Consider the following 210384-nt stretch of genomic DNA (forward strand, 5'->3'; position numbering starts at 1 on the left):
TACAGACCTATGGATTTTCATTAGGAGTATATACATGCCCAGGTAAGGAGTATTTGAGAAGCAATATTGTAAGGTTTTTTGTACATATCCACGTTTAGTGTTTCTCTTTCACAAAGCAGCAACCGGGCGATGCCGGCAGAACCAGTCTGATGCAGTTGTGCAAGCAGGCGTTGTCGTGACCTCACGAGCATGCCATATTAGTAGAATGGCACGTCTTAACCATAACTTTGCAGTCTTTTTCATCATACTTTTAAACTCGTGCGAGACAGCCCAGGACACGCGACCTAGATGTGTATCTACAAGCAGTGCCAGATTATCCTAGTAGCAAAAGTAGCTACATATGCTACGGGCCTCGCACTTTTAAGGGCCCCACGCTAAATTCTTTCAAGCTAGCAATTCCGGTTCAATGATTCTGCACTTGCTTGATTACTATAGTAATATACTGCCTTCAACTTTTATGAACGACTGGGTGTTTAAGGTTAGCGATTTGTCTTATTATCTGGCTATATAGCAATGACAAAATTACTTTACTATGCAAGTTAAACATTATGTGTTTTAATATTTGAGTGGTTTTTTTTAGGGCCCCTTTATAACATATGCTACAGGCTCGCACTAGCTTAATCCGGCACTGTCTGCAAGATAAATTATTGTTTTTCGATCACCTCTTCCTTCCTGAGCAACAAATATGGCTTTCACATATATTTAGTGGGCAACCTCGCATCAATACACACATCAGCGTTATGCAAAAATAACGCAACAATAACGACCGATTAAAAACAGGCCCTTGCCATGGTAAACTTGAGGGCGACACTAAAATTAGAAGCAGTGTTTTTGCCAGGTTAAAAATACTCCCCCTCCTAGTACCGGATTAGTGCAGCTAAGATGCTCGCAGTAATTAATACGGATTGCTTTCAGGCCGTTTTGAAGCGACAGGCCTCATGTGGTCGTTGTCTGTGTGAAACGAAGTAGTGCGCCATTATGGGCCCATGGGCAGTAGATTCACCACCCCTGCTTTAAATGAACATCTGTGCCAATCCCGGCTTGTGTTTTTTTTTTCTGCTGAAGAACCACACAAACTACAAATCCTGCGAGAACCAAGCTTCGTGGAACGAAACCCCAGAAGGTGAGATGCATCTGAGTTCAGGTCACCTGCTCGATCAAACTCCACGTCAATTGCTTCAGGCCCCTCTACATATTTCACGCCGTTCCACATTTATCCCTTTGGAAAATCCTTAATCGCTCCATCTCCTTGGTGTACCTCCTCTAAGACAGCCAGATGGAGATGCGATAATTACATACATTTTGCTTGCAAGTTTGTGTAATAAACAAAGGTATGTTTGCCACGTGAAACAATGTTGCAGGGGCAAACGCTTTGTGCTATGACCATGGCTGATTCCCAGCCAAGGCTACCTCTTCAACAACTGACGCTGTATCACTTGAATGAGGGAGGGTCAAACAATCTCCAGGACCAACACAGTGTGTGGCGGCATTCTTCAAACAGTGGACTGACAAGAGGCTGTACATTGAGACCCCCACTGAGTCTCGAGATGATTTTTGCGTTGGTTTCCACTGAATGAGTTTTTCCTCGGAACTGATATTCAGTACGCATCATGAGTGGATATCCGTGCCACTGTTATCTCATGTATACATACATGTATACATACATGTATACATACATGTATACATACATGTATGTATACATGTATACATACATGTATGTATACATGTATGTATACATGTATACATACATGTATACATACATGTATACATACATGTATACATACATGTATACATACATGTATGTACGTTGGAATTATTTCGCATCGTACGTAGCCAACCATGCTTGACTGCCTCATTTGCCATCCTCTTTCTGACCTCTCCGTTGCCCATTTACATTAGCCAGTTTATGTGCAGGATCTTACGCCGCCGCTTACACGGACGCACGCATGGTCTGGTTTCCCCCGTCGCGTCTGCCTGTTAGCCGGTGGCCGGGCGGCCTGCAGATCTCTCTGGCCAGTCTGGGGGGTCAGGGGGCCCCACGCCCTTCGCCTCGGACCTTCTGCCCCATGGCGTGTGGCTGCCGGGTCCTGACGGGTCTCTGCTCGAAGGAAAGCAGCCGGCGTCGTCCCGCCTGCCGCCAACGTCGCCGGGTGCCGTGCTGGGCACGCTGCTGCTGCTCACGGCACTTGGCTGCGTGTGCGGCTTCCTGTCGAGACGCGCACGGGCACGTGGGGTGCTGTGGGGGCAGCAGCGGCAGGGGGAGCAAGGGCACCAGGCGGTGTTGGGGCCGGCAGGCAGGGATGCGAGGGCGCGGGGAGATTGATGATCATGGTGATATCAGAAGCGCTCATGTGTTTGGTCTCATTGTAAAACAAAATCAAAACGCTCGCCCTCCACAAAATCTCATAAGCACGATTGTCTTGCTGAGCTCTTTGATGTGTTTTCAACATCATGTCCAATGTTTTGCTTCACATGCTGGAACTGAACAATTCAGTTACAATGATCAGGGCATGAAGAAGCTCCAAGCACGTGGAGCAAGGAATGATGTTAATTACGTTTGACATAATCGTGAACAACACGCAACATAGCCTGACAACACAACCAGGGAGTTCCTTCCCCAAGCCGTCCGTGCTGTTGAATCCCTGCGTGTCAAATTCAAGACCTTTCTTCTTCTGCCTCTGACTGACGGCCTCGATAAATGAAATAGTGTCCACTGTTTCTATCCAGTGTCTAGAGATGCGATTGCGTTAAGACGCTTCTATATAGATCCACGTTGTAATGAATAGTGTTCTACAGTGTCTTTCTGTGTTATTTTGAGACATTTGATCTATTCAGTTGTATTATTGCTTTTTCATATCTGCATTAGGCTGCACATCGATCACACTCTGCAATGTAAAGCTCTGAATTTACACAGGTTTCTCAGCAGGTCACTGGGCTGTTTTAAACACATTTATAACTTGTCAAAAAGGGTGGCATGAGTAGTCACTCAACGAGTGAAGACATTGATGACATTTCCACAAACGTGTTGATGGGATTTAGCATCAGGTGTGTAATAACCATGCCACTACAAGCCTTGCCTCTGTGCTGGGACCAACATTTAACAATCATTGCTGATCAACTGTGGCCGGTGATGTCCACTGACACGAAATTATTTCTTATTTACACAAGAAAGCTGCAGTGATCCTCAATACTGTTTCAAGAGAATCATGTTTGGGACCTTTGCGTTTAGGTAAGAGAAACAGGAGGACGTGGAGAACACGTATGGTTGAGGGAAGAACACTCACACTCCACTATTCAAATAGCCTGACGTCACCTTCTTGTTGCAATGTGGCCTGTAGGTGCCTCGATTTAACCTGTAGTGAAGAGTGCCAAATAAAGCATGTGCTCAATTTCAATGTAATGCTTTCGTGACTGCAGGGATTCATTTTCTTGGTTCTTTCGGTAAAGTCACGTAGAAGGGAAATAATAAAATAATCAAAATAAAACAATAAAAATTATGTTGAGGACAGCTGCTTGCGTTGTGGTCGAAACGTCGTGAGAAATTTGTTTTATTTTGTATTAATGTAATATTTTCCTTCTACGTGACTTTACCGAAAGAACCAAGAATATAAAGCATGTGTTGTGCGAGGTTGAGTATGAGTGCTATTTTTATTATTATTGATGCTGTGTTTATTGGTAAAGGTGAGGTTATATGGATCCATAAGAGGTTTTTGGGTTAGGGGGCGCCCATAAATGACGTCACGCACAGACATTTGTGACGATCGGGGGGGGGGGGGGGGTTGAGAAACGACGTCACATCAAAATGTGCAACTTTAAATAAATATAGACAACACGTTCTACTTAATTAGACTTTTTAATAAATGTTTTCTCCTACAACATCAGAGTGCAGCGCCACATTAAATACGCACTACAGTGACAATAGTTTAAAGCGATTAGAAGCATGTTTTTTGGGGGGAGGGGGCAGAGCTTTGTGACGTCATATTTGACGGGGGGGTCTGACTTTTTGTGACGCCGTGTGACGAAGGGGGGGGGGGGGTCAAAAATCGTCAAAAATCGCGTGACGTCATTTATGGACGGCCCATTAGATAGCATTAATATAAATGTGTCGAAAAACCCGCCACCACCAATTAGTAAGGAGGAGTGTGGTGAGGAGTGTGGTGAGGAGTGTGGTGGTGAGGAGTGTGGTGAGGAGTGTGGTGGTGAGGGGTGTGGTGGTGAGTGGTGGTGAGGAGGGGGAGGAGAGTGGTGAGGAGTGTGTGGTGAGGAGTGGGAGGAGTGTGGTGGTGAGGAGTGTGGTGAATGTGGTGGTGAGGAGTGGGAGGAGTGTGGTGGTGAGGAGTGTGGTGAGGAGTGGGAGGAGTGTGGTGGTGAGGAGTGTGGTGAGGAGTGGGAGGAGTGTGGTGGTGAGGAGTGTGGTGGTGAGGAGTGTGGTGGTGAGGAGTGGGAGGAGTGTGGTGAGGAGTGGGAGGAGTGTGGTGGTGAGGAGTGTGGTGGTGAGGAGTGTGGAGGTGAGGAGGAGAAGTGTGGTGGTGAGGAGTGTGGTGGTGAGGAGTGGGAGGAGTGTGGTGAGGAGTGTAGTGAGTGTGATGGTGAGGAGTGGGAGGAGTCTGGTGAGGTGAGTGTGGTGGTGAGGAGTGTGGTGAGTGTGGTGGTGAGGAGGGTGAGGTGAGTGTGATGGTGAGGAGTGTGGTGAGTGTGGTGGTGAGGAGGGTGAGGTGAGTGTGATGGTGAGCAGGAGTGGGAGGAGTCTGGTGAGGTGAGTGTTGGTAGCGTCACGCGCGCGTCACGGACCTCTCACTCCACTTCCGGAAGCATCCCCCGAGCACCGCGGCGCACACGACCCCGACTCGTCGCCCCGCAGAGACCCGCAGGGACCCCGACTCCTCGCCCCGGGACGCAGCCGCGGACCCCCCGAGATCCCGGTGAGACTGGGCCCCCTACAGGGGTCCTCCTGGGCCCCCCCGGGCCCCCCCGCGATGTCGCGCCGCCGTGACGCAGCGAGATTTTGAAGTCGCCCGGGGTCGACTGCGACACGGAGTCGCTTCGTGATGGCGCGGCCACCATCACCATCATCACCACCATCATCACCATCATCACCACCATCATCACCACCATCATCACCACCATCATCACCACCATCATCACCACCACCATCATCATCATCCCCACCATCATCATCACCACCATCACCACCATCATCACCACCACCACAACCATCACCACCACCACCACCATCATCATCATCACCATCATCATCACCACCATCATCATCATTACAATCAACACCACCACCACCACAACAATCACCACCATCATCCACACCACCACCATCATCATCATCATCACCACCACCATCATCATCATCACCACCACCATCACCACCACCATCACCACCACCATCATCCACACCACCACCATCATCATCACCATCATCCACACCACCACCATCATCATCACCACCACCATCATCATCATCTTCACCACCATCATCATCACCACCACCATCACCACCACCACCGTCATCACCAACCGTTTAAACAATCGGTATCACCAATGGCTTGTTGCCATATAACGGCGATTATATCAGACGTTTTCATTATGACTGTTGTTATTAAGCTATGGACGGCACAGGTTACTTAACCACTCTAAACATAGCGGGATTTTAGTCGAACTTAAGCGATATCATCACGGCAGAAGCGAGCACTGAAATTACAATCTCACCATCATCAACACGATCGTCATTGTAAACACTTACACTCGCCATCATCATCATCATCATCAATAAACACGTCACCACCATCATCAAACAATTAATCACGGACTCCTTCTCCTTCAACGTAGGCGCGAAAGAAGTTCAGCATACTGTAGATACTACCACCGTGTATGGTGTGATCATCATAATCGGCATCGCTCAACGTGAGTGATGTGTTCGGTGGCCACGCAATGTTGTTTGTTAGGGCTGGGGGGGGGGGTATGGTGGCTTTTAGTTGGGACTTTGGGTCAGCTGCATGGTTTAGAGCTTCACAGCTCATCAGGTTTCTCCACGATCAATACCGATCCTGATGTTCGGACACCAATTACAACAACTACGTGGCATGCAACCGAGGCGCAGACTTTGGGGATATGTCTGTCGGGGACTGTGTTGGGTCAGGGTCCAGCCTTGTGCTATTGTTGTTGTTGGCGGTCCGATTTTGAGTGGGGATTCTTGGCTTGAGACCGTGAGCTTGTGTAGCAAGTCACGGGTTGTTCGATCCGGCGAGGATCGGTGCCAAATGTTTGGTTTAATCAGTAGGGCCCCGTGGTGGTGGTGGTGCAGGTGAGCTGGCTAGTGCAGGAAGAGGCGGTAAGGCCCAGCCAGGGGCTTCGTGACCTTCAGAGGACGCCTCCTAACACTCACACAGGAATAATATTACCAGATCAGCCCTCATCCTGTCAACAGACACACATCGGGTGTTTTAACGTCGTTGTGCGTGATGTACAACATCTCACGCCACGATGTTTTTCTTTCCCGAGGATGCGTGCTGCCTGCCATCAGCCAGCCCAGCGTGCTGCTACCACTGCCTCTTTAATCATTAACGTGGTTGTGATGGGACGCCGGGGTCGTGTGTGTGTGTCTGTCCGCCTGCCATAGTTGCACTTTCAAATGCCCTTGCTAGTTAATGGTTGCGTGGTTTTACTGGCAACCTGGTCAAGAGACACGAGGAAACGAAAGTGGAGAAGTGCGTGAAAGGGGTAGGAGGGGATAATGAACACAGAATTCCAAACCGCTTAGGCAAGGGACACGTCGCTCTAAGGGATGATGGCCTTTCGTCAAGGATCAATAACAGTGGCAGCCAAAGGATGGATCGTGTCCTAGATAGGGCACGTGCGCCGTTGGAGATGGAGCGATTAAATCAGCCGATGTGCAGGTTTCTAGGTTGTGCATCGCTACATCACAATGACAATGATAACAACAAGAGACGCCGTCTTGCCCTCTCCCCCCAATCTCGTTGCAGTCTGTTTAATACAGCAGCAGCAGCAGCAAGTGATGTGTGTTGATGATAGCAGTAGCAGCAGATTTGTAAATACGATGCGTATCGTCAACCCTCCTCCGCCAGACACAGCCAATTAGTAAAGTCACGTGAATACACATGCCAATGTTAATTACTGCTGCAGCACACGTGTGTGTTGAAGAGAAATCTCGCAGCATTTGAATGGGTACGACGTTTCGCTGAAAGTTACAACCAGCATCATTAGGCAGATCCCAGAATTGAACGTTGTGAGATTTCTCTCCCAACACACCGGTGTACTACTGAAGCAGTGATACATTGGCACGTTTGTTCATGTGACAACAACTTTATCATTTGGCTGTGTCGCGGTGGAGGAGGTTTCATGACACATTGTATTATTAATCATATTGGTCGCGAAAGCCTACATGTAAAATGTAGGAGCCAGATGTATTACGTCATGACCACGGTCTCGCCGCACTGGGTTTGTGGTGTCCTCTTATATATTTTTTTTATAATATCACTACATTAGCTGCTTTAATTGCCTAAGGGTGCCGATGGAGACACGGTCTCATCTGCAACTAGCAGAGCTCGTAGTTTCCGGTTTTAGAAAGAGGAACAAGCCTCAGTTTCGGGCTTACTTGGGTCAATGACTGGCTGTCATCCCACGTAGCTTTGCTTCTCGTAAGTACACGCGCGTAATCGTTTAAAGTTGCCTTGCAGCTCATCAGCACGGCGCTAGCCTGTCGACAACATCTGTGTTGCCAACTAAAGAGAGTTTCGCTGAAAGTGGTTGCCAAAAAGCCTGAACAGCTGTTGATGAAAATAATGTACTGTAGAGTTATTTTTGTCAATCCATTGTGTATGTACGCGGTACCTTGTGCTATTCCTACATCGCAAAGGTTATCAAGATTGCACTGTGGTTATGTTTTTTTAGTTTTACTGAACATTTCCATCTTGAACCTTCTGTAAAACAACACTACTGAATGAAGGCCTCTCCACGTCGTTCCGGTCATGCTGAACCTTCCTGAAAAAGAGGCTTGAGACCGAGCGAAGCTTCCTGTTTCGGTAAACTGTACAGCGTGTCAGGCCGCTGCTGAATGTGGGTTGTTTGACAATACTGCACCTTGCCCGTCGGCAGCGCAGGTTGGTGAAGGTTGTGGAGGTCCAGAACTGGTTAAGGTATCACTTGCCCACCGATGCTAGCCATGGCTGGGAGTCGAACTCAGGTGGTCGGTTTCATTGCACAACAGGCCAAACCTTGAACCGCCCCTCCAGCCCTCTTGCTGGCAGAACAGAATGTTGTATTTAATCTTGATTTGAAGCTTTCGTGACTGCAGGAATCCATACTCGTTGGTTCTTTCGGTAAAGTCACGTAGGTATAAAATAAAATAAATCACGACGTTTCGGGCGCAACACAAGCGTCCATCATCAGGTGGGAAAGCGTGGTCTGCTGCTGAGGCAGACTGTTTTAAAAGTCGTGATTTATTTTATTTTATACCTACGTGACTTTACCGAAAGAACCGAAGAGAACGTTGTATTTGTTTTGTGCACGCGTTGAAACAATGAGCAAGTTTCTAAAATCCACCCAAGCAGTATAAATGGGCACAGCACAATCGATTTGCATGACACTTGTGTTGGGGTAGAGGGCAGTTTACTCCCACACTGTACATTGTGGAAGAGTAGACCAGAAATACCCCTTTTGGGACTGTCTCGAGCTCTGTCTGATGGAGGCCCTTCTGCAGGCATTGACATGAACAAACAATTGCAGGGCTGCACCTTTACCTTTGTGTGCACATGCGGGACGAGGACTGGAGGTACTTGTGATGAGTGGAGCAGATATTGTACAGAAGGCTTGCGTTGCCTGGGCCATTGTGGCCAATCATTATCAATGAACATCAATGAATGGGAAGGCTGCATATTGGCAGTGAGGCAGAAATGTGTTGTTCATGCCGAGTGGGATGACTGTATCGCCACCTTAACCCCTAATTATGTTGGAAAGATTGCCTGTCACATTGTCATGTTAACTTTGAAAAGTACTTGTATGTGGGCAGTTCCACAGATTGAGCAAAACATCTAAATAATCATACAATACATGGCTTGTCATTTTCAAAGTTATCTATATTTTTAGAAAATGTGGCTAATACACTGAATATACCATCACCATCCCAGTGGGGATGAAAAAGTGGTTTCATCTAAGCACATCTAACACTGGTATTCTGTGAGCATTTCTCCTGTACCAAGAAAGGTGAACAAATCATTTTAAACATTTTAAAGTCGTAATTGATTGATGTACTACGCAAAATTAAAATGTCCCTGAATGATTACACCCACATCTTTAAGATCCGCATCCGAAATAGTGGAACTGCCCATATGGAAAATAGTAGGGAAGCCAATTACAATAACTTTCATGTATTGCATGTTGGGAGCTACTTCTGTTCGAGATGGCAGATGGCTCCACTTTATTCCGCTAGCCTGCAGTGTTCATGCAGTGGCGTGTAATGGAGGTGGCTGGATGATGGTGGCTGTGTCCTGTGCAATGCAGGTGGCTGGATGATGATGGTAGTTGTGTCCTGTATAATGGAGGTGGCTGGATGATGATGATGGTAGTTGTCCTGTATAATGGAGGTGGCTGGATGATGACGTTTGTGCTGTGATTTGTTTTGCCACAGAAACGCCACCATGTCGACCAGCGAGAAAGCTCCCCTGATGCCGCCCAATGCACCGAAGGACAGCCAGTCATGGGGAAACCCGGATCAGCCCGGATACATGGCACCCCCATACGTGCAGCCCCCCTACCTGACGCCCCCCGGCCCTTCATCCGGGGGTCCGGGCTACAGCGATACACCCTACCACCCAGCTCCAGGTCTTCTTGCACACCCACAATAATCATCTCATTTCCGACACCGATGATCAATTAAGGATAGCTCATAGTGCGACCGCTTTCACCATTCTCATACCATGGGCACTCGTAGTAACGCCACTGCCGGCTGCGATCATTCATTAGCAGCATTTCAGATATTCACCATGTGGTTACATCCGAAGCCGTCATTGGACTCACTCACCATCCTTGACATGAACTTATAAAGAAAGAAGAATAATATATTACCTATCTATTATGGAGATAATGGTAGGAAAATGATTGCCCGGATAAAATAAGACTGTGAGGAACTGAACAATCGGGGGAAGGTCTCAATTTTCAGCTGTTGTCCATTCCCTGGTTGACACAAATTATTGAAAATCTGTTAAGATGTTGGAGTAAGTCAGGTGGCTCAGAGCGTGAATACATCCTCGCTTGGAATTACAGATTCCAGTAAGCGCAATTGAAATTGGGAGACAAATATATATATATATTTTTAAATAATATCAGAGGTGAAATCTCAACAGGGTGTGTGATTTGTTTCAGGCCCTTCAGCTCCTGCATTTAATGATGAGCATCCGCCAATGTACCACGACAATGAAGACTTCAATATCTCTGACTGGACTGACAAAACAGTGCGGCGAGCTTTCATCAGAAAGGTAAGTCGTCATGTCTGTAGTGGAGAAGCAACGGTGAAAACTCCGTGGCAATTTTGGACATCGTGCCAAGCAACAGACATCACAAACTGAAAACACACCCGAGGGCCGTACATTATAACCACGAAAACCGACAGAGCAGAATAATGAGAATTTGTGTTTGATACAGGGCCCTTTACTCTGGAGCATGTAAGAGCACTTTATACTTGAAGGCAACTTATATCACATATCTCTAATGGTTTGAAAGGGCACACCCAGTGGCAGCTGCCCCTGTATGGCATAAGGTCACTCAACACCTGTCCTTCAAGTGGGTATTAATGTGCCAGTAGGGGGGCAATGATTGCTCTGTATAATCTCCGTTGAGTAATTTGCAGTTTTTTTTTCCCAATGACAAATTTGGACCACGACACAGGCACACAATGGCCTACTCATGTTGAACGACATCCCGGGATCCGTGAAGCAGACGTCGTGCATCCGACAGATAAAACACGCGCAATCATGGCCAGGGCTGCCCGCCGGTCTCAAAGCGGCTGGGCTGTGTCACCGCCCCGACACATTGTGACGTGCTGTGCGTGTGCGTTTGCGTGCAGGTGTACCTGGTCCTGACTGCCCAGCTGCTGGTGACGTTCGCCTTCGTGTGCACCTTCCGCTTTTCGCCCGCCGTCTCGACATACGTTAAACATACTCCCGGCCTCTACTATGCCTCCTACGCGGTCTTCTTCGCCTGTCTCATCGCGCTCAGCTGCTGCGGGGAATTCCGCCGCAAGCATCCCTGGAACATCATCACGCTGGTGCGTGGTCATTCAGGACTTTCAAACTGCACAATGCAGCAGCACGGAAGCGTGGCGTATGTGAAGCTTCTGGCCAAGCTGTGTTTTCTGGAACCTCTTTGTCCCCGAGCGGTCGTCTCCTGGGCTGAGTGGGTGGTCAAGGCCGTTTCATCGCCAATGTCATTAAAAGCAACCTCGGCCAGTGTCGCCCAGCTCACGAATCCCCAGTGGCCTCTCACCATGTTTACCTAACACTGTGTACCTGTGGTGTCGGCAATGCTGTTGAATGAAAATGGTTATGTGTCGCGTGTGCAGTCCATCCTGACGCTGTGCATGTCCTACATGGTGGGGATGATTGCCACCTTCTACGAGGCCGACGCTGTTGTGATGGCGATGGGCATCACAGTGGCGGTCTGCGTGGCCGTCATCTTGTTCTCTATGCAGGTAAACAAACGCACCGTAGTCTACGTTCGTTCACGTCGGCAGCGTGGACGCTCTAGCCCCTGATTGATAAGTGATGTGCAAATCATTATCATCATCAGTCATGATAAATCCACTGCTGGATGAAGGCCTCCCCAAACTTTGCTGTCTCTGTCCTGTGATGTAAGAAGCCACCGACCATGCGTATATGGGCAGATCTCATCACTCCATCCCCGCGGTTGACCTCTTTGGGAGCATTGCCTACCCTTGGCTGCTGCTCCATCGTTATTCTGGACTACCGGCCATCATACCATCAAGCGACATGCACTGGCCAAGCGAAACCAAACGATATCTCTAACGCAAGGTGCGCAGATTGTTGTACGGTGTTTGTGACGGTCATGCCGACGGTTGTGTTTTGTGACCGTCTTTCCTGTAGACGAAGTACGACTTCACATCCTGCAACGGCGTGCTGCTGGTGATGCTGGTCGTGTTGATGTTCTTCTCCATCCTCTGCATCATCTTGCGCAATCATATCCTCAACATCGTCTACGGGGCGTTGGGGGCCCTGCTGTTCACCGTGGTGAGTCTCCAGGATGTCACTCACATAGGCATCCACAGATTCATGTCTTAACGGCCTAGTCTCATGTGCACAGATGGTATGACAACCATAACAATTGCAATTTTTATTTTATGTAACGGCGTGATTCAAACGGCTGCAGAATGTGTCACGCGTACTGTTTCTCTCATTGGAGGCGTGGGAAACCAAAGACCAGTGGGGAGGCAACCAGAACCATCATTACCAACATTTTCCGAAGCTCTGTTTACTTATCTTGGGAATTGAGGCTAACTCCTTGAATGAGTCTTTATACGTATGAGAGGTAACCGGAGTATCAGGAAAAAACCCACTCGTGCGGAGGGGGTAACCCTCAATCCCCGGACAGATGGAATACAGATGGAATTTAAACAACTTGGCTATGCTGCCATACCGCCATACCCTAAAAGCCTCGCAGCCCAAGGGAAGGGAAGGAATTTAACGAATCTGTGCAATCCACCACCAGTGCTGGGTTACAGGCGTGTGGCATAGCCACCGGCGCCCAGCTCGTTGCGCAGCGTCGTGGCACCAAAAAATATGTGCTTGTCACCACTAAATCTGCTTCTCACGTCTGCAGCTTGTCATCTCGATCCCTTGTTCACCTGTTTCATTGCGCAATGTAGCTCTGTGGTTTGGCAAGCGATATCTCTCGGCGGGCCACGGCCCAGCATCCTGCCTCAAGAGCCTTCGTCGGTCTCATCTGACCCACGGGCTGCCATTTGAAAGAACCCTGTAATAAGAGGTTTTCATGAACAATGTTGCATAGACACTTTACAGGCGATGCTGCTGCTAAGCAGGATTTGTCCTCTCCACAGTTCCTCGCAGTGGATACGCAGCTGCTGATGGGGAACCACAAGTACGCGCTGAGCCCTGAGGAGTATATCTTCGCCGCCCTCAACCTCTACACTGACGTCATCAACATTTTCCTCTACATTCTGATGATCATTGGCAACTCTCGCAACTGAGTGCACGACGCGCCAGCTTTGTCCTGTTCGGAAATGTGTCTTCGTGTTAGGGATTCGTGGCGTATTCGGTGACGTTTGGCTCGTTTTTCGACGAGAGGTTTGCACACAGCTTCAGCCCGTCGAGGTGCAACAGCAGGAGGTTGTCGTCGCCCATGGTCAACGCCGCTGTGACCTCCGCGTCAAGACATCCGTGCTCACTTCAGAAATATCGCAGAAACCTCGTAGAAAATGCTCGGATACAGTTTTATAGACTTTTGTGGCAAGGCAGCCTCATGCCGTGTAATGCGCGGAATGAAATAACCCTCGAAATAAATTATTTAAAAGTGGAAACAAAAATTGGCTTGGATGGGCGACAACTAATACGGCTAACCCATGCATCAGCATAGGGCCTTTGGAATGAGTCAGGTTTGGAGACAATTGAGAGGCAGGAGACTTTTAAACCACTTCGCTATCAGTTCACGGACCCTCCCTACTCTCCAGAGCCTCGCACGGGGCAAGGTGGAGACCTGGGAGGGTCCGGGCTCTCTCTCATGCGCCAACATCTTCGACTCTCGCTCCCCAGTGTCCACGTTCCTAGCACATGAAGAGTTGTCACATATCAAGTTGGCTTTTGAGTTTTACAGTACATAAAAAAAATTGTTACTAATAGATTAATAAATCAATGTCTTAATGCAGAGTGTAGAACGACTGAGGCTGTCTGCTTGGTTTAAATGCTGTTGTGTAAACAACTTCTGTAAAAAATGATATATGTTCTTTCCAAAATGTTGTTAAATTTAATCTTTACTTAATGCAAATCCTCTTACCTTTAAGAAGCAAAAATGATACTTATCAAATATAATGTTACCTCCTTTCCACTTGCCTAGGTGTGTCAACAGCAAAAGTGTTTTCACCGTATGTTAAACGAGAGCCGTGCGCATGCATGTTCTGGTCTCACAGTGGAGGTTGGGCTTGGGTGGAGGAGTTCCCGAGTGTGAGTTTGAAGGCCGAGATACACCGAGTGTCATTTGTGTGCAATTAGCCGGGGAAGGGTGCGTGATTGGGCCAGGTTCTTGATTTGAATTTTTTGCAATCGGCTACCATCGCATAGAATGTAGCCAACCAGTGAGCAGGTTGGTCACGCGCGACCGCAGAGTGCACATGAGGTGTCCGTGTATCGGTGTGTGCAAATGCGTGTGTGAGTTAATGCATGTGCATCTGCTTGTGGCAGCATTGCACTTTGTGATCGATACGGGCGCAGTCCAGCACAGCCCGTGTACGCCCCCCCCATCAATTGCCGTGACATTGTACAGCGTATCTAGGTCATGGGATGGGTGGGGGGGGGGCCCATGGCACCGACCTCAATTCACACGGCCTGTGTGCACCAGGCGTACCACTTGGAAATGGGCCACACATGATATTTAACATCACCTTCAAGCATCTTGGCGGTGAAAATCAAGTACCACAGGGGGGGGGGGGGGATATTTTCGACCTTGCAACGCTTCATTTTAGGGAACCCATTAATAGTTTTTTTAAGGGCCTCTTGCAGTGACTGAAGTGTGTGTGTGTTCACGTGCTGTTGTCTGCTAATGCAGGGATTTCCCGAACTTCAGTCCTCGCGACCTCACCATGCGACGTCTTTACCGACGTACTCCCCATTCAAATACAAGTGAACTCGTGTCACGAGCCCGATGATTGTTAAACGTCCCACGCGACGAGCTGAATCCATTAACGCTTCGTGCGTTAATAGAGCCAATTGAAATGAAGATCGAGATGTCTGCGCGTGTGTATGCGCATGTGCCACGTGACAGACGTAGCGTTAATTGGCGCGTCACGTGGGGCGTGTTTAACTATCATCAGGCACGTACAGCGTGGCACGTGTTGTATTTGAATGGGAGCAGTAAATTGGTAGACGTGGTGGGTCGCGAGGACTGGAGTTTGGTAAATCCTGTGGTCTTTAAAAGTCATATTCGGCCCTCAGTTAAAGGTCCCCACCCTCGCTTTAAGGTGATCGTGAGATGCGGCCCAACTGCTGGGTCGTTGGCCTCATGCGTTTGTGTCACCTCTGCGTTCTGGCCTTGTTGTGTTTCTATCGATAGGGTGGCTACATTGCCCCACGTGTTTAAATTGGCATCCTTGCCTGCTGCAATGGCTAACAAACGCGCCCGTGTACCCGTGCCGCCATATCAGCACCGACCGCGCCGTCATATCGAGATGTATCAGAGCTCTGGGCTCCACCACCACGCAGTGCACGTGTGGAAGTCGCGTGACGCTTTAGATGACACAGAAGCAGCACACCCCGCCGGCCGGCAGGCGGGGCTGCAAGGACATTTTATTGGCACCGTTTGGGTAGAATCGCCCTGTCGTCGTGTCGACGCTGCGTCGTGCCTAATCGTACGACACAAGGTCCACGATACTCGTGTTAGTATTTAGAAACATGTTTCCTATTTTTTGTTAAATTATTCTTTCCTGGCAATATGTAAACGTTAATAGTAAAAAAAAAAGTTATGATAGGCTACATTACCCATTAACTGTGTTTCTGTGTTACTTGCATTGGTAAACTATGGTAGCGGTATATTGAATGGAATCGTTCTTTTGTGACCAACAGACGCGTGTTTTACGGAGTAAAATCGCCGGCGATTGGAAGGCTTCCGGCAGACTTGTGTCGAGTGTCGTTTCAGCTCACGGGCGGGTTTCAGTTTGCAACACGGCGGCGATTTCGAGTCGCGGGAAGTGCGACAAAGCGCGCGCACACAAACAGCGGTGCAATCAAAACAAACACGAAATATACACGGGACGCGAAGTGACACGGAGCCGTGCGAAATGGACTTTGCGACTTGAGTTTGGGGCGCACCGCCGCGACACGCGAGGTCGCGCGTGTAACCGCATCGACCCCGACGAAATGTTGATTTAAAGCTTTCGTGACTGCAGGGATTCATATTTTTGGTTCTTTCGGTAAAGTCACGTAGAAGGGAAATAATAAAATAATATTGTTTTATATTTATTTTATTATTTCCCTTCTACGTGACTTTACCGAAAGAACCAAGAATATGACCCAGACGAAGTTAAACATCGCAGTCTAAAGAATCTTCCTCGGTGCGGGGGCTCTGGGCGGCAGATTGTGCCATTTCACGCCGTGCGGACAGCCACGTCACTTGCAGGTCGCTACAGTTTCCCTCGCTGATAAAATGTTATCCTGATAACCGAACAAATTATTTGGTAGTGGTGGTGCGTTTGACAGCCGTGTTCGCACGGACACAATTAACAACAAAACACCGCAAGACATTCGTCATTATACACTTACTTAAAAGGAAACGGTACATTGGAGGTGACGTGTTTTGAGAAATAGTTATGTGAACGACCCATTGCCCGAAACGTCGCCTGCTAGGTATAGTTTTAACAACTAAAGTGATTGTGACCAAAACTGCGTCAAATGAAAGTGGCGTTGTATATTCATTTCGTGTTGGTCTCGACACATCACGGTGAGGTGAGGCTTTCACTCTGGGTCTATTATGATTGATGTGTACTCATTGGTAAAGTGTGACTATTCATGAAGCTCATGGTGTTTACCCTTACAATCTTGTGTAAGTAGCACAATTTTAATTCCTAAAAAACCCTAATTATTTGTATAATAAAAATGATTTATCTTTACAATTAGCGGTGCGTATGGAGAGAGAGAGAGGTGACAGTCACGCAGTGCGTGTGCGCCGTGCCCACGAGCTCGCGCGACGGTGGAACCGAGGGGTAGACAAAGGCGAAGCCCTGCAATGTCTCGCTCAGGACGCCCACTGCTGGGGGGGGGGTGAAGGGCCTCTACTTCCAGGCAGTGTTTCATTGCTGGGCTCGAGGTGGGCTGAGACAGGTGTTGTCACTTTTCGGTGGCACGCGACGTGACGACCTTGGCGATCTCAATTCTGTACGGCCAACATTCTGCATCTGCCCACGTGCTCCATGTAGACAGCGCGTCTCTTGTGTCGAACCACTGCCGAATGAATGGAGGCTTCCTCGCGCGCCGCGGGAGCTGTTTGACCCCGACTTTACCACGTTGGTCAGTGCGGGTTGGTGAAGGTGCGGAACACAGATGTTGGAGCATAGAGGTACGGTACAACGATGTATGTTGCTGCACTGCGGTCAACTAACAGTCCTGGAGCGGCATGCAAACAGGCGATTTAATGCGTGGCGGTCGCTAATCCAACACTGGCCGGGCTCAACACTGCTTAGCTTGCGAGATCTGATAAGATCCGGTGCACTCCGAGCGATGCGGTCGACGAGATTTAGACGCAAGGGCAGAAGAATGTTGTCAGGTGACTGCACGGCGATTAAAACGCAGTTACAGTGCGCGAGCGATGCCTGTGTGTGTGTTCTACGCAAGACTTCGTGGGTGCTGTGTTGCTTTGCCCTGCTGTTCGTCAGGAAGAGCACTCTTGTGAAGGAAGTTTGTAAATATCGATTACAAAAAAGCACAAACTCACCTCGGAGAGGGTGGCAGTATCGGCTGGAAACGTGAGCGCATCCACGCGATTAACCCTCATCGTTATCCTCATCAGCATGACCGTCATCCAGTAGATGGTAACGTCGAATGGAATTACAATTTACTCCCAAAGGCCAAATTTACTTAAATTACTCCTTCATTACACTGAACTATAACGCACAGCTGCTGCTGTCGTCTTAATTGTCCACAATTAGCCTTAAACATCTGCGTCCATCTCGCCGCGAGTCCCGTTAATTAGCAGGGCACCATCGTGTACCCACCTCGAGACCAGTCCGCATCCCCGTCATCGACGTCGCCGAAAGCAATGGCTCATGAGCTAATGATATAATTCCAGCTGCAACCTCGCCGTACGCCTCCCACTATACATATCACTTCCTGGCATGACCTCGCTGTACAAACCGGTAACAAGAGCAATAACAATGCCGCATTGAAACACGGCCTCCACATTCACGTGAAGTTCTCATAACGCGTGGCAGGCGAGGGAGTTCATGCTTTCTTTTGGGCCGTCTTTAGGCAGTGTTAACGTTTGCTCATGAAACTAGAGGGCATTCACATTCAAATCAAAATGTGTATTTCTTTCAAGTCAACGAAGATTTAAGTGGACGAAAAACTATCAATCGTGACGATGGCTATAGGCCAGGGGTGGGGAACCTGTTTTCTGCCAAGGGCCATTTGGATTTTTATAACATCATTCGCGGGCCATACAAAATCATCAACTTAAAAATGTGCCTGTTGTATTTGGTCAAACATTTAATTAACTCACCCCTAATGTGATGGCTGGAACTGCTTCTCTTTGGTGAGGCGTGTGATGTTAGCTGGTATTGATGATGTTGCTACTCGCAACTGCTTTTCCAGGTTTGCTCCGAGATTTATTGAATTTCGAGTCCCGTCTGCGGTTGCCTTGGCAGGGCCACACCAAATGATTTCGCGGGCCTGACACGGCCCGTGGGCCGGACGTTCCCCACCCCTCTAGACTCACCAGCAAAGACCGAGGCGTGACGATGACGAGACCAACACTGCCGAGTCTTGAGTGAAGGCGCAGCCGAGGACACTCATTTAGTAGCGTTATTTGAGACGGGGCAACGAGAAATACCAAACATGGTCATTTGTTATTTTCTATCTTGATTTGAAGCTTTCGTGACTGCAGGAATCCATACTGTTTGGTTCTTTCGGTCAAGTCACGTAGGTAGAAAATAAAATAAATCACGACGTTTCGGGCGCAACACAAGCGTCCATCAGCTTTCCCACCTGATGATGGACGCTTGTGTTGCGCCCGAAACGTCGTGATTTGTTGTATTGTTATATTCTCACACAAACAAAGTTGACTGATTGGCTAACCTGATATTGCCGGGGGGAGGTGGTAGTGGCACGTACCTCTAAAATGTAGTAACTAATCGTGAACTACATGGTGGACTCTTGCGGTAGACGAGACTTAAGAGAATGACACACCGACGTGACAGAATCCACCGTCGTGCTATCGACGAGACGAAGACTTAATCACACAAACTGACTCGATTAATCCTGGTCACTGCAGGGCCTGGGGCTTTGTGATTTGGCTGTGCTAGGGATTCACAAATCGTTTAAAAGGAACGTGCTGGGCAGAGCCTGCTTGGGGGTCGTTCGAGGGACGGGAATGACACGTGTTCTGCTTGTCCACACATCCTCGGCCACAGCGTGTACGCATTCGCAATCGTCAACTCGCTGTTAAGATGTAATTGAAACCCTTACAATTCATCGCTGTGTGTATTTCAGCAATAAATCGTTAATGTAAAAACCACGAATGTGTGTGTGCGTCGTGTGAATGTGTGTCCCGAGAGCCGTGTGCACGCAGGGCTCGTTCTGTCATCAAAAACATTTATGCAAAGTGCGCACACATTCATAATTACCAAAACCCGTCACATTTGTCGTGATGCCAACTCGTGACTCGGAACGATATTTGAACCCGTCCCGTGGTAAAAGGTGCAGCCCTGCAATTCCTTGCTAACGCCCACTGCTGGCGTAAGGGCCACGACGAGAGGGGGCTCTAGAGAGCCCCACTCTTGAGGGTATTTGGCCTACTCTTCCACGCTGGCCAAATGCCTAGGAAGACGTGGAGGAGGCATCCACACTATACCCCCACTACAAGCGACCTACCGCCAAATCCCCCGTGGTGAATCCATTTACACTTCTGGCCGGAGAGCCTGGGGGAATTTATGAAACTCTCAGCGTAGTTTCTATTGCCACGACGAGAGATCGAGCTGGCCGACCTCTGGATCACACGTCCAGCGTGTGAGAACCAATAGCCGATGGCTGCAGCTTCCCCATTCTAAGTGGTATCCTGTGGGCAATAGAGCGATGTGCAATCCCACAATTGAGTGATTTTGCAGGTGGCGGTGGTGGGGATTGGCGGGGGCGGTTATCAAATGCCGCACGTTTATAAATGTCATTGACGTCGCGATGTTTCGTGTTCCTATCCAAGTCCTGGCCACGAGCTTCCAAGTACGCACGCAGGAACCAGGTTGGCGGGTAATGCATTCCACTGCTGCCGTTGCAGATGCGGGGAAAAGACTCCCGATTCTGGCAATGTCATCCGACCACCGAGTTGTATCCGATCAAACAGGAGACTTCCATCTTGATTTGAAGCTGTCGTGACTGCAGGAATCCATACTCTTTGGTTCTTTTGGTAAAGTCACGTAGTTAGAAATAAATTAAAATAAAACAAATCACGACGTTTCGATTGCAACACAAGCAATCATCAGGTGGGAAAACCACTTCAGCAAAAATAAAACATTCTTGCTGTGGTTTTCACACCTGATGATGATTGCTTGTGTTGTAATCGAACCGTCGTGATTTGTTTTATTTTAATTAATTTCTAACTACGTGACTTTACCGAAAGAACCTAAGAGTATGAAGACTTCCATCCTAGCCGTGGGAGGCCTAATTTTGTCCTTCCCCAACACCTCCGCTTCGCATGGTTGGCTAAGTACGGTGGAGAAAGCAGTTCAACCTACCTACATACAAGCGCCATTCCCAGTGGTCCCCGGCTGTGGAGGAGGGGGACGTGAGCTACGTACATGACGTCATAACCTGGAGTTAACCCGCAGTTATGACGCCACGGCAAGAGCCTAAACTTTGAGACACGCTTGCACAAGTCCTTTATTTCAGCACCAAGACCAGAATCAACAGTGGCTACGACACTGCAACTTGTGAATTTATTAAGATCGTCAAGTTATGAGTGAAGTAAACATAGTTGAAGAGTGGCGAAGCATAATCAAACAGCCCCCACGACCTCATCCAGCAGTGGATTGGCAAAAGGGGTTGCGTACAAACGCATGGTGACAGTGTTTAACAAACGGTCAATGAATGGAGAATGGTTCATTAATGGACTTCCAAGTGAACCACTTAAAATAACATGAGCACAAGCCCTCTAAATTGAGTGTAATATCCACAGAATTAGGTACACACCACGAAATAAGTGCACACGGGTAGTGTAGTACGCATAGCTAATTAGGTACACACCACTTCATTAAGTGCATATGGTAAGTGTGGAATGCACAGCTAATTAAGTACGCACCGCTAGTTAGGTGCACATAGCCAGCGCAGTACGCGCCAATATCGATACACAGCACAGCGCGAGTGTGCGGGGCGCTCACATGAGCCACGGGTTGTCCAGCACGGCCACGCCGGCCGCCACGCCGCCGTCCGCATGTTCCAGGCTCTTGGTGCGCAGCAGGTGGCCTCCGCAGTCGTTGAGCACCATCGCACCGCCCTGCCTGCAACACACCGTGGCGAGATGTTGACTACCTCGCCTGGTATACAGGAGGTCGTGGGTTCGATCCCGACTCTGACGCCCGCTGTGCATTTGGGGTTTGCGTGTGTCTCTCTCTCATCATCATGGTGGCTAGAAGATGTTAACTCCCTCGCTTGGTATACAGGAGGTTGTGGGTTCGATCCCGACCCCGATGCCTGCTGTGTATCTGGAGTTTGCGTCTCTCTCTCACTGTCATCGCGTGGATTTTTCTCTGGGTCCTCAGGTTTTTTTCCTCCACATTTAGAACCAACAACAAGCGTTGAGATTATTTGGCTGCTGTAATTATCCACGTAAGCTACTTTGTTGAGCTATCACTTTTGAAAAAGAGCTATATAACTCAGTGGGGGCCTTACCTGGTAAAATAAAAAAAAGTGTAGTTTTAGTTTACACAAGCGGCAGCACCGTGGGCAACGGCGTCACTCGCCGCCCCCGCTCAGCTCGCCAAGGACCATTGCCAGTGATGCACGAGGGTGAATGCATGGCGATGGTCCATAGCGATCATGAGTGGCCTAGACCGACGGAGTTCCGTCTTAGCCATAAAATAATATTTAATGAAGCATTGATCGGTCTCCTGCAGGGTTCTTCAACTGTATTTTCAAATCTGCCTTATGTTCGTGAACATAAGGCAGATTTGAAACACGGTAGGACCAATACTTCTGCCGTGGCTGATCATTCTTTTAATGCGGCCGGCTCACGCGAAATTGATTTCCCTAAGACGATGGTACTTTGCAAGCCGACTGGCTATCAACAAAGAATCGTTCATGAAGCTATCCATATATACAGACACAGACACAATTTCAACCGAGAGGAAGGTTATAGACTCAGCAATCATTAGAAAGATGTCATCAACCACTTTGGGTCATGACTTGACTTGTGTTTTCTTGTCAATCAACCTCCACCATCAGCAGTGTGGTGTGTGGAGCGGGGTGCAGGGATTTCCTGGCGGCCCTTTGCTGCATTGGCATTGCTGCTGCATTGGCATTGCTGCTGCATTGGCATTGCTGCTGCATTGGCATTGCTGCTGCATTGGCATTGCTGCTGCATTGGCATTGCTGCTGCATTGGCATTGCTGCTGCATTGGCATTGCTGCTGCATTGGCATTGCTGCTGCATTGGCATTGTTGCTGCATTGGCATTGTTGCTGCATTGGCATTGTTGCTGGATTGGCATTGCTGCTGCATTGGCATTGCTGCTGCATTGGCATTGCTGCTGCATTGGCATTGTTGCTGGATTGGCATTGCTGCTGCATTGGCATTGCTGCTGCATTGGCATTGTTGCTGCATTGGCATTGTTGCTGGATTGGCATTGCTGCTGCATTGGCATTGCTGCTGCATTGGCATTGCTGCTGCATTGGCATTGTTGCTGGATTGGCATTGCTGCTGCATTGGCATTGCTGCTGCATTGGCATTGCTGCTGCATTGGCATTGCTGCTGCATTGGCATTGCTGCTGGATTGCCATTGCTGCCCTGCCCATACTCCTGGTGCTGCTGATACATTTGGGCTACGCCCATCTCCAAACCTTTATAAACAGTTTGCCTTTAGAGGCTAACGCCTTTTCCTGATGACAACCGCTTGTGTTGCGATCGAAACGTCGTGATATTTTTATTCACTTAATTTTTATTCTAATTTGTTTCCATCTACGTCTTCGGATTTGGACAACTCAATTTTTCACAATAGAAAATTATGCTGGATTTATTGCCGGCGACAGCCGCCTTAAAACTGCGTCGGCCCATCACAGCTCCAACTGCTTGCGGAGGGAGTGACGCGCGCCAGAGCACGATACCGCGCCGCGTGGCCCATACCTGACGTAGATGCCGAACATGCCGAGCTCGCTCACGCAGTCGAGCGGCGCCAGCGGGAAGCCGGAGCGCACCAGCACGTTCCTCACGGCCAGCGGGCGCACCTTGTCCATGAGAATGTACGCCGTGCGCTCCGGGCTGTGCCCGATCCTGCCCAGCAGCTCCGTGATGTCGTCGCCAAAAATGTTATTCCCTGCGAGACCCGGCAAGGAGATTCATAGTTTTGCACGATATGATACGATAATAACAATAATAACTAAGTTTTATATTGCATAATACGTGGCAAATGAATCTCACAACGCTGTACAATAATTATATGCATAATTCCATTCAGGGCCAAATCCTATCTATTTCAATTATCAAAGTAAATAACCTTCACAAAATATAAATGAATACATACATGAAGAAATGGCATGAAAACAAAAGGCATAAACAACAAACAAGTTATCCCAACAGAGGTACAGAAAATGACGCCTGGCACGAATGTTTAGACATTTACCATCGTGATACCACCACGATTATCGCGATATCAGTGTTCCAAAAATGTGTACTTGTATAGTTTTTATTGTGGGTTACTTTACTTCTAAGTAAGAATAAAGATGTATGTTGAACTTCTTTTGCACCGTACGTAGCCAACCGTGCTAATCGGAGATGAACATTCTTCAACTGAAGTTCAATCAACATAAGCCTGTCATAAGCCTTGCAACTTTACCATTGGAAATGCACATGCCATCAGTTACACCAATATATTTAAACAATTCAATGACCTGCGAAAATCATGATGTCGTATAATTGCTATGCGATCATTTACTCTGAAAAACATTTCGCAAAGCACTAATTTAATAGCTATTAATTGACAAAATTTAATTCCTGAGTTTGTTATATCACATATATTTTGTCAGTAACTAAAGTATGAAACAGACGTAAAACAACCGATGATATGAGCAAAAGGGACGATACAATTAACGTGGATTTTATATCGCTCGATAAATCGTGGCATCGCCACGTCGCCGCGAGCCTACTTGCCGTGCGTTACAAGCGGAGGGCGATTCAAGACGGGGGAAGACGGGGGACAATGGGGGAGATGAGGGGAGAAGGGGGGAGACAGGGGACAATGGTGGGGGGAGATGTGGGGGGCACACAGGGGAGAATATGGGGGGGGAGACAGGGGGGAAGACAGGGGGAAGGGGACAGGGGGGAGACAGAGGAAAATGGGGGGAGATAGGGTGGAGACAGGAGGGAGACAGGGGGGAGACAGGGGGGAGACAGGAGGGAGACAGGGGGGAGACAGGAGGGAGACAGGGGGGAGACGGGGGTTAGACGGGGAAGACGGAGGGGAGTCCGGGATGCACGAGAGTGGCACAGTTACTGACCTCCACCTTCACGCTCCGGCTTCAACACAAAGCGGTGAGGATCCGCCATCGCCAAAGCCACCGTTCGGTCGCCCTCCTCGTTCTGGAACAAAACCCGTGCCACCACAGGTGAACAGGGTAATGGTTCTGCTGCGGATCGCCACCCCACTACCTGACAACTTTAATAATTGGCTGTGTCTGGTGGAGGAGTGCGTACGACACAGATTTTAACCATGTGATCTGACCCGAAGATATATTTAGAATCATGCCGGTCACGAAAGCCTACACAACAAAACGTGACTGCGCATTCTGTGCCAAGTGATTTATTTTGGGGACCCCTCAAAAACCGAATAGAAAAATCGCGCTGCGAAAAAGTTAAAATCTTAACGGCGCACAAAGTAACGCCGCTTCTTCGCTCGCCGCGTCTCCACGCTGCACGGAAACGTCGCAAACTCCACACCGATCGAGTCAATCAAATGCGTGCATTTATAAAAAGTTAACTTATCCCTTTGAAGCAACATGTGTTTTAATGTGACATTCTTCTTCTTCTTATTAGTATTGTTACGTTTGTTTACTCGTGAAAGCTTTTTCAGGAGGCTCCTGCCAAGTTTTTTCAGTGGGGGGCGATGCCTGAGTATGGATACCGGGGTAATTTATGAAACTGTTGAGCAGTCAAACATTAAAATGACAAGCTGTAAATAGACTAAATTTAGTCTTCGTGGAAACGAGGTGGTTTTGTTAGGGAAATGGATACACAGCGGCACGCTGTGGCCTGAGTTAGCCCAAAATATCGAGGACAGGACATGCTCTCCGTATTCCCTGTTGCTCAATACATCAGAGTGCTTTTTAGAAGTTGAGGTCTGCACGCTTGTTGGCAAGGCCGTGTGCCCCAGGGTACGTTTCCCTGTATGTCGAGTCATGAGAAACCGCGGCAGTCAAAGGACTTCCATTTCATTTCATGGGTGCCTCCTTCTCAGTCTGTGGGTTGTTTACCCGTAACCATTGTGAATTCGTCAGCACCACGATCATTAGCCAGGGTCAAGCCACTGCTGGGTGAGGGCCTTCGCTTGAGCTTACGGCCACCTCTCACCATCCAGCCAAGTAAAAATTCCCCTCTCTTCACCCGCGACCTCGTCGTGTTGCAACGACGATCATCATCGGCCCGGGCCTTCGTGTGAATTGCGCCCCGGTGCACACAGACTCGAGCACCTCTCCTCCAAGTCGATCCTCCTTTAATCACGCTGACATTTATTATCGCGAGTTATCCATCACTCGTGCGCTACCCGACACACGCTCGCTTTATGACAAACACTCCACCGTTAAGACGCGAGCGGAAAGAGAGCGAGCGGCGCGATTGGCAGGCGTCGCCGCGTGCGCCATCGTACCATGTCGAGGGAGTAGAGACCGGCGAAGGTGCTGCGGATTCGCGCCACCGCCGCGGGGTCCGTCACAAAGCGCTCGACGCAGCCGGGCTGCGCCAGCACCTGCTGCACCTTCTTGGTGCCGGCCAGGTGCGTGGCGATGTCGGGGCACGTGATGGCGCGCGACCGGTCCAGCAGCTCGCGCGCCTCCCAGTCCTGCGGCACCGACGGTCGACAACTCAGGCGGTGGCATCGACGCGCGTCCTCCTCCGCTTGGTTCGAATGAACAACGCTCAGCGATGGGTCACCGACCGACGATGGTTATTCAGCTCGCGACGGCTCGCACGAGCCAGACTGACGTCCGGATCAAATGACCGACACGCAATGCCCCATCGTGAACTTTCGTGATTGCTGGTAAATGAGATATCGGAACGTTTTATGTCAACAATCAGACAAAGAGGAACAGCAACACGTGGATTGCGTCCCTGGCGTTCGTCGTAGTTCTTGGTGCTGGACTCGGTTTGTTTGGTCGTGGGCTGTGCTGCAGGGTCGCTCTCTCTCCTCTTTGCCGCGTTTCCCTGACATGACAAACCTCCCTTTTACCTTCGTGTAGTTGTTGCATTGAGATTGTATATGAATTAAAAAGTGTCCTTGTTGCACCCAATAACCACGCATCTAGCACCCGCATGTGAAGTTTATCATTGGGACACATGTGCATGCATTTGCAAATCATAGGAAAGGCAAGCCTTAGTGAACCCCTGACCTTAGGTCCAGAGTAATTGTTGGGCGCGTAACCAGATCGGTAGTAGACCACCGCGATCTCCGTCCCGTTCCTTACACCGCACACACACGGAACACACACAGGACAGACAGAACACACACAGAACATACATGTGAGGACACACGTCAACTCATACGTGAACTCATACGGAACACACACACACACGTGAACACACATGTGAATTAACAAGAAACACACGTGAACACACGTGAACACCACACGTGAACTCACACGTCAAATCACACGGAATACACGTGAACTCACACGGGACACACACTGACACGCTCGGGACACACACGGAACACACACGGAACATACACAGAACACACACGCAAACTCACACGGAACACACAAGTGAACTCGAGCTGAAGGAGTCGAGCAGGTGTGTGTGGAGAATTTAGCCCTGGTCAGGCCGCATAACGATTCTTTGCGCAATGTTTGCTTACACGTGCAGGGTGCGGTCGGGAAGTAGCGACGCCTGCTTCGTCACGTCCCCGAATGTCTTGCGCAGCACCTTGATGCCTCTGGTTGGCACACCGAAGCCGCAGGGCGATGGGCGACACCAGGCACGGCACCGCACACAACACGGACAGTACAAGCCCACAGTTCATTTGTCAATCGACCGCTGGATGAGGGCATCACCGCATCATGGTGAGCCGTGGGAGTTATCCGACCGCATTTCATGGCACCAAGTTGGAGAACGTGGTGAGCATAGATGAGGAGGGCATACAAGTATAGTATAAAAACCTCTAGAGGGGCTATATAGAGCTCCCTCTAGTGGAAGCCCTGTTGCCAGCAGCACATAATAAGTCACAGAGCTTGCAGTGAGTGTGTAGAGATGCACCGTGCGTGGGTGTGTGAGAAGTGTACATTGATTACCATATAAATCACCCAACCGGCAATGGATACCCATTCATTTATATGCATCCATTAATCCCCCCCCTGCCCCCACTGTTGCTCAAGAAGGGCTCACAAGTGACGTCATCACATCAACCCCTCTATTTAAGGAACGAAACAGGAGGATTTCTCCACAAACCTGGCTGTCGCCTGATGAAGCTAGTTGGAATTACTGGCGAAACATCATACTAAGATTGTGAATGTTGTGGCTTTGCTCTCCAACACACCGGTGTGCTGTACTAGCAACGAATTGGCCACGTTCTGTTTACGTGACAAACCTTACTAATTGGTTGTTTTGGGTGGTGGCGGGTTTAACGACACATTTATATATTGACGCGATCTGACCCAACAAACCTCTATTATGGAGGTGCCTTACCGTTTCCACAGGGCGTACTCGACACAACGCTGGTCAAATATATTCCTGCAGTCGGTCTCCACGAGGAACATCACCGCGGCCCTGCGGGGCAGCACAAGAGCGGCGCGCCACGTGGGTCATGGCGAGGGCGCGTGGCCACAGCGTGAACCTCGCTCGCCGCGTGTCCCGTCCGGAGATAGATTCCACGAGAGCCAAGCCTCCGGCCGTGGCCGCGTCACCCTGCGTGACGCGGGTGTCGCGCGTCGGGGAGGGAGGGGGGCGGTGACGCGGCCATGCGGCAGTGTGTTCGACGCTTGTTGCGGATGTTCGCCGTTCGAATTAGGCAGGCCACTCCGCTTACGACTGTGGGTGCATTAACCGTAATACACCATGCAGGTGCCACGGACTTCACGGTGTACGTTAAAGATCCCACGATGTCATTGAAAACCATTCGGGCCTTTGCATGGCAGTATCGTGGACAAAATGTAAAAAAGACGCTGCAAATTACTCAATTGGGATTACACGAAGCAACATTGCCGGCAGGATACCACGTGAAATGGGAATGCTGCAAGCGTGTAAAGATCAGCGCACACTGGACCTGCGATCCAGGTCACCGGTTCCATCTCTCGATACGCCAGTAGAAACGATGGCGCAAGTTTTTTAAACCACCTCTTGCCTCTGCCCACCCAGGAGTGTGAATGAGTCCAGGTCGCATGTGGTGGGGTAAGGGGTAGGCACTCCCCATCTTTTCTCGCACGTCTGAATCACAGCGTGGAAGAGTAGTCCGATAATCCTCTGGAGGGGGCTCTCACAGCGCTCCCTTTCTTTAAGTTGCGGCCCTTCCGCCAGGAGTGGCCCACGTGGACAATTGCAGGGCTACTCCTTTACCATCACCACTTTAAATTCGGCAGCGCTGGCAAGTGAGCGGGTGAGGGCGCGTCAGGATTTACTTGGGCTCGCCGTACAGCTCCCAGGCCACCGCGATGCCCCTGCCAAGCTCCTCGGCCGGGCTATTGCTGGGGACCTCCACGCCTTCCCCGGGTGTCCCCAGCAGCCTCAGCACATGCCTGCGTAACACAGGGACACCACGGACACCACGGACACACGGCTCGGATTTTTGTGCGGGCGAGTGGCACCCGAAAGAGAAAGGTGCCGCAGCAACCCGTCACAAGGAGTCATGAGGCTATGAGTGAATCATCCGGCATGTACCCGATCTCGGAGCATCTCGGGAAGATATTCAGAATAGGGAAATGCAGCAAACGTCACCGGTGTACTATGGTATGCTCCCACGCGTATGCTCCCACCTTCACCAACCCGTGCTGACCAGCGTGGTGAAGGGTGGGCAAATAACCACTATGAGCCGTAAACCATGCGGAGACCCTCATCCAGCAGTGGAATGACAAAGGTCTGTGCATTGCACATATGTCACCGGAGGAAAAGGTCGCGGAACGCATCAAAGATACTACCCGTCTCTTCGCCAATACGTACGCCATAACAAACCCAACGCGCAATCAGCACACACCAATTCGGCCGCTTTATTTTGGGAAAGGCCCATTGAGCTCCGAAGCTCTTTTTCAATTGTGACCCAGGCAATGTGGCCATCTTCAAGCAAACCGACCACACTGCTCGTCCATTGGCCAATCGCTGCCACGGCAAACGCTGCGCCGGCGTTGGCTCACCTGTGCAGGTCCGGCGTGCTGCACGACAAGCCTCCGAAACTGGCGGCGAACGTGTTTGTCTCGATCTGCTTCAGCGACGTCGCGCCGTCGGCATGCAAGTCGAACATATAGTCCGACCGGTTGAGGCCCAGCACGATCGGCTGTGAACGAAGCGCACAGTGAAGACACTCAGGACTACTGCGTAAGGGTACACTGCCTGGAGTGTCCAACAACGTCGAGGGGTAGCCGCGTGCCAACTCGACGAAGGAGCGCTGTACCATGGGTGGCTTTTCTTTCACCGCCGTTCACCAACTAACCCAAACGCTGCGTCGGGTGTTGTCTTGTCATTAGCAACGATCAATCCACTGCTGGATGAAGGCCTCCCTTCAAGCTGTCGCCTTGTGTCAAGATCGCGTGGTACAACGATCCATCCGGCAACTGCGCAAGAGCTGCTTTCATAGCTCCATCTCTGCGGTGCACCTCCTGTTGAGTGCGTTGCCTCTTCATTGGTCGCCACGTCATCGTTTGTCTAGACCACCACCATCAACCCTTCCAGTGACATGTCCTGCCCAAGCCCACACTTTTATCAACAGCCAAAGTCACGAACTTGTGTATGTTCTCTAATCCCACACGTTCCCCTTTCTATCATTCATTGCAATTCCAAGCATGCATCTCTTTCGAGTTATTAATACATTAACGTGACTTGGTATGACATACAGGCAATCCGCAGTTTACGTGCTTTTGTGGTACACCATTTAGGAATAATGCACGCTTTGTATTCAGACGTCATCCGCAACGCGACGTACACCACACTCGCCTGGCACCGCGACCTAATGGCGTTGCCAGCAGCCAGTTCGGTACGATAAGTAGTGCGCTACAGTGTACAGCGTCTCGCCGCGTCGACACCATCGCTCTTCCCTTCGTCTCCACAATGCAACTCCGCGGTAGTTACAAGTAAGTAATACTGTATTTTTTCATTTTTATTTTAGAGGAAGTATATTAGAGTTTCCATGGTTTTCTTTTTAATTTAAAGTATTATAATGTGTGTACATGTATTGTACCGATATAGGCCGGAATAATATAGGCGATTTTGTCTGAGCGTGTGAGTAAAATCCCCTAACCCCCTCCTTTACGAATATTTATTATGGGAAAATTGCTTTTGACACACGCGATTTTGAAATACGTGCGCTTTTCCAGGAACGCATCTATCGCGTATATCAAGGAGTGCCTGTGTGGACAATCGCAATAAATATGGACAATTACAAGGTGGGAGACACACTCAGACATAGTTTGACATCATAATTGATTGACGTGGAATTTCACTATCATTAACTGAGAAATGCAGGGCTTTAAAATAGTACGTGTAGTGCCATACAACTGCTCACTACGTAGCATCGCGCTGGTTGCTGGCAGAGAAGGGGATCTGCAGTTGCAGCAGCCCTGACTGACAGCAGGTCACGTGATAAGCCAGAAAAAGGGATGTAGGAAAAAGGTGACAGAGGGGGCATATGAGGGAAGCCCGGGAACCAACTAGTAGGTTCTAGAAAGGGGGCGTGGCGGAGCGAGGCCACGCTGGGAGGATAAAAGGGGGCCCCAAGCGGGAGCTCGGGGCTGTCGCCTGGAGTGGGATCCCCTCGTCGTGCTGCTGGAGTCTTCGCCGCCATCTTCACCGTCTCGGCGTCGTCAGTCGGGCAGTCTGCCAGCTGCCCTGGCCGGGAGCTGTAGCTACTCTGTGTGGACTGTGAAGGCTGTTAATAAATAGAGTGCCTCCTACTCTCAGCCTAAATCACCAACACAGCGTAATTGGTAACTATTTAGCGATTCATTGTGCCTGGAAGCAACAGCAACCCGGGATGCTTTACTCTGAATCAGTTGTGGTTCACTTTTGCATGCGCTGCCAGTTGTAAAATGAAATATGTAAAATAAACACCAACTTTTGTGATGTTTTCATCCAGCAATCGCTGGAAAATTCTGAAGACATTCGCCGAGAATTCATCCGAGTCCACCGTGCTGAAATCAAAACACCGCGTGCGCGTGTCAGCAGCAAGCACACATCACAGCAACAAGCACGCATCACACGTGGCATTCTCACACAACTGCACCAAAACCCCCGTCTGAATGGGGAGGGCTGGCCACACATTACTTCAGGCCATTACCATAAGTCCAAATTAGAGAGAATCCGTGTGTCCCATGACAGATCTGGAAACGCCGACTCGACCATCGGCCACATTCAAGATGAGCCAGCACAAGGCCCTCATGGCACGGGTGGCTTTACCACCTGGCTATTTGCAGTGCCAAGCTGGAACCAAACCATATACGGCTCGACTCGCACGATATTTGAATATGGCCTGGGGCCACGCCGTCCGCTTGTATGACATTAGTGCATCATGAGGTTAATAACATCACCCCGCTATCTGCACACATCTCAAATCGTCTATTGCATGTCACGTAAGTCGCATGGCTCGGTTTCTGCAGTAGAAAACCAACCTGGCACCTCCCAAGCCATGCTGGTTTGGCTTGGCATCGATCCCGGCACAGCTCAGTTGTGCCAGTCGAAAAGAGCTAATCGTAAATCATCACTGCGAAGTCTTAACATTCAGTGAAGGCAATGAAGAAATTAATTGCACACAATTTGAAACATTTCCTTTATAGTTAATCTGGACACAAGACTTATAAACTACTGTTATGTTGGCCAAACAAAAACAGCAGTCTCGCTACGAAAACAAATTCTCCATTTGGAAAACAAGTGTTTAAATTACAGCAGCCTTCGCGGGTATATTTTCGGCTATATCGCATTTTCAAGATGCTAACGCGACCATATGTTCGAGGAGAACATATATCGTCAACACCCTTGTTCACTCTAAAAATAATGTGGGAGAAAAAAAAGCCCCCACCAAGGATCAGTGCATTCAGTCCCCAAACTGTGGCCTCAGAAAACCTCAACGGGACATCTCGCAACCGGCAGGCACCCGAGGGCTCGAGTTGCAGCCCACACGGCACACGAATGTAATTCGTATTTAACGACGGCCCACACTTGCGGCGTCCAGGAATATCCACGACGGGTGCCCATTGATTACTTAAAGTGGAAGGTAAAGGTGCAGCCCTGCCAATGGAAGGGCCTCTGCCAGGAGGAAGCTCTGGAGGAAGGCCCCTCTAGAGCATATTTTGGCCTACTCTTCGCACTGGCCAAGACGTCTTGGAAGAGCAAAGGTGGGAGTAGCCACACTTTACTGCACTATCACACATGACCTTCCGATTGACGAAATGTGGTGTACCTATAAATATTTATAACCGCTGGGTCGACAGAGGCGTTGAAGGGAGGTTTACAAAACATAAGTGTCCATGGTTTATAAAACATGTCCATCTGTGCCACGAGATCAAATTTACTCGAAATCTCTGGATTGCAAGTCCAGTTTGTTACCCATTATACCACAGCAGCAGCAGTTATTGTCCAATGCGTGGAAACGCACAGCACATCCAAAGTTAATGCTCACACCAGACACGCGTGGCCAGCGTGACGCAGGCCGTCACGCCTTTGTGCTGAACATTTGACCGCACTGGCAGAGATTTCACTTGTAATCCCCGTCTGACATGGCACATGCCTGGACAGCTATGGGATGCATGCGATTATCTGAATTGTTGAAATTAAATCAGCGTAACATTTTACATTAAGGGATGCCGCCATGGTGTAATGGTTAGTAGGGCGCTGGACTTGCAATCCAGAGGTCATCGTTAAAAATCGCTCTCCCATCTCGGCAGTTGAAATAATGGTGCAGATCAATCTATTAAATTATCCCACCTCTGTCCACCCAGCAGTATAAATGGGAACACCGCAGCGAGTTGATTGGTGGGGTAAAATGTGGGTACCCTCATCTCTTCCAAGACGTCTGGCCAATGTGAAAGAGTAGGCCAATTACTCTGGCGCTCTTTATTGTGCAGGCCCCTTCCACCAGCAGTGGCGTGAGCAGGAAATGACAGGAAGAGGTGGGGGTTGGGCTGGGGGGCATTCTGGGTGTTTTGGGGGGGGTGCTCTGAAAAATATTCCACGAGATATTAAGCCCTGAATGCAAGAACTATTCTCCTTCTCGCGTCTATGTGGCATTATAGACGCGAGAAGGCATTGCAGATAACCAGAGGAGAGCGCTGAACCAACCGGCATGCTTACCTCTTCAACGTCTCCTGAAGAAACGCGTGGTCCTGACTCACGCGGTCTATGAGCAGGTTAAAGTCGCACTGCACCTCCATGGCCTGCTGGAAGAGCGCCGTGGGGACGACCGATGGGAACAGGGTGAAGGGCACGAACAGCACACGCTGAAGGCCAGGGGGGCGCGTGGGCAGAAAGAAACACACACGCCAGCAAGTCATTGTACGGCACACACACAGCGAGTGTTAACCACCCAGCACTCGGCGGGCACGATCACAAACTCTGCATGGCACGGCTCGACTGGTTAGGCAACGCCAAATTTGGGCCTTTGCCGCAATGCACACTTGGCAATGTAATACGTATGCAACAGGAATGGTGCGTCCCTGCAATTGCGTGCTCTTGTAAGGGATGTCAGGGAGTAGGAATGGAGATGGACAGTGGGTTAGGGGGCATGGAGAGGATTCCCGCCCAGAAAGAGTGGGGGGGGGGGGGGCAGTGGAGTGGGGAACAGTGGAAGGGGTGAGCAGCAATCGCGAGGAGATACCGGAGGGGGGCATTGGGGGGCTCGGGGCATTGGGGGGCTCGGGGCATTGGGGGGCTCGGGGCATTGGGGGGCTCGGGGCATTGGGGGGCTCGGGGCATTGGGGGGCTCGGGGCATTGGGGGGCTCGGGGCATTGAGGGGCTCGGGGCATTGGGGGGCTCGGGGCATTGGGGGGCTCGGGGCATTGGGGGGCTCGGGGCATTCTGGCGGGTAACGGATTGGGCAAGTGTGGACTGGGGACCTCCCCCCACCCCCCCAACCTCGTGTGGAAGTGGTCAGGATCATTCTTTGGTTCTTTCGGTAAAGTCACGTATTAAGATAAAAAAATTAATTAAATACTAGCATACCGCAATAAAAGACATTTGCCATTTATTGCGATATGCTAGTATTTAATTTAATTTATTATTTTATCTTAATACGTGACTTTACCGAAAGAACCAAAGAATAATTCCTGCAGTCACGAAAGCTCCAAATTAAGTTTGGTCAGGATCAGTGTTGTAGTCATGTTGCACCAAGCCCCATTCGGACGCATGAGCTTAACCTCCTCTGGAATGCCGTTCCCGCGCTGATAATCACCTCCGACTCGTTGGGGGTTTCGGGCGTTCTCATGGCGATGCCCCTGTGAAAGGCAAAGTCCTTGGCCGCCTCGGCCAGGCAGTTGAGCAGAGCGATGTCCCGCACCACGTCCACAGGCACCGAGCACAGCGCCTCCATCTCTCGAGCCGCACGCTGCTGACACAACGCACGCGAGCGAGCGTCATTCCCAATTACCTCTGCGGAGGTGTTCACGGTTGCACTGTCTGGATTATCCGACGGGTTTGTTTCGGGTTGTAACACCGCCTGTCGATTCTCACGACGTTCAGATGTTTCGCTCCGCGTGCTGGAAGCTTCTTCTTATTCAGTGATGATTGTCAGTTCCTAAAAAAGGCTGGAGCGAGTTGTCAGACATCGTCCAGAACAACACATCCCGAAAACAAACGCTACAACTGTTGGGGCAAGTGCTGCGAGCATAGCACCCACAAACCCTGCCATGAAACACGAAGGGGCTGACGATGTGGCACCTTCGCCTCCCCGCAGATGATTTTGACGCACCGCACCAGGTACACATTTTAAGGCCGAGGTGACCTAGGAGTGGCTCCAAACTGGTTAAGATTATAACGAGCCACCATAGTTAGCCGTGGCCGGGAATTTAACTGCGGGTCGCAGGTTGTTCATGGCAGTGCGCTAACCAGTGGGCCACCACTCCTCCAACACACGGGCATTGAAGATCCTGTAGCGCATTTCACGGAGCTGCGATGACAGCGTGAGGATGAACGAAGTGGTGAGGGACCAGGTACAAGACGAGGCTGCTGATAGGGAGAAGAGGAAGGGTATTAGGATCAATGTTGTAGTCTATGGGCTCGTGATGATGTATATACAGCAGGATGATGCAGTGTAAACTATGCAGTCTATGGGCTCGTGATGATGTATATACAGCAGGATGATGCAGTGTAAACAATGTAGTCTATGGGCTCGTGATGATGTATATACAGCAGGATGATGCAGTGTAAACAATGTAGTCTATGGGCTCGTGATGATGTATATACAGCAGGATGATGCAGTGTAAACTATGTAGTCTATGGGCTCGTGATGATGTATATACAGCAGGATGATGCAGTGTAAACAATGTAGTCTATGGGCTAGTGATGATGTATATACAGCAGGATGATGCAGTGTAAACTATGTAGTCTATGGGCTAGTGATGACTTTACCGGTCCACGGTGCTCCTCTCGTCTCCACGTGACTTTGGAGTTCCACCCTCGAGCCCGATTGGCTGCACCGCCCCACGTGACTCTAATCTCCGCGATCGTGATTGGCTAATTGCCCTCTCAGCCGCTTCCAATTCCCCTTCTCTCGCCTCCTCCCCTCCCTCCTCCCCGCGGAAATTATCGCGCAAACAAATCCCTCACTGTGAGTCGCCTGGCACGAAAACAACAACAACCACAACAACAACCACCACCTTCTGTTGGGCACGAATGTCGCCTGAACAGATTGTCGGGGCAGAGCGCCGTCACTGCTCCCCGGTGCCACGGCTCGCGTTTAACATCGGAGCCCAACGCGCTCTTGAATAAAAACCCAAACGAGCCTTAACTCTTAGGTTTTTTTCAGTAAAGTCACGTAGGTAAAAATAAAAATAAATAATAAAAATAATATTAATAATAATGGAAATGATTTTATTTCTATTAATAATACAAATAATATAAACAATGATAGAAAATATTTTATTTCTAATGTTTTTATTTCTACTTACGTGACTTTACCGAAAAACCCTAAGAGTATGCATCCTTGCAGTCACGAAAGCTTCAAATCTAGAACCAAACGAGCCTTGGCTGAAACAACCCCGCCTCTTCTTTGAATGCCAAATCGATCAAAGTCGGCCACTGACCACCACCACCAAGTCACGTGCACTTTTTGCTATGGGCGCGAACTCCAGCACTTGGAGAATGAATGAGGGCACACCACTTACACATCCAATAAGCGTGATACGTGATTCAACACTCCATTTGTTCTAAATATTTCTTACCCAATGTTCGCACTCTTAAATGAATACTAAATGTTGCATCAACAAATGTGTAAGTTGCGTCCCGCTTTGATGTTGTATTTTAACTTACTGATGTCCCATGAAGACGGGCCATTGCGCAAAACGTCACGGATTAAATAATGTTTACTTTAAAGGCAGTATTGTGAACAAATGTGTTGAATTTTTATTTAAAGCTTTCGTGACTGCAGGGATTACTTTTTGGTTCTTTCGGTAAAGTCACGTAGAAAGAAAATAAATTAAAGAACGTAATCAACCAAGCTATGCGTTAATTGTGTGTTGACCGACTCTCTGTGTTGCATTGCATTACATTTACAAATTTTACTAAGTTTGTTTTATCTCTGCTTGTGTGTCTGTCTGTGTGTCTCCGTGTCTGTGTTTTGACTCTTTCTCAAATTTAGCAATCTTTGGAAGAACGTAATCAACCAGGTAGAGTGTTGACTGTTATGTTAGCCGACTAGCTGTGTTGTATTGCATTATATTTCTACGTTTACAAGGTTTGAAGTTTTCGTGACTGCAAGGATCCATACTCTTTGGTTCTTTCGGTAAAGTTACGTAGGTGAAAAATAAAAGATACAAATAAAAAATAGAAAAAAAAATTCCTTGCTGTGGTTGTCACACCTGATGATGATTGCTTGTGTTGCAATCGAAACGTCGTGATATATTTATTTTATTTATTATTTTATTTCTACGTGACTTTACCGGTGCCACGGAGCAACTCGGCAAGCGCCGCGACTCTCCCCTGGCCCCGACACTGATCACACGCACGCAGCGCACCCACGGAGTGTCCTGGCGGGGGATTGCCTGGCACATCGGGTTTCAATCCGAAGGGCCTCTAGAGGGAAAGTTCCGCGGTTTCCCGGCGCCAGGAGATTGGCCGACCCTCGCAGGACGGGTTATATTGCGGTGCCCCTAAATTGGCTTAACATTGTATAGGCGCAGAAAGAAAAGGTTCACTGGACCAACAGCAATAAGTTATTCACGACATTGGCGGGGGGGGGGGAATATTAAGCAAGAAGAGCATGAGGTCAGGAGAATCGCAGCGCCACTGCCGCCCTCCCCCCATTTCGGCCCTCATACCGAATACACACTCGCAGGGTATGTGTTCGCCAGCCAGACGCCCTTCCAGATACCCAGCAATGAGGGACAATGGATGGCCGGCGCCGCCACCGCGGCACTCGACGGAGGACACGGTAACAGGGGGGTGGTAACCAGAGGTAGGCGCACGGTTGGTCGCGCGTTACAAACGCCATCGCGGCCCTTGGAAATGGGGGGATTAGGCCACGGAAGGGATAGAAAACGAGCGACGGCGCAGGTAAGCGCGCACGATTGGCTGGGCGGCGCGACGTCACCCTGGGCCTTGAAGTTTAGGGAATAAAAAGAGTGGCCCGGGACGATTTTCGCTCTCTTGTCTTCAACCTCTGGGCCGTCAAGACCCACTCCCTGCCGTCCTGCCGCTCGCAACATCAGTGTGATGCCAGCGAGTGCTGCTACGAGGCAGCGGTAGGTAAAGTTTCCTCTCGTCCTTCTACCTCCGACTCTCACAGCGTCCGTGCGACGCCGTGAGTACAGCTTCGAGGTACATGGTAGGACGTTTGAGTGACTGGGTACGCAGGCAGAGTTAGGCTAAGTTCTTCTCGCGAAATATTCCCCCAGGTAGTGGGTATTTGCACCGCGAATAAAAGTTAGCACAGAGCATCGGTGTGGTGTCGGTAATTTGCGTGTGGAGCGACGCGTTGCGAGAGGAGTGAACGCGGAGCCGCAGCGTGTGCGCGCGTGTTAGGACATAATCGCCCGCAGGTGTGGGTGCGGTCGTGCGGCTGTGCGCCGCGTTGGGTGAGTGGTGGTGTACACGGGCGAGTGCGGAGTAACCCCGTGCGGCGGTGAGCCAGCAGTCTCGCCATGTCCCCCAGAGAGGGCACTAGCGCGGGGGGGAGGCCGACAGGAGCCGACCGATGCGGTGGAGGAGGGAGCGGAAGGGGCGAACGTTGCGCCCCACCTGCCCAGCGAGGGCGGTGGGGCGTACGTCGTCCCCCACAACATTTAAAATACGTTGCCAACAGACAGCAGGGCGTACATATCAATGGTTGTACTGTACTATGACCTCAACGTCTACGCTGCCAACTTACACCAACCCGCACCAGCGTGGTGAAGTATGGTCTAACAAACAACCCCCTATGACTCACGCGGCATTCGGAGGCTCTCATCCAGCAGTAGATTCCCTCCATCTGGCCCCTTGACTCTTCCCCCTTAATACAAAGCCACGTGCAAGTTGAGACTTCACAATTAGCTCTGTCAAGGGAACCCTCTCCTGAGTCTCGAGACTTTTGTTTCAGGATGTTGCTGCTGCTGTTTACATGGGGGGGGGGGGGGGGGTGTTTGTCCGATTAAAAATTAACGCGAGTTTGGCTTCAGGTGTGTTGCAACCCAGAGGAACCCCACGCAATGTGAGCTGACGCCCAAAGCACGCCACACAGATAGGTTAAAGAAAACAAATCCATTGCTGTACTCATACCTGTCAACCCCTTATCAGTGCCCTACCTTGTTACACACCAATTCAGACCTTAGTGGTCACCCCGTGCCCATTACAAATCTCAACCTTCATCCTACAAAGTCCCATCACAAGGGAGAAACACAAACATAGAGACACAATACAAATGTGTTTGCCCGCACTGAAACGGCTGTACGCCGTACGGAGCTGAAAACTCGATTTCCCTGTACAAGAATACGGGGTAAACCAAATGGGTTGACAGGTATGTGTACCGTACTTGGAATGCCCCGGTCACCCATCTATTCGGCCCATGCGTACACATGAACTCAACTTCGTTTGAGATTCTACACAAACTAAAGGGTGGCCCGAGGTGTGTGTTCCACAGCTCAATGAGACTTCGCGTTTAAAAACCCCCACGGCGCATCGTTCACTCTCACCTCGCAGCCCACGGCAAGCTGAGACAACGTGTGGAGGAGGAGGGACGTGAATGCAGGACAACGCGGGCGCGGAGCGGGGATGAACGCAGAGTCCGTGGCGGGTTTGTCCAACACAGCAGCAGCAGCAGCCGGGGCCCCCGGGTGTCTGCGGAGTGAGAGGAGAGAGCGAGAGGAGGGTGACGAAGAGTTGTGCGAGCGACTTTGCCCGTGGCAGAGAGAGAGAGAGTTTACACGCGGGGGCGGTCCCCTGCTCAATGTTCACACCCAGAGGAGCCGCCCACCAGCAGCAGCAGCACCCCACCCCGTGGGGTCAAGAGGTCGCCCCACTCAGCCTGCACGTGGAGTCTTCACGCAGCAGCTTGCGGACATTGCAGCGTCATCTTGCTGTCGACCCATACGGCTTCACCCTGTGTTCGTGTACGGCGTACGGACGTTTTCAATACGGGCAAAATTGATGTTTTTGTCTGTGTTTCTCGCTTGTGATGGGACTTTGTAGGATGAAGGTTGAGATTTGTAAGGGCACGGGGTGACCAATCAGGTCTGAGTTGGTGTGTGATCAGCTAGGAGGGACTGATGATGGTTTGCGACAGGAATGCAGAGTCAACATGACTAAGCAGTTCTGTAAGTGAACGTGGGAGCAGTTTAGTATTTAGAAATGTTGGTACGAGTTGAGTCGCTTCAAGTAGTAATTCGTTTTTTTTCCCCGTTCCAGAGACATCCCACCCTCCTGACACCGTGGCGTTGTGGATTGTGAAGGTAGCAGCAGGATGTTACTGAGTGGGGATGACGTTGCCATATTCTCTGTATTCGAAGAATTAACACAGCATCCATAAACTAACAGCAACTCCATACTCACTCAGCACCCATATGGGGCAGTATAGACTCACATCGCACTCATAACTAACACAAAGACAAAGATCTCCCCCGTATAGCCTTAACAGACTGTAGGGGCAAGTGCTGTTTGCGAGCACCTATAAAGGCCGGCACGGCACACGAGGGGGTGGGTGGACAGCACCACGCCCGGCCGCCTTTGTCTCCCTAGTGGCGATGTTTACACCGCACCAGGTACTCATTTGAGGCTGAGTCGACCTAGGGGAGGCCCAGAACCGGTTCAGACAATCGTCACTGGTGTTGGCTGTGAGCGGGAATCGGACTCGTGTCGCTGGGTTTTCAGCGCTAACCGCTACACTACCGCCCCCAGACTAACACAGCAACCCCATAGACTGGCATGGAGACTCACACAGCACTCACGTTTAGCAGCCGTAATGACGCAACACCCATAGCCTCGCGTCATCTGACCGCCAGGGGGCAGCACAGACCCACACGGCACTCAGACTCATACAGAACCCACAGACGAACACGGCTGCCATACTCACACAACCACCCATACACACACGCACCCATGGACTAATACAGGACCCATCGACTCACACGGTACTCATAGGCTGACAAAACAACCACCGCCGTTTGCCACTAAGTGGCGGTAACACCACCACGGTGCTTGTGCCAGGCCAGGTGCACTCCGAGGCCACGTGAAGTGTCGAATGCCCGCTGGCAGGTAACGGAACAGGCCCAGGTGCCATGAGTTGACTGAGTGAGATGACTGGAAGATGCACCACCACCTGTGCTTCCCACTGTCAACTTTCTGCGTTTTAACCGCATGGCGCTCCGCTCGTTGTTGTGAGCGTCGCCCCTCCACCCTCCGTTGTTGCTAGAAGGCGACTGCCTCCAACTGCCCAGTAGCGTCCTTCACGAGCCTCCTCCACAGAGGCCGATCTTGACACCGCTGGTACCGGTCATCGGAATTTCCACTCAGATTCACATCCTCCTGTACCACATCACTCCATCTCTTCTCTAGCCCGTGCCACGCCCGTTTAGCCCCCTCTATCCGGCCAAACAGAAGCTGCTTGGGCATGCGGTGGCTGGGCATGCGAGATACATGACCTCAGCCATGCTCACACACCAGAAGCCATAATCACACACCACTAGTCATAGACTCACACAACATCCATCCACTCACCCATACAAATACCGAGGAGCCATTTAAATTCACAAGACCTATATTCTTAGGTTTTTTCGGTAAAGTCACGTAGGTAAAACATCAAAATTAATGAAAATAAAATAAAATAAAACAAAAAATCACGACGTTTCGGAGGCAACACAAGTCTCCGTCATCAGGTGGGACCGTCACAGCCGAATTAGCTGCATCAAGTGAGGCAATGATTCAAGATGTAATCCCTTATAAGCAAGTTGAAGGGGGGAGGAGAGGGGGGGGGGGGAGCTCATCACCTGATGACGGAGACTTGTGTTGCCTCCGAAACGTCGTGATTTTTTGTTTTATTTTATTTTCATTAATTTTGATGTTTTACCTACGTGACTTTACCGAAAAAACCTAAGAATATGATTCCTTGCAGTCACGAAAGCTTCAAATCTAGAATTCACAAGACTTATAGACACAGTACATACCACCCAGAGACAAAGATACGGTCTACACAGGCGTAGTGTAACAGCGCCACCTGTTGTCCAGCAAAGGCAACTGCGGTGGACGAGCGTACACACGCCAGTAGTAAGCATCTACACGGCTGTGTGTCGGCAGGGCGGATGAACTGGGGCAAGGGTCATGGAAGACCCCATCTGCAAGCCCCTGGAACCCGCTAGTGGGTTCGAGAAGGGAGGCGCGGCCAGGGTGTAGCCACGTGGGGTAGCATAAAAGCAGCTGAGAGTGGGAGCTCGTGGCTACCGGTTCTGGGAAGTGGACTCGTCTCATCGTCTTCGCCGCCTTTGTCGCTGCCGTCTTCGCGAGATGTTGCGTGGTCGGAGAGTTGTTGGCTGTCTCGGTCGACGCCGTCGGTGTTACACGGTCAGGGCCGTGTTCAGGGCTAGGCTAGACAACTAAGGGGAGCGCGAGGGCGAACCTGTGAACCTGAAGGTGTTAATAAAGAAGTGCTCCTGAAAAGCTTGTCTCCCGCTCAGCTGACACTTCACAGGGACACTTAATGTTAAGCCATAATATAACATAAAACCTCTTCCAAGACGTCTGATGAGCGTGGAAGAGTAGGCAAAGTACCTTCCAGAACCCCTCGAGTGAAAGCCCTTAGTGATGTGAGCAAGCAATTGTAGGGCTGCACCTTTACCGTTCAATCGACACACGAGGGCAAATTACCACGCTGTGGCTAAGGCCGCAGTGACGTTTGTACGTTTGGGCACGTCAATCGGTGCATTCAGTATGAACATTGCACTGGAAATGATGACCGGTTCCCGACATTTGAAACTGGCAATCGATTCTGAAAACGGTTACCGGTTTAACAGCAGCTCGTGGAAGCCTGCCAGTGCCTGTGTAGTGAGTTCTTATGGAGACGTTGTCGTAGAGGCAACACGGTTTATTATTAAACTAACAGAGAACTCCCTTAACGTCCCCTATCTAGGGAGGTACAGCCTCCGGGCGATCTGCCAGCTCAGCTCTCAGTCCTCCGGCTATCGTGGCCCTAGGGGAGGCTCTCTGACCCGACCCAGCCAAGGTACGGGTCCCGACCACTGGTCCCAGCTCGACCCGGCCCTTAGAAGGACGTCGGGCTCGAGATCCCAGGGTCCTCGTCCTGCTGGTCCTCAGTCTTCAGTCTTCGTAGCACTTCCCCGAGCTGCACTTGGGGTGCCCCTTTTATACACCTCCAGGGGACCCTCCGCCCCTGGTACCGCCCCCTTTCTGGAACCTTCCAGAAGATCCTGGAAGGGCCCCCTCCCAGCCCCCCCACCTGGGGCAGGGGAACCCAGCCTCCCTTGGTTACCAGCTCCCTCTCTATCCCCTCGTCCTGGCTGGCACACCCTACCGACCTCTGGCTACAACTGCAGGTAAGTGGATACAGGCGAACGGCAGGTAAGTGGATACCGGCGGTGTGTGCAAACGCGATCCGATGCTACACTTGCATTACTTTATTATTTTCATCAGCAGCCGAGATCTATCCGCTGCTGGATGAAGGCATCTCTCTTCAAGGCGGTTCCGCGTTGAGACTTACAATCCACTTCGCACGTGCGCCAACGAGGCTCAATATCATCGCTCCATCTCCGGGCCGGACGTAAAATTTTCTCTCGTGAGGCCGTTACGTCGTTCGTTGGCCACCTCTCCACTTGGAGCAGTCAAACAGTGCTCGGGCAAAGCGTCCCCCAGAAGTGGTGGTGGCTTGACGGGCAATAATTCATTTGCCGTTGTGTTCTAGGAAGTGATTCGTGACGCCCACGTACACACCGCAGTCCTCAAACAACTATCATCTCATAACCTCACGGTCTCTCATCAACGTCATCATCAGCCTTGATGAATCCACTGCTGGAGGATAGCACGGGCCCGTCCTCAACTTGCCGATAAGCTCACACGATCCTGCGACAAGAGCTGATTGCATCACTCCATCTCGATCTGCTGCCGATGTCCTCTCTGGCGCGTTCCATCCTTTGGCTGCCACTCCATCCATTAGTCTTGCCCACCGGCCGGACGGAGCATATCGTACGGTACAACAATGGAATTTGCAATACTGCCCTCTGCTGTCTCGAGAATTAGACATTCAGCAGCCGATAACACCTGGTAGGCATGGCGGGGCGCCACTCGAAGCAGTATCGAGGCTCAGATTCTCGCGGAGCGTCCGGTATTATGATGAGCAGTGCCGGATGATCCGCGTAGCAAAAGTAGCGACACGTGCTACGGGCCCCGCAATTTCAAGGGACTCGCGCTAAATGCTTTCAAGCCATCAATTCCGGTTCAGTGATTCTGCACTTGCTCTATTACTATAGTACTATACCGCCTTCAACTTTTATGAACGACTGGGTGTTTAAGGTTAACGATTTGTCGTATTATCTGGTTGTACAGCAATTTAGAAAATACAATTACTTTGCTATGCAAGTAAAAAATGAGTGTTTAAATATGTGTGTTTATTTATTTATTTACCTAGGGCCCCTTTATAACACATGCTACACAGCCCCGCACTAGCTTAGTCCGGCACTGATGATGAGGCTGGGCGCATTGCGGGTGGTCTGGTCACACAGAGGCGGGTGAGCAGAATGCCCTGGTGCAATAGAGAGAGAGAGAGAAGAGGCATGTTGTACTAACATGGGTAACCCTGAGAATGCCCAGTGACGGCGTGGGACGGCAGGGGAGGGATGGTATATCAGGCTACAGGCAAGCTTCTGGCTCTTTGACTTAAGCAAAATCCGTGCGCGGTGTTTGTTCAGTAATCGGAGCTTGCAATTGGTGACCTGACCGACGCATTATCCGGGAACATTCTCAAGGGCAAGATTATTTACAAAGGCTTGACCCCACGTGAACGTACAACCCCACTCAATTAGCGCGTCCAACATTCTCCGCCTCTGTGTGTCAATGCTTCTGTCTCTCGCAGCGTCTGTGCCTCGCTGTGCGCGTAGAGGCAGACAATGAGTGGTGGCGGAGTTGTTAGCGCACTGCGTAGCGAACACGAGGCGACACCTGAGTTCGATTCCCGCTCACGACCAATAACAGTGGCGAATATTTGAACCGGATCTTAGCCTCCCCTTAGGTCGACTCAGCCTTAAGCGAGTATCTGGTGTGTAAGTATCACCACTGGGAATACAAAGGCGGCCGGGCGTGGTGCTGGCCACCGACCCCCTCGTCTACCGTGCTCGCCCGCAAAGGTGCTCGCTAAGAGCACTTGCCCCAGCAGCCTGTCAAATGCTATACGGGAACCTTTGTCTTTGTTGTCACTTTACGTGTCCCCTTTGCGTGTCTAACTCTCTCTACGTATCTCTCTGACCCTCAGCGAAGACCCCGGACCAGTGATTAGCTGCTCCCACGCGAGTTCAATAAAGAGCCGGGCTCAACGGAGACGTGGACACGAGGGGGGGGGGGGGGTAACTGTTGCAGGGACACTGGATCGCGAGTGGAGACTTTGGCCAGCAGACACCCAACACCTGCGCTCAACCACTCCCCACTAGGGACTTCATTTTCCATGGAATGTTGTTCAGGGGGCTTTGCCTCCTAACCTACCCACCCCCAAAGCTCCCGGACTCCGACCCAGTCACAGAGCGCGGAGTAACACATTCCGGAGCGCAGCCTCGGGTAGCTCCGGATAAAATTAACTCCTCCTCCTGCACCCCCCCACCACCACCAGCAGTACCGCTCGTTCTCCACTCCCTCTCCTCCGCTGGGCGGCGTGGCCAAGGTTGATCGCGGAAGCAGGAAGAGCGCGCGGAGCGTCGCATGAGCAGAAGCAGCAGAATCTGTGGCAGTAACAGCAGCAGCGGCAGCAAGGCCAGCAGTAGTTGCAGCAGCAGCAGCATCAGCAGCAGTAGCAGCAGCAGAGAGGCGGGCGAGAGAGAGGGAGGGTGGGTGGAGAGTCAGGAGCTGTCGACGCACGCGGAACCGCGGGAGGCGCCCGGTGAGTGAGAGCGACGCGGACGTGATGGGGCTGTGATGGGGCTGAGATGTACTGGGGATGTGATGGGTATGTGATGGGGCTGAGATGTGATGGGGCTGTGATGGGGCTGAGATGTACTGAGATGTACTGGGTATGTGATGGGGCTGTGATGTACTGGGGCTGTGATGTACTGAGGATGTGATGGGACTGAGATGTACTGAGGATGTGATGGGACTGAGATGTACTGAGGATGGGGATGTGATGAGGCTGAGATGTGATGGAGATGAGCGGTGATGGAATGTGATGGGGCTGAGATGTGATGGTGATGAGAGGTGATGGGTACGAGATGTGATTGGGCTGAGATGTGACGGGGAATTGGGGATGGACTGTGATGGGGCTGAGATGTGATGGAGATGAATGTTGATGCGAATTGGATGTGATGGGGCTGAGATGTAATGGGGATGTGAGGAGATGGGGATGTGATCGGGCTGATGTGATGGGTGGGTGGGGGTGAGATGGGGCTGAGATGTCATGGGCATGTGATGGGGCTGAGACGTGATGGGCATAAGAGGTGATGGATGGGGACTGGAGCTGATGAGGGTGGGACGTGATGGGGATGGGACTTGATGGGTCTTGATGGGTCTGAAATGTGATGGAGATGAGAGTTGATGGGGATGAGAGGTGATGGGGCTGGGATGTGATGGGGCTCATCTGATGGGGTGTGGGATGGGGCTGAGATGTCATGGGCATAAGAGGTGATGGGGACGAGCTGATGGGGTGGGATGTGATGGAGAAGAGAGGTGATGGGGATGAGGGGTGGTGGGGCTCGGATGTGATGGCGTTGAGATATGATGTGATGGGGGTGTGGATGGGATGTCATAAGGATGGGATATATGAAGGGGGTATGACGTGGTGGAGGTTATGTAAATGGTAGGTGGTGAGCTTTGGTGGTGCCAGGTGAGCTCCAGAAAGATCACCTTTGTGGGCCTCCTCAAACAGCCTCAACAAACACGCCTTGTTTTCTCAGCGACTCAACGCTTCGTATGGGGAGGGGATGCAAGAGGTGGTAATCTTGAGGGGATTGCCTCTGCGTGCCCTCCCTGTGTACGGTGCTTATCTCCAGTTCAGTGTGCCACTTCACGAGCTCCTAATAGCTTCCTCAAATTCGAGAAACACGCCCCCTCTGCTCTCAAGGTTCCGTTTTTCCACTGTACAACCGAGCCGCGCCAGGGGCTGTTCCCAGCCCGCCCGCCGGTACAGCGCGGGAGGCTCCAGGTTTGTTTTTGCTACTGCACAGGCGAGATGTTAACTACCTCGCCTGGTGTACAGGAGGTTGTGGGTTCGATCGTCGCCCTGATACCTGCTGTATATTTGGAGTTTGCGTGTTCTCGTGGGATTTTCTTCGGGTCCTCTGGTTTTTCCCTTCGCATTTAGAAAGGTGCGTTTAGAGTATTTGGCTGCTGTGAATGTCTTCATTATAAGCCGCTTCGTTGAGCTATCATTTGTAACCAGGTCGCTTCTGAAAAATAGCTACGTAGTTCAGTGTGCCTTACCTGGTAAAATAAATGTATTTATTTATTATGTTACACGCATTCAACAAGTTTCAAAACCATACAGATGACGTGTTGATGCCCTCGCATGCAATTCACCTGTCATTCGCCCCGCCCCTGGCCCTGCTTGGTCCTGAGCCACATTCAGATGTCTTGTCGACTCTTGTGACGGCTCGGGCATCGCGTTCTGGTTCCAGCTCAGCTGGGTACTGTGGTGGTGAGATGTTATCTCCCTCGCCTGCTACGCAGGAGGTTGTGAATTCCATCCCAACTGTGACGATGCCTGTTGTATATTTGAAGTATGTGTCTTTTCACTTCCCATAGTCACGTGCATTTTTGTCCGGGTCTTCCGGTTGTTCCCCCTCCACATTTAGAAACATGCATTTTGATTATTTGACTGCAGTATATTCTCACGTGCGACGAGCCACTCCGATGAGCTATTATGTGTGACCAGGTCGCTAAGTGGGCTTTAACTGATAAAATACAATACTAAAAAATGGTTTCAAAAGTAGCTTGGCAAATAACCAGTGGAAAAACCACTCGAGCCATGATGGCCCCATTCTGGTGTGGCTCACATCTGCCAGCGTGGTAATGTCTGCAGTGACAGTAAAAACGTTGTGAACGTGGCAGTGAGATGATGGGCAACTGATACTGCAGTGGTGTGGGCGTGCCCTCACCTGGGCTTACCTGGAAAGCAATTGTCGAGTGGCTGCCGTGTATCAGATGTCCGCCAACGCATACCTGTGCACAGACATCGCGTACGATCCAGAGCTTGTCTATGGGGCGCCGGTGCTCAGGGCGGTTAGAGCAGTGGTGAGGAAGCTACAGCCCACGGCTCCGATACCGCCCAAATCCCAGATCCAGGCCATAGCCCACATACGGCCTGCGATGTCATTTCATGCGGCACACGGTCACGCAGGGCCTACCGTTTTGAAATGACCAGCCGAGGATCTACGGTCGAGTATATTTGATCTGGCAAGAGGATTGTGTTTCTAATTGTATCTCTGTCGGGTGACTTGTGTCACTACAGTGGCCTCTCGTGGTGACAGCAGTGATGGAGGAGCGTGTGCGGTAATCTGAAGCTTGCTCAAGGTGTCTAAAGTCCTCTTTGGCTCTCAATTCGTTAATGATCTCCCACCCCTCATTGTGGCCCACAGTTTTATATGGCAGGTAGAGCTTTGACAACATTTAAAATTAGTGTCACCTTGTAGGAAGTTAACATTGGTCACACTGCCCCTGCCATGAGAATGTGGAATGTCCACCACTGACTCAGGCTGCCAGTGGAGATGAGTGCCACTGCTATATTAGTCATTCGAGTCGACTGAAATCCAACCGTGACCGAAAAGTGGGCCGTGTGTGATTTATCTCGCTAGTTTGGATCATTGTAATAGTTATTGCAATCGCTAACTGCGTAAATGTTAGCCTTTGCTATTTATTACAGAGACACAATCCGTGTCGTGACGACCTGGCCTTGTCGCACCCCGCCGGTGGCTAGAGCGCGTGCGGGATGCACGGCGAGTGCAGGGCGACGGCGCAGCGGAGGAGGGAGGAGGAGGTGCAGCTCAGAGGTCGCAACCGGGTACCCGATACCCGGCTACCCGTACCCGGCCAGGTACGGGTACCCGATACCCGTACCCTACCCGATACGCGGCTACCCGTACCCGGCCAGGTACGGGTACGGGTACCCGTTTGCGACCCTGGTGCGGCCGGGTACGGGTAGGCCGTGAGTCACTGGTGAGTGACCGTTTGTCACTCATTTCGGGTAAGGTACGGGTAGGGAACGGGTACCCGTACCCGGCCGGGTACGGGTACGGGTACCCATTTGCGACCCTGGTGCGGCCGGGTACGGGTAAGGAATCAAAACCCGTTTTGCGACCTCTGGTGCAGCTGCACTGGAAAATTAGAGAAGGGTGAGGCTCGTTTCATTCCTTGCACCCAGGGCCCGTGCCAGCCACTGCTGCCAGGTTTAAAACCTCTACTTTGGTAGTCTCCTGGCCTCTCTAAGGTGCAGCCCAGGTCTGGGTGACCTCATAGTGGCCATACCCCACGATGCCTCCTTTTGACCATTGTACAGTGTCCCTGTGAGGCCGATTTACCATGCGTATTGTTGTATGTACTTTACACGTGTGTTCTGCTCACTGTGTATACCTGTTTGCTGAACGGGTACACCGTAGGTATTGTCGCCATCGATGCGTTTACAATGCGAGCTGTACAGTGGTCAACTGTGACTTGTAAACATTGGTTCAGATGGCAGTTTGTAGCCGAGCAGCCACCACCAACTGCATTCACCTTTATTTGGGATCATCGGTACAACACCGCCGAGCACCATCTTTCCCTGTGCCTAGTGGTTATTCCGGCAATGTCTTTGATTATATTATAGGAGCCGTCTGCTGAGAAGGGAGCCTGTCACGAACTCGGCCTACGTAACCCACATCGTTGTCAAACACATGGAGACGCATGACCTGTGAGCTCGCACCGATCTCATCCCCATGAGCGCCTGCCTCCTCCCCGCTGCGTCCGTTTCCCCCGCGGTCCCTTTGACGCCTCGCCGAGTAGGCGAGCGATCGGACTTGGCGATCAATTAGTGGAACGTGGTGCATGAGAGCCGTCGACCCGCACCAGCGATGCGATTAGAGAATCATTCCGTTGTTGTTGTTGGCAGTGGTCCTTGTGCGCATTCGGACCCGTGTCGCTGCTTGTTTAGTATTCGCCGCCGCCGCTGTGTTGGCACTTTCAAGGTGGATGCACGAAACAATGGCCCGGGGAAGAGCAGCTGTCCGCCGCGGTGCTCACCACCCTCGCAGGAGACGGAGACAGAATTCAGAACGCTGAGCGGCAGTCAGCAGGGACAGATCCCAGTTTTCTTTTTTTTCAGGTTAAATCACCAGCGGGTGATGGCTGTCGCATAGAAGCGATAATGACTGCCGGGTGGGTCGGAGAAGATGGAATTGAAAGTTAAGAGGTACAAACAAATATAAGCGGCGGGGTAGCACACGGTGGTAATGCTCGTGCCTCGTGGCAACAAATGCCTGGGTGAAATTTCTAGCTCGGGCAGCTTTCTCTGAGAAGTTCTCCCGCTATCCTGCATCGGGTTTCTCTTGGCTCTCTGATTTCCTCCCATAACGAGAAGAGCACACACGATGTCACTGGTATTGATCGTACATTGCAATGCTAAACAATTGCTCGCAAATTACTCAGTTGGGGTTACAGATGCCAACATCACCCCTCCTGCGAAAATCTTGGCAGGAGCCTCCTTTAAAAGAGTCTTGAGACTCATTGAGGCTTTTTCTGGGTAAACAAGCGAGAAAACATATTTGGCTTTTGGGACCGACATCACCAAGCAGAGCAAAAAATCTCACTGCAGGTTTTGACATTCTCGGTCTTATCAGCAGTCAGGCTTGCTGCATAGATTCTGCTGGATCACCAGATGTTATCGTCAAGAGCACTCTATTTAAACTATGGGACCGCACTTGACGCAAAAAGCAATACCGCACGCAAACCCATTGTGTGTTTCTGTGAAGCATTATGGATAAAAGAACTCCGTTCAGTGTCTCCCCAGTTAAATACACATGGTACTTTAGTCAGTCAGGAAAATGAATGGGTTTGCATGGGATGGACAAGACCAATTGTCTGTGCTTTGGGGAGACATGGCCTCGATGCGTCTGTGTTTATCTCTATGAGTAGCTCTGTACAGACACAGACTGAATTTTCATTTTATACGCAGGCTTCCACGGCCAGTATTACGATTCGTAATTAATTTATTTCAGGTTAGATTGTTTCGGGGTGCAATAATGTAGATGCTTTAACTATAACCCTCTACCGAGTTGTTACGTGAGCACATATGGCAATTGATTTTTTCGTGAAAAAAACAAGAGATGTTCAAACGCAAGCAAAATCTTTACAATTTGATACTCAATCTTTAGTTGGCATCTTTGGCTGGTTGTGTGTTTTTTATGGGGAGTGGTTCCAGCTGCTCAACAGCTGACAATCCTCCGATTGATGGTTTTTGGAGCGATGGGGCTGATCTAAAAACCATTCCTTAATCTACCCGCACAGATTTCCGTGGTGGTAAAAATGCACCTCTCAGTCAGCCCCAAAACACAACGTGACCATTTTTCAGCTCCTCGCTTCTGAGGCAGTGGTGGGGGGGGCAAGGCTATGCATTGCTAGTGTGCAGGGGCAGGGTTATGCTAGTGGGCAGGGTTGTGCTAAGGGTGGGCAGGGCGTCCCACAGCCAGAAGGATCCTGGGTTTCGACTCCCTAGCCGGGTGCCTTTCCGTGTGGAGTGTGTCCGTTACCCCCCCCCCCATCTTCTGCCTGGCTTTCCTCCGGGTTCTTTGGTTTTTCCCCATAGCTAAAGAAACAACATACAATGTAGCACTGGTATTGGCCAAACACCCCCATGCTAAAAGATTACCTCCAAATTGCTCAATTGTGAGTGCACATCAAGTTCAAGTTCATTTATTAGCTATAGCCCTGTGAGCCATTCGGCTCTTAAATCGGGTGCAACCGCAACAAACAAAAAACAAAACATGAACAAAAAACATCTTAAAGTGAATATGTGACTGAGTGCAAACAGAAAATCCAAAAAAAGACGGCAAAATATTGCAGAAAAAGCACCGTACATCAACACTGTGTGCAAAAATCCCAGTGGGATGCAAGTCAAACAACAACAACAACCACAAGACAACTTAGATTAAGGCCATCAGTCTAACTCTGTACTACAACAAACAAACATGGCGAAACCAAAAAACGTTTCAAAAATCACCAAAATAAAGCCATAAAAGCAATGAAACAGTGGTCATAAGAACTGTGACCGAATTTTCACAATAAACGACGTCAACAACATGTACTACCAAACTCTGCAGCCATAGCTGGCTGCATGAGTCACTCCACAACAGCAGCAGGAGCATCAGTCGGTTGGCCCCCTACTGCGAGGAAATTTGGCAGAACCATCCTGAAAAAGTGAGGCTTTCCTCGGTAAATCAGCAGCACAACAACAATAATAATCGTACAATAACACTCGGCAGTGAGGGATGTGGGTGGAGTGAGGCGTACCGAGCCCCAATCTCATTCGTTGGGTTCGGCAGGAGATCCTGGGTGATTACGGGGTGCAGGAGTGTGCAGGCGGTGCAACTGCACCAGGGCTGTGGCTGGTGTAGTCGTTTCTTGGCCCGTGCCTCACCGCGCCGCGCCGCGCTGCCGCTTGCAGTGCATCGACCGGCCGTCTCTCAGCCGGTGGTAATGGAGTCGGCATTCATAGAAACAAAAAATCCCTATTCACGTTTTACGACGCGTGCTACACTCGGACAATGAGCACACCGCCGCCCTGCGTTCCAGGTCTTGCGCCATCCTTATTTGCAGAGTTCATCGTTGGGATTTTACGCGGTTGGCCATTCTCTTTTTTTTTATAAACATGCGTTGAGGGGGGGAGGGAATTGAAACTAATCTAAAAACATGTTTTTGTTTTACCAGGTAAGGCCCACTGAGCAGCGACCTGGCTGCCACGAATGATGGCTCAACAAAGTGGCTTGTCACGTGGACATTTAGAGCAGCCAAATACTATAAACGCACGTTTCTAAATGTGGAGGGAAAATCCATGCGACCACGCGGAGTGAAAACACACAAACTCGTCGTTCGGGTCGGAATCACGTGAGGGTCGGGATCGAACCCATGGCATCCCATATACCAGGCGATGTAGTTCACATCTCGTCAACCGTGGTGCCCGGGGGGGGGGGGGGGGCTGGGGGGACAGTGGCTAACCTGTGGGAGGAGGGCAAGGAGTTGTACATGTCGACTGCAGGGGGAGGCCTCGTGCAGTGAACAAGGTGCGCGTCCTTGGTTAGCACTGGGCCCCGAGGGACGCGGGGGGGGGGGGGTTTAAATGGAATTTTCACGAATGGGTCCCGTGTGCTTTTGAGGTCTCCATCCTTTCCCTTGAGCGTGTATATCCCCGGATGGTCCACAAAGGCTACGACGGCATTTATTATACGAGTCACAGTCTGGGTCTCACTGAAACGACAAAGCCATTGGGGTATTAGTCGAGGCTTAATCTGTGGCTTTAATTTCGTCATTCTCTTCGTCTGGCCGACTAAAACAGTCAAAGCTTTAGCCCCCACTCTTAGTTATGAAATGTTGGTGTGAAGGGCATAAAATCCCCCCCCCACGCACCACCGATATTAATCTGCTCAGCCAATCGGTGAGCTCCGTAAAAACATTTATAGACACATCGCACCATTGACCATGTTTGGCCCTCCTCGGTGCACCGCAGTCTCGAGAGTAACTTTACTAGATTATCCCAGTCTGCATCTTTATTCGGATCCCGTTACTTTCATCTCGTAGCAGTCAGTCCCACTTTGCTCCTTGCCTGCAGTCGTCATAGGCCTGGTCTTGCTTAATGATTGTCATCGTCCAACGGTCGTCGTTGAGATCAAATATAAACCACTGCGTTGACGACAAATATCCACAATATCAACACTGCTGCCAGGCTGAGCTGGGTTACACGAGAGGCTGCTAGCTGGTACCCCGAGACTCGCTGGCGCGCCCGAGCAGGAACGTTTGCACGCTGCTTGTGGAGGCTCGCATATCTGCGCATCGATTTCACATCATGTGGGACCAGCAAGCACATCGGTGTAGATGATGTCTCGGCACATTGACGCCGGCGGTGGCGGCGGTGGCGGCGGTGGGGACACATCGGTCTTAACCTCACAATCAGCAGCAATGTACCTCGGTAACAGCTCTGATTTTCGCGCGCGATACGCGAGTGAATCGATGATTAGAAACATCGCTTCTCACGTTAGCGGGGAGGGAGACGTGGCGGTGGTGTGTCTGCCGCTCGCTGCAGAGGTTCGAGATTCGAGCGGAGCAGGCCGTCCTGGTTAATACTCCCGTTGTATTAACTTTTAGCCGTATAATACAGGCATCTGCATCACGGTGCATGTAGCAGATCCCATAACTGTTATTTTGAAAGAGTAGGCCATTAGTGCTGGCATCACGGTCCCTAATTTGCCAAAGATGTAAAATGTCCCACAAATGATCATAATGGCTAAAACCACGTGGCAACATCGGCTCACATTTGTCCGTGAAAAATTGAGCCTTCATGATCGCCTTGCATTGTATGTGGCGGGAAATACGAAATAATAATTATTTTCTGCGGTATTTTTCAGAAGCCTTCACATCGCCCACACCGCCTGACCCTGCCTTTGGTCAGGCAGTAAGGCTGTGGGCTAACGAACCGGCTGTGGCTGGGATATTTTTTGTTATAAATAAATTGGATTTTTTTTCCTTCCGCAAGGTGTGTGGGTGTGCCATTTTTTTCTACGCAAGTTGCATTTTATTTTTACGTGGCAAATCCACCAGATCCTTATTTCAACTGCAGGCAGCAAGCATTGTGACTAAACAGCAGCTGCACTGCACAGCTTGGGGCAGTTCAATCTGTGTGTGCGGCTAAAAGCTGATGGACTGTGAGCCGAGTGACCGCTTACAAACAAGCTGCTGTTTTCTTCCTGCGGAGTTGGGTTTCTAGGGAACTGGACTGCACATGGAGGCTTTAGATAAGAGGTGAATTCAGATTTCATGATTACGATAGAGGATGGAAAATAAAGCTACCACGCAGCTTGTTCCGCAAAATGTTTGTTTTTTCCAACGGCGCCTTCCCCATCCACTTGTGTTTAACAGTAGCACTCCGCAGTTTTTGGCGAACCGGGCGAGGAGTTGCGCAATGCTGAGAAGTTGTGTCTCAGCCGTTGTCGCTCAATCGGTGCCACAGCCAAAGCCGGCGGCTCATTGTCTGCGCAGTCGGTGCCGTACAGAAATCCCTGGGAACGACTGAGTCGGCAAAGAGCTCCCGTTCCACGGCGTCTCGCGTAGATTTGCATTCATCTCACGCAAAGCCAAATTAATACGCTGCTTGGAGAAAATGTCTCTCATCCCCCCCCCCACCTTCTGCCCTCCCGACATTTACAATCTGTTACTACCTCGTTTTCTGCTGGAGGTAAAGTCCAAAGGTGCAGTCTTACATTCGCTTGATTGGCAGAAGAGCCTCTACGAGAGTGCACTCTGGATAGCCCCGTCTAGCATTCGGCACACATTTACACACGGGCCAGACATCTTTCAAGAGGCGGCAGTGCCCACACTCTTCCCCACCACACGCGACTTGCCGACAGATTGACTGTGGTCGTCACCATTGATACCGCTAGATGGAGAGAGGCGGGTGGGCTTGGGGGGTGGCGGAAGATTTAAGAAACTTGCTCCACTGTTTCAACCACCATGCCGGGAGGGGGAGTCAAACCGACGGCCTCTGTGGCAGCTTCAGCGAGGTTTAATTCTGCCGTTCCACAGCACCTTGTGCTCTGTTCCACCCGAGTACCGTGCCAGCCTAATCGGAGCTTTCACGGCGGAGGCATTAGTCATTGACGTGTAATTAATTGCCATTGTGCAAAAGCTTTATTCCTAAACGGTATTCCGCTCACGGTGTGTCACGTAGCAATTGGCACCGAGAACATCGACAAAACACGCGCAGTGTCTGCTGCTGCAGCAGCAGCAAGTGCGCTGTACGGTAATTTGCAGTCCTTTATCTCTCCGCTGCTGGATGATGCTCTCCCGAGCATCGTCTTCCACCCCCAAATTGTCAGGTGGGGGGGCGGGTGGAAGGGGCTGAGCTCCCCCCATCCACCCTCCCCCCCCCAATTATAAATTCTTACAGTCAAAAAAAACAAGTGTTGGTACAATATTTAACAGCAGTCAATGGCGTGGCAGCTGTCACTTCTCTGTTTTGTCCCAGCTGATAGAAGGATTCATAATTAATCATTACGTAGCCTAACCCCCCCCAAAATCAATTATGTTTAACATTTGTATAATATTGATTGTGTCCTGCCTTCCCCTCCTCCCAAGTTTTTATATGCCCAATTGTTTAACCACGGCCCCAGCGCAGCTCAGTTCTCTAGGGGAAAAAGGGGTATTCATCCTTCAGGGCAGGGCAGCTGTGGAGCAGTGTCCGTGAGCCGTGCGTGTAAGACGTGTTCTTGAGCCGTGTCCATGAGCAGTGTCCATGAGCAGTGTCCATGAGCAGTGTCCGTGAGCAGTGTCTGTAAGCCGTGTCCGTGAGCAATGTCCGTGAGCCGTGTCCGTGAGCCGTGTCCGCGAGCCATGAGACGTGTCCCGTATCCGTGAGCCGTGTCCGTGAGCCATGAGACGTGTCCCGTGTCTATGAGCAGTGTCCGTGTCCCGTGTCCGTGAGCCGTGTCCGCGAGGCTCCGTCTGTGTGTAAACGCCGCCTCTGCTCGTGCGCGTTGTGTGCGTTAATTGTCGCGAGCATCGCTGTTAAGAATGCACGAGGACGTCTTGTGCAACGTGTCGGTGGCCACCGGTGGTGAGCGCCGGGCAGCACCTCGGAGAAGCGACGTGGTTGTCGTGGGGCGACGGTTCGTGGGGCGTGTGACCCCGACGACGGATTTTGATCGGGCTACAAAGCCCAGATTTTTATTCCGCCATGCTTTAACTTTGTCACTGTGCTTTTAAAATGCGTTCTGTCATTGACGTTTTTAAACACGGCTAGTGAATGCATATTTAGCTTTAGTTTGAGTTCGTGTCACGAGAGACTGGGTATTATCCTTCCCGTAAAACATGCCTCACGCAGTGGGCGAGGCACCCGTGGCTCAGTCTCGCTGCGTGAAAGCGATTCTCTGGTTTCTAAAGAGGTTAATCGGTTAATATGTACAGTATAATAATAATAAACACATGTATCCATAGCCCTGCCTTACAACGGTAGAGTCACGTTTTAGGCAATAGCCCTCCTCCTTCTTCTTCTTCAGAGGAGAGAGCAGATATATTGGCCGACTTGTCATGGAAGATTGCACTTTACACTTTGGTGCCCTTATCAAATGGATAACGTCCAGATAACGTTGACAGATGACCGGCTCTGAAATTGGTATCTGAGCGGACTCCCAGTGCATAGAAACAGAACAACATAAGAAAGCCTCTAAACAGTCTAACACCATACATGTAAACATGTTCACATTGCAAGTCAAATCACGATGTGTATCTCTCCGCGTGTCAATCGGTCACGATGTCCGACGTTTCGCTCCACGTTGCTGGGAGCTTTCTTTCGAAGCCGATTCGAGCGACTCACTTTCTCTCTCTCTCTGGATTCACTTTCTGAAGAAGCTCCCGGGCGCGGAACGTCGGACGCCGTGCCCGAGCGGCACACGTCACGGCCAGCAAACGCACGCGGCGAAGTGCCGGCAGTAAATGAACCGCACGTTGCCGCAAAACGGCATTACGGGAGGTGCCACGGTGATGCAGAGGGCCCATTGTGAGGCTAAATGCGCCGTGTGCCCTGAGTTATTATGGACACTCTGGAGTTGTGATTTTTGAGCTGGTCCTTGCCGGCGGAGGGCCACAGCCGGCGGGCGCTGCGTTCCTGCGGGAGTCGAGTGCCGCTGCTAAGATGATGTCCGAGGGAATGAGCGGCGTGCCGTGGCAACGGGTTGTGACGCACGAGCCCACCGCCGCCTCCCGTCTGCCCGCCCGCCCGCGGCTGATGAATGTTTTGCAGTCCCCACTCTCTCGCTGCTCACCTCGCCCAGACCAATGTGAGTTTGGCAACGATTATTTACTTCGGGCCGTATCCTTAGTCAAGTCGTCGTCTGTGGATTTCACGAAGTCCATTATCTTAAGTGGCATTTGCAGTGTTGTTCGCTGAGCATTGTGTGTTTGTGTTTGTCATTCTCAGTCTAGTTGGCGACAACCTGTGCAGTTTTTCGTGAAATCTTTGTCTGAATTTAATCTCAGTCTTTAAATCAGTTGCTGTTCTGACTGGTAGTTGCTTTTCAAACGGAGCGACTGTGGGATTTGCCCGACAGTGGCAGCAGCAGCATCGTTCGCTCCGGGCGTATGCGACTGAATGGCAGCAGACACTGACAACGCAAATCTCTAATCGTTGCTTTTCACTGGCCATTGGCCATACAAAAGAAGGAGATGGATTGAGTCTGGCCACATAGACCCCCCCCAGCCCGCAACCGTTCAGCTGCCACTCACCCAATATCAATTCAGCCAATCAGAGAGAGCCGCGCTGTCTCCACTGCTGCCGTGAGGGAGCCAGACGCACTCTCCACTGCTGGCCTGAGGGAGAGCCGTGCTCTGTCCATTACATTAGTACTGGAGTTTTTTGTGCGATTAAATCCACTGCTGGATGAAGGCCCACCGCACAATCCTAAGGATTTACTTGACCAGTCTGTTGGGGGCCGCTGCACGCTGTGGTTGTTGGGGGGGTGCTACTTTGTTGAGATATCATTTGTGGCCAGGACGTTTCTGGAAAATAGCTGTATAGCTCAGTGGGCCTTATCTAGTAAAATAAAAAAAGATTCGTTTTTTAGTTTAGTCTTAGGTACTGCCTATGTGCAGCTGCGCTTATGAATTTCGTCTCCGCTTTGGAGACGTGTTTTTACAATCGTGTGAGGTGTGACATCGAGCAGCAAGCGACGATGGTCGTCGTGGTCAGGAACACGCTTGATGACGTTTCGTCCGCTCGTGAGTCAATGTTAACTCAAACCAAACTATTTTGTCGACAATATAATCCATACCAACCGCTCTCTCGCGTGGAATACGAGCGGCCGGGATGGCCTTCGCCGAGGAACATCGGCCGGTGGCCCACGGGGACTTGTGAGTGGGGAGCTCCGTTTCTGGCACATGGTCGGAGGAGGCAGCAGCGGCAGCAGCAGCAGCAAGTCGGCGCTTGTCGCTGGGTGTTTGCCGGCCTCAGAGAGAGAGAGAGACACTGGATCAGTGCCGGATTATCCAAGTAGCAAACGTAGCTACATATGCTACGGGCCCCGCACTTTCAAGGGCCCCGTGCTAAATGCTTTCAAGCTATCAATTCCGGTTCAGCGATTCTGCACTTTCTCTATTATTATAGTACAATACCGCCTTCAACTTTTATGAACGACTGGGTGTTTAAGGTTAGTGATTTTTTCGTATTATCTGGCTGTATAGCAAATGAAAAAATACAATTACTTTACCATGCAAGTGAAAAATGTATGTGTTTTAATATTTAAGTGTTTATTTTATTTTATTTAGGGCCACTTTATGACATATGCTCCAGGCCCCGCACTAGCTTAGCCCGGCACTGTGTGGATGTGGTGTGCCGGGTGCGGAGGAATTTTCCTGGCCGCCGCACCTCGACAGACACCCCCACCCCACTCCAATATGAAGCCCTGGAAGATATGGCACCCATTATTAAATGAGAGATTTCCGCACCAAATATTTTATAAGAAACAAATCTGTTATTTTGAGGGTAATATTTTCCCATTCGTAAGGAAAGTGAGACAGGTTCTGCCTGCCAACATAAACTAACATGAGATGTTTTAGTCCATCAGAATTCAGAAGTATGGGTCTTCTGATGCAGCGCTCTCTACACTTATTCTCCAAACTAGTTAACGCCGCCTTGGGTTTTTGTCAGCAGTTCAATTGCTTTAAATAATTGGCAAGAGCACTCCATTATTGCGTAATTGTCCCGTAACTACTTAGTCTTAATGCGATCCTCTGTGTGTTTTTTTTGCTGAATGTTATCCCATGAGAAACCGTACCAATGAGATGGTAAAAATTTGCCAAAAAAAACGATCGATTGTTTGAGTTGAATTGTAACCGCGACCAAATCACTGCATCATGGTGATGCGGGGGCCACGCGTTTGGTGCGTTGCTTTTGTGCCAAATTATCGTTCATTTCAAATCACGCAAGCGGAACATTACTTTTCAATGCCGGTAATTAATGATTTTTGTTGTTCTTAAAAGCTTCTGTTGGCTCTCACACGGATGTGAGTGTGGCAATTTGGCGGCGGAGAGGACCGTTAATGGCGTGGGGAAAGTGCGCGTGCTCGATTCCACGCAGTCGCACGATCCCACATAGTCACGCGATCCTGAGTCGTCACGTGATCCCACATAGTCACGTGCTCTCGTGTAGTCACACGAACCTCGGGCGCTAACTGGCAGCCCCATAGGTCGCTCTCTCTCTCGCTGTGCAGAGATTTGATTTTGCTTTTTGAGAATAAAACTTGAAAATGCTCGCTGAAATGATTACTGCGGAACAAGCCAATTGATTGAACGTCATCGCATCGCACCAGCAATTTGTCTATTCACCGAGAGATAAACAGACGAGGGTTTTAAAACCGATGTAAAGGTTTTTTTGTCTGTTTAAAAACAAAAAATTACATTCGGTTCCATTAGATAATTATCAAATCATAATGCATTTCCCCAAGTCAATGTGGTTTTATCTTTCCGATTCTCATCGGCAAGGGTGCGGCCTGTTAAACCCAACACCGCTGTTTTGCCTGATGAGAGGATCCTCGATTGACGCAGTGCAGCCCGTTTAGTGCAGTTCAGCAACTTTGTACTAGTGAGCTGCGCTGGTGCATTTTGGGAACGGCCGTCGAGGAGTTGGTACAGCAAAAATGCGGACTCCGCCTATTCCGGCTGCACGGGATACAGTGTTTCTCCCTTGCACGCGTGAGATTTCACCGGGTCTTTCGTCTTCCTCCCACATGTAAGCACTCGTTAATTATGCTGATCACACCTCTATACATATAAAGGACCACAGAGCTTGGGCAATTTTTGGGAGCGCCGATTCGCCGGGCGCCTGCCTTGTCGCCTGTCTGTGGTCCAGTCTCCGAGTCGTTCTCTTTCTTCGAGAGCGAGCGATTACTGCGTTACGGCGGCACGTCGCAAGCTGAAATAATGATTATTATATTATACAATGTGTTTCTCTTTCGTTTCTCAATGTAACTCCAAGCGTGCGTGACAGAAATGTGTGTGTTTACTGAGGGCTGGGCTTTATGGATGGGCGTGGAAGTGAATTATCTACAAAATAGGAGGAGGGGAGGAGGAGGAGGGTTCATCGATTGTCTGCCGCTTTTTCACCGGCCGGATTGAAGCGGCCCTGACGCGGCAGTGATGAATGCTCTTTAGATGATCTTCCCCATGGGGACTTGCGCACACTCAATTGTGCGGCGTTTAATCTGCTAACGGCCCAATCGCAGCGTCTTGTGTGTAAAGCCGCGCTATACGGTGAAGCCCTTGCAGTGGCAGGAGTGACCGAGCACTGTAAAATTAGTCACGCACTACTGTCGCCTCGTCACCATACGCCCCCCCCCCGTCTAGTACCCGATTAGTGCTAGAGCGATGGATGATTATCGTTTTGGTGCCAATCGTGGCCACGGGCCATACGACGTGAGGTAGTGGGCCGCGTGTGGGCCGCGTGTGGGCCGCGTGTGGGCCGCGTGCGTGCCGTAGATTATGGGGCCGCACGGCACTCCCTGTAGGCCCTCGCCGCTGAGCCCACTGCCTGAACCGCTCCGGGCTGCCCCCATCTCAGTCGCCATCGGCCGCGATCTGTCCACTGCCGCTGGACGACGGCCTGCCAAAGCGTTCCTCGTCTCTCGCAGGCCGCCTAGCGCCCGCGCGTGAACTGATCTCGTGGCTCCATCTCCGTGGTGGACGTCCTCTTGGGCGCACTCCCTCTTTTGCCTACCACCCCGGTTGTTCGTCTCGACCGCCGGCTCTCATACCTTCGAGCAACGTATCCTGCCCATGCCCACTTTTTGTTGCCAGTCTATACGATGGCTTAAACGTCTGTATGCTCTCTGATCCACACGTTCCTCTTTCTGTCCGTCGGTGTAATTCCAAGCGTGCGTCTCTCTCCGTGCTACGGAGCTGCCTTATTTAATACGAATGAAACGGCGCCGCTAGCCAGACGCTCGCCGCGTGTGGTGGGTGCGTGCGCACGCGTGCGGTTCTGTAATGTTTTACTGGAAGAGCCGCGATCGTTCCGTTCGTCGATTGTGAGCAGCGGCATCGGGGGGTTTAATTTCAGCCGGAAAACATCGCCACAAACGGCGGCACACCACGTCCAACGTACCCAGTCTTGCTATGGCCGTGCCTCCAAGTTGCACGCCACCTACTTTAGTCTGTGACGGACCTGGATTTCTGCCCCAATGTGTGTGGTGGTTGCTGGGGGGGAGGGGGGATGCAGTGGGGGTGAAATGCCGGGTACCTCTCCGTAAAATCCAGGCTGAGAATGCGGCACAGCAGATAGCAGTGCCACAAGATGCGGTCAGTGCGTTGTACGATGTGGCATTAGTGCTAGCTGTGGGGGTGTGGGGAGTGGCAGCGTAGTGCTTGGTGGTGTGATACCAACATCGCAATTGCATCGCCGGCGGTGAAAAATCGTTCGTTCGTCAAGTTTAATTTGAACCAGGTGACAGCCCGCACTGAGCGACTTGATGAAGTACGGTCAAACAACCCCCTCCTAGCGACTGACCATGACCGTGCCGATGACGACGACGATGACGACGGGGAATGACGGTCTTCTCTGCAGCCACAGCAATCCATGGGACGATTGAGTCGCGAGCGTCGCGCGGTCAGCAGGCAGCCTCGCGCCCGCTCGCCGTGCACGCGGCTCGCCGACAAGGCGCCCAGGCGCGGCCGCCAAAGTCCGTCCAGAGGACGACGGTGACCCAACTTCACGGCCGCTCGGACCGTTCCGGTCCGTGTGCGGCCCGGACCGTCGCGTTCGGGCCGGGGAGGTGCCACTCGTGCCGGCCGTGCCGTTAATCTCATCGTAAGAGCGATTTATTTTCCCGGGCTGCCCGACGGCCGGCACTCGCGCAATTAAAGTCGAGCGTGTTTGGCAAAACTGCGCTCTTTGAGCGTAATGGCTTTTTTTTTTACTTATTCACGACTTTCTTTTTCCCGAGCGCACTCATTACATTCAAAGACTTTGAGATATGGGGATGGCCCTGGGAATGTTTCCTAATTTTGAACTAATTGTGGCCAGTTTTGCACGAATGTTATTATTATTATTTGCGTTCCGAGTCCGTATATGTTCGGGCTAGACGTTCGCTCCCCGGCGCATGCTCTCGGGATGCACCACACGCTGTTCGGCAGAGTACCCAACATTCCCTTCCTGAAGAAGCCTCCAGCTGCGTGGAGCGAAGCGTCAGAAACATCGTGCCAAAACGACTCAAAGCAGCAAAAAAAAGGCTAAAACGCAGGGGGGGTGGGGGGAGAGAGAGCGACACACGGCAGCACAACTGCGGAAACCTTCATGTGGGCGACAGACGCCCGCGTGTCGCGCCCGCGACTGGGAGCCTCCCAGTGTCCCCAGCCACAACAGACTGTCATAACCCACGTCACCCGTTAATTGGACACCCCCCCCCCCCGCTGGGGGGCAGGGGCGGACTTTGCGAGCCGCGTCTGCCGTATCCGCGCATCTGCCGCCGGTCACATCTGCTCAAGTTTGTCTTAACGGTGACAAGAGGACCACAATGCACCTCTGCAGGAAATACTGATGGTTTTTGCAGAATACACACAGAGGCTGTGTGCTTCATGACCCTTTCTGCCAATAATACAGGTGTTGAGATGTTAATACCAGGGACGTGCGGTCAGGAGAGGCAGGGGAGGCAGAGCCAGGGGAGGCAGAGCTTCACCTGTCATACTCCAATGAAAATAGCTGTTACTAAAAAAAAAAAAATTGGAATTTTTCCACTGATCTGTGTTATAAATGTCATTTCTGTACGATTCCAATCATTTTTATTGTGAAAATCGCCAAATTTGCGGAGGTCCGCTGCAAATGCAGGAAGAGATGAGAGGTGAGGCGGCGACAAGCTCAGCCTCCCCTCTGATTGCGCAACCCCTCAGTAACTGGATGGAGCGCGGGCAATAAGCGCGTGCCTGTTACTATCTCAGTATGTCACTAATGTAATGTTTGTAGACCCCTTCATTTCATGTCCTCGCCTTCCATACTCCAGGTAACTTATTTCACGTACTGTATGTGTATAAATATGTTTAGGCTCGCTGGTCTCGTCATGAAACTGCAATGAAAAAGCACCAGGGGAGTCAGCTAACACATCTGCCTCACTGAGGGGGATGTGTCTAACACGCCCCCCTCAGCGAAGACACGCCCCCTCAGTGAGGCCACGCCCCCTACGCGAGGCCACGCCCCCCTCACTGTGTGAATCTGGCTCTGACACGAGCCAGTGCCTCCCCAGCCATTGACCTCACCGCACGTCACTGGTTAATACAGGTTTTAGGATGTTAATACAGGTGGTAGGATGTTAAAACACCTAGTCATACCTCGCGAAAATACTGCCATAGATGTGCGCTTCTTACATGTGTGTTGCGTGGCACGTACAGTTTTCCAGCCTATGCTATTATTACTCTTTGGTCCTTTCGGTAAAGTCACGTAGGTATAATTATTCTATTATAGGCGTGTGGTGTGCGGGTGTGTGCGCGCGTGTACAGGCGAGCTCTGCTTGGCATCATGATGCCTGGTAGTGCCACACTCGCCGCACGACCCCCCCACCCCCGCGGTGTCTAGTGGGCGGAGGAGGAGGGCCGCTGGAACCGGCGAAGCGCGGCCGCCACCATGGTGCTGCACCGCTCGCCGTTCCCCAACGCGTGCTGCCGCGGCCTGCACGCGGCCGCCTGGGCCCTCGTGTTCCCCGCCTACTGGCTCGCCGACCGGCTCATCGCCATCTGCGTCTCCACCGGCAAGGAGCGCGATGAGCGCGCCCAGGACGCCTGCTACCTGCGCCCGCTCTACCTGTGCGTGCTGGTGCCCGCGGTCTTCCTCGCGTTTCTGCTCTCGCTGCCCTTCGCGCTGCTCGGCTTCCTCGTGTGGCTGCCCCTGCAGTCGGCGCGGCGGCCGTACGCGTACTCCTCCTTCCACGGCGGCAAGGATCGGCAGGCCAGCAGGCAGCGGCCGCCTCTGACCGACCTGCTGCGGCAGGGCGGACGCAGCTTCTCGTTCGCGTCGGCCAACGTGTGCCTGCTGCCCGACTCGCTTGCGCGCTTCAGCAACCTGTCGCACACCCAGCGGCGGTCCCGCGAGATGGGCCTTCGCATCCGCAACGGGGTGGGCCGCCCGCCCATCCGCATCCTGGTGGACTCGCCCACCGACACGTCGGAGAGCAACACGAGCCTCCTGGACTCGGAGCAGCACGGCGGCGGCGGCTCCATGTACGGGGCGCTGAGACGCACGACGTCGCTGCAGTCGCACACGTCGGCGCAGCAGGGCGGGCAGAAGCGCGGCGGAGCGCAGCAGGGCAGCCGGGAAGACATCCAGTACATCGACAGGGAGACGCCCGAAGACGACAGGACTGGTGGCGGCGGTGGGGAGAAGGGCAAGGAGGATTCCTGCAGCGTCAAAATCGAGTTTGGGGACGGGGACGCGATGACCAACGGGACGGAGGCGGCGCCGCCGGAGGACGGGCGCAGGGACGCGCAGGCGAACAACGACCGCTCCGCCGCCTGCGCCAACCTCCTGTCGGAGAGGATGGCGAAGGCCTCGCGCAAGCGGGCGAGCAAGACTGGCGATGAGATCTACAGCGAGGTGGCGCCGTTCTTCCCCGCGGACCTCGACTTCCTGTGCCTGCAGGAGGTGTTCGACAAGCGGGCGGCGGCCAACCTGTGCGAGCAGCTGCACCCCTGCTTCCCCTACATCCTGTCGGACGTGGGCGTCTATGCCTTCCACGGCTGCCAGTTCAAGTTTTTCAACAGCGGCCTCTTCCTCGCCAGCCGCTTCCCCATCCTGGACGCCGCCTACCACTGCTACCCCAACGGGCGGAAGGAGGACCTCCTCGCCGCCAAGGGCGTCCTCTTCGCCAAGGTGAGGGAGGAGGGGTGGCGGCGAACATCGGTGGGGGTTTTGCGGGCCGTCATCGGATTCGCCGTCGCTCGCAAATTGTGGCGGGAGAGTTTGCCGCCGCGGTAGTGTCTGCGTGGCTCACCACGCGTTGATCGATGCCCCCTCGCCACTGCTATCCCAGTAAAGTTACCGGCATTTCTGGTGGGCTCGACGTGGACGCGTGCTAAGCGGGAGCCCGTTCCCGTTAGCTCCGCCCACTTTTTCATAGCCACGCCCACTCGAACTCGCTTGGCCCGCCCCACACAGCAAGGGGATTCGCTCATCACTCTTGTTGTTGGCTCTGCCTACTGTGGATAGTCACCGCCCAAATCTGCAAGGTACGCCCACTGCTCTGGTAGCCCCGCCCACTATTTTGTTAGCCCCGCCCACTGCTCAGTTAGCACCGCCCACTACTCAGGTAGCCAGAACATTTCAAACCGGGGATAAAATCCCAATTTTCACAAGAGTTTTGGAGAGGTGGGGTGTGGGGGGGATTGAGGGGTTTGAGATTGGGTCACACTTTTTGAAACCACTGAGACTGTCCTGTCCAAACCGAGACGGTTGGCGGCTTAACTCCCCATCCATTCTCACATCACTGGACATTATATCCCAAAAGGCCAAACAAAAACCCACCTCCATGATGGACTCTCACTGCTGTTTAATTACGATGGTGGGTTTTGGGCCGCGTCATTTTTCCCCCCCAGCCTTGTGATCAATCCTAGTCATGTTGGTTTATTACTTTGCTGCGTTGCCTGTGCAGCGCTGATGGGATTGAGTGCCTCCAGCCGGGCTCCTGGGTCACTGCTCATGAATTTATGAAGCGGTGTGATTAAACAGCGCTCTGCTGGCACACGGGGGAGGCCCCACACTGCCCCGGGGGGGAGGGGTGAACCTGGGGGGGGGGGTAGTCGATTCTGGGCAGAGCCACGCAAGCAATGTTGGGTTGGTTGGGTGGCTCCCCCCCCCCCTCTGATATTCTAGGTTTTGACTGCACCGTACTTAGGTTTGCTCATTTCCAGCTCTGAGATATCCCTGCGGTAGAGTGGCAAAGTGGTGACACTTGTGTCTCGCAGGAAGAAGGGCCGGGGCGGTTTGATTCCCAACTCGAGTGTCTGTCTGCGAGGGGAGTTTGTATGTTCTGCTCTCCCTCTGTTCTGCGTGGATTTTCGCCGGGCTCTCCGGTCTCCTCCTAGAACTATTGAAACCCATACAATGCATTTAGAACTGGTATTGGCCAAAACATCTCTTTCTTTTCTGCAAAGTACTCAATTAGGATCACACGTAGCAACATCAATCACATCGACTGCGAAAACTTGGCCGGACCCTCTGCTCGAAATGTAGCCCAGCAGCAGCAGCAGCAGCTTGGAACAGCTGTACCTGCTTAGTTTCCAAGATCTGAAGAAATGGGCGCCGTGGTGGTGAGATTAGTATAACTGTTGCCCGGTATGCGGGAGGTCGTTGGTTTCGATCCCGACCCCAGATGCCCGTACGTTTAGAATTCGAATGTTCCCCTGGGTCCTCTGGTGTTTGCCATCCATAGTTAGGGAACATGCGTTTGGATCACTTGTGATGACATGAGCCACTTGTGTGAGCTATCATGCGTGGCGAGGTTGCCTCTGAGAAAGGAGATGACAGCTCATTGGGCTCAACACGAGCGTCGAGGCGTTTGGCGGTCGTCTCCTGTTTAAATTCCGAGCCAGCGGTGGAAATTCCACATTCCCATTGCGTGATGGGTGAGGCCTTGTGTAATGTCCCAAACAAATGTACAAAACACATAACCAAGCGCGTGCTTCTTGTGGGGTCACCCTCAGGTGCACGTGGGAAGCACTGCGCAGGACCAGAGGATTGTGGGATACATCGCCTCTACGCATCTGCAAGCCCTGGAAGGTAACCTAGCTGAAATCGCGAGGGTCGTTTGTATTCTATTATAATTGTATAATTGTATTATTACTCCTGCACTTGTTTACCCAGCAATGCCTCACTTGAGTCTGAAGACTCGTTTTCTCGAGTCCTGTCAAGTGTTCGCGGGTGGGCGAGGGTGGGCGTGGGTGGGCACATGTGGGCGCGTGGTGGGCGTGCGTGGGTGGGCGTGAGTGGGCGCGTGTGGGCGTGCGTGGGTGGGCGCGGGCATGGGTGGGCATGCGTGGGTGGGCGCGTGTGGGTGGGCATGGGCGTGGTTGTGCGCGTGTGGGTGGGCGTGGGTGGGCGTGGGCATGCGTGGGTTCATCACGAGCGTGGGCCGCGTGCACAGAGGACGCCGACATCCGCTGCGAGCAGCTGGACCGGCTGCTGGAGTGGAAGGAGGAGTTCGTGGAGACGACGTCGGACCCGGCGCGCCCGCAGGACCTGGTCGTCTTCGACGTCCTGTGCGGGGACTTCAACTTCGACAACTCCTCCGAAGGTTGGTGGTTTGGTGGTGCCGTTGGGGGGGGGGGGGTGGAGGGGGTGGAGGAGCCCGCTGGAGGCAGCCCCATCTCGGTGTAAAGTCTTTGTAATGCGTGTGTGTGTGTGTAATGCGTTTGTGTGTGTGTGATGCGTGTGTGTGTGATGCGTGTGCGTGTAATGCGTGTGTGCGTGTGTGTGTGTGTAATGCGTGTGTGTGTGTAATGCGCGTGTGTGTGTGTAATGCATGTGTGTGTGTGTAATGCGTGTGTGTGTGTGTGTGTCTGTAATGCGTATGCGTGTGTGTGTGTGTCTGTAATGCGTATGCGTGTGTGTGTACTGCGAGTGTGTATGTGTAATGCGTGTGTCTGTAATGCGTATGCGTGTGTGTGTACTGCGAGTGTGTATGTGTAATGCGTGTGTGTGTAATGCGTGTGTGTGTCTGTAATGCGTGTGTGTGTGTAATCCTCGTGTGTATGTGGCTCCAGATGACCGCAAGGAACAGCAGCACCGCCTCTTCTCGCACTACACGGACCCGTGCCGCCTGGCGCCCGGGCGGGACAAGCCGTGGACGGTCGGTGCGTGCCGCGCTCCCCAAAGGGGGAGCTCAACACAACCCGACACAAATCTGGCTGTTGCCTGATGAAGCTGGTTGTAATTACTGGCGAAACGTCGTACTCACAGATTGTAAATGTTGTGGCTTGGCTCTCCAACACACCGGTGTGCTGCACTAGTGACGAATTGGCACGTTCTGTTTACGTGTCAATCCTTACTAGTTGGCTGTGTCGGGTGGTGGCGGGTTTTAACGACACATTTATATATTTACGTGATCTAACCCAAAACACCTCTATTACAACTCAACACCAAACCACCGTAAGGACATGAGGACCCAAAACGTCGGAGAGCCGTACAGCCCAACCGGGAAATCCTACTGGGCGGGGGTCAAACCCAAACGTGCGTGTCTCGCATTGCAAACAAAACACGGTGGCGACCTCTGAAGTCGGATCATTCAACGATATTTTCACCCGTAGGCCGCACAATACAATGGCATGCCACGTGACGTCGTATACGTTACACGCGAAAATGTTTTGATGCCGCTTGGCGTCGTTTACACCTCCGCACGCGACCACCGATCCGCGTCTCTCGTCTGCAGCTCTCTCGTCTCCGTCCCTCATTCATGTCTCTCTCTCATTTCACGAATCTCTCTCTCTCGTTATATCCCGGCGGCTCGTATCTCTCATATCCAAGAGCCCTTCGTGAGCCACGCCTGTCCCGTGGGCTGCCAATTGATGAAGCCCACTGTTTAAGCTCGGTGGCGGTCGGCCCTTGTGGCCTGCCCGCGTCCCACGTGCCATCACAAACGCACGGTCCGTGTCACTGCGCACGCATGGAGCCAGGCGAATCCGCGCGTCTCCCCGCCGGTGCTGCTCGATCGGCTCCGGGGTTCGGGCGCCGCCCAAGACTCGGCGAGATTCCGCTGCTCGTGGGCCGACTTGGACGTCTCGGCGCGAGATCCGCCACCGCGGACGGAGACGCCGGTGCAGGATCGCGAGGCGCGGCGGGTTTATTTGACGATTCAGCATCCTTGCGCCCGGTGGGACAACTTAACGGCCCATCGTAATTTCAGCTTTGTCGAGCGACTCGATGGCTCCGTCGTGATTCCGCTCGGCGAGGGGATTTTGACGACTCGGCGCATCGTTGCAGCTCACGGGATGACTCGGCATAATTGTGCTTTGGGGACCGTCGAGGCGACTCGGCATCAATTTACCCCTTGCCTGCTCCCCCCCGGGGGGGGTTCGCTGCCACGTGCCACTCGCGTGGCGGCGGTCTCCGCGGGCGCTGCCGCGGCACGGGGAAACCGTAACGAGGGTCGTGCGGGGCCGTCGATATGCCCCGCCCACCCGCCCGCCCACCTGGCCACCCACCCCCCAAGTCGTGCGTTACGACCTCCGTGTTTCCACGCTGCAGGGAGTCGTGCGGAATGAGCTCGCGTTGTGTGGCCTCCTCTGTACGTTTTGACGGCGGTGCCGAGCGGCGCCGAGATGACCTACGGTCGCCGGTGCGTGCGTAGTGGCTGCCAAACACCACGTGACGGCCGCCTGCCGCTCTGACTCTGTGTCGGTTTGCGCCGTGCGTGCGTGCGCGGGGGCGGGAGCGGTGGTGCAGCGGTGAGCGCGCAGTGTTATGAACCCGGCGTCATCACGGCCAACATCGATGACGATTATCTGAACTGATTCTGGGCCTCCCCTAAGTCGACTCGGCCTCAAAGCGGTACCTGGTGCGATGTGTGAACATTGCCACTGGGGAGACAAAGGCGGTCGGGCGTGGTGCTGGCCAATCCACTCCCTCGTGTGCCGTTCCGGCCTTCATAGATGCTCGTTTAAAAGCACTTGCCCCAACAGCCTGCTCAAGGCTCTACGGGGGGATCTTTGTCTTTGTTTTGCGTGAGTGCGAATATCAATAATTAAACATAACACTGAAGCTCGTCGCTGTCGTTAACGATAGCAACATTAAGAATGACGTTTGAGTGCCTTTTGTCAACACACTGCTGGATAAATGCCACCCGACGCCATACTTCACCACGCTGGTCATTTGGTGAAAGGCAGGTCCTCAGGGCAGGTTATCACTCGACCCTGAGGATAGTTGGGGCGAAAATGCGGAGCCAGGATTTTCCGCTAGGGGGGGCAACCCTACGAGCAATGAATGATAGAGGAGTTGTTAGTGAGTAAGGAGTTGTTAGTGAGTAAGGAGTTGTTAGTGAGTAAGGAGTTGTTAGTGAGTAAGGAGTTGTTAGTGAGTAAGGAGTTGTTAGTGAGTAAGGAGTTGTTAGTGAGTAAGGAGTTGTTAGTGAGTAAGGACTTGTCCCTTTCTTTTTATTCGATGCGTGTGCGGCGATGGAGCAGCCATCGATCGAGGGTCGAATTCGAACCGCGTTGTGTGATCGGCATCGCGCTCGCTGAAGGTGTTGATGCCTTCAGGGAAGTCGTGTACTGTGTATACGCAACTGCGCACAATTCTGTGAGTCACTTATAACTGCTTTGCCATTACTTATTGACAATTATGGACTCAGACTATTGTCCTATCATCACATAGAGTCCCTGGCACGTCATAATATGCTACACAGTGGCAGTGGGGGTCGCAAAATGCCGATTTATTACTAATAAACCCCAATGATCCGATTGAAATGAGGGATTTTGATCGGATCATTGGGGGGGCACTTGCCTCCCCAACCCCACCACTGGCTCCTCCTGTGGTCGGGGCTGATGCTACAGCGGAGTGCTCTAACCACTGCGCCAAAACTCTCCCCAAGATAACTATATTAAAAAAAAAATACTATTTGGTTTGCGGTACTGCGATGAACGCACGCCAGAGTGTTCATGGAGGGCTTTCGCTTACCAGCGTCATTTTGGTGAACAACCACCGCCCCTGCTGATGAGGCCTAGTTTTATCGTTCAAATAAAAGCCCGCTGGGCTAAATAAGCATTTGCTCGGAATGGCACGCAGGCCAATGGACACGAACGTTGGGTCGTATTACAAAAAGACCCTCGCTCATTATTGGATAAAATAACTCGACAGATTGTTTTATTGTCGCAATACTTACGTAGCTCTTGTTAACTGCCTCCATATCTGTGGGATGGTCATTCCCAATTTCATGAAATGATTATCCATCTCCTTGTTTTCGCCCCCGAACTGACGTCACGTGATCGCGGGATTGCTCGTTACTGCGTGAGTAATGTTTGCTGGTGGAACAAAGCACCGCTTGTGTATTTATACGGTTTGTGCGAGCATTGGCCAAGAAACCTTACGTTTTAAGTTCACCATTCAAACGATAAATGACTTGAGCAATGAACCCATAACGTTCTGCGATTTACCGCGATATAATTCTAGTGCAGTTCCGGGGGGGGAGCTGAGCGAATGTCTCATAAGCGTCTCTGCGGAGTTTAACCGAGGCTCGCAACGGCTCACCATGTGGGGGGGGGGGGGGCGCTAATGGTCTGCTTAGGATTTCCACAGCTGCCCGCCTCCCGGGCTTCTCTCTGGGCCTCCGCGTGAGCAGCTCGCCGGCGGTGGCGGCGTCTCGCCGCGCCGTGGCTTCGGCTTCGGCGTGCGCGATCGTTTGGCAGCTTTTAACGATCGGCGAAGGTGCAGCCCCCGCAGTCGCTCGCTCGCTCCCCGCCAACACTGGCGGAAGGAGCCTCCGCTAGAGAGCTCCAGGGCATCCCTCTGGAGGGTATTTTTGTTCTACTCTTCCATGCTGGATGGACGTTTTGGGAGACGTGGTGGCTTTTACCCACATTTTACCCCACCACACGTGACCTCCTGACCGGCTAATGGTGCTGCACCCATTGATATCGCTGGGTGGACAGTGGCCGGGTGGAATTCGGGAAAAACTTGGCCCAATCGTCGCAGCTGTCGCGCCGTGGAGATGGAATTGAACCGGCGACCTCTGGATCGCAAACCCAGCGTGCTACTAACCATTACACACTGTAGCAGCAGCAGCATCCCGGTCATGTGGCGTGCGAGTCAGATGGACGCGTCACGCACCGGGCGCGCCGTGCCACATCTACGTGGGGGTTGTAATTGGGGCGGCCCCCAGCGGGGATCGCAGGCGGCGGTCGCGGCGCCGCCATTTAAAGGGGGGACAACAAGTGCAGCGCGGGGTCCGGTATCGTCGCCGTGAACCGAACGTTTTTTGTTGTACACAAGAACGGAGGCCCGTGGCAGTAGCCGCCAGGGCTATGCACCCGAATCGTTCGGTCTGTTTAAGCGGGGGAACAGTCAACCCCGGAGGGGGTGGGGGGGAGAATCTATTGCCTCATTTACGTATAAAAAGAATAGTCGAGTCCGTAGAGCAATCGTTTTTTAGATGTAACGTGGGGCGAGGGGAGGGGATGTGAAAACAAAGGGGTGGGGGGATGTTCAACATTGTGGGGGGTGGCTGGGGGGTCCTCGGCTTGTATGGAGGAAGAGGGGAGGGGGAGGGAAGACAAGTAGCGGGGTAAGCCAGAGGTTACGGGGAGAGAGGTGGGTGGGGGGGGGCTTATTAACGAGCGGCGAAGACGCACGCAAATTTTTAGATGAGAACTAAAACCGGCCGCGGGCACCGGCAGCGCGATCCGTGCTGCGGGTGCCGTTCTCTCGACGGGCGGCAACCAGAGGTGAAGAGGCAACGGAGAGTGATGAGGCCGCACTTGTCGCCCGGGAGAGCAAAGCGGTTGGAGGGGGAGAGCACGGGGGGGGGGGGGGGGCGGGGATTGGTGGAGGTGGTTTGCAGTGAGAGATGAGTCAGGGGTCATTCTGACCATAGGGTTGATGGTGACCTTTGTGCGACCTATGACCTCCTGATGTTTGTGTGCCAGTCGAGGGGGTTGTTGCGCCATACTTCCCCTCAGTGCAGCTTAGTAAAGGATGGGAGGGGGGGGAGTGGACCGGGCTGGCTCAGATCGACCTCGCACTCGCCAGTGATGTTGGCCACCGCGGGAATTGAACTGGGGTGGCTGGGTTCTTGGCGCAGGTGCGTCGCCGCTCCGCCCACGTTGCTGGTGAGCGTGGGTGGTGGTGGTGGTGGTTGTTGTTTTACTGATTAGTTTTGTTGCTCATGGCTTTTTATAGTTTATTTTTTATTTTTGCTATAAAATTAATTTGCACTTTTCATTTGAAAAGCACTCATTTGCTCGAACCCCTGCCGCTGCCGACTTTGGGGCGGCGGTTGCGGGCGCCTCTGTTCCTCCTTCCCCGAGGGAAGCGGAGAAACAAGACAAAGAAATCGGCCCCTGATTAGTTTCCGAGCACAAACAAAAATCCCCGTTTTTGTTCGGCGCGCGCACGGCGAATGCAAACAGCGGTAAAACTCCACCGACGGCGTTTTGTAACTTTCGCCGGCGCTGCGAGCCGCCGTTAAGCCCCTGTCCGTTGACGAGATGCCGAGCTGTTGTTTGGTCCTCGCGAGGCTCCGCGCTTCTGCCGGTGCCGCCACGGAAGGGCGAGATTGATTGAGTGCGTATTTAACCCGAAGGCTGCTCTCAGCGTCTGCGTGCAGACGACTGCAGCCGCGATCGAGCGGCGGAGTGCGTTCAGCCGGCCCTGGCGCACGCATGGGCAGCGGTGGGGTAGCGGTTAGCTCCACGCTGCGCTATGAAACCTGGCGATCCGGGTGCAAATCTTGCTCACGGTCTACACTGGAGACGATCATCTGAACCGGTCCTGGTCCTCCCCTAGGCCCACTCGGCCTCACATGAGTACCTGGTGCGGTGTGTAAACATCGCGACTGGGGAGACAAAGACGGCCGGGCGTGGTGTTGGCCACCCACCCCCTCGTGTGCTGTGCTGACCTTCATAGCTGCTCGCTAACAGCACTTGCCCCAACAGTCTGTTAAGGCTACACGGGGGATGTTTGTCTTTGTTTTGTGCGTGCTGGCGCCAGTCTCCCGATGAAGGAGAGAGGACGCTCGGCGGCGCGACCCAGAGCACCGGCGCCCCTGGGGTTCGTGCTGCCGTCACGGCGGTCATTAGAATCGCCTGGTGGTGGCCTGGTGATGGCCTGGTGATGGCCTGGGGGTGGCCTGGTGGTGGCCTGGCGATGGCCTGGCGGTGGCCTGGTGGTGGCCTGGCGATGGCCTGGCGGTGGCCTGGCGGTGGCCTGGTGGTGGCCTGGTGGTGGCCTGGTGGTGGCCTGGCGGTGGCCTGGTGGTGGCCTGGTGGTGGTGGCCTGGCCGTGGCCTGACGGTGGCCTGGCGGTGGCCTGGCGGTGGCCTGGCGATGGCCTGGTGGTGGCCTGGTGGTGGTGGCCTGGCGATGGCCTGGCGGTGGCCTGGCGGTGGCGAACCTCGGAGCCGGCGCCGCGGACGCGGTGGCTCGAACAGTCGCTCTTTGGGAGCACGCGAGACGCGCGGACCCACGCGTGGAAAATGAACAACGTCTAATATTTGGTCTCGGGGAAAATTGCGACGGAGCTAATCCCCTTATCAAATGCAATCTAGCATTATTATTGAGCAGGCAGTCTGTGTGTGTGTGCGCGAGCGCGCGTGTACGTGTGCGCGTGAATGATTTTTGTATTGGGGCAAGGCGCTGCGTTGATTTTCGCATGAAGATTGCGCTCGATGCGGGAGTCGAGGTTGGTGGGTGTGGGCAGGATGCGCGAGCGCAAATCGGTGCCGGACAATGATCAACAGAGGATGAGCTTGGGGTGCAGTGGCGGTGTGTGTGTGATGTGCCTGGTGTGTGTGTGTGTGTGGTGTGTCTGGTGTGTGTGTTGTGTGTCTGGTGTGGTGTGTGTCTGGTGTGGTGTGTGTGTGTGTGTGTTGTCTGTGTGTGGTGTGTCTGGTGTGGTGTGTGTCTGGTGTGGTGTGTGTCTGGTGTGTGTGTGTGTCTGGTGTGTTGGTGTCTGGTGTGTTGGTGTCTGCTGTGTATGTGTGTCTGGTGTGTTGTGTGTGTCTGGTGTGTGTGTCTGGTGTGTGGTGTGCGATTGTGTGTGTCTGGTGTGTGTGCGGTGTGTGTGTGTGTCTGGTGTGGTGTGGTGTGTCTGGTGTGGTGTGCGGTGTGTGGTGTGTGTGTGGTGTGTGTGTCTGGTGTGTGTGCGGTGTGTGCGGTGTGTGTGTGTGTTGTGTGTGTGTGGTGTGTGTGTCTGGTGTGTGGTGTGCGATTGTGTGTGTCTGGTGTGTGTGCGGTGTGTGTGTGTGTCTGGTGTGGTGTGTGTCTGGTGTGTGTGTGTGTCTGGTGTGGTGTGTGGTGTGTGTGTGTGGTGTGTGTGTGTGTCTGGTGTGGTGTGTGTCTGGTGTGTGTGTGTGTCTGGTGTGTGTGCGGTGTGTGTGTGTGTCTGGTGTGGTGTGTGGTGTGTGTCTGTGTGGTGTGTGCCTGGGGAGCTGTAGCGCAGTGGTTAGCGTGCTGCGCTACAACCCCGACGACCCGAGTTTGATTCCCACAGTGACGATTATCTGAACCGGTCCTGGGCCTCCCTTAGGTTGACTCGGCCTCAAATGAATTCCTAGTGAGGTGTGTAAACATCCCCACTCGGGAAACGAAGGCGGTCCGGGCGTGGTGCTGGCCACCCACCCCCTCGTGTGCCGTGCCGGCCTTCATAGGTGCTACTCGCTAACAGCACTTGCCCCTACAGTCTGTTCAGGCTATACGGGGGATCTTTATCTTTGCCTGTGCATGTGTCGTGACGGTGTGTTTATATGTATGTGTGCTGAGGCTCTGTGTGTGTCCCGTGGTGATCTGTGTGTGTGTGTGTGTTTCGTGGTGATGTGTGTGTGTGATGGTGCTGGTGTGTGTGTCATGTCAGTGTGCGGCGGTGGTGGTGGTGCTGCACATGTTGTGGGTGACGTGTGACGTCCGCTCTCCCGTTAGGGAGGCGGGTGAGTTGGCGCGGTAATTGGTCTGCCTCTCCCGAGACCCGGGGCCCAGTAATGGCACCACTCGGCGGTTTTGCAAGATGACCGCGGCGCACAGGCGCACAGGCGCACAGGCGCACAGTGCCTGTGACCCGCGGCGTGGGCCGCCGGCGTCTGTCAGCGTCGCTCGTCTTCATTTCCCTGATCGAGAGCCGACGAAGGAAATTCCCTCCCCCGCGATTGAGGCCGAGGTTGAAGCGGGAGCGACCCGCAACGCGCAGTTAGGGGAAAGGCCACTCTCGCGCGGGAGACACGGACTCATTAAATACGCCGCGTGGTCCGCCGACGGTTCCTCTTGCCGAGCGCGTCACAGGGTCACTCGCTCGCTCGCGGAACGTTCGCGGTTCGAGGCCCGGCGGCCGCCCCTCGTCCACACGGGCGTATCGAGAACCACCGAGTATATCGACAAAAAATATCTGCCGGTTGACGTTAAAACATCCCGTTCACGTCATTGACTGACAATTTTGCCACGTGAAAAAAATGTGCCCCCCCGCAGAGTCAATTCACGGGGTAAAACCACGTAGCGCCCCTTACTGGCAAGACCACACCCTCCGCTCTGTCGTTGCCTTGTGTACTGGCAAGGCAACGACAGAGCACCTTCGTGACAGGCTCGCGGGTTCCGAACGAGCTCGATCGCAACCGCAGTTGTTATTACGGACGCGTGGGCACGGGGAGGTTCCCGCACTAGCTCCGGATCGTGTTGAGTAATCGTGCGATGAGGGGAGGCATTTGTTCCTCTCCCGGCGACGGGAGCCGCCACCGCCCCGCTAGGCAGACGCCCTCCCCGCTGCTGCTGCTGCTGCCGCTGCATTATCGGATTGTAAAGGGGTTCTTTCTCCCAGGGGTATTCAAAACGGGAATGCATTCAGCCAAAGCGCTCCGTTTGAGGCTTCCCCAGGGATGTGCAATTTTGTGATTTGGAGGCCTTTCAGCCCCGCAACGTCTCGGCCGGCTTCGGCCCCATATCCATTGGCACCACCCGCGTCGCTCCTCGCCCGCGTTTGGCCAGGAATCACCAGAGATGAAGCTGCAGTGGCCGCCTCGGGGGGGAGGGGGGGGGGGCGGCGGCGGCAGTGGTGAATAAACACGGCCGTCGACTGTCGAGGCAGGTGAAATCGAAGCGGCGGCCTTTGGATTGCACAAAATTCTCAGCGCTTTCACCAAAAACGCTGCTTTGAAAGGAAAAATATGTAATATAGGCGACAGTCATCTTGCCAAAACAGTATAGAGCACATTTTCCGACTCGTATCTACTCTATCTCCCTGCCCTCTCTATTTATGTGCGACGAAGTATGACCATTGCTTGAAACGTCGCCTGTTGTGCATTTTTCTTTGTTTCACGAACGGTTTGAGTTTTTCCGCTTGCGAATCCCCCAATGCGCCGATTGCCCTTGTAATGGAAGACGGCCGCGTTTTGCCAGATCGGCCTCATTAATGCGTGACGGATGGAATTAACTCCGCGTGGAGGAAACCTTTACCAATTTGCGTGGATGCACGTGGCAAGCCAGGTGATGTACGTGTGGAAAACAGGCCCTGGTGTGTCGTGGCATTATTTTGTTTCCCGTCCTTGGTATAAACAGCTGCATTGGAATAAAGCAAATAAGTAAATAAAGGGCAAATCTTAGAGCAGTGGTGCCACGTGGTTGGTATCAGCCCTGGCGCAAAAAACTCAAAATGAGGGCCCTCTTTACAACTTCCCCCCTTTTATCCTTAGCCTGGTGCCCGTGCCCCTCCAGCCCGTGGGCCCCTGTGCAGTTACACCGCCTGCACACTTGGAGCCTGTGAGAGTGACGTGCGTTTGGTGCGGAGGAGGCGGCCGTGGCCATCCCCCACACATCGACGTCTCCGCGACGCGCTACCGTCGCTCCCTCTCGTGGCTCCCCCTTACGGCCGAGCTTCCGATCTCCGAGAGGGAAGCGCGAGGAGAACAAGGGCCGGGCTCGGAGAGTGAGAGACGTGCCCGAGCTTTGGTGCGTGAGGCTATCATTCTTCCCAAGAGTCTTACGCATCCTCGTGTCTCCGTTTGATTGTGCGTTCGTGCGTCTGCCGCAGGAACGCTGCTGCACTGGCTAAAGCTTCACAAGGAGAAGGTGTCGCACCCCGAGAGCCTGCAGAAGTGAGTGCACGTGTCGGGGCAGAGAGTTTCGTGTGTCCGTACCCTGCAGAGTATCGTCGTGTGCTGTGTGCTGATGACCAAGTCACCAAGGACCCAGGAATGTGCCTGGTCTTGGAAGCTATGCAGGGTTGAGCCTGGATAGCATTTGCTCGGATGGGTGACCACCGTGCATGCCAGGTTGTTAGGCTGCGGTGTGATATGGTGGGCAGTACAATCTCTTATACTTTACTTGCTGTGCCTATGCTGCCCACCTTCACCGACTGGCACCGACCGCCACGACCCACAATGCAGTGCGCACGGTACCCAGATTTATTTGTGCCGTGCCTACCCACAATCCTGTGCGTCCGTGCCCAGGGTGCTGGAGAACGAGGAGAGCCGGCGGGAGTACATCGTTCTGCTGCCGTTCAACTCGAAAGATCCTCCGGAGTCGGTGCCGGCCAACGGGCGCCGCATCGACTACCTGCTCCACTGCCAGGAGCACACCACCCCGCTCAGCACGCTGGTGAGAGCCGGGCCCGTCACTGATTCTTTAATGGGGGGGGGGGGGGGTTGAGAGAGAGAACGATTCTGCTTGGCGAGTTGGAGGAAGGAGGGCGGGGAGACTGTTCAGTGGAGGAAGAAGAAAGCTCAAATAGGACGGGAAGAGGGGGGGAGTTTGAGCTGAGGACCTGCCGCTGGACAGAGGTTTAATGACACACAGAGTTATTCGTGTGCAAAGGAAGGCGTGTGGCTGCCTGCATCTGGCTGACATCTTCAACCTTAGGCATAGGGGCAGCAAGGCTATGGGTGGGTGGGCGCGGGGGCGGAATGGGGGACATCGTGACCGAGGCGCTCGCTGCTTCTGACCGCGCTGCTTCTGGTGCTCCATGCAGGAGGTGGAGGAATTCACCTTCATCACGCAGCTCGCCGGCCTCTCCGACCACATCCCCATCTCGATGAAGATCCGCATCTCCGCCCGCCAGGAGCCCTAGAGCATCCTGCGTCGGATCCTGCGTCGCCGTGCGGCACGCGAGGGCGACTCTCGGCGTGCGGCACAAACCGAGGAGGAATCCCGCGCCGCGGTGCAGCCCTGAGCTTGGCCTAGGCCGAGGCCTGTGGCCTCAGTCTGACCGACCGACCTACGTACGTCTCGCTATCGACGGCTGCACCTCCCCGTCGTCACGGGAAACGCTCTCGCAGATGAACTTTGGCTGGCCTATCCGAGTACGCCGCCGTGATCGATTTCTCGGCAGATCGCGTGTGATGGAAATAGCTAGGAACAAAAAAAGGTCTCACCTCTGTGCCCCACGTGTGCCGCTGGACGGGAGGTGATGGGTGAGGCATCTTCTGCGGTGGGGTTCGCGCTGCTTGGTGGCTCGTGGGGGATTTTGAGGCGGGATCGGGGGCGGCCGCCATATTTAAAGGGGCTTGAGTAAACGATCAAATGAATCGGTCTTTATTTTACGTGCTAATATTGCCCTCGATAAAGTGGGCATCGGTGCATGTTACAGCAGAATGTGGAACGGTACAGGGGGAATGGAACAGCACGAATGTAAAAAAAGACCCGTCACGATAGAAGTGTCTCTCATAACCTCGAGTCGATGAATCGGCTTTAATCTACAGCTAAAAAAATCAATCCCGGTGGCGGTAGCGCTCTCGGCTGTTGTGGCGGGGAAGTGGCCTCGAGTTTATTTGTAAACTGTGGGGGGAGTACTGCGGTTCTCGTATTACACGGTCCCACTGGACGAAAAAAAAACGAATCGCGAAATCGTTCAGATGCTGCTCGAATCCAATTAGCGTCGCGCTCATCGCTGGGAGAGTTTTCGATGTGGCCAGTAAATGAAAATTCTGGGCGCCAAAGGAGGCTGCGGGCGACGTCGCATCGTTTTCTACCCCGAGCGGCATAGGGAGCGCCGTCCCCTCCTCGTGGAGCCGTTTCCTGGATGGTGGCGACGTTGGCTGCCCGCTTTCGCACGCGAGTGTCGCTTTCTTAAGGACTGACACCCGAGTCGATGCGGTTTGATACGGACACGGAAATTTGAACTTTTTGTTGTTTTTGGCTGCAACTAACCGCTGGCAGTCCATCGTCGTGGACGCTCGGCTCAGAAGATCGAACACCTTTGTTTATTTCGTAGTCGTAGCTTAGGATGAGACGGACAAAGCCAATATATTTTGACGGCGATGAGGCGCGCACACGTACGCGCACGCGTGCGGTCGCACATTTCTCAAACCTCAAGGTTGGCGTCGAGAGTGGGAACAGCGGCGCGCGACAGCTGTTCGAGCCGCGAGGACTTCCACCGGGTCAGCTCGTGTTTGGGGTCACTCCGAGGCAACGCGCCATAACCCGTGTCCGGGATTACGGCGGATTAAGCTCTCCCCCCGAGTCTGGTTTTATGTTTTTTTTGGTGAGCCATCCAGTGCCGATGATGGTGCTGGCGGTGGGCGGTTTGGCGGAAAGGGACGAGGGGCCACCGTGGTTACGGCGTCTCTTAAAAGCCGCTCCTTTCTTGCAGAATTTGTTATCGTCGTGGGATATTTTAGTTTATGCGTACACACTTATACGTCTCTTCCCGCCAGCCCCAATAACCTTAATGCAATCTCGCGCGAGTGCAATTTACATTCCACTTTCGCGGGGGTGGGGGTCTGCTGCGGCAGCGTTTAGGTGCACGGATGGCGAGTGGCAGTAAGTACGCTCGGGGCGCCGAGGTGACGTTGAGAAGCGGTGGTCTCGCAAAATCGTCTAAAAGGGACGCGGCGTGAGTTCCTGCGCGTGCATGGGAGTTACTGAATGATGCCCGAGAGGGTGGATGCGATCGCATGGCTGTCGAGGCATCCCTGCTTCCCTATGCTTCTACAGGGCCATGTGTCGACATACAAACAGGCCAGCAGCCGCGCGGTCAGCTTTAACAGTTTACAGTCGTAAGGAAGCCTCGTGAGCCGTGATGGTGGGCCAGTCTGTGCCCGCGATGTAGGAGGGGTGACTGTGGCCCGCGGTAGCTCTCGTGTGGGTTGGTGCTGCTTGCGCTGCTGCTTGGTGTGAACCAGCAGTAGAGCCACCTGGTGGCCCTGCATGGTGTGGAACCGCCTTGAATGCCGTTCTTGCACTTATATTAAGAAGTGGATTCTTGCCTGCCGCGATTTTAAGGAGTTAACATTTTTAAGTTTTATCTTTGAATGTGTTGTGATTTTTTGTTTTGTTTTAAGTTGCCGTGAAATCCTCGGGAAGAGTTGTTTTTTTGGCCTCGAGAATCCGAGGATCGTTATTTTATGGTGGCATGGACGGAGACCCCTCTTGTTGTTTAAATTAATTTTATTAAATTTGACGGACCGAGCTAACCGGCCGCTCTCGCTCATATCCCTTTCCCACCGGTACATCCGAGCTGTGCCGAGCCAACCCAGCACGGCTCAAAAAGCCCTGGGTTTGGTTTTTTTCCACTGCAGATGCAGAGCAGAGCCGTGCCGCTGACGTTGCACATGACGAGCGAGACGAGAGTTGCACGCAAATGCCGTGGCGACGCCGTTTCCTCACAGTGTACCGACTGACATCACGTACAACAAACGTGTCGTTAGCTCTGCCCATGGCCTTGCCGTGCCCCCCCAAGTTAGATTCGGAGGTCTTTGCGATGCTGGCCTATCGCAGATTTGGTTCGTCTTGGCTCCGCAAATAGCCAGTGGAATACCACGTGTACCGTGAAGGCCCCGTGATGGCGTGGCTCGTGTGTGCTTGTGGTGAAGGTGTATAAGGTCGAGGATCTAGAGATCCAACTTCCAAACCAAAGCAGCGAAACGCCTCAACGCCCTCCGCGTGTGGCCGTGTGGCCAAGCGTAACGAGCCGAAGCAAGTGATGCCGCGTGGCTCTGTTTCACCGGCAGGGGGGAGGGGTGGGGGTGGTTCATGTTGCATGCTGGCGAGTGGCGGCTGCTGGCCGTTGTGAACCTCTCGTTGCCAAAAAAAAAACGCGTCCCGTTTTTGGGGGAGCTGCTGACCGAGGTGCCATTGTGGACTGGGCTGGGCCGTTTGCAGCGAGGCCCATGGGCACTCGGGGCGGCTCTGGGCTCGCTTTGTGTTATGGGGACTTTTGGGCCGAACCGGTGACTGAACTCGCTATTACGGTCAAGGTGTAAGACGCTACGAGCAAAAACTTTTGGGATGAACGTGTAAAAATAAAGGGCATGGTATTTGGGCAAAAACATATATTCTTTTTGTTAAGTTTACATTCTGTAATGTTTTATGGTTTGCAAAAATAAATGGTTTCATCCTAAATGAGCATGTGACTTAGTCGCTAATATGATGATGCCAACTGTTTACGCAGGACATCTCACCGAGCCTCAGGACTTATTATCAAGAGGGCCCTGGTACAGTGATATTTTGTAAATTCCATCAACTAGAGCTTGGCTTCATTTTGGAGTAAGATTTGTGAAGACACCTGTAAACGCGCATTAATTGGCAAATAACTCCTTCATATACAGAGGACTGAAAGCTCAGGATATTGTTGGAACTGGTCCATCACGTCACTCCCTCCTTGCTGGTCTGTGGTTCCTCGTGCCTCCGAGTTATTCCATGTCTGCTTTAGTGAATTAATACTGTGGGGCGTATTATAAAGTTGAAAATATTATTGTGTTGTTTACAAAGGAGTTCAGTCACGCTTTTAGTGATCCTCTGAGCGGGGAAGGACAAGAACCTTGAAAACATCGGAACTTTGTCCTCCTTCTGGGAAAACCATCTCGCCAAACACCGAACAAACGAAATCTATTACCCCGTAGACCAGTCCCAGTCGTTTTGAGACTCTCTTGCAAAACTCTTTGATCTGAATAAGCGCCACCAAGGCGAGTGAACCGATGTAAGACCTCGCCATCGAGACATTTGCCATCTGTACATTTTTATTTTACAGCGATACCTATCTCCATTTCTTACATCACAGCGAATATGCTTCACCTTGCCGTGTTGGTTTCTAATTTTCACTCGGTGTTCGTATATAAGCGTCGGCACAATTGCCGATCGCAGGTGTTGGCAGGTGTTAATGAAATAAAGCGAAAGTGATGTGAAGCAACCTGGGTCACAGGGTGGCATTGTAGCAATCCTCGTGCGCCTGGCGAGGCATGGCCCTTCACCATTGGCCTCGTGTGAGGAACGCACACCTGGGTTGTCCGAGTTTCACATCTACAGGGCAATCCCAACGCCGATAGGTAAAAAGGTAAAGGTGCACTCCTGCAATTTCATTTTCGTGCCACCGCTGGTGGCAAGGCCTCCACTAGAGGGAGCAATAGAATGCCCCTCCAGAGGGTATTTTAGCCGACTCTTCCATCCTGGCCAGGCGTTTTGTAAGAGTTGGGAGTACCCACACACGACCTACCGATTCATATTCTTGGTTCTTTCGGTAAAGTCACGTAGAAGGGAAATAATAAAATAATAAAAATATAAAACAATATTGCTCGATTTTATTATTTCCCTTCTACGTGACGTTACCGTAATAACCAAGAATATTAATCCCTGCAGTCACGAAAGCTTTACATCAAAATTTGACCTACCGATTGTTTCACTGTGGTGTGTCCATTTATACTATCGGATGGATCGAGATGGGGGGATTTAAGAAACTTGCACCATTGTTAGCTTCTATGCCGGGAGATGGGAGTCTAACCGGTGCACCCTGGATCGCAAGTCCAGTGTTGCAAACCATGATGCCGCGGGCAGCAACCAAATCACAATGACTACAATGCAAAAACATTACGTTCAAACCTATTTACATCCTAAAAATATATTAACAAATATAAAGTGCACCTGGTAGAAATCATCATCATCAATCTCCTTGCATCACGATTCTCGTTGGTAACCAACCACATGTGTAATCATCTACAAAAACTTCGATTATAAATGTGTATTCTTGTAACTTTGGTCAATAAAAACCCTTAACTCCAACCCAAGTATATCGCAGGTATATCAGCACTAATACCCATCCATCAGAATCCTAATCCATCAAATATACAGTTTTTTTTTAAATGAACACCTTCACCATCAAAACCACGACAAGGCAAGTGAACATTTACGGCACTCGCAGATTTCATTTTCATTACATCTCATTTCCGCGCAAGCACAGCTGCAGGCGGAAAACCCACGGCTGCTGCTTCTGCCGTTGCCGCCGTTTGCATGTACTGTGCATGCAAAGCCCTTCTGCCAATCCACTGCTGGATGAGGGCTTCCCTGCAACGTACGGCTCATGGGCATCACTTGACCATACGCTGGTCTCCGTGGGTTGGCCAAGGCGGGGAGCAGAGATGCAGGCGCACAGAAGTGCAGTACGACGCCGGATTCTGCTGCACCGCCCTCTGCTGCCCACGACGCAGCCCCCGCAGCAGCCTGCAGCGCCCTGTCGGCGGTGCGTCCGAGCAACTATCCAGGCTCATGGGCACCCTCCAAACTCGGCCCGCCAGCCCCGTGGGCCCCCGATCCGCATCTCCCATCGCCGCGCCCGCCACCCTATCTCTTGAGCGAGTCGAGGAAGCCCTGCAGGGAGCTCTGGAAGGCGCTGATCATGAAGGCGCCCACCTCCGCGCCCGTCTCGCGGACGTCTGAGTCGAAGCTGCCGTAGAGCGGCGCCGACGTGGCGATGTCGCCGCGCTTGGCCTCGACCAGGATGGCCTCCAGCTCCCCCTGCACCTCGCGCAGCTTCTGCCGGTCGTGCGCCTCGAGGGCCTCGTCCGACGGCGGGAACTCGGTGCCCGCCGGGAAGCAGTCGGTGGGCACCGGGTACTCGATGACGCGGAGCGTCGGGTAGCCGGCGAGCCACGCGAACAGCCGCCTGAGGCCCAGGCGCGACATGGGGTTGCCCATGAGGGCGAGGCGCTGCAGGCGCTGGCAGGGGCCGAGCGCGACGAGGACGAGAGCGACGTGCCGGTCGCGCACGTCGCACTCCTCGAGGCGCAGCGAGCGCAGCGTGAGGGCCGCGCGGTGCAGCAGCTTGAAGAAGGTGGCCGGGTAGAGGGTCGGGAGGCTGTGGCCGCTCAGGTCGAGGTCCTCGAGAGCCACGGCGTGCTCGCTGTTGGCCAGATACGCCAGGTCGACGTGGTTGAGCTCGCACCCCGACAGGTCGAGCACGCGCAGCGGGGCCTGCAGGGCGCTGCGCTGGTGCCACGCGGCCGAGACAACGAGACGTGAAAGTGAGACGCGGCGACGAGACACGATGTATGTACGTTGAACTTCTTTCGCACCGTACGGTCAACCGCGCTAATTGGAGGTTGCGATGACGGGGCGTGACGCGACATTGCACAGCTAAATAACACGCGTACAATGGGACTGAAAAATTACACTGCAGATGACTCAGTTGGGATGACACAGTAATTGTCACCTCATTGCGAGAAAAAAAACTTGGAAGGACCCTTCGGGGAAAAAAAAGTTGAGACTCTGTGAGGTTTTCACGGATACATGTGATGCAAGAATGCTGGACGCATTTCAATGAAATAAGTTTGCTGAGCGACCTTAAAACGTTGAACTCCCTTCCCGCCACATCACCCGGAATGGGCTATTGCACTTCGAATAACCCTGGGGTTCGCAAATGATGATGAAGCTCGTCAATTTAAAATAGAAACAGCCCAATGATCGTTTGCGTTAGTTGAGCTGCTCTTTAACAGCGCGGTGGTGTCGGTGCAGTGATTTGTGATTGAGATGCAATGTCACATTTGTTTTGTATCTTGATCTTGGGCTATGTTGTGGGTAAAAATCACTGCGTCTGCAAGAGAGCTGTTTCCACTGCCAAAACAGAAAGCGTAATGTAAACAAAGTTAGACGAAGTCTAAACGCCCATAAATGGGCGTCGCTGATTGGCTGAGGACATGCTCAGCCAACTCATGAGCGCTCTGATTGGCCGAAATTGGCACCTGCGTGCATAACGTCAACATACCGTGAACATTTTTCGATTTAGAGCTTTCGTGACTGCAGGGACTCATCTTCTTGGTTCTTTCGGTAAAGTCACGTAGAAGGGAAATAATACAATAATAAAAATAAAACATAAAATAATTCTCACGACGTTTCGGCCACAATGCAAGCAGCCGTCCTCAGGTGAATAACAAGACGCTGTCTTTCCGACAGACCTGTTCTTCACCTGAAGACGGCTGCTTGCGTTGTGGCCGAAACGTCGTGAGAATTATTTTATTATGTTTTATTTTTATTATTTTATTATTTCCCTTTTACGTGACTTTACCGAAAGAACCAAGAAGATACCGTGAACATTTTAACGTTTGTCGAAACCATGGGGGTTCTATGGGAGGCGAAACGTTAACCGAAAAACCGTAAACTGATGTCACTGTTAACCGAATAACTACTTGTACTTCATTAGACCTCCTTTGCCAGTACCAAAATATAATAATAGCCCTCATTACTTAGATAGTGCATTGTCTTTGAGCTGTACACCTTTTGGCGTCCTCTGGTCGAGCACCAATTGGGTCGAGGCTCAAAAGAAAGCCGTCCATTGGTGTGGACCAATCAGTTTCAAGGACAATGCATATGTTATCAGTGTTTTTTGTTTGCATTTTGACTGCAAGTATTGTGGTTAATGCAGACATGAATCCTCGTAAAAAGGTTTCAGTTTTGTTGCCAGAAAAAAGGGGAAAAACCCTTATTATTATAACTACTTGTACTGTACTTCTATACCCTCCACATTTCTGCTCCCCCGCCTTCACCACGGTGAAGTAAGGTCAAATAACTCCCAGCACCCAAGGAGTATGGGGGGGGGCCCTCGTGATACGCAGCTGTATTTATACATGAACAAAATAAAAATGTACGTTTTTAAATCTCGTGAATGAATCCCACAAGCATTGCACGGTGAGCTCTGCACTCTTTAAATCATCTAGATTGAAAATTAATTCCTTTATAACAGCTTTTTGTGTTTGTAGTCCATCACCCGCACCTCCGATTAGTCGGCTACGTACGGTGCAAAAGAAGTTCAACACACGCACATGCGTACAACCCCGAATCCCGAGCTCACGCGGTGCTAGCGAGCGCCTACCTGAGCAGCTGGCGCAGGTGTCCCGTGAGAATGGAGAAGGGCAGGTTGAGCTCCTGCAGGAGCGGCAGCCCGGCGAGGCCGAGCGCCAGCGCGTCAAGGTGTGGGTCGTCCACCTCGTGGAGGTTCACGTCGACGACGCGCGTCGGGAAGGTGATGGCGCGCAGGGCCGGCATCGGGAAGTCCATGAGCAGGTCCTCGAGCTGGCCCGGGCTCATCCGCACGTTGTGGACCAAGTCCAGACGGCGCAGCACGGGCAGGTCGACCGCGCCAAGCAGCTCGAAAATCTTGTCGCACGGCAGGCTGTCGGCTCGGAGCTCCATGCACCGGAGCGCCAGCGGCCCAGTGCCGCGCGCTCGCAGGGCGTCCATCACGACGCCGTAGTTGCGCTGCGTCACGAACGCGCTGGCCAGCACCTCGACGTGTCGAGCCAGGGCGCCCGCTTCCCGCTCCTCCCGTTGAGCCTCCACGCACGCCCGCGCCAGGGCCTCCGTGCGAGCCCAGCGGCCCATGCCGGCGCCGCACTCGCACTCCTGCGTCTCCGCGTCGCGCAGCCCCGTGAGGTCGACGAGGCGCAACGGCCTCCCGTAGCGCACCGGAGTCTCCGCGGGGCCGCTCCGGTCGTCCCGCACGTAGTCGCAGAGGCCGTCCAGCAGCGCCTGCAGGCACAGGCGGCACGTGCGCTGGCGCAGGTCCTGCTCCCAGTCGGGCGTGCGGCCCAGCAGCTGGCCCACGCTCAGTATCGGCAGCGGCCAGTGGCGCACGATGAGGCGCAACGCTTCCGGTTGCTCCTCCAGGAAGGACACCTTGAAGAGGAGAGGGTAGAGGTCGTGCGACACCTGCGGCAGCACGAGACGCGCGTCCGTTTCGTGTCGCAGCAGCACCCGAGCGCTCGCGAACCGCAGCGACTTCATCGTGGCCGCACCCTGGGCCGTCATACTGGAAACTGTGTTGCCCTCGCAGGAGCAAGCCGGTCTTAACGCACTCGCGCGATGGTCAGGTGACCGTCTGCACAGATGCGGCTAAAGTTAGCGGCAAGTATTTATAGCGGGGCGCGTGATGGAGAGCGCTGCCGCTGTCTGCAGCTGTCGAGTGTTTACACAGCAACTTCACATTGGCCACGGCACGGGACGAGGGGCCAGTGGGAGTGCGGGGTGTCTGTGGACAGACGATCCGGTGTTAGCGTGCTCCAAGGTTAGCGTACCAGTGTACGATGAATATCTGCGCAACTGCGGGGAATGCAGCTGGCAACAGTGGATCGGTAGCTTGCTTCCAAGCGCACGAAAGGGAGCGGGGGTCAATAACATCGTTGAATATTTTATTGTGATGATAAGTAACGGCAAACATGTTTCCAAGTTTTTTTGTTTTACATCAAACATGACACACTACACAAATGTTTTTAGTTGGCTTTGTACAATTTTATGTTTTAGCCCATCGATCAAAACAGTAACCATTAAAAAATGCAAATGTATCCATTACACACAATATTGAGCACCATTATCCCACAGGACCCAATTCTTACATGTAAAAGCATAAAAGCGAAGACGATGGAGCCTTAATGAGGTTAAGGGAACAGCCTGACATTGTAAAAAAACTAAACTATTTTTATTTTACCAGGTAAGGCCCACTGAGCTATGTAGCTCTTTTTCAGAAGCGACCTTGGCACAAATCATAGCTAGACGGAGTGGCTTATCGTGTGAAAAATTATAGCAGCAAAATACTCAATGCATGTTGAGTTTAAATGTGGAGGGGAAAACCAGAGGACCTGGAGAAAAATCCATTCGACCACAGGGAGGCATGCAAACTCCAAATATACCAGCGTCATGGTCGGGATGGAATCCACGACCTGTATACCAGGCGAGGTAGTTGACATATTGCCACCGGGGCGCCGTCACTACTGGACAGCACCTCACAACTGCTCCACGGGGGTCACCTTGGGACCAACACAGTCACTGTGCCAACAAAGGAGTCACGGGGAAACACAAACCCATCGACAGGAAATATCAGAGTATCTGCGAAGACGAACTTTACACTTTACACTCGCCTTCGTGTTTGTGGCCTCAAACAGGAGGCAACACGCAACACTGATTTCCTGCAAAAGGTGAATCCGGGGAGCAGTTTGCAGGAGAATAACAATCCAAAAGTGTTGCCGCTCACAAACCGCAAGGGCCGAGTGCGTTTTACAATGTGGTGGTCACATGACAAAGCATGGAAGCCACGATGGGAGTCGTGCCTTCTCTGCCCTTTGTGAGCAGCACGCCTTCGTGTTATGTTAAATATACGTGCGCAGAAAAATAGGCAGGCAGGTCTTCTGACGATGAGGGTCATAGCACCATGGAGGATGGATCCCGGTCCTTTCAAAGCTGGGCCACTTCCACAAGCCTCAAACCTTGATGAGAGAACACCCCCACCGGGTAATGTGGCCCCGATAGCACCAGTGGGCGCCACGTAGATACACAAAGCGAGGCACCTGGGAGACCAACGCCTCCTCCGCCACCTCTAAACGCGGTAGGGCACCAAACTCCCCAGTGCCCGGACTGCGATTGCCCTGCCCATGATATACGAGACGCGTTTTCCCATTACAATTCCGCCGTACACTGGTCTTCTTATGCTGTACATTTAGCAATATCCGTTTGCAGGGAAGACTCTTTGGATGCAGGCTTCATGTGCCCTACCCTCACCACCTGACTTAACCCACACTCTACCCACAACCCCTCACTTCCGTCTCTGCACTGTATCATCGGATGCAGCATAGGCTCGTGCCACCATTAGCTAAGAAAGTAGAATTCCAGCGAAGATAGAACAAGTGCCAGTGTATTTATCCCTTTCCTTTTATCGTGGGGTTAATTAACACTATCCCACCTCTACCAAGGACCAGGCTCTCATATTGGGGCTTGGTGGGGGAGCCATTATCCCTCCCTCTACCCTGGACTTTTGTGCTCCGCTAAAAAGACAGTGCGGCATTGTGGGTGCATTAAGTCAGGTGCCGGAGGTAGGCACATGAGGCCCGCCTCCAAAGAGCCTTCTCTGCATGTCTTGTAGCTCTGCGGGATATTGCTAAATGTAAATAATAACACCGGTCAACGGTTGAATTTACTGAAAAAAAAAAGTTTTACAAAGGTACAAAACCTCATTTTAGTTATCATGAGCACCACAGATGGAGTGTAATCGAACTGCATCGATGCAAACAATAGTTTCTGTATTCCAAAGACACGAGTGGCTCGGCCATGGCTTGGCTGAGTCTCAACTCGTGGGAATCCTGAGCACAGCTAGGACCATGCTCAGAGTTACCTCAAGTTAAGCGTGGCTTTCAGCCGGCCCACTCGATCCAGAACCAAACCACGTGGCATCGTGCGACACCTGTGTTAGGACAAAGACTATTAAATAAATTGCATGATCTAAAAATTCCATAACACGATCCAAAATTGCCCCTAAAAATCCAAAATATTTTATCGAAACCTCATCATCCTGAGTGCATATGCGTGTGGGCAGGCAGCAAGGGAAAGTCTGATGAGACGTTGGATGGGTGACGGGCGGATAATGAATGGGAGCCCTCGCGCGGAGCTCACGGCACCGTGTCACCGGACTCCGCGGGGCCTGGCAAGAGCCTCTCCCGCAGCTCCTGCAGCTCGGCCGGGGTGCGGTGCAGCCTCTTGAGCCCCCGCGGTAGATTCCGGCATGACGTGAGGTTCACAGACGACAGCCGAGGACAGTGCCGGAGCACGGTACTGGCAGAGAAACAGGGATGGGGACAGTGTTTACTGGCGGTATAGATGTGGCAAGAACAGCAGTGTGGGTCTGGTGTGGCAATATTCAAGTCCTACACCAGGGCTTTTGCAACAATATTTTCTGGCGAGACGCGTAGAAAACTGGTGTGCCACACCACGTCATAATGTGTGTGCATGTCATCACTAATCTGTACCTCTTGTCTACAGCTCTCTCATCTCCGTCCCCTGTTTATATCCCTTTCATTTTACATTAGATCTCATAGACTCGACTAGCCATATGGCTCAGCGGGTCTCTCCAAGAGGCTTTGCTGGCCACATTTGGCCTACGGGGCCACCAGTTGAAGGACCCTGTCGAATAGCAATGGCTCGATTTGGCTAATGTACGGACAGTGAGATGGTAACGGCTTGGTGAGATCTTCATCCAGCAGTGGATCGGTCGGGAGGCCATCCCCGCCCCCCTTGCCGAGGGGCTCAGGGTTGTGTTGCGAACAGCGCAGCGCAGGCCCCTACCTGACCCCGGCGACGGTGGCCACGGTGCCCGCGAGGTTGAGCGTCTCGAGGCGACTGGCCGCGCGCGGCGCCGCCAGGCTAAGGAGGCCCTCCTCCAGCTCGGCCTCTCGGCAGGGCTGGGAGTTGACGTCGAGCGCCGAGAGGCTGTGGGCCCAGCGAGCGAGCACGAGCTGCACGTCGCGTTTGAGCCGCGCCTCGCATGCCGTGCCGAGGTACAGGCCCAGGTACAGCTCCTCGAGGTCTGTGGGCCCGCACGATCGACAGTGCGGGGTTCAGTGGCACAGCCTGGTTGGTGTGGCACCGGTGTTGGTGCAGGGAATGAAATCGGGCAATTTCCCCCTCACCTGTTCGTGGCCCCGGCACCTGGGTCCCAGAAGAGCTGTACCATGCCTCCCGAGTTCTTGATCGAACAATGCTGTTTGTTATTATTATTATACACTTGATGGTTACACTACTTAGTGATGGTTTTGCTGGTGATAACAAAGGTGGTGGGTTATGGTGGAGTGGCCTGCTTCTTGTATGCGCGCCATTCTTTATCTGGCTGTAGCAGACCGCTTTGAGAAACCAGGAGCTGTCCATCCGAATCACGTGTCCTGCTCAACAGAGTTGTGACTATAGGATCACTGTCAGTTCCCATCATATGTCGTCTCCGAAAACACCTCCGTCTCACTGCCTGTAAACTCTGCCTTGGCGCTCGATTTTACAAGAACATGTGTTACGCGTCTTCTTATATCAGCGCCCCCCCCTCCCACAAGGCGTTTTGTTATCGTCACCGTAGCAGGGCAGCTGCAGCAGGCACTTGGGCGTGATGGAGGGGCAGCCGCGCAGGTCTAGCAGCCGCAGCCGGGGCGAGCGGTGCAGCAGCTGCCACAGGGTGGTGTCCGCCATGGAGGAGCGGTCCATGGTGGCCAGGCTGAGCTCCTGGAGCTCAGGGAAGCCGCCCGTGTCCTGGTCCGGTTGCACGCGGCCCGATGGCGTTATGCACATGTTCATCAGCCGCAGAACCTACGCCAGGGAGAGGGCAGAGGCACAGTGTGAACAGAAGAGAGTGCCGGACGAGATGTAATCACTGGAAAATTGGCAAAGAAGCAGGAAACCAGCTATTGGGTGAAATTTGGTGGAACTACCAAACGTTTATACAGAATATTTACTCATAGACCCCTGCACTAACGGACATTGACCAGCGTGGTGAAGAACAACAAGATCAAAGCGTGATCTATCCTTTATTTAACCTGGAGTGGCTAAATACAGGCCCATTGAGGTGCATGAAACAGTGACCTGTGAAGGCCCGGTGCGGCATGTGGTAACGAAAATGGGACGTGGTTGCGGGGGCGGCACCTGCAGGTGCGGGCAGCCATTCTGGAGTCGCGTGAAGGGGAAGCTGAGCGTGGGCAGCTTGTGGGCCGACATCTCGGGGCTCATGGGCATCCGCGTGTCCACCTCCAGCACACGCAGTGCCGGGCAGTTGCTCTGCCAATCGCAAACCACACCTCACCTCACTCACTGCTCCACAACTCACAAAGACACTCGGTAACACAACAGCATTATTATGACTAGGGGTGGCATGATCTCATCAGATATGGGAGGTTGAAAAGAGTCCTCGGATGCATGTCCACCATGCAACAAATAGGTGTCGTAGGCCGCTTTGTGGGTTATTTTATCAGTACAGCAAAATGTTGTTGTACTGTACTTCTAAGGTCTCACATCTTTGTTCCCCACCTTCACCAACCCACACTGACCAGCATGGTGTAGTACAGTCAGATGATCCCCACAAACCGCATGATGAGCGGTGGCCCTCATCCAGCAGTAGATTGGGGGCGTGCCGGTTGAGCACGTACAGTTGGGCCATGTTTTGCAGACCTCAGTGTCACATGCTTCAGTAGTCATCCCAAAACAAGTTTATCCCGTGAGGTGCAAGTATTAAAATCGAAGAAACCGGAGCTCACACCAGGTCTGTGTACTAATTACAGCTCATATTCTAAGCCGTACTTGTTTACTCCAAAGTGTGTGCGTGAGGAATGGGGCACTGCTTTTCACCACTCATTTCAAGCCACCTCCCCCCCTCCCATTTCTCACGGCTCCTTGGCCCTGTGGCCCCGCAGCCCTCTCGGTGACATACGGAAATGGCTGTGAAGATGCCGTTCAGGTTGTTCGATGCTGTGAGCCACAGCCTCTGTAGGCGATCGCCAGCAGCCTCCAGAAACGCGACGGCAGAAGATATCTCCACCTGCACGACGGGGCACGAGACAACAGGACATGAAATGCTGGCACCGTATGTGACACCTGCAGGACATAGGTGTTCACCCACTATAAACAACATCCTCACCACTCCTGCCACTCAGTGTTTCACTGGGCGGTTCCAAAAATAATGTTCAGAGTTCACTGGTCCTGCGGTGTGCAGCGCGGCCATGTGTTTCAATATTTAATCGACGACGCAAGTGTCACATCCTCCAGGGTCCACGAAAAAACGTGAGCCAAGACTTTGGAATAGACTTAAAACAGAGTTGTTCCAAAGAGTTTACTGTGTGATCAATGCGTATTTGTGATGGATCGTACTCATAAGAGTGCGTGATAACACATGTTCACACTATGACATTCGCGTGTATTAAAGTTGAAGCAACTGTAGCCCATGGCAGGTCAGTTTAAGGACAAAACACGGCTCAAAATGGCCTTGTTTTCATTGTCATGTTTCTCTTTTAATACCTGTAAAATCCTGTACACTTCAATCTCACACGCAAGAGAGCAGCCTGTACAACGGTCATTTATTTAAAAGTCGCGCAGACTTAAAAGTCACGCGCTGCGAAAGAAAAACGATTGCACGTGCGCCGAGGCAGACTCCACACCTATTACCGAGATTTCATCTGGTGGCAGCAACAGCAAGGGTAGATGAGAGGGTGGTGTGGGGGTGTGCACGCTGCCTGCCCACGGGGAGGAGTTGTTTACGGAAAGGAGAGAGGCAGAGAGTCGTGCGTGGGACAGGGCAAAGCGGACGGCTCCTTACGCTGGTGTCCTTGAGGTCCAGGCTGTGCAGTCCGGCACAGGATTGGCCGAGCAGCAGCAGCGTCTCGTTGCCTGGCTTGGCGCAACGATTGAGGCGCACGCACGACAGCTGGTGGCACTCCGAGCTCACAACCTGTGCGTTAAAACCAGGGGCAAGGTTGGAGGCGGAGCGATTTGTGTTGTATTTATTATGAAATGTTTTGGTTTTGCAATCGAATTCCGCTTGTGCCATCGTCTTTCATGTCGCGAGGTGAAATCTACATTTGGCGCTCTTGCAGAACACGGTGTGCGTCATCACCCTTGCTAGAGAACAGCCACTGGAAACAGACATCGCTGACCTACTTCTGAGGTCTTTATTTGTTTTTTACCCACGTCAGTTGTCTGTCATATCACACACCATGCTATGGAGGTATTCGCTGCATGGCAATCACACTCAATTATGATTTTCCATGAGAGTTGACGTGTACCGAATTAAGCGGGGAAAAAAATCCCCCAACAATTTTAAGTTCACGGTTATTTTGTGCAGCCGATTGGTGACCCAGATCACCAACTCTCTATACTTGAGAATATTATTGAATACTGCTACATAGGCTTTCACAGTACATGATGCCGAACAACATGCCAAAACCGGCACACACATCAAAGAGATAAAATTATTTAATCATGGATGGTTGCCCAGCCTTCAACCGAGGATCTCAATGATGTCAAAACAGTATTCCAACACTTTGAGCCCTGAGCCACGTGGCATCTCTGTGACTGTGGTTCAAGGATTGACCCTTTGCCATGAACAGTAATCCATTAATATTCACGGGGTATATGTTCATGGAGAATGCCGCAAATATTAAATCCAGGAATATTAATACTCAAAGCTCATAATGAAAATAGGGTTTGGGGTTATAATCATATATTGTTTAAATTTAAACGTATACACTGTACGTATATATTAACACATTGTATCGTATTGTGTTATTCAACTTAACTTTAGTAATGGTGAACAAACATATTTAAAAGTGCAAATACCAATGAATAAATATTCTATGCTATTATTTAAACGTACGTTTAATGATGTCACTTCCTTTTTCGCTTAAGGGCAATGGCTCATGCTAACAAAAAATTTAGAGCAATCGCGTGTAAACAGTGCAGCAGAAATGTTTGTTCTACCATTGATCAGTAGATTGACAAAAGACTGTAGGTTATATTTATTTCTATTAAGTGATGCCCTTTACCCGCACGGCGTAGTCCACCATCTCCTGGTCATTCCAGCCACTCAGCTGAAACTCCTGCATCAGAGACAGCCTGTGGAGACACAAAGCCATTCCACCATCAGTACCAACCACCGCTGACAACTATTGGGTGTACGCGATTGCCATTTTTCCATTGTCACACCCGAACCAGGTCATCGCAATGCTCTCCACTAGTGCTTTCACTCGTTATTTGCTTTGCCAAGCAGTGACCAAACATTGATATGCTGGCCTCATAAGCTATCAAAATCTACCTCGGGGCCAAGATGGAAGAGGATTGGGGCAAATTATGTGTCCATTGTGTGTGACGTCAGTTATTAACACTGTGAGGACATAGCATAGCTGATTCAACTATGGGGAAAAAAAACAACCCGGTGCCTTCCTACGCCACGCCGGCCAAGCTCGACACAGCCCCGGCGCGGCACAGACGAGCCAGTGGAAAAAGGAGTAGAATGGGACATTACCTGTTTGAGACGAGCCAGGAGAGGGTGCTTTTAATCTGGCTCTTGGAGGAGGAGCGACCCATCAGCTGCGGCTCCACACAGCAGCGCGAGATCTGCACCCGGCGCCATAGTACAGGGCTCTCCGCAGCGCTGCGCCACAGCCAGCAAACGCGCGCCGCCCTGCAGCCGGTCATTACTGTCCATCGTCATCATCGTCGTGGTCGTCCGCAGCTGCGCTCATTCACACATTTGTGATTTCTCCATTCAAAATTAACTTTGACTAAATCAACAAAAACGTGCACAATTTCATTAGATCTGGGGGTAAATGCGATAACCTTGGTGGAAATGTATTATTTAACTAACTCAAAGACAAATTAAGACCATGGAACGTCTTACGTGGGTCTCATGTATCATGGCATTGGAATAGATACAAGCAGTGGCATAACTTGTTTGGCACACGCCCTCGTGTAAAGAATGAAATGGAGCCTGCTGTCCACCCCGCCCCTCTCGTTCCTCATAGTCCGGCGGCTTGGCCCCTCCGGCCTTTGGGCCCCAGTGCAGCTGCACCGCCTGCACACAGGATAGCTACGCCATTGCACACAAGCGCGCACAAGAGTGTGGCGAGACCGCCGATTTCTCTGGCGTGTCCCGAGTGCGCTCGCACGATGCGCCTCTAACCTGCAGAGGAACGGGACGGGACCGTCCCCGTCCACGACGCACTGGAAGATCATGATGAGCACCGCCTCGGGTAGACGCGTCCCCCAGCCCACGTCTTCCTCCTCCGCAAGCACCATCCCGGCCAATAGGCATGGGGGCACAAGAGGAGACACGAGGTTAAAGAGCAGGGATGAGAAACCTGCAGCGCCTGGGCCAGATAAGGGTCCACGACTTAATTTCACAACCACACTTTGAAGTGGAACGCAAATGATATTTATCCTCAACTGCTCTCGAGTCACGCGACTACATCGGAACTGTGACCCGACATCAGCATGTTAGTGAGAGCAGGACAGCAGGTGCAAGCATCTCATTTGTGCATTAGTGCGTTAAAGGTGACCCGCTGATTATTCTTCCTATTATTAGACAACACTGAGGTGCGTTAATGTGCAACCTGCAAAAGGCATTTTGAAAGTCCTACTCAGGTGACAGTAAGGAAAAGCTTTCCCACCCGATGCAAAGCGATGTTAAGGCTGCCTTTTCCCCAGACATTTTAAGACCATGCAGGTTAGTGACCTCAGAGTTGTGCAAAAAAAACGTGACCATAATTTTTATTATCATCATTTACTATTTATACCACAGGCCCGGCTCCAGCCCCTCTTGGATGGGGAGGGGGTGCAGTAGAGCTGCTGTGTGGGGGGCCATCGTAACAGTGATCTATACTGTTAAAGGGCATAGGGTCAATAGGTCGAGCAGGGCTAAACCCAGCACTCCCCAAGCGCCAAGCCTGATACCACACTGCCCATGCAATACATGTTGAAGCGTGTGATAAACACAACTGGGAAAGTTATTATTTAAGTCATTTTTAGACGCTTACGAGGAGACGATGTTCCCATGACTCATCCGTGCACTTGTGAATGAGACCAGTCTCAATGCCTCAATGGAATTTTGCCTGCTCACAAACATATCACTTACCCCCATAGGTTCTCTTTTGGAACCCGAGGCTCCGGCCTTGCCGCCCTCCAACACAAACTTGCTCGAATTATCGCTCGTCTCTGCTCTTTTGGAGGCCGTGCTCTTGACGTGCTTTCTCTTGGCAAGCGTCTTCAACTTCTTCCCTTTGCCGCCGCTGTTCTTGCTCTTCGCACCCTTCTTGGCACCGGCGCTCACCCTCCTCCTGCCGCTTAGCACCGATCCGCTCCAGCTCGTCTCGATCACGAGCATGTCGTTGTCCGTGCGTTGCACCACGGTCAATTCAGCCTGAGAGGTGCGACTAGTTCGGGGCTTCTTGGAGACACCGCTGTGAATCACCGCCGACGCTTTTCGCTTGGCGGACGGCACGGTGCCGCCCTCTCTTGAGGCCATCCGAGCGGCTGCAGTGCGAGGGAGGATGGGGGAGAGTTTCTTGGCAGACGGCGCCGTTCCTTATTTCTGGGCCTCCTATGATTCCAACATACGTTAAAGACGGCAGGTTTCAGCACAAACACAGCAACAGATTTCAACAACATCAGATAAAACAGACCTTTGATTAAATTACCCAGGATGCACCCGATCTCGCCACTATCTCAGAAGCCAAGCATGTTTGAGCCTGCATCATGCTTACATAACTGGTGTAATTGACTGCTGCTAGGCTATGCTGTGGGCATGCAGAGGGCAGTCCAGCAAAACCAGTTGTTTCACTGTACTGTTGCACTGCAACGTTTTTTTCCCGTCTTCACCGACTAGCATTGACCAATGTTAAGTCGGGTTAAATAACCTCAATGGACCAATCCCCCCTTCTCACGCAGATCCAAATACTGGAGTGGGACGATGTGGACGTCCAGCGATAAACACATCATTCGAGACCCAAACATCGCACCTCCTGGCTTTGGCATTCCTTGAACATACTGGTGGTGTAACTATGAACCACATCAGAACATCAACAGGCCTGATGCTCACAGCTCCTTAATTAACGGTAAATTAACGAAAAACCACAGTGGGATTGTGGCCATACAACCCAAACTATGGACCATATAGTAAGCAACGGTAGTCTGCGCTCCTTCAATGGAGGAATCGCAAAACTACACAAACTCTCTCTCCTGAAGCCCTCTCGTAGCTGGGAGGCCTCGATATTGAGCTCCTGAACATATTCATGCCATACGCAAGAAAACCAACTGGAGTATGAATTAATATATGATTGGAGGAATAATTTGAAGATAGGTTAAAGGAATGGATGAAGGAAGGAATTACCCGTGGGGAATGATGGATTATATAATGAATTGGTAATATGAATGAACCGATTCAGCAACGGTATTTGATATGATAGAATGACGTAATATAATTACATATCACGGAATTAACGGAGGTTACGAATCATGCACGGGCATATCAACCCATCGAACCACGAGTGAATGGCGGATAAGTGAATTAATTCGATTATAAAATCATAACCCAAATACCGCACACAATTAACGGCTGCTGCTACCGCATTGATGAAGCGACTACGGGCAACGGACGAGAGCCACGGCCACATCGAGGCAGGGCAGCGACTCATCGATGAACAACAACAACACAAGCGGGGCCGCGCATCCGCGGTTACCCAAGGGGTGGAGGACGCGACACCTCCGATGTGGCGTTTGAGGGCCTTCGTCGTGCCCAGGGGGTGGTGGTGGCGGCAGGCACCGCCGTCGTTGTCGTTGTCAGACGCGGGCAGCCGGGCGGCTGCGGCCATCGACAGCGAAGGACGCGAGGGTGGTTCGCCGCGTCTCCCTGTTAACAAACAAACATTTTGTTTAAATTAGATTGTGTTTGCTGTACACGAGAAGGCGGCGGCGCTTGTCTTAGTAAGAGAGCCGCAGTTGGACCGGCGTGGGAGACGCGACTTGGCAGCGGCCGGGCGATGTTCTCACTTCGACTTCATGGACATTGCATGGAGTCCTCCTCCTTCTCCACCTTCGTCCTTCCACCCCACCCCCGCCTGCTATGGCCTCTCGCTCAACCACTCGACAATGTACATCGCGACCGAGCAGGGGGCGGCGCGGCAAACTTGTGAAGCCATTCGGCTGTCGTCGTCGTTAAGTGGGGGCGCGAACTGAGGAGCTTTAGAGAAGCCACCTGCAGCCGCCACCGCCGTCTTAGCCTCGGCGTGAGAGGAGAACCTCCTGCGTCGTCTACCTCTGAAGCGGCGACGTTTTCACTGACAAGCGGCTTTCAACGGTGATGGGGGGAACAAGTCGATTGTCAGGGATCGGCACGCTCAGCAAACTCATTCATTCGACCATTCATTCGAGTTAGAGCGAGCTTACGAGGCCGAGGGAGCGATTGCAGCCGAGCCACTTTTCTCCACTGTCAACACGGGGCGCCTTCCCTGAGCAAGACGCCGAGGCGGTTCAGTGTCCACACACACAGGGCGCCTTCCCTGAGCAAGATGGCGAGGGGGTTCAGTGTCCACACAAACACACGGGGCGCCTTCCCTGAGCAAGATGGCGAGGGGGTTCAGTGTCCACACAAACACACGGGGCGCCTTCCCTGAGCAAGATGGCGAGGGGGTTCAGTGTCCACACAAACACGGGGCGCCTTCCCTGAGCAAGATGGCGAGGGGGTTCAGTGTCCACACAAACACACGGGGCGCCTTCCCTGAGCAAGACGCCGAGGCGGTTCAGTGTCCACAAACACGGGGCACCTTCCCTGAGCAAGATGGCGGCGCGGCGCCTCCACGAGGAACGGCGCCTTCCCCTTGCCCCTCTGTGGTGGTCACCGCCCGCCCGCCACGCACGTGGAGTGCGGCGCGAGAACTACGCGATGAGTGCCAAGCGGCCGGCGGACGGCGACTTACGAGAACCAGAGGCGACCACCCCCGCCGCGAACAACAACAATGACAACAATGACAACAACAATGACAACAACGCCAAGAGGAGGAAGGAGGAGGCGGCGGGAGACGATCGGAGGGAGGAGGCGAGTAGCGAGTTGGCCTCGCTGAGCGAGAGGATTCTGAGCTCCGCGGTGCGGAGCCGGGTGAGCGCGGCGTGGAGAGATGGGGCCCCTCTTGTTGAAGGTGAGTGACAGAGAGAGTGTGAGGAGCTCAGGGCTACCCTCATCCTTCCCCCATCTGGTGGGGGTGTCACGATCCACAGGGCAATCTGGACGTGGTTATTCTCCCCACGCGCCTTCCCCCCCTGCACCACCACCCCCTGCACCACCACCACCCCCTGCACCACCACCACCACCACCCCCTGCACCACCATCACCCCCTGCACCACCACCACCACCCCCTGCACCACCACCACCCCCTGCACCACCATCACCCCCTGCACCACCACCACCACCCCCTGCACCACCACCACCACCCCCTGCACCACCACCACCACCCCCTGCACCACCACCACCCCCTGCACCACCACCACCCCAATAACAAATCCCTGAGGGTGGCCTGTGGTGTAGACGGCATTTTGGTTTCATGAGTACCGTAGTTTAAAGACGTCCAGTGCATTCCGAGTTATAAAGAGTCGCCCAGGTGGAGGATTGAGGACGCTGGGGGGGGGGGGGGGCTCGTTCGGCACGAGAGAAGTTGCCGGCTCAAGGGGAACCTGCACTGGAGGAATCCGATGAGCTATAAAGCGTTTTTTTTTGGGTTTTACAGATGTCCAGTACCAAGCCGAATAAGTTTTAACATAAATAGAGAAGATAGCAGGGTTGAATGTTCTTGTCGCCCACAATTCTGGTGTTGATTGAGCTTGAGACTACGTGTGTACCTGTTTTGTTATCTGACGATTATCTAAGCCGGTCCTGGGCCTCCCCTAGGTCGACTCAGCCTGAAATGAGTACCTGGTGTGGTGTGTAAACATCGCCACTGGGGAGACAAAGGCGGCCGGGCGTGGTGCTGGCCACCCACCCCCTCGTGTTGCCGTGCCGGCCTTCATAGGTGTTCGCTCACAGCACTTGTCCCTACAGTCTCTTAAGGCTATACGGGGGATCTTTGTCTTTGTGGCGATGCGGGGAGCGGTGGGGCAGCAGTTAGCTCGCTGTGCGAACAAAACCGGTGGCTCACCACCGTTCGATTTCCACTCATGGTGGCGAATGTGTGAACTTGTCCTCCCTCTAGGTCGACTCGGCCTCAAACGAGTACCTGGTGCCGTGTGTACTCAGCGTTGATGATGTGTAAACATCGCCACGAGGGAGACAAAGGCGACCCCAGGCCGGCCTTCATTAGATGCTGCTCGCGAACACATTCCTGTCAACCCCTTATCAGTGCCTACCTTATTTCAGACCAATTCCGACCTTATTGGTCACCCCGTGCCCTTATAAATCCCAACGTTCATCCAGCAAAGTCCCATCACGAGGGATCAACACAAACAAATAGATACAAAAATTTTGTTTTTGCCCGTACTGAAACAGCAGTACGCCGAATGTACTAGAATACGGGTAAACCGTATGGGTTGACACGGTATGCGAACATACGGGGATCTTTGTGTGTGTGTGTGTTTGTTACCCTAGAGGCGGGGCTGGCGGTGTGCCCAGGCCCGTTCCCGCACACCGTGATCCCCAACTTCTTGCAAGACGAGGACGGCTTCCTGGGGCGACTCCAGCGAGAACTTCTCGCCCTCGACTTCCACCACAAGTCCAACGACCTTTACAAGTTTCAGCAGGTGGTCCTCACTCACCGCAATGTTGTCGGCTTTGGCCACTGAAACTTCGTTCCGTGCCCCGATAGCACATCCCTCGCTTGAAATCCCCTCCATCCTGTCCAATCTTGGAGTTTGCTTCTTAATATCTGTGTGCCATGCCCGCTTCCTTCAAGTCATGCAGCAGCATATGTATCTGCCTCTTGGCCTCTTTCCTTCCAGAACTTCATCAGACTATTACCTACTCTCTGGGTCTTTCGGTAAAGTTACCGAAAGAACAAGAGAGTATGGATTCCTGCAGTCACGAAAGCTTCAAATCAAGATCACACTATTACTTTTAACAATGTGCCCAATACACATCGTTAGTCTTTTCTGGATTGTTCAAATTTCTCTTCTCTCCTTCTGAACCTGCTCCCGAACTTCCACATTTTGCTTTCTCTCCATCTGATATTTTCCAGTTGATGTGATTACTCACATCTAAAGACTTTTAAATATTTGTATTTATATATATATATTTTTAAAATTCCGCATGCAACATTACAGTTCTTTGTAGGTTTGTCACGAGTTTCTTCCTAAACTCTCTGCCCATCCGTCTTGTCTGCTGCATTCTTCTCTTGCTGAACGCTGTATTTCCCACGGCAAACTCGCTAACCTCTTGAACATCTATAAATATTCGTAAAAGGCGAGCAAAAAAAGTTAAAGATGTGACGGTATGGGGAGTCCTTCATCCAGCAGCTAATTGATCATAGCTGATAATTAATCTTTATATATCTAGCATTGATGATGATGATGACCTTGCTGTGTGTTTCTTTCACACAGTCGGATGACTTGAAGGAGAGGCAAGAGTCATGCATCTCTGCACTAAGGTTTGTGTCTGTGCATTACTCATTCAGGGGAATAGTGTTGGATCCATAATTAACAGCTAAGCAAATCACGGCAATCCCTTAAATATATGCACACCTCAAATTATACACTTCGACCAGTAATACATTCCTTTGTCAAACAGTCATCACCAGTTATCATTTATTCTGTGCCTCGCATGCAGTAGATCTTGAGGCACCAATCAACTGCTGGATGAAGGTGTTCCCATGCTACGTAGGTCATGGGGTTATTAGATCATCCTTTAAGCTAGTCAGTGCGGGTGGGTGAAGGCGGGTAGCATAGAAGTACACGTGCACTGCCCTCTGCTACCGACAATGTAGCCCCTATGAGTTTAAGCATTTAAAATGCCAGCGGACGACAAAATCACTGCGCAGTTACCATTCTCGCTCAGCGATTAAATACCTCGGGAAACTTTTTAGTGGCAACACGGCGATCAGCTGATTGACCGGGTGCTTTGGGTTTGGAACGCTGCTCTTGCCGGTGGTGCGGCCACCCCAGGACTGTGCTCTACCAGGATTTCCGCGCATGGCTGTCGGAAGTTCTCGCTGTGGAGCTTGAGGACACTGTGGACATGTTTTGTGCCAAGTACGACTACACAGGTGAGCGGCGAGACAGTGTTGAACTTCTTTTGCGCGTACGTAGCCAACAGTACTAATTGTAGGTGCGGGGGAAGGACAACAAGAGACAGACAGAGCGCAGAAGAGCACAGTCTTTGTAGATATTGCACACTTGTGCTTCGCAGCAAGAAGTGTCTGGGTTCGATTCCCGACTCGGACGCCTTTCTGTGTGGAGATCTCCTCTAACTTCTCCAGTTTCATGTCGTCTCTAAAAATGCATGAAACGTAACTAGTAATGGCCAAACATCGCAATGAAAACATGTATTCCTGAAAATTACATCATTAGGATTCCACATAGGAACATAGTCCCCCACCTGGCTAGGCTGCAGCAGTGAAGCTGAATGGTTGAAATGAGATGTGATGTAAGGTGCTTTGAGTTGCTGTGGCATTTAAGCACCCCATCCATACAAATCATTAAATCCTGATGGTATAAAGTCTTTGTGGGAAGTGCACGCTCTTCTGGCACGTTGTGACGTCCGCGACCGCCGCCGCGTGGCCGCGTTCCGTAGACGTGCTGCTGTGTCACGACGACGAGCTGGAGGGCCGGCGCGTCGCCTACATCCTGTACCTGGTGCCGGACTGGAGCGAGGGGGACGGTGGCGCCCTGCAGCTCTTCAGTGTGGATGGTGAGGCCCGTCCCAAGTGCCCCTGCCACATGGTCTATTGGGGCCCCCGGCAAAAAAATATTTTCAGTAAATGTAATGAATGCTTCACAAATTCTCAGTGATGGCTGATGTAAAATTGTATTAACCTGTATAAGATTTCGCAAATATTTTTGGAGGGAAACTATTTATTATTCTTTCTAACACAATAGTAATACCATTATATACCCAGGAAAGTCTCACCGAGTCTCACGCCTTTTTTCAGGGGAATCCTGTGTTGGGATGTTGATAAATTCCACTAAAGAGTGCTTTGCTTTGTGTGGGATGAAACTGGAGAGCAATGCTGGTGCCTGACGTAATGTGATTTTGAGAAGTGTTTGTGGTTCGGGTGCGAAAGCTACAGCAATCAGGCAGTTTAAAGTGGCAGCAAAGACCAGTGTGTGTGGGATGGTTAAGCTGTGCAATGGAGTGGGAGTGGAAGTAAAGTAGCCAGGTGGCTCAGAGGTCTGAACATTGAGCTCACACCTCAGATCCTGGGTTTGAATCTAGGCAGCTGCGTACGATTTAACCGGGTCCTCAGTTGTCGTCAGATGATGGTCTCAGTCCAGTCAGCCCTCTACCATCTAACCTATAAAAGGCATTTTTTGTCTGTCTGTCTGTTCGTCTGTGCACGCGCGCTTACGAGGATTTGGCTATGTGTGTCAGTCGATGTGTGTACGCCAATGTGTGTATGTGTGTGAGAGTCCATGTGTGTGTGTGCGTCGATATGTGTGTGTGTAAGTTCATGTCTGTGTGTGTGAGTCTTTGTGTGTCTGTAGGTCGATGTGTGTGCATGGGTCCATGTGTGTGTGTAAGTCCCTGTGTGTGTCTCTTATTTGATATGTCTGTCTTTGTAAGTCCATATGTGTGTGTGTAGGTCAATGTGTCTGTGAGTCTATGTATGTATGTGTGTGTGTGTGAGTCCATATGTGTGTGTAAGTCTGTGTGTGTGAGTCTGTATATGTGTGTGCGAGTCTATATGTGTGTGCGTGTGTAAGTCGATGTCTTTCTGTGTGTGTGGGTCGATGTCTGTGTGTAAGTCGATGTGTGTGTTTGTCTTTTTTGCCCGGGCAACGCCGGGTACTTACCGCTAGTGCATTATAAAACCGGTTTCATTTTATTTGGTTGGGCACCTAATGTGAATAATTTTGAGCAGTGATTTTACATGTTGGGTTTGACTGTTAAGCAACTGCTCTCGGTGACTGTGGGTGTTTGGGAAGATGCTGCCCCCTACTGTGTGGATCAAGTATCGTCTGATGATAAATTATAAGAAAATCAATTAGTGGCTGTAAATCTGAAACTGATGAACCTGTGACTGTGCTGGGGGACATACAGGGTCCTGGACCCTTCCTAAATAGTAAACCAAGCAACTGGTACTCGGACGTCATGACGGAGTGGTGCTGTCTTGACTGTCTTGTGCGACAGAAAACATGAATCCGCTCAGTGTGGTCAAGTCACTGGTACCAGCTTGGAACACGCTGGTTTTCTTTGAAGTGTCGCCCATGTCTTACCACCAGGTGAGGTTGGGATGGTGGGCCTTTACAACCATAACCACAAACACTCCCACTCATACCCAGTGGTGCTGAACTTCTAATTAGTTTGACAATTCAGTTGAGCTTTTTTAGGAACTGCATTGCTACGTAAGTCTTAATAAGATAAAGGCATGTTTTTTGTATTGGCAAAAGATTGTTGTTGACTAAATATAACTAATTTCGTTCAAAATAAAGACTGATCTAAAATTGTATACACATGTGAACCGCTTGTACGCGAACATGTACAGCCACATTTGTCAATCCGCTGCTGGATGAGAATCTGCCTACACCATGCGGATCGTGGGTGGAGGGGGTGCTGTCTGACCGTACTCGACATGCCAGCCTGTGTTACCCACTGCGCCCACCGCCACTCTCCTATCAAAGTCACCGTGCCGCACTGTCCCTTTTCCCTCGCCGCCGCCGCCTGCAGGTGTCCGAGGTGCTCTCACAGAGTAAGCGCCGTCTGTCAGTGGGCGGCTGGTTCCACGGCCCGAGCTTGCCTCGCCTCAAGCGCTCGCTGCACATTCCGCTCGCTCTCACGCCGCACCTCCCTCGCGACGTAAGGGCGGCTTGCCGCTGCACATGACGGCGGCGGTGGAATAATGATTCTGTGTTAGAAACAAGTTTTGCTGGCTGGCTTTCACGGCCAGAGGGAGGGACAGATGGACGTGTGGGTTGCTCGTTAATAAAGTAAGCAAAGTTATTATATTAATCAACTTCAACGTGTTTAAGAAAATACCCTGATGTTTAAATAAATACATTTCATACATTTGGTATTTGCGGCATTTTTGCAATGTTATAGCGCAAACACTATCATGCGTGGGTGCTATTTTTCACAGATGGGTATAGGCTGCCAGGAGAAGGGGGCATTGCAGCAATATGGGTTTCGCCCAATAAAATATATTGGAGGAAATTTTCAAACTTGGCAAATTTGGACCGTGACACTCATACATGGCCTTCTCTTTTTCGAATGACATAACAGGATCTTAAGTTTTACCGTGCAAAAGACAGGAGGTATTTTATGGTCAATACACCCGTAGTAATAATCATGGTGGTACTGGTCTCTGAACAACATTTCGATGGAGCGTTGACCTCGGGTCATGTGCAAGAATGTATTGGGGGCATTTCAGGACCATGAGGGACAGAAATGACATGGTCAGGCCTGTTGTCCTGCCCTCATCCTGGTGATCATCGCTCGCTCGAGTGTGTACTCCCCCTGCTATGTACGGCAATTAAAGATGCGGTCGCATTTAAACTTTTTATTTACCACATTTTATTGTTACTGATGGATCACTGAAGGTGGATATGATCTGACGGCCAGTGCTTTGCTGGTGTGCCGGTGCTTGTTACAGGAGCAGGTGCTGCTGGAGTGGCTGAACCCGCTGTACCTAGACATGGAGACGCAGGCCTCCATCCAGGACCAGTTCCAGCGCGAGTCCGAGATCCAACTCAAGGGCTTCCTGCGGGTAACCGCCCCGGAGTCGGTTCACGGCGTGTCCACGCACAGCAGCTCGAGGGGTCAAACGCGCCGACTCCCCAAGTGCTGAGTGATGCAAACTGGTGTGCTTAGATGACAGTCGGGGGGTTCGGAGCCAGTTGAGCTCGTTTTAACAGTCAAACACGACTCATTACGCTTTAACGTTCCTTACTGTTAAAGTAAAATTGAAGGATACGTTGAAGGGGATAACGTGGCGGCGCAGTGATGAGTGATGATCTGTCGAATAATAGCCATTCCTCTGGTTCACAATGCATACATTGCATCGCTTTAGTTGGAGTTCATGTCCGTGTTCTTATATAAAACGTATTGATGTGAGTGCTCCGACCACCAGAGTCTGCTGAGTTCATCTCCATGCAAAACTAAATATTATCAATCAAATGTCGACACGGAATAGCAAGACAATACATTAAGTCTTGAAGCGAGTGAACAGTTGCACCTCTCATGTGTACAGGAAGGATTTCCAAACATTTTAGAATTCTGACCTGTGGCTTTACAACGCTCTCCTGAAAAACAATTCATTATCATTTGCAAGGCTCTAGTTGTGTAATTGCAAAACAGTGTGTGAAAATCGTATTTAGCGTTAACAGCAAAATATGTGTTCGGGCGGACAGCGACGGGGTTAAAAGTTCTTGATGTTTCCGTGTTGCTTAGGAAGAGAAGTTCAAGGCTCTGTGTGATGCAGTGAGAGAGTCTACGATCGAGTGGGAGAGGCGAGGGCCACCGCACTACAGGTCCGCGCAGTCCGCACGCCCAACGCTGTACAAGCCAGTGGGGCCATTTCATAAAACCACCAAAGTGAACTTGTTCCCTTCACCGCTATCGCAACCAAATTCAGTTCGGGAGATATTTTGAACGACCGCCCTCAAGCTCAGGGAGTTCCGACTCGTTTGTTATTCGTTTGCGGGGGCTCTGTGATGCAGGAGCTACGACGCTGCGGCTGAGCGCTTGCTGCCGGCGCCGGTGTGCGAGTGTCTGGAGCTGCTTCGCTCCGAGGCGCTCTTCCTGCTGCTCGCGAACTTCACGGGGCTTAAACTGCACTTCCTGGCGTCGGGGGACTCTGGCTCCGAGAGCGATGACTTGGAGTCCCAGGAGGATGGCGAGTCGGGGGGAGAAGGTGATATGAAGGATGATGAGGCATGGTGTGGCCTCGGGGGGAGATTGAGACGGAGGGATAGGAGGGTTGAAACGCAGGGTGGTGTTGAAGTGTCGTCACTGCATTGTATTTTAATTATCCAATTCCCATGAACGACAGAACTTGATAATGTACTCGAGTTGCCCTCCCCCTCACCACCCCCCTAGAATTCAGGCCAAGCAGAACAATTCTAGGAATTAACTGTGCAACTAACTGTGATACCTCAAGTGATTCCGAAAAACATGGAAGCGCCTTATCAATTCAAGTGGTCTATCAAGTTTCTTTGCCATGTTACAGTGCATCCAGGGTATGGTCGTACAACTTTACGTACTCTCTCGCTGAAATTCCTCTCTTAATGCCCTTGCCTGCAGTCATCATCGCGCCTGTGTCCCTCGCCAGGCAACGGTGAGCACCAAAACAGGCAAAGAGAGGAGGGGGGCTCTCAGAGGGTGAAGAAGAGCTCCGCCAAGGGAGACGGCGAAGAGAGCGAGGGAGGGAGTGAAGACGAGCTCGGTGCCGCTGGAGATGACGGTGATGATGCAGAGAGGACAACGGGCGGGTCCCCGGCCCCCGGTGGAGCAACGGCGTCACGGGAGGGAGGTGCCGGGGTGGAGCCTTCGGCAGGGCCTTCAGCGGGGCCCACTGTGGGGGCCTTGGGGCCTTCGGTGGGGCCCTCTGTGAGGCCCTCGTTGTGTTCAGCGGACAAAGGTGAAGAGGCATCGCGAGCATCTCGCTGGCACAACTGCGGTTGCCATGCACTTTTGGTTTCCGTTGGACGAGCAGGAATCCAAAGTGTGTTGTTTGATAGGGTAGAACCCCTCTTAACGACCACCACTGTTAAGGGCGAATCGCTTAGCGACAGGCCTCCATAGATCCCAATGTGTTCGCTTACTTGCCATTCCCCTGTTAACAACGGGCTGTTGTAGGTACAGTAAATATTAATTAATGCATTCATTAACCATTCTAGATTTGAAGCTTTCGTGACTGCAATGATTCATATTCTCAGGTTTTTTCGGGAAAGTCACGTAGGTAAAAACATTAAAAAGTAAAATAAAATAAAAATCACGACGTTTCGGAGGCAACACAAGCTTCCGTCTTCAGGTGGTACCGTCACAGCCACGACAGCTGTATCAAGTAAATGAGAGATTGCAGGAGTTACCACTGCGTTTATATAATGGTTGGAGAAGGTGGTGGGGCAAGGGCCGCATACTTATTATTAATATGGTAAGGTGAGGCTTGAGACTAAGAATAGACTGCATAATGTTGTTGGTATCTTTATGTATTCATATCCATTGTTTAAATATTATAAAGTACCTTTTTTGGTGAAAAACGGTCACTTTCGATGCTATCGGAACGAATTCAGCCTTTAACATGTATTTCCTATACTCGCTTAACGACCGGTTTCATGGAACCAATTGCTGTCATTTAAGACGGGTTCTACTGTACAAGTTGAATTGCTGTTGCTTAAGGTTTTTTTTGCGGTAGCTCTGTATCGCTCTAACAGATCTGTTTTCATGTCTGCCGTGTTTTGTTCGACACGATTTCCGGATCATAAACAAACTCCCAGAATGTGGGGGCGAAATGTCGGACATCAAACATCGCAGAGCGTGGTACAAGTCGAAAACGCATCAAAGAGACCCGTTGAATCGCCTAGAATTTAGCAAAATGGCGTTGTTTCTCTTTGACAGCCACACAAAACTGACATTGTCTTCTCTCTGTTCTTCATGCATTTATTTGACAAAATATGGTGGACATAAGCGATGCTTATCGATCAGGCGATTTTTACAATGAAATTTTTATTAAGTAAACAGTACTGTACTTGCTATGAACATAAAGTTGAACTCGTAACCTGGCAAACTTAAGTCGCTCAAACCTGGTTATGTGAATGTCTTTATAAAGAGTCAGTTATTTTGGCCATTCCACCACGATAAAATGTGTTGCACGCAATTTGGCCCTCACCTTAGTGAATCTCTCACATTCCATTTGGCTAACTCCTTGTCATCGGTGGAGGAATTTGTTAAATGTATACAATGTTCAGTCAGGTGGTGGATTGCATATATACAAAATCTTACCTACTCTGTCGTCTAGATAGCTTCCTTGTAGGGTAGATGTTATCATCACAGGTCGATGTAGTTACAAGTGTGTGAACTCTCCTACCCCCGTGCCATTTCTTACAGGCTGTGCATGTCGCCGTATCTGGATGTAGTGATTGAATTTAATAACAATAATAATGTATTCTTTCAGAAAAGCCTCTAAGTCCACATGCGGGAATAAACAGGGAGAAACTGGGAGTACCTGGAGAAAACTCGCACATCCAGTAAATCCTTCAAAGTGGCGGGTTTTATAATCGTGCCTTCAAAACACTGGATCGCAGAGGCTTAGGCGCGGTGCAGTTACCCTTCGCCTTCTGCTCCGCAGGGGGCAATAGCGCAGTGCCCCGGTGCTACGGGGAGCTGAGACGCTGGCGCCACGGCTCCTACACTCTCATCCACGACCGCGACGCTCGGCACGCTCGCTACGCCCTTGACCTGCTGCTCTACTGCGGCTGCAGCGGTACGACGCTTGACCCACGACGCTGAACGTGGCTAATCGCCAGTGTGTTGCCGCGGCACATCGTACATTGTGTCAGGGTCCATGGGGACGCTGCCGTGGTGTGATGGTTATCACGCTGGACTTGCCATTCAGAGGGTCGCGGCTTCGTGGCACTTTAAACAATGGGCGAGTTCCTGAAATTCCGCTGCTGCAGCCTCTGTCCAACCATGTCGAGTGAACTCAGTGAAGTGCATTCGAGGAACAACTGTCAAGTGAGCTTGAAAAACAATGAAATACAATTGTGAAGTAGAGCTGTGAAAATCGACAGCTCTACAGGTCGTACGCCTCAGTCACTTTACCGTGTTGGTTTTTCGTAGGCGTGCGCGTGTGCGCGTTTCTTTGCTTGTTGAGTGGTGACTGTAAAAACAAAGTGCTGCTGTGTTCACAGACTGGGATTCGGACTGGGGAGGTTTTACGTCGTACGTAGCGAAAGACGAGGACGAGGAAGTGAGTTGCACGCGGAATGTTTTGGTGTCAGAATTAACGCAGGTTACTTGGGCTTCATGAAAACCTGGCCAGTGAAGTAATGTTCACTGCTTTGGCTGCTTATTTCCCAACACTGCCTTCAGGCGTGATACTAAGTTGCACATATAGAATGTGGATAGAAAAATACATGAGCACAATGTACAGAGCAATGCACGTGAACATAAATGGAAAAGCTAACATTAAAATGAATTCAGCAGAAAAAAGATAAAATAACAAAATTGTCCGCACTCCACAGGTATGAAGAATCAATGTTTCCTTTGTGTGCGTGTTGGGTTAGTGTGTGTTACTGGGAGCACGTGTGCGTTAGTGAAGAATGTGCGTTGGCTACTTTGTGTTACTGTGAGCGTATTTGTGTGTTGGGCGAGTGTTATTGTAAGTACATGTTTGTTGGGGTAGTGCATGTTGGGATAATGTGTGTTGGGGTACTCTGTTACTTGGGTTGTGTGTGTCCTGGGATATCGTGCGGTATGGTGTATATGTGTGTTGGGGTGGTGTGCGTTTTGGTAGTGTGTGTCACTGAGCGTGCGTGTCTTAGGATAGAGTGTGTTATTGTTAGTGTGTGTGTTGGGATAATGCGTACTTAGTGTGGGTAGCGTGTGTGTGTGTGTGTGCTGGGGTACAGTGTTACCGTATGAGTGTTGGCGTGGCGTGTGCTCACCGCACGTGCGTGTCTTAGGGTAGAGTGTGTTACCGTACGAGTGTTGGCGTGGCGTGTGCTCACCGCGTGTGCGTGTGTCTTGTGTGAGCAGCTCCTGGCCGTGTTCCCGGAGAACAACTGCCTGGCGCTGGTGTACCGGGACCGTGACACCCTCAAGTTCGTGAAGCACGTCAACCACCGTAGCGTGGGCAGCACCGCTGTGGCCAACGGCGGTGGCGACGATGGCGACACCGCCTTCTATGACTTCTCCTTCGTCTACCATGAGAAATAAAAGCAGCAGCTGCCCCGGTGTTCTCTGTTTTTCTTGTTAGTGGTGAAAATTTTACTTTTAACAGGTATTAAACGTCAATCAATTTGAATGTTTACATTGTGTTTTTTTATTTTTTATGGGAACATAAAATTGTTGATGTAGATGAACATGTAATACCCCAGGGGTATGCCAGTACAATGTAAACTGCATGTTTAAACGTAAAACTGGATCTGGTGAGGGGAGGGCTTAATTTCTCACTGAATATTTTACAGTTCGCTGGCAAGACTGGAGAAGGCCTAAGGGGTTGGACTAGGCCTAAATTAGGTGGAAATACTTTTTTTTCGGGTTAACCTGGCTAGACCCGGCTGGAATTAAGCCATGGGTGTGGGTTGTTACCTGAACGCACGGCTGAGGTGAAGAAGCTAATGGGAGACTCACACAAACAATGAGTCAAGGTGTTGAGGTGAATAGGAGGGAGTGCGTTTGGATGTAATGGAGATAGATCCGTGGACCTGCCCTTGGCAGAGAATTTAAAAAAGAAACTTGACATTTTTACCCAAGGTTTAGCTTTGCACTTGATCTGCAAAGTTGTCTAAAGTGGGATTCATGGCATTCCCCGATCCATAGCAAAACGATATGTTACATGAGTATAGTGAGTATTGGCAAGTCGACAATCGAGGTTTCAGGTAAAACTTAACATTTGAGAAGATGCTTCTGATCTCTATCGCCTTCTGTGCCTTGCAATCCATCCACACTTCACGATGTTTAAATTCCATCTTACAGGTATAGGCCTGAGATGATGGAATGCCTGGTTTTAATACATTTCTGTGTTTATTTTCATTTAAACAAGAATGTTATGAGTCGTTACTGTGAGATGCCATGGAGTAGAATGTGTGTGAGTGCAGCCTGGAAGCTTCCCAGGACAGAAAGGACACATACAAAATACATTTCGATTCTAGTAAAACATCATACCCACGACAGGATAATTTTAAGTCTCTTATTGTGAGTTAATCATTAACGGATAGGATATATCCACTGTTGGATGGGCCTTACAATGACAATGCCGTAGTTCGTGCCCTTGTGATGTCATGAGCCGTTTGGTTCGTTATCCTTCCCCACTCCTCCGATTAGCACGGTTGGCTATGTACGGTGTGAAAGAATTTCAACAAATGAGCGGATCTCATTGCTCCGTCTCCACAGTGGTCACCCTATCGGGAATGTCTCCATCGCCTACCACTGTCGTTAGTCTCAAGCACCAGCTGTCATCTCTCACAGCAATGTGTCTCACAGCAATGCGTGTCTTGTCCAAGAACCTTGTTACCAACAGAGAACACGATGTGTCTGTCTTTGAACTGAGTGTGCTTCATTCTGTCTCGAGTTTAATTCCCAACATGCACGTTTTTCCTTGTTCCCCCATATGTGGGTGACATGGTGGTACAGTGCTAACACGTGTGCCTCGAAAAGAAGCTCGTGGGTTACATTCCCAACTCGGACGCCTTTCTGTGTAGAGTTGTGTGTTCTCTCCCTGTTCTGTCTGTGTAGAGTTGTGTGTTCTCTCCCTGTTCTGTCTGTGTAGAGTTGTGTGTTCTCTCCCTGTTCTGTCTGTGTGGAGTTGTGTGTTCTCTCCCTGTTCTGTGTGTAGAGTTGTGTGTTCTCTCCCTGTTCTGTCTGTGTAGAGTTGTGTGTTCTCTCCCTGTTCTGTCTGTGTAGAGTTGTGTGTTCTCTCCCTGTTCTGTCTGTGTAGAGTTGTGTGTTCTCTCCCTGTTCTGTCTGTGTAGAGTTGTGTGTTCTCTCCCTGTTCTGTCTGTGTAGAGTTGTGTGTTCTCTCCCTGTTCTGTCTGTAGAGTTGTGTGTTCTCTCCCTGTTCTGTCTGTAGAGTTGTGTGTTCTCTCCCTGTTCTGTCTGTGTGGAGTTGTGTGTTCTCTTGCTCTCTCTGTGTGGAGTTGTGTGTTCTGTCTGTGTGGAGTTGTGTGTTCTCCCCTTATGCATGGAGGGCTTCCGGATTTTTTTGTTTCCTTCCAGAGCTAAAAAAACACAATGCAACTGGCATTGGCCAAAACATCCCAATGCCGAAATATCTGAAACGTACTGCATTGAGGTGACACAATGCAAGTACTTGGCAAGACCCTCGTGAAAATAGCCTTGAAACTCAGGCTTTCCTGGGTAAACGAGCGTAACAATAACTTGCCAGAGCCCTGTTGTATATGTTGGGTGTGAAAATTTTGATGTGTTGTATGCGTGCGTGGGTGAAATTATTATGTTGTATATGTGGGTTATGAATATTCAGTGAAAATAATAATAATCAATCGAAATTTGGCCAAAGGTGTAATTATCCGGAAATACTTTAATCCATGTAATTACGCACATTTAATTATGCCAATTCGAGAGGTAATTGTAGTAATTATGCGAGTGGGTGTAATTATGATAATGCAAGTCGTTATGATAACCAGACTCCGCCTCGGTGACGAGGGTGGGTTATCGATCGGAATAAGGCAATTAATCGTATGCAGTTATGCAGGTGTGGTGTAAGTATACAAGATTAACTTAGATTAACTCGGCCTCGTTGTCTAGGTTCGTCTCATTCTCGCTTATTTAGGTCCCCGGTTCGCCCCGTTATCGCTTTAACATTTACTGAGTATGTGTTAGTGTGTTTATTAAGGTCACCAAGTTCAGATCTCAACGCAGAAGCAGATCTTATGCATAGTTCAGGAAAGAATCACACAACCACTTCTGTATTAATCAATTTATTACTAATTCAACCTCAACTATGATATAGTATGCGAACTCTCAATCCCGGAACGTCAACACGGCATCAATACAGTATCATCAATGATTGTCTGATTTCACTTGACAACGGCACATGGATCCCGCGTAACGCGATGGTTGTTAGTGAGAGAGAGTCGTTAAAACATGCAAATACTATGCTAAGAAAACCTTAACGTTAATGAATGATTATACTTGAAAGATTATACGGCGATAAAACACAATCAAAAACAGTTATTATTTTTAAAGGCACCAATCTCAACAGATACATCGCAGGTTATCTGACAACAGAGTGGCTCGGCGGAAGGAGGTGCCAAGAATCAATTCGTATTGATGGATCTGTTGGGAATTTATGCGATTAAGAGTACAGTCCACTAAATATTAAAGATAATACTCTTATAAATGACGGATGGCCATCACTCGGTCTCGAGTTTTTCTTCACAGCCACGGATGGCTTATGGGTTCGAGTGGGTTTGAGTGGTAAGAGTTGTCTTCAATAGTCAGTGTTCGGAGTCGGTTCTTTATGTCAAACAACGCCTGGTGGTCGTGTGGTGAGGGGGCGGTGCGCGTCATACGTATTAGTCGCTCCTCTGTCGCCGTGGGGAATTTGGTTCGGATGTCCGTTGACACGCTGTCGTAATTCGGAACCCGGTCGGTAGGTGGCGCCCACAGCTCGCTCGCAGCGTCGTCGCCAAACCGCGATTCTCGCGGCAGCAGGGAAACCGCCGACTCGGCAGAGGTTGGCTGTCGCGGCCGAGTTGAGCTGTCAAGCGGGTCTTGCCCGCCTGCAGAGGAGATGGGGAGCCGCTTGAGTCGAGCCCCGAGAGCCGTCTGAACTCGGCTGAGTCCCAGAAGCTGAAGAGTCGAGCCGACCCGTTAGTCGCAGCTCGCCCTTGAGTCGACCCGCTCGGTCGAGCTGAAGATGAGTCGAGCCGACCCGCTCGGTCGAGCTCGCTCCGGAGCCGACCCACTGGTCGAACTCGTGATGAGTTGACTCCTGGTCGAACTCGGCTGATGAGTCGAGCCGACCCTTCCGGTCGAGCTCGCTCATGAGTCGACCCGTTGGTCGCCCTCGTGATGAGTTGACTCTCCTGGTCCAACTGGTTTCCAATGCTCAGAGTCCTTTCTTTTATGCCGAAAAATCCCTTTGGGTCCTGCCCACAAGGCGGGGTTTTCTTTTGATTTACTGTGTCAGGATCTGTCCGTGTGTAGGTGTGTTCATGTGTGTGTCCGTACGTCCGTGTGCTTGTGTGCATCACCCACGGCATTTTCCGTTGTCATACTCCCTCCATAAAATCCATGAGCAAACAATCAGATGTTACAAATTGCCTCGAAGTCGTCTCTCTGTCTGGCCTCCTTCATGAACCAAAACACAGACGTTACAAATCGTCTCATAGGCACCTCTGTTCGTGTTGCACGACCTGGAGGGAGGGGCACACTCCCTCCGATCCTCACAGCACACAAAGACATGGTTAAAAAGTTTTAAATTAACATTTGTCCCTTACCATTTCCCAGTTATGATTCTGTATGTAACCTCAGGTGTGTCGTTTCCCATCGTGGTGCTTGACTCAAGTGGAGGTGCCTCCCCGAGCACATACACACTCCCATCCCGCGCTGCGGGGATACAAAGACGGCCGGGATCTCCCTTTCTCTCCGACCCTGGGTTTAACATCGCTCTTTTATTATGTATTTTATTTCGACCTGGTGGTGATTTATCCCGCTATCCTGGCTTTTCATAAGTTTTACTTTTGTCTTTCATGCATAGGCTTGTTATTATTAATTTATTTCCGATATCTTAGGTTAAGGGGTAAGTTTCTTGATCCTAGGAATTCGTATTCCTTGGTGTCTGCATGGTTATATAAGCGGAATATAGTTGACGGTGAATAGCGTTAACATTGATGTTATGTACGATATTATGTATTGTGATGTCATTAACTTAACTTGTTGGTCAGGCTTCACTGACATGAAGTTGTATTTCATAGCCTGGCAGTCTTTGCCTCACTCTGTCTCTGCTCGCCGGTGTTGTTGCTGTCCAGCTGACGCCGTTAACTCAAGGCCTCATTAATTTCCGTCACTCCTTGTAGGTGAGGGCGGTTGAACCTTGGAGTCAGTTCTGGTTTTTGTCTGCTTGCTTTTTCTGATGTCCCCTGACCCCGGGAGTTATCATTCCTACTTTATGGCCTGTCGAAGCCCGACTCGCTGTTGTTGGCTTGGTGTGTTGTTCCCGGCTTTTTGCTTACGTTTGCAGTTCGCCGTGCTCTTAATTTCCTTCCCTCTTCAACCTTATATCGACTATTCGCTCCTATCTGGGTGCGATTCAATTTTGACTTAGGAAGGTTCTGATTGTCATATGCTTCGGGTCGAGTTGTATATTAAAGTATGGAAATAACATTTCATATTGACTTAATGATGGTGATGGTTCAGTAGGCGTAACTTGTGGCCTGGTTTAATTGGAGTGGGTGTGAATATCAATAACTTTAGCCTACCCTGTTGTTAAATTCTGATTTTAACGTTGCTTTAATAGCAATACAGAATAATTGAGCTTTTCGACTTAACTAGGCGAACACGAACTTTTGGTGACCTCCGCAGCCTTGTTATTCAGCTGAGTCTGCATCCTTGATATACAACGCTCTTATTCGTCTCACTGTGGTCATCCAACCTTCTGCTCTGGGAGTGTTATTCTTAATTTCAGGTCAAAGGCCCCCTCACGGTTCAGCCGGGCAGGGTTGTTAATCAGCTCCCTCCCCTGTGCACACAGCGTTGCTGACCCACTTCATTTGACCACTCACCCTGGATTTAATAATTTAATTCCTTAAAACCATGCAGGATGGTTGGCTTTTTGCCTTAATTATGTCTGGCTGACTCTCCCACTGTCTCTGCCGCCTGCACGGGTGACATATGCCCGTTCATCAGGCCCCCTCCTTCCTTGAAGCAAGGTTGCAAATTCTGTCATCCTAGCCCTCCTCCAGTTCATTACTTAACAACACCTGGTGTTTTGCAGTTTGCTGCTTTTTGGGGTGTTTTTATTCATTATATATCAATGATGATAATATATAAAAATATCAAGTTTGGAAGAAGGGTTAGGATACAACATTCCGCCCTTTTAAAAATGGCCAGTGGTCAAATGGCCACGGGTTATTTTTAAAAAAATGTATACCCTTCTTCCATCATGAACCATCGATTGTCCTCAAGTTTTGCTGCTATTTCCTTACAACGCGCGCGTACGTGTCACAACTTAACATGGTTATATGTGACAAGAGAGAGGAGGAAAAAAAAAATTCTAAAGGAAGGTAACACGATAAGGGAGGGAGAAATTATTCTATTGACTACGTGTTATAGGAGATATCGTTAAAAATATAGTTTCTACGGTTATTCTTGGGTGGCATCATCAGGCCTTGGCTCTATCCCTGCTCCTGGACTCGAATGGTAGGTGGCTTGTGCCTGCGATTAGTCTTTTAAGTTCGGTCTTCATTTTGGCCACATGGTATGTTAAGGTTAGAATAGCCAGGACTAGTATGATTATCCCTGTTGCCCCTGTGATTCCCATCCCCATCTGTTGATTTCGCTGATATCCAGCCTCTTTGGTCGCCCAAGTAAGATCTGTTATGTTAATCTCTGATTCGCTGAGGGATAATTTCACCATGTGGAATTCTTTACTGTTCAATAAGTTAGACAGAGTGCTGCTTATCTCAAACTTGTGGCCTCGGAATGTGTCTACTATTTCTACCTCCGCTTGGTGTAGGCTTTTGTCTAGGTTATATAATACCTTGTCCCCTATGCGTACGAATGTTCCTCTTGGTATTGTGACCAGTGCGACGTGGCTTGGAATCGGAACTTCCATGGTGATGGAGTGTTGATCGGTAGAAACAATTGCCGTATCTAGAGGGGTGCTAATCAACCACTGGGCATTAGCTATCATGGCCACTGTTCCGGTTCTTTCTTTGGGTTTACTTAGCTTCAACTTGCAAGTTTCCTTAGAGCTTAGGTTTGACAGACCACACATTATTTCTGCTGTATTGGTCAGAAATGGTTCCCCTGGGCAGAGCCAATGAACCTCTTTCATTATTTGACACAGGTTTAGGTCAGGCACCAGGTACTTAAGGGGGCCTTCTTCCTGGTAGGCCACCACTACGGGAGTTTCCATCTTGGAGTAAATGTCGTTATTCCATGTACCCACGTTCAATACTGTCCGCAATCGAAATACATTTCCGGGTTTGACCAGGGGTAAATTTAGCAAAAATGCCAGCTGTCTAGTTTGGGGGTCCACATGTATGGGTGTGGCTGTACCCATGTTGAAGGCAATTTGTACTTGAGTTGGACTGATTGTTTCCGGGGATGCTGCTTGTAGCACATCTTTTATCAGTGTTGGAGTTACCAGATATGACGGAATTTGTCCTTGTATAAGATCACTGATGCTGCCGCTGGTGCTACGCAACAAGTCTTGGATCACCCACTGAATTGGCTCTCGAATACTCTCTTCTTCGTATAGATCTCGGATTGCAGAACTCAATTCTTGGAATGTTAAGTTAATCATGATAGAATGTAGGTTTACGAGAACCACGGTGTCTCGGAGGGTGGATCCCATTTCGACCAGATTCTTTTGTTGGTGTTGTATTTGCTGCTGGATCTGATGCATATCGAGCTGTAAATTCTCGATACCTTGCGTGAGGTGTCCAATCTTTACGGCGTTGGATATGGATACTCCTAGTGTGATTAAGGAGCTAAAACCGGATAGTATTCCAAAGACCCCTCCCAGGCCGATAGACCTCTTGGAACGTGTTAGGTTGACAGTGGTGGGGGGAAGTATCATGGTTCTTTGTAATTGCTTCAGGATCGTTCCGACATTTTGTTCACTGTATCTTAGGAAGTCATAATACCATATTCGGGTTGCTTGGGTAGCTTGGGGTGGTAACTTCCCGAAGTGCTTCTTTACCACCAAGGCAGGTTCCAAGGAGACATAGACTTGTTGGGTTACTATTTTCGTTTCGGTTACTAGGAAGCTGGAGGAGTCTCTCAGCATCACCCCGGATTCTGGTCCTGGCTTGATCAGCTCTTGGCTTCCTTCTAGCTTGGCAAGGTACGTTAGCAGGAGCGTGAGCAGGAGGGCTGCCATTTCCTGGAAAACATGTTACACATTATCGTAGTGTGATATGCCCATTAGTTTAGTTCCCCAGAGATTGGTGTTTTATTCTGAGTTAATTTTTTTTATGTCCTAAGGTTAAGTGTACTATGCACTTAAGCTTTCTGGAATTCGTACCCTTTAGTTTTTATTTTGTTTTTTGGAAGGTCGTGTAGGTAGGAAACATATAATAATAGAAAAAAAAATATTATTGTTTGTTGGTTAATTATCTTTGTTAAGTTTCTACTTTTCGGTATTATTCTGCCCTTATCTGTATATCTCCAGATGTCTTGGGAGGCTAGTCCATACATCTTTTGTCCATTTGGATGTCCATGACCTCTTTGTGACCGAACTCTCAACACTTTAACCGCCCTCCATGTTTCATGGATTCCTGGTGTTCTTGTGAGGAGAAGTGAGTTGTTTTCATTAATTAATTAAAAAAAAGGTATATATATAAATTAAAAATTATTATATTTTTTTTGAATTGTTCTTAATTAAAAAAAAAAATAGACACAACAATTCGCCCGTTTGAAAATTATCAGGGGTCGATTTGGCCACTGGCGAATTTCCAAACCAAGTAAATGCCCCTTTTTTGTGTTATGAATCTATAAGCCACCCTCACTCTCGGCGGTTATTTCTTACGACGCGCGCATATGTATCACAATCGTAACATGGTTACTTTTGAAATAAGCAAAAAAAAATAAAACACCACGTTAAACATCGGTACTAATCCATAACGCATTCCTTCCAAAGCGCGCATGTATGTATCACAATCTTAACAAGGTTACATTTGAAATAAGCAAAAAAAAAAATACCACAAAACTTTAACATCGATATCCCCAGTTACATGGTTCTCATCCCTCATAACTCCGACGGATATTAATTTTTTTGTTTTTGTTAAATCCTGGGAAACGCTATGTAGCGGTTTCGAACGCATTTTTGCGTTAATTCCCTCCTGTTACATCCTTGCAATCTTTTTACCAAGTTCTGAGTGTCTGGTTTACCACTTATCACTTTGATCATTCGATCACGGTTTTCCGGTTCGTTTTTGTAATTTCCCCTCTCACTCTCTCGCGTCGTGGGAGTGTGGGGTGTAAAATTGTGCTGCACATAATCAGAATTCGCGCACACAACCAACTTCTCTACTCCGTCATCACTGGCATTCGCTCTCTCTGCGATTACATGCACATTTGCCGAGTCAGTGTGTCGATTTAATTCTGTCCCTCGTAATGTTGCCCTCTTTGTTTTTACGAGTGTGTTGGATTTCAACACCATTCCCGATACGTCATGGACATTCGTCTCCATTTTAGCACTCCGATCCACATAAATTTTGGTTTCCCTTGGATATTTTCCATTCAAAGGCTCATGCCTGCGCTCCTCAGGGCGTGTCCCTGCTGTCGGTTTTTGTACTGTCCGATCACGCTTCAATGCAACCCTGTCCTTGTATTCGATCCGCGCGTCATTTACGGGAGTACTGTCCACGCCTTTGCCCGCCCTGTCACCTGCAGCCTGCCCGTATTTCTCATTGAGTTTCGGGTTTAATATCTCGGCGGGTGGGGCGCGCGTTGGCCGCTCGCTCGCGCTCACTGTGGGTTGTTTATCATGTCTTTGGACCGCATTCTGTGTCATTCCTCTATTCCCTCCTGGTATAGCCGGTGGAGGAATTGGTCGGAATTGGATCAATTGTGTTTGACCTCCCATCCTGCGATTCCTCTGAATGTTCGCATCCATACCTCCGCGGTCTGTGTAACCCCTTCCCGCTGGATGGTTATCTCGCCATCTCTGTGCGTAATTTTGGCCTCGTGTGTGTCGTGGCATGGGGTGTTGATATGGTTCTGTTGTGAACCTCCCCCCCCTACGATTCTCCTGCATGTTCGGCTTTGTGCCGCTCACATTCTCGTGCCAACCTCTCTCTGGGTTATTTTGCCATGTGTGCGTGTTTGTTTGCTCCGTCCTGCATTGTGGGACTGCTCGGTGATTTTTATTCCTCTCTGAGAGGCTGGGTTCTTTATCCCTCTCTCTGTGTTCTGGATCCGAATTATGATTCTTAGCTCTGTATAACCATGCCATGTACGCCTTGCTCTCTATGCGGCGTAAGGATGCGGTTTCTGGATTCAAAACCATTCTTACCCTTTCGGTAATCTCTGGGCTCAAGGATTCAAAAAACATAATTTTGAACATTTTATCTCCTTCGTGGTATTGATTCACATCGCCTGCGTAATACGCTCTTTTAAATTGTACGAGGTAGTCACGTGGATCTTGGTCCATGCCCTGGGTCATCGATTTTACAGCATAAAACCCCTCAGTGAGTGTCGAATATTCTCCAAACTTCCGAATCACTGCCAGGCTCAGTTGTTTAAAATCATTTCTAACCTTGTGTGGTAGTGACTTTACCCATGGAATAGAACCTTTATTTAAGCTTCGTTTCAACAAACTCGCTTTTTCATCCCGTCTCATCAACCCTCTAATCATTGCCTCCTCTTCCACTGTTGCGATATGTGTGTGGATATCCATGGACTTATTGTGGGGGTCAAAATCGGGAATTCTGACTAGAGCCTTGTCCATCAATTTAAGGGTTTTATTGTTGAAAAAGTATTCCGAAAGTTGATCGCCGTCAGCGTCATCATCAAACAAGTTATCATCAGGCAATCTGTCACTTTTATCTGTTCTGTGTGGGGCGTGATTAAGCGGTGTGCATTTTCTGTGTGCGCGCCCAGTGCCGTGTCGCTCGTGTTGCCATTTCCCTTCAGTTTTTGCCTCTGCCCTTAGCGGAGCCCGTCCTGTCAACTTTACTTTAACATTTTGCTCCCCTCTATCTGTGAAGTTGTCAATCTCACATGTTTTTGTTTGCATATGTATCTCTCCCTCCCTTCTCTCGAATGAGTGTGATTTAATGTTACTTCCATATTTATTCTGTGGATACACGTCTGTGAGTTTCGCTGGTGTCGCGAGCCCTGATTTCTCCTCCCTTACGATGGTGTGAGGACATTTTTCCTCGTTTATTAGAGACGATTTCTCTCCTGTTTCCTTTCCGAATTTTCCTTTATTCCACCATCCCTGACTGTATGCCTGTGTGAGGAGGAATGAGTCCTGTCCTGCCTTCTCTGCAGCTTTTGCATCGTGTTCGCCTTTGTTACATTTTATCCAGTCAATTAGTTTCCCCCGAGGTGTGTTCGTGTTATCGATACAGCTCCCTCCCCATATGTCTCTCTGACTGTACTGCTTTGTAACAGATTGGTCGGTACGTTTTAACACGAGCTCCCCGTACCCCGTCACCAATTCAAAAATTATTCTTAATCCTATCATCTCAAGTGGCAGGAGTTACTTTGACATTCCTTTTCAGAGTACTTATACACAATTGTATCACAGGATGCGTCAGTTCAACTCGAGCAAATAATTTCAGCCCAGCTGTCTTTGTTATACTCTGCTACTCTGGTATTTCCCTTCAGAGCGCGTGTATACCCCCGTTTATAATCACAAGGCAACGTTAGTTCACACCACTTTGATTAACACAACAGTGATTCGTTCCTGAATTCATGCACAAACTGTCTGCGAGAAATCCCGGACGAGCCCCCATTATGTTGTATATGTTGGGTGTGAAAATTGGCCAAAGGTGTAATTATCCGGAAATACTTTAATCCATGTAATTACGCACATTTAATTATGCCAATTCGAGAGGTAATTGTAGTAATTATGCGAGTGGGTGTAATTATGATAATGCAAGTCGTTATGATAACCAGACTCCGCCTCGGTGACGAGGGTGGGTTATCGATCGGAATAAGGCAATTAATCGTATGCAGTTATGCAGGTGTGGTGTAAGTATACAAGATTAACTTAGATTAACTCGGCCTCGTTGTCTAGGTTCGTCTCATTCTCGCTTATTTAGGTCCCCGGTTCGCCCCGTTATCGCTTTAACATTTACTGAGTATGTGTTAGTGTGTTTATTAAGGTCACCAAGTTCAGATCTCAACGCAGAAGCAGATCTTATGCATAGTTCAGGAAAGAATCACACAACCACTTCTGTATTAATCAATTTATTACTAATTCAACCTCAACTATGATATAGTATGCGAACTCTCAATCCCGGAACGTCAACACGGCATCAATACAGTATCATCAATGATTGTCTGATTTCACTTGACAACGGCACATGGATCCCGCGTAACGCGATGGTTGTTAGTGAGAGAGAGTCGTTAAAACATGCAAATACTATGCTAAGAAAACCTTAACGTTAATGAATGATTATACTTGAAAGATTATACGGCGATAAAACACAATCAAAAACAGTTATTATTTTTAAAGGCACCAATCTCAACAGATACATCGCAGGTTATCTGACAACAGAGTGGCTCGGCGGAAGGAGGTGCCAAGAATCAATTCGTATTGATGGATCTGTTGGGAATTTATGCGATTAAGAGTACAGTCCACTAAATATTAAAGATAATACTCTTATAAATGACGGATGGCCATCACTCGGTCTCGAGTTTTTCTTCACAGCCACGGATGGCTTATGGGTTCGAGTGGGTTTGAGTGGTAAGAGTTGTCTTCAATAGTCAGTGTTCGGAGTCGGTTCTTTATGTCAAACAACGCCTGGTGGTCGTGTGGTGAGGGGGCGGTGCGCGTCATACGTATTAGTCGCTCCTCTGTCGCCGTGGGGAATTTGGTTCGGATGTCCGTTGACACGCTGTCGTAATTCGGAACCCGGTCGGTAGGTGGCGCCCACAGCTCGCTCGCAGCGTCGTCGCCAAACCGCGATTCTCGCGGCAGCAGGGAAACCGCCGACTCGGCAGAGGTTGGCTGTCGCGGCCGAGTTGAGCTGTCAAGCGGGTCTTGCCCGCCTGCAGAGGAGATGGGGAGCCGCTTGAGTCGAGCCCCGAGAGCCGTCTGAACTCGGCTGAGTCCCAGAAGCTGAAGAGTCGAGCCGACCCGTTAGTCGCAGCTCGCCCTTGAGTCGACCCGCTCGGTCGAGCTGAAGATGAGTCGAGCCGACCCGCTCGGTCGAGCTCGCTCCGGAGCCGACCCACTGGTCGAACTCGTGATGAGTTGACTCCTGGTCGAACTCGGCTGATGAGTCGAGCCGACCCTTCCGGTCGAGCTCGCTCATGAGTCGACCCGTTGGTCGCCCTCGTGATGAGTTGACTCTCCTGGTCCAACTGGTTTCCAATGCTCAGAGTCCTTTCTTTTATGCCGAAAAATCCCTTTGGGTCCTGCCCACAAGGCGGGGTTTTCTTTTGATTTACTGTGTCAGGATCTGTCCGTGTGTAGGTGTGTTCATGTGTGTGTCCGTACGTCCGTGTGCTTGTGTGCATCACCCACGGCATTTTCCGTTGTCATACTCCCTCCATAAAATCCATGAGCAAACAATCAGATGTTACAAATTGCCTCGAAGTCGTCTCTCTGTCTGGCCTCCTTCATGAACCAAAACACAGACGTTACAAATCGTCTCATAGGCACCTCTGTTCGTGTTGCACGACCTGGAGGGAGGGGCACACTCCCTCCGATCCTCACAGCACACAAAGACATGGTTAAAAAGTTTTAAATTAACATTTGTCCCTTACCATTTCCCAGTTATGATTCTGTATGTAACCTCAGGTGTGTCGTTTCCCATCGTGGTGCTTGACTCAAGTGGAGGTGCCTCCCCGAGCACATACACACTCCCATCCCGCGCTGCGGGGATACAAAGACGGCCGGGATCTCCCTTTCTCTCCGACCCTGGGTTTAACATCGCTCTTTTATTATGTATTTTATTTCGACCTGGTGGTGATTTATCCCGCTATCCTGGCTTTTCATAAGTTTTACTTTTGTCTTTCATGCATAGGCTTGTTATTATTAATTTATTTCCGATATCTTAGGTTAAGGGGTAAGTTTCTTGATCCTAGGAATTCGTATTCCTTGGTGTCTGCATGGTTATATAAGCGGAATATAGTTGACGGTGAATAGCGTTAACATTGATGTTATGTACGATATTATGTATTGTGATGTCATTAACTTAACTTGTTGGTCAGGCTTCACTGACATGAAGTTGTATTTCATAGCCTGGCAGTCTTTGCCTCACTCTGTCTCTGCTCGCCGGTGTTGTTGCTGTCCAGCTGACGCCGTTAACTCAAGGCCTCATTAATTTCCGTCACTCCTTGTAGGTGAGGGCGGTTGAACCTTGGAGTCAGTTCTGGTTTTTGTCTGCTTGCTTTTTCTGATGTCCCCTGACCCCGGGAGTTATCATTCCTACTTTATGGCCTGTCGAAGCCCGACTCGCTGTTGTTGGCTTGGTGTGTTGTTCCCGGCTTTTTGCTTACGTTTGCAGTTCGCCGTGCTCTTAATTTCCTTCCCTCTTCAACCTTATATCGACTATTCGCTCCTATCTGGGTGCGATTCAATTTTGACTTAGGAAGGTTCTGATTGTCATATGCTTCGGGTCGAGTTGTATATTAAAGTATGGAAAAAACATTTCATATTGACTTAATGATGGTGATGGTTCAGTAGGCGTAACTTGTGGCCTGGTTTAATTGGAGTGGGTGTGAATATCAATAACTTTAGCCTACCCTGTTGTTAAATTCTGATTTTAACGTTGCTTTAATAGCAATACAGAATAATTGAGCTTTTCGACTTAACTAGGCGAACACGAACTTTTGGTGACCTCCGCAGCCTTGTTATTCAGCTGAGTCTGCATCCTTGATATACAACGCTCTTATTCGTCTCACTGTGGTCATCCAACCTTCTGCTCTGGGAGTGTTATTCTTAATTTCAGGTCAAAGGCCCCCTCACGGTTCAGCCGGGCAGGGTTGTTAATCAGCTCCCTCCCCTGTGCACACAGCGTTGCTGACCCACTTCATTTGACCACTCACCCTGGATTTAATAATTTAATTCCTTAAAACCATGCAGGATGGTTGGCTTTTTGCCTTAATTATGTCTGGCTGACTCTCCCACTGTCTCTGCCGCCTGCACGGGTGACATATGCCCGTTCATCAGGCCCCCTCCTTCCTTGAAGCAAGGTTGCAAATTCTGTCATCCTAGCCCTCCTCCAGTTCATTACTTAACAACACCTGGTGTTTTGCAGTTTGCTGCTTTTTGGGGTGTTTTTATTCATTATATATCAATGATGATAATATATAAAAATATCAAGTTTGGAAGAAGGGTTAGGATACAACAGCCCATGTTTATGATCCATACGTCATTGCTTGCGCCGATTGAAATCTTTCCTCTGTAGGCACAGGTATGTTTCTTTCCGTGATCAAAATCCAATTTTGAGAAAGCACTCCGACCTATTCTCTCTCGCCTCTCATCACGTTGACCCTGCTCCCCCTTTAAGTCAATATGGTGTTTAAATTCCACCTTAAAAAATAGAGGTCTGTCAATGGACCAAATCGGTCATTAATCAGGACAGTCAATGCCGGCTTCGCCGACTGGGCAACGTAATTCCAAGCATGCGTCTCCACGCGGCTGCATTTTTTTAGCTCGTATTTTCATCTTCTTAGTGTCTTGTATATGATCCGTATGTCACTGCAGTGATTAAAAAGCTTTCTCAACATGACAAATAATGTACAGTACAGAACTGTCAAACTGGATAAAATAATTGACAAAATCCATCGGAGAACAGCACAATTTTTGTTAAACATTTGTTGATGTTGCGTTGGCAGTGGTGCACAACCACAAAAAACCCAACCGCGTTCGAGGAAAATAAATATGTAATTGATGTTTCGGGCAATGGTCCTTCATGGAACATGTCAGATAGTGGCTACTAAGAGCTGGGGACTACACTTTACACCGTCGAGTCAGATGATAAATGTTTTCTGATGAGTTTTTTTTTTAACAGTTGGCATATATATGGCATATGTATCGTTACCTGGCAGTCGCTTTGGATAATCCACTTCAACAATCCAACAAAAATCATAGGCGATTTCATAACAAGCAATGGGGGCCATGGAAACGGCAGAACGGAAGTCGATGAACGAATCACAAATGAGCCCTAAGCAAGATGGATCCACTGTCCTTGATAGGGGCAGAATGGCGAAACTCGTGGAGGAATTCTATGCAGACCTCACTCAAACAAAATAATAATCGGAAACTCATTAACCCGAGAAAATGTTTCTTTAAGCGGTGTTAATCAGTCTCAATACATTTCCCGTCTTCCCTGGGTGAGAAGCTGTCAGCCTCCGAGTCTCCAATTGCCAGAGGCACGTATTGGCAGATGGCTCAATCACCACCGGCCCTTGGCAGCATGATCAATAGAGACATTCGACCCTCTGATTATGCATCCAGTTTTTTTGTGTTTAGGTTCCTTTGTTGTGTTTTATATTGTCCATTGTGTATGATGGCATCAGTATGGTCAGGAGCTGTATTGCCCCCAATGTCGTGGTCTACCAGCTACGACGAGAGGGCTTTCACGAGAGAGAGAGTTTGTGTCGTTTCGCTGCGTCTACGTTGAAGAACCGCAGACCACGGTCAATGTGTTTCAATCTTTCCTTTTTCTACCTTTCTCAGTTTTATCTGTGTGCTTTATTACAACACCTTTAAATATAAAAAAAACAATTTGTTGACTTCTTGTCCTTGCAAATCACTTTGGTTATTCAATACATTTCCACCTCTGCCTTACATTTTAGTGCCGTCTGCACATAGAATTACGTTAAATGTATTTTCTTTGTTATATTTTTCGCTGATAGACAGTTTAATAGCAGCAGGGATCTTTTTGCCCAAGCCTGCCATTTGCTGTGGTCATGTGATTTTTTTGTGTGGGTTTAACAGCTTTGGGATGGAGCGGTGGCACAGTGGTTAGCGCGTTGCACTCTGAACCATTGCCACCCGATTTAGATTCGAGGTCACAGCTGACATCAGTGGCAAGCGATATCCGAACCGCTCTCGTGCCCTCCCTTCAACGACCCGAACTGACAAGTGCGATGAAGTGTGATGAAACAGCCCCACTGTGACTGGCTCGGCATGGGGAGGCCCCTCATCCAGCAGTGGATTGACTAACACAACAGCTGTAGCGAGTCTGGGTGAGAGAAGAGAAGAGGGGAAAATGGAATGGGGAACCGCTCGCCTCATCCATTCATTTTCACGCAGACTTGAGCGTGGCCGAAATCCGTGGGTGATGTCAAGGAATAAATACGCTGTGGATGAATGAATGATTCCTAACAAGGCTTGGCAACATTTATTGGCATGTCGCGTTGCTCTGTGCACAACAATATTTTGCGTTTTCTATACGCATACCACAGTATCTTCGGTTGTCAATGTTTAAAGACCGGGGTTTAGGCAACATCCTCCACTTTCAACACCAGGGTGACTCGAGACATCAGCTCTTCAACCACCAAGAGTCAACCATGAACCTCCAGACAATCATCGCAAATGCCAATGTGTTTACATCTGCATTGTCATGGGTTTTCTCCAAACGTATTCAACTAACTAAAAAATAAACGCACTGTGACTTCTTATAGAAATGTAATTTACTTGGGAAGGCTTCGCCGAGTCTCATGACTATATCGTTCAGGAGGGTTCAGGCCAACTCCATGATGAGTGGCTTCACGTGGGCCTTCACAGGTGCTCGCGAACAGCACTTGAACACAATCCACCACAGACACGGTGGGGGGAGGGATACTTGTGGCTACCTCGCAGCCGCATGCCTCCCATACCTGTCAAGCCCTGGCGGCGTCACAAGGTACTAGCTGAACTGGCTGGGACCTGCTTCGCTTCCGAGATCCGACGAGATCGCGAGACATTTCGGGTGCTTTGACCGCGTCATCTTCCATCTCGGCGCGCTCTCGCCAGACTCTGAAGTTTCGATATCTTAGAACTAAAACGAAACATTTTTTTTTATTTCACCAGCTAAGGCCCACTGAGAAAGCCAAAGATTGCAAAAGTAGCACCTTCCCGAAAGCCATGGGGGGGGGGGGGGGTGACGCAGACTTTCCTTGTCGCACCGAACACTGCCATCACTTGCACAGGCGGCGCGATTAATTTCGCAGACGCCGCAGCTCGGCGGGCGAAGCCCCACGCGTGGCCCGCACATCCCCCATCGCTCTCCGGCGCGTCTCTCTCGCGATCCGCGTCTCTCTCGTGATCAGCGTCCACACGCCGCCGCTGCTGCTGCTGCCCGCGACGTCCGCTTTGCTCGTGGCCGTCGCGCGGTCCGTGTCGGGCGTGACGACGCCTGCCCTGGAATGTGCCGCACGTGCGGTGGGGGCTTGGAGTCGGCGATGCGGAAAGATCCCTTCATGTATCGCTCTCTCGCGAGCACGCACGCACACACACACCAAGCCATCGAGTGGGAGAGCCGCGCCAAGTCCATCACGAGTCCACACGGCTCAAGTGCGAAGGCGACGGACTCACTTTGTGGGAGTCTCCGCCCAGATTGTCTTGCGTGGGCAGTCCGCAAGAGTGCGTTTGCTGCTGTTGCCGGCACCGGAGTTACCTGTTCCGCAGCTTGCCTGCTCACTTGCGCGCTGGAACAGCCACCACCCTCTCTGCTGCGGCTCCCAGCGGAGCCCGTGTGGAGCTCGTTGTGGCTTTGCGCTGCCCCCCGTCGCGCTTGTGGTCGTTGCGATTTGGGCATCGGGAGGTCGGAAACTCCGTGAGCATCGTCTGCAGCTGCCGCGGATCAGCAAGACCCCCGCGCAAAACAAGAAGCGAAGGAGCGGGCGACGAGGGTTGATCTTCGAAGCGTGATTGCGGTTGCCGCGTGCGCCTGAACTCGTCCGTGGACATTGAGAACAGGGGGGGTGGGGAGGGTGTTTATTGTAAGCAGAGGGAAGTCGTCTGCCTCTTCTCGCCGAGAGCATCCAAGCAGTCGCGTTTCGGCGAGAGAAGTTATTCTTGCTGCAGCCAGAGTGGACTTGGCTCCTGCCGGCCCTCCCTCCCTCCACACCGGCATGCACGCGAGATGAAAGGTAATGACACGTGCGAGGAGTCTCACAGCCACAGCCGTCGGGAGTAGGTAGGTGGGGGGGTTGTGGGGGGGTCTCCGGCTGAACGTTGTCGCCACGTGAAGTCCAGAGGACGCAACGACTTCACGGAATAGCGACGGTCTGGAAGAAATCGATTTTCGTTTGCCTGTGATGTTGTGGTGGTACAGAGTAATATACTCTACCAGATATTAGTGGGATTAAGGAGTGCGCTTTATTGCAGTTGCGGCATGCAAGTTACTGCACGTTGTGATACGTTCATAATCCCCCCAAAAATGCAAATGATAATTTACTTACCCGTCGTCAATCGGCGAACCGAAGGCCTCACGCCCTCGTTGTTAACGACACACAATGCCTTGGGGGGTTTGTTTGACCATACTTCACCAGCGCTGGTCTGTGCGAGTTTGCGAAGCCGTGGGAGCGGTGGTGCAAGCAGACAGAATGAGCGTTGTGCCGTTTGCAATGTGGCAGCTGAACACGGCGTTGAGACGACACGTCCAGCCGTGTAGATGTAGGAGCATTCTAGACTTGAAGTTTTCGTGACTGCAAGGATTCATATTCTTAGGTTTTTTTCGGTAAAGTCACGTAGGTAAAAATTTAAAATTAAAATTAATAAAGTAAAATAAAAATACAAATCACGACGTTTCGGAGGCAACACAAGCTTCCGTATTCAGGTGCTGTATCACTTGATGCAGCAGTTGTTGTGACGGTTCCACCTGAAGACGGAAGCTTGTGTTGCCTTCGAAACGTCGTGATTTTTAATTTACTTTTATGAATTTTAATTTTATTTTTTTACCTACGTGACTTTCCCGAAAAAACCTAAGAATAAGATGTAGGAGCAGTTTAGATGTTGCTGTTGTAGTCGTCATTAATACTTTACACACACACAGCAACACACTTGCAAAGAGCCATTGGAGAGATGCGTACTTGGAATAACACAGATAGGAAGAGGATTACGTGAATTGGAGAAGGTACATCCAGTGGGAGACATTAAATTTGGGACGCTTTAATCGCAACATTTAAAACATTAAATATCATCATATTCATTGTATTAAGGGGAATCCTCAAGTGTGTTGATATCTTTAGAATTGACATCTTTCAAATAGATCGAAGCAGGTATGATAGAATAATACAAGTGGAGTAATTATATCAATATTATTTTTCATCTGTATATAGATGATTTCGCTTAGGAAACGAAAAGTTTTGAGGTGAGGTAGGTTCCAGATGTCACACGCAAACACCACACTGTCCGGCTACAGTGTGAAATGCGGAAAGTGGCCAGAGCAGATGGAACAATCGTGGACATTATCAAAGAAGTGGGACCAGCTTGTCCAGCTGCTGGATCACAGATATAATCGACCCTATATTCTTGGTTCTTTCGGTAGTCACGTAAATATATATTTGTATAATTAAATGGAATTAACATTTTTATTGTGGGTTTTTTGCTTTTATTATTTTCAATTTTTTGTATTTTTATTTTATTATTTTTCTGTAATAATTTTTTTTTAGTTTTCTATTTACGTGACTTTACCAAAAGAACCAAGAAAATGAATTCCTGCAGTCACGAAAGTTTTATGTCAATATATACTCGACCCTAATTACTGTATTAAACGTTTACCCAGAAATTAAACAACCTCAATCAGAAATGTACATAGTTAAAAAATAATAATTAACAATTCCACAGCCATTTCATGCTAAATGTTTGTTCGTTTTCTTTCGCGAGGTCACATTCTCGAGTTTGCATCTCTAAGTTGTAAACATTGGCCCTGCCTGTGTAACACAATCACAAAGCAAAGAGAACGTGCGCCTGGCATTTCCATGTCTGACTCAGGCATAATGGACAATTATTAACCTCTGAGCTATGTCTGGGCGCGCCCAATATCGTTGTTGGAAACTGAAATGACAAACGCAGGTAGCTGGGAGAGGTGGCAAGGGCTGGCCATGCCCACACAGTTCGAGAAAAAGAAACGCACCATTGTGGTGATGCTGTCGTCTTTGCTGCACCGCCAGCAAAAACGACGCGAACATTCAACACATTCGTCAATAAGCACCGTGGCCTTAAAAGGATTAAAAAAAACATTGCATGCACTGTGTTGAACTTTTATCGCACCGTACGCAGACAACCGCGCTAATCGGAGGTGCGGGGGAAGGACAACAAACTAAACACAAAAAATCAGTTCTAAATAAATTCGTTTTCAATCCATATTTAAAAGTGCATAGCCCCAGTGACGTCCTAATATCGGAAGGAAAGAGCGTTTTCTGAATTGGTATTCCACAACAACATTCTTTGCGAGATCCTCCTAATAAGACCCAGTGAGGCTTTTCCTGAGTCGGCAAGTGCAGTATTCACAATAAAGGTTTCTGGGTTAATGCGTCGTAACCCTCCACCACCCGACGCAGCCAGGAAGGTTTGTCACGTGAACAACACGCCAATTAGTGACTACTGTTTCCTTTGAAGGCAGCCTTTTTTGACGAAGGTGTTGAGTTTTGTTGTTGTTATACACACGACAGAGCAGTGTAGGATGACTGCGAGCGTGGTTCTGTAGTGGAGTGAGCAGGAGCCAGGGCGTAGAGTCGCTCAATCACTTCTGCCATTCAGTAAAAGCGTTGCAGTGCACGCTAATGATGCACAGGCAGTGGTGGACTCAGCTAGTGCGGGGCCTGTAGCATCTGTTGTTATGAAGGAGCCCTAAATAAAAAAAAACACGTAAATATTAAAACACACATTTTTAACTTGCATAGTAAAGTAATTGTATTTTTTCATATGCTTAACAGCCAGATAATACGACAAATCGCTAACCTTAAACACCCAGTCGTTCATAAAAGTTGAAGACAGTATAGTACTATAGTAATAGAGCAAGTGCAGAATCACTGAGCTGGAATTGATGGCTTGAAAGCATTTAGCGCGGGGTCCTTGAAAGTGCGGGGCCTGTAGCACGTGTAACTACTTTTGCTAGTAGGATAATCTGGCACTGTGCTCAGGTGACGGCTTGTGGGCTGCAAGGTTGAGGTCACAAAATCGGCCCCGTGATGCCCCCTTTGCAGGTGGATTTATCGTGTCACTGGAACGTGACGCCAGTGATTTCTTGAGTAGAGGCCCAAAGGTGCGTAGAGACCCATAGACTCGCACCAAGACTCAAAAGACTCGCGCAGAGACCCGCAGATTTTCACAGACCCATACACACGTAGAGGTACTGCACATATACCCACATAGGGGTACGTAGATCCACATAGATATCCATAGGCCCACATAGAGACCCACTGAGAAACTGACTTCATTATCAGTGCTTTTTCCACCGGACGAAGCAGCTCACAGCCGACGCAGCTTCCCAGGCGGGAGCCCAGCACCGGTGCGGTAATATCGACATTATCCAAACGATCATTATGTTGAACGATCATCATCGACCATCACTACAGTCGTCAAGAAATCTGCTTCCACCAGGCCTCCTCAACTTGGAGCCACAAGCCGCCGCTGCCCGCGCCTGAGTTGGCATTCGCGCCTGAGGGTCGTCCCACTTGCTGGGAAGCCATCAGCGGCCCTGTTACAGATAGACTCACCACCAGGGGCCCTGTTACAGATAGACTCACCACCAGGGGCCCTGTTACAGATAGACTCACCACCAGGGGCCCTGTTACAGATAGACTCACCACCAGGGCCCTGTTACAGATAGACTCACCACCAGGGGCCCTGTTACAGATAGACTCACCACCAGGGGCCCTGTTACAGATAGACTCACCACCAGGGGCCCTGTTACAGATAGACTCACCACCAGGGGCCCTGTTACAGATAGACTCACCACCAGGGGCCCTGTTACAGATAGACTCACCACCAGGGGCCCTGTTACAGATAGACTCACCACCAGGGGCCCTGTTACAGATAGACTCACCACCAGCCAGAGGTGGGACAAAGTCATTGTTATGCAAGTCCAAGTCGAGTCGCAAGTCATCAAATTCATGACTCGAGTCTGACTCGAGTCCAAGTCACATGACTCGAGTCCACATCTCATAGGTGGGACAAAGTCATTGTTATGCAAGTCCAAGTCGAGTCGCAAGTCATCAAATTCATGACTCGAGTCTGACTCGAGTCCAAGTCACATGACTCGAGTCCACACCTCTGCCACCAGCACAGGAAGGTGGAATTTCCACCGCTGACTCTGGGTAGCCAACAGAGATGCACCACCACCGCGTGCTTAATTGAGAGTGGAGACACAAACACTATTAAGTATTTACACATAACTTGCAAGTATGTGACCTGCACAGTCAGCCCAGCAGGTTGAGCATTCCAGTTGGAGCTGGTGCTTCAGTGGGTGTATGCCTCACAGCTGCCCGATGTGCTTGTGGGTTGTGTCGCGTGTCGTTCGGCGTGACGTCTTGACGTTTTGCTCCACCTGCTGTGAGCGTCTTCAGGAAAAATTCAGTTCCTGGAGGAAGAGACCAGTCCCTGGACAAGGTCCCAGCACGTGCAGTGAACTGTCAGACCCCGCGCCGGGCGATGTGCAGTTCAAGCCGGACGCACAGGTGTTTGCCATGTGTTGCCAGACGATGGAACGTACGGTCACGTGTGTGTGTGTGTGTGTCCCCCCCCCTCTTCCCATATCCCACGCAGCTCGCGAGTCTCGGAGTGCCGTGCCCTGCCCCAGGGATGTCTGAGGCCACGGAAGATATCGGCACCGATGCGGTGTTGGAGGAGCAGCTGAATGGATTGTCTTTGTGTCGCGAGGTAATTGCGTGCCAACTCTCATCTTCTGCAGACCAACAGGCTCCTCGGGCAATCGCTCAAAGCAGCACGACGGCGGTGGCTGCTGCCTCCACAGCTGCTGCAGCTCCACATCGAGCACCCCCGCTTCGTATTGACGTTTCCCCCGATGCTCGTCTCTTGCCGCGCCCTTCTTGATATTCTCAACCAGCAGCATGGAGGGAAGGGGGCACCGAGACCACCGTCGAGTCCGCTCAGCGGCCCCTCGTCGACAGTGTGCTGCGACCGCACGGTCTGAGCACATCCACAAAAGCGAGTTGGTTGTGGTTCACGTTGGCCCCGGGTGCTCTACACGCACCCTGGCCGCTACGGAACCTGTTGAGCAGGGGCCCATGACCGCAGTGGCATCGTATGCGTGGCGTCATAACTAACCAAGGTCATTCCACTGCTGGATGAAGGCATCTCTATGCTATCGGCATTCCCTACAGTCAGGAAATGCAATAATCCCATCCAGCTGCTGCACATGAGTTTATTTCATCACTCAATCTCTCCGGCGAACGCTAACTTCGGGCGTGCTGTCTCCTTTGGCTGCCACTCCCACATCCCGCGACGTATCCTGCCCAAGGCCAGTTCATTGTCTCAGCAGGGCACGATGATCTATTCAAGTGGCGTCGTTCTCATGTGTTCCTATTTCTGTCTCTCGGTGTAATTCCGAGCGTGCATCTCTCCACGCTTTGCGTAGTTTCACCTCTTGTTTCACATTCTTTCAATCAACGTCCAAGATTCTGATCCGCGTTCATACGTGACAGCGGGTAATACACACGGCTTGTTGACGTGATCATTATGAACACACCGGGACCAGCGTGTCCTCGGGACAGGGCGATTGTTTTTCTCGACTACAATCGGGGAAGCTGCCGTGGTGTAATGGATAGCACGCAATTCTGAAGTCGCCGTTTGGATCTCCTGGTGCAGCAGTTGGGACAATGGGACGTGTTTATTAAATCACCGGCCCACCGTCACCCAGCAGGATAAATAGGTACAACCATAGTCGATTGGTAGGTAGGTAGGTCACGTGTGGTGGGGTAAAGTGTGGGTACACCCACCTCGTCCAAGACGTCCGGTCAGCGTGGAGGAGTAGACCTCATTCACTGTCGAGGGACTCACTCAGCCCCCCTTCCACTAGCAGCGGAGCGCAGGCCTGCACCTTTACCTTCACCCTCTGAGGCAAGCATCACAGTTGCCGCAGCCTGACTTCACAAAGTAAAAGTCGCGTGTAATTCATATATATGCTTTACCACTTAAATTCTTTAAAAGACAGTGACACCCGCATACCAACACTCCTGTTTATATAATCTGTTTACCGCTTGAGAGCACTTGCGGTATGTAGGCAGCATTTGTTCTGGATTGCCTCATTTTACTGCCAAATGTCTTGATATTGTGCGCATCAAAGATAGCAGAGATTGCATAGCAGAGCGTGATGTTTGGCATGGTGGGTTTATGATCCCCTTTCCAGGCAGTGAATGTTAGTCATCCTCATCTATCATCATCTCTCCCATTGCCGCAGTGGTCCAGGGGGCGCCACTGATACCTCGACTCTCAACTCTCTCCGCTATTTCCCATCTGCCTGCCAATGTGAATGTTCCATCACGTAGATGGAAAAAAAATCTAAATTAAAAGCAAAAAACCCACGACGGTTCGATCTCAACACAAGCGGTCTTCTTCCCTCCCCCTCCCCCCTCTTTTCTCTCCACCTGAAGAAGACCGCTTGCGTTGCGATCGAAACGTCATGATTTTTTGCTTCTAATTTCGATTTTTCTTTTCTATCTACGTGACTTTACCAAAAGAACCAAGAATATGAATTCCTGCAGTCACGAAAGTTTTGAGTCTAAACCCCTCCTATGAGTAACGCACACGGCGATTCCCTGCGCCTACGACCATCGGGGCAATGCTCATCTCCCGTGTACAGTCCGAAGCCAGCGGTGGAAATTCCACATTCCTCTGGCGAGTCTAGTCAAAAGGCCACCACCGTTGAATTCCTCACAAGGAGGTATAGTCATTTTACCGACCCCAGAGGAATGATTGGCTGAGTCCAACACCCAACCAGGTTTTGAACCCACAAGCCTTCCGATTGCGAGCCGCTTGCTCGACTGCCGAGCCACCTGGTCAGATAAGTGACCCCTATTACCCACATTCTTTTGTTATTGGTGGCCCATAATTGGGTAATTTTGCACGATTATCCATGGTTGAGAGGCGTTGCTTCTATCTCCATTTCCTGCGACTTAGAAGTGGCTGCCCAGCGTGCAAACGTATTCCTATTATTTGCAATATTTACACGGGCAATGAGAATCACGTGGCTAATTCATACCATTAGCGTGTAGCCAAAGCCTCGGACAACATTATCAGGAACGTGTCCTAGCTGATTGGATCTCGGAAGCGAAGCAACGTGGATGCGAGCCTCGATTGTGCTTGAATGAGTGACCACCATGCATGGCAGGTTGCCAGAGATGACTGCAGGGCTATTTTGAGTGCACCAGTGGCAATGCAGCAACATCCATTGGTCTAATGTCCCTCTGTGCTCCCGGGTTGCATATTCTCCCTGCCTTCACCAACTCGCTGTGCCCAGCATGGTGAAGTATGGTCGAGCACAGTAGTCCCTTGGTTAACGTTTTACATCCGTTCCACGAAAACTACTGTTAATTGAAATAACTGTAAATGGAATTCACTTATAAGTTTAAAAATAAGTAAAACATAATTGAGAGCTGTTTCCACTGCCAAAACAGAAAACGTTATGTCAACAAAGCCAGTCGAGGTCTAAACGGATTGGCCAAATTAGCGCCCGCGTGCATATAATGTAAACATACCGCTAATCGAAATTTTAACGTTCGCCGAAACCATGTGGGTCCTATGGGAGGCGAAACGTTAACCGAAAAACCGTTAACCGATGTCACTGCTAACCGAGAGACTGCAGTAAGTCTAACGACAGGCAAGGCATGGGGGGGGGGGGGGGGGAAGGCCTTTATCATGCCGCGTATTGACAAATATGCTGCACATGTAAATGTGCGTTGTTGTAAAGTCTTACCTGGTTAATAATCAAAACCATACCAACGCTGAGTGACTTGGTGGGGCTTGCCCACCCTAAGCCATTCTGCACACTGTGTCGCCCCCCCCCCCCCCCTGCGTGTGGCTTTGTGTGGTTAACTCGCGCCGCTGTCCCCTGTTTGCCGGTGCAGCTTCGACAGCATGGGGAAGCCGAGGGGGCCCGGGAGGAGATGGGAGATGCAGCGGAAGAGATCGACAGCCCTGCTCCTTCTGCAGGTGAGGTCTCTCAATGGTTGCTCAAAATGGAGCGGTGTGTGGATTTTTGGGCGGCTGTGCGAGTCTGAGAAGAGGTGGAATGATGTGGTATGAGAGGATATGGAGCTGAGTTGACCTGCCAATAACTGGTACCAGCGGTGTCAAGATCGGCCTCTTTGGAGGAGGCTCGTGAAGGACGCTACTGGGCAGTTGGATGCAGACGCCCTCCAGAGGAGCGACGCTCGCAACAACGAGTGGAGCGCCGGGCGGCTAAAACACAGAGAAAGTTGGCACAGTAGGGGGAACAACAGGTGGTGCATCGGCCAGTCTTCTCAGTCAAATCAGTCAGTCAACCCGTGGCACCTGGGTCTGTCTCGTAACCTCCTGCCAACGGGCGATCGATGCTTCACATGACTTTAAAGTTCACATAGCCTGGCACAAGCGCCGTGGTGACGTTACCACCACTTAGTGTTGAATGGTGGCTGTTGTTGTTGTGGGGTCAATGAGGAATGGTGGTCGTACGTATGTTGAACTTCTCTTTCGCACAGTACGTCGCTAACCGTGATCATCAGAGGTGCGGTGGAAGAACAACAGTACTAAACACAAAACGCAGTTTTAAAGAAATGAGTTTTCAATCTGAATTTTAAAGTGCATAGCTCCAGTGGCTTCCTAGTGTCGTGGTTAGAGGACTGCGCTATGAAGCCGGTGACCGGAGTTCGATTTTCGCTCATGGCCAACATCGGTGACAAATTTTTGAGCTGGTCCTGCGCCGTCCCGAGGTTGATTCAGCCTTAAACAAGGACTCGGTGTGTGTAAATATCAGCACTGTTGAGACAAAGGTGGCCGGGCATGGTGTTGGCCACCCATCCCCTCGTGTACCGTGCCGGCCTTCGTAGGTGCTCGCTCGCAGCAGTTGCCCCCAACAGTCTATTTGGGCTGTAAGGAGATCCTTGTCTTTTTTGGGTGCAAGAATTCTGCTGTGAGGTCAGGTTGTCACTGCCTGTTACTCAGCACGACGTCTGACGTTTCGATGCACGTGTCGGGCGGCATCTTAATCGTGCCGTCAATGTGTGGGCACAACGTGAACGCACAGAAACCGAGGCAGTAGCTTCGAGCGCCTCGCGCTACTTTCCCGCGACCATTGTAAATGTGGCTTGGCGGCACGGCGATCAGCTCGGGATGAGTGGATCAGGTTGCCGAGTTGCGTGTGGCCGTGCTGCCATGAGCCGCGAGGCGCACCCCATGGGGGTCAGATCCATTCTCCCATCCCCCTTCTCCTGTACGCTTCACGGCTGGGGAGAAATAATTGAAAACATTTTCAAATTACTTTTCATGCAAGGTTGGATTAGGTCAGATCACCCCCAAGCTTACGTTTATTATTATTATTTAAAAAAATGTTGCTACCTGTATTTTCAATTTGAAGCAACGTACCACTCTCCGTGGGGTGGGTGATTGCACTGAGCACCATTGAGTTCGTCTGTTGAGTAAGCGGACGTGGACAATGAGGTGGGGCGACGCGTGGCTTTGTGGTGGACTGCAGCCGCTGAGTGGCGTCACAAAGGACGCGGAGGGTCGAAGCGAAATCTAAAGTTACGCTGGCACAGCGCTGGCATTCCTGGCTGTCGCCCGCAGCCGTCTCCCCCCCCCACTCCCCACCACCGCCGTACCGTCATTCATATTTTATTTCGGTCATCGTAAATGTTTAATGTCAGCTTTTGTGGAGGACTCGTCTTGCGCGCTGCAGGCCCTTCGTGATTTGAAACTGGAAACGCTGACGTTGATTGGCCGTGCCCTGTGACTTGGAGGGCCCCATATGGAATGATCGGATTGTGGAATGCTTCGCCGGACGGCGTTTGGGTCACGGAATCAAAGTGAGTAAACGGAAAACCCGAAGTCCCGAGCCCGGCTGATGAGCACCGCTTCAATGCTGATTTGAGCAGGAAATGACTTTGACGGCGTATTGCATATCATTGCAGTACGCCAAGAGCCGTCGCTAGTATCCCATTGCCTGACAAAATCGGAAATCTGACCCCTCGCATAAAAACCGCCATTGGACGCTGCACCACCTCCTATTATCAGGAGCCACCATGACCACGGTTCAGCGTTGCCGGCATGATGGTATTATTTACAGACGCAGGCTGACAATGGGCTCGTTTTGCTGACAGCAGCGCTGTTTAATGGACATCATTTGAACGGCCCGGATTGCGGGAGAGGCGATGGGGGTTGGCGTGGTGTGGTACAAGGGCTGCTCGTGCCCCGTTGGGGAGTGGGGAATCACTCTGAGAGGGGGGGCGGGGGGGAGCACTATTGTCAATAAAAACAATTTGGAGTGAAATTTACGAACGCTCGTGAATGTACCGAGCACGGACCGTTGATCTGAGCTGTAGATCTCCGTTGTTGCCGTAGCAAACAAGAACATAATGTGACGAGCAGAGCGAGTGAAAGTTACACCTTCCCATGCCGTTATTGTTATTATTACGTTTTTGTTCATCATCATCATCCGTGCTCAGTCCACTGCTGGATGAAGGCCTCCTCCTCATGGCCACGTGATGCGACGGTCCATATAGCCACGCTCCACTTGAGAACCGATATCGCCGCTCTGTCCGCACGTCGGATGCTCTCTCAGACGCTCCGACGTAAGCCTTGGACGTCGACCCTGTCTATCGGCGAGTCCTCTCGCAAGCCCCCACTTCTGTTTTCTTAACGTTCAGTACGATGTTACCATCATGGTTGCTGTGGGCAAATGTGTTCATGAACCCATCTGTGCTGGACTTTTCAGCATTGTCCTCTCGTATGCCCATTGGGCTTTTTTTTGGCACTCCAGTTTCCTTGAACACACTCGTTGTTATGGGATTGGCCAAATCCTACCGACTGAAGGGGTTATCTGCCGATTATTTTCCCTCCTTTTACCGCGTAACAATTTAGCAAATCTCAACTCGCATCGGGTTTTCGCTATTTCAGTGTTTGCTTAGAAAATCAGTCCCCGGTGTCTGGGGTTAAACATCAGTAGCATAACCGCAATGATTGGGTGTGGAAAGTATGCCAAACGGCCCAATGCAGGACCCTCTTGGAGATAATCTTGAGACTCATTCAGTCCGTTCAGGGTAAAGGGCATTAAATAAGAATAGACCACCATTGGAAGCTTTTTTGCCAGTAGCAAAATATCATAATTGTTTTTTTACCCTTTTATCTGGCAACAAAACTGACACCTTTTTTTTTACAATGAGTCATGTTTGCATTGACCACAATACCTGCAGTCGGAATGCAAACAAAAAACACAACTCTGATCATGTATGCACTGTCCTTGAAATTCATTGGTCCACACCCGAGACAACTTTTCTTCGAGCCTAGTCTCACATGGTCTTGGACCAGACGACGCCAAAAGGCGCACGCCTGTGAGACTCGGCTCTAAGAAAATCTGTCTCGGGTGTGGACCAATTAATTTCAAGGACAGTGCATACATTATCAAGAGTTGTGTTTTTTTTGTTTGCATTCCGACCGCAGATATTGTGGTCAATGCAAACATGACTCCTTGTAAAAAAAAGGTGTCAGTTTTGTTGCCAGATAAAAGGGTAAAAAAACAATTATCAAGAATAGACCAAACATACCCTTGCCAGGACTCTCCTGAAAACTGCTCTTGAGACTCCATTAGTTGTGCCTGGGTAAATGATGAATGGCATCGTTATTTATTGCTGCTGCTGGGGCCATGCCCCTTTGGTCAGGGCAGCGCAACGCACTGTCAGGAATTCCGAGGCCTATTCCGCAGTGGGATGACTCTGCTTGCGTCAGCATTTCCCGTGCCGTTGACGTGTTTATCAGGGGCTGGGCGGCTACGGTTGCCCTGCTGTGCAAGCAATGTGGGTGCGAGGACTGTGGGACTTGATATGTTTTGGCTTTTCCAAAACGAAACTGGAAGCTACCTGCTAAACTACTTCGAGACCTACGCCACCTCCACCAGGCTACCTGAATGCAAAGAACATATGCGGTTACTAAATATATACGTAGCGTAGATGCAAATTGTCAACGAAAAGAGCCTATGCGTATTAAAAAAACACTAATATTAACTATTTTAAAAGAAGCAGATGGCGCGTAAGAGATATTTGCATAAGATGAAAAAAAATACTTTTCTCATGCAATAATTATTTGCTGCAATGGGAAAAGGTTTTACTGTATTAGTAAGGTGGTTGATGGTGATTCTGATTCGCATTTTCACTGAAAAGAAAATGGGAGCAGAGGTCACCTATCCCCATCACAAATTGATAAATACTGCCACCAGAAAATGACAAAGGGTCTTCAGAAGACCCCAATGCTCAATCGATAGACACGTGCACCAATAACTTCTTACAACGTGCGCCGAGATATGTAGATTCACTTTCAGCTTTGGTATGTGTTGTGTTAAAAACGAGTGCTCGGAATTTTAATTGAAGATAAAGTCAAATAGGGAGGCTGCCCATGGCAACGCAGTGGGAAGAGCTGAATGCCGTTTGTTACACTGGCAAGTGCAGATGCTTGACGAGCTTAGCTCTCATTGTTAATAACCTGACTTCACCAATAAAGATGCTGCAGGAGATTGGTATAGAGATCCCGTTGCACAATTGAATAGATCTAGTAGCTACTGGCGAAATCGAGGGTTGACCATGGAGTGAAAACACAGAGAGGACAGCGGGTTCTGCACCACTATCGCTGATGCTATTCCTTCTCTTGGGATCCACCAGACTTTGTCAAAAATCATAATGTGCATTTGTCCCCCCCCCCCCCTCCGGGGGTACTGACCACCCTCTCTCTCTGGCTCGTGGACTAATAGGGGTGAACCAAATAGCATCTCAAATTCGAATGCTGATAAACACAACAAATCCGATGACCATTGGCAAAGCAAATGACTGCCTCTCTCCCATCCCTCTCCTGTCGCTGCCTCACTGCTCTCACCTGACTACATCTCTGTCTCATCTGGAGCATTCTCTTCTCTCATCTCCCAAATCTATCGATATCTCTTCTGTCATCTGACGAGGATTTTTCATGCATTGAAAGAGGTGGTCGGTGGGGGGGAGCAAAGATGATTTCTGCTTGGGTGTGCCCCAATTGGGCCCGCACCCCCACCCCCACCACGACCCCCACCACGACCACCACCACGACCACCACCACTGTGCGTGCCGGACGCTGCGTTGGTTTAGCGACGAGGGACACGCCGGGCTGCGGCGCGTGTCTCGTGAATGCTCCGTCTCTTTAACAGGGACACGCGCCAACGGATTTACCCGAAAGCAAAAATGCCATAAAATGTAAGAGTGTTATTTTAATTTAGTTTGTTTCGCGGTCAATCGACAGTGTCCGAGTGCGCACTCCATCATCGTTAGGAGTGCAGTATTGGATTAATTTAAAGCACCATATGCCGCGTAATTGGAAAAAGTGCTGACGATGCAGAGAAAAATCCGACGCCGGTAAATGCGCGCTCGGCCCGTCGCCATCTCTGCTGTGTCCGTCCCACTGCCGGGCGGTGGCGCAGCGTACGGCGCACGGCCCCGCCGTTACAGCGGCGTCGTAATCCGGAGGAAATCCGATAGAGGAACATGGGGAGGCGCTCTCCAAATGACAGCGCCGAACGAACACGCGCACGCACGCACACGCGCGCGCACGCACCCGCGCACGCACGCACCCGCGCACGCACGAACGCACACGGCCCACCATCGGCCCACTCGCTCTGGCTCGGTTTCGGTATTCCACAAACGCCACTCATTGTCGCCGCGCACATGAAGACACTTGTCTTCCGTGCGCCACGTGCCACCCCGGATGCGCCGCTTGTTGTCGGGGGCTTTGTTTAAATGTTCCGAACCATGACCGACACGACGTGGAGAACGCCTTCTTCGCCCAGCAGCGGCTGACAAAGAGCTGTACGTCGTTATGTTTCATTATTATTCCGCACGACCCTCTCTGTGACGGCGCGGCTTAAACATTCTGCGCGTCAGCCAAGGCGCGGCTTTGGATTTTGAGACGGAGCGAAAACCAGCGGCCAATTTGCATACGATTACAGGCGGTGCTGTGCGACATTTATCAGTCCCGCTACGCGTGAAAAATTCGCTCCCTTGACCGTTGTGTTTTTGTCTCGTGCATGGGAGTGCTGTTAACACAGCCCGCTGCAGGCAAACTCCCACAACGATTGCTAAGAATCACAAGTCACCGAATTGGCCGATGGATGTGTCGACACACATCGTCGATTGTAAATGTTGTGGCTTTGCTCTCTTGACGAAAGGGGCCCTACATTATTGTTATTATTGAAGCCAGTAGAGAAAGCCTCCTTGCCATGCAACATGAAAATAAGAGGCGGCTGTCATTGCTATCATACTCCGCTCACGATACTCCGGGCACTGAACGTGATCTGCTTTTAAGGCAATAAAATGTACTGTGCGGTTTACTTTATTATTCACGATTTTCCGGCGAAATTGTTTATTTAATAGGAGCACGAATTGAAAAGTTAGAGCGATTTTAAATGAACCGTGGAGTCTGTCTTCTGTATTGGGTACTCCCATCTCCTCGCTGTCGCTATCTGTGACGCAAATGTCCTCCGCCAATTCAATGCAACGTTTCTTTGTTGTACGGAAAATCCCGTGTAGCCAGTTACCCAGCTAGTTTCGGTTACAATGGGCAGCAGCAGCCACGAACAACAGAGTTGCCGTTGGGGTAGACAGGAGCCCAGCCAGCATGCAGCCAGGAAACTCGAGGCGTGGATTATTTTTGGTAGCCGTATGAGCATTGTAATTGATAGCTCAACATGAAATCAATCCAAGACAATTTTAATTCCACACAAGCGGCTGGGACGCACCGTGGCGGCGTGGGCGATGAGCGTGAATTGGGGGCGCAAGGCGGCTCCTCCTCCTGCTGCTGCTGCTCCCCCCATAGACGCTGACCTACATTCCCCAGCAGCCCCCACTCCCCCCCCCCCACGGACCCCAGCGAGAACGCAGTCGACACACGCGGCTGAGACATGGGCAGCGAGCGGCGGCAGGCACTGCTGCCCCCGTGCCGTCTGCTCGTGGCGGGCAGCCTGACCACGGCATGGGAGGTATATTGGCGGTGTGTGTTTGTGTCTCTCCGCGACCTTCTGCGTGATGGGTGTATTGTTGGTGATGATTTGGTGTGTCTGGTGGTGATAATGGTATGGTGGTGATGAGTACGTGATTGGTAATGATGGTGATATGATGGTGATATGATGCTGATGACTATTGTGATGATGAGTGCAGTGATAATTATGAGTGCTGTGATGATGATGATTATATGATGGTGATGAGTGGTATGTGATGATGAGTGTTGTGATTGTGTGGGGTTACATGATGTCAATTTTATGATGGTGATAAGTGTTATGAGGATGATATTATAATGATGAATATACTGTAGGTGATGAATTGGTGTGGTGATGATTATGGTGAGTGTTGTGTTGATTGAGATATGGTGGTGATGAGTACGTGATTGAAGATGATCGTGATATGCTGCTGATGACTAATTGTGATGATGAGTGCAGTGATCATTATGAGTGCTGTGATACTGATGATTAAATGATGGTGATGAGTGTTATGTGATGATGAGCATTCTCATTGTGTGGGGTTACATGATGCCAATTATATGATGGTGATAAGTGTGGTGACATTGATGTGTGGGAATGATGACAATATCTTGTGTGACGGTGACAGTGATATGTGGTGATTATGGGAGTGTGGCGATAATTGACTGCGGTGGTGATGACTTGCAGCGATGGTGTGTGGTGATGCTTATGACTAATAACATACTGTGTGTTGATAATTGTCATTTGTGATGTTCATGAGTACAGCCTTTGTGATGATCATACGCAGTGTGAACGATTTATGATAATAGAGTGCGTGATGATGACCGTAACAACTTTTTGTCGTGTTTATGATGAACGTCGATGAGTGCGGTTATGATGATGATGACGATACGCTGCGTGATGACACTGGTACTTTGAACATGTCAACTGGCGCGTGGTTTTGTACAACATTGACCGGGCTGCCATCGGAGTGGCCACGCGCGGGGAAGCTCTCTCTGCGCCCCGCGTTCCGTGCGCCTCGTCACGAACACCGTGTCGATTCGGGCTGCAGGGTGGCGCAGTGGTGACACTCGCCCCTCGCAGCAAGAAGAGCCTGGGTTCGATTCCCGACTCGGGCACCGATCTGTTGTCGAGTTTGTATGCCGCCCTCGGACCTGTTCCGCAGACTGTGTGTGGGAGTGTTTGGAGTTTGTAAGTTCTCCCCTGTTTAGCACGATTATCTTTGGGATTCTCCAGTTTCCTCCCATAGCTAAAAAGAAACCCGACCAATGCACCGTAACTGGTATTGGCTAAAACATCCCCAATGCTGAAAAAATTCCTGCAAACTTACTCGTAGACGATTCCACACGGCAACATGGCTTCCTAGCGTGGAAACTTGGCAGGACCCTCCTGAATGAAAAGTCTTGAGACTCATCTGGGCTTTGTTGTGTGAACAAGCGTAACGATATTCACGTTATTCTAATTCCATTTCTTAGCATGTCCCAGCTGTACAACTTTAATTGCCGTTGCTGTCTGTCACCGCCACCTTAATGGCATCTCCACCGTGAGATGTGAAATGCAGTGTGCCCGCGGGCCTCCGTGCCCCTGCAACACAGCGGTCAGCGCTGGGTGTTGCCCAGGGCCAAGCCCCCACGCATTAGCATTTGTAAGGCCAATAATCCGCTAATCCCCTCGCGTCTCTTTATTTTTAGTTTTGTTTTTCCGCCGATGTCGAGATTTCCCGGGTAATCTGCGGCGGCCAGAGATGGGGGTCGCGCCGGAGACGAGTGTGGAATATGTGCCCCCCTCTGGGGTGGCTTTTGAAGACATTTCCACCTCGCGTAGAGGGGGAGCCTCCGTGGTGCAATGGTTGGTGCACGGGACGTGCAATTCGGAGGTCGCCGATTCTGATCGATATCCCGGTTTCAGCTGTTGAAACACTCGGGGCAAGGTTGCTACCCGCTCCCCGCCCCCCGCCCCCATCGCCTCCGTCTACCCAGCAGCATAAATCGTTCCACTACAGTTGGTCGATGGGTAGGTCGCGTGTGGTCGGGTAAAATGTGGGTACTTCCGCCTCTTGCAATGTGCCTCGCCAGAGGGGCAAGAGGGCCTCTGTGAACCTGCCCCAAGTGGAGGCCCTTCCGCCAGCAGTGGCGTGAGCAGGAAACTGCAGGGCTGCGCCTTGACCCTCTGTCCTTGCTTATGCGGAGTGACAACCGCCCTGTCGAGCTGACCACATCTCCGCCCCTCTCCCACCCTCCCCCACCACTACCCCAGGAGTGGTTATTTATCTTCCACACGCACCGTAAATGCCACGCTTAGGTAAATGAGCAGATTTACAAGAGGGGGGAAGAGAAGTGCTGCTGGCTCGCGCAGAGCGCCATGAATCTGGCAGCACGAGTGGCAAGTAAAATATGTATTTCTCTGCATATCTGTATCTGAATCGATCCTGGGCTTCTCCCCTCCACAACTTCACCAATCCACATTGACCAACGCGGTCGAGCATGGTCCAATAACCCTCATGACCGACACGCCATGGGGAGAGGCCTTTAATTCGCCGATTGACACAAAGCACTTTAAATTAACCACCGGTGTCGTCATCGATGTCATGTTATCCAGCCGTGGATGGAGAACGGCATCTTAGTCGTGTATGCTTTATGCAATAAATAATTATAATTAGCGCGCTCAAATGCACTTTGGCGAAAGTGTGTCTCCTTGTGAACGCCACTTTTGACGTGACTCACATTGCGTTAGCAGGCGTCGTGTGGCTGTTGCTGGCTCGAGCGTCGTGCAGCAGCTAAACCTGTTTGGCAGTCGTTTGAGGACACGAAATGCAACGCGTTCATCAATAAAAACGCCGCCGCCTTAAAAAAAATAAACGTAATCGCCAACGTTGCACGCAGTGGCCAATATTCATGGCACATGATTAGCGAGGCCCGCGGACACAAGAGTTGGAGGTCACGCTACCCACCACCGTGGAGTCTGATGGGGACAGTCATCTTCTGCTGCCTGAGACTCGCCCATCCCTCCCGGCCGCCCTCCCGCATCAGATACCGCGTCCGGCCTTGCGGCTCGGATTCCTGGCGGCATTCCTGACCGGTAACAGTGGCCCGCGTTGTGAAACCTCGCGCGGCCTGCCGCCCCTTGTTTGACCCTCCGGTGTTGGGCGAGCGAGCGACCCGCCGTGCCGTGCGGGTCGCCCTGCGGGCTCGTCGATCGCACTTCTCCGCGCTGGTCGGTGCGGGTTGGTTACTAAAGGTGTGGGGAGCAGTTCAGATGTCACCCGTCACTGATTGTAGCCGCGGCTGGGAGTGAAGCTCAGGTGGCTGTTGTCGCAGCACGCTGTGCAGATGTTGTATCAATCCGCTGCTGGATGAGCACCACCTCCCCCCCCCCCCCCCCCCATGGCATGCGGGAGCTATTTTGACGATAGTTGTCCATGAGTTAGTGAGGGCGAGGATCGCAGGTGTGGGGGGCACAGCATTTCATAACTTTGGATTTTGCTGCACTTCTCTGTGCTGCGCTAAATGTAGCCCCGTGGCCTGTACCACCTGTGATGCATGGTGGCCGCCCAGGTCATGGTGACTGTTCCCATATCCAGGCGTACCACTGCTTAGCTTCCGATATTTGATGAGAATCAGTCGCATTCTTGGTGATTTGGTCATGGGTTACTTGCTAAATACGAACTGATGTCCTTTATCCAGAAACGCTTCGGCGAGTCTCACGACTCTCTCGTACGGGAGGGTCCTGCGTTGCGACGTTTGGCCAATCCAATTTTAAAAGTGATTGTCGCGTGGGATGAAACTGACGTGCCAGGAGGAAAGTCGCCAAGCGGCACTCAAAGCTCTGCACAGGCAGATTCAGTCCACTCCTCCGCGGTCGTCCCCGCATGATGCCAGCTCAGCCGGCACTAGCAGAAGAGGCAAGAGAGAGGGCCCTGTTATCTACCTTTATGGAGCGAATCTCCATAAAAACGACGCGATAAAACATTATTATTCAACTGAGGAACAGCTGACCACGCAGCCTTGCGTAAAACAACACACACTGGCGAGCGAAGATGATGAAGGCTGTTGGGATTGTTGTGGGCAGCTGCTTGGAAAGATCGTGGCCGATTGCTACTTCTGGCGCAGTCGGTTGATGTTGATGGTGGCTTTGTCGTGGGGATGGCGAAAGTGCCGGTTGTCTGCAAAACAGAATGCAATCAACATTTGTCGCTGGGGGTGGCTGCACTGCGGGCTATTTCGTCCGGGTGTGGGTGTTTGTCATTTCAGACTGCGATGAGCGCATGATGCGGTTATTGCAGTGATTACACGCGTGTGCCCACTCATTATGACGCAGCGGTGTCTGGTTTTAGCTCTCTCGCTGATCTAAACAAGGAAGACCTGGCGCGGATCATTTATAAAAGGGCGAAAAGCAGGACCCTTACAAATATCACAGGGCAACACCTCCGGCACTTATGGACAGACACAAAAGGGAAGGGGGCCTTTGCGTACTGTTTAGCGCACTGGACTTGCAATCCAGAGGTCACCGGTCCAACCTCTTTGGTGCCGCCAGGAGCCCATAGCTTAGACAGAATGCTCTTGCCAACAACACCAGTTAACCCAGCAACAGCTTTCCTTCAACAAGACTGACTGCCGATGAGACCCAGAAAGTCCCCCCCACCCCCCCCCCAAAAAAAAAACCCCACCACAATCCACACAAAGTCTGCTGGATAATATTGCTCTGTGTGGCCAGTTGGCCGATGGACACATTTATTCGTGTTATTGTTCACGTTGGAAACACGGCGTGGAGCTCTGCTCCTGGTGATTTCTCCGGCTCACTGCCGATATTCACAAACCACTTGGCCTCTTCCATTGTCTGCCAGACGGCCCCCCCCCCATTCCCCCCGCCTTGCCCCGCCCCCACTTTCCACTTCCACCCCCCGCCCTTTGTGCGAGGTGAGCGTCGCCACATTTAAACTTCCGACAGCGCGCAGCGATTTCCCTGCGCGCGAGCTCAGCTGCTTCCCCCGTCCCTCGCAGCTGCGCGAGTGGCGTTTGAGCGCAGAATCCGGGGTCCGGGATTTCCTCCCACCCCCCACCCACCCCCCACCCACCCCTCCACCTCCCCCCCTACCACCTCCCCCCCCACACATCTACCCCCCCCACACTCCCGACCCACCCCTTGTCCCATCGCGTTGACGTATTTTGCCCAGTGGGACAGCCGAGCCGTGATCGGACGGGAGGGTTGGAGTCCAAGTTCAAGTTTGTTTGTTTGTTTGGTTTCACCGGGGTGAGGACTCGACGGACCGGCATAGGAGCCTCGCTTGCAAGAGCGACCCGGGGGCGTTGGCCCGCCAGCAGGGGGCGACGATCGATGTTCAGTGGAATCCCCGAGTGAGTCACTTGAGTGGAAGAGCAGCAGCGCTCTGGCGAGAGCTGCACGCTCCGAAATCGCGTGCAATGCTCATCGGCCCCGGCCGCTTTCCAACTGTTCACGAACTCTCTCTCCCCCTCATTGCGTTTTAAAATCCACTTTGTGGCGCGTCGGAAAAGCGCGCTAATTGTCTCGCTAATTGGCTCGCCGTGAACTCTTCTCTCGCGCGCGCACGCGGCTCACACTCCTGCTGGAGACGTTGGGCGCGGAAGCTGCGAACGTCGGGCGGACGTCGAAACCAGGGGGTGCCGGAAAGCGTCTGGCGGGAGGAGAGAAGGGGGCCTTCTTTGCGGCGTGGCCTCTGTGCCGTAGTCAACTCCCTCTCCATATATGGCACATTCCACAGTCCATTTCCTCGCATGCTGGGGGGCCTCGCAGAGGGCTGGCTCACTCGCGAGCGCTTCTCCGGGGTGGCTTTGCTCGTGAGATATAGAGGTACGTGTGTGTGCGCGCGTGTGTGCGCGCGTGTTTTTTAATGAGAGGAGGTGGTGGTGGGGGGGGGGAGTTCTTGCGCAATGAGTCACGGCTCCAGGGTGTGCCCGCGGTTCTCCGCTCCCAGACACGGCGAGCGTGTGCGTGCGTGCGAGCGCGTGCGCGCGTGCACCAATGCGGCGCAGATGTTGTGACTTGGGCTCTGGGAGAGGAAACTCGCTCGCTCCGCCGCGCCTGGTGGCGGCTGCGAGCGAGAGACAATCCCAGACAGTGGTGATGCACGATCGCGAGCCGGCGTGTGGCGACAGATTCCGGGGTTGAAGGAAACCTGTTGTGCCGCCCGTGTTCGAGAGGCTGCTGCGGGTGGGGGGTGATTACGCGCTGCTGCTGCTGCTGCTGCTCTTCCGCGGAGCTGCCGCCTGCGCCGCCAGCAGTTTGACGAGAGTTGCCCGGGAGCCTCGGGGGGTTGGTGGGTAATCGCACGACGACGACGACGCCAACAAAATACTCGGTCGACAAAGTTGCATGTGAAACTTGTTGCGGGCGTATCTGAAGCGCCCGCTTTGCAAATTGGTCGTCGGGACACGGTGACCCAATTCTGGCTGCGGGTCGGCGCTGACACCAACGGCGGCACTGACAGCAGCAGCAGCAGTGGCAGCCAGCGGCGTGTAGCACTCCTAAAGGGCGCAGTGTGGGAAATTTGCCCCACTTTGCGAAAAGAGGTCGTCGCGTGCGATCGCGCTGAGAGCGGCGCGCCGAGCTCCGAGCGAGCTGGACAGCCCTCCTCCTCGTCGCGCTCACTCTCCCCGCGCGCCTGTTTCCGCGCAGAGCCGTCGTTTCGGGGGCTCGCGTGGCCCACGCCCTCGCGGCCGCAGCACGAGGCTCTCGCGGGATCCCCGGACGGCGCCGCCGAGAACGGAGGCGGCGAAACGCTTCTCCGCCACGCCGGCCGGCCCGTGGCGGAGGCATGCGGCGCTGGCGGGCAGCGCTCGGCCACGGACACGGTCAAGCTGCGGGCGCCGCTGAACGAGCGACTTTCGGACTCCATGGACGCGCGCGGCCCCTGCGACGGCCACGGGGGCAGGAGGCGGGCTAGCGTCGTGGGCGGCCTCGACCACGCGGACGGCTGCGCCCGCGGAGATGCCGCGGGGAGGGCGGCCCCCACATTGGCGGACGCCTGGAGGGTCAGGCAAGAGCGGGCGGCTGTGGGTGGCCACGCGGAGAGCTGGCAGGAGCAGCACTATCGGAGAGCGCCAGGCCCAAGAACGCAGGTTAGCGTATTCGCGTGCCGAGTGCAGTATCGCCTCGTTATTCACGAACTTGCTAGCTGCGCTGCGAGAGAAAGGAAGTGATGAGATAAAGTGATGAGATTAATTTAAAATCATTTATTTTAAAGGTAGGTTTTCGTAGGCCAATGTCATTAACAGCGAAATTTGGTTTTCAAGAGTATCTCTGGAACGCATCACTCGTGAATAGCGAGGGAATACTGCATACACATGTCCACTCACAGCCATGGGGCACCACCACCGCCACCAGCATGCTCTCATGGACAATCGTGTTATACTGCGGGCTTCATATCTCACTGCATAGTTTCTAGGCTGCCAGTAGCTTGGAGTGGGCACATGACAAGCAACCACAGCCACATGGAGAGGTATTATTCTCGATGTGGCGTCCCGGGTGTGGAACATCACATCTGGACAGATCCGGCTGAAATTCAGCCCAGGTGACACCGCCGCCACAATTTGACGGGCGCGGTGAACTACCCAGGGCTCATGTTCCCACTTTGTGCACAAACTCAACAGCAGTGGTGTGTTTTTAGTTCCGCCGTGCGTTTTTTCGTTGTTGTAAATGTGCACTCGCGTTCGTTCGCGCGGCAGGAATTCCAGTTAAAATTTTAATTGTGAGCGCAGGTCCTCGTGAAACTGTCGCGGGGCGGCTGACGCGTAACCTGGGCGCCGTGTGGCAGCATTCTAGTGATTTATTTACTTTGCCAATGGCTGCTGCGCTGGGCTTAGTTTCAGCCGGGTCCGTCTGGGGCTGGCGATCAGGTACAAATATTTCTCGCCGCTCGACACACCACGTCCAGTATTGCCTCCTGTCACTATGGCCGTGGTTACGTGTCACGTGCCAGGTCGCCGGTTGACCGGTTGACCGGCAACCTAGAAAATATTCGGTGAGAGGCTAAGCCGTCGGTCCTGCGTGAAGGAGGCAAAGCAGCGGAGGTTTTGAACGGCCATGCAGAAGTGACCGTGCACTTGTGGCACGTTCGTCACGCGGCATTTGGTTGGTCATCCCCCGTTTGACGCTGTCCTTTCATTTGCCGTTAGCGTCAGCATCGTCTGCGTAGACAAACTATTTGGTGGTGGTGCTGCTGCTGCCTTGCTGGTGGTGCACAAGCACAAATATATTTAAAAAAACACCGCAATACATTCGACAATAACATTGTGGCCTTAAAAATGAAAAAAATTGGTGACGTTTTGGGCAAATGGCCCTTTACGTGCCAAAGAAGAATGTCCATTGCCCCCGAAACTTCGATTTTGAAGTCCACAGTGTTGTTGACGAATGTGTAGAGTTTGTTTTTAGTTCTGTGTGTACAGCTCATTTAGGCTCATTTATTTCTAACCAGAGTCCTCATTTCTGCGGTTTGGCCTCTTGAGGCCTGAGGAATTGCAGTTAATCACCATCGTGAACACATTGCACTCAGGGCCGCCTCGAACAAGGCCCTGTTTGTCTTGAAGTTGCGTGAATTAAACAAATAATAAGCGGAGTACCTCGTGACTTTATAAAGAGCGTGTGAAAGAATTTTAAGAAAATCACGGATTTAAAAAGCGTGGTTTTTATGAATGATACGTTAGTCAGTGGCCTGCGGGTTGCTGCCTGGGCATAATGGTTAACGCACACGAGACTAGGAATGTTCCATCGCACGACTCTCCCGCAGTTGAAACGGTGGGGCAATCTTCTTCAATCCGCCCCCATCCCCCTCCGGGACCCCGCTTCGGTCTACGTGCAGCCCGAATGGGCACAACTACAATTAGTTGATCGCTATTAGGTCACGTGCGATGGGGTAAAGTGTGGGTACTCCTCCCACTTCTTTTTAAGATGGTCTGACCAGCGTGGAAGAGTCACAAAATAACCCCACGAGTGGAGCTCTCGAGAGGTGCTGCTTCGAGCGGAGGCCCTTTCCCCGGCAGTGCTGTGAGCAAGCAGTTGCAGGGGGGCTGCACCTTGACCTGTTCTTGTTGCTTGCATGTCAAAACATGGGTCCTGCTTTCTGAGATTGTGCTCGATGGCCGAGTAAGTCCCCATCGCTGGGCTGACGGGTCGCGGCTCAATCTCTGACAGATCGTGGTTCAATCTCTGACGGGTTGTGGCTCAATCTCTGACGAGTCGTGGTTCAAACTCTGACGGGTCGCGGCTCAATCTCTGACGGGTCGTGGCTCAAACTCTGACGGGTCATGGCTCAATCTCTGACGGGTCGTGGCTCAAACTCTGACGGGTCGCGGCTCAATCTCTGACGGGTCGTGGCTCAAACTCTGACGGGTCGTGGCTCAATCTCTGACGGGTCGTGGCTCAATCTCTGACGGGTCGTGGCTCAATCTCTGACGGGTCGTGGCTCAATCTCTGACGGGTCGTGGCTCAATCTCTGATGGGTCGTGGCTCAAACTCTGACGGGTCGTGGCTCAATCTCTGATGGGTCGTGGCTCAATCTCTGACGGGTCGTGGCTCAAACTCTGACGGGTCGTGGCTCAATCTCTGATGGGTCGTGGCTCAATCTCTGACGGGTTGTGGCTCAATCTCTGACGGGTCGTGGCTCAAACTCTGACGGGTCGTGGCTCAATCTCTGACGGGTCGTGGCTCAATCTCTGACGAGTCGTGGCTCAATCTCTGACGGGTCGTGGCTCAATCTCTGACGGGTCGTGGCTCAATCTCTGACGGGTCGTGGTTCAATCTCTGACGGGTCGTGGTTCAATCTCTGATGGGTCGCGGCTCAATCTCTGTGGCGCAGGCCCAGGTGGTGGAGGAGGACATGCGGGAGAATGGAGAGATGCCGCCGGTGCTGGCGCTGGCGCACGCGCCCATCGTAAGTGGAGTAGTCTCGGTTACCGCCGCGTTTCGTGTTAGTTGGGAGCTGCCACCGCCACTACCACCGCCACCACCACCGCCGTCACCATCACTATCACCACCACCAATGCCGACGCCACCACCGTCGCCGCCGTTACCATCACTACCACCAACACCACCACCATCATTGTTACCACCCCGACCACCACCGCTACTACCGCTACCGTCACCACTTCAACACGTAGGCTTTCGCGACCAATATTGTTCATAGTAAAAGTTTTTGGGTGAGGTGGCTTGAATATAAATGTGTCGACACATTTATGTTTACGCGATCTAAGCCAAAAACTTTTGCTATGACTATCAGCACCACCACCATCATCATCACCACCGCCGCCATCACCACCAGTGGTTAAAGCAAGCATTCATGGGGTCTGCTTTAAATCCACACTAACTTAGTCACACGGTGACGTTGTTCCCCACTGCACGGCCGTGCCAGCGCGTTACAAGGTGTAAGCCCCGTCACTGGGCAGTGCTACGAGGAGGAGGGGTGGGGCCCAGATTGGAGGGCACGGGGGGGGGGGTCACGGGTCACAGCGACCCCCCCCATCCCAATAAACATTCACCGCCGAGTGTACAGTGACGCACTGCTCAAGGCAAATGCGTTTCTCCCCCGGCTCTTTCTCCCCCCTCGCGGTAATCTCTGGAGATGTGATCCCCGGCGGCGCTCGTGCTGAGGCCCTCTGTCGCGCCGGGGTTTGTCCATTTGGCGAGTAATGAGCCACTGGCCTTCCGGCGAGTCGATTAACTGGTTACGATTACGAGACGGGGTCGCGATTCTTTTCCAGAGTTGATTCGCAAGAGACGCGGAGGACTTCGTCGTCCAAGTGATTGTATTCATTGTTGTTTTAGTGATGATTGTGGCACCTTTGTTATAGTCTTACCGTCACTGGTGCCCAGCAAAGCAACCGTCTACAGTACACAGGGGTTCACTCCATGCTGCGCTTCGTTCGTCACTTTAATGGGGTATGAAACATATAAACACTTCGTTTATAGTCGTAGTAATTCAGCCTTGTCCTTCTAGCAGTCATCCACAATCGAGAGATCACTTGGTTAAAATGTTCTTGCCAGCTTTCCAGGTCCACTTACCGCCTCCCATAAAACCACATTTTAGAAAGGTATTTCACATCGTCGTCGTCGTTGTTGTTGCGTGCGTGCACATTTTCGGTGTATATGCTCCTCAACTCATCGGCATTAATGACGGACGCGTCGCGCGGTGTGGTAACGTCGTTGAGGACGACGTGTCGGAGCTTCGCGTCGGCTGGGCGCCGATTCGGCGGAGGCTCGAGCGGTAGCCTCTTGCGAGGCTAAGAGCCCCTCCGCGCCGGACACCGGAGCCGCAGCCTGCTGAGAATTCGCTCGCTCCGTCTTGGCCCGTGGGCAAGCGGTCGTGTCTGCCGCTCAGCACTCGCGCCCGCCGCGGTGGCCGGTGATGCGAGGGGGAGATGCCGGCGGCCATCGATCGCGCTTGCCCGTGCCTCGTCGCCCGCGGCCAAACGAAGACGGGGGCCCCTCTGCCCCCCCGCAAGCCGCGAGGGCCATTAATCATTGCATGTGCGCGTCGCCAAGGTCGCGCGCGCATTAAACGATTAGCGAGTCAACCCCGGCGGAGCATCCCGCTTTGACGTTTTCTTTATTAATATTTAGCGCTTCCGAGGTGGAGGGTGGGGGGGGTGGGGGGGGGGTGGCAGAGTTTTTATTTTTTCCAGGACAAATTTCGCGCGAGCGATTGCCCAAGTGCCGCGGTTATTCCGCTATGGCGCCGCGCGCTCACGTCCGCTCCCGCCGCTTCACGACCTCCCTCGGTGTGGTTTTGGGAATGTCCCGCCGTGATTTCGGACGTTTTGCTCCACGTGCCCTGGTGCTTCTTCGGGAGCAACGTCGGCGGGCACGCGACCCCGAGCGGACGCGCTGCGGAGGGAGCCGCGCGGCACGGCCGCGTGGACCTGCGCAGTCGCAGAGCCGCGACCCGACTGCCGTTGTGCACTGCCGGAAATGTCGAGCATCCCCCGGCGGATATCGCGCGGCGTTAACCAGGGGCGATGACGCGACTGCTCCGGTCCTCTCTGTAACCTGACCGATAACCAGCGGGATGCATTCGTGAGAAGGGCACCTTCAACTTGGAGAGGGTGTGTCTGTGTTCACCCCTGCATAGAGGGATCTGCGAGCATTCGCGTTTTCTACCGTGACACCGTGCATCTGCAATCGAACCAATAACCACTGGGAGTTGTTCGCCAATGGGACGGGCAGCCCCAACTTACAAAGCGCGCCTGTGTGACTGCGGCTGTTGCTGCTCACAAGTTCTCTCCCCGTGCGCCCCCAGGTCTCCACGGACTCGGAGAAGCAGATCGAGGTGCTGCGCGTCGACAACGAGCGCTTGCGCAGGAGGCTGGCGGCACGCGAGCCTCCATCGCCCACGACGGCGCTCCCCGAGACGGCTCACCAGGGCCTGCACCTTGTGAGTGCTGCTGATGAGACGGTGGTGATGGGACAGTGCTGATGGGACGGTGGCGATGGGACGGTGGCGATGGTAGAGTGGCGGTGGGACGTTGACAATGGGATGTTGGCGATGGGGCAATGAGGCGGTGGCGGTGGGACGTTGGCAATTGGATGGCCAAAGCGAGATTTTGCTGAATTGAGCATTGAGGAAGTGCTTAACTCCTGTTTACAGCCCTGCGCAGGTAGTGGTGGAAATTCCACATTCTTGTGGTGGCTGAGCGTCTTCAGGAAAGTTTTTGACTTCCCCCAAGGCGTTTTTTTTTATCGACGCCGGAGAGATGATGGGCTGAGTCAATCCCCAATTAGGATTTTAACTCGCAACCTTCTGATTGCGAGCCACTCACTCTACCCCTGAGCCACCAGGCCGATGGGATGGTGGTGTGGGGTTGATGGTCATAAGTGTGTGGTGATGGGTTCAGGTTAGTTGAGGGTTTCCCAAAGGATTTTCTCCCACTGAACTGGCTCTGTATGGAGTTTGCCTGCTGATACAAGGGTGATGGACAAAATATTTCGCCTATTTTAATTTTGAGACAGTCCCTTGTACATTTTAAAACATGTATTAATGTATTCCCTTAACACTCATAGTTTGACTTCCATATGTCCTGTAGCATCCATCGATCACAGGGTTCAGTGAATTGAGCGGCAGTTTCTCGGAAGCTTCAGCGCTAAGCCGGCGGTGATATTCTTTGTGTTTCACAAGTAATTTGACGTTAAGAGAACCAACAAACGTTACAACCCGGCAATAATCAAAAGCCACCAGACGTATTCGTGTCACAGCACAGAGAGAGAGAGAGCGAGGCGGCTTTGAGTAATTATCCTCGCAGCGCGTCAGCTTTGATCAGGGCTTGGTGGCGGAGCTGGCGTGTGGGATTAAGCCGTGTGCTGCTCGCGCCGATATCGCCGTGACGCTCTGGAGGGGATGCCGAGTGGAGCCGCCTCTCTTGGCGGATGGACGAGGTTTTTAATTCCGTGGGCTCCGCCCCCAAACGCCTTCGGTGTCCGCTCGGGGACGACGCCCTTTCCGGACGCATGGCACGGGCGGCCTCTACTGCCGCTGCTGCCGCGGCGTTGTGGGCCCCCCGACTCGGCCAAGCCGTGGCGCGTCCGCCGCTTGTTGCTGCTATTGCAGGTGTTCGCAGGTCGAGTCCAGCGGCCACCCTGGTTAATGCTGCGGGCATACGAACCGTGAAAAAATACGTGCCGTCCGCTTCACGGTGGATGTTAAAGGTCCCCTGGCGTTATTTGAAAGAGAGTAATGCCACGTGCCACCGGCGTCGCGGTCCGAATTTGGTTCGGTCCCAACCCTGAAAATTGCATGAAAATTACGGAAATAATTAATTGGATAAAAACCTCTTTGCAACAATGCCCTGTACCATCAGATTGCACCCGTCTGTGAAACATAGCACCTTTGCAGTACCCAGACTTATTAAGTATAGAATCGTTCCGTCTGGTTCACTCGCTGTGCTGACAATACCACATTCACACACACACAGACACACACAGGCCAGTGTGCACAGGCCTGCAAGGAGGTGGGTGGCCCTTTCTGTATGGGCGTGTGGATAGATAGAGCAGCGTCGTGTCGAGTATCTTGCAGCTACTAAGTGGATCTGTTTTTTTTCATGTTTTTATAATAACTCAGCAGGAGCCTGGTACAGAGGGGGGAGGGGGGGGGGTGCACATAAACTCCACGTGGCAAATGTTGCCATGGAACTGTTCCCAAAGTCGATCAACTAGTATCTCTCTATCCACACTAAGGCCCCACGGTGAACAGTTATTGTGGCATGTCAATCAAACATGATTGCTTGAATTCGCACAGTTGGAATTTAGCCAGCTTAAGTGAAGAACTAAACCCAATTTGGATGTTATTGGCGGCTGAGGCAAGACTCGACAACCCGGTTCAACCGTTGGTATTTGGCCAGATTCAAACACTTGATCTCAGCGGTGCCAGTTCGGCGCTGTGACCCCTGACCCCTACGTTCGGCGGCCGCCACCGCCGCTTGTTTCTGTGTTGGTTTTCAAAGTGGCCGTCGCTCTCGTGTTTCACTGCCGCGCGCGCAAAGGAGAACTTGCGGCTCAAGTCGCGGGTCGCTCAGCTGGAGGACGACCTCAAGCGGAGGCTCGAGAGGCTGGAGGAGCTGGAGCAACCCGGCGTCAGGGCAGCACAGCAACAGGGACAGGGCAAGGAGACTGGCTCGGCAGGGCAGCCCAGGAGCCCGCCGCCGCTGCTCAGCAACGGGAAGATGATGTCACTCATGAAGGTGCTTGCTTGCTCTGAAGTGTCGACAAAGGACTAAAATTATTTTCCAGGATGACACACGGCACCCTCTGTGGCCGTGCCCCTCGGCGACAGAGCCACCCCCTCCTACCCCGCTACCACCACCACTGCGGGCACCTGCAAGCGGAGGTGCCTCTTTCTGCGCCGCGCTCCGTGCAGCCGCTCCGTGCGGCCGCAGATCGTCCTGCAGCGCCGCGTTCTCGGCCTTATTCTGGGAAATCATTTCATCTGCGTAGGGGCCCCTTCCCGGTTCACGCGCTGGCGATGGCACCTCTTGTTCACATTTGTTCATCGAGGTAAAACCTCCCAAAGCAGTTTCTGAGCGCAGGCCCAATAACGCCTAGAGGTCGGCAAAAGATATAGCACAATCGTTGGTGTAATAGGGAAGAGTGAACACGCTTTTTGAATTGAAGCAAAGAGATGACAGTGGGAGGAGCAGCACAAGGAAGGAAGCAGCAAGAGAAGTGTTGTGAGCTGCGTTACGGTGCTTGGAACTCATTCCCTGTAGCGGTGGGAACCCTGCGGTAGATGTCGCCATGGCAGTGAATGAGCGAAAGAGTGAGTGAACGAGCGAACGAACGAGCGAACGAGCGAGCGAATGATCGTGCAAGCTAACGAGCGAGCAAGCTAACGAGCGAGCGAGCGAATGAGCGAGCGAAAGATCGTGCAAGCTAACGAGCGAGCAAGCTAACGAGCGAGCGAGTGCGTCTCCTTTATGCGCGGTCCCAGCACAGCGCTGACCTGCCTCCCTGCAGAAAATGTCCCAATTCTTTTTCTAAATTAATGTGTTTATGTACGAGACTTCAAAGTAGCCAGGGATTTTACGGGTAATGAAAAAATGCTTTTTAATATCGCGTCATTCATTGGCGGATGCGGCAGCTGTGGTGAGAAGCACGTCCTCGCCTGACCTATGTACGTGCTTGCGTTGTATACATATGCCTGCGTGTGTGTGTGTGTCCATCCGTGTGTGTGCGCATGTCCGTACGAGCATGTGCGCATGCGTGTGTGAGTATATCTGTGTGTGCATGTGGGGGGAGTGGTGGTGTAGCGGTCAGCGCGCTGCGCTACGAACCCAACGGCCCGAGTTTGATTCCCGCTCACGGCCAACACTGGTTACGATTATCTCAACCGGTCCTGGGCCTCCCCTAGGTTGACTAGGCCTCAAATGAGTACCTGGTGCGGTGATGCTGCCTATGCCACCCTCCTTCATGCACCGTGCCAGCCTTCATAGGTGCTCATTGAATGTTAACTACCTCGCCTGGTATACAGGAGGTCGTGGGTTCACTCCCAACCCTGACACCTGTATATTTGGAGTTTGCATGTTCTCCCCGTGGTCGCGTGGAATTTTTCTGCGGGGCCTCCGGTTTTTCCGTCCACAATCAGAATCAACGTGCGATTTGAGTGTTTAGCTGCCGTAAATGTCCACGTGCTAAGCCACTTCGTTGAGCTATCATTTGTGGCCATGTCTCTTCGACAAAAAGAGCTCTATAGCTCAGTGGACCTTAACTGGTAAAATAAAAAATAGTTTAGTTTTGGTATCTATCAGTAGATTGAAAAAGTACTCTAATCTATCATTACTATTACTGTTACCCGTAGGTGTGTCCGTGCTTATGCGAGCGTGCTTGCGTGTGCCTGCTCTCTCGCGCGTCTCGCCGTGCCCAGGGTATGGGCAGGCCCAGGGACCCGGACCCCACGGGGGGGGGCAAGGCCCCCCAAGCGCTCAAGGCCGAGAACGCGGCGCTGCAAGACGATCTGCGGCAGCTGCGGGGCGAACGGGAGCGGCTGCACAAGCTGTTGCACGGATCGCAGCGCACAGAGAGGCACCTCCGCTTGCAGGTGCCTGAGGGGGGGGGCGGGGGGAGCTCTAGCCGTGGAGCACGGCTACTGTGGGGCCTGTTGCACATGTTATGAAGGGGCCTAAAATAAAAAACACACATAAATATTAAAACACGTACATTTTTTTACTTGCATAGTAAAGTAATTGAATTTTTTCATTTGCTATACAGCCAGATAATATGACAAATTGCTAATCTTAAACACCCAGTCTATTTATAAAAGTTGAAGGTGGTATAGTGCTATAGTAATAGAGCAAGTGCAGAATCACTGAACCGGAATTGATAGCGTGAAAGCATTTAGTGTGGGGCCCTTGAAAGTACGGGGCCCGTAGCATATGCTAATTTTGCTACTAGGATCATCCGTCACTGGGTGCCATTGGGTGTCCGTTAGGGTTATCCTGGGAAATCTGTCGGTTATCTGTGGACATTCAAAGTCTCGGTTTTCCTCAGCTCTAATTGATGTTTTAGTTAGGCCTCTCTCTGAACTGTGGGTAAATTGAAGAAAGGCAACACCTCACAGCCAAACGTGGAAATTAGAGACGACGTTTCGTTTGGAAGTACACCAAACATAATCGGGTAAAAGATCCAGTCATTGGCACATAGCTCCTCCCCTCTTCCATGACGTGGCGACGTTTCAGCCGCGTGCGATTGGACTGGATTCCCGTACATAGCGAGTCGACTGGTCTCAGCCCGGTCACCAATGATTGCGCAAAAAGCCATTGCGTTGAATTCGTTGCGTCAAATCATTTGGATTAACCTTCATTCGAAGAAGAAAAAAAAACACCACCAACCCACCGCGTTGGATCAGGATCAGCGCCCTCTCGTGGTGTAGATACAAAAAAAAATCGCTTGAGGTCACCTCAGAAGTGGTTCTGTGATCTTTTTTTTTCTTAACCGAGGCAATGCGCGGGTGCGTTTCAAGAGCGTTGTGTCGCGCGTTCGACCCGATGGCGCGATTTAACCCGGTTTAAAGAGTGATGAGGGGGGTAGGAAGACGGGGGGGGGGAGGGGGGGGGGGCTGCTGCTCCTCACAAGCCGGGCCACCACGGCGGGGTGAGGTTTAGGTATTTAAGAAAGGGGCCAGGGGGCGGGTGACAAGGAAAGTAACGGGTGCAAGCGAATCACCCTGAAAGTAAAACAAGACAGGTATCAAGGCGGTCAATGAGCGTTCGCGCTTCTCCTCCGTCTGCGGGGGTGGGGGGGGGGGACCGCCGGCGCTCATGCCGAAAAATGCAACTCGGATAAAAAAGTGAAAAAATAATCATCACGGCACAGCACAGCACAGAAGCGTTTTCGGTTGAACGAGTTGTGCGCGGAATCGGCGAGGTTGACGACACACCCTCGTTCCAGCGATATATTTTGGGGCCCGCTGTGGCTGGTGAAGTCATGTGTTTGTCGCCCAGAAGGCAAAAATCGCTTTACCGAATAAAATCCCACTTCAGTCGGGGTAATTAAAGGGCGGTGCCATGTCCCCGAGGGTTGTGTGTGAGGCGCGTTGGCATGGGAACGCTGTATTAGTGCCCACGGTTTCTCATTTTTATTTTAACTCGGCTATTTGTGACAAACGTTTAGCCAAGGTGCGCCGCTGAGACGCGGCGTCTCATTGGCCGAGCACCGAATACCCCGTGCCGTGACGTGGGCGTAAATATTATTCCGTATGTACGTGTGTGTGCAGCATGTTGAACTTTTTTCGCACCACACACACAGCCAACCGTGCTAATCGGTGCTCGTTCCACGCTGACCAGCAATAGTGAAGTATGGCCACCCACCCCCTTTGTACGCCGTGTTGGCCTTCAGAGGTGCCCGCTAACAGCACTCGCCCCAAGAATCTGTTCAGGTTATGTCTCGTGGTGTGATGGTAGTGGCCATGTGCGATGGTGTGTGCGTTTGGTGGTGATTGCGCGCGCGCGTGTGTGTGTAATGGTGCATGCGTGCATGCATGCGTGTACTGGTGCGTGTGTGATGGTGGTGCGTGCGTGTACTGGTGCGTGCGTGTAATCGCGTGTGCGTGCGTGTACTGGTGCGTGTGTGATGGTGGTGTGTGTGTGTACTGGTGCGTGTATAATGGTGCGTGTGTGTGATGGTGGTGCGTGCGTGTAATGGTGCGTGCGTGTGTGTAATGGTGCGTGCGTGTAATCGTGTGTGTGTGCGTGCGTGTAATCGTGTGTGCGTCCGTGTACTGGTGCATGTATAATTGTGTGTGTGTGTGATGGTGGTGCGTGTAATGGTGTGTGCGTGTAAACGTGTGTGCGTGCGTGCGTGTAATCGTGTGTGCGTGCGTGTACTGGTGCGTGTATAATTGTGCGTGTGTGTGATGGTGGTGCGTGTAATGGTGTGTGCGTGTGTGTAATCGTGCGTGCGTGTGATGGTGGTGCGTGCGTGTAATCGTGTGTGTGTGATGGTGGTGCATGCGTGCCGCCGTTTCGCAGCTGGAGGCGGCGGAGCAGGAGGCCGCCCTGACGCGGCGGGAGTTCCGGGAGGAGCTGGAGCGCCTCGAGGAGCTGCAGGAGCGAGCGGTGGCCGAGACGGCGCTCACCTCGCAGGCAGAGCTGTGCAGGGCGCACACCTACGTGCTGGGTGAGCTCACCCGGCCCTCGCTCGCCCGGCCCTCGCTCGCGGCAACGCCGGGTTTCCGCCGGTGCCCGGTGCGCCCGCTGACGGCCGTGCCGCTCCGGCGAGGATGTCCCACCCGGAGGGAGATTGGGGATTCGGACGGTGACGTGAACGCAAACGGAATATACGGGTAACTGAACGGGATAAATGTGCACGGAGCGCAACTGCCGCCCCGAGCAGGACGGACGGAACGATCGTTAACGACCTGCTAACCGGCACGGCTGCAAGCTCCTCTTGGGGTATAGGCTTTACCTGGGATGCTGAGGAGTTTGATTCCTCTGTAGTTGGAGCACATCCTCTGTTCCCCTTTCAAAAGAACGGGAACCACGACTTCAGTTTGCCAATCCAGAGGTACTGTACCCACCTTCCATGCAACGTTATAATTATTATATATTTTTAATCGATCTTAGTTTTGCCCGAGTCAACGCTGCGGGGGAGTAGGGGGTGGGGGATTGCTCGCGTCGTTCCTCGCACAGGCCGATCGCGCCACCTGGTGGCAGGATGGGAGCTGAGCAGCCCAATGCAAGAGGAGACCGCACGGATGCCTCACAGCGGATTATAAGACGCACACCCCCCCACCCCAACCGTCATCCCCTTCATAATCCAGGAACGAAAGTGCGTTGTCGTATTCCGGAGAATGCCGCCGTGACCTTTGGCTCCTCTCCGTCCGGTGCCGCCGCCACCGTGTAGACGTGCAGGACCGGCTGACGGCACTTGGCCCGGCGCTGCTGTCCCTGGCGAGCGACTACCGTAGCTTGAAGGAGGAGACCAAGAGCTTCCCCCAGCTGCTGGAGGCCAGCGTGGCCAACGTGGAGACCCAAGTGAGTGACCCGCGGTGTCGTGAGCGCGCGGGATAAAACGCGCCGCGATCGTTCCCTTTCGGCGTCGCGATTTACGCCGGTGGCCGGCAGCAGTCTGTGGTCCGGCCGCAAGACATTTCTGGCATGCTGGTCAATCTGTCGGACACAGTCTGTCATGTGGAGTGTTTTTGCTGTCTTGGGTTGTGAGAGCCCCCACTGCAGGATATTTATCTCCACTGGAATAAACTTAAGACTCAGCACAGCATCGTCATTGGATGCTTTTAGAACAATTATTATGAGCTCCAATTTCATTTGTACTGCGCTGTTGATTCGCAGAGGCATAACACCCGTAAAATATATATTTAATATTAATTCACGGCTTGCTGTCTTTTAGGCAGCAGCAATAATAATATGATTTGTTTCATTATAAATTACATAGGGGATTTCTGTGCCGCCCGTGTGCTCGCCGCGGCAGCTGGCGCGAGCCGTGGAGGAGATGTCGAAGCGGTGCGACGAGATGGAGCGGCGGTACCAACGGGAGATGGCGCTGAGAAAGAAATACCACAACCAGCTGGTGGAGCTGCGGGGTACGACGGACGCGCTTAATCGGCTTGAGCCACGCTAAGGCTGCGAGACGCGCGCTATCCGCCCGCTCGGCGCGGCGAAGGGCACTGAAGCTCATCCGGTCAATCAATCGGAGCCTCTTAATCCAGTTGTGCGGGAACCTTCCCCTTGCCGAGAGCAGATTAGGACTTGAAATAGCTTAGGGCAGGCGATCACACGCCCCGTGACTTCTGTCGCCGTCAGTGACAGATGCCGGTCAATCGGTATGCAGGGATGGGTAAATATCGGCCGTTGTTTAATCAGGAGATGAAAATAGCACCCGTTGAGAATCGTGAAAAGTCGTTGCCTCTTTTGCAAGGGTGATGATCTGGGTTACGTCAAGGCGGATTAAGTGCACGGATAGAAAAGAAAAGTTACCTTAGGTACACAAAGCAATCATGTGCTGCTGCCAGGCTGGAAATGTTTCCCTCTTGTTCCCGACTGGTGTGGCTAAGGTGCTTGCAGTGATGGGTAATTATTGTGTGTGAGCCATTTTTAAGTGGCCTCATGTGGCCAAGGGCCTAGCCTAAAGTAGGCCAAGGTTGAGGGCGGCTTGGCACAAGTGGGACGGAACCGAGCGTAAAGCGGTCCGAATGCGTTTGAGAATTATTTGGTGGTTGTACCGAGGTCGCTCCCTGAGAGTGCTCCACGAATCGATTCTCTGGCGTGTAAATGGCGGAGCTGTAAGAAAATGTCTTGGGATAACGATACACTACGAGCGCGTTCGAGGCAAAATAACCGCATCGACATTATCTTGCATGTTGATTGTTATTTCACAATATTTGATGGTTTTCGCATTTACACGATGTTTCTCGCTATGGCAGTGCCAATGAGTCCTGCACGTGGTTTACGTAGCTCGCTTGGTGTAATGGTGTGGGGTGCACTTGGTTGACGGTTCTTGGAAAAAGTAATATTATAAATAAACCTAAGGACGAACAATCATAACACTTGTGTGCCGACTGAGGTGTCAGAATGTGTCCCCGCTTAGTTGGTTGAATATCTTTGAATGCCACACGGCTCGCGGAGCGAAACGTGGGGCGTCGTGCAGAACGGCACGCGGTCACAACCCGGGGAGCGCACCCCGCGGAGCCGTCGAGCCGCGCGTTTGAATGTGAACCTGCCCGGTAGGCGGCGGTGAACCCCTCTGAACGCACACACACACGCACGCACACACGCACACACGCACGCACGCACACACGCACGCACACGCACGCACACACGCACACGCACGCACACACATGCACACGCACGCACACGCACGCACACACACGCACACACACGCACGCGCGTTAGGCAACATCCGCGTGCTGTGCCGCGTGCGCCCGGCGATCGAGGAGGACGGGGAGGGCACGCCGGCGCACAGCGTGGTGCAGGTGGACCCCGAGGACGACGGCGCGGTGCACGTGGTGCAGCGAGGGCGCCAGCACTCCTTCCAGCTTGACCGCGTCTTCCCCCCGCACGCCTCCCAGGAGGAGGTCAGCGCGCGCACGCACACACACACGCACGCACACACACACGTACTCACGCACGCACTCACGCATGCACGCACTCACGCACTCATGCACTCACGCACGCACGTACTCACGCACGCACGTACTCACGCACTCGCCCCCGACACTCGGCTACCGCTTGTCCCTCGCGCCGCCTGCACTGTACCAGTTTGGTTCGTGAACTGCGACCGCAAACTGAGACTCGGGGTCCCACAGGAGCCTCGGTCGGAGGCCTTCATCCTGCAGTGGATCGATCATGACATTATAACGATGATAACGATGATGAATTGTGCTGAATTTATTTATTCGAGGTTATTTTACAGGAGGGCCTTGCTATGCAATTCCTTACTGACGAACGAACGTGCAGTGTGAATTTCAAACGAGGTGGAAGCTGCTGGTCTTGTCCTTTTCTGCGTGTGTTGCGCACGCACGCACGCACGCCTGCTCGCGCCGCCGCACGTTTTCCGTCTCGAGACACCTCGACGGGCATGTGTCTACCCCGCCAGGTGTTCAGGGAGGTACAGGACCTGGTGATGTCCTGCGTGGACGGCTACAACATCTGCATCTTTGCCTACGGCCAGACGGGCTCGGGCAAGACGTACACCATGGAGGTAATCTTCCTCGCTGGTGAACACGGCGCGTCCCTCCCGTCTGGCTCCACGCGTAGGGCCGCTCCTGGATGAGGGCCTCTCCGCGCCGTGTGGGTCGAGCGATGGGGTTATTCGACCACGCCGGACTAGTGCGCGTTGAAGGTCGGCAGCAGAGACCAAGGAGCATAGAAGTACACTATCACCATCGTCATCATCATCCTCTGCGCAGGGCACGGCCAAGGCGCCTGGGATCAACCAGCGAGCGCTGCAGCACCTCTTCCAGGAGATGGAAGAGCGGCAGGATGAGTGGCGGTACGCGCTGTCGCTCAGCATGCTGGAGATTTACAACGAGACTCTGCGGTGAGGGCCCCTTGCGAGCGGTGCGAGCGGTGGCAGCGGGCAGGGGCCCGTCGGTCGATGCTGTCCCACGGGACGGGCAGAACTTAGCAGCCTCAGCAGCTGTGCACCGATGCCACATTCACACGATTAGTGAACTGAGCTGACAAAACACGTGGCTGGAAATGACTAAATAGTAGATGTCAGCTCGCGAAAAGCATTGCGCAACTCTTGGAATTTTCTTTACTTTTGAAAGATCGTTTGAATGTGATCTCTTACCTCTGGCCTTAGGGGGGGGGGGTGGGGTCAGGGAGGTGGAGCAAAAGTTTGAGTTCCACAGAGATAAAGATCTCTCTTTAGAATGTCCATGGAAATACAGCATGAGCCCTGACCACGCTGTAAGGTGTCGCGTAACGACGCTCCCTTCCCCCCTCGCCCTGCGCGTACGTGTGCGCGTGCGTTCTTTATCGGTGCTTGCAAAACAGTACTTGCCCCAACAGTCTGCCAAAGGCTTTAACGGCGGGGGGTTGTGGAATCTTTGTCTTCGTGTGGCAGGGATCTGCTCGGGAGCGAGGGGCACGGCCGCTTGGACATCCGACTTTGCCCCGACGGCAGCGGCGAGCTGTGTGTGCCTGGCCTGCGGCAGGAGCCCGTGTCCTCGCTCGGCGACGTCCACAGGGTGACTCTTGTCTTTGGGCGCGCCGCGGTGGCTAGGAGATGTTAACTACCTCGCCTGGTATACAGGATGTCGTGGGTTTGATCCCGACCACTCTCTTCTTTGGGCGCGCTGGGGTGGCTAGGAGATGTTAACTATCTCGCCTGGTATACAGGAGGTCGTAGGTTTGATCGCGATCCCTCACGCCTGCTGCTGTGTATATTTGGGGTTTGCGTGTCTCTCTCTCCCCGTGGTCGCGTGGATTCTTCTCTGGGTCTTCCGGTTTTTCCTACCACAATTAGAAACACAACATGCAATTTGAGCATTTGGCTGCTGTAAATTTCCACACTATGAGCCACTTCATTGAGCTAACATTTGTGGCCAGGTCGCTTCATCGGGCCTTACCTGGTGAAATAAAAAAGAGCGTATAGTTTGTACCCTTAGCCACGCCCACGGTTATCCATTTGCCGCAACGCACGGGTGATGAATGGGCTTGCGATTTCCCCCCGTGCTCCATTTGTTACGCACCTGCTGGCAATGTCTGTTGCATTGCGACCCCCGCAGATGGCAGTGAAGCAGTGGTTGCCGAGACGGTAGTGTTCTACGCTGAATGTTGTTTTCACTCTCCAAGTCAAATGTAATGATAATAACAGCTCACGCCATCTGAAAAAAAAACAGGTTTTTTTTGTAACGGGGGAAGTGTTCACGTGTTTTAGTGAAATTCTAATCCTCGTGCTACCTTAGTTCTGAATTATAAGTGGAATGTTGAACACCTGTAAATCAATTGGAGCGTGACGTGTCCCCCGTGAAAGTGGTGGGTTGCTCTGTAGCTGCTCGCCTCCTACTTTATTGCTCGCAGTGAAAGCGAAAACACATTCCACTTCTCAGACGTATGCCACCGCGGCGTTGACGTCTCCCAACAGCTGGTGTCCCTCGGCCACAGCAACCGCGCCACGCACTGCACCAACATGAACGAGCACAGCTCGCGCTCCCACGCGCTCATCCTGGTCACCGTCAGCGCCACCAACTCCATCACGGGCACCAGCACACGAGGTGCGCGCAGGGCCGGCCGGGCGGGCAGCCATGGCCATGCCGATGCGTGGCCAAGCTGTGTCTCTGCGGGGTCGCGGCGGGGGTTGGGGCAGGGATGGGGGGTGTGGAGGAGAGGTAACACATTTACAGGGAGGCTCAACCAGGACACATGTTGCGCTGGCAAGCCTCCCCTGCCCTCCGTCGACCCCCTCCCACTTTTACATGGCGACGCCCACTCGACCACTGGCTCCGTGGCCACGGTGAGCGGCGTTGCTCTGACATTAATCCCCCCGCGGCTGCTCGAAGGCCTTGCCTACCGAAAACTGCCACAAGTTTTCGACTGGAAACCTCGAAGAGTTTTGGCACACTTGCAGTTAGGCTGCCAAACGACCTTGGTTTGACTGGGGCAGTGCCGGTTCAAAGAAAGGCCATTCCGGTGATCCAAAGCATTTGCAAAAATCAGGATTTTATCCCCGGTTTAACCTTTACTGTGACTCCGGCCACCTGAGCCATGGGCAAGGCCTGTGAGCAGTGGGCGGGGCTTCCTGAACAGTGGGCGGGGCTTCATGAACAGTGGGCGGGGCACCTGAACAGTGGGCGGGTTTATATGAAGTGGGCGGGTTTATATGAACAGTGGGCGGGGATTCCTGAACATTGGATGGGGCTGTAATCTTGACTTAAAGTTTCGTGACTGCAGGAATTCATATTCTTTGGGGTTTTCAGTAAAGCCACGTAGATAGAAAAACTAAGAATTTTAATTTTATCACTTTTTTAATTTTTTTTAATTTAGCTTTCTAGTTACGTAACTTTACCGAAAGACTCAAAGAAAATTGGGCGGGGCTACCTGAGCAGTGGGCGGGGTTACCTTAACAGTTGGGTGGGGCTATTTGAACAGTGGGTGGGTCAACTGAGCAGTGGGTGGGGTACCTGGACAGTTGGCGGGTTCACCTGAACAGTGGGTTGGGGCACATGAACAGCGGGTGGGGCACCTGAACAGTGGGCGGGGCACATGAACAGTGGGTGGGGCCAACATGCTGGAAGCACGAGGAGGAGGCAGCTCACTGGGCGGAATTAGAGGTTGAGTCGGCGTGGCTTTGTAAAAGTGGCCATGACTGAGACAGAGAGGGCCTGTTCAACTCACCGCATGTCCCTGTTCGAGCCTGCCAGAAATGTGGTAGGTTCATCGATAAACGTTGAAGTAAGTAAAGACACATTGTGCATGTACAGCGCGCATGACCCTCGGCACTCGGTCGCAGGGAGGCTGAACCTGGTGGACCTGGCGGGCTCGGAGCGGCTCGCCAAGTCGCGGGCCGAGGGCGACCGTCTCCGCGAGGCCCAGAACATCAACCGCTCGCTGGCGGCGCTCGGCGACGTGATCCAGGCGCTGCGGGCCAAGCAGGCGCACGTCCCCTTCCGGAACTCGAAGCTCACGTACCTCCTGCAAGACTCGCTGGCCCGGGAGAGCAAGACGCTCATGGTCATCCAGGTGAGAGTTCGCGAGCCGTGCGGGGAAGGAGGAGCGCTTGCCCACGACCGGGTCGGAGGGACGGTGGGGAATTTATTACAGGTCATGATAGGTTTCTTGTTTTTTTCGATTTAAAGCTTTCGTGACTGCAGGGATTCATCTTCTTGGTTCTTTCGGTAAAGTCACGTAAAAGGGAAATAATAAAATAATAAAACAAAACATAATAAAATTAAATAATAGAATGTATTATTTTATTATGTTGTATTTTTTTTATTTTATTATTTCCCTTCTACGTGACTTTACCGAAAGAATCAAGAAGAGGATAGGTTTCTTGTTTTTCCGCTGCTGCCCCCGATTGAATGGAACTCCCTTTCCCCCCTACAGCTATCCGCACTGTCTTCATCATCATCATTTATTATTTAAGCCGTGGCTCCCATATAGTAGGTCTCAATGCGCCAGAAAAAAGGGTTATTTGAGATGATCGCTCATTACAGCTTCCTCGCTCCCTCTGCCTATCAGTGACTGCCTCTCTCTACAATAAACACGCCCGCTGTTTCTGCAGCGTGTTCAGACGCTGGTGCATTTGGAAGCAATGTCAATCCGCGTCGTAATCGTGCAATTTCACCCGCGTTTCTCGCATCGCGCCTCTGCGCAGTGGTTGTTTGGCTTCTAAATGGCCCACTGTTTTGTTCTGTACGATCTGATCGATTCTATGTACATACGCGGTGAGTCGCATTTAAGCACTTGATGAAATCCAAATTGCGTAGTATCCTACGACTGTGCAGGTTTTGGCGGCCGTGCTGCTGTACGGAGCCCTCTCTCCGGTGCGCGGGCTCTTGGCCGCGCTGCGAGTCGCCCGGCACGTGGAGTGCAATGTCGGGCACCATGCCGAACAGCACGCGGTCCAACTGTGATGAAACGCGCGTCGTCTGCACTGCGATTGACCAGGTGGCCCCGGCGGCGCGCCACGCGGCCGAGACGATCTGCTCGCTGCACTTTGCGCAGCGCGCGCGCGCCGTGGAGCTGGGGCCCGCCGCCCGCCGGGTCGAGCCGCCGGACGCCACGATGCCAGCGGAGGTCGGTGATCGGCCGTGGAGACCGTGAAATTTAATTTTGCACCTCCCATCAATATTTGTTCTCACCAGCGAAATGTTTGTCCCCCCCTACTTTGAACTGGGTGGGAACTCTCAAGAGATCGATGTCTAAGGGACCCGTTTTTTTGTCAGTGTGCAAATGATGAAAACGAAGAATGGATTTCACCCTTTCTGGCAATAACACGGGGGGTGTTAAGATGTTCGGACACCGAATAGACACCGATTGCAAGGCGGCATCGAGGCTGCATGAACCGCACAAGATGAGTCTCACTTGCAACGGTGGCACGTGAGCCACACAAATGACGAAAGAAAACAAACAAAGTCGAGCAATAAAACAAACAGCAGAGTGAAAGCGAACAGAAATCAGAACAAAAACATCCCGTGACGCACGAGGGATCGAAGTCACTGCGTGCGTACAAACACGAATTGACGTGAAACAATAAACTCCGTGCAGTGCAAGTCGGATTAGATGCGGATGCGGCCGTGGTGACGTAATGCTTATCAGACTACACTTGCAGTCCAGAGTTCGCCGGTTCAATCGCTCGCCAACAATGGTGCAGGTTTCTTAAAACCCCGCCCACGTTTGTGCGCCCAGCAGTATTAATGGGTACAGCACAGTTGACCGGCAGGCCACGTGTGGTGGGGTGAAGTGTGGCTTCACCAGGCTCTTGCAACACGTCTGGCCAGCGTGGAAGAGTAGGCCAAAAAATGTCATTTCTAGAAAGGGTCTACAGGGCCCCTTCTAGCGGGGAGGCCCTTCCGCCAGAAGTGCCGTGAACAGGCAATTGCAAGGGCTGCGCCGTTACCTCTAGCAGGAAAAGTGTCATTTTTTTAATTGTCAATTTATTCACCTGTGGCTCATGTAGACTTTTGATGCCTTGCAAAAGGTTTCTATTTGGTGTTTGAACATCTTAACATCTTTTATTGCCAGAAAAGGGTAAAACCGATTATTATTTTTCATCATTTGTATCCTGGCAAAAAGGTAGATATAACTGTTCGCCCCGAGCTATAAGTGTTCTGGAACTTGCATTGCCTCTCTGCCGTGCGCCTTGTGGCGTTCTCTGGTCTAAGACTGGTGAGACTAGGCCATCAACAAGGCTGTCTCTGCTGTAGGCCAATCAGTTTCAAAGACAACGCGAGTATATTATTAGCGCATGTTTACTTGCGTTTTTTGCCACAAGTATGGTTAATGCAGTACTTGATGCCTTGCAAAAGGTTTCTATTTGGTGTTTGAACGTCTTAACACCTCCAGTTTTATTGCCAGAAAAGGGTGAAATGTGTTTTTATTTTTCATCAAGTTATTCACCCGTTTTCTTTCTTTAGATGAAGGGAAAACTTTCGAGAATATGAAGAGTGGAAGCTGCCGGAACCTGGATTCTATAGGTAAGTGTGCACTGGTGAGGACACCACGGTCGCCGTGGATGATGAACGCTTTACACCGAACGGAACTCGCGTTAAGCATGTGCATAGTATGTTTTCAACAAGACAGGATTAAATAATAGTACAAATGATTTTAAATAATTGTACAAATGATGTAATCGTATAAAGCGTCATTCTTGCAGTTGCATCCCACAACGCTGCACATCAATTATCCAGTTCCGCACACAGATAGTGGTAAAAACAAACCCCCACTACTACATTTATATTTAAAGCTTTCGTGACTGCAGGGATTCATATTCTTGGTGCTTTCGGTAAAGTCACGTAGAAGGAAAAAGGAAAAATAAAATAAAAACAATAAAATTGCGGTGGTTTTCACACCTGATGATGATTGCTTGTGTTGCAATCGAAAGGTCGTGAGAATTTTATAGTTTTGTTTTTATTATTTTCCTTCTACGTGACTTTACCGAAAGAACCGAGAATAAAAACCCCCCACTACTTAGCAAAAAAAAAACGAATACATAAATGACGAGAATACACATTACAAGGAAAAAATCATTACAGAGAAAACTAATTAACATAAATATACACATCGTGGGGGCAGTTGGGCGGTTCAGGTGGACACCGACGTGGCACTGCTGCGATCGTAGGTTTTAATCGGGGCAAACAGCCGTGATGAAAACCGGGTTTGTTGAGTGCAGAGAATTGATGAAATCGGCTCAGTCACCAATGACTGCACGCACTTTATGTTTTACGTGGAGTTTAATTTCGACTTTAATTTGACATTTTCCAGATGAGGACTGAAAATGTTGCTTCGACTGTCATGTCACTGAACATCTCTTGTGGCAACGCACTTGAGAAAGTGTGACGACAAATGCAACTAACGGGGAGCGGTCATGCAGTGGTTCGCTCGCTGTGCTACGAACCCGGCGACCCGAGTTCAATTCTTGCTCACGACCAATAACTGTAGCGAATATCTGAATTGTTCCTGGCCGTCCACGAGGTCGACTCAGCCTTAAATGAATACCTGACGCGGTGTGTAAACATCAGCATTGGCGAGAACACGGTGGATGGGTGTGGTGGTGTTGGCCACCCACCCGCTCATGTGCCATGCTGGCCTTCATAGGTGCTCGTCTAACAGCATTTTCCCCAACGAGTCTACACGGGGGTCCTTGTCGTTGACTATGTGAATGAGGCAATTAAAGGGACCTCAAAAGTAGTGATATCACATTTCCGGGTGCTGTTCTCTCGCATGGGGTGGAGTTACGCCGCTGTCTGGGAGAGTGCCGAATGGGAATCTCTCCGTCTCGTGTAACACCCCTCGGCACCGTTTCATGAAATTAGGGGTAAGACATTCAGGGGAGCGGTCCGTGCACTGTGCTGTGACCCCGGCGACCTGAGCCTAATTCTCAGTCACGGCTAACATCAGTGGCGAGCGATATCTGAACTGGACTTGGGCCCCTCGCTTCAAGAGTCTGCACTGACCGGCAGGGTAAAGTATGGTCAAACAACCCCCACATGAGATGTGGCATAAAGAGGCCTTCATTCAGCAGTCGATTTGACAAAATAACTGACCGTCATAGTATTGACATGTTAAAAATAGAAACATGGGAAAAAACAATTGCATTCTCATAACATAATCATCGGCCAGGATCAATCCGCTGATGGATGAAGGCCTCTGCAGGCCACTGCCGTCTCTTCCACCATGCTGCAATAGAACAAAATAAGCGTACTGTTGGTATTTAGATTGGTTAGGAATGTAACGATGATAGGACAGAGCCTCATATTCTCGGAGTAATGAGACGCACTGTCCTATGTCAATATTTTCTTTCAATCAGGAGAAATTTTCCATGGCGAGCACAGCTGTCTCTGGGAGGTTGGACAAGAGGATCATTTCCCAACTCGTCTGGCAAGATTGGCATACACAGCGCCAAGAGGAATGGACTCTGACGAACTGGTTTTCAGCGTTGTCTTGGTATCTCTGCTGGTATTACAAGATGCCCTGACACAGCTTTTTAACCGGTGCTCAGCATAAGCAAACTAAGCAAAAGTGTAGGCCTCCATGAAGCACAAGGAGCCGCGGATTAACGAAAAATCGGGGTGCATCAAGTATGAGCTTGAATTGAAATCCTAATAAACATAACGGACCAATTAACACAACAAACCTAGTAATTTATCTCGCGTCTATCTTATCTGCATTTCTCTCTCCCGCAATCTCACCACCCCTCTATTTTTGATCTACATCTCTTATCTCTAGTCTCTTATCCCTTCTGTCATCTCACTATGATTTTTTGTATATATTTTGAAGGAGGAACGGGGGCCTCACAAATTTAATTTATGCCCGGGGCCCCCAGTGGTCCCTCATCACCACTGCTCTCAACGTCTCAGAGCGGTGCGGCAGCCACCCAGCACCGGGTGTGACATACGGAACATGGAGCATCTGTTGGTCTGTCAGCTCCCCGGAGGAGCCATGCACTGTGAAGGAGCTTGCCTGGGCTACAGACCCAGGCCACATTATCATCACGAGCCATGGTCTATCAACTGCTGGTAATAGAATGCACCCGATACCGGAGAAAACTACAAGACGACAACCCCCACACGCAAGTGCCTATTGCTCACCGGCGTCTGGCCGTGACCCCATGTCCAGCGGACTCTTGACAAGCAACCGGCGCGGGACACAGGCGATTTCTCTCGCGCTACGTTCGAGGGCTGCGCTCCGTGCGTGCCTGCCTGCCTGCGCGGCCAACCACTGAGAGTGCAACTGCTGCCGCTGCTGCTGCTGCCTATTGCGACACCGGAGAGGTGTGGAAGCTGACTTGCCTCACCGGGCAACCCAGCTGGGAACTGAGAAACGAGGTCACCGAACGGACCAAGCTGACGGGTGTGTCCAGAAACACAAGGTTGTTTTTTGTTTGTTTTTATAAAGTGTGCGTACGTGCCTATGATCGAATCACCCGCAATGCACCCAATGCCCGTCAGAATTTAGACGAAAAGCAGGGTTGGGCCTAGATAGTGCTTGGATGGGTGACTGTGTCATACCTTACAGGTTTCATAGGTTGCTTCAGAGATGGGATCTGGGTCATCGAGGGGCAGTGCAATACAATTGTTGTACTGCGCTTCTATGCTTCCACGTATATGCTGCCCACCCCGACCAAGCGCGTACTCTCCCGCGTGGTGAAGTATGCTAACAAAAATCGAGCGTTGCTCTGGGTGAGGCCCTCAAATCAGCGGTTGATTTTGGCAAGAGGACCCTACGTGTGCAGTGCTGCGCTTACAGGGCGGACGAGTTTACAAATGCAGTGACCGAACGCACATTCCGCGCGAACAAATATTTATTTGAAAATAAAATTTGCTCTGGTTTTTTTTGGGTGGGGGGGGGGGGAATAACGAAACTGCAAAGAGTTTGAGATATAAACCTTGACCAGCCAAAAGTGTTGTGTTGGCAATGCAGCTTTGAGACATGGAGCGCCTTTGTATCTTCTCATTAAGATTGTGCACGTGAACAAACGCCTGCGTACGCAAATCTCGTTTGTGCGTCAGGCGCATTGAATACGGTCGTTTGATTTTAAATTAAATTTGTATAAGCGCTTTATATGATATAACTGAGGATTTCTACCGTTTTTAATGTGCACATTTTCTACGTTGCCGTTGTTGATAGCCACGGCATCGTGAAAGTACGAGGATGCCGTACGTGTATAGCCATACGACAGTGCTGCATCTTTGATATGTACCGTATATACTATGTATACTCTGTATTCGTATGCGTGACTATTAAAATGACCACATTTTTTCCAACTTGAAGTCTGATTTTTCACCGAGGCAGTGATCGGATTGCCTGCACCTCTTAAAACATTTTCACGAAAATATTTTGCGTGGACTCGTTCGTGGTGATGAGACGGGCAGCTGCTGCTGTTGATGGCGCTGGTGGATTTGAAAGTGGCGCTGCTGATAATAGTGTGGTGGTTCTTTTCGTTGGTGACTGATGTTCTTTTAGTTGGCGAGTTTTACTGGTAGGAACCTCTTGGTTACACCAGCCCACAGGGGATTATTGTGTCCGTCCGTCGTGCATCCAAGGATGGGGGGGTGGGTCTGGGTGGGGCTGGGTGAGGAGGGTGGGGTGGGGCTGGGTGGGGGGTGGGAGGGGTGGGGCTGGGCGGGGAGGGGCTGGTCACCCCGTGGTGCCCTTATAAAACTCAACGTTTAACCTACTCACGCCGGCTTGTGCCCGCCCTCACAGTCGGGCATATTTGCAGAATACACCACGCCGCCGTTGACCCTGGCCATTGACCGAGCAACCCAACGTTCCTACCAGCTCCCTCCGCAGGAATGTGTAATGCAGTCTGCATTGTTCGCTAAACAAATGTATAGAGTCGGTGTGGAGACAGAACTGAGATGCACTCGCTCTATGTCGTCGTGTGGATAGGGCACGAGCGTTCAGTTGCGGGCTCTGCCTCAGTTGGTGGAAATTATCGGCAAACTTCGAGAAACAAAACGATGTGGTTCGCCGGTTATGGAGGCTGTAGATGTGTGTTTATGACGGGAGCTTGAGCACATTAGGATTTTAGGCTGATCCGGCACGATTGGCTATGTACGGTGCGAAAGAAGTTCAGCATACATACATACATACACGCGCCAGGACCAGATTAAGGCTCTTGTAGGCCCTAGGCACTTCTGTTTCGTCGGCCTTCCGTGATAACTTTATACAGTTGGTACTGCTTCCTATGTTACCACAACCACCGCTGTCACTCGCTAAAGCTGATAAAACATTTCTCCGACCAAGCATAGGGACTACTCTCGATTGAGAATGATAGTCCGAAAAACGCCATTTGAAGATGTTATTTGCTAATTTTGCAATGAAAAAGAAATCTTAAAAAGCTCACTTGCGGTGTTAATTTCTCTCACCTTATGAAAAAAAAAACATTGACATGAATGCCTCTTTGTATGTACACTGTGCCTATCCTTGCTAAATATACATATTTATGCAAGAAGATTTCTTGGTTAAATATTTTATAATACACACAAAAAAATATGGTCAACATTTTTTGTGTTGCTCCTTTAGTTTTCGTACTGATATTTCTGTCACTCGCGGTCGCCTGTACTATCTGTGTAAAGGAGTTCCTTGGAGGTATATATTTCAACAAGGGTAAGTCTTTATTTACAATTAGAGAGTCGGAACAGCTCCGCTGAACCCAGCCCAGCTGCACTCCGTCTTGGTCGTCTTCTTGCAGTCTTGCCTCAGCCTTGCGCCCTGAACTGAGTTCGGGCTCCACCTTATATACCCTCTTTAGGTACGCGTTTCACAAGGGGATATAGTCTCCACGAGTATGGGATTACTTTACATAGTTGTTGCTCAACGCTGAACACAGGCCGCAGCACAAAGGGGAGAATGGCGTCAGAACCAACGATGGCCCCTGCATTTTGCAGACATGGTTAACACAGGTTATCCCTGCGTCTAGTACCTCATAGTACGCCGATTCAAGGGGAGCATCCATTTACATCACAACACACAACCACCGGTACATCCGCCGCAACTGCCGCTCCAGATCTCAAAGTCCATCACCGTGTGATCAAACGGGCACGCTCGGTGCAGCCCTGCTCCTCTCTGCCATCACTTGGATGACTCCCTCTGTCAAGGCCTCTCGAGTGGCAATCTGAGGGAAGCCAGCCACGTGACGGACTTAGCTGGGAGAGCCACAAGTTGGTGGTCTTCGATTGTTGGCCCTGGGGTCTCTCCAAGGGAGAGAGGCCGGTCGACGCGTGCGGTGATTTCCGATTAGCCCCGAAGACTCGTGGGATGTGTAAGTCCCAGTCTGTCCGTCCCTCCGTCCGCTACGACGTGGCACAGCATCGCAGACAGCGTGCGGTTGAGCTGTCCCACCTGTCCATCGCGCTGGGGGTGGAATGGCGATGTTCGAATTTTTCTTTGTGCCCGTTATTTTTCTCGACGTAGAAAGTTTGGTTCGTTCGTAAACAGCGACAAAATAACATCTACACTTTTGAGGGATGGTAAATTTGTATTAAGTGCATCTACCCGCTCTTGCTTCCGCTTTCGCTTAGAAAAAAAAGTTAAAATCGGGTACAAACCGTGCCAAAGTGCGGTAGGAAGCACAGAGAGAGGCGGGTGTTGACAAAGTTGCGTGTGGATCGCTGCATTGGTGGATCGCGAGAGATGGTGACGGCGTGGAGCCTTCCATCCAGCAGCGGAATCGACGCTGGCTGCTTCTGAGCATGGTGCGACGCGGATCGTAACGAATATTAAAGCGCGGCACTTTCGCGATGAAGCTGAATTAAATAGAGTGTAATACCGACAATGAATGACATCCACACACCGTGTAACATTCACACACCACAGGCTCGCTCGCATTTCTCTCTGCGCGCTCAATGAAAACAAGCGCACGGCAAAATCCCAAATGCGTGCAAGGGAGGGGGGAGGAAGAGTCCCTCCCGCAAGACCGCAACCGTTACATTGCTCGCCGCACCAACACCAGCGAAACGAGAGAATAAATATCCCTCGCTCCTCCACACGTGGCCACTGCTGCTACACCGCCGAGTGGCCGGGGATTTAAAGGGCGCTGCCGAGCAAGCAATGCGTGCGTGTGCTCACTCGCTCGCTGCTGCTGCTGCTTGCGGTGCACGCTCTGTTTAAAGGGACTTCAAGATCGCCATTTCGCGATTCGTGCATGAGAGCGGGGGGTGGCGAATCGATTCTGCTGTGCTGTGCGAGTCTCGATCGCACGACCGTTGCTAAAAACACAAACTCAAAGACATCGTTTATCCCAAATCTCTCGATCCCCACCCACCGCTGCTCCTTCAGCGTCGGAGAACTGGGTTCGACACGGAGATGGGGATTCTGAAGCTCACCGACCTGATCTCTGACGAGGCGGGCGCTGCCGTGCACTATAAGGTGCTCGAGGACTACCGAGGTAGGAGCGCACAGCTGGGAGGCATTTAAACCCCGCATGCGCCCCACGCATACACACACACGCGCGCGCGCACACACACGCGCACATACACACAAGCGCTCTAAGTAACATCAGCATCTGCAGCGGTGGCAGCAGCAGAGCCGTGCAACATCATCGCCTTCATCATCAACATTATTGTTGAGCGTCGCCGTTGTTGTCATCAAAATAACCACCACCATCATCATCATCGGCACCGTCAACATCGTCCTGGTCTTTGTTATCACCGTTGTTATTGACGTCATCATCATTATGAGCGTCACCGTCGTCCTCGTTACCACCACCGTCGTCAATATCAACACTGGTCGTCATCGTCGTCATCATCATCACCGTTATCATCGTCGTCGTCGTCATCATCACCACCACCGTCATCATCACCACCGTCATCATCATCATCACCATCGTCATCATCATCACCACCGTCATAATCATCGTCATCACCATCATCATCACCACCGTCGTCATCATCATCATCACCACCGTCGTCGTCATCATCACCACCGTCATCATCGTCGTCGTCATCATCACCACCGTCATCATCATCATCATCACCACCGTCATCATCATCATCACCACCGTCATCATCACCATCACTGTCGTCGTCATCATCATCATCACCGTCGTCATCATCATCGTCACCACCGTGATCATCATCACCGTCGTCATCATCATCGTCACCACCGTCATCATCATCACCACTGTCGTCATCATCATCATCATCACCGTCGTCATCATCATCATCATCGTCACCACCGTTATCATCATCACCGTCATCATCATCATCACCACCGTCATCATCATCATCACCACCGTAATCATCATCATAATAACCACCGTCGTCATCATCATCATCATCACCACCGTCGTCATCATCACCGTCGTCATCATCATCATCTGCGTGCATGCACGCGCGGGCGCGCGCAGGGAGCAATGGCCGTGATCGGCGTCCCGACATGAAATGTTGAAAAAAAACAACAAGGGGGCAGATTTGCATTTTCCCTGCTCGAGATGGCAGCCGGGTGGTGGGGGGGGGGTCTGTCTCGGTGTGCGAGCGAGCGAGCGGCTGTGACGATCAGAGAGACACCATCGGCAATCATCTATTGTGGTGGTGGTGCCTGCTGTCTCGGGGAGAGGGATGCAAACGAGGCTGTTGCGAATGATGATTGTTGTTGTTGCTGTTGTTGCTGCTGCATGATCTTGGAGGCGGGGTGGGAGGGAGGGAGGCTGCTCTTATTCGCTGCTGGGTGCGGGCTATACTGTATATATGTTACCGTATTAGCGGTCAGCTGTGTGGTGGTGTGTGTGGTCAGCTATTGAGTCGGGCGGTGTGTTTGTGTGTGTGTGAGCAATGTCGCTGGCTGTATTGCGAGCTGTTTTGTGAGCTATATATGTACTGCTAGTTTCCTGGTTTTTTTTGCGAGCTACGTGTATGCTATGTGAAAGCTGTGCTGTATGTTTTTTTAGTCACCATCTACGGATTCTACGCTGTGCCGTGTTGTTGAGCGGTGTAACATTTTTTTCTGAGCTGTGCGCTGGCTGTGTGCATGAGTAGCCGAGTGTTTTTTTTGTGGGCTGTGCAGTTGGCGCTGTGCCATGTAGTGGGTTTTTTTTTACCCGAGCTTTGTGCTGCAGTCGGCACTGTTATTTTTGCGAGGTGTGTACGTGTGTGTGTGTACATGTGTACGTGTGTGTGTATGTGTACATGTGTACGTGTGTGTGTACATGTGTACGTGTGTGTGTATGTGTGTGTATGTGTGTGGGGAGCGGTGGTGGTAGCGGTCAGCACGCTGCGCTACGAACCCGGTGACCCGAGCTCGATTCCCGCTCACGGCCAACGTCAATGACGATTATCTGAACCGGTCCTGGACATCCCCTAGGTCGACTCGGCCTCAAATGAATACCTGGTGCGGTGTGTAAACATCGACACTGGGGAGACAAAGGCGGCCGGGCGTGGTGTTGGCCACCCACCCCCTCCTGTACCGTGCCGGCCTTCACAGGTGCTCGCTAACAGCACTTGCCCCTACAGCCTGTTGAAGGCTACAAGGGGGATCTTTATCTTTGTCTTCGTCGTGTTCCTCGCGCGAGTCGACGACTTCTTTGTGCGAGTTACGAGGCAAGAAGTCTGGCGAGCCGCGGCGTGTTTATTTGAGCCGCGCACTGGAAAATGTGCACGCGCGCGCGTGTGTGTGATGTGTGTGTGTGAGCTATGTGTGTGTGTGATGTGTGTGTGTGAGCTATGTGGTGTGTGTGTGAGCTATGTGTGAGCTATGTGGTGTGTGTGAGCTGTGTGTGTGAGCTATGTGCTAGGTGTGTGTGAGCTATGTGTGAGCTGTGTGAACTGTGTGTGTGTGAGCTGTGTGTGAGCTATGTGCTAGGTGTGTGTGTGAGCTATGTGTGAGCTGTGTGTGTGTGTGTGATTGTGCTGTGTGTGTGAGAGCTATGTGCTAGGTGTGTGTGAGCTGTGTGTGAGCTATGTGGTGTGTGTGAGCTGTGTGTGTGTGAGCTGTGCGTGTGAGCTGTGTGTGAGCTGTGTGTGTGTGTAAGCTGTGTGTGTGTGTGTGAGCTGTGTGTGTGAGCTATGTGTGTGAGCTGTGTGTGTGTGTGAGCTGTGTGTGTGTGAGCTGTGTGTGTGAGCTATGTGTGTGAGCTGTGTGTGTGTGTGAGCTGTGTGGTGTGTGAGCTGTGTGGTGTGTGTGTTTGAGCTGTGTGTACGCTGTGTGTGTGAGCTGTGTGTGTGAGCTGTGTATTTGAGCTGTGTGTTGTGTGTGTGAGCTGTGTGTGAGCTGTGTGTGTGTGGTGTGTGTGTGAGCTGTGTGTGTGTGTGAGCTGTGTATGAGTGCTGTGTGTGTGAGCTGTGTGTGTGTGAGCTGTGTGCTAGGGGTGTGTGTGAGCTGTGTTTGTGTGAGCTGTGTGTGTGAGCTGTGTGTGTGCTGTGTGTGTGCTGTGTGTGTGTGCTGTGTGTGTGAGCTGTGTGTGAGCTGTGTGTGAGTGCTGTGTGTGTGAGCTGTGTGTGAGTGCTGTGTGTGTGAGCTGTGTGTGAGCTGTGTGTGTGTGTGAGCTGTGTGTGTGAGCTGTGTGTGAGCTGTCTGTGTGTGCTGTGTTGTGCGCCGTGGTGGAGCAGTAAGCCGCTGCGCTGAGAACCCATTCACCCGAGTTCGATTCCCGCTCACGGCCAACGCCAGTGACGGTTATTTGAACTGTGTCCTGGGCATCCCCTTGGTCGACTCAGCCTCAAATGAGTACATGTGCGTAAACATCGCCACTAGCGAGACAAAGGCGGTCGGGCGTGGTATTGGCCACACACCCCCTCGCGTACACCATTCCGGTCTTTCGTAGGTGCTCGCTAACAGCACTTGCCCCAACAGTCTGTTCAGGCTACACGGGGGCGGGGGGGTCTTTGTCTTTGTGGTCGCTGCGGAGTCTGGGATTATTTCTCCTGGAATATTTCTCGGGGCCTCTTAAACCCAGCAGCACAACCCCCCCGCCCGCAAACACTGCTCCGACTGAAAAGGAACCCTCCCTGCTGAGCGCAATGCGTGTGAGCCGGGTGCGTGTTCGTTGCGTGTGCTGCTGTGAGAGCTACGTGTGTGTGCGTGCGTGTGTGTGCGCGCGTGTGCGCGTGTGTGTGCGTGTGCGCGTGTGTGTGCGTGTGCGTGCGTGCGCGTGCGTGTGTGTGCGCGCGTGTGTGCGTGCGTGTGCGCGTGTGAGCATGTGCGCGTGTGTGTGCGTGTGTGCGTGTGTGTGCGCGTGTGTGCGTGTGTGTGTGTGTGCGTGTGTGCGCGTGGGGGGTGTTGCGCGCTCCGCTACGAACCCGGCCACCCGAGTTCGATTCCCTCGTTCACGGCCAATGCCAGCGACGATTATCTGAAACGGTCCTGGGTCACCCCGAGGTCGACTCAGCCTTAAATGAGTACATGGTGCGACGGTGTAAACATCGCCACTGGAGAGACGAAGGCGGCCGGGCGTGGTGCTGAGCAACCCCCCTTTGTGTGCCGTTCCGGCCATCACAGGGGCTCGCTAACACGACTTGCCTCCAACAGTCTGTTAAGGCTATACAGGAGATCTTTGTTTTTGTGGTGGTGATGGGGGGGGGCAGCAGCTGCTGCTGCTATTGTGCGAGCCGCACACGGCTCAGAGCCCCCCCCCCACCACCACCTAGCGGCCGGAGCGCGGCTGTGCCCATCCCGCGACGCGTCCTCGATTCACCCCGAGCCGTGATCGAGAGCCTCCCCGCCTCTCCCTCCCCTGCCTCCCTCCTCCCCCCACCAGCCACACACACAGCTCCCCCCCGTCTCCAACGCTGCGGCTCAGGGGTCACGTTCGTGAACCAGGCAATGACCTCCCCCCCCGGCCCTCTGCCGGCGGAGGGAGTGAACTATGAATGCCAAATGTCCACGCGACGCAGGTCGGAGAAATGAAAGCGAAGTCTTGCTCCTCAGCTGCAGCATTGAGGAAGGTGCCCTTCTTCTGTTTATATGTCCCTGAGACAGTGGGTGGAGATTCCATGTTCCTATGGCGGGGGTGAGTATATCCATTGAATAGCTACCGTTTAACTCCCCCACAAAGTGTTAGAGGGATTGCAAAGGAGGGTACGATTGGCTGTCAACCAACCAACTCCCGACCAGGATTTGAACTCGCAACCTTGCAACGCTCCTTGGCCGGTCTAGGGTGTGAAGGGAGTAAATAAAATCGGGGCAGTGCACGATCGATTATACACAGGGGTGATCCATTGTTAGATACCCCACTGATTTGTAATGGGATCTCTTAATTTTCTTCTCAGCAACCGCGAGAGTACTGTGACAGCGATGGATTCGTACTTTACGGAGGAGGGAATGATCAGATTGAATGAATCGATGCAATGAGATTGGTGGGGAGACATGCACAGTGTGTGCGCATTTCTCCCTGCTATTGAGTGGGGCATCTATATATGGATCGCCCTGTGAGTGCACACGATGGATGACTGATGTACATCCTAATGATGCTCTGGTGGTGGGATGATGAAACATGACATTTGTCTTGGCATAAAGTCGTCTATGCGTGTGGCTCGAAACGTTGAACGATAAAAAAAAAGACCTTTCCATCCATCAATCTCGTATTAAGGGGCCGTCCATAAATGACGTCACGCGATTTTGAAAGATTTTTGACCCCTCCCCCCTCGTCACACGGCGTCACAAAAGTCAGACCCCCCCCTGAAATATGACGTCATAAAGCTCTGCCCCCCCCCCCCCAAAACATGCTTCAAATCGCTTTAAATTATTGTCATTGTAGTGCGTATTGAATGTGGCGCTGCACTCTGATGTTGTAGGCGAAAACATTTCTTTTTAAGTATATTTAATTAAGTAGAACGTGTTGCCTATATTTATTTAAAGTTGCGCATTTTGATGTGACGTCACATTTCTCAAACCCCCGCCCCCTCGTCACATATCGTCACAAATGTCTGACCCCCCCCCCCCAGCTGCGTGACGTCATTTATGGACTGCCCCTAAACACTCATACAATGACGACCCTCATCATCAGTACACCGAGTGAATCGCCTCCCGTGGAGTGTGACGCCGAAGCCGACAGAAAGCGGACGAAGCCCTTGCCATTGGCTACTAACAGGAGATACAATGAGGACGTTCCCACAGTTTTGGGGTCTGATTTGCAAGGTCCATCCACTGCTGGATGAGTGGCTCCACTCGCCGTGCCGGACTATCACGCGGCAGGTCACAGCCACAGCGAGATGTTAATTATTTATATTTAACTGCATTAGAGTCATATTCTTGATTCTTTCGGTAAACTCACGTAGAAGGGAAACAATAAAATAAGAAAAAATCTTTTTTTATTATTTTATAAAATATTTTTTAAAATTTTATATATATTTTTTTATTTTCTAAAATAATGAAAACATTTATTTTAAAAAATACTAATATATTTTTATTATTTTATTGTTTCCCTTCTACGTGACTTTACCGAAAGAACCAAGAATATGCATTAGAGTTGTTTATTTTGTTACGCTTAATGATGCAAATGGCGCTTTGGGTGCCAGATTTGGTGTCAGGAAGGCGTCAACGTGCCGACCAAAACTGAATTGACTCTGAGAGGCGTTGGGAGCGTTGTCAATTAGAATGTGGCTTTTCTTTAGCGGCACTGCCCTCTGCTGTTCAACAACGTGGGGTGAACAGCAATGGTGCGGCTGCAGCTGAGACCCCGTGAGACCCTGCGAAATGCGTCGCAGCTCTGAAGCTCGCTGCAAATTAATGGCGATGCAGGAATGTTCCCTTTTACTTATTTATTTAAGCACACTACGCCTCGCGATTTTGGACGATTTTTTACCCCCCCCCCCTTCGTCACACGGCGTCACAAAAAGTCAGACCCCCTCAAATATGACGTCACAAAGCTCTGCCCCCCCAAAAAATGCTTCAAATCGCTTTAAACTATTGTCTTTGTAGTGCGTATTTAATGTGGCGCTGCACTCTGATGTTGTAGAAGAAAACATTTAATAATAAGTCTATTTAATAAAGTAGAACGTGTTGTCTATATTTTTTTAAAGTTGCGCATTTTGTTGTGACGTCACATTTCTCAACCCTCTCCCCCTCGTCACACATCGTCACAAATGTCTGACCCGCCCCCCCCTAGGTGCGTGACGTCATTTATGGACGGCCCCAAAAACAAAAGTAAAATGTTAATAAATACGTGTGGTTCGATGTAAACAAAGTATTTGTACGTACGCGCCAGTGCTTAATTTGTGTTTTCGATGATTTACTTAAAAAATAAATCCGGCCACGTCTCGCGCCCCCAGAAAGGGCATCTCGTGCCCCCAGGGGGTGCAGCGTGCAGCCCCTGGCAAGAGGAAGAATCACCGCACTCACGAGATGATTGCAGAACAACTCTAGCCACAGGAGGAGGGGCTAGTCACTCTAGCCCCAGGGGGAGGGGCTAGTCACTCTAGCCACAGGAGGAGGGGCTAGTCACTCTAGCCCCAGGGGGAGGGGCTAGTCACTCTAGCCACAGGGGGAGGAGGGGGAGGAGGGGGAGGGGCTAGTCACTCTAGCCCCAGGGGGAGGAGGAGGGGCTAGTCACTCTGGCTCCAGGGGGAGGAGGGGGAGGAGGGGAAGAGGCTAGTCACTCTAGCCCCAGGGGGAGGAGGGGGAGGGGCTAGTCACTCTAGCCCCAAGGGGAGGAGGGGGAGGGGCTAGTCACTCTAGCTACAGGAGGAGGGGGAGGGGCTAGTCACTCTAGCCCCAAGGGGAGGAGGGGGAGGGGCTAGTCACTCTAGCCACAGGGGGAGGGGCTAGTCACTCTAGCCACAGGGGTACGTGGCTCGGCTTCGGTGCGCCGCTTCGCGACGTTATTTATTGAGGATCGCCGTCTCGTATTCACCCACGGTGAATTATTTAGTTGTTTTTTGTTTTTTAAACAGAGTTCGAAAAAATTGTCTCTCGTCCTTTCGGTTGTCGACCTCTGCACTCACGACTGGAGCTGTGAACTTTGACATCTCCATTTAAAACTCGCTTCTTTAGAACTGCCGTTTGTGTTGAGTTTGTTGTGCTTCTCCACACCCCCCCCCCCCCCCCCCCGATTAGCAGATTGATTGAGGAATCCATTGCAAGTACGGTTATCCGCTGACCACGTAGAACATGGCTTACAAAGCGGTGTGCGTGTTTTCCGGAAGGTTGAGACTGACTGCGGCGCTCTGTCCATTCTAACCCCGCTTGTGCCGAACCCACGCAGATCGGCGCCTGGCTGTGGACGCTTCCATCTTCCTCCACCAGTTCGCCAGCAGCATGGGCTACATGCGGCACAGGTGCGCGCCCCGGGGCCATATCCTTGGTCCCATAGCAGACCCCAAAAGCAGATCCCAATAGCAGACTTCAATAGCAGACCCCAAAAGCAGATCCCAATAGCAGACCCCAAAATCAGACCCCAAAATCAGATCCCAAAAGCAGATCCCAATACCAGACCCCGATAGCAGACCCCAAAAGCAGATCTCAAAAGCAGATCTCAATAACAGATCCCAATAGCAGATCACATTTTAATAACTCATCTCAGGTTCAATCTCTTGGCTCCATAGCAGATTTGAATTTATATCCCACAGCAGATCTCATAACTTGGGTAATAAAGTGTTGAGTTACGAATAACAAGTCCACCAGAAGACACTGAGGCATATCCCATAGCAGATCCCATCGCACGTCACAATAATCTGTCCTGTAGATCCAATAGCAGATCCTAGAGCAGTTCCCATCGATGGTGGCGTGGTAAGTCTTCTAGCAAGCGGACACAGTTCTACATAACATTGTAGTTCTACATAACATCACAGTTCTACGTAACATTGCCGATGCCACTGACAGTGACTCCCCCTGTTGGGCAGCCACCTGCTGGGCACGTTCTACCGCACAGTGGGACTCATGGAGCTGGGAATCCTCCCCATCTTCGTGTTCGATGGCCCCCCACCCATCCTCAAGGCTCCCCTGGTAAGGGCCGTACGTGTGCGTACGTGTGCGTACGTGTGTGTGCGTGCGCATGTGTGACGGGGAGCGGTAGTGTAGCGGTTAGCGCGACGCGCTACGAACCCGGCGACCCGACTTCGATCCCCGCTCACGGACAATACCAGTGATGATTATCTGAACCGGTCCTGGGCCTTCCCCTAGGTCGACTCAGCCTCAAATCAGTACCTGGTGTGGTGTGTAAACATCGCCACTGGGGAGACAAAGGCAGCCGGGAGTGGTGCTGGCCACCCGCCCCCTCGTGTGACGTGCCGGCCTTTATCGGTGCTACTCGCTAACAGCACTTGCCCCTACTGTCTGTTATGATTTACTGGCCTTTGCTAATCTAATGCTGGATGAAAGCATCCCTACACCTTTCGGCCATAGGGGTGGCTTGAACATACTTCACCATACTCGTCAGTGCTGGTTGGTGAAGTAGAAAGGAACCAGGGTCAATTCAGAAAGTGTTTGGCACCGATGTTAACCAGGGCTGGGAATCCAACTCAGGTCATCATATTGACAATCCAGTGCACTGCTCCACACCGTATTCTGCAGTAAATATAAATAGTTTACAGCTGTTTCTCAATCCACTGGTGGATGAAGGCGATCCCATGCTGCATCAGGCTTGGGTTTTAGTTTAACCATGCATCGCCACATTGGTCATAAGGGTTTGTGAAGGGGATTCCCAGGGACCGCTACAAATATCACTCGCCACTGATCTTAGCCCTGACGAGGTATGGAAACTCAGGTTCACCAGGTTCGCTGTGCGATGCACTAGCCACTACACCATCACTCTCTCCAAACTCGATGATATAAAATATTTGAGATGTTTTGAGCAATTATCACAGCACATATAAATAAATGTCTGCTGTGATTCTCTCATGCAAGTGAAGGCTATATTCTTGGTTCTTTCGGTAAAGTCACGTAGAAGGGAAATAATAAAATATATATTATTTCCCTTCTACGTGATTTTACCAAAAGAACCAAGAATATTAATCCCTGCAGTCACGAAAACTTTAAATCTAAATTCAAGCGGAGACTCGTGTGAACTCGTGTGATTCTCTCTCGCAGGCGAAGACTCGTGTGAACTGTGTCGTAACCGTGGATTCTGCCGCATTTGTTTTTCAGCTGAAAAAGCGCGCAGCGGTGAGGCAAGTCGCCATCGAAGGTATCGATTAAAATAAAAAGAATTAAACAACTGCGATGCGAGCAGCTTCTCCATTTGTAATTCGGTCAAAGTCTCTCTCTTTTTGAACAACAGCTAATTGCCCCAAACATCATCAGGCTCCTATGATTTGTCGCTGTTGCTCCAAGGACAGTGTCTGTGACGAACGTGGTGCTGATCCTTTCGACTCGCGTAGCAGTGGAAGTACCCGTTGCTGCTGTTGTTGTTGAACACCATGGTACGTCACGTGATGCGGTACCTGGACATCATGAGTCGAGCACCCCGACTCCTTTACAACAGCACTTTTAGAGAAGGTAAATGCGCAGCCCTGCAATTTGCTTTCCCATGCCACTGCTGGCAGAAGGGCTTCCATAACAGCAAAATAAAGAGGGCATTTTGTCTTCTCTTTCACGTTGATCAGACACGTTGGGATAGGTGGGGAGTGACCACACGCTACTCCACCGCTCACGACCTGCCAATCGGCTGACTGTCGTCTTGCACCCAGCTCCATGCAACAATGCATTATTAGGTGCACACGTGTGCAGTGCGTTAAAACGGGATGGAGTTTGCGTTTTTCTCCCTGTTTTTTTGGGACGGCATGGTTGGAGTGGTGATGCTGCCTGTTGGAAGGCCGTGCTTTGCGGTTGACCTTTGCTTTTCGTCAATAAAGACTTGATTGTTGTTACCAGACCACGTACAGTTGCGAAGGTAACCAGTAGGAAAAGAGACAATTACAGTAGACTCTCGATAATCCGCGTGCGGTTTATCCGATTTACGCATTAACCACGTGTTGCACACTCGAAATGAAGGATGTAGGCAGGTGCTCCAAATCGAGGGCAAGCACATTTATTTATTGTAGTCAATATTAATCTTGTGAAGAACAGCACCGTCACTCTGTAAAATGCAACAACGCGCGTTACACGCAGCAATTCTTCCGAGACGCCATTAACCATGTGGCTGGTTTACACGTGCGGTTATTCATTAACCCTGCCAGCCACCTACAGGCCCGACTCAGTCATCACACTGCTGTACACACATGCATTGATGCAATGCACAGCACATCAGGACCTTCACAGAACCACACTTTACTCCCTTGCTGCACAAGGATATAATTAAAAGAGTGATCCATTCCTAATGTGCCACACACGTGCCTGAAATTTTGACGTAAATTAATAACCCGTGGACTTTCCCTTAGGCACAAATTAATCATCTAAAAATAGTGATAGATTGTTATTCATGGAAATGTTTATTACAAGTCACGTGCTAAAACCGAAAAGATGTGTGCTCCGGTTAATCCGAAATCCACGTGATCGCCTCTCCAGTCCAGTAGTTCCACATCTTTATAACAATGGGCAGAGTTTGATTGATTTTGATTGGCGTGGCTCTGCTGTCCACCTAGTGGAAATACTTTTCTGGTAGGCCGGAGCAGGGAAGTGATATTATTTTCACTGAGCGCTGGCATCGATCAGTCGATGGTTAGTTTTTGGCACAGAGATCCGCGGCAAATTTAAATTTTTGTGTTATCCACAATTTGGGATTATCCGCAGCCGTGCTCTGCGTCGATTGCGCGGATAATCGACAGTCTACTGTATTTGGTTTAAACATCAACAAACATTTACTTATCACTAAAGCGTCTGTGAGTTTGTAGAACGACTGTGAAAACTTTGTTCTTCTCTTTGTTTGTTTTCAGCTTTTCGGGCGGCTAAGGAGGCTGCAGCAAAGGTCGGTGGGCATTGTCAAGTTCTTGCCTGGGTGTTTAAATCACTACTATCATCATCACTACCCAGTGCCGGATTAATCTAGTGCAGGGCCTGTAGCATATATTGTTATAAAGAGGCCCAAAATAAATTAAAAACGCATATTAAACTCAAATTTGTAACTTGCATAGTAAAGTAATTGTATTTTTTCATTTCCTATACAGGCAGATAATATGACAAATCGCTAACCTTAAATACCCAGTTGTTCATAAAAGTTGAAGGCAGTATAGTACTATAGTAATATAAGAACCTTATTGTGGCCTTGGGCACGGTGTAATGCAACTGCGGTGATCTTCTCGCGGGGCGGCGTGATGCGTTGCTACAAAATATAAACATTATGTCACCGACCAAGCCAAGAGCTCAGAATCTCTTTGTCAAGAAAAAAAAACTTTGGTGTAAATATAGTATTACACATATTAATAATCGGTAATAATTATCATCAGCTTTGTCGATCCACTGCAGTTGACCAAGCAGATTCCGTGGTAGTAGTCATCTGGTTGTTTGACCGTAATGCGCTGTGCTGCTCATCTCAAGTCAGTCAACCCATGGCACATGGGTCTGTGCCGTGACCTCCTGCCAGCGGGCTTTCAACACTTCTCGTGGCCTTAAAGTGCACCTCGCCTGCCACAAGCGCTGTGGTGACCTCACCGCCACTTAGTGGCGAATGGCGGCTGTTGTATTGTTCAGTGGCGTTTGGGAAGGAGTGCGGATCCTGCCGGGTTCTGACCGCTGTCTCTCTCCGTCGCAGGCAAACGCCGAGGCCACCGATTCGCCAGTTCCGGCGGAGACTTCGACGACCCCAGGGTGGACCGGTGAGTAACGCGGCGGGGAACACGAGGAAACCAGTTACCCTTCACGTAGGCTTTCGCGACCACTATTGTCCATAACAGAGGTTTTTTCTCGGGTTAGATCGCGTAAATATATAACTGTGTCGTTAAACCCTCCAACACCCGGCACAGCCATTTAGTGAGGTTTGTCACGTAAACGAAACATGCCAATTCGTTACACACCGGAGTGTTGAACTGCACGGTGGCCCGCGGAATGACGTCGATGCATGGCCCAATCCAGCGTGTTCATAGTGCCGGGCTCCGGTTGGCACCTCCGCATAAACACGGTGCCGTGCATTTTACACGCAACTTTGAGGAATGCAACGGGAGTGGAAAACAGTGTCGCGTAGCTGTTGGACAGGGAGCTCTTGGTTCTGAGCATGTGGTGGAGAGGCAGCTGTTGTACAGATGGTGGCGTAGAAGAACCTGTAACAGACCAAGAGGCAAAAAAGTACCTCTGAGTTCTGCAAAGAGCCAAGTATATATATATAAGTGTATATATATCTTGACAGTTTTCGGCACAGCAGGGGAACATTCATTATTCTTTGCTACTGTGATAGTGCGTTCTATAAACTAGTTAACTTTATTTTACCAGGTAATGCACACTGAGCTGTCTAGCTCTATTTTCAGAAGCGAACTGGCCACAAATGATAGCTCAACGAAGTGGCTTGTCGCATGGAAATTTATAGTAGCAGCCAAATACTCTCAACGCATGATTCTAAATATGGAGGGAAAAACCGGAGGACCTGGAGAAAAATCCACACGACCACGGGGAGAGACACGTACAAACTCCAAATATACTGGCGTCAGGGTCGGGATCGAACCCATGACCTGTATACCAGGCTAAGTAGTTAACATCTCGCCACCATGGCGCCCTACGTTATGCCCCTTCCATAGAGCCACGTCTGGTGGATTAAAGAGCCGCATGCGGCTGGGGAGACACCAGTTGGCCATCGCTGCCGTAGAAGAAGGGTGCGAGTGCACTCATGGGATGGGGTTGGCACACGCCTGGACAGATACCTCTGGAAGAGCTTCTTGACATTACAGAATCGGGAAACATTCCCATTGTTCAATGTTCCCCACTGGTGTACGACGTCCTCGTTTCACGAGGTTCGCCGAGGCCTGAACGCTCCAGTCGTCTGGACGTGCTGGCTCTCAACTCTTCTCTGCGACGCGTGCAGGCCGTGCCGGATTGCCCACTTCTTTTCCTTCTCCCTCAAAGGTTTCCTTGTCCGCTCCCCTCTTCTCCCTGATCGCTTGGTCAGTTCTCTCGTTATTTTTCTAAACTCATGCCTCAGAGAGTAGAGTTCAACACGTCTTACGTGTACTTTAACCGTAATCACGTTCATGTATTTTGGCAATTATGTCATTTCATCGCGTAGGCTCCGAGGGGAAAAAATGATATAAACACCACGAAATATGTTAACACAAATATGAATCATAACGATTCGCTATCATAACGGTGATGTAATGGACCTCTTCAGAAGTCGGGCATGTGAGCCATGCCCAGCGGTGGAGTGTGGTCAGCACCGGACCTGTTGCACGGAATGAAACAGGGCCCCCCCCCCCCTTCCTCTCCGATCTCCCCCCTCTTCGTAGCCTGGCGCCTGAGCTCCTCCTGCCCGCAGGCCTCGGGTGGCAGTTGCGCCGTCCGCGCACTCAATAGCCACGCCACTAAAACCCGCGCCCAACCGGCGTGCACCTGTCCTCGGGTGACCAGTGGGGGAAGACTCACGGGGGGGGGGGGGGAGGGCAAATCTGAGATGGGTTCTGTGAAGAGGTGAGCGATGACCGCGCACCTGGAGGAGACGAGCGCGATGGAGGTCGTCGCCTGGTTTGTCGTGATCGCTCGTTGCCCTCCGTGTGCGACGTGCAGAGCTCACCAGTGCCGAGAAGAGGGACACGTTTGAGCAGGAGTGCATGAGGATGCTGAAGCTCATGGGAGTGCCCGTCATTAAGGTAGAGCACGCACTGGGGATTTGCTCCACAAGTTGGCCCATGAGCCACGGCGGAATTCGGTACCACTCGAGGTTTAACAGCACACAGAGATGTGCAGCAGTGCATGTACAAAAGCGCTCAGCCTTATCCAGACCACCAACTCAAAAGAACTGCATTTTTTTCATCTGAGAGCTTTTGTACATGCAATGCACACAATTGTGTTTTATTAAATCGGCTGGTTCCGGCCTACACGAGTTTTTCTCTTGTGATGCATTTTCTAGTGATTTGCAGACTTTAATTACCACTAGAGGTAGCAAATATTTAGTGATACCAGTTGCTGTATGTGAATAATACAAGTGGATTATTTGATGACATGTTTATTAAATAGGGTTATTGCACGATTCACTCTTACTGGCAATTCAAAGATGTTGGCACAGCACTAGTTTTGTCAGCTCAGATGGTACCAAGAAGTAAAATATTTAATCTGGGCGCCTGGACTAAGATTTGGTGCTCGGGGTGACCGGGTGGTGGTTCAAAAGAACGCTGATGAGGAGTGAATCTAGGAATCTGCCCAGCTGTGATGATTACACGTGGGAACCCTCGATCACTATCAAGACAAATGGACCACAATGCAGTTCTTCTGAACCGGTGGTGTCCCATAAAAGGCTGACAGCTTTTGACACACACAGTGCACGTGTTTGTGTGTTTCTTGAAACCTTTTGTTTTCTTGCCTGCGCTGATTTCTCTATTGTGATGGGCTTTCTCGCCATTTACAGATTTTAATTCTACGGTTGAAATATTTTAATGTTGCATGCGACCTGAGCTGTGGTCCCGTCTGCTCAATCTCTCGTCTCTATCTCCCGGCCCGGCACAGGCCAAGAGCGAGGCGGAGGCCACGTGCGCGGCGCTGGTGCTCGCCGGGAAGGCGTACGCGGTGGCCACCGAGGACATGGATGCGCTGCCCTTCGGCACGCCGGTGCTTGTGCGTGGCCTCAAGATTCACAACAACCCGTAAGAGCGAACACGGGTCGCGTGACCCCCCCTCGTCGTCGCCACCGGCGCTGCGACGCGTCTCTCACCCACGCGGCGCACGAGGCAGCGGCGAACGGTCTTCCTCGTAGCGACTGGGATTTTTTTATATTCTCAGGTTTTTTCGGTAAAGTCACGTAGGTAAAAACATTAAAATTAATTAAAGTAAAATAAAACAAAACAAAAATAAAATTCACGACGTTTCGGAGGCAACACAAGTCTCCGTCATCAGGTGGGACCGTCACAGCCGAATTTTTTTAGTTTTACCACTTTCCAACTCCGGTTTGAAGTCTTGGCTGAATTATGTTGTGGCCATCCGTCTTTAACTTGCTAAAGTTGCTAAAGTTAAAGACGGACGTGATAACTCTTTGTACAGATGATCCAATGTACATGGAAGTTTAGTTTACAGTTGTCCATCAGTTAGGGACTTACCCTCTAGAAAACTGGCCATATTAAATAGATGGTTGTCCAAAGCTTGCACACAGTTCGGTGATAAAATGGCATAAAATACTTGCATTGGCATTCGTATACTGCTAAGAGATCCGAGGACAAACGCGTGTTGGAAAACGTTAGAGAATCCACACGTACGTGCGATTCTTCTTCATTGTTTTGGTGATCTCTCTATTCTTGTGCACAGGACTCTCAAGGAGATTTGCCTGTCGGAGGTGCTCGCCGGTCTGAAGCTGACGCAAGAAGAGGTGGGATTCTACACACACAAGCGGGGTTAACCGCGCACGCTAATATAGTACAAAGAGAGATGCTGCTGCTGTGGTGTAATTGTAATGGGTTCAATCGAGGCGCACACTAGAACTTGGAGGCAACACGTTTAATTAACTAACATCACAAACTCTTAACACTAACGGGATAGCGACATAGGGTGGTAACCCATCTTTCCTATACTTAACTCTATACACTTGGGGGAAATGGCTATATACACTCTGGACGGGACAACTACTACATCGGACCAGGACAGCCTGGTCCACGTGTGCGACGTCCGGAGACCGAGGACCACGACCACGAAGGTTTCTTCCCAGCCAGGACTAACTCCGGTCCCCCCCGGGACTCGGCTTTTATACGCTGCGGCGTGGCCAGGCCCCGCCCTTGGCCACGCCCCTTTCCCAGATCCTTCGTGAGGGATCAGGACCCACCTCACGTGTTCCTCTCACCCTCACCCTGGCCCTTGTTACCATCTCATCCGGTCACGTGCCCCCTCGTGTTTACCCAGCCTCTTCCCTGGTTTGCCCGTCCGGTGCCAGGGAGAAGCTCCGCCCATACAGTACCGCTCACACTGTACTGTCGCTACACTACAGTGCCGTCATCAATGACACCACACACACAGTACCACTCACACTGTACTGTCGCTACACTACAGTGCCGTCATCAATGACACCACACACACAGTACCGCTCACATCATCAATGACACTACACAATGGTTAGAAAACTGGACTTGCAATCTGGAGGTCGCTGGGTTGATTCGACCTCACGGCGTGGCATTTGAAACAAAGTTGCAAGTTTCCTAAATCACCTCCACCCCCCCCCCCCCCAGTGCCTCTTTCCACCCAGCTGGGTAAATGTCTTCACCACAGACAATAGGTTGCGAGATGTTAACGACCTCGCCTGGTATACAGGAGGTTGTGGGTTCTAAACAAACCCTGACACCTGCTGTATATTTGGAGTTTGCATGTTCTCCCCATGGTGGCGTGAATTTTTCCTCCTGTTTTTCCCTCCATATTTAGAAGCAACATGCGCTTAGAGTATTTGGCTGTTCTAAATTTCCACACGATGACAAGCCACTTCATGTAGCTATCGTTTGTGGTGGCCAGATCGCTTCTGAAAAAAAGAGCTACGTAGCTCAGTGGGGCCTTAGCTGGTGAAATAAAATAAAAAGTGCAATAGTTTATTTTAATCTGGCCAGCATGGAAGAGAAGGCCAATTACTGTTCAGAGTTTCTAGGACTCTCTAGAGCTCCCTCTATTGGAGAATATTCTGCCAGCATTGGCGTGGAAGCCAAGCTGTTGCACGGAAGCACCTTTTTACCACTTCACTTTTCTCTTTCTTTCCCCACACCAAACTTCTGGAAAGCATCCCTTAGATTCAAGATCGTGTCAGTGTGCATGTCACGCTTGCTGGGGGTGGGTTTTGACAGGAATGGCTCGTCTCGTTGTTGCGTCTCAGGTGGTGGCGCGTTTAATATTCTCCTCCGTTCACGCAGCCCAGGCCCCGGGTTCTTTTTTAAAGACAGCTCAGGGGAACAGAGGGATCAGCACACTCACTTTAATTGGGCCTCATCGTGCGTGACGGAAGAGCTTTACGTGGAAGGTTACAGTGATGCCTGTTGTCTGTTTGGCGATGAATTTGGCAGGAGGGTTCATGACCCAAAAAGCAGCGGGGGTTATCCACCCCCATGTAAATGGGTTTATCTGCCAGCGGGGGTGTTTTAATGTCGCCGGACCGTGGGTTTAATGGGGAAATTACAGGTGGAGGTTTGTCGCCCGCGTCGTTAATAGCGAATCGGCGTAACGCGTGGTGCGTTTAGAGATTGTGAACTGCCAGGCTTAAAGAATCTTCCGAAATCGTGAAAAAAACCCTCAACATTGGTTAATAACACTGTGGCCTTAAAACAAATAAATTAACCCGTAAAAACAAAGTTTTTCACTATAAATCCTTTATATGCGTGGCATCGGTTTTATTTTATTATTCATTTCTGTTTTTCTTGAGTAAGAGTTTCATTTTTATCACATTGGTAATTAAATATGAAATTTTTTTCTTCCTAAAAAGTGGAAAATTTTGGAAAAATTTTTTCACGAAAATAAATTGTCACGCACAACGAGTCTGTGTGCAAAATGTCAGCTCGATTGGATCACGGGAAGTGGGTTAAAAAACGACCGAAAGATTTGCACGGTCGTAAGCGCGCAAGCAAGCAAGCAAGCAGACTTAATATAAAGGATTTAAAAAGTATATAGTAGTAGACGACATATCAAGCAATGGTTCTAAGTCAGCGAACGTAAAGAGGCCGCAGGGGTGGAATGGTGTCTATTTATGTGCTGTAAAGAAGCGGCACTGCCCAAAATCTCACATTTCATACCTTTCTTTTAAAGCTACAGTGGTATTATTTGGAAACGTGTTGAATGTTTATGTTATGTGTGCTTGTGCACCACTGCCAATGCAGCTATGTCACCAAGTATATATTTTTTGCAATCATATTTTGTTCTCTTTCAAATACAATAGGCTCACTTATTCTCTGTCTCATTGATGCATGCCTTTAAATGTGTTAATGTACATAAAAAAAAATCCCCTCCAAATTTAATCACAATCGTGTTATTGGCATCACGTCAATGAAACAAAGAATCTATTCATAGCTCTCGCAGATCAGTGCAACCATTCATGTTAGGAAATGGTCCGCAGATGCGGATATCACAGACCTTCCTCTGATATCACTTCTAGTTACCGCTAGTCCACACAGTAGGGGAGAGCACTTTCCCGCCTGCCCTGTAACCAAATTGTATTTATTTCTCAGACCTGGAATTTTGTTAAATTATGAGCGCAGAATAGAATTGAATGCGGCTCTTCTTCATGCAGGAATTGGTGACCGAGCTGAGATCGCACGAGAGAACTCGAGTTGTAATCACAGGTGGTCGAAACCTGGGTCCGAACCAGGCCACTGCCTGGGCTAACGGCTTACGCGTGTCCTGTGCTTGCACCGTGTGTTCCCTGCGTTGTGCAGTTCATTGACCTTTGCATCCTGCTGGGCTGTGACTATTGCGAGTCCATCACTGGCATGGGCCCTAAGAAGGCCCTGCCCCTCATCAGGAAGTACCACAGCATTGAGGGCATCCTGAAGCACCTGGATACCAAGGTGAGACGAGGGCTCGCGACAAACACCGGCCAACGTGGTGGTGGTGTAGCACGCCGAGAGACAGAAAGACGAACAAACGGATTCGAGAATGCAAATCATGTCAGTAAGTGGGCAGGAAATGCCTTGGCTAGGTGGGTATGGCTAACAATGGAGCGGCAGTAAAGTAAAAAAAAGCAAGCTGAAAAAACTAAATGTGTACCCAATACAAGTGGTGTATATTACTTATTGGAGATCACACGCAACAGCAGCAGTCGCAGCATCGACCCCATCCTGCAAAACACTCGGCAGGAGCCTCCTGAAAAAAGTGTCTTGAGACTCGGTGAGATTTTCTGCAGAAATTGCCGAGTAATAATCACAATAATGTAACGCAACAACAGAGGTGCGTTGCAGTGCGATTGCGTTTGGCCGATTCTGACAGAGGACAACGGGCGGTGACTTTGTCGGTGCATTGCAGAAGTTTACAGTGCCCACCGCTTGGGACTTCAAGGGAGCCCGTGAACTCTTCAAGAACCCGTCCGTGTGTCTGGAGGGGGTTCCCGAGAGCCTGGTGGCCTCTACTCCGGACGAGGAGGGCCTGGTGCAGTTCCTCGCGGTGGAGAAGCATGTCATCAAGTGAGGCCTTCCTTCTTGTTCTTTTGCGACCTCACGCTTTTTCGGCCAACGCGTCGGCGCCGTTTGTCTGCCTCGAACGGGCTGCAGGGTGGGGTGGGGGTTGAGTCACGTTGACGCTCGTAAAGGCGATTCAATATGAATGGAAGCTTAGCGTCAAGTTGTGTTGCTACTGGGGACTTACCCCAGAGAAAACCGGCCACATTCATCGAGGTAATAGTGCCCAAAAACTGGGCAAAAAGACTGAAATAATTTGTCTTGGCGTTTTCGTTGACGTCATTGCGTGACATCATCTCCCAACGTAACACGTCATATGCCACGTGACATCGTCGTGTAAATTTTCATCTTCGAATTTAAATGATCGCTTTGACCGCCATGTGATGAACAGCATTGTAAAGTATTGTAGGATGCTGTTGGCATGAATGACGTTATATAAAATGAAAGCATTATTATCAGTATTACTCTGCAGCAGGGTGGATGGGAAAGTGCTGCCACTTGCAGGGATCTCAGAAGTAGATCTGTGATATCTGCTTCCATGGGCCTTTCTCTACAATGAAGTTTTGCACTGTTGTGAGAGAGCTCCAAATGGATCACGTATCTCATGACATGACAGTGATTGCGCAATCAGGATCGAACTGGAATAACACAAAAGCTTTCGTCGTGATGCTGTATAAAGCTTAAACAGGATCTTTGTGTGTGTGCGTGCTCGCGCGTGCGTGCGCATCACGGAGCGCAGGGAGGATCGCATCCGCAAGGGTGTGGAGCGACTGAGGTTTTACCCGCAGGCGACCAAGCAGAAGAGGATTGACAGCATCTTCAAATCCAGCAAGCGGCAGCGGAAGGCGGAACAAGCGGAGGAGGATGCGGTAGCGAGAGCACCCATCGCGACCCCACAGCTGTCAACTCACACGCTTTACCCCGTATTCTTGTGCAGGGAAATTGAGTTTCCAGGTCCATACGGCGTACAGCCGTTTCAATACGGGCATAGATATATATATTTGTCTGTTTGTGTTTCCCCCTTGCGATGGGACTTTGTAGGATGAACGTTGAGATGTATAAGGGGCACGGGGTGACCAATACGGTCTGAATTAGTCTGTAATAAGGTAGGGCATTGGTAAGGGGTTGACAGGGATGCGACCCCGCACACCCACGTGGTGCTATTCCTGGTCGCCATTGGGACGCCACATGACGTGGGGGTCCCAAACAATCGGACAAGAGGGTCAAGAGGGGCAATCGGCAATGCTGGGCACAGGAGTGGGATGACAGTCCGAATCATAGATCCTTCTCTCTTTGTTGTCCAATTCACGTGACTTGTTCACACGCTATCTAAATAAAATATATTTAAGTTAATCTTACATTTGTGCAGAAATTTGGTGCCAAGACATTTAGTGATTCTTAATTTCTTCTGCTATTTTTATAATTAAAGTAAAAAGCTATTTTCATTAGAGTTATTTACAATAATTCGAGGTACATACTGTTCGTCAGGTCTCGAATCGCTTTCACTGGCATCGTTATTTAGTCAATTTCCGCTGTGCACGTGCTCACTTGCGACGTTCTCTCTTGTCCCAGGCGGGCGGGAAGATGGGAAAACTGGAGGATGCGGAGGTAGTCGACGACGAGAAGGAGGAAGATACTGGGCCACCACTGCCCATCAACTCTCCGGCCTGCGTTCTGTAACGCACCCCCGTAGCACTGAGGCCACTCCGCCACCACTCTCATTCCTGTAGTGACAGTAGTGCACATCGAGGGCGGCCGTGACCTTCCTTTAGAAGAAGGGAGAAGCACAACGCTTGGGGTTTAGTGATGTGCGGGGAGTGGGTGAGTGGTAGTGGTGGTGGTAGGGAGAGAAGGATAGGTGCTGGGTCTCGTGCGGTCAGCATCTGGGGGTTAGTGGTTGGTATCGGTTTGTTGGGCTGGGGTCGTGGAGCAGAGTTGAGTCGGAGGTGAGGACAACGAAAAAAAGTGATTTTATATTTTTTTCTCCATTTGAAGAAAACAACAGAACATTTGCTTTGCCTTAATGACATTATTGTCATTAACTCTTACAATAGGGTTTTTAGTAGTTTATGGATGGAAACTCCATGAATCCTGGAATGATTTGCATCAATATTCCATGATTTCTGGGAATATTTACATGGAATTCCATAATTTATGGAATAATTATATGGACATTTCCAAATTTCTGCAATAATTTCGATCGAGATTGAACCTTTCCTGGGATGAGTTGTAAAAATTTTCCATAATTTATGGAATACTTGAAAAAAACAGCAACCAGCATGTTCTTTCGACGTGACCATTTGTTTGTCCGTCTCTCCCACCCAGCCAGCAAAACGTTATCTGATAACGAGAGCCTTGTTTCTCACAACCTTTTTCTTCGCTACTCTGCACTGTATATCGACATGAATCTCTATTTCTCACGTTGTCTCTGTCTGTGTCTCTCTTCATGCCCCATCTTCTCCCTCCCCCTCAATATTCCTCTGCTCCGTCCACTATGTCTCACTTCCCTCCCCCCTGTCTCTCTCCCTGTATCTCTCTCTACTCTCACCCTCGCTCTCCTTATTCCCACATCTCCCTTTCCTCTCTTGCCTCTCCCTAATATTCCCTCCCACTGCTTGTTGCTATACCTCACTCTCTCTTTCCATTTTGCTCTATTACTCCTCCCTCCCTCCCTCCCTCCCTCCCTCCCTCCCTCCCTCCCTCCCTCCCTCCCTCCCTCCCTCCTCTATCTCTCTCCCCTGTCACATGGGGTGGAGGGTGGGTGGGGGAGCGTTACGCCAGCGAGATTCACAAAGCTGGCTCAACGCTGGGGAATGCGGGCGACGGTCATACAGATACGATTGGTGATGTCACCACCGTGCACATGCACTTGTGCACCAGACAGAAATCCAGCCAGGCAGCCATGAATCCAGCCAGCAAAACTTTTTAAAAATAATATAGTATGGTTTCAGGATTTCCGGAATCATTTTAAAAGAATCTCTATCATTCCTGGAATAGTTTATATAGGAATTTCATCGTTCCTGGGCATATTTTTTTAAAGGAAATTCCATCATTCTTGGAATAATTATCACGATTACTATCATTCCTGAAATAATTTTAATGGCCACTGTCATTCAGGGAATAACTTTCAATGAAATTTCATAATTCCTCGAATGATATGGAAACATTGTTATTCCTGGAATAATTTAATGGAAACTTCAGCGTTCCTGGAATCACTTTTGGAATGAAAAATCCATTATTCCTGGAATAATTTTTAATGGGAACATTGCCCTTCCTGGAAATGTTTTTATGAAAAGTCCTTCATTTTGGAATAATTTTTAAATGAAATGTTATTATTCTTGGAATAATTTTAATGGAATCTCAAGCATTCTTGTAATAACGTTTGTGACATTTTAATCTAAAGCCCTCACCTCTGAGGTCCAGAACCATACGGCTCAAGTCAGGCAGTACTGGTCACATAGCTCACTGCTGCGACCAGCCCCAGAACTAAGATCGCGACTCAATTGAGTCGCGATCTCGGGCTCCCGAGTTGTGATCATGAGATTGATAGTGCATATATTTTTACTCTAAAGTCCATGATACACTCAAACGCTTTTAGGGCAATAGCACTCTCTACATGCTGGAGTGAAACGTCCTGACATCATGCCGAACAATACGTGGTAAAATCCGAAAAAACTACGCAGTGGTGATTTTAGGTCAATCGTGGGTGACATTCAACATAGGTGATCATTTCCCAAATTTGGACAAATTTGATCGCCGCTTTCCATTGCAGGCAACTTGGATGGCAATTTCTATTCGGCTTGTAGCCAGAATTCACATGACTTCCCATGGTTGTATGCTGCCTAGGTCTGTATGTATGTATGTAAAACTTCTTTCGCACCGTACATAGCCAACCGTGCTAGTAGGAGGTGCAGGGGAAGGAAAACAAACCAAACACGAAAAGGAGTTCAATCAATGATTCGAAAACAGACTTTTAAACAATCTCTTTTCTTGTTGGTTAGACAGAACTCCGGCACTCCATGCCATTTCCTTTCCGAGTTGCCAGTCGCTCATAGTACAAGGGAGGCTGAGACAATTGCCCTACACTGGCCCCAGTGTATCATGCCTAAGGCTACGATTTTGGCACGGTAGCTGTTGATAACATTCACGGAATGATAATGGGATTAGCTCGGACGGCTCACCCGCTACCCCTGACGTACGACACTTTCGAAAGGAAAGAAAGGGAGCGCGTAACCCGATGTATTTCCACATTTTCCGAGATTTCACAGACTATCTTAAAAGTCACGATTTTCGAGAACCAAAATCACAGCCTAAATTGCGGCGTTAAGAGAACGGAGGCTGTTGAAGCAGAGAGGTTGGGCTGCCGGGGGCTGTGAGTGTTTGCAGGCGACTGTGCCTTGTGGCAGGGTGAGAGAACATCTTTAGCCTGGCATTGGCTTGGCAGCCAGGCCTCCCGTCTCTCGTGCAGCCATGAAAATTGAGAACCAAATCATTTGTCGAGATGTAAAACCCTCACTAAGCACTTGCTCATGTAGATGCTCTTAACGTCAGTTTGCGGCAGGACTCTTTAATGAAAGGAGTATCCTACGGGAATTAGACTTTTTTGGTAGATAATGCAGGGTGACCATGAAGATTTCATCTGTTATGAAATATACATATATAAATTTAGACAGCAGTTTGAACTGTGCGGTTGAATATTATCCCATACAAACTTGAGCGGTCTTCAAGGTGACTCCGCAGAAGCATCCAAATCGCTCAAACCCAAGGGTTTGGACAACACCTGGGGCCCTCTTAAATCCACGGTGTGTGTTGCCAATGAAGTGGCGGACACGTGGCGTTTTGTAGGCATTTATTCCTGTTGAGTTTAGATGTGTGGAGCAATTCACAAGTCGGTGTCCAGGTCTGATCGCCAAAGCACAGGGGAGAGTGGTGGCGCAGTGGTAAGCGCGCAGCATCACAAACCCATTGATCCGAGTTCGATACCCATTCATGGCCAATACCAGTGATGATTATCTGTACCAGTCCTGGGCCTTGCCTACGTCTACTCAGCACCAAACGAGTACCTGTTGCGTGTGTAAACATCGCCACTGGGGAGACAAATGGGGCCGGTTGTGGTGCTGTCCACCCACACCCTCATTTGCCATTCCGGCCTTCATAGGTGCTTGCTAACACGCATAGTTTAATTGACAGAGCTGAAACTGCCGTCTAATTGTTTAATAATGGATGAAACCTTCATTAATCCCCTGTATATTTAGGATATCTAATGACTTGTACATTGTTGACTATTTACATTTCTCATTTTTTTTTACCTCCAAATATAGCTACAGGCTGTAGATGTTTTTTTGTTCCCACGTAGACCCGCGATGTATACCGGATACGGTAATATTCTGTGACGCACTTAAAACAAACTTTTGAAAGGACGTAGGCCAAAACTGTTGGGGTGTCCGATTACAGACGCGACGACAACAACAACAACAAAAACAACCAGCGTTGTAGTCTTTACGACCTTGTAGTAGAGAGCCTTAATCAATTGAGAGCATGGGAAGACGAAAATGCTTGAAATCGGGTTAGGATTACAAATGGTGCTCGTGAAAACCGAAATAATATTTTGTTTATTGAAGCACACTTGAAATCGTTGTATTCCTAAGCACTAACCGGTATCGAAACTGAGCTTTTGAAAAAATCGTGGTCTATAAAGTTAGGTAAGAACTAAATTCACGTAATCATGAGAGAATAATTTAATGCTGACCTCTCAAGATGGAAAAGCGGTGAAGCATTGAGTTTATTCGGGCGACTGGTGTGCGATTGACACGCGGTGGCGTGAGACCAGCCACAGATTTAAGTGGCAGGAGTGGAATTTCTGTGTCCAATGTGTAAACGAGTTCTGATTATCATGCATGTGAAGCGCGTGGGGGGGGGGGATGCAAAACAACGAGCATGTGAGACTTGAGAGGTCCGGGCAATTGTGCGTGATTGGTGCATTTGAGTCATGTTGGTGCTTTGCGCTTAAGCCCAAACTCATGTCCTGTTTTTCCCCTCTGCCTATGACTTGACAGACACTCTTTATAATACACGACATGCACAACTTGTTTCCGTAGACCGTATCGAGGTGCGGTCACAGTCGCTCAATGAATCCGCATCGCATTGCAGTTGCAACATTCTCGATGCCCTATCTCCAACCTTTCCCCACCATAAAGGAACCAACCGACCAAGGAGCTGCCAACATCGTAATGATGATAAAAAGCACAAACCTGGGACAGCGCGGCTGGTTTCGTTGGTTCGGGAATGGCTGTGCCGTGCCCCAGTCATTGAGATTCCTGCACCCAACGTGAACCAAACCCTGACCTCTGCCCCCTTTGTGCTATTGGTAACCAGGACTTAACCTCTCACTGACAACATTTTTGCGACACGCTGGTAGACTTTGCGGTAGGCGCGTGACTAGTAGCCGCCAGCCATCGTGAGGTTGTATTACTCGATGCGGCTGTTGCCGGTGCGGAAATATTTTCCACGCCGCCGACGCGGCACCGAACCAAGCTGCGGTTGAGGTTGTCAGTGCCCAGCACACGGACATCACGTTTCTCCGTTTTAAATTGAACGGCAACCTGTACACGATTACACGAACATTTTACATTTCTTAATAGTGTCTCTGTAGATTTATATAGAGTTTTTTTAGGTTTCTATAAGCAAGGTTTTTTTTTTTTAAGAAAAAAAGTAACTAAGATTTGTAGTGTGTGTTGCTTTGTGTCGTTTTTTCGTTCCATGTTTCCTAAAGGAACGGCTTAGAGCCTTAGAGCAGCGTCTCCCAAACTCCATCCATCCTCGTAAGCCGCGACCGATGCACCTTTTGCGAGCTGACCAATTTAAAATTCCGTCCCAATGCACAACGCCGTACATACGCCGTACATGCCTCCTGATCGCCACACTCGTTTCAGGTGATGCATGGAACATCGCTTTGAATCAATGTCGAAACATCGTGTGTGTGTGTCTTTGTATATGTAGGCGCATGATTCCCGCTCACGGTCAACACCGATGACGATTATCTGAACCGGTCCCAGGCCCTGCACGAGGTCGTCTCAGCCTCAAATGAGTGCCGGGTGCGATGTGTAAACATAGCCACAAGGGAGACAAAGGCGGCCGGGCATAGTAGTGGCCACCCTACCCCTTTGTGAGTGTTCGCTAACAACACTTGCGCCATCAGTCTGTTCAGGCTATATGGATGGATCTTTGTCGCTGTACATGTGTGTGACAAGTGATTTGGAAGGGATGATTAATCGAAGGATAGAGAGACCATGTGTGTGTGTTCACGTGTCCAGTATTATGTAGAGCAGTGGTTCTTAACCTTTACTGCAGCCTTGCAGTACAATGTAGTAAATACATAGTGTTTGATTAAACAAAGTAGTTGTACTCACGGGCCCGTGCTTAATTTGTGTGTCGATGATTTACCTTCTAAACACAAATGTGGCCATGTCTCGCGCTCCCAGAAAGGGCATCTCGCACCCCCAGGGCGTGCGTGCACCCCAGGTGAAG

The 210384-nt window shown here is 51.1% G+C and overlaps 8 protein-coding genes across 17 annotated transcripts; 5 read left to right on the forward strand and 3 right to left on the reverse strand.

Moving 5' to 3' along the window:
• The first annotated feature begins 4778 nt into the window (after positions 1-4778).
• On the forward strand, positions 4779-19494 carry LOC144732282 (protein lifeguard 1-like). The gene is made up of 7 exons (XM_078613723.1): positions 4779-4922; positions 9659-9852; positions 10393-10505; positions 11093-11293; positions 11588-11716; positions 12129-12272; positions 13100-19494. The coding sequence occupies exons 2-7, from the start codon at positions 9669-9671 to the stop codon at positions 13247-13249; spliced, it is 921 nt and encodes a 306-aa protein (XP_078469849.1). The 5' UTR covers positions 4779-4922; positions 9659-9668; the 3' UTR covers positions 13250-19494.
• Positions 19495-20834: 1340 nt separating this feature from the next.
• Positions 20835-40160, reverse strand: GSS (glutathione synthetase). 4 transcript variants are annotated; one of them, XM_078613719.1, is made up of 13 exons: positions 39902-40160; positions 34972-35124; positions 33875-34020; positions 31644-31719; positions 29731-29870; positions 29002-29118; positions 28073-28153; positions 27246-27323; positions 26782-26851; positions 26043-26234; positions 24679-24760; positions 23309-23498; positions 20835-21469 (listed from the first exon to the last, which is right to left on the reverse strand). In XM_078613719.1, exons 2-13 carry the CDS (start codon positions 35107-35109, stop codon positions 21346-21348), a joined length of 1434 nt encoding a protein of 477 aa, XP_078469845.1. In that variant the 5' UTR covers positions 35110-35124; positions 39902-40160; the 3' UTR covers positions 20835-21345. The 4 variants fall into 4 exon arrangements, with proteins under 4 accessions (XP_078469845.1, XP_078469847.1, XP_078469848.1 ...); XM_078613721.1 differs by having other exon boundaries at positions 34972-35127; XM_078613722.1 differs by lacking the exon at positions 39902-40160 and adding an exon at positions 36147-36307.
• A 5693-nt stretch (positions 40161-45853) lies between these two features.
• LOC144732283 (sphingomyelin phosphodiesterase 3-like) lies at positions 45854-83633 on the forward strand. The gene is made up of 8 exons (XM_078613724.1): positions 45854-46296; positions 65118-66483; positions 68313-68388; positions 68753-68902; positions 69372-69461; positions 79327-79390; positions 79745-79892; positions 80263-83633. Exons 2-8 carry the CDS (start codon positions 65242-65244, stop codon positions 80359-80361), a joined length of 1869 nt encoding a protein of 622 aa, XP_078469850.1. The 5' UTR covers positions 45854-46296; positions 65118-65241; the 3' UTR covers positions 80362-83633.
• A 595-nt stretch (positions 83634-84228) lies between these two features.
• On the reverse strand, positions 84229-89566 carry LRRC14B (leucine rich repeat containing 14B). The gene is made up of 2 exons (XM_078613728.1): positions 88369-89566; positions 84229-86484 (listed from the first exon to the last, which is right to left on the reverse strand). Exons 1-2 carry the CDS (start codon positions 89301-89303, stop codon positions 85845-85847), a joined length of 1575 nt encoding a protein of 524 aa, XP_078469854.1. The 5' UTR covers positions 89304-89566; the 3' UTR covers positions 84229-85844.
• Positions 89567-89669: 103 nt separating this feature from the next.
• On the reverse strand, positions 89670-101314 carry FBXL6 (F-box and leucine rich repeat protein 6). Of its 3 annotated transcripts, none has more exons than XM_078613725.1 (12): positions 101226-101314; positions 100520-100689; positions 98917-99381; positions 97966-98066; positions 97309-97467; positions 96830-96899; positions 95605-95736; positions 94723-94830; positions 93942-94073; positions 93377-93608; positions 92604-92844; positions 89670-92093 (listed from the first exon to the last, which is right to left on the reverse strand). In XM_078613725.1, the coding sequence occupies exons 3-12, from the start codon at positions 99304-99306 to the stop codon at positions 91931-91933; spliced, it is 1728 nt and encodes a 575-aa protein (XP_078469851.1). In that variant the 5' UTR covers positions 99307-99381; positions 100520-100689; positions 101226-101314; the 3' UTR covers positions 89670-91930. The 3 variants fall into 3 exon arrangements, with proteins under 3 accessions (XP_078469851.1, XP_078469853.1, XP_078469852.1); XM_078613727.1 differs by lacking the exon at positions 101226-101314 and adding an exon at positions 101095-101214; XM_078613726.1 differs by lacking the exon at positions 101226-101314 and adding an exon at positions 100830-101088.
• Positions 101315-101674: 360 nt separating this feature from the next.
• LOC144732287 (prolyl 3-hydroxylase OGFOD1-like) lies at positions 101675-113938 on the forward strand. 2 transcript variants are annotated; one of them, XM_078613729.1, is made up of 14 exons: positions 101675-101974; positions 103414-103565; positions 104361-104407; positions 104922-105022; positions 105550-105666; positions 107107-107198; positions 107644-107772; positions 108566-108679; positions 109363-109442; positions 109632-109825; positions 110243-110551; positions 112262-112396; positions 112824-112882; positions 113671-113938. In XM_078613729.1, the coding sequence occupies exons 1-14, from the start codon at positions 101722-101724 to the stop codon at positions 113848-113850; spliced, it is 1962 nt and encodes a 653-aa protein (XP_078469855.1). In that variant the 5' UTR covers positions 101675-101721; the 3' UTR covers positions 113851-113938. The 2 variants fall into 2 exon arrangements, with proteins under 2 accessions (XP_078469855.1, XP_078469856.1); XM_078613730.1 differs by lacking the exon at positions 112262-112396.
• Positions 113939-131513: 17575 nt separating this feature from the next.
• LOC144732288 (kinesin-like protein KIFC3) lies at positions 131514-180043 on the forward strand. 4 transcript variants are annotated; one of them, XM_078613732.1, is made up of 20 exons: positions 131514-132635; positions 137210-137323; positions 140530-140614; positions 154299-154741; positions 157477-157551; positions 159913-160047; positions 162149-162346; positions 164026-164199; positions 166628-166775; positions 167502-167632; positions 168051-168198; positions 169508-169689; positions 170211-170315; positions 170524-170654; positions 171186-171309; positions 172209-172338; positions 173574-173803; positions 174731-174859; positions 176200-176259; positions 178092-180043. In XM_078613732.1, exons 2-19 carry the CDS (start codon positions 137246-137248, stop codon positions 176224-176226), a joined length of 2673 nt encoding a protein of 890 aa, XP_078469858.1. In that variant the 5' UTR covers positions 131514-132635; positions 137210-137245; the 3' UTR covers positions 176227-176259; positions 178092-180043. The 4 variants fall into 4 exon arrangements, with proteins under 4 accessions (XP_078469858.1, XP_078469857.1, XP_078469859.1 ...); XM_078613731.1 differs by having other exon boundaries at positions 131514-132588; XM_078613733.1 differs by having other exon boundaries at positions 131514-132588; positions 168087-168198.
• A 2760-nt stretch (positions 180044-182803) lies between these two features.
• FEN1 (flap structure-specific endonuclease 1) lies at positions 182804-205535 on the forward strand. The gene is made up of 13 exons (XM_078613735.1): positions 182804-183176; positions 190926-190998; positions 191563-191665; positions 192806-192845; positions 194533-194564; positions 195348-195411; positions 197303-197385; positions 198239-198375; positions 199031-199091; positions 202120-202251; positions 202706-202863; positions 203597-203726; positions 204430-205535. The coding sequence occupies exons 1-13, from the start codon at positions 183095-183097 to the stop codon at positions 204535-204537; spliced, it is 1203 nt and encodes a 400-aa protein (XP_078469861.1). The 5' UTR covers positions 182804-183094; the 3' UTR covers positions 204538-205535.
• The last annotated feature ends 4849 nt before the right edge of the window (positions 205536-210384 follow it).

This window comes from Lampetra planeri, chromosome 42 (assembly GCF_965212315.1).
Source record: "Lampetra planeri chromosome 42, kcLamPlan1.2.h2, whole genome shotgun sequence".
NCBI classification, from domain to species: Eukaryota; Metazoa; Chordata; class Hyperoartia; order Petromyzontiformes; family Petromyzontidae; genus Lampetra; species Lampetra planeri.

Bases quoted from the DNA above. Each gene is read 5' to 3' on its own strand.
- LOC144732288 (XM_078613732.1), top strand. From the start codon at position 137,246: ATGTCTGAGGCCACGGAAGATATCGGCACCGATGCGGTGTTGGAGGAG. The intron at 162,347-164,025 runs GTGCTTGCTTGC...CGCCGTGCCCAG, and splicing joins AGATGATGTCACTCATGAAG to GGTATGGGCAGGCCCAGGGA. The intron at 168,199-169,507 runs GTACGACGGACG...CACGCGCGTTAG, and splicing joins CCAGCTGGTGGAGCTGCGGG to GCAACATCCGCGTGCTGTGC.
- GSS (XM_078613718.1), bottom strand. From the start codon at position 35,657: ATGCCCGTGTGTTGGAGGAGTGGTGGCCCACTG. The intron at 31,720-33,874 runs GTAAGCATGCCG...TTTTGATTTCAG, and splicing joins CTTCAGGAGACGTTGAAGAG to CACGGTGGACTCGGATGAAT. The intron at 26,235-26,781 runs GTCAGGGGTTCA...TCGGTGCCGCAG, and splicing joins ACAATTACTCTGGACCTAAG to GACTGGGAGGCGCGCGAGCT.
- FBXL6 (XM_078613725.1), bottom strand. From the start codon at position 99,306: ATGGCCTCAAGAGAGGGCGGCACCGTGCCGTCCGCCAAGCGAAAAGCG. The intron at 96,900-97,308 runs GTAATGTCCCAT...GTGTCTCCACAG, and splicing joins TCCTGGCTCGTCTCAAACAG to GCTGTCTCTGATGCAGGAGT. The intron at 93,609-93,941 runs GTGCCGCCCCCG...TCCCTGGCGTAG, and splicing joins ATGGCTGCCCGCACCTGCAG to GTTCTGCGGCTGATGAACAT.
- LOC144732287 (XM_078613729.1), top strand. From the start codon at position 101,722: ATGAGTGCCAAGCGGCCGGCGGACGGCGACTTACGAGAACCAGAGGCG. The intron at 107,199-107,643 runs GTGAGGTTGGGA...CGCCGCCTGCAG, and splicing joins CGCCCATGTCTTACCACCAG to GTGTCCGAGGTGCTCTCACA. The intron at 110,552-112,261 runs GTGAAGAGGCAT...TCTGCTCCGCAG, and splicing joins GTTGTGTTCAGCGGACAAAG to GGGGCAATAGCGCAGTGCCC.
- LOC144732282 (XM_078613723.1), top strand. From the start codon at position 9,669: ATGTCGACCAGCGAGAAAGCTCCCCTGATGCCGCCCAATGCACCGAAG. The intron at 11,294-11,587 runs GTGCGTGGTCAT...TCGCGTGTGCAG, and splicing joins CCTGGAACATCATCACGCTG to TCCATCCTGACGCTGTGCAT. The intron at 11,717-12,128 runs GTAAACAAACGC...TCTTTCCTGTAG, and splicing joins TCATCTTGTTCTCTATGCAG to ACGAAGTACGACTTCACATC.
- LOC144732283 (XM_078613724.1), top strand. From the start codon at position 65,242: ATGGTGCTGCACCGCTCGCCGTTCCCCAACGCGTGCTGCCGCGGCCTG. The intron at 68,389-68,752 runs GTAACCTAGCTG...CCGCGTGCACAG, and splicing joins GCATCTGCAAGCCCTGGAAG to AGGACGCCGACATCCGCTGC. The intron at 79,893-80,262 runs GTGAGAGCCGGG...TGCTCCATGCAG, and splicing joins CCACCCCGCTCAGCACGCTG to GAGGTGGAGGAATTCACCTT.
- FEN1 (XM_078613735.1), top strand. From the start codon at position 183,095: ATGGGGATTCTGAAGCTCACCGACCTGATCTCTGACGAGGCGGGCGCT. The intron at 183,177-190,925 runs GTAGGAGCGCAC...GAACCCACGCAG, and splicing joins GGTGCTCGAGGACTACCGAG to ATCGGCGCCTGGCTGTGGAC. The intron at 199,092-202,119 runs GTGGGATTCTAC...TGCGTTGTGCAG, and splicing joins TGAAGCTGACGCAAGAAGAG to TTCATTGACCTTTGCATCCT.
- LRRC14B (XM_078613728.1), bottom strand. From the start codon at position 89,303: ATGACGGCCCAGGGTGCGGCCACGATGAAGTCGCTGCGGTTCGCGAGC. The intron at 86,485-88,368 runs GTAGGCGCTCGC...GCACCAGCGCAG, and splicing joins CACCTGCGCCAGCTGCTCAG to CGCCCTGCAGGCCCCGCTGC.